The sequence below is a fragment of the Barbus barbus genome (assembly GCF_936440315.1).
Source record: "Barbus barbus genome assembly, chromosome: 46".
In the NCBI taxonomy this organism is placed as follows: Eukaryota; Metazoa; Chordata; class Actinopteri; order Cypriniformes; family Cyprinidae; genus Barbus; species Barbus barbus.
Window position 1 is genome coordinate 6,566,454 of NC_136724.1, and position 225,740 is coordinate 6,792,193.

Genomic DNA, 225,740 nt, shown 5'->3' on the forward strand with positions numbered 1-225,740 from the left:
CCACAAATATGCAGTGTTATTTTTATGTGTATTTTGATAAATACAAATATTCTTACTACTTATCCTTAGTTTCAATGGAAGAAAAATATATATATTTCATTTTCATTACAGTGGCTGGGGTGTGACCACTAACAGTAGTCCTTTTTCATCTTTATTTGCAACTGTAAAGTTTACAACCACAGACCTACAGCAGCCCTGTATATACTAAAAAATGCATTAAAACTCTATGAGCCTCAGTGGACTGAAGCTCTGAGAATATTTTCATGGATAAGATATGGAAGACAAAAATATTTCATCACAATCTATAAAATATTGAGATCACTGTTGACGAAAAAACCTTCATCAGCCTAAAGTGTTTTGCTGGTTTTATTTTAGGCCACCAAGCTGTATTCTACTGGTCAAGCTGGCCTGGTGCAATGGGAAGGGGTTTTGGGAACTTCTTGTGCTGTGAGACCAACTAAGACTGACAAACCACCCTAAGGAGACTGTTTTAACAATGGATTATATATGAATCAATGTTTACATTTTTGACTCCATGTGTATGTAGCCATGCCATTATTGTGGCCTGATAATAATAAAAATTTGACAGAAAAGTGGACTGAATTCTCTGAATGTTCTGCGTTCCTTACAGTCAGTCTTGGACATTGATCTTTTCTTCTCAAAGACATACAGTCATTAGAAGGATTAGTCCACTTGGAAAGAGAAGGTTTCCAGTTGAAATTAGTCCAAGTAAAGCCGGGCTCACACTGTGCGATTTTTAATAGTCTTTTGTGATTGTTGCTTGTCACACTGTACGAACATGATCCCCATGTCAGACTGTAGGATCTCAGTTGTCTTAATGTCAGACTGTACGATAGTCAAGACGCGATAAAAACGGACGTACTCAAGAAGACTTGTCCGGAGTTTTACGTCATCAACACGTGACCCGCGTTCTCTCGCTATAATGGTAGCTAGCAAACAATAGCAACGTGTAGCGTTAGTGTTTATTAATTACATGCCTTGATGTTAAAAAAAAACAAACGAAAAAGACGACGTGTGTGGAGCAAGTCATGGCTGGGCAAAAGAGGACTTTATGGACTTCCAGTTCTACATAGCGAACTTGAGGTAATTTTGTTATTCGAGTTTAAACATCCTGCCCCTTAATAAATAAACTTTAAGTAAACTTTACTTTGTACATATATTGTTTTTACAAATAATGAAGTTGAAGTTTGAAGTTGTCGCGCTAATTGCGTCATCAAGTTCAGTGCTCCTATTGGTTCTTGGTTTGACGGTCGTCGTAGGAGATGTCACACTGCAGGAAAGTGTCTGAAATCTTCTGACACTGCCAGAATTTAATCGGAGGAAAAAATTGATCGCAACGGCCATTAATCGGCTGTCGGTGAACATGTCAAACCAGCGATCTAGACAACCGATTTTAGCCTAGGATTATAGGAATCTTTTAGGATTTTAGGATTTTCTAAATTTGTCTCAGACGAACAAATCGTGGCTAAAATCGCACAGTGTGAGCCGGGCTTAACATGCAGAGGGATTTTCTTTTGAATGGTCCGTGAATGAAAGCTGAACTAGACTGAGGTGCTGTGACCCCAGCAGGCTCCAGGCAAGGCATACTGACCTCTCCAATCAAACCTGAAACTCCCTGTGGCGCAGCAGGGAGAGGGTTCACCGTACACTTGGGACCCAATTTAAGCTTGCAGGTCAGTGACTTCATGGTTGAGGGAATGTGAGGATTCATTACGTGAGCTGAAAGACTCACGCCCCGCTGTTCTCCAGAGTGTTATTGCTTTCTTCAAACTGAGAGATGCAAAAACCAAGAACTCCTGTTGCCTTAACAAAGTAACGGTAAAAGCAGTGGCCTGTGACTTTTTTCAGGATCACCTGTGAATAAATTAAAGAAATCAGCATATGACTTAAGAAGACTTGGAATATAGCTCACAAGTGGTATGGACTACTTTTATGGTGCTTTGTGTCCTCTTTAGAGCTTTTAAGATGTGATTACTAAAAGTTCTCCTTATGTGTTCCACACAAAAAGCATACAAGTTCAGAACACCATGGGAAACAGCATGATTAAACTATTCCTTTAACACACTTTTTTTTCCACATGTATCAATCCATTTGCAATGTACTTGTAATGAAGCAATATAAGCGTTCAAAAGTGAACACATCTGCATTTTTACTGGGGCATCAGTTCAATGCAACAATGGCTCACTTATATAGACTGACTGTGGGCATTTGCACTTCAATTACAGGATTATTGAAGAATCAGCTATTTTTTAGGCACTGTAATTGGGGGGAACGAACCAACCCCAGCCACGTCTGTCGATTTAAGTGACCACCCTAAGGGGTTACTAAAATATGTATAGACAAATTTTAAATTACATACCAGTAGAATGCTGTTGAATTATAGATAACCCCTGTGGATTTTCACAATCTACAGAAACCCACTTTTCTGTACAGTGTGCATTGCCAACTTATCAAGTCAGAACAAAGGGATGAGAATATATGATTAAATGTTCTGCTGCATTATTTCTCCATATATTTAGCCATCAAGTCAATATAAAAGCATTGCAGATGGTGTTGTTATGTTGTTGTAGATATGAAAATATACATTTCTCCATGTCCTTGTATTTTTAGATTCAGAGACTGTTTATTTTGCAATGAAAACACAGAGGACATTTTTAATGCTGCATATCTCAGAACACTTAAAGGCAAGGCAAGACAATGGCAATTAAAAGTGCTTTTTCATGAAAGAAAGTAAAGTAGTCATAAAAAATAATAATAATAAAATTGATCACAGCAATAAAAATGAGTTGGGAAAAAAAGAGAAAAAAATTGTAATAATAATAAAAACAAGAAACTTAAAAACAAATATTCTCAAGCTTTGTTCAAACTCTTCCGCACTAAGCGAGTGGAAAAAAACCTTCCAAAACACCTAACTATTTCACTACTTCACCCCCTACTTACTTTGACCATCATATCTGACCTATTCGCTAAAACTCGGTGCGTGCCCCTGTCTGTAATAGTAGGAATTTAGAGTTTTGAGTCTTGATTTAAATGTGGCTAATGTTTTAGCACATCTGATTTCTTCTGGAAGCTGGTTCCAACTGTGCGCAGCATAATAGCTAAAAGCGGACTCCCCTTGTTTTGTGTGAACCCTTGGTATTTCTAACTGACTCGATCCTAATGATCTGAGTGGTCTGTTAGGTTTACAGTAAATTCAGTGAGTATATCTGCAATGTATTTAGGTCCTAGGCCATTGAGTGATTTATAAACGAGTAAAAGTACTTTAAAATCAATCCTAAATGTAACTGGAAGCCAGTGTAAGGACCTGAGGACTGGTGTGGTACGCTCAGATTTTCTGCTTCTAGTCAGAATCCAAGCAGCAGTGTTCTGGATGAGCTGCAGTTGTCTAATGGTCTTCTTGGGAAGGCCGGTGAGGAGACCATTACAATAATCCACCCTGCTGGTGATAAAGGCATGAACAAGTTTCTCCGAATCTTGACTGGATACAAAACATCTAATTCTTGCAATGTTTTTGAGATTATAGTATGCTGATTTAGTTACTGCTTTGACATGACTACTAAAACTAAGGTCTGTCTCCAGAATCACCCCAAGATTTTTGACTCATCTTTGTTTCCAAATGCAATGACTTCAGTTTTCTCCATGTTTAACTGAAGAAAGTTCTGGCACATCCAACTGTTAATTTCATCAATGCATTTGCAGAGGGAGTCAATGGGGCTGTAGTCATTTGGAGATAAGGCTAGGTAAATCTGGGTATCATCAGCATAGCTGTGATAGGCAATTTGGTTCTTAAAGGTAAATTCCATCCAAAAATTTAATTTCTGTCATAATTTACATGCATGTCATAACAATTTCTTTATTCTGTGGAACACAAAACCAGTTAAAAAAATAAATAAATAATAGTTTGCTTTTGATATGTGTTTGTGATATTTTGAATGCAGTACTTAATTTTGCAAGAGATGTGAGGCATTTTGCATTTTGTGTGTGCAATTATTGGATTTGTGTGTAAAGTTTTGAAATAAAGGCAAAGTTTTGAAAATGTGTGTAAGCAGTTGAAAAAACTGTAATAGAGTTTTGAACTTACATAATCATTGCATAAAGTAATTTATTTGTGTTCGAGAAATATGCTGGGTGTGCTGCAGTAGAGAAGAGATGGATGGGTAATGAACTTCATGTTTCTTTTCCAGCGACAATTTCAAATTATGTTTGTTTATTGTCATAATAATGACACTGTTCAGTTGACATCTAGCTCTCATAATGGTATGGATTTGAAGGACTATCAGTGGCAAAGACAGATAAGCGTATAATATGAGCTGTAGATGTTTGGCTTTTGGTATGTCTTAAGTGCTGCTTTTGAATCAATGCTTGATTTGTGAGTGAACAACAAATAATCCAACAGTATACTGGGTAATCAAATACCTAATTTATATCTAGATTTAAAAAAATATACCTGTTGTCTTGTAATCCACACTAACACACACACACACAAACACACGCTCACACAAGGAAGAATAAAAATGATATATTATATACAGGAAGCCAATCTGACATTTCAGAGCTTGAGGATAGCTCTATGAAGTCAGACACACAAGAGAGATGCACATGAAGGTGAGGAAATGTGGTGTAGAATTCCAAATCAAGCCACAGGACAAAAAGTTACAAACACCAATTCGCAAGTACAGAGGAGATGACATTCTCGATCAAAAGTGTTGCCTATGGCTGATCTGAAACTCCCTTCAAAATATCATGTTCTAAATCCATGCAAGTTTTAAAATAGCCAAAATGAAAGATTAACCTCACTTCCTTCTAAAAATGCTATGGTAACGTACGGTAAATATGTTAAGGAGGGCAGGCCGCTCTTAAAAGCCCACAAACTAGATTATATGACGCAAAAAGCCATCTCATGCAGATCCTCCTCATATTCCTGCAGTCTACAGAAGCTTCAGGCAGAGTGTTGGGTTACGGTGGCACTGTAGCTTTGCTTTTAGCTGTAGTAGAGGTTTTAAATCCAATTGGGTGTATATTTAGGGAAGCTGAACACTAACAATGATTGTGTAAGGGGAAATTGGGTTTGCTGTAAGCTTTTTTTAGCTCACACAAGACTAGAATGACTATAGTACTGCTGGCATAATGATTAATACACTTACAGGGTAAAACTGTTTCTGTTTCGTCACATTTGAAATAGATATGTATCGAGCCTGTGAAAGTAGTTTTTGTCATTTGTATTCACAGTCAACATGAAACCATTCAAAAACCCATTCCACTTTCATAGTGATATTTTGGAGTAAACAAAAAAAAAATAACAACAAAAATGTAAGATAGGTGTGAGTCCTCTGTTGTGTGTGTCTTGTGTTTCCACGTGTGCCCTGTGTTTCTATGCCCATATTTGGTTTGTTTCCTGTCCTCGTTATGTCATTAGTAGTTGATTGGTTTCCAGGTGTGTTTGAGTTAATTAGCCTAGTATTTAAGTCCTGTCTGTGTAGTGCCATTTCTTCTGGTCTACTCGTTACTCCCTGGTGTTTGATGTCTGTGTTTGCCTTGCCTTGGCCTGCCCTGTCTTCAGTAAAGTATGTTATTTGAGTTACGTGTTCCTTGTTCCTCCCTGCTGTGTGCACCGTGACCCACCATGACCCACGCCACCGTCCGCGGCTCATCGTCCCCGCCGTTCGCTGGAGATCAGACCGCCTTCCGCGGCTCACTGTCCCCGCCATTCGCGGGGTGTCACGCCGCCGTCAGCGGCCCCTTCAGTTGCTGTTTCGCGGGGAAGGCCAACCCGCCGTCCGCGGTCCTGTCTGTGTAGTGTCATTTCGTCTGGTCTACTCGTTACTCCCCGGTGTTTGATGTCTGTGTTTGCCTTGCCTTGTCCTGCCCTGTCTAAAGTAAAGTATGTTATTTGAGTTACGACGTGTTCCTTGTTCCTCCCTGCTGTGTGCACCGTGACAATAGGATGTCATTTTATCTTTTGAATTAACTGGAGCATGAAACCCAGTATGTTGCCCCACCTAATTAACCAGACTTCACTCTGGGTTACTTGGTGGATTGTGTAGGACAAAACTTCACAGTCCTGTAGAGTGTAGTTCCAATGTAGTTTTCAAATAAGCCTGAAGGACCTGATTAGCTGGATCAGGCACGTTTAATTAGGGTTGAAGCTAAACTCTGCAGAGCTGTAGCCCTCCAGGAACTGTTTTACACCCCTGGTGTAGGATTACTTCCCTCCTGAAACACCAGCACCCACTTTTGGGGAGGTTTGTCAACTAGGATATAGAGGGTAATAAGTCAAGTTCACCATCTAGCAATGTATCCTTATGATAATGATAGTGATGTCTGGTTCATGAACTAATCGTTCTTTATAGTGAATTGAGGAACTAGTTCATCAAATCACAGTTCATGGCTCAAGTCAGCAGGGATCCACAAGTTACTCACTTTAAGACATGCCGGTTACTCCGACATTCAATCAGTCAATATCCCAGAGTTTATAATCCTATGAGTTTATTTTTGGCAAATCTTCTTAGAAGCACTCCATTAAGCCTATTCCAGTGCAGGGGAAGACAAGATGTCTCCGATTAAGCGATTAAGGTGTTTTGTTGTTGAATGTAATAATGAATACAGCAGTCGTCATTAACTTCCAACATCTGAGCCGCTGAAGATGCAGAGGATTAACGTTACTTTCATTTTGAATGGAATGCGCCGATCCCAATCTGTCTAAATGCATCTATGTTCGAGGGGAATCATTCGTGATCCAGCTTCATCTACAGAAGAAGTGAGCATAAGGGTTTATGAATCTTTGCAAATTGCCTTTCCTAATAACGTGCTAGTTAGCCATTTTCACAGCTGAAGTAACCCCACAGAAGAGAGGGGCGGGTTCAGCAGAGCTCATCAGCATTTAAAGCAACATGGACTAGAATGGCTTGCTAAAAACAGAGCTGATTTTGGCATGGTAAAAAATTTGTTTTTTACACTACCATTGAGAAACGTAACTAAAATATGTTATAGATGTTTCATTAAGACTCTAATGAATCATCAACTTGTGGAAAATGGGCATCCGATGACCCCTTTAACAACTACCTTACTAACTATTAATAAGCAGTAAATTAGGAGCTTATTGAAGCAAAATCATAGTCAATGGTTTGTTACTAGCAATAATTGGAGCTTAAAATAAAGTGTGACCACTTTAACATAGGAAAATATCCAAGATTATTAACATATGATTATTTTAACTGAAAAAAATCAGCTCTTAGATATAGCTTTATTCAAATGTGTTTGAGAGTGTATTACGATTAGTCCTACTTATTAGTGATGTCATTGCGCGATTATGTAAACAAACTGGTAAAAAAAAAAGAAGAAAAAAACGACAGGTTCACTGAAATAAACTGACCGAAAGAGCCAGTTCGGAGAAAACAAAAAACACAGACTTCTCAAAAACATGTCTATGTAACTTGTAGAATTTCAATTCTGGTGGAGCCAGAGGAGTGTCAAGGGTGACATCTGACTGGCCACCCCAACATTTAATTTCCTGCTCTCAGTTTGATGCTGATATACATCTCATTTTACCTCTTGTTAAAATTAGCATTTATTTTGATGTTTGGCAGAGTAGCGTATTTTTCAAATCCAGAATGAAGGGAGAATATTGATTTGTTGGCTACACGATGAAGGACAGAAGAATAAAGATAAAAAGAACATACAGAAGAGTGTGATGGAAATATTTTATGTAATGGCCTCAGAAGGAGTCAAAAGGGTATGTTCAACATAGAATGTTCAGAAAAGTACAGACTAAGGATATAGTCTGTCTCTATGATTAAATAATCTATACTTACCCAAAAAGTGCTTAAAACAGTAGAACTAACAGTCATGTGACAAACCAATGACCAGATCAGTATAACCAATTACAGTGAAGAAGACTTGAGTGACACTGATTTTTTACTCAACTACAAGGTATAAATGTTCATGTATCCTTCTGTTCAGAGAGCCTCTCTTGGTTGTTGTGACCAGTGGGCTCCCAGCCGTGAATAAACTTTCATTCCTGCAAAGAGCAATTTGGGAGTAGTATCTGGTATATGCTGCGCAGCTGAGTTATAGAAGTACTAAAGATTCTATGCTCAAAAGACCACCGCAAAGACATTGATAGTGTTGAAAGACTATAGAGCCATCCTCAGGCTGAGGCTTTAATACTCAGAGTTAGTATTAAAGCTCCTGTGTCGGACCAGCATACAACTGAGAAGGGCGGTGAGAGTGTATAGATGCTAAAGACCTGTTTGCTCATGTGTGATTGAGATAGTGATAGTAGCTTCTTGAAGGGACGCCGTCACCATACTTAAGGGAAGTATTGCATTTTATTGTAAATATTCAGGGAATTATCTCGAGATGCTGCAGTTATTAGATTAACAACTGTTAGTTGTTTAAATCGTCTGTGGTGAAGTCAGATTAGCATTGGCAATTTCCACAACAAGAGAAGAGAATATTTCCACAGCTCCATCAGCTCTTTTCACGATTGGGGGGGGGGGGGAGCATATTTGAAATTTTATCACACACACACAAAACACTGCATGTAGACATAGCAAGAGGGCAGGCCGCAGGGCAGTGAACGTACCTGTTGTTGCATCATCCTGGAGAAAATTGAAGAGATTACTACTCTCTTGAGCTGTTTTGAGAAGAATATCTGAAAAGTGGTTAAAATATATCAATGAGATGACATCACACAGCTGTTTCTTTATTCAGTATTCTTGACTTTCAGCTTATAAACCACAACAACATTAATGTTAAACACGCATCTCAGTCGGTAAGCCTTGCTGATCATTTTGTAAGTATTTCAACTGAACATAAGAGCAAGAAATTTGAGCAAAAATTTTCAGGTGCTGCTTGAGAAACTCTGGCTAAATAGCAGTTCAGTCATTCCAAAGTAATCATGCCAAGATTTAATTACCCAAAATTCAGTGTAGCCTTTTAATATGGATTTTGGTTGGAATCAGTAAAGAATAGGGGCCAGAAAAGGTGCAGAGGACAGAATCACCTTTAAAAAAAAAGTGGGTTCTGAAGCTGTTAAGCTCCTGCCAAACAAGCGCTAATGAAAACACATAGGACACAATATCCAAGCAGTTTGAAGGCATATCCTAGCTCAGAGCCTGCCCTGTGGCAAGGACATATTCATAAGCATGTTAATGAGCAGATATTTAACTGAAATAAATGACAATTAACTTTTGTGCAATTAACCTACATGAAAGTTATCATTAAAATTTCAAATATTTTGTGTACAGTCACCGTACAGTTTACATATACAATTATACAACAGTCTAAAGTAATAAAGCATTACTTTTGTTGCTTCATCGGGACTTTGGTTGTGAACAACACACACTAAGGAGTGTCTATTTACATTAAGTGCAAATAGCCCACCTTGTTGGCAAATGCTAATTACACTAACTCCGCCCACTAACATGTGATTGGGTTAGTCCACACCAAAAAAGAGCTAATTCAGTATTATTTCAGTGGTGTAGGTGGCAAGGCATATGCTTTTTCACACGATCGAGTTCAAGCCCGCCTTTTTCCAAACTTTTTTTCTCCCTTTTCAAATCGCATATCGCATCGGACAGGTCTTTATTTTCAATAAAAATTAAGGAAATAATAAAAAAGTTGAAAATAAAGTATCGGGTAGGGTTAGGGTAGGTGTAGGAAGGGCTTTATTGTCCCAATAAGGTGGCATCCATTTAATAATTTGAATTTAAACTATAATTTACACTCAATATGTTATTATTATGTACTGTTTTATAATGTACTACAATACTGAGGTGCAGATAATTGCTACTATTTGCAATAAGTAGTATAAATAGCACACAATCTTGATATTTTAACATAGTGTAAATAGAATACATAGCTATTTGAACTTAGTGTAAATAGCATCTATCGCTATTCACACAGTGCAAATAACCACTGCCAAAAAAAAAAAAGGCTAAACACAAATAACTGGTAAGTTAATGCACTCCTAAAACAGCCACTGCTGTCTCAGAAAATACTAACTTTGTGAACAGTGATTTGTGGTTAAATTGGTGAAATGCGCATCATTTAAAGCTAAATATTTTACCATTTTTGGCTTTGACCCCCCTTTTTTGGGAGAGAATAAATTCAATAAACAAAAACAAAAAAGGGAAGAGGAGGGGGGGCTGAGTAACATTAAGTTTTAACAAAATATGAGTTTTTTTTTTTTCATGAGGGGCCGATCGTTTTGCTAGATAAGACCCTTATTCATCGTCTGGTATCGTTTATAGCCCTTTGAAGCTGCACTGAAACTGTAATTTTGACCTTCAACCGTTTGGAGTCCATTGAACTTCACTATATGGAGAAAATTCCTGGAATGTTTTTATCAAAAACCTTAATTTCTTTTCGACTGAAGAAAGAAATACATAAACATCTTGGATGACATGGGGGTCAGTATGCTTTATATAATAAAGATTGTTTTAGCAATATTAATTATCCATTGATGTATATGCCCAACAGAATCATGCATGCACATATAAGTATTTAGCGGGAGCATACATTCATGCTCTGAAGCCATAGTTACAGTTTTGTTCACATTAGTGCAAAACTTGGAGTCACATGCCCGTCTGTGTATCTAGGGGTATATAACAAATGTTACTATTCCATGTGTGAGCAGGTTTCTTAATTGCTGGTTGGAAGTTTCAGCACTCAATAGAATCTCCCTGCAGTGCAATGAGATCTTAACAGCACACATGGGCTCTTTTGAGCAGAATAACTCTCTGGATCAATCCTTATGAGAGACTGAAACTACAGAAGTAAACAGAATCTGTTCACTAGAGACACTATAGAAAGCTGGAGAGAATTTGTGCACCAGCTGTCTTACGAAAAGAGATGTGGATTCATGGAATCCATTTTACATTCCATGTAGTTATTATAAACAAGCCTGCAGTCCTTTTCCCGATCTTGTGGTTTCTGTGTGTTCAGAATTTGCATGATTTTTTTATGAAATTGATCTAACAGCTCTCTTTTATATATTGAACATTTGATTTTTGCACCTGAACAAAACTAAATGCATAAATAACTAATACTTATGTGCCAAAGGAAGAGTTCAGACAATAAAGTGTCACTGTTTCCTCATCTTCATGTGGTTTCAGACTAATTGTTTATTGGGGGGGGGGGGGCAGTTTATACCATGTCTGTCAAACTTGAACAAAACAGAACAAAAAAGCACCATAAACATGCTGTTGTTGTTTTTATTTTATTTTACAGAAAATATACTCGCACTCAAGATGTAGATGATTTTGCTTCTCATCAATGGATCCTCTGCAGTGAATGGGTGTCGTCAGAATGAGAGTCCAAACAGCTGATAAAAACCTCACAATAACCTGACATAAACCAATCATTAAGACATTTTCAACTTCAAACCTGAGTCTTCTATTCATAATATTGTTTTATCCAGTGAAAAAGTCTTCCGGTTTCAATCAGGAGAGAAATATGCAGATCAAGCACTGTTTGCCAGCAAAAACTGTCCAAAACAATTCTTAAACAAACATGTCTGTGGATTTTGATGTGAGTGGACAACAGAGGATTTCTCATTGGAGGGAGTTTTATTATGGATGATGGCGCAGTGTTTTGGCCAGAGCAATGTTTTGGCCAGTTTCAATTTAAAATGTCCTGATGGATTTGTATCTTACAAAGACATAGCTTTCACAAGACATTAATTGATCAGCTGAGTCATGTACTGTATATTACTTGTGGATTATTATGATGTTCTTATCAGTTGTTTGAACTCTCATTCTGATGGCACCCATTCACTGCAGAGGATTTGTGAGCAAGTGACGTAATGCTAAATTTCTCTATTTTTTATGATTATTTATTTATTTATTTATTTACTTGCAAAAAGCTTTTCTGATTAAGGGAAAAAATCATCTACATTTCAGATGAGGGTGAGTACATTTGCAGCAAATCTTCATTTTTGGGTGAACTATTCCTTTAAGCTTTAGGGTGAACTATTACTGTAAGCTTTTTGAAGTTTTAGAAAACTGTTTAAAATGTCTGTACGGAGAGCATTTTGAAACGAAAAAGCTGTTTTCAAATATGTATGGATTAATGTGGATATAGCCTTAATTTTGCTGTTTTTGGCACTTTCTGTTTGTTTTACATTGGCAGAACACCTTGAACTGATTACAAAGCTGTTACAGATGTCACTCTCTGACCTTGAAAAGGGTTTTAAATGTTCTGTTTCCGTTGCTCATGAAAGAGAAATGACATACAACAAAAGGAGCCTGTAAAAGAATCAGTCATATGACATTTTTGCAGTTGCTTTCAACAACGAGGGTTTAAATTTGCTACAAATTTAGATTTAACTAAGCTGTCTACACTGGAAGTGCTTGTTGTGGTGTGTGATCAGTTTCTATTTTTGATGCTTTGCAAAGCTATTTTCCTGTCTGTCTGGAATAAAAATATATTTTCCTATGAAATGTATTCATTATATATTAAGTTCAGAATATTATTGCTTGTGATGCTTCTGACCTCCTTCATACAAGTGTAAATCCTTTTTCATTTCAAACATACAGACATCTGTAACAATACTATGTGATTATTTCACTCTTCAAAGTCTATTTTATGCCAATGGATTTCCATTTTGTAATATTATTATTATTATTAATTTACTACTACTGAAATCTAGCCTTTCGGCTGATTAGTGGTTGTTTCTATTAGTGAACATTCTGCGCTGGCTTGTACCTTTGGCACTGTCAGGGTGGACAAACTCAAGGTGTTGATGTGTTGTGACACATCAACAGTCACTTCCAGTCTACAGGGTGTGAAAAAAAAAATGAGCAAAGATATACTGGCAGTCCTGGTGTTGAGAGCACAGTTTGGATCCATGAATTATGGAAACAATCTCCGACATTCAATGGCACAGCGAGGGCAGCTCATGCAGGACTCTTCAAAGTCATTCACAAAAACTGGAGATGGCTGTAATGCTCAGGTAAACATGACCTGCTGTGAATGGCTAAAAGAGAGAGAGAAAGTATGGTATGATTGATATTTAGGCTGAGAGATGTTGAAAGTGGTATGAAGGTGATGTGTCCCAGCAAACCTCTGTCTGTGGGGACTTACTGATGAGACATAACGCTGCTGTTTACTGTGAGACTCACCAGGGGACCGAATCCCCAGGCTGAGTCACCGCTGTGCCCATGTCCTCATTTACACTTGCAAGTAAACGGCTCCCTTTGAAACTTACTCTGACAATTTAAAGGACTAGTTCAACCAGAAATGAAAAATCTGTCCTCATTTAGACATTCCTTAATCTGTCCAAATCCATGTATGAATTTACTTCCAACGAAGTACCATAATATTGGTCAATAATTTGACATAAAACAATAAACAGACAACACATTCATATTACGGTACAATGTCCTCTCTGACTGCACAAAACAAATAACATGTGACAATGTGTAGTCCAAATTTGAAATAGCTTTTTCTACACCTAATTTTATTCTCACAATTTACATTTCACAAAATTTTGTTTGATATGTTGTAATTAAATTTCAGTAGGTTTTACAGAATTATTTTAATTGCAATTCAATCTGTAGTTCCAACAATAAGTAACGTCAAAAAATGTTAATAAATCATTTGTGGGACAAAGATCAGCCATTTTACAACATTTAACAGTTGTTTCTTATAGTATTTTTTTTATTTTACACTAAAATACTGTACAGTAGAGTTTGCACGGATGCCCTGGCTTTCATGTCAACAACAAAAAATGTATAAATGCATATTTACATGTTAGCAAACCTTACAAATAATCAGTAAAAATTCTAAAAATATTCCCAGTATTCCTATGCCAAATTTCAATAGCAAGCTAAAGAGTTACAAAGATTACAGGAGAGCTATATTGTTGAGTATTGTTATATGATTATGGGATCAGCATATCATTTCTTCAAGCGCTGGTCAGAGCAGATTAGCTGAAGGTTGTAAGCTTTTCCCACCACAAATGAACAGAGAAAGTTAAAGCTCTGGAATGTAAGTTTGTATAGCCCATTGTGATGGAACACCAAAAGACAGGAGGGAACACAGACCTGAAGCATTGCTTTTCCTGCTTGTCAATACATCCTGTCAAAACTTTCAAGCAATATAGACTCATGACTCACAATTTGAGAACCACTTAACCCTAATGATGTTGTTTATAAAATTCAGTGGTTCCAATTAAACATGACTTTAAATGTCATATTTTGGATTTTCTCAATATATCAAACATTAGCAACGCATTAGCAGCAATTTCAAGCTAAATGTTGGGTAACAGCTCAACTGATAAAAGTGGCTGAATGTATTTGTCTTAACACTTCAAAGTTGTGAAGGATAAGGCCATATGTTAAGCCAATTAACACAATATTAAATGAGGCTTGACAGCAAAAACAACAAATAGGACGTGCGATAATGAAGGGTCTGTGAGATAATTACTTCCCCTCAATTAGCCACGATCATGACCTAATTTTCGATCACAAGCCCAGAAGTGCTGCGAGCACATTTCTCAACTCAATTTAACACTTGCATGCACCACAGGGGACAACCCTGCGAGATAAAATAAACTGGCAGAATTTCTGAATATATAAAGAGAAAAAGAGGTGTGAACCCATATTGGTCTAATTCATGTGTTAATCAGATAAGACACAGTTGAATATCAAATAAATATACTGTATGAGTTTGGCTGGTTTGCAATATTTAATGCCAAACCTCTTTTAACATTTATTTTGATCAAAATACCAGCACTGGAACACATCAACACATCAATCAAGTTTGGTCTATGTTTGGAATAATGTACACTGTGCAGAGTATGTCATTTTTTTGTTCCAAAAGAAGCCTGTACTAGGAATTCCAGAGACAAGTAAAGAAATATCAAGAAATATCAGCTCTGTTGAAACACAACTTGGGGATTCAATCCGAATTTGAACAGTATATAGGCTCTATTTCTGTTTAATAAACGTTTTGCACAGTTTTTTCGGGGTTGAACGCAGCCCCGTTGTTGCGTGTTTCTATAGCTGAAACTTGACAGCCACAAAAGCAGAATACATCAGCCATATTCTTCTTTATACTTTGTTTTTCACTGTGAAACAAATGCACTCCAGGAGAGCCAGCTGACAACATAAATTGTCTTCCATTTGTTTATCTTCTCTAGTCACGTTTGATCTTTTGAGATCACGTGTCACTGTGAAATCGATCATGTAATCAGCAAGTGTGTGGTCTCTCAGCTGGGTAAAATTGTCAAGTGTGTGCGTTCAGAGGATTATAAGGCTAAAAATAGCTTGAAACCGTCTTCATGTTTGTGGTCTCCCATGGTTTTAAAATCGGTTAAGATTTGAAAGTCGTCTAGTGTGTTGCCAGCTTTAATAATCTCTTGTAGTGTGCGATGCGCCCCAATTTTCAAATCTTGTAGTGTGTGCATGTTTAAGATTTGAGAGGAAAAAAATCTGCAAAGATTCTCCTTATGTGTGTGCTGCAACCAGATTTCATAATCGGTTGGGATTTTAAAATTCCTATAGTGTGAGCCCAGCTTAAAATGATGTATTATGCATGCCAGGCCAGTAGCTGGTGATGTAACTTTGTAAAAAAAAAAAAACTTGCACATGCCTAGACTTTTTTTTTCTTCACAAATGCCTAGACTGAACATGTAATATGCATGCTCATGACATCACTGTTTTCACAATTTCTCATTTTTGTAATTTACACAGAGACAATAACAGTGTAGTTTTCAAAAACCTACACTTTCAAACCCGTTTTTTAAAAGTTTGCGTTTTGCATCAGACCCCCAAAATGCTGATGTTGTTTAAATGAATAGTGTCAAATCAATTGGTTATAATACTATTCGATTTTATGATCAATCCCCAGCTAATCAAACAAGACGATCAGAAAATATAGAAATTGATTTTCACGATCTTTTAGACCAGGGGCTCCGAGTAAGGAGGACAAGAAGAGACAAAAAGAGGAACGACGCAAGAGGGTCAAAGGCAGAGCTGGAAAATCAAAAGAGATTCTGAAGTTGATGAGAAAACAAGAATCTTTAAACAAAAGAATAATGGGGAAAATGAGAGAAATGATTAATTTGAGTGGATTTTCTACTGAGTTGCAAATGTCAACAAATGATTTAGAAGTAATGGAACTTCAAACTTTGGTTACAGAAGCATAAATGTCAAGATGTTATGTTTCCAGTATGTGCTGTATATGGAGAGCACGAATATTAATTGCTTTGGAGTTATTAATACTATGTTTATGATGCTTGCTTTGCAAATAAATGGTTGTTGACAAGGAGATGCATTTTGCACTTGTTAAATACACTTGCAGAATGGAGCTTCTAGTTAAAACCAAGTCATGAGGTGTTATTCATATTTGCTATATATTAAGTGTGTGGTTTGGACACCTATATCAATATGTATGTGTGATATGGGGTGTTACAATTTTTCCATAGTTTAAAATGACAATAGGCATGCTTGCTATCTAAGAAATGAGGAATATGTATTTGAACTGTTAACCTTGCCATAAGTAGTATCTGGGTGAAGGGCCACGGTCTCTGTCGGCTCGAGGAACTGACAGTGGGGGACAGTGGGGGGAGACAGACGACATGTGCAAGAAGAACGCAGGTGGATGAAAGACTATAAAGAGATGAAGACAGTGATGGACAGGGCCGGCAAATTGCGTGGTGAAGACTTCTCGTTTGTTATTTTTGTTATTTGCTGATGAGTTACTGTATTTTTAAATAAAACTAAACCATTGTATTGGTGATTCGTTAAACTTTTAAATCAGTCTCTGAGTAATTAATTCTTAAATAACTAGTTATCAGAACCTAAATAAATCCTTATTTTGAGTTTCAAATCGGGAAGTCGTGGCCTAATGGTTAGAGAGTTGGACTTGTAATCCAAAGGTTGTGGGTTCGAGTCTCCGGCCGGCAGGAATTGTAGGTGGGGGGAGTGAATGTCCAGCGCTCTCTCCACCCTCAATACCACGACTGAGGTGCCCTTGAGCAAGGCACCGAACCCCAACTGCTCCCCGGGCGCTGCAGCATAAATGGCTGCCCACTGCTCCGGGTGTGTGTTCACGGTGTGTGTGTGTTCACTGCTGTGTGTGTACACGTTGGATGGGTTAAATGCAGAGCACGAATTCCGAGTATGGGTCACCATACTTGGCTGAATGTCACTTCTCAAAAAAAAGTGGTCTGAACTTGACTGAATTAGCGCGGACACTGGGAGCAGAGGGTTGAAGCTTCATCTGACATCCATTCAACAGAGAGGTAATTATAGAATGGTCTATTATGAACCTATTATGGAAAATAAGGATGTGATTAGTGGGTTTTAAGGTATAAAAACTTTACAATTGTCACGAATCCTGGCCATGCACTTCCACTCATTCACCACCAGAGGTCACCCGTTCACCACATGGACTTTTCACACTACACAGCACATTGGACTCAATTTCCCATAATCCATTGCACTGACGACACGCGCACAGCTGTTCACAATTATCACGCCCACACCTGATATCCATCTCGCAATCACCATCACCCAATCACTCACTATTTAAGCCTGGGACTTGCTCTTGCTCTCTGCCGAGTATTGTTAGCCTAGTCTGCATACCAAGCGTTCCTGTTCATAGTTTTCCTCGTTGTTTTCCTGTGTTTTGATTCCTGCCCGTGTTCCTGGATTATTCTCTCTGCCTTGCCCTGTTTGGATATTGTACGCCGATCGTCGACCACGCCTGTTTACTGACCACTCTTCTGTCTTGCCCTCAACATACCTGTTTGCTGGTTATTTGACCCTGCCTGTCTTGACCATGTTTCATAATAAAGCTTTGCAAATGGATCCGCACGTCTCACGTCTCGTCAACCCTGTAACAACAATAGCCAAAACACATAAAGTTGGGCATATACTGTGTGATTTTCATCTGATTTTGAGCCGATTTCTAAATTGTACTTGTTTTTTTTGGCTTTACATTGCATACAGTTATACAGTCATACAGTGAGAGTTGATATTTAACAAAAACATTGCTCATCCATTTTATTTGTTTTTTTGTTTTTTCATTTGTTGGCAGTCGAGTCAAATAGCTAGAGAAGAAAATATTTTTTCCACTAAAAATTGGATAAAAAATGCAAAATTATGTATTTATTTCTTAGACTGCTAACCAAATTAAACACGTAATGAGATAACACAATATGACAAAAAAGTGACAACAGTACAGTACACATTTTGGCTGGCTCCCTTATCCCTTTTCATTTCAGGTCTTGGAGTCTCTGCTAAAAATCTGATGGGTTGAACTGTGTGTTTGATTAGGAAGAGTTTCGAAATGTGTGCCTCAAGGAACAGGGTTGGGAGAAAAACAGTTTTAAAGAATTTAAATATGCTGACTGTCGCATGCAGTGGTTTTAATAAACACATTTGAAGTGGGATTATACATGCAGACATCTCATAGAAGTGTTTGAAACACTTTAGAGAAATCAATTTTAGTTTTAAAGCTTTATTTTTGTTTTACCTACAATTCACAATGAATCTCCTGCATTCTGCATTCTCGATGCATATAATATGAAATGCAGCAGTAACTGAAGCACTTCTATTTAATATATTTAATCTATAGAATATGTAAGAACTGCATTGTATTATTACCATGAAGTCATATTCTAATGTGCCAAATTAATTGATTATGTGTTTGTTATTGGACAGTCTCTTTGTGTTCTGAAGCACGTTACACATATTACTGCTTAATGTTAAGTGTTGCATAAGGTGTACTGTGTATACTGGCCAGTACACTGCATACCAAACACATCATGTCTTTGCAATCACTAAGGAAAAATAGCATCATCTGCAGCATGCCAATGGACCTAGTTTTGGCAATGATGTATTTTTGAAGCTCCAGCTGCAGGCTGGGCAAGAGTGTCATGCCTTACGTTCCGCTTCCCTTCCCACCCCTCTGTTGTTGTGTTGTGTTGTGTTTGTTGGTCACTCTCAAAGGTCTGATGCCGTGTTAATGAGCCCCTTTGGGTTCAGTGTCAGATGCTTCTGTACTGACCTTATCCTCAGGCAGTCAGACAATGCTACGATGTGGGTGTTTGTTCAATTAGGGAACTTCTCTGTCCTCTAGTATGATTTTGAAGAAAAATAAAAAAATGCTTTAAAATGTTTATGAAAGGGGACATCATAAACTTTAAACTTGGTCTCTCATTACATTTAATCATCAATTGTTGAAATTTACCATAATTTCTATTTTGGTCTTTCCGTATGTGATATTGTAGAATATAATCTAATTGGATTTGTTAGTTGACAAACTAGTGCCAAACTTGTCAGGCAATCAGTTTTATTTTGATGTTTTTGTGTCGCAGCCTTTTTCAACATTTCTGTCATCACCATCACACAACATATGATAAAGTGTTATTTTTCAAGATTTCAATTAATCTAGAGTGCCCCCTGTATGTGTGCCTTATGAGAACATTTGGGCAGTGGAAGCAAAACTAGGCTTTTGAGCAAAACTACTTCATTAAATATTATATATTCTTTTAAAATGGAAATTCGACCCTTCAAAGGCATAGCACATCACTACAACTATAACAAGCTTTATGGTAATGTTCTGAAGTATAGGTTGTTACAAGGTATCATGTAATTTATAGAATTTTAATGTATGATTACATCACATGCTGTCAAATATGCAAGTATTTTTGATGGAGCAGATGAAGGTCATATGGATTTAACTTTGTTCAGATAATGTAATGTTAAGCACCAACTCATGTTTAAGTGGATAATATGTATGCAGTCATTAAAATTGTCATGCTTTCATTTGTAATGAAAGACTTTGAATAAGAGGTTGAGGTCATACAACTCTTTTAAGATCAAAGATTTCAACTAAAGTCAAGGTTCAAATGAAACTCCTGTTTAAAAGAGGTTCTTATTGTCCACTGATGTTAAAAATATTTGATGTGTGTGACATTTGTGCCAAAGATGAGTGTCGCTAAATGCCAATCTGATCCCATTTAACTTGTGAAACTTTGCAGCAATCAGTTGTCAAGCTCCAAAAGAACCTAATACATTCACATTTATTTTTATGCATTTAGTAGACACTTTTATCCAAAGTGACATACAATAGATGAACATAATTACATGATTCTGAACAATATTCAGAATGCCAGGTATAGAAAGCTAGACTAGGAAACAACAAGCTAGAGCAGAGGTGAAATGCAAATAAGAGGAAGATTTTATTTGTCTTGTGTGTGTATAAAGTCTGGATAAGTTATTCCTTTAACTATTAATGTAGCATAGCCTTCAGTAAACTTCTGCCAGTGACCAAAAACAAACAAAAAAGTATCATCGAAGCAGTCCACAGGACTTATGTGATATAATTTTGTGTGAGGAATAGACAGTTTTAAATGCATTTTTCCAAAGCCATCAAATGTGAACTTTAACTGTTGTTTTATTTTACTCTCTATAAAAGTTAAAACATCAGTGAAAGTATATCATAAATAATAAAATGTACATTAGGCATGCACTAAAATATTCTATAATATAAGTCACGTATAAACACCTCTTAAAGAGCTCAGTTTCTGTCATCCAAATGTTTGTTAAACACAGTGAGCATCTCAGATAGCTCTATAATATTTTTCTGTAACTTTTTCATGCATTCCAGGTAGTTGAGGAAATACGGTGATAGGTACTTGATATCCCAGCAATACATTACAACATGAATAAATCATGCAGATTACTGTTACTGTTTATTGTTTCAGTGTGTGTGGCTTCTATTCATAGTTTTCTTGTGATGTCAAACCTGTATACAGGAACGCTCACCTATAAGACAAAACAAAGCTTTCCTGTGCTGCCCACAGTTACTTTTGCCAGGTTTGTACTATATGTATTAATTTACAAAGACAAATAACGCAACATGCAAACTTGCACATTAAGCATTTTCCCAGAGAAAACCATTGTTAGGTTAATGTGGCTTAATACGTTAGGATGCACCAAGTGACCTCCAGTGTTCCTAGAGGTCCAAACTCAGTATACATCTTAAACTGAGAAGAATATATCAATTTAAGGATGTTCCCAAAGAAAATATTTGAAGAAAATGCTTAACATACAAATCAGCATGTTGCATTGATATTCTGGGCTAATCTGCTTGCCTGTATATAATACTGTATATGCATTGTCAGGTGTATAAGCTGAATTTGACCTTTTAATATTACTGTCTTAATACATCAGGCCAAGTTAAGAATTTTAAGAGTGCTTTAGAATGTCCTGCTGTGTTTAGTAATTGAAATATTTCAGCAGGTGTTTTATATATATATATAGATTGCAAGAGACCAATGCTTGAAGTTGGTTTACATATCTTTGGGGAGGGGGGGGGGGTCTCTCTCTCTCTCTCTCTCTCTCTCTCTCTCTCTCTCTCTCTGTCTGTCTTTTGAGAGGTGATCTACATATTTGTGGCTTAGAACTGATAGAATATCGATTGGCCTGTGCTGCTGTTCTATGGGTGTTTTGCCCTCCGGGGCTCCACATCTGTCACATGACTCAAAACTCTGAATTTGTAATTTTGCTGTGGACTATTTCTTGTCATGTTTATTTATTTGTCATTTGGTAACCACTGAGAAATCTTTTGCTTAACATTGTTTTATTTTTATGTGCTAGGTATGATCTCAAATCAAAATTGGACCAATCACGTTACACTTTATTTTAAGGTCCGATTTCTCACTATTAACAAACTATTTAGTATGCCGTTTGCCTCAGTATACTCCTAACTACTGCTTATTAAGGGATGTAGAATATGGCCAAGCCAAATATGTGCTTTATAAGTACTAATATAAACAGCATATATATATACTAGTAATATGCATGCTAATAAGTAACCAGTTAATGGTGAGAATTGGTGCCTAAAATAAAGTGTTACCAATTTATGTATTATGTATTATATCATGTAAAATGAATACCCTTAATCCACGATGCATAATGCATTAAGGGTATTATTGTAATTTTAACACATTTACACACACACACACACACATACAATGTTTACAAAAGAGGGCAACTAAAAGAAAATGTCTAGATATAAAAGTGCAACTGAAAAAAAATAATTTATATAGTTGATGATATAACATCATTTTATATCCAGAAATTTTCTTTTAGTTGCCCTCTTTTGTGAACCTTGTGTGTGCGTGTGTGTGTGTGTGTGTGTGTGTGAATGCATTTAAATTCTTTATATTTTTCATAACAACCTCCTAATTTTTAACAGAAGTGAAAAGTTAGTCAATCAAATCTTTTGTCACACAATTTGTACACAAATGTACCAGCAGTGAAATTATTTTGTGCAAGTCTCTGTAACATGGCAGTATAGAAAAGATGTATAGACTTACAATATACAGTGGGGGAAAAAATTATTTGACCCCCTGCTGATTTTGTTTGCCCACTGACAAAGAAATTATCAATCTATAATTTTAATGGTAGGGTTATTTGAACATTTAAAAAAAGTTATAAATTGATTTGCATTTTAATGAGTGAAATAAGTGTTTGACTCCTTCGCAAAACATGACTTGGTGGCAAAACCCATGTTGACAATCACAGAGGTCAGACGTTTCTTGTAGTTGGCCACCAGGTTTGCACTATTAGGAGGGATTTTGTCCCACTCCTCTTTGCAGATCCTCTCCAAGTCATTAAGGTTTCGAGGCTGATGTTTGGCAACTTGAACCTTCAGCTCCCTCCACAGATTTTCTATGGGATTAAGGTCTGGAGACTGGCTAGGCATCTCCAGGACCTTAATGTGCTTCTTCTTTAGCCACTCCTTTGTTGCCTTGGCCGTGTGTTTTGGGTCAATTGTCATGCTGGAATAGTCATCCACAACCCATTTTCAATGTTCTGGCTGGCTTCAATGCCCTGGCCCTGATGGCTCAGGATTTCAGTTCTTCAAGGCCTAGTGTGTTAACAATTGTTCCCTGTCGATACTACACTCGTACTGCGTCGCTAGACGCTATGGGGAAAAACCCCTTTTTCTCCGAGGACTGAAGACTTTTTCAATCACGCAGTGTGACTGCACGACCATTGGTTCGCGCAGTAATAAAAAACGAACCAATGGCTCGTCAGGTACTGCATGGCAAAGCCCGCCAGAGCCCGCCAGAAGGGGCGGGGTCATCTGGCTATATAAGCGGGCGCTTCGCCATAGGAAAACAGATCAATTCTCCTTCAGCGACGACCTCTTCGCTGATCCAGGACTCCAGACGCTCGCCGTTGACACGCATCGCTGCGGATTGGAAGGCTGCCTTTTTTCCCCGCTCCCCGCTGATCCAGCCCGCTTTGCCGAGCCGCTTCAGCGATCAGAGCGGACGTCAGCTCGTCCCCTGCTGCCATCCGGCGAGCCTTCAAGAAGAGCAAATTTCTTCTAAAAGAGCAAGCGGCGTTGTTGCAAATGCCGCGCCGTCAGTGCGTCTCGTGCAAGCTTTCGCTGCACGATGCCGACGGCCACTCAGAGTGTGTTTCCTGCTTGGGTAAATCCCACGCAGAAGCCGCTCTGAGCGAGATGGAATGTTCATACTGCATGAACATGAGTCTCGTGACTCTGCGCGCTCGGATCGCTTTCTTTTCAGAGAGCGACTCCGCCCCTCGCGCTCTCCCGTTTTCTTCCTCCCAGGGACCTGGTGGGAAAAAACGGCGGGGGTAAAGGGCTTAAGCGCTCAGCGGCGAGCGAGCTCACGCCGGCTCAGACCCCGCGTGCCTCGCCCCCGCTATGCAGAGTGGATTCTCCCGTCCTCTTTGAGCACGCGGATCAACGTCCCTCGGTTGGCGCGAGTGACGTGATCTCGTTCGGTGCTTTTGAGGAGGAGCTATTAGATGACAGCATGTCTCTAATAGCGTCAGACGCAGAGGATATCTCGGGCTCTACCATTGACCCTGCCCCCTCCTCGTCTGCCGAGCCCAGCGAAGCAAAGCAAGGGATGGATGCCGAGCTCTTCCGCATCATCTCTAAGGCCGTTGATGAGCTGGGTTTGGAGTGGTCTACGCCGGAGGAGCCCACTCGTAGTCGTCTGGACGAATGGTTCCTGCCGGGGCGCCGCACGGCCCTTCGTCAGCGAACTTCTCCGTTTTTTCCGGAGGTCCATGACGAACTCACGAAGTCATGGCGTTCTCCGTATTCGGCCCGACTCCGCTCTAACTCTTCTTCTGCTCTCTCCTCAGTGGATGGCGCCGAAGAGAAGGGCTACGAGAGGTTGCCCCCTCTTGACGAAACTGTGGCTGCGCACCTTTGCCCGCCCTCCGCCATCGGATGGAAAGCAAAGGCTGCTCATCCCTCCAAGCCGTGCAGGACGACTTCCGCCCTCGCTGGACGAGCCGCCTCAGCGCTTCACTCCATGGCTGTGCTCCAGGTGTTTCAAGCCAAACTCCTCCGATCCATGGACGAGTTCGGGCCTGATCCTGCAGTTTTTAAAGAACTGCGCAGTGCCACCGACCTGGCTTTAAGAGCTACAAAGGCTACAGCACAGTCCATTGGGAGGTCAATGGCCAACTTAGTGGTGTTGGAACGCCACTTATGGCTAAACCTCACGGAGATTAAGGAGGCTGACAAGGTCCCCTTCCTCGACGCACCGGTCTCCCCTGCTGGGCTCTTTGGACCTGCCGTCGAGGGCTTTGCAGAGCGATTCACCACGGCTCAGAAGTCGTCCCAGGCTATGCGACACTTCCTGCCTAAACGGTCCAGCTCTGCAACGGCCACCAGTCGCCTCAAGCCTGCTCCAGCGCAACAGCCAGCTAAACCTGCGCCGTCGCCCGCTCAGCCTACAAAGAAGCCTGAGCCTCGGCAGTACTCCCGCTCGGCCAAACGCTACCCCTATCCAAAGCGTCAAGGACCCCGGCCCAGGCTGACCCTGGACCCTGCGCCTCCGGCGTCGTCCTGATCTGATAGGAAGAAAGAGGAAGGGTCAATGTCCCGCAGACGCTGGACCAACCCCAAAACGCCCTCTGTTATGCCTTCAAGCACCCCGTTCAGTTCTGGGTGCCAAGGCAAACCGGTTTGTTTCAAATCCTGTTGTGAATCACAGGCCCTTTCCAGAAGTGCCTTCACATACAGCCGCTGTTATAGCGAGAAAAATAAAAAACAAACATTTTCAAAAAGAGAGCAAATTTCCTCTTCCAAATACCAGGTGCGTCGGGTTCCCGCAAGGCGACTCACCACCCGAGCTAATCCAACCCCTTTCCACACGGGCCAAGGCCTGGCGGGCCATCCCCGGAGTGTCACAGTGGGTTCTGGGGATTATAGAAAGAGGTTATACACTTCAATTCGCTCGAAGACCCCCGCGGTACAGCGGCAGGGTCCCCACCTTAGTGCGAAGCAGCAACGCTCACGTTCTGCGAGCCGAGGTGCAGAAAATGCTGGCAAAAGGAGCTATAGAAATAGTTCCCCCAGCTCAGAGCGAGTCAGGCTTCTACAGCCGTTATTTCCTCGTCCCCAAGAAGGATGGCGGCCTCCGGCCCATCCTCGATCTCAGACGTCTGAACCGCGCCCTCATGAGACGGCCATTCAGAATGACTACAGTGAAGCAGATCCTCTCGCAAATTCGCCCAGAGGACTGGTTCTTTTCGCTGGATCTGAAAGACGCTTATTTTCACATCCAGATAGCCCCCCATCACAGACGATTCTTGAGATTCGCCTTCGAGGGTGTGGCTTATCAATACACGGTCCTGCCCTTCGGGCTGGCTCTAGCTCCCCGCACTTTTACGAAGTGCATAGACACGGCTCTCTCCCCTCTGAGACAGATGGGAATCCGTGTCCTGAATTACCTCGACGACTGGCTCATTCTGGCACAGTCAGAGGCAGAGCTGGTAGCACACAGGTCCCTCCTCCTCGGGCACTTGGAGAACTTGGGACTCAGGATCAATTTAGCCAAGAGCTCCCTGTCCCCCAGCCAACGAACATCGTTCCTGGGGACAGTTTTCGACTCCGCCTGCATGACGGCGAAAGTTGCGCCAGATCGCGTTCTGGCCATACGGCAGCTCGCGGCTTCCTTCAAGATTGGAGCCTCCTACCCACTCAAATCGTTTCAAAGAATGCTGGGCCTCATGGCCTCCGCATCGCCAGTTCTTCGGTTGGGCCTTCTCAAAATGAGACCCCTTCAGTACTGGCTGAAACCTCTAATTCCGCCTCATGCGTGGCGTCATGGACGCATTCGTGTCAGGGTGAACCGGGCCTGCGTGTCAGCCCTGGTCCCCTGGAGGAACCTACAATGGTTCGAACAAGGCGTGACAATGGGTTTGGTTTACAGAAGGAAGGTTGTTACAACAGATGCTTCCAACACAGGTTGGGGAGCTCTGTGCAACGGCAAGCCGACCTTCGGCTCCTGGACGAACGCAGAAGGACAAATGCACATCAACTGCCTCGAAATGGAAGCAGTATGTCGAGCTCTTCAGTTCTTCCTGCCAGTCCTGAAGGGTCACCACGTGCTAGTCCGCTCGGACAGCATGACGGTGGTGTCGTACATAAATCGCCAGGGTGGGCTCACCTCGAAACGCCTTTTCGAGATGGCAGAGCGCCTCTTACTATGGGCTCATCTCAACCTGCGTTCACTGAGAGCAGCTCATGTGCCCGGCATTTTGAACCAAGGAGCAGACATGCTCTCTCGGAACAATGTCCCCTCAGAAGAGTGGATGCTCCACCCACAGACGGTTCAAGAAATCTGGCGAATCTTTGGCAGGGCAGAGGTCGACCTCTTCGCCTCCAAAGACAACTCTCACTGCCAGATTTACTTTTCGAAGAGCAAGGACGCGTTGGCCCACGAATGGCCCAACCTCCTTCTTTACGCTTTTCCCCCGATCGCTCTGATTCCTCAGGTAATCAGGCGGATCAGGGAATGCAAGCACAAAGTGCTTCTAGTGGCCCCACTCTGGAAGAACCAGCTTTGGATCCCGGAGTTATCGCAGCTGCTAATAGCAGCGCCGTGGCCTATTCCCCTGAGGCGAGACCTCCTCTCCCAGGCGAACAGAACGATCTGGCACCCCCAGCCCAAGCTGTGGGACCTGCATCTATGGGCACTCGATGGGACTCAGTAGATCTCCCCGAGAATGTCCTGAACACCATTGAACAGGCTAGAGCCCCGTCCACGAGACGCCTCTACGCCTCTAAATGGTCGGTTTTCTCCGCCTGGTGTCAAGCCCGCGGTAAAGACCCGACAACATGTGACATATCAGTGATATTGTCATATCTACAGGAGCTGCTGGATAAGGGCCGCGCCCCTTCCACGCTCAAAGTCTACGTGGCAGCTATAGCAGCCTCTCACGCTCCTATAGCCGGACAGTCGGTGGGCCGGAACAACCTGGTTGTCCGTTTTCTGAAGGGATCTCGGAGGCTCAATCCGCCCCGACCCCTCACAGTCCCTGCATGGGACCTGCCCACGGTCCTGAGAGCCCTTAAGGGCCCTCCTTTTGAGCCACTACAAGCTGCAAGCTTAAAAACACTGTCGCTCAAAACTGCTCTGCTACTAGCGCTAGCATCGGTAAAGCGAGTAGGTGACTTGCAGGCTCTCTCTGTAAACCCTGCCTGTCTTGAGTTTGGGCCTAACGACTCTAAGGTCGTCCTAAAACCAAAACACGGCTATGTTCCTAAGGCGCTCTACACTCCGTTTAGAGCCCAGGTTATTACGCTCTCTGCGCTCCCCTCTTCTGAGGAGGACCAAGAGCTCAGCCTTCTCTGCCCAGTCAGGGCATTGAGAATGTACATCGAGCGTTCCACGCCATTTAGGCAGACGGAACAACTCTTTGTCTGCTTTGGCGGCCGCACCAAGGGGTCTCCGGTCACAAAGCACAGAATATCTCGATGGTTAGTTGACGCTATCGCACTAGCATACTCCTCCCTGGGCCTCCAGAGCCCCATTGGAGTGAGAGCTCATTCCACAAGAGGCGTGGCCTCTTCTTGGGCGTGGTCTAGTGGTGTGTCTATGGCAGACATTTGTGCGGCGGCCGGCTGGGCCTCGCCGTCCACATTTGCCAGGTTCTATAGCTTGGATGTCCCGGCCTTACAGGCTAGGGTTCTCTCTGCTTAGATGGCACACACCTGTCTTAAAGCGGTCCCCTCAGGCATTGCCTGATTCTCCAAGAACGCTCTTGGCCCCATTCCTGGTGCTGAGGCTGTACTTATGACCGTTGAAACGATTTCTAGGCTGGACTGACCTCTGAAGAGTTCCTCATGCCTCCTGCAGGATGCTTCCTGCTCATAATTGGTCCCTCTGAGCCTTACTGCTCAAAGACCAGTTTTAAGGTTGTCGTTTCTCTTCATGGCATGGCGGGATTGTATTTGTTCCCCATAGCGTCTAGCGACGCAGTACGAGTGTAGTATCGACAGGGAACGTACTCGGTTACTAACGTAACCTCGGTTCCCTTAGATACGGGAACGAGTACTGCGTACTATGCCATGCCATGCAGCTGCACGACTCAGGTCGTCGCTTCAGTCGAATTGGCCTGTTTTCCTATGGCGAAGCGCCCGCTTATATAGCCAGATGACCCCGCCCCTTCTGGCGGGCTCTGGCGGGCTTTGCCGCCATAGGCTCGTGCAGTACCTGACGAGCCATTGGTTCGTTTTTTATTACTGCGCGAACCAATGGTCGTGCAGTCACACTGCGTGATTGAAAAAGTCTTCAGTCCTCGGAGAAAAAGGAGTTTTTCCCCATAGCGTCTAGCGACGCAGTACTCGTTCCCGTATCTAAGGGAACCGAGGTTACGTTAGTAACCGAGTACGTTTTCTTGTTGACTATGGTCCCAGCTGCCTTGAGATTATTGACAAGATTCTCCCATGTAGTTCTGGGCTGATTCCTCACCGTTCTCATGATCACTGAAACTCCACAAGTTGAGATCTTGCATGGAGCCCCAGACTGAGGGAGATTGAGAGATATTTTGTGCTTCTTCCATTTGCGAATAATCGCACCAACTGTTGTCACCTTCTCACCAAGCTGCTTGGCGATGGTCTTATAGCACATTCCAGCCTTGGTCTACAATCTTGTCCCTGACATTCTTGGACACCTCTTTGGTCTTGGCCATGGTGGAGAGTTTGGAATCTGATTGATTGGTTGATTGCTTCTGTAAATAGGTCTCAGTTCATTACCTGTATAAAAGACACCTGGGAGCCAGAAATCTTGCTGACTGATAGGGGATCAAATACTTATTTCACTAATTAAAATGCAAATCAATTTATAAGTTTTATGTAATGCATAATTTTTTTTATTTTTTTATTTTTGTTATTCTGTCTAACACTGCTCAAATTAAAATTATAGGCCAGTCATTTCGTTGTCAGTGTGCAAATGTTCAAAATCAGCAGGGGATCAAATATTTTTTCCCCCACTGTATAACTTTGTCATTTCTGCTCTAGCTTGTGCGCTAATCTACTTGCAACTCAGCATTGTAATTTTTATGATAAATTGCCAGCAGTTTTCATCATTTGTAAGTATATTTTGATAAAAATGTCAGCTTCTACAAGAAACCCTCTACAATGAATACCATACCATAATGCATATTGCATTATATATAAAAGCAGAAAATTTGAGAACAAAAGGAACATTTTAGGAGAATAAACTGTAATAGAAGAGTCACATCAAAATAAATCTAATTTCCCTTTAAAATAAGGGTTTGATACAATAATGTTCAGAACTTAACAATGTGTGACTCAGATCAGAAAAACAAAGCATTTTGTGCCCTTTTCCTATTGTGTGCAGCACCCGTAGCTCCACAGATCCCTCTAAAGCTGATTTAAAAAAAAAAAATCAGGTCACATGTAAAGACCAGAAACTCAGAGACTTGTAGGTGGCTCAACCCAGGGGTGTGATTCACAAAAGCATTGTTAATCAATTATAGTCACAAGTTCCATTGAACTCTATTGGTATAATGACAGATCTTGTAGCCACAGTTGCTTTTAGGAAACGTACCCCAGGTCACCATATAGTAATACTAAAGACCACTCATAACACCTTATGGCCATTCCATTTGATGTTGTTAGTGGCATAGAACTAACAGATAATTTTAATAATGTTTCTGTTCTTTCAGACATTGGAAATAAAGGGATTCCTTGATAGCCACATGAAAGTGGTCTTGAAAAAGTATTTTCACTTGTTTATGAACCATTTGTTTGGTGAACTTCCTAATTAAACTCACACTTCCTTTTCGCTTTTGATTGGTCTCTGCTGAAATGTTAATTTTTCCCTCAGTTTTCCTTTTCAGAAGAAAAACAACCAGCAAATTAAACTAATTTCAGGAGAACAGTGCGAGAATATATGGGCTTATAGTGTATTTACGAATTAATGTTTGTGGTTATGTGCTATTGTAAATGGAAGAAGTGCAGGGAAGCCCTTGCCCTGTCTTTTTCTTTTTTATGTACACACTGGTTTGTTTATTTCCAGGCCCAGACAACTGTACTTTATCACAGTGGATGCTTTGTATTGAAGAGAGTGACTTAACAAAAGAGGAATACATGACGGAGATTAATGGATTTCTGCTGGAGGCAGTACACAACATCATTTCAGAGAGTGGGGCAAAAACTTAGGATGTTGGGGGGGGGGGGGGGGGGGGGGGCACTTTCATATTCTTCTTGTCTGACCACCTCACTTTAAATCTCTCTTACTCTCTCTCCAGTGACCTCTGTACACAGCAGCACACATTTTTTCCTTAGCAAACTCCATATTGAATAGTCTCCACATGCATGCTGCAGTGACATCATGTTGCCTTTTTAAAAATAGATCTAATAATTCAATAAAGCAGCAGTAGGTGCAATTCACTCAGCAGCATAATATATCTTCTCATTACAATCTTTAGTTGTAACAACTTGTATTGCAATATTTGTAAATTTGTATTATAGTAAATACAATAAAATTAAAGATGTAGGTGATTTTTAAATACATTGTTTTGTACTGTCTTTTTGAACTGCAGTTCTGAAACAGTATATTTTTAGTGCAATATGTATAGTACAATGACTTATAAATATACAAATACATATTTAGAGATTCACGTTTTGGTACATTGTATTTTAATCATCCGTAACAAATAGCAAATGTATAAGAATAAATATGACTATATTATAAATCTTATATAATATATTATATAAGAAAATAGAAAAAGGCGACTGATGGAAGTAAGGTAAAAATGTCCTGGGCAGGCACCCACCCCATACAATCATATAAAATACAGGAGCATAATTATGGGAGCTTAATTATCAACAGTTATTTGTTAATTAACAAATTAAGTTATTTGTTAATAAACAAATAAATAATAATTAAATAAATAATCTGTTATTAATTTATGTATATATCAGCCTCCATTAAAATTTCCACATGGACCTCCCTGGTGTAGCATGCCTGTTTATTTATCTCAGTGCACAAAGCACATTTTTCTCCAAGTTAAGAAAATATTGATAAAAAATGTAGATGCCCAAAGTATAAAGAGCAAACTCACAATCACCACAACTTGCTACAAAATGCATGATGCCTTTGCACTCATATATGCTTTATAGGCTATTCACTAAATATTTTAAGCAATGTAGCAATCATAATGATGTAACAATGAGCCACACTGACCGACTGGTCTCATTGGTGGAAATTTGTCTTAAAAAGTGGTTGGGAGTTACATCTGCTTTAAATATTAAAATAATTACAAAATTATTACAATTTATTTACTACCTAAAGTTTTAGCACATTTTTATGACAGCAGAGAGCAGCAGCAAGCGCGTGAATTTATGGCAACTATATACAGTAGATTGCACACTGATTCCCTTTACAGGATGCACTGAAAAGCTAGCTAGAAGCAGGAAATATTGCGGTCGATATATTGCTGGGAGTCAGTTCCACTACATTTACCACCCCTCAAGAAATAAAGCACATACATATTTACATACAGAAAAATTAGCATAAAAGTTTTACATATCTCCACTTGTGCATATTGAACTTCTTTTTACCGCTTAGTGAAGAATGAAAAAGAACTTTGCTGTGAGTATATCGGGCCTTAAGCACGTAAATTAAGAGTCTCAACACTATTCAGCAGCAAGCTGTAAATTTAACTGCTTTAAAAACAGTAACATTACCACCTTGCTACTCAGAAATGTCATATAGCTTTCAGTTGCCAACAGCTGTATCTCTCTGTGTGTTTGTTACTAATTGATGAATGACCCTCCACTTAAAATAACACAATGCTTCCTTAAGTCGTCAATTTCTATGGTGTATTTGTATTTTATGTAACATTTTATTACATAAAATACACCATAAGACATAAAATACATCTGTGATTTTATTTTTTTCTGTTGTGAAAGTGGTTGCAAGTGGTAAAAGGGATAATTCACCCAAAAATGAAAATTCTGTTGAATTCTGCCATTTCATGTTCTGCAAATTGTGGGAAAATTGTGACTGTGCCAAAATCAGTATATTGCCATTGGTTATGCAAAACGTGGTTACTGATTTATTATTCTAGTCATATAAATACCAGATGTGGAAATTATTTCAAATGATGCTGAGGTCAGGGTTGATTTTATCTGCCCCAAGTTTACAAGTTGGATGTCTTGTGGCATCAGCCCATTTTGCAGCACCATGGTGAGAGGGTATTAAAGCAAACATAGACGCTTCATAGCTGTAAGAGCTGCTGCTCTGATAAAATGCTAATTTTAGGGTACATTTTACTGTAGTAATTTTTTTAACTTACCATATGTTACATTACACATAGAGCCTCTTATTGCACCAGTTTCTGGCACGGATTCACAGACATATTGGGTGCATTAAAGCTAATATATAAGCACTTCTTATACTGTACCATTTTTTATGGACTCTTGAACTAAGCATATTACAGTTGAATGAGCCTAGTCATTTTATTCACCCCTTTTAAGGGTGTGTTAAAGTGTATACTAACTGCTCTATTGCTATTTTTCCCAGCATCATGCATAGCTTCAGGAGTCCTCCATTTTTGTTATTTATTTGACAAGTTATATGTTAGCTTGATTATCTATTAACTCTTCTATAAAAAATCCTGGTCTGCTTGAGTTTTTTTTAGCGTGGCGTGTATTTCTATCATATGCTGTGCAGTATTCAGTTATAAAACAGCACTCCAAATGAGCTCAAGTCATCGCCAAAGGCAACAAAGATGCTCAGAATGAAAATCTCATCATTGTGGTGTGGAAAACTGTGCAATTTAAAGTGTTATTTTTAGTCTACACATTGGAGCAACAGTACGAGAATAAAGGTCTTGCCCTTCAAGTGTAAGTCAAAGCTAAATGTAGGAAATTTACATGCAAATGACCATCAGGTGTTTTTGAAAATTGTCCTTGGCTGAACGTGTACACAAGATTTTTTGTATATAAACTCAACCCATGTCTGGTCAGTGCCTTGTCGTGTCTGCTCAGTACTCAATTCACAATTCATAAATTATAGTCTTGCCATCTTCAAAGAAACAGAATTCCATTTTGATACATAGCCAATTTCAGCTGATATATAGTTCAATAAAGTTCAATAAAGCTCCAAAAATGTTGTATGTACATAGGTCCAGTGTTTAGAGGCTGCTCTGAAAAATCCAATTCATTGTAGTATAAGAGATAATAACATATGTGTTTTTAACTAATCTCACAATATGTGTTTCTGAAAAATGTGCTCAGTCTGGACTGTTGAATCTTCTACTCGTAACGAAGGAAACAGGATTATTTTAAGTTTCACTTATGTATTAAATATGCTAATGAAAGTTAAGATATATTAAGATGTAAATAATAGCTTTTGGAACATGGCTGCATTTTATAACATATAGGGTATTAGCAACAATTATTGCTTGACTCGTGATGTTTTCATAAAAAAAAATCATGATCTGAAGGCAAAGAAAATATTTTAATGTGAATAACAGTCAAGAAAACTGGCTTAGCAAAGTAGACAGTGTAAGGCAAACAAAACAAATTTGTTCAGTTCAGCAGTCCTTTGGCTGATTTGAAAAGGTCAGGTATGCTTCTAGCCTTTCATTAGTACTGATGCACAGGCCCCCCATCAAAAGTGTCCTCATATTTTGAATATTGAACATATGGATATAAATCATCTTTATCTGCAGTAGAATTGTTCACAAGCTGCACACAATAAAGAGCTGCTTCATCACTGACAAACAGTTCCTAAATATGCACCTTATTCAGTACTCTATTTTTTTTTTGTCTTATAAAATATCCTGTAACTATTTCAGTGTGAGAAACTGCTTTAGTGCATGAGTTAACTGTCCGAATTATTCCAACTAAATCGTGAACAATCTCAGATCCTTTTGCAAACCCATTTGACTGATTAAAAATAGTGATTCATTCGCAAATCTTGCATTGCTACTTTTCGGCCTTAACATCTGATGCTTCCTAACGACGTGAATGCTTCTAAATATAAGAAAAACTTATTCTCAGGTCAGTATACTGTAATCTCTCTATTGACAGACAGTGATTTGTCAATAATATTTTACTGGGGCACAGCAGTACTTCACTGGGGCTCGTGCCGCAATAAAAAAAGGGTCTAATAGCGTCCCTGGAGGGGGCTGGACCAATGGTAACATGACATTGATCATTAACTTTCTCTGTCAATTCAGGCTTTGATCTTGAATTCATGATTAACTATAGAGTGCGTGCTGCGTGCACATGAAAATTTGACAGCGGACAGCCGATCAATGCTGTGAAACATGGTGTATATGCTATTCACTTTCCGTTAAGAGAGACATAACTCAATGTGAGCCAGTGTATACAGTGTAAATTTGTCACTTCTACTGTGTCGTAGTAAGGAGAATGAAGACGCAGGAGATTCAGCTTCACAGTCTTTAATGAACCCAAAACAGATGAAGAGCCGATGGACCATGGAGGAACAGGTGGCTCAGGCGACCGTTGCAGAGGCAGGGATCCGGAAGGCCGCGGGTGAAGCCGGAGCGACAGAGGACCAAGGTGGAGCCGAAGGGATGGAGGAGCCTGACGTAGCCAGAGGGACAAGGCACAGCCAGAGGAGTGGAGTCCTGAGGCGACGGATGGTCGACGACAGACCAAGACGCCCCGGAGGGACGAGGGAGGCTGGCGGAGCCAGTGGACTGATGAGCCACGGCGGAGAGGAGGAAGCTAGGAGTCATGGTAAAGCCACTGGGCCGACGGGCCGAGGCGGAGTCGGGGACTCAGAGGCTGGAGCCAGGGATTCTCAAGCCACGCCGACAATGGAGACTGGCAGACCTGTGGAGCTTGCACCTTACAGATGGTGGGCTGAGGGAAAACAAAACACTGTCAAAAACACGAGAAAACAAAACAGGGGGAAAAGGCAACGCTCACAATTTTTTTTCTTCTTTGTTTGGTCCGGTGAATGAATGAATGAATGAATGAATGATGCATTTATATAGCGCTTTATTGTGTATAGATGTACACCCAAAGCGCTTTACAATCATGTGGGGGGGGGTCTCTGCTCTACCACCACCAGTGTGCAGCATCCACTTGGATGATGCGACGGCAGCCACAGTACAACGGCGCCAGTGCGCTCACCACACACCAGCTACAGGTGGAGAGGAGAGAGAGTCATAGAGCCAATCAAGTGGATGGGGATTATTAGGAGGCCATGATAGACAAGGGCCAGTAGAGGGAATTTGACCAGGATTGACTGGTGTTATGTCACACTTCTGTGTCGGAATAAGGAGAATGAAGATGCAGGAGATTAAGCTTCACAATCTTTAATGAACCCAAAATAGCAGGGAGCACACACATAGAACATAGGAGAGACATTTAACACCGGACAAGAAAACATGAGGCAGACAACACTTTAAATACAGAACTAAACGAGGGGTAATTAAATGAGAAAGACCTGAATCACATGAACAGTCACACATGGGGAAACTGGGTCACGGGATGCATGTGGGGAGAAAAACACACAGACAGTCCATAATCCTGACAATATTGTGTTATGTTTATTGTAAGTGTATATTTCCTATGTATATTGTGTATTACTGTGTGTTCCTTGTGTATATCCTATGTATGTAGTGTATATTATGTAATTGTGTATATTGTTATTTATGTACAGTGGGAAAAAATATTAGGTTTCACTTTATTTTGATGGTTCCTTTAACACATTCTATTGACTATAAGTAAAGTTGCACCTATATTTCTACTAACTCTCATTACAGTGTTAGTAGTGTATGAGTAGACTGGTAGGGTTAGGGTTAGAATAAGTTGACATGCAATTCCAAAGTTACTTACAGTCAGTAGAGTGTCTATTGGGAGACCATCACAATAAAGAGTTAGCAGATATGAAGCATAGAGTCTACTAATATAACATTAATTATATCAACAGAATGTTCAAAAGGGACCATTAATATAAAGTGTTACCAAAAATGATTTGATCCCCTGCTGATTTTGTACGTTTGCTCACTGACAAAGATGATCAGTCTATAATTTTAATGGTAGGTTTATTTGAACAGTTAGAGACAGAATAACAACAAACAATACAGAAAAAAACGCATTTAAAAAAAAAAGATAAATTGATTTGCATTTTAATGAGTGAAATAAGTATTTGATCCGCTATCAATCAGCAATATTTCTGGCTCACAGGTGTCTTTTATACAGGTAACGAGCTGAGATTAGGAGCACTCTCTTAAAAGGAGTGCTCTAATCTTGTTTTGTTACCTGTATAAAAGACACTTGTCCACAGAAGCAACCAATCAATCAGATTCCAAACTCTCTACCATGGTCAACGCCAAAGAACTGTCCAAGGATGTCAGGGACAAGATTGTAGACCCACACAAGGCTGGAATGGGCTACAAGACCATCACCAAGCAGCTTGGTGAGAAGATGACAACAGTTGGTGCGATTATTCGCAAATGGAAGAAACACAAAATAACTGTCAAACTCCCTCGGTCTGGGGATCCGTGCAAGATCTCTCCTCGTGGAGTTTCAATGATCATAAGAACGGTGAGGAATCAGCCCAGAACTACACGGGAGGATCTTGTCAATGATCTCAAGGCAGCTTGGACCATAGTCACCAAGAAAGCAATTGGTAACACACTACACTGTGAAGGACTGAAATCCTGCAAGGTCCCCCTGCATGCTCAATGCCAGGACATTGAAGTCAGCAAGGGCATTGAAAATGGGTCGTGGATGGGTATTCCAGCATGACAATACAAAATACCTCCTGAGATGTGTGCAAACCTGGTGGCCAACTACAAGAAACGTCTGATCTCTGTGATTGCCAACAAGGGTTTTACCACCAAGTACTAAGTCATGTTTTGCGAAGGAGTCAAATACTTATTTCACTCATTAAAGTGCAAATCAATTTGACTTTTTTGAAATGCGTTTTTCTGGATTTTTTTTTTTGTTGTTGTTATTCTATCTCTCACTGTTCAAATAAGTCTATCATTAAAATTATAGGCTGATCATTTCTTTATCAGTGGGAAAACGTACAAAATCAGCATGGGATCAAATAATATTTTTCCCCACTGTAGTAAGTTCTTTATTAAGTCTATCGTTGTTTTTGAATGTGAATTAGTTAAGTGCTTGCAAAAGATGTGTGTTCTGTTCACAAGTTTTGATGGTCTCAGCAGGTCGGGTGGAGATTGGCTACTTGTTCTGCCACAGAGAAACAAAGAGAGTGAAGGTTTAGAACATATAACATTGTGTCTCATTATGAAGGATCCACCAGGTGCCACTCATTCATTTACTGTAAATGGTGGGAAGGAACAATCGCTTGTATAAGTGTATCGAGGTAAGAGAGTTTATGTCCAGTGGCAGTCCAGAAGGTCAATATCAATGCCTTGAATACAGGAAGCCAGTGGACTGAGACCAAGCGAGGTGCAACGTGGGCCTTGTTTGGTTGATAAAGATCTTTTGATTATGTATACAGATTATTTGGAGACATGGTTTTTGCCATTTACAAGAAAGTAGGAAGTAGACTGTCCGATACATGCATAAACATACTAATACATTTGCAAATATTCATCACATTTATGCTCCATTAAGTTTTATGATTTACCAAACCCTTCCCTCTACACATACACATGTATCTCTAACCACACCAGTCCAAAGCTGTTAGATATACAAAGGAAGACGGCTGAGATATGTGAGATGTGTCAGTGCCAAGGCTGACTTTGATGATAAATGTCTGAGGAACAAGTGTTGGAGGTTCTCTTTGGATTAAGTAGGTATCTAAATAACAGAAGAGAAAGAATAACGGCTAGATTTATGTTTATGGCTGCTGAATCAAGGCCCATAAATCCATGTGGTGTGACACGGCCCTGGACAGGTGATGGCCAGTGTGTGGCCCATGCATTTCATTGACTTACACTTTAATAGGGCAACTCAGGGATCTTAGAGGCTGGAGAAGACAACAGCAATGGCATTAAACCTCAGGGAGTGTGAATAAACAGGAGACACATTATTGAGAGCTGATATTAACCAAAGTCACATTTGAATAAATGATTTCAGTTTATTTATTTCCATATAAAAGCACAGACTGGTCTTTAGCTGAGAAAGCAGAGTGACTGTAATGCAGAAGAGGAGAGAGAATGCTGTTCAGTGCTTGTAATTTGCTCAAATTCACAAATATGTAGTGTCGTAAAGCAATAAGCATGCTACAGACACCCACGGTCATGGAGTTAGAGGTCGCGTTTGCCGTTTTGCTTTTTTTAATCATTGGAATTAAATAATACAAGCTTTCTCAAGCGTTCTCATCCCAACATTATGAAAGTGAATTTCCCTTTTAGCTAATGATTAGATCTATTCTTGGACTTATTTTTCAGACACAAATTGTATTTGTTGTTTTTTCGCCCATACAAAACTTCACATTTTGTGGTTGTCAATTGAATTATGTTCTGGAAAACTGCAATTTGAGAGCTAGGCATCATCCTGTGCTACTTAATCGTACCTTGTTTAGTATATACAGTCTTCGAATCATTTATCTGTAAGACAGGTTGAAAGCTATCTTGGGTCTCCTTTCCAGGAAATGATCATCTATATACAGTGGTTGAGGTAACCATTCAGTAACCAGTTGTATCAGGAATAGTTTGAAGGAAACTTTTTAGGCAATTAAGGGATGAATTATTTTCTCTGCATTGCATGGCAATGTTGGGAAAGTGAATTGCTTTTTTAGTTATTAAATTACATTTCTTTAATGCACTCTTGACTATGTTTCCGAAACAAATGGAGTTTATTGCTATTTATGCTTATACAAAACATCCAATTTTGTGGTTATGCATTGAATTGTTGGAAAACTGCAATATGAGAGCTAGTTACAAGTTCCGAAATATTTAATCCTTAAACAGCCTTCAAAACATTTCGCCATAATTGAAAGCTATCTTCACCTGCTTTTCCACCAAATGTTCATCTACGTAGCCTAACACATTGTTTCAGCATGCATTAGCATTTCAATTCAGTAACATGTGCCTTAAACAGGTGCATGGAGGGGACTGCTGTGCAAAATTCTACCTGATCAATGCAACATCAAATAATTCTGAATCAAATTTATGTGCAATTCCAATAAGGCTTCATAAGCCTGCCGTAAACATAACTTCATGGCCTTTACTTAATCAGGCTGTGGAAGAACATTTAATTTAGAAAGCCTTAAAGTAAAGGTCATTATTAATGTCAGAGAACTGATATCTTGTTTGGGCATGTGTCTATCTCTCAGGAGAGGATTACTGGAAAACATCACTAGGTCTAAAGGGCTAAGCAGCAAATACTTAAATTAAATTTCAGCATTGAAAAATGTAACGCAGCAATTTTCATTACATTGCCATAACACTGAGAAACTCAGGCCTAACTTCTGTAATTTAATTGAAAGGATGTTTATGCCTAAACATGCATGAAAATGTCTTGCCTTCAAGGAGAGCGAGAAATACAGATAAAAGAGCAATCAATTGTAGTGCATAATGAATAGTAAATACAGAACTCATGAATACAAATGCTAAATAATTTTGCCTTGTGCCATAAACATAGTGATTTGCATATCCTCTGTCTGATGCCAGTTAGCCCTATGAGAGTGTCTGAGTTTGGTATCCGTCACAGTCTGTCGATACAAATGTGTCAGTTGGCAGCGCCCAAGTGGCACGGTCGATACTCCCGCTGCCCTCTGACAATCCTGGCATCCTTCGTCTCAGCTCCCTAGGGCCCAGCTGTGTGCCAGTCAGCTCCTTTTCTGTTGTGTTACCCAAAATGCCATGCCAATATTTCTCTGGCTGTGCGTCTCTGAGATAATCAGCATGTTTCCACTGAATATTTCATTAATGGCTTTAGTACAGCTCTTTTTTGGCTCCTGAATACATTTGATTGTGTAACTTGGTACAAAAATATAATTATTCTTCCCCATAAACAAACACTAATAATGTACTATTGGACAACAGCAATTTTGTTTGAATTAAAAGCTTTTACATATCCTCTCACAAGCTGCATTCCTGTTTCAGGTTTAAATGATGACTAAATGAATAACCTTCTGGCTTCAAAGTCACCACTATAAATCAAAAACCAAAGCTCTATTGGAACAAAAGCAGTAAATGGACTGCATGTCATGTTGGCTAAATTAATTTGTCCTTTACCCACCACATCGTAAGCCTTTTCTTATTTGTAAGGCACTCTGGATAAAAGCTGAATTAATTAATGTAAATGAGTTGTTTGATCCTCAGACCGTTTTTTTGTTGTTGTTGTTTGTTTGTTTTTGACGTTTACATGAAAACCCATCCACTGAATCCCAAAATTTTGGGAATTTTACTTTTCTTTTAATTTTTAATTAAAATCCGTTGCCATAACTAATTTTATATTGAAAGCTTAGGATATATGTTGACAAAGACAAAGAAATAATAAAAACAAAATACTGGAGGAAAGAACATTGAAAGTCTTTGTCCCTACATTTTCACTTCACATTTTATTTTTAATTTCTTAATCAACATAAAAAAAAAAAAAAAAAGTTCACTTTGTTAAATCAGTTTTAATTATAGTGAATTACAATATAAATAATAAAATATTAATATACGTCATTGTATCGTTTGCCCTAATAATACTTCAAATTATGTATGCATCCAAAAAATGCTTATTTTTATTTTATTATTTATTGATTTTTTACCTGAAAAAAGGACCGATAGACTTACACTCAAAGAGGAATTTGAGACATGCTGTTTCAAATCTGATAAAAGCTTGCATCTCAAATTCAGATTATATGTTCAGTCAGATCAAATCAACCCTCTACATCAGATCAGATCATTACTCTAAGTGTGAGTAGTAAAACACCACTGAAGCACAAAAGAGCTGTGTGAAATAGAACTATATCTGTTCAACAGCTGTTTTACAAAACAGACTAAAGTATACCATTTAATGATGTTCATGTGAGGTATTTGCACATAAAAAAGAATATTTATACTGAAAAACGTGCAAAGCATTTGATGATTTTAATCTGTCTTTGTAAACTTCCCTATTACATATATCTTTAATACTTTAAAATAAGTTTCATAGCAATAGTTCACCCCACAAATTAAAACATGCCGACTATTTACTTACCCTCAGGCCATCCAAGATGTAGGTGAGTTTGTTTGTGATGTTTTTATCAGCTGTTTGAACTCTCATTCAGACGGCACCCATTCACTGCAAATGATCCATTGGAAAGTAATGCTACATTTCTCCAAATCTGTTGTGATGAACAAAAAAAAAATTCAGGGTAAAGTATACTTAGCTCATGCGAGAGTTCTGTTACTTCAGGCCTGTAAAATTATTATTATTTTTTTTTTTAAGAAGATAAGCAGCCAGTATGAATTGTTCTGGCATAAATGTTACAATGTCCAAATAACTTCTCATGCTCTCTGTGGAGATGTCTGGTTAAAGCTATAGCTAATGAGGTACTAACACATTAACACACAAATAAAAACACACTATAAAAAGAGAGGACAGACACATTCTCAGTAAGGTTATTGATCTACCCATAGGGCAGTCTAGGCTGCACTCTACTTGATTAGAAACTATGTATTTTCAAAACGATGAAAAATATTCTAGAAATAAACATGAAAGTTAAACATTTGAGGACAATTCCCCCTTAAAAACTGTGAAGATCGCAATCAATAGTGTCCATTGATGAGCCTGTGGTAAGAGCTGTAGACAAGCTGTCACCCGGAGCCTTGTGTCTGATCAAAGGCAGGTGGATCGAGCAAGCATGGTATAAGAAGTCAGATGAGCAAAAATAGAACATATGCCTTGAGGTGGTAATGGAAGCTCATTGGAAGGGTTGGCTTTTAGAAAACCTTTAAAAAATGCTAAATGAAGCACAGACAGGCAACTACTGAACTATGGGAAATCTTGCTTAAAATGCATATACTTGTCCATGGAAATTAGTATCATAAAAAGAACACTACTATTCAGTAATATTAATAATTATTAAAGCAACAAAGGATTTTTGAAGGTGCTTTACACATAGTAATTCATTCCGAATTACTGTTTTATTCTAAATACTTCTTTATGTTGAGTTTAGGGATATTTATTCAAAGCTTTTTATTATTAGATTTTTTTTAATCTGTCAAAAAATCTTTCAAAGCCACCTCATTGTTGATTTTCTAGAGTTCAGTTTGCATTTGGGAGAAAATTTTTTTTTTTCAACTGCTTACACACATTTTCAAAATGTTGCCTCTTTTTTCAAAACTTTATACACAAATCCAAGAACTGCACACACAAAATTCAAAATGCCTCACATCTCTTGCAAAATTAAACAAATCTCACAAACACATCTAAAAAACAAACTTCTGCAAACACCTTTGCCGTAATTAATTCCTGTTCCATTTTTGTGTGTTACATAGAGAATTGTGTGTTGTGCTTTGCAAAAAGTGTTTTATGAGATTGAAAATTGAGTCAGAGTTCGAGAATTAGCGTATGGTTTTGCAGATTTAGTGTGGTTCTGGTGTTTGAGTGTCAGGTTTCAGAAATTGTGTAACAAGTAAAGATTTAGTGTGCAAGCAGTTGAAAATAAAACTGTAATAGATCATCTGGCCAAATTACCAGAGCAACCAAATGAGATGCAAAGATAGGATAAGAAAAGACTGAAGGAGACTGAAATAGGGAGAAAAGATTGACAGAGACAGAGACAATTTACAGAGAGAGGAGCTTTAATTCACAGTAGCCTTAAACAGCAGATTTCTTCTTGGCAAACACGGTTGCTAAGATATCACACTAGTGCTTTTTACTGCTATGTGTTGAAATAACATACATACAGCAAATAGTGTGCATATGAAGCATAAAATAAAGTACATTTTCTTTCAGACAAAAATAATTTAATATATATTTCCTCTTATATCAGCTATATACCTAACCTTCAGTAAGAATACTTCAAATTCATAGTTAAATGACTGCCCCCAAATCCATTTTTACTTTAATACAAATATAAACTCATTCTGAAATAATCCATCATATAATATAGAAAAGTCTGTCTACATTCTACTTCTCATTCAGTGAAGGCTGATACAAGACAAGCTCAGGCACCTACATGCATACAGAGCACAGAAAGAACCTTTACAGCAAGAGTGTCCAATCCTGCTCCTGAAGGGCCAACTAGCCCAAACTGCCTGGAAGTTTCCAGGCTTTTCACCTTTACATAGTGCATAATTTGAGGGGACAGCCATTAGTAGCGGTGTCCAAAACCATAGTCGTTCAAATGATTATCTTTCATGCAACACAAAAGGAGAAGTTTTTCAATATAGCTAATGACCATGGCTATTAAGCTCAAAAAGGACAAAAAGCACCATAATAGTAAAACAATTATCCGTATGACCATATTCCAAGTCTTTTGAGCCCATTTGTTCAAAAAGTTTCAGGTAATCTGTCTTACTTTTGTGACAGTTTTTCAAAGCAACATTGGATTGTAGGCTACTAGCTACGTGAAGAACAACAGGTAGCCTACTGAATAGTCAGGTTGGTTTACTTTTGTGAATCATAAAATGATTTTAAAATGCCCTTTCAATTGATTTCCACTTTTCCGATGTGATATGTGATGAGAAAAGGAAGAAGAGGGAGATCGGCCAAAAGAGGATTCGAACCCTAGTCAATCGTATCATCCACGAGCGTTACTCTTCAGACGTTAACTACCATTGTCCAACAAAATAAAATGAACAAGATACAAGTGTGTTCCTTCTCAGCATTTTGACTTTTTTTCTTGAAATATAAAGCATTTTTTTCTCGAAAACAACTTTATTCTCACAATTTAATGAGTTTATTCTCAACATTTTTTTCCCGAAATTTAACGAGTTTAATCTTGCATTATAGTGACTTTAATCTCTAGATGGTTTTATTTTTTTTATTATTGTTTGACCCTAATCCTCTTCCGTACTTATCATACACCGAGAGGCTTTTATGAAATTTTGTGCTTTGAATCTACCCAACTAATCCTGATTTTCTTACTAAAAATTCTAAACAACACATACTGAATGTTTGAACCAGATCAAATTAAATGATCTAATCTGATTATAATCAGTTATGCAATGATTATAAAACAGAATCCTTTTAATCAGCTGTGCCATGAAGTCATATGATTGCTTTGATTGAAGAAAAGAACAAAAATGTTATGTTACTTTTTTATTTTTTGAGATTAACAGCCACCAGTCACTGCATCCTTTCACTGTATGGAAGCAGTTTGGACATTCTGCTAAATTTCTCCTTTTGTCATTTGGGTCTGAAATAACACGAAGACAGAAGTTTCATTTTAGGCTGACCTATTCCTTTAAATTACGAACAGAACTCAAAAACTGCAATGTGTTGCAAAGTAAACAGTCCCCACTTTATGGCATCATCTGAGCAGCCTGCAGTCGATGTGTACTTCTTGAATTCCTCTTTTATGCTGCATTTGAAATATTGAACATTCAGCGCTTGCTATCAAAGCACAAGCCTCAAGTCTCCAGATCCAATCCACATAATACCCTTGTGTCTGGCTTTGACATTTTCACTGATACACAAAAAGCTTTCTATTCTAAGCTTGTCGAAGCCTGAATTATTCCTTTTCAAAGAGGAGTGGCAATCAAAGCGTAGTACGGGGAGGTGATAAATCGATTGAATTGATATCAAGGCTTACAGTGGGGTGCAAGACCAGCACTAGGACATGATGCCGAAGACCGGGTTGTGGCGACAGATTCTGGGCCCAAATTCCTCGTAGTCCTTCTTAGAGTGGCAGACATGGAAGAACTCAGGCTATAAGAAAGGAAAAAAATTACAAATATATGCGAAGTGCACTGTAAAGAGACTGTGACATAACGAAATATATGAGCATTACCGTAGAAGCCAACATCGATCCACCAAACCACACGGCATATCGCTGCATGTGATGAGATATCACCTGCACCTCCATGGGCTTGGGCTGAAAGGAGAATCAGATGTACAGAAAAAGAGAATAAAGATAGTGAGGTGTGTAGCTGCCTATTGCTATGGTCTTCTAAGGCAGCATTCTGACTGTTAAGAAACCTACTGTTAGTGACCAATTGTGACCATCCGATGAAACATGACTTGAAATGGTCAGAAGACTCCTAATTCAAATATAATTTAGCTAATCGAATAGTGCAAAAACATAAAACAACAATAGACATAAATCACAACAATGCACACAAAGCACACATAAATATTGGGTAAAATAATCAATTTTTAATTACTGTGATGGAGAGACCATGGAGTAGTCTTCCATCGCCATCACTGTATTTTACTGGGTCTCTACTGTCATTATTGTTGGTTTTATAATATTTATTTGCAGCTTTTTAGCAGGTGGCATTTAAAAATCTATTTTATCTATTTGCTGAAATATTTATGTGTAAATGTATGCTTTGTTTTTATCTGCCTTATTTTTTGTATTTATTGACATGTTGTTTTAACTTTGGTTCTGACGTCATTTTATTTATTGAATAACATGCATAAGGCAAAAGTTGGTGCATTCCAATTATTGATGCGTAAAAATGTGTGTGCATGTAAGGTTCGCTTCACTAGTGTGGTGGACAGATTGTGTTTTGAGATCAAATAAAAATGGTTATTGATAGTGCTCCTTGATTGTGGAAATGCTGCAGCCTTTTATGGAGGGAAATTGGAATTGTGCAGTTTTATAGACTGTGTTTTTATTATTAATATCTGTTACTGCGGGTTTAAAAATGTCTTTAAAAGCCTCAATTCACCCTTCCACGAATCAAGGCCTTAAATCAGAGAGTCTTACATTCATAAAGTCATGGCATGAAATGTTGCATAAATTGCTAAAAATATCTATGATTTTTTTCCCCCTTTGAATTAAGTAGTCCATTGGCAGATTCTTGTTTTAATGTCTCCCTAGACATTTACATTTAGACAACATATTGACATTCTGTGTTCCCTTCCATATATTTTTTTACATTTTCTTTACTTGGTCTAAGAAGGTCTATAAAAATTCTTAAATTATGCTCTTGACACTGATATTATTTGCACATTTTCCACATTATCTCGTCCTTGTTCCATCCGGGTGGGATTCTCCTTTTCACCATTTGTGTTCTTATTACAATTACAGTGGAGTATTTTTAGTTTCAGAACTGAAAGAAAACTAAAAAATATATTTTTCTCACTTTATCTGCTATCTTATCTTTCCAATGAGTTTGCAACATGACATTATGATGTAAGCTGTTAAGATACATAAAGTGCAGCCTTAGTTTTTGGGTAGAATAACTATGAACCTCTTGAAACAGCCTTTGTGTCAACAGAACCTGTGATGCCTTAAAATGCTGCCGTTTACTAGGTTTCAGAACAGAGCTAGAATCCAAAACGCATTGTAACAAATGCTGAATGTGAGCGTGAGGTGAGAAATTCCGAGACAGTAATGAGATCAGACCTTTATTCTGCCGCCGCTGAGCTCCTCGCTTATTTTGAGTCTGGCGTCCACCACACGCTTCAGGTCCCGCTGCAGCCTGCGGCCAAAGTCCCGGAACATAGTGGAGCCACCGGACAGGACTATGTTCTAATGCACACACAAACACACACAATTCTGAAATACATGCCGTTCTATTTTGTTCACCCAAAAAAAAAAAAACATAGTATACAAATATATAATTCATGGAAAACCTAATGCAAAGGCATCTATAAACATAAATCAATTTGTTTCTGTTTGGACTAATTTTCATGACAAGGACAAAGCATTACCACTCCACTGTCCATGTGCTGTATATAAGGAGTAAAACTTAATTATTCAAACAAATAAATAAATCAAAATAAAATCCACAATATTACAGATATGAAATGAAACATCTTTGGGTAAAATGCAATAATGTGGAAACAAGTAATATATTTAGATTTTGTCCACTTATTAAATAAATCCTCCAGTCCACAGAATGTTTCAATAAAAAATAAAAGCAAATATTGGATTTTTTCCTTTAAACTTCTGTAATAAGCTACTGTTACTTTTTTTTTTTCTCGGCAGACACTGACAAGGCCAGTAGAGTTGCATGCTGGGAATAAATGACCATGGGCTGACTGAGGTCAGCTTATATCAGGGTATCTGCAGGAGATGTGTGTTGCATTACAGGTTTCAGGGTTCAATTCTTATTTAACGAACTAGAGGAGATATCCTGCTACTTGGATTAGGAAATGCCGGTTTCATCTAGGAAATAAAAGGCTGGCTTCTTCCATCTTTTCTGATGATGAGTTTAAAGGGTGAATGGACCGTGGCAGTGGACCCTTTCACCTTTCACTGAGGTGAACAGCTTTTAATCTGCACTGCATGGTAAGAGATGTGCATACTAACATGCAATTTTTTCATTTGCCCTCTGTTCTTTGGTGATATCAAGATGCACATAATTAATTTAATCTATAATTATTTTTTTTTTAACCTGAAGACTTAACCCTCTAGCTGAGGATAATCAAATCATGTCAAATTTACACTGCAAGGGCGGCACAGAATCGGCATTTAGGTTTCTTTACTATTTAATGCTGTTCAAAGGTGGAATAAATACACTGACACTGCAATTACAATTGCATAATTGTATTCTAGCAGCTGAGGTGGGTCAGAGAAGGCATAATTTGGTGTAGTTTGTATGCAGCATTATGTCTTTACACTGAATTTTGAGTGCTTTTTCTCAGCTGTGACTTAATACATTTTGTTTAAATTTTGTAAGGTCCTCTGTGTGACCACCTCTGCTTAAAGTCGTGTAAAACAATCTTACTAGGGGCACTGCAAGATGTGAATTTCTGATGAATAAATGGTCTGAGATAGCTGTCCAAAACAATAAACACAACTGAAAACATCCCCCCCTTGTCCATGCTGGGAGAAATATGGGTATATTAAGGTTTGAAAGCAGTTGTTAATGGGTATTGTAGTTCTCTGTTGTAGAAGTTGTCCTTCAGCCCACTCTGAGACTTTTGTTTTTAAAAAGCTTCTAAATGTTTGCTGACAAATTAAAATAAATCCAATAATCCTGTAGTAGAAAAAAAGAACAGAACTGGCTCACAGGTTGGACTGCCATCAATTTTTCAGTTGTCAAGACAATTGGTGAGCAAGTTTTCGTGGTGTAGCCTAAATGTTACTGCATGTAAAATATGTCAGGTAGATATACACATTCGCAGCAAAAAAAAAAAAGTTAAATATGTTGGTATGGCAAGCACAACACTTTCATTCTAGTCAGCTGGCAGTAATGCAAAAATAACTTGATAATTAAGTAACAACGCAAAACAGTAAAGAAGTTACTTTTTAAATGATGTACCACAATATTGTAATGCATTTAGCTTTAGATGTAGCATTCCTAAGATAGCTATCTAATGCCAGTTCTAGATACAACCCTAGATGAACCAATCCCTGTTCAGAGGCCTTTGTTGATTAGTATGCATATGCCGACAAGATATTTACACCTCAAAAAATCGTGGCTGAAAAAGGAAATAACACTAAAAGAGCATCAAAGCACTTTCCATTTAATATCCAATTCCTTCAGTATAGTCCAGAGTGAAGTTTGTTTTGAAGGCAAATGAATAGGAATCATTTCAGTGCACTGTGATATAGATGCGCACTAATTATCAGTGTGCATAATTGAATTTGTCAAGATGCTATTTATTCAGTCAGGCTGCGAGTTGTGAGATAGAAATGGATACTGAGGTTATTTCAGAGTTGTTCATCCCATTTGCAGGGATCAGTTAAAGCTCTCTCTATTCTACAGAGTGTAGAGTAATTGTGCACTCAATGGATAAACACTGACCCCTGCTGGAAAAATAAAAGAACTGATCCCATGGAAAAGCAATATTCAGTTAGTGAGATATCCACAATTCTGTTTCCTCTTATTTTATGCCTCAGGATATATGGATGTGTACTGGGCTCCCATCAGCTCCCACAGTAGGGGAGGAAAACATGTAAATGAAAAGACATCTCACTTTTTAATCAATACCAAATCACTTTTCAGTCACTCTAGGTTTACTCTAAAACACACACGTGTGCATTAACTGGACCAACCTGAATTTTAGCAAAAAGAAACCTTGTAGTCCTTGTAGTTTTGTTTTGGAAACAAAATTTTATTTGCATGACTAAAAAAAAATAAAAGGAGCTGCGTGAGTGAGTGTCAACAAGATAAAGTCAAATTGCTCCAGTAAGGACTTTGGAAAGAGAGGAAAACACCATGAGTTTCAATTTGATCAAGTTTGATTATCATAAATATGTCTGTACCATGCCTATATTAGTGCCCCTTATTGTGCAAATGTAGTTTATCATTCACTGGTCAGCTTGACAGTGAAGTCTGAACACTGTAATGTACAGGGTCTGTGCTAACAAGCTTACTGAAAAGCCAGAAGTTGTGCTGATCTATAGCTACATTTGATAGAGCAATGTCATTTCTCTTAATGTAATGCAAATTTACTAGGATACGAGTATAAGTACTCGCTGGAGTTTAACACTCCATTCCACTTAAGATGAATAATCCTGAATAATTAATAAATGTGAAAGGGTAAATTTACAATCCCCTCCTCTTGTATTATATAATGTAATAGGAAATTCTAGTTGTCTAAATCCATTGTCTCTATTTTGGTATTAAAGGGATAGTTCATAATTTACTCACCCTCATGTCATTCCAAAACTGTATGACATTCTTTCGTTCTGTGGAGCATAAAAGAAGATATTTGGAAAAAGTTTTTTTTTTTCTTCCATACAATGGCAATCAGCGGCCACCAAAACTATTTGGTTACAAACATTCTGCAAAATATCTTCTTTTGTGTTCTGCAGAATAAAGAAATGCACAGATAACCTCATTTGAGCAAAGAATGGATGATGCTTCACAAACTTATGTTTTGCACCTTGCTATAATTATTTGTACTGTTAACTTATTAGACCAGATAACAATTATCAGCTGATTTTCCATATGCCTATAAGTATATACTACATTTCTTGTATCCTAAGTTCATTTAAAGCTGGACCCTCTTACTCACTTCTACAGCCTTTGGAAGTGTGGAGTATTTTGTCTTCATTTACCTTTCTTGAACTTAAACTTTAACTTCTGGTTAATACTCAAGAAATTATATAGGATTCAAAATTCACTTGTGAAGATTATCATGATCAACAAAATGTGTAAGAATCACAAACTTCTGTTGGTCACTTATTGGGTTTTAGTTGAGGGAACCAGGGTTCCCTTGGCCTTCAAAAATATGTCAACACTGCAGCGCTCTGCTGCATGATAATATTGGTATTGTACCTTGTAAAGTGGTCTTCTGACATCGATAGGGCAGTTCTGAATGACTTCATCCACTACATCTGAGATTGGCTGCATGAAGTCTGGGTTGGCAAACTACAGAGTGAAAAGACCTTTTACAACAGAGTTTCCAAAGGTCATTCTGGGTATACATGTTGAATAATTCAGAGAATGTGGTCTTTTTTACCTCGGGGTGAAAAAATATCTCTGGTCCCAGAAAACGCTCATATCCAACATCTATTTGAAATTCATTTTTGCTGATAGCATTGATTCCTTTGTACTTTTTTATCCATTTGCCAGGGTCCATGTCATATTTGGTGAATTCCTTCACTATATCTGGACAGATGTAGCAATACCTTTCCTTAAAAAAAAGAGGTATGCAGATGAGTACAAAAGTTGTGTTAGACATAAATATGGCGATTATTTGGTTATTTGCTATTATAAAATGAATACAGATAGGATAATCAGAACCTGTACACTGATTGTACATTATCACAGTCAACACATAATAAACATTGACATCAAATACTGATTTGCGTTAAAATGATTTCAGCTTGTGTGTAGATTTTCAGGGAAAAAAGAAGACAACTGTGAAATGAATCTAAGTTTACTTTAGATCTGTACAAAAAATAAATAAATAAATAATTGATCACTCAATGTCACAGCTGACCAATGGGAATGAAGCTTCCCTGCTGATACTCACTTTAACAGCTTTTGCAGTCTCCAGTGACTGTTCTGGAGGAATGCCGATCTCTCTCTCTCTTAGCAGCTGTTGAATGAAGTAGGTGATGTCTCTGCCTGCTATAGGGATGTGCTTTATACAGCTGCCAATCACATAACCTTCTGCCTGAGAGATAAAAAAGAAACAGAAATAAATCATCTAAATTATTGAGGAAAGATCTAGCACCATATACTTGCAGATTATACTTAATATAATGCAATGAAATTTGTATGTTTGGCTTATGTGTCTACTTTTTGAGGGTACAGTAAGAAAATTGTTTACCACTGGTATAGCATGAGTAACCCCATCACCACTATCAATCACGATTCCTGTTAGTGTTCGTTGTCCAACCTGACTTGAAGTCCACGATGCAGCCAATGCCAAAACAGCCTAAAAATAGCCACAGAGATAAAATTGCTGTTTCTCACATATTCCTTGCTGAATACAGGAATGTGCCTAGTGTGAATTATCTCTACATTTACCTTGGGTAGATAAAGCAATGCAATTCAAAAAACTTATATATATATATATATATATAAAAAGCATCTTAAATGCAAGTAAATTGTCTACTTTCATATTTCAAATAACTTTTGTGACAATAAAATGTAAAAAAATATATTTGTTGTCTTGGCATTTTCAAGTAAGTATTGGCTGTGTTATATTAAAAGGACTATGTCTTATTGTTTTTTTTGTTTTTTTTACGTATTTAAATGGACAGGGGACTTTTGTCCCGAAAATGCAGTTTATCTGAGATTATTCAGTGTAACAGGAATAAGAAGTTATTCTGAAATCATATAAAAAACTGATAGTCATTAGCAAATCTGTGACATCATTAAATGGCACCTGGAAGACCGTGTGGTGCTGCAGAAATGTGAGTTTATTGCTCTTAAATACTTGATGATTTCACCTTTTCATGGTGTGGTAACATAGGTTACAAAAACACACGTCATTCAGTGAAATGCCAAAAAAAACCCTTAATGTTCGATTTTTTGAAAAACAAGTAGATGTTGTGAATAATTGTGATTAACTTTAATGGCCAAGTTCACTGTTTGAAATAGGTGGCCATTTGAGTGTCTGAAATATTAGCTGAAGTAAAAGTTTCATCATTCAGGGTAATGATTTTATTATTCAGTGTAATGCAAATTCTCTGTTACACCACAGTGCCATCCATTATTTAATTTGATTATTGATTAATTATAGACACCCATGAACTTAAGGAGTCACTAGACACTGTAAAAAGCCAAAAAGCTAAGAAACTAAGTGTGGACCCGGTAGCTTGGGTGGCAGTCTTAAAGCCTGTTCACGCCAAGAACAATAACTATAAAATAACTATAACAGTAACTATGTTAGCCTCCACACCGATGAACAATAGCACTGTTCATTCTAAGCATGTGTTGCAGATTTGTTGTCTGCCACTTTAAATGCTTAAGCTCTTTAAAGTTGAATGAATTCTAATTGGCTGTCAATGCTTTTCATCAGCTGGAAAAAAAAAATCCAACAATATAAAAGAGTTTCCGACAATATAGTTTCTCTGTGCAGTTATCGTTAATTGTGCTGTGGAATCAATGGTAAAGTGGGTTTCTCACACTTATTTTCTCTGTTGCAACTGACTAGTAATTGAAATACTAAAAACTAACATCCAAAGACATAATTTCACAGACTTTTTTGAATGTGAAACTCAAATGGATGAAGAAACAGCAAACTCTCCTCAGATGATTCAAAAGACCAGTTTTCAATTTCAGGTACACTTCAATTTCACTTCAATTTCAGGTACACTTAAAAGTCTTAAATTTCATAGGTATTCATTAATTTTTCTATTTTAATCTATGACAAGCTACAATAAAGGTTCCCTTTCAGTCGGTCACTCCAAGTCACGTCGGATGACCGACGAAATTGGGATCTCGCCAGAGAGACCAATCCACTTCGAGTGTAACTAAACAAGCATTGGCATGCGATGGCATGCGATCATTGCATCCAGCTGCCGCTGATCACAGCTTGAGTATAAGAGGCAGCAGGTGCACTGCATTAATTAATCCTTTCGCTTCGGAGCCGAGCGGTAGTGGTTGAAGCTACTGCTTTCCCTTTCCACCAGAGATCCACTCGAGTCCCCGCTTCAAGTCGTCACACGCCAGGCTGTCACAAGCCTCAAGCCGGGTTCCTGTGTTTCCTCCCACACGAGGAGGAATCAGGTGAGTGTTACACTGCACACCCAGACCCCGCCCCCTGCCATCATAAAAGGAACAGGCCAGGCCGCCACAGGCCCCGGGCCGGGTCCCTGTGTTCCACCTTGCTGCCCCACCGTGGGTACGTCGGTGCCCCCCATTGGTCCCGCTAGCACGGCCTCTCAGAGCCTGGACCATCAGACTCTGCTACGCGATTCAGTTCACCCGGCGTCCCCCCAAGTTCAGGGGCATCCGGTTCACTTCAGTCAAGGCCAGTGAAGCACAGGTGTGCCCTGTCTTGCGTGCAGAAATTGCAGTCCTGCTGGCAAAGGATGCGATAGAACCGGTCCCTCCAGCCGATATGAGGTCGGGGTTTTACAGCCCTTACTTCATTGTTCCCAAGAAAAGCAGAGGGTCACGACCGATCTTGGATCTGCGAGTTTTGAACCGCGCACTTCACAAGCTGCCGTTCAAGATGTTGACGCAGAAACGCATTTTTGGGTGCGTCCGTCCGCTAGATTGGTTTGCAGTGATCGACCTGAAGGACGCGTACTCAATCCTCCCACGACACAGGCCATTCCTGCGATTCGGGTCGAGGGTCAGGCATATCAGTACAAGCTCCTGCCCTTCGGGCTGTCCCTGTCGCCTTCGCCAAGGTCACGGAGGCGGCCCTTGTTCCCCTGAGAGAACGGGGTGTGCGCACTCTCAACTACCTCGACGACTGGCTCATACTTGCACAGTCTCGCGAGCAGTTGTGCACACACAGGGACCTGGTGCTCAGGCACCTCAGCCAGTTGGGCCTTCGGGTCAACTGGAAAAAGAGCAAACTCTTTTTTTTCTCGTTTCTCGGCATGGAGTTGGATTCGGTCAACCAGACAGCACGCCTCACCCAGGAACGTGCTCAGTTGGTGCTGAACTGCGTCAAGACTTTATCAGGCAGGACGGCGGTCCCACCGAAACTCTTTCAGAGGCTCCTGGGTCATATGGCTGCAGCTGCGGTGATAGTTCCGCTAGGTCTGCTCCATATGAGACCGCTTCAGCACTGACTACATGGCCGAATCCCGAGGTGGGTGTGGAAACGCGGTACTCACCGGGTTCAGATTACACCGGCCTGCCGCAAAACCTTCAGCCCATGGTCAGATCCCTCGTTCCTTCGGGCAGGAGTGCCCCGGGAGCAGGTATCCAGGCATGCTTTAGTATTCACGGATGCCTCGGCCACCGGCTGGGGAGCCACATACAACGGGCACACAGTGTCAGGTGTATGGACGGGTCCCCAACTGCGTTGGCATATCAGTTGCCTCAGAGGGTGCCTTCTGGGCAAGGACGTTCTGGTCCGTACGGACAACACTGCGACCGTTGTGTATATCAACCGGCAAGGCGGTTTACGCTCCCGTTGCATGTCGCAACTCGCCCGCCCTGAAGGAGGGAACGGAGACGTCACGTCCCGTCGCCACAGTCGCTGTATCACTGCTGAGCTGCCGGGTCACCGGCTCGACTCCTCAGCGAAAGCATGAATTTATGCGGTGCACCTTCTGCCTCTTATACTCACGCTGTGATCAGCGGCAGCTGGATGCAATAATCGCAAGCCAATGTCCATTGGCTCATTTAGTTGCACTCGAAGTGGATTGGTCTCTCTGGCGAAATCCCAATTTCGTCGGTCATCCGATGTGACGTCTCCGTTCCCTCCTTCAGGGAACGAGGGTTACATACGAAACCGAGACGTTTTCTGTATTTTACCTGACTTTTTGTGTATTGCATGGAAACCAGTGGAAGATCAATTTGACCCCAACACAATCGATGTAACCAAAATTTGTACAGCTTTTTAAAAAAGTATCTATTTGTCAAAATTAATGAAATTCATGACCCTAAATTAGAAAAGTCAAGAAATTTCAAAAATAATTAAATTGTTTAAACAGTATTTCAAGTAATTTAAAAGTAGAATGTGGATCAAATTCACCAACACAATAGGAGGTTTAAATTTAAAAGCTAATTAATTGACAGGCTAATATATATTATACATAACTGATCTTTCAAACACAGTTTTCTATGTTTCTTTGTTTATGTCATCTTTGTAACTGAGTTGACATATTTAAGCATAAAGGTTTACCTGAACAGCAATATATAGTCCTGGGACGTTGAACGTTTCAAACATGATCTCAGCTAAGTATTCCCGGTTCTCTGGGGTATTCAGAGGAGGTTCTGTCTGAAGAGAAAATATAGTACTGCAACATCAGGATAAACAGACACAAAAGGTATGTTGAATAAATGAAACGTAGCCTTTTGTAATGTAAAATATCAGGCGCATATAAATGGTGTTTTGTCATCATCAAATGGAGCAGCGAGACAAAGGCACACATGCAGAAGACACACTGGAAACATCCTGTTTGTGACATAAAAACAGTGTTGCACTCTGGTACAGACAAAGCAGCATAATCTATCATTATGCAAACAATTAATATTTAAATGGTAGCTTCAATTATGTATGGGCTTCCTCCGTTTCTCAGTGGGAAAAATGTTTCACAAATCACTTTAAATTACTGTGCCAAACACTCCAGAATGTCATCTTTAAGGTCTTAGAATGTACAGTCGACATACCATCAAGAAGTCGTGGTCCTCTGGTTCAGCTCTGAGATATTTAAATATGACCTGCTCCATGAACTTCTCCATGAGGTCCCAATCCTCAACAATACCATGTCTGATGGGCCACTAATATGTACAGAGAAAAATACCATAACATGTATTCCTCTTTACTCTAGTCATAGTTAACAATGTCTGTTGTCCCTCAACCAACACAAAATTTCCATTAGGAATCTCAGAAAGAAAAAAAAATCTAAATAAGAACAAGGCCAAGACAGGAAAAATACACTCATCAAACAGTTATGAAACACAATAATACAGAACAGTTATGAAATATGATGTAATGAGGTGGTAAAATGAACATATTGGTAAGTGTGAGACATGTACATTTCAAATAAACACATTTAAGTGTTATTTTTCCTGTTCTTTTGGCCTTTGTTCTCCAAAAACAAACTGTCCTTTATGGCTTCATTTTTTGAAACAGGTGCTCTTGCAGAATCTTCATGTAGTTTACATCACCTATTCTTCTTTCTGATGTAAAAATGTGTTATTGATGAAATGATGATGAAAAGCAACCCAACAGTATGATGCTACCACCCCTTGAGAAAAAGAAGTGTGCTTAATTGTACTTCATATCTCAAGTATAATGTAAGAATAGGGTACATGCAGATAAAACATTAATGAATTAAAAGGCCACTTAAGTAAACTTTTAAAAGAGTACATTTTCATGACTGTTAAGCATATTAAGTAAATTTTTAAAATGAAAATGTTTTACTTTAAATCCTTATATTTTCATAATATTTTGTAGTGCTTTAAATAAGAATACTTATTTTGACTAACATACCAAAGCACATGTAAAGAGGATTTGTCTCATACTTGAAGTTTGCTTCACTGATTCTGTTATTTTTCTGTTTATTACTGTGAAACTGCTTTTAAACAATCTGTATTGTATAAAACACTATATAAATAAAGGTGACTTGACTTTTTTCACAAGGAACTGCCAAACTCTGCTTTTTATTTTTTTTCCTTACAGTGTCAAATTCTCATCAAACATGATTTTAAAAAGCTCTATCACTTAATCTCTTATCACTCTGACTGCAAGCTGAGCAATGGTTTCTTTTGTGCCTATCCACCGTACAGCTCAATATCATGTCAAGCCCTTGATATGGTTGACTGGTGCCCCTTCACTCTGTTCTCAGTTATTGAACCCTGTAACTCTTTCAAAGTGATCCTTCACCTCTCAAGACTTCTTGGTCAAGCTGGGTTTTAAAAGACAGCCTTTTCTAGGCAGTGTCCGAGTAGCTTTAGACTTCCTGATAATTGAACCATTGCTGCCTCCTGACATTTCCAAACACTTTTGTACATTTCATGAAATTGTTGGATGAGTGCAGTTTTTTTTTTTTCTTATACTTACGGAACAATATTTCTAGTTTAAACAGGAAGTTTGGCATAACATTAAAGTAATCATCCCCATTTTAAATCATCTGTTTTGCTACAGTACTTGCTATTAATTTGGCAGTTTTATACAAAAAAAAGTTTGTTTTAGGAGTACACTAGCGTTTAGATGGCCTCTTGGGTCTTCAAGTACTGTATGTACAATAGGTCAGCATTAGTACTTCCTTTTGTGATTGCATACAACAAATATGCTTATAAACATCCGGAGGTAGACTGTACAGTGCCTACAGGCCTAAAACAACAGACTGATACAATAACCATTGTATTTGCTTAAAGAAATGATTACCTTGGTTGCATAGTTGGGCTTATCAATGGCTTCATCTCCAATGAAGAAATCGAGGTCATCCACCCCTTTCATGAGACGTCTCTGTGCCTGATCTCCAACACCGGCTGTCTCTCTGATCGCAATACCTACAATAACAGTGCTACAATCAGTTGATTATTGTAGAAATCGTAAAACACATTTGTATAAATATGATGAACACACATTTGAATATTTAACAGTATCCATTGACAAAAACAACACAATCAAAAAGTGTTATGAAAGGATGCGTGTTGTTAACAGCTTCAGAGCCTACAGTACATTGAGGTTACAGCAGTGGTGAATAACAGCTTTAAATAGTGGTTCCCTAAGGCAGAGTTTAATTAAATTCGTGATCCAAATACTATATCCTGGATCTGAGTGCTGGACATGCAGTATTAGTCTTCACTGATCTACCCTGCAGCGCTTTTCACAACTAAAACTGGCAGGCAGCTCACAGGATGGCATGATGAACTGGGGCTCCGTGTTTCCTGCATAACCAATCTTGGTGTACCTGAAGACGAAGAACAGTATATCATCATCATAAATGAGATGAATGAATCAGAATGACTGTGGTTCAGTCTATTTGTTTATAATTTTTCAATCAGTATTTCCAGACACGGTCTTTCCATTTATCAAGCAACAGCTGTGGTAGTTTATTATATAGCTATAACACATGTTGATTAATGTCTCAAAATGGCAGCAAAGTAAATCAAGACCAACATAGTTTAGATGAAAACATAAATCATACCAAAACCATAACAGGAATATTGCTTCCTATACACTCTCTTAATTTTTTATATGCAGATACTAGATGTTTACATAATCAAGACACTGTTACTTCTGCATTCATTTTTACTAGTGTTACAGGACTGAATTAATCAGACTGCTCAGAATAGATACAAAAATATATAAATATTAGTGCTGTCAGTTTTTGTTTACATAATATATATATATATATGTGTGCTGTGTATATTTATTATGCATACATAAATACACACACATGCATGTGTATATTTCAAAAAAATAGGCTGTTTAAATATAAAATATATTTATTTTTTAATATAAATTATCTGAATATAAATATAGACATGTAAATACATGTAAACATCTTCAAAATATATATATTGTATGTGTGTGTATTTATATATACATAATAAATATACACAGAACACACACACACATTATGCAAACAAAAACTTTTATTTTGAATGCGAATAATCTCGATTAATCGGTTGACAGCACTTGTGTGTGTCTATATATATATAGCCAATATACAACCCACATCCCAATTCATATATCCCTCATCCATATTTGTGAATTCATGCACCTGACCCTAATCATAACAGATTAGAAACATTTTTAATAAAGTTTAGGAATAGTAGCCTATAGTAATTCAGTATATTTTCTACCTCAGATATATGCTTTCATTGCAATCATATAATGGCATATCTGCTATGTCATAAAGATAATAATTAAACGCAAAATAATGATACAGAGGCAAGCATTTAGTTAGTCAAGTTGCAACAGCAAATGCAATATTATTATAATCTTGATCACAAAGCTTTAATATCAGTCCAGCAGAAATCAAACTGGAAGATTCTAAAGGTGTAAACAAACTCACCCTGTCCCGCAGTCTATCACGCACGGAGGGGGCCGCACTGCCATCACCAGCTCTGGACACAAACACACAAACACGCCGTGTCACAACATTAACGACGTCATCTACACAGAAACCATGTGCCGTTTTCAGGCTTAAGTTACCTTTATTGCGGTATGAATTCTGGCTTGCACCGTTATCTCGCGCGACTACTTCCCGAGTCAAAGGGAAGCAAAAAATCGCAACATGCTGGATCCGCTCGCGCTGCTCATCATGGACCACAGAGCTGACTGCCAAATTATGAATCCTACCATGATGAAGGCGACTTTATTAATATTCATAAGCTAACTTTGGGGATTTGGGCTGTATTAATGTCGATGATGATTTAGATTATTGCCTTTATTTATTTATTCAGTCACTTTTTTATTGTGTGTATTGTTGATTTGGCAATATTGTATGTTAAATAAACACACATACATAGACATACATGCATACATAAGCAAGTCCCTTTATGCCCTTTATAGGGTAAACTCTAGATGGCAGTCGGTCCTAATTTTACATTAGCCTATATAATTTATTTACAATAAGTTGTAAACATTTGTTGAAGTGATGCTGTATGAATGATTTTTTTTTATTATTCTCACAGAAAATATATTTTTTTATATTAATTCATGATAGTATGTACAATTATGTTTTTAGTAAATAATTTTGCCTCACTTTCCAAACGTTTTAAATTATTGCCAGTGTGCATTTACTTAAATTCCATTTCAGTTAATTAAATAATTTTCATGTTTATAATATTAATATGATATTATAAATATTGTACAAACAGTATATTATATGTCTGCTGTTACAGACGATTCGCCACTAAGAACAGAATACAATACTATGAAGTACTATGTATGATATTAAATGTTATAGTCTTATTATTAGTCAAGTAAGTGCGTTTTTTACTACTATTAATCTCTTTTATGTGAATAAGTGGCTAATATTGGCATTTAACATTAAGAAGAAATGTGAAAAGTGAAAGACCAGTTGCAAATCCTACACACCTCCGTCTTTAAATATATATAACATTCTATAAAATACGCTAAATATCAAATAAAATGTTTCAATGTAAATACACGTGTTGTTGTGATTTCAATATAATAGCTTGTTAGACGCTGTAGGACTTTTGTTTTGAAGTGTCGTCGAACGCTTATTTACCAGGAAATGGAATTCCGAAATTATTGCGCGAAAAATGACAGCACGAGTTAGAATGGCTGAGAATGGTGCACAGGTACAAATCAGCTCACATTAAAGCTTTAATAATCATGCAATTACTTGATACATTTAAACGTATGCTTGCATTATGACCCGCTACGTTAAATGGAATTGACTGTTCCTGTAGATTCTCATTCAAATTGGTTTATTCAGATGATCATTACAGTTTTTAACTAATCGATGGAAGCTCAAGCTGAAGTTCAGGCATTTATGCATTATGTTTATATGGAATCGTACAATTGATAGTTCTGGCATGCCACTTGCTGACAGTAAACATCAGTGTTTGTGCTTCTGTAGTTGGTCAGCAGGCTTGAAGGGCGACAGTCACTGAGGGACATCGAACCCAGGATATTTCCTCTCGACGCTGGTCCAGGTCAAGGTGAAGTAAAATAACTGACCCTGCATGCATTAAACAAAGATTGCATTTCAGTAGTGCTTTAAGTTTTCACGTTAATTTTGGAGACTCAATGTGAAAATATATTTAAGATTATTTTATATATATAAAAAAATTAATTCATTAGAACATTCTGCGAGGTGACCTGGTCTATAAAATGATTGCAAATTTGAGTTGAATCCTGATATGATGTAATTTTTTTATGACATGCCCATGTGTATATGATAACATCTCATTTGTAGGTCGCTTTTGGGGAGAAAATAAAGTTCCGACTAAATGAATAAATGTAAATGTTATGGTTAATACATACCGGTACTGAAAAATATATATTTTCTTATTTCCCATCGTATTGAGACTCCAAGGAAATTATAAATAAGCCGTTTATAAGACACTAAAAAAAAACTTTTTAAAAACAAACAAAAGCGGTGCCATTACTGACATAAAATTACACTTCAGCTTTAAATTCAAATATAAATCACAATTCCTCATCCCATTTGGTATGTTAATTCAAATTAGGCTTTTGGAGTATTGCAGAAAATTAGCTCTTGGATGAACAAAAAAGTTATGATCCTTACATATTTTGTTCATCATGACAATCTTCACAAGTGAACACAACGTGTATGAATTCTGAATGAATGATGGTATGTAATGGATCAGACAACCTCTGTAGTTCCATAATGGTGTATTGCTGATGTATTTTATGTTATAGAATAAAACGTGAAAATATCTTAAGCTTGTGTAATTAGAGACCTTATTACAGGCATTTAACCAAAAAACCCATAGACTTCAGGGGATAGAACTGGAAGTGTTAAAATACGAACTCATTTCCAGGTTTTTCCCAACAAAAATATGTCATTCATGCAGCACTCTATTGAAGTCTAAAGGTCATCGCACGCTGAGTCCGAAATTTTCTTATGCGTTTTTTTTTTTTGCTACAAATGCGAAAACGTAGAAAATCGAACCTGATGCGATTTGTTTTTGATGACGGATGAAAGTTTCGGAGGCAGTGTGTAAAAGTGATTGACACAACATGAGGTCGTATTTATTTTTTAACGTGCAAAAATTTCGGATTCAGTGTGCAAAGACCTTAAGTCAGGAGTCACCAAGTTCGGTCCCTGCAGAGTTTAGCTCCAACCCTAATTAAACACACCCGAAGCAGTTAATCAAGGTTTTACTAGGTATACTTTAGACTTCCAGGCAGGTGTGTTGAGGCAAGTTGGAGCTAAATTCTGCAGGACACCGGCCCTCCAGAACCGAACTTGGTGACCCCTGACTTTTAATTCAGTTTTGCATCCATACAGGTGACGTCGTAGAGTTTCATGGCTTGGAGGGCACAGGAAAGACAGAAACCTTGTACCACCTCATCACCCGCTGCATCATGCCAGTCCAGAGTGGAGGTCTGGAGGTGGCAGTGGTCTTCGTTGACACGGACTACCACTTTGACATGCTGCGCTTGGTGAGTGTTCTGGAGGGACGTTTGGCTGAAGACTGTAAGGAGGGTGACGGCTCTGAAAACGAACCTGAGGAGAGGGTGCGTTCATGTCTGCGTAGGCTGTCTGTAGTGCACTGCAACAGTTCAGTACAGCTCCTCCTAACCCTACACTACCTCGAAAACACATTTTCCAGCCAGCCCTCCCTCGGCCTTCTGGTCATCGACAGCATTTCTTCCTTCTACTGGGTGGACAGATTCAATGGCGGCGAGAGCACTGTTTGTCAGGAGGCTAACTTGAGAAAGTGTGCCGAATTGCTGGACAGACTCCGCAGAAACTATGGCATCGTGATTTTCGCCACCACTCATGCCATAATGAGGAACTATGGATCTGATCCAGGGGTGTCAGAAGTACCTGGCTCATCAACATCATCATCATCATCTCGCAGGTGGAGGTCAGCTGATAGTGCTACGGACTTTGACAAGCCCTACCTGTGTAAAGCATGGCAGAGAATAGTAACTCACAGGATGCTGTTCACGAAAAGTCATGTGTCAAAGGACCACAAGCAGGTTTTCTCCACAGCATGTACCGGCATAATGACCAGAGATGTCAAAAGATGCTCGTTTCATGTCATGGAGGATGGTATTACATTTGTATGTGACAAGTGAGCATGTACTGAAATTCTCAGCACAGGACATATTTGCTTTTGGGTTGTCACACAATTAGGAGGGCTACTTAGTGGACAAAAACAATCTTAAAATTTCCAACTATTGTCTGTCAGTGTGTTAAATGATCAATGCAATACTTTTTCAGTTTTCTTTACTAAAGAAATAATTGCAATGGAGCGTTAATACAGAAAACTATGTTGGTTTATGGTGTAGTTGTTAGATTAATGGCTAATGAAGACCTTATTGTATTCACTTTCCTTGTAAAAATAAAAATGCATTTTTGCCAAGTCACTTTTATTTATATAGCGCTTTATGCAATAGAGATTTTCAAAGTAACTTCACAATAATATGGAAAATAAACGAATCAGTGATGCAAACATATGAGATCAATTCAAATTCAGCTCTAAACAGCTGACAATAGTGTCATTGATTCACTTCAGTTTAATAACAGTAAAGTCCATCGATTATGAAAACTTCAATTCTGCTAAAAGCAGCTCAAGACAATACTTCTGTTATTCAGCTCAAATCAATTAAATGACAGTATCAATGATGCAAAATTGATGAGTTATGAAACAAATTTGACTCCGCTATAAAGCAGCTCTACAAAAAACAATAGTGACATTATTCAGTTCAATTGAGTTTAAGATTTGTGTTCATCATCTGATAGTGTTAGTGCCATCAAATCAATAATAACACGTGTCTATATAAGGGCATATAATATGTGGGGGACAAGTAGAGAAATAAAATACAGAAGCTTTTGTGATTGTTCCGTTCTTTTATCCAGTCAGCATACAGGCATCTTTCAAGTACAACCATTAACATTAAAAGTAAAAAACAAAAACACTGCTCATTTAAATGGATCAAGTGCACCTGCAGAGAGCCTAATGGCTGGTGTACAAGTTTGTTTATATGAGGATAAAATAGTGAGACATAAAAGAACATAGTGCACACAAGTAAAGGAAAGTGCAAAATCAAACAGTGGACACACATGCACGCAAACTCACATACACAGAATCCATCAAATAGCTTATTAAAGTTAAATATTAAAACTTGTATAAATTAGTCTTGTTGACCATGGGCAGATCATATGTGACCCTGGACCACAAAACCAGTCTTAAGTGTCAGTTTTTCGAAATTGAGATTTATACATCATCTGAAAGCTGAATAAATAAGCTTCAGGATAGGACGATATTTGGCTGAGATACAGCTATTTGAAAATCAGGAATCTGAGGGTGCAAAAAAATCTAAAAATGAGAAAATCACCTTTAAAGTTGTCCAAATGAAGTGCTTAGCAATGCATATTACTAATCAAAAATGAAGTTTTGATATATTTACGGTAGGAAATTTACTAAATATCTTCATGGAACATGACCTTTACTTAATATCCTAAGGATTTTTGGCTTAAAAGAAAAATCTGTCATTTTGACCCATACAATATATTTTTGGCTATTGCTACAAATATACCCCAGCGACTTAAGACTGGTTTTGTGCTCCAGGGTCACATATGTGGGTCAAAAGCATCCAGTTCTACTTCTTTGATTTGACATACAAGGAGCTGTACTTTTTTATCCACCAGCGGGCAGTGACGGTGTGCATTTTGGCTGAAACATGGACATATCACGTTCCCACTGTTCTCTTTCAGATAGTGTGAGGTGAACACGGCTGCACACTCCTGGTTGTGATTATAAAAGCGACAAATCTTCTGGTGTATACCCTTGAAAGGGCTCCCATCCTCCCACATATCTGTAAGTGTGCACTCTTACAAAAAAATTATTAAATTTAAAAATAGGAAAGATTCAGTGGCTTAGTAAAGATTACAATCAAGTTTACTACCTTAAAAATATCTGATTATCACGTGGGCTACTTTATAGTTTGAGCTGGATACACCTAAATAAATGCCTAAAAATCCAACTGTTAAAACACACAGGTGGGGTAAATGCCCCCATCTGACAAAGCAATTTGCTTTATACCTTTACAGCAGAATCAGAGTACAGGCAGTTTTAGCTTATAAATAAAAATAATAATCAAAAATTATCAATTGCATTGAAAAATATTGTTAGCTGATGCTAACTAGCTAGCTACAGTGGTGTGAAAAAGTTTTTGCCCCCTTTGTTTTTTTTTTGTTTTGTTTTTTTGCATATGTCACACTTGAATGATTCAGATTATCAAACAAATTTTAATATTACACAAAGATAACCCGAGTAAATATAAAATGCAGATTTGAAAGAATGATTTCATTTATTAAGGGAAGCTGTCCAAACCCACAAAAATTGCCCCCTAAATCTAATAACTAGTTGTGCCACCCTTTGCAGCAACAACTGCAATCAAGCGTTTGCGATAACTGACAATGAGTCTTTCACATCGCTGTGGAGGAATTTTGGCCCACTCTTCTTTGCAGAATTGTTGTAATTCAGCCACATTGGAGGGTTTTCAAGCTTGAAAGCACTGTTTAAGGTCATGCCATAGCATCTCAATCGGATTTAAGTCCGGACTTTGACTTGGCCACTCCAAAACCTTAATTTTGTTTTTCTTGAGCCATTCAGAGGTGGATTTGCTGGTCTGTTTGGGATCGTTGTCCTGCTGCATAACCCAAGTGCGCTTGAGCTTGAGGTCACGAACTGATGGCCGGTCATTCTCCTTCAGGGTTTTCTGATAGAGCGCAGAATTCATGGTTCTGTCAATTATGGCAAGTCGTCCAGGTCCTGAAGCTGCAAAGCAGCCCCAGACCATCACACTACCACCACCATGTTTGACTGTTGGTATGATGTTCTTTTTATGAAATCTTGTGTTGGTTTTATGCCATATGTAACGGGACACACACCTTCCAAAAAGTTCAACTTTTGTCTCATCAGTCCACAGAATATTTCCCCCAAAAGTCTTGGGGATAATCAAGATATTTGACAAATGTGAGACGAGCCTTTGTGTTCTTTTTGGTCAGCAATGGCTTTTGCCTAACACTGACCTTAATTGAGGCAAGTGAGGCCTGCAGTTCTTTAGATGTTGTTCTGGGTTCTTTTATGACCTCCTGGATGAGTTGTCATTGCGCTCTTGGAGTAATTTTGGTTGGCCGGCCACTCCTGGGAAGGTTCACCGCGGTTACAAGTTTTCTCCATTTGTGGATAATGGCTCTGACCGTGGTTCGCTGGAGTCCCAAAGCCTTAGAAATGACTGATACATGTCAACTATTTTGTTTCTCATCTGTTCTTGAATTTCTTTAGATCGTGGCATGATGTGTTGCTCTTTAAGCATGCTTCACTTTGTCAGACAGTAATCAGGCCTGGGTTTGGCTAGTGAAATTGAATTCAGCTTTCCAAAATAATGTGGTTAATCACAGTTCTTTCACGAGTTAACAGGAGGGGGCAATTCATTTTTCTCGTAGGGCCAGGTAGGTTTGAACAGCTTTTTTCCCTTAATAAATGAAATCATGCATAAATATTAAAAAGCAGGAAGGGGGCAAACACCTTTACACGGCACTGTAACTAGCTAGCGAACCTGATGCTAACTTGAGGTAGCCTAATTTTTAAATATAAAGTCCAAATATTTTTATTCGACCAACTAGTTAATATACACTTAATGGTAAAACAAAGGATATGATGTTTAAAAAAGAGTAACTACAGTAATTAAGCCATGCCCCCTGGGGGCGTTTTACCCCACAGATTAGGACTGAAAAAAAAAAGTAATTCTAAAAATATAATTATATTTTTCTTAAATAACATGTACTCCCTATCTACTGGCCTTACTATTCTCATTCCATATATAACTGATGTTCTACAAAGTCCATAGTTACAACTAAAATTTATCTTGACTTTATCTAGTGGTCATTTTGGGCAAAACAGCAGGGGGCGTTTTACCCCAAGGGGGTGATTTCCCCCTCTTTTCCCTATATGAGTCTTTTTCGAATAATAATGAAAAAACGCAACTTTTAATGGGCCGTATGCATAAAGCATGACACCTATGTAATTCTTATATGATCTTAAGTTGTAGATTGATTATTTTTTTTCCTTCTCAAGACCACCCACATAATACGTTCCCACCAATTATGAGACAAGTGTCTCATCAGACTGAAGCCCTGTACATCCTCTCATTAACCAGTGGGGTGCCTTAAAAAGAATTCTCTGAACAGAGTGAATACTACACAATTTGCATTTGCATTTAGCATCATCAGCTAACAAAAAAAGAATAATTAGGCCACAAATGGGTTGTTTTTACACAGGAAAAACTAGGGGGGAACTTTATTCAACGTGGGTGTGCGTGCGTGTGTGTGTGTGTGTGGGGGGGGGGGGGGGGGGGGGGCAATCTATAAAGAATATGTATTGGAAAGTTAGCCCTTAAAAATCCCTGAAGTGTTTGTTATTGAAAATAATCAATTTTGTTGTTAAACACTGAGGACACCCTTTTTTTAACCAGTCCCATGCACAAGCTCTCACACACAGCGTGGATCATTCAGTGAGCGAGAAAGAGGAAACGTGTCGAAGCAGAGCGATGAAAGCATCAGTGAGACACTGTCTTTCAAACACTGGTGCTTCTTTCAGGCCAAGAAGCTCATTTCCTCTTGCACCTGGACTGCTTTGGACATCTTCCCTAGAATCCTTAACCTTTAATGAGCCCTTTTAAAAAAAAGAATTACCAATGAAACACTGCTTTTGTGTGTTTTATTATTTTATCTTATACTTTCTATAGTTACAATGAAAGTTATAACTGAGATGGAATAGTGTGCGTTTATTTGCTGGTTTGTTGAATTTGTCTACATTGCTGGTAAAGGAAAAAAAACTTCATCTGCTTAAAGAAACAAATTGGAATAGGAAATTGCTGCTTGGTTTATGTCATCAAAAATCATGTAAATGTTTTGTATCTCTTTTTTTCATTTTGCCATTATAATATTCTTCAGCGTATGTAGATATTTTAGTGTGACCAATTTATTATTATTGTTGTATGCTTTTATTTACTTTATGTATTGATAATAGTGTAATAGTGGTGGGGTGGTAGTATGGAAATTAGAAAGAAAGAAATGCACACACATGCAAACTAAGAGAAATAAAAAGTTTACTTGTACTAAAACAAACAAACATAATTTGGTAATTTGCTGGGGTGTTTTAAAATGCTAAATTCTCGGTCATTTAAGAAATATAATGTAATAACTGGAAATATTTGCTGAAAGAGTCTGAGACTTTGTACATGAACTCAATCCAGCTCAATTTCCAGAATCTACTTCCGCGTTTTACCGTCCACCGCTGAAGACTGAGAAGACTTTTCACCTTGAATATGTCCCTATGTATCGCTCCGCAGGGTCAGTGAGACTTTTTAAAACATATCTCCATGTAGTTTTAAAGCGAAATAACCTCTATCTTTAGCACATCACACGTCGTATACTCGGTTTGTAGATGTTCTCTACGAGTTGGGCGCAATTTAAAACGGTAACACTGTCTTGAACATTAGAGTGGGTCTATTTGTCGGTTGCAGTGACAGGCAGTGTTTCGGTCTCTTAAACATGGCCACCATGATGGAGTAAACGCTACAACTTTAAAATTCATATAATCGAGGAAAACTATGCTTCTTTCTCCCAAATGAGGAATGTTTCGACCTGAAATATCGTACCAAACGCCTAATCCACATGAAAGCTTTGGGAAAAGTTTCTTCTTGGATTATATTCTGAATTAAGTTGGAAGCTGGAAAGGAAAAGAGAGAATTGCATCAATTCCGTAAGCATTAGCTGCTCTTCATCATTCCTCGCGCTTTCTGCCGTGTGTTTATTTGTTTATGTGTTTGTAGTTTTGGTGAAAGGTGCGATATTTTGATGTTTGAAGTGAAACGCAAGTGTTGTTTTGGTTTTCATCGGAAAGTGGCGATAGTTGGAGCCTGTGTGAAGCGTAACATTGAGACACTTTAATGACAGATTGTTATAAAGTGGCATATATCGTTCCGCGCATACACGTTTTGGTCTTTAACTAATGACAGATTACTCCATAACCTTCAGAATAAACTAAAGTATTGTGTTTCGTATGGGGCTGTAAAGGACAACGAGGAAGTAACGAGAAAAACAAATCTATCTGGGTTTTAAAATAAGTTTGTACGCCGTTGGTTTCAGTCCAGAAGAGTACGTGTGGCCCGGTGTTGTTTAGTAAAAACCTCACACGAAGTTGTTTTGTTTTCACAGGAGTCCAGCCATCTTACTCCAGTCAAGTTAAGAGTTTCCCTCAAACCCAGACTTTATCCTCGGGCTAACCTGCTGCTTTAAATGGGGGAATCTTACTTCCTTAGCTGTGAGAGTTTTAATCAAGTTATTACGAAGTAAAAGCATATAGATATGTTTTTCCAGCTTGTAAGGGGTTAGCTGACATGACTACGGCGAAGATAACTACTATTCCTCTTTCATGGATAATTGTTGAACATAGTTTTTTAATTAGCTTGAGGGACTATATGTTTTGTTTTCTTTAAAAGCTATTTTTATATACACATTAATACAGTTCATGTATTGTGTTTCTAGGCATGCATTCATTCATATTTTCTGTATGAATGAATACCTAGATGGCTTTACTGTTGTATATTGCACATTTTGGCAGAGCACAATATGTGCAAATGCACCTTGCGTTTCCTGTGTGATGATTTAATATTTTCTTCACTCATTACTTGACCAGACTACCTAGTATCTACAATTAAGACATATAAAAAAACTAAAAAATGGACCCCACTTGCTGCCATTTGGATGGTGACTGTTAAGATAAATAGTACAAAAAATAGTGCAGTGTTTAGAAAGCTATTTCCATTTTGAAGATGGCTGAACGATTCTCATAATAGTAGGAGACCAATTTTCACTTTAAGTGTTTTAATGAGACGCATGAGAATAGGTTGAGTTCAGTTGCTTCAATGGCAGCCTCTCCAGAGGAGTCTAGATCTGACCTATTCATCACAATCCACCACAGTGAAGCAGCTTGGCTTTACAGAATCTGCTCACATGCAAACACTTGTTTTGAAAATGGACTGGAAAGCAAAAGTTGTAAATAACCTTCCAAGTTTTTGTGCTTAAAGTTACTGCCAAATTAAAAAAAGTGTGCTTGTTTGAATTTAGATTCACATGGTGGAAAATGACCATCACATTTCCTGCAGTGACACTTGCAGCTAATGGTTATGTTGTTTTCAGAACAAGTCCGGTGGTACCTGGTTGTTTTCTGGTGTTACATGCATTCATTGAGTGATCATTGACACCAGAAGCCCTCTGGTTTGGGCTGCTTAAGTCCTTAACTTGGTGCTGTGCTGTTGAGTTTCAAGTTGCTATTTCGTCACATTTGTCTTAGTGAGAAGTTACTGAGACTAGTATCTGGTGAAGGATTGACTTGCCCTAGCATGCTCAGTTTACTGTAATCTACCAGTGTTACCTGGAACGAAGTCTGAATCCACCAGATCTGTGTTTGCTGTGGAAAGAGTGCTGTCACTGTTTCTTATGGCACTTCATTGTGTAATCCATGTTATGCGGGCTATTTATTTTATTTTAAATATAAAGGCTTTCATGTTGCTGGCTTGTAGTATACACTATAATACAATATATTGTTCAATGCAGATAAAAGTTTAGAATAATTATAAAAAAAATTAGTTTTCAATAGAAACACTGTTTTTATTATTATGAAATGTTATTTCAGTTTAAAAGAACCGTTTTGTATATGAGTCTGTTTAAAATGTAATTTATTCCAGTGATGGCAAAGCCGAATTTTCCTATTCCAATCATTATTCCGATATTAAGCATCACATGATTTCTTGGAAATCATTGTAATATGCTAATTTGGTGCTCAGTTAGTATTGGTATTCAGTTGTTCATAATGGCTCTCGTTATTATCAATGGTGAAATCATGATACATTTTTACAGGTTTTATTAATGAATAGAAAAATTATTAGAATTTTTTAAACATTATATGCATTTACTGTAATTTGATGAATTTAATGGATCCTTGCTAAATAAAAGTATTAGGCTAATTTGTTAAAAAAAAGTTACTTATCTCAAACCTTTGAATGGTACTGTATCACTGTTTCCATAAAACAAACAAACAAACAAACAAAAAACATAATTGATGATAATAATAATAAAAGGTGTTTCTTGAGCACCAAACCAACATATTACAATGTTTTCTGAAGGATCATGTGACATTTGAAGACTGGAGTAATAGCTGCTGAAAATGTAGATTTGTATCACAGGAATAAATTACATTTTAACTTGTATATTAAATTAGACAAGTTATTTTAGATTGTAATAATATTTCATAATATTAGTGTTTTTACTGCATTATCAATAAGACAGCATAAGAGACTTTATTTCAACAACGTGAAACAAAATTTTGTGTTCCAGACTTTTAACCGGTAGTGTACATTTTTTTGACACAACAGGGGTTTCCAGTTTCTATGTGGGAATTTGTGCCGACCACTCTCTGCCGTAGTCCTCTGTAAATTATTATATGATAAAGTTCATAATCTGATTGTGATTTTATTAACATGCGTGCGTGTAATAGAAGTCTTGTCCTCCTCTTGTCACCCTGCAACTGTCTGGTTCATGGATCCGATTTATGGACTGAAACAGATGGTTATATCATTAACACTCTAATCATGACACATTTTCCAGCAAATATATGACCGAGTCCCGTGTGGATCCGGTGTGTATTTAATCATTTGAATAATTTGACACCACAATGCAAGGCCTTATCAAAGCAATCACCAGTTTTCCCACAAAAATTAATTTGGACTTGTCTCTCCTTTTCATAAAAAAAAAAAATATTCATAATTAATAAAAAATAAATAACACTGAAAAATTGGGTTACAGTGAGGCACCTACAATGGGAGGCAATGCCAATTAGTAAACGTTCAACTGCTCACTATTTAAGTAGTGTAGCCAATATATATAAACAACATTTATGTCAAAATGATTTTAGTGTCGAAAGATCACTTACTATCCTTTTATGTGTAAAGTTATATCAAATTTTACACACATTTCGCCATGACAACGTAACACTGTAAACTCTGTAACAATGTTAAGCATTGTTTTAAACAAATTTACAGCTCAAATAATGTGTAAGTGTTAAGAAAGGAGTTTAAATGCTTGAATACATTTTTTTTCTGCCTTTGTACCCTCTAAAATGCACCCCACTCTCACTTCCATTGTTACTGCCTTACTGTAACCTAATTTTTTACTAATTAAAAAAAAAAAAAAGCCAAAATGTTTGTGCTATTCAACATCATGCATGAACCCCAAATGCTGTGTTTTGAGCTTGACTTGTATTGAACCAGTAATATTCTTTTAAATAAATAATTGTACACCTATAATAATAATAATAATAATAATAAAAAAGAAACATTCTGTCATCATTCACACTTCCACTTAAGAGTTGTATGGACCACTTTCATTGTCCTTTTTAGTGCTTTGTGTAAGACACCATCTACCTTTCTTTTATTAAATGTACATTTAAGTAAATATTTTTTTTGTTTTGACCCTTCAACTTTAATATCAAGAATGTATCATGTGACATCTGTTTATCACATGGGAGTGGATGTATGCCACTGTTTGAAAGGTCAGGTCAATTTAAAACTTTTTTTTTCTAAATATTTATTAGCTGGGGCTAAAACCAGACAAAAGTTATTTAGATCATTTAGCTCCTAAATTAAACATTGACATTGTTTTTTATTAGTTTACAAACTTATTTATATCAGATTTTGTCCTATATCACTATTTTTTCCCAATCCATTTGTCTCATCCATGATTGCTTGCTCAAATGTAAATTGCAAGGCTCACAAACTTTAGAATAACGTGATCCCATTTAGGAAGAGTAAGGATTATGTATGCAACCTAACAACTGGATGTAGCTATTTTGCACTTGGTTGAGTTGTGTCCTGTACAGTAAGCAATAAGCATCTCACACCACCCCCTGATTTGGTTCAAGTCAGTATTATTTGTATAGCGCTTTTAACAATGCAAATTGTGTCAAAGCAGCTTTACATCGGCTTGATATAAAGTTGGATGGCTTTATATCAGCTTTACAGTATTTAGACGGGGAAATAGTTTTTCAAAAGTGTCATTCTCCTCTGGTCAGACAAAATCATTTAAGTGATCAGTTGCTATCTGTTGCAGTTGCATTATTTTGTAGAGCAGGGGTGCCCAATCCAGAAGGGCCAGTGTTCTGCAGAGTGTTCAGTTGAACCTGGTGAACTCAATTTCTGACTCAACAGTCTGCCCTAACACACTTGTCTGAACGTTTCTAGTAATCCTGAAGACTTGGATTAGTTGTGTTTCATTAGGATTGGGGCTAAACTGCAAGATAAAGGTTCTCTAGAAAAAATCCTATATGCATTGTTTATCCTTTTTATCTTTCATTCAAAAAATTCACAAAATTCCAACCTATCATTGAAGTAAAACAATTGAAAGTGGAGGGAAAATCTCATTGTGAAATAAATACTTTCTCTAGTTCATGTTGGCCGCAATTATTGGCACCCAGGGTAACAGCTCTAAATTTTTTCCTATAATGCCTGAAGAGTTTGGAGAACACCTGATAAGAGATCAGAGACCATTTTCTTCATCCAGAATCTCTCCAGATCCTTCAGATTCACAGCTCCATGTTAGTACTACTTCTCTTCAGTTCACCTCACTCATTGTCTGTAGGGTTCAGGTCAGAGCACAGGGACAGCCATGGTAAAAGATTCCTTTTGTGCTCAGTGACCCATTTTTGTGTTTATTTTGATGTTTGTTTTGGATTGTTGTCCTGGTTGAAGATCCAAAAACGGCCCAATATAAGAATTCTCATATTTATAATCCTGTTGTAAAGGAAGTCATGGCTGGACAATTTCATGCTCCTAGTCACCCTGGTGTGCTAAAACATGTAAATGTGAATGGGAATATACTTCAGAGATATTTTACTCATTGGAATTTCTAGGGGTGCCAATAATTGTGGCCAGCATTCATTGGAGAAAAACAGTTATTTCATCATGAGATTTTGTCCCCGCTTTTAATTGTTTTACTTCAATAATAGGATAGAATTTTGTGAATTGTTTTGAGTGAAAGAACAAAAGGATAAACAATGCAGATTTATTTTCACAGCCGCCTTTGCTCGTATTTATCAAGGGTGCCAATATTAGTGGAGAGCACTATATATATGTATATGTGTGTATATATATATGTATATGTGTATATATATATATATATATATATATGTATATGTGTGTGTGTATATGTGTGTGTATATGTATATATGTGTGTGTGTGTATATATATATATATATATATATATATATATATATATATATATGTATGGGATCTATGGGATTTTTTTCTTAAGGTGAAAATAAAGGTAGGTCTAATGCCTTAGGTAATTCACTTCTCCTGTGGTATCATAAATCAAGTTTCCATCCAGATAAGCCTATATTAAATTGTATAGGCCTACATAATAATTTTTATTATGTGTCACGAGTTTTTTTTTTTGTGTGTATTTTGTTATTGACTAGATAGAACACTGTTGATAATAAAGCAGTCATCATAAACGGTTGCAGTTGTATTATCACTTTTCTGATTAACGTTTATAGGAAATATGAATGTTCATTCCGGTTATTTTATTTCTCCTAACCGATGGTCGTTCAGCCATATTAACCGTTAACCGACAAGATTGTTAAATTACAATTAAATTGATAGGTGGCTTGACCAATTACAAATACCTAAATTTGTTTTCCAGGGATTCATTTTGTACACGCAAAAAGCAGCATAAACAACATGAACGTGACATGCAGCGCTTCTGTGAATGGAGAAAAACATAAGCTATTATACATAAAAGAAACAGGCCCATATGCAAAATACATTTTTCTAAATAATTAATGAATTAACAAAACGAAAGAAAAAAACCCGGCAACAATTAGCAGCCTATCAGAATTTCGGTTCATTTTTGTGATGCACTCTTGACAAAGCGGCAGTTTTGTTTTTTATTGTGAATGTACACAAATAAAATAAATATTTTGAATAGTTTTGAATAATGTCCTACTCTTATATGACCACAAATGAAGGGGTAGGTTAGTGAAAGTTGTTTCCACTTTTACAAGGGAAAAATAACCAAATAAAAACACAAGCGATCTTGCCGGCTCACGCGCAGTTAAGCATAGCCTACTGACTCCACAACGCAGCCTGTTCATGCCATAATAAAATAGAGTCAGCCAAAAATATTGAAGAAACATGAAAAAATATTTTATTCCCCTCACTCCACAACAAATCATTTAAATTTAATGGTAGAAAGAACTCAGAACAAAACAAGAATAAAAATATAAGAAGCTAACAAGCCAAAACGAATTCATTTAAACTTTTGTACTTCACGTTCAAGTAAAACAAAATGTGCTTGGCATAATATCACGGAGTTATGGTGGTCAAGCTGAAAGGCACGGACTACAGGCTATTTAAACTGAACAGTGCACTGTAAAAAAAGTAATAATAATCATGTAAACGTAGGCTAGCCTACTAACACCAAAATAAGATAAGTATGTTTGAGGCAACTCGTCTTTTTCTTACCATGTATAAAATAATTTTAGATACAATTGAATAATATGAATATGATTTAATGCGCTTTTGAACTACAGGGAAACGGTGCTTTAACTTGAGCAACACCATGAACACGAACGCTGCCTATAGGCTAATTCTGTCATGATGTGACACCACATCTATTTGCGTTAAAGCCCCTTTTCTCGACAAAAATTGTTACCGAACTAATTTTTGCGACATTTGAAGTATCGATATGGAATTTATGCGCTGAAGTTAAACGGAAAAAGATTTTGTCAACACATGACAAATTTAATCGATAATTGGCATTTCCATCAGCTATATCGTAAATATTTTAAAGCGCTAAATATTTTTCAGCAAAAAAATCATTGGATGGAAACCTGGTTATAGATGACTGACGTGCTGAAGTTTAGTATTTAAGGTTAGGGGTTCAGATCAAAACAAATACATTGTTTTCCCCTCCCTGGTTCCAGTGCTTTTGCCAAGGAAATTTACTTTTTTTTTTTTTTGGAGCTCTTTATGACCACCCTTATTACTCTGTTCCACCAGTAAGCATTGCTTTAATGTCTGTTTGCATATTGATCACATTGATCGAGCTTGATGTAGTTGACAGAGATCTTTAATTGATTAGTTACTGACAAAGTGGAACGAGAGAGTGTGTAGTATTTAATAATGACTGTTTTAATGAGACAAAACATTTGCAGTGTATTGTGCTGATGGTGTGTAAGACATTTTTTAAATCACATTTGACTGTTGATAGGTGAAGTAATAAAGAGCTTTTACAAGCTAATTAGGTCATATCCATAATAGCTTTCACAGTTTTATTGTAAGTGGAATGTGTGCTGTTTCAGCACTGTTGCTTTACAGGAAAAAGTCTAGATAAGTAGTGCTTGGCCAATATAAGCTTTTGGCCTTTGCACTGGAGAGGACAGATTTTGTTTCATGTTGGTGCACATGTTATGATAACCTGCACATGTTCTTAAAAATTAGTAGATGTAGACGCTTTGGTATTTCACCGTACTCAAAGTCTAAAGCTGTTAAGTTGCTAATGATAAACGTTGGCATAAGCTGACATTATACTAGATGCTGGCTTTTGTGTACATGCTATATTTAACAACTTCATCCCTGGTGTTTGCACCTGTGTTATCCTTATTGCGTTGCATAATTCACGTAATAAACTCACGAATGTGGCATTTACATTTACACGTATCCCATGGGTATGTGGTGATAAACAAGAACAGCTGGAAAGAGATGTGTTTTATTTGATGGTCACATTTTGTCTATTTTAAAATCTATTTTTTTCAAATTTCAAAAATCCTCAAACTGAATAATAATTCTAATTTTATTTGGGAGGTTTGGTAAGGAGACAAGGATTTAAGGAGTTAATATGTAAGTTAACTCAAGTCAGTCTAAAAATAAGTGTAAAGCAGTACAATGAATGTTGTTGCATACAGTTGTTAAATCTGGGAAAAGTAATAGGAAGAATCTTCGATATGAAGGAATACTTCCTTATAATCTGCAGTATGCCTGACAGTGACAACACATTGACACACTGAATTCATAACTACATCATCACTTACTATGTCAGAGACCACTTGTGATGATATCACCTGAGATGATGTTAATGCCTGTTTAGCAGCACCTGTGGTATAGCGTAAATCTCATCAACACCAGTTTGTTCATTCTTAAAGTGAACTTTTGCCTGTTTTATTATTTACTATTAATTGCACAGCCCTACTTTATAAGGAATGTTCTTCATTATTGGACAGCAGTTGGACTGGCAAAGTTTGTTGCTTCTGTAGCATCTTTACTCTTGTTCGTTAGTTAGCTGTCAGTTAGCATCTGCCATGTATTTTTAGTCAGCTGCTTGAAAAATCAACATTTGAGCATGTCATTTTTTGTTTCCAATCAGGAGCTGGACAGGGATGTGAGGGTATTCCATATAATAGTGAGCATTATAATAAATAACAGTTTGGAGGAATATAAGTAAAATGATGATCTCGCATGAGATTTTATGAAATGCCCTGAACAGTTAAATTAAATCTGTTACGGCTGTCGCCATTAAAGATACGATATGTAAGTTTTTGCCGCTAGAGGGCATGTATTTAAAACAAACAAAGGCGTAGTTTGATGACGCCGCGATCGTAACAAAATCGTAAATCGAGGGCGTATGACGTCATTGGCAGGCGACGCATTGACCAGGGACGAGTTACTATTTATAATTGCTATTTCTCTGGATTTAAACATTCTTCGAAACATTTGGGATAATGTCAAGGCAGCAAAATGTATAACACTGTTCTAGTGGTTTTTGGAGATGTTAATAAAAAAATCTTACATATTGTGCCTTTAAAGTGAAAATGAAATAGTGTCAATTGCAGTGTTAAATTTAGATCTGTTCATTTTACGTATTTCCTTTTACGCATTTACTGTGTTGTGCATTATAACCATTCACATACAATTCTGTTGAGCTTATGAATGCAATGGCCAATCAGAGAGATTCCTTCATCATACAGTGTAGACAGCTTCATTGATTATAATGGGAGTGTTTTAAGTGATTAATCTTGCACTAGACTTAAATCAGTGATAATGTCCTTTTAATAGTGTAAATATTTTTTTCCTCATTTCTCTATATAATTTATCCTCTGTTTGGAAAAACTGCAGAAATGAAAGATTTAAAATTAGTAAGTTAGAATGTTTGTCTTTTTTATTAAACTGCGATCACGTTAAATACAAATTCTGTTGCATTAAAAGCATTTAATATCATACTTGACTAAAAATACATAAGTTCATCATAAAAAAGTTTATGATATGCATATACAGTAGTTGAAAAATTACACAATCATTATGCTCCTTTTAGCCTTACTTTCTATACAAAAATTATATGGGGGGGGGTCGTCTTATCAACAATACTGTAATAAGAATGTTTACTTGATATACTGCAATGTTCAGTCAGTGCTGAAGGCACTTTATAAAGCATAAACATAAAAGTACATCTAAACAAAACAAGCAAGACCTAACGCCATGGGAAACACATTATATGCTACAAACACAGCATCATAGAGCCAGAGTCAACAGCTGAGTCAGCATTTGATGAAAGGAACTAAACATAAGCAACAAATAACTTCAGTGTGAAGTGGCAGCATTTAGATGTAGCTGAAGTCTAAGTGATAAATAAATAAATTATCAAAATAATCGTTAAATGCAGCCCTACAGTATTTGCTGTAGAGGTTACTCCATTTACAATATGGCAGTGAGGAGGCAGTCTAGGCCTCCCAAAAGGCCCCCTTCAGAAAGACTTGAAGTAGGGGTGTGCGATATGACGATTTTTGATCGTGGACGATAAAAATGTCTCCACGATCTGCTTTTGAAGAAATATCGTAGTATCGCGCTACCGCGCACATTGTCAAATACAGTTCTGGCGCCTCCGTCTCTATATACTGTACAACACGACATACAGCAGTAGAGTTACTCAGACAGGACACTGCACTTATTCGCGATCGCAAAAGTACATTATTTGCATACAAGCCTTGCTGGTTAAATGTTTAATTCGCGCGCTGGTCTGACGTGCGCTTGTTCTGAGCGCATACACCTGAAGCTCGCGCACTAAAACGCCTGTCTAACAGCGCCTGATTACTCAACTAAGTTATATTTTGCGCTAATACTGTCAAAACACACAAGGTTTACATACAGACTGAGTTGGTTATCTCTAAAATGAAAGTAAATAGTTAAGAGAGAAACGGATGCCTGCCTGTACTGTATATTAGATGCGTGCAGCTCTTAAAGGGACAGGACACTAAACGTGCTGTCGACTGTCATTAAAGGGATAGTTCACCCTAAAATTGAATTTCTGTCATTATTTACTCAGTGGAAAACCAAACAGTTGCTGGTCTACATTGATTTTGATAGTAGGAAAGAAAAATCCTATGGAAGTCACTGAGGACCAGCAACTGTTTGGTTTTCCACCTTCTTCAAAATAGCATTTATAAATGTTCAGCACAAGAAAGAAACTCATTCCGGTTTAAAACAACTTTTGAGTAAATGATGGTATAAAAATACAACATTATGACAGAATTGACAGACAGATGACAGAATATTAATTTGTGGGGGAACTATTCATTTAACGTTAACAAAACAACAAAACACAAAGAGAAAAATCACTCCCTATTCTTGACTGAAAAATTTTAATACAGTTGCTTTAGGAATCAGTCTATCTAGTGTTTTATTTTTATATTTGTTCATTCAATTTCATTGAATGCTCTGCTAAATACACCTATTGTACCTGGAAATAAAGCACTGTTTGTTTTATTTGTATATTATGTGTATTTGTAATGTGTATCTTTGTTCTTATTTTTTAATAAGAAAAATAAAATAATGACAAAGATTTTTTATCTTCACCCACTTTGGCCTAAATATCTGCCATGCATCTTTGTCTTTCTAGTTTGGCTGTAATGCTCAGACAACTTGTAAAACCAAAATAGTAAAACTAACAAAGAATCGGGATAAAAATCGTGAATCGTGATATTTCTATAAAAAATCGTGATATGATATTTTTCCCATATCGCCCACCCCTAACTTGAAGTGTTTGTTGTTGTCATTCGGTCTTTCTTGTGTAGATTAACAGCAGTGTTTCCTCTAAGCCTGCAGAATACTGAAGTCACCCACTGCAGGATTGATGTCACTCGCCTAGTCTTGTTTTTTACAGCCAAGCCAATATTGGCTCAGATAAGAGCGCAAGGCGAACTGAATCATAGCAAGGCATCTCTCATCTGATTGGCTGGAATTCTCCGAACAGCCACAGTGAGAGGAGTCCTGTGCCTGACCAGAGCCTCTCAGATTCCCAAGTGATTATGAGAGAGGGGGAACGGAGCATAAACAACCCTGTATGCATTTCCATCACATACTTGATGATCTTGGTGTGCTGATACCAAACATATTTGCTGATTTGTAAGGGAAGTGTTATGAGTAATATTGCTCATAGGTAGTGATGCTTTTGACGGAATTTTTACTGAAACCAAAATTAAACTCTTCATTTAGCTTTAATTGTTTAATAATCAATTAATTTAACTTGTATGCACTCAGATAAAAGCTGAGTTACAAACACTTAAATTGCACCTACAGCTTTTTATATCAGTCATATAATTTTGTTTATAATGTTTCTACTTTTGTCTAATTAGTTGTTGAATTATATTAAAATTTAAATTGGCTACAAGAACTTATTTTCGTAACGTATTTATTTATACATAAATTCCAATAATGAAGACAACACTGACCGAATTAAACACATAATGAGTGTGTAATATATTGTATATATTTAGCATTTATTTCCTAGATAGCTAATGAGCTGTAGACGTTGAATGGCTTTCCTGATATAAGCTATACATTTTATTTTTTTATATATATATAAAAGCATATAAATTTATTTATAGTTCACTGTAGTTATAGTAGAGTCTCAGCCCAGTTTTCTCTCACATTTAATTAGAACCCAGTAAGTCAAGTAGAAGTCTATTGTAATATAATACTTAATTATTATTCCTTTTGATGATAATGTTATTTAGTATTGGTATTATTCAGAAGATGCAGCTTTCTTTTCCTTTTTTAACTCTCAAGCCTTCATTTGGTGGAAAAGTGAGTAAATACCTTTTGAGGTTTACGGTCTCTTTTCTGAGACTGGTGTAGTGTTAGATTTGTATAATAACTTGTTATAAATGTTTAGAATGTTAAAACAAAGGGAAGCTGGATTGTTTTTCACAGCAGATTTAAATCGAACAGCTCTGAGCCATTGGAAACGCTATATCATGAGCAAATTTGAAGCGTGTTTAGTAGAATTGAGAAAGCACAATTAATCACATGCAGACTTTATATTTAAGTACATCACAAAAGGCCATATCTTTTATCTTTCATCAATTTAATTAATTGTGTAGCCCTGCAATATCGCTTAAAATTGAAATATTCGTCTTTCAGATACCGTCATATATAAACCGTTGAATGACTTCCGTTTCCTTCAGCGCAGGGAGTGTGAGTGGTTTTGCTGTCAGGCTGTTGCGGTCAGGCAGAGAAGGGGCCCTGTGACGCTGGCACTGAAAGCAGCATTCAAATTAGGAGCGGTGCAGGCCTCTCTGCTGGGCGCAGGGGTTTTCCTCCCTCATTTTCCTCCTCTGTCCTCAGCATGACTGTGCTGAATAAAATCTCTAAATTAATTTGAGCAGTGCTCCATGGAGAGCAGCGGCGTCACACTGAGTTGCGTTTCTCCCCAGTGTTCATCCACACACAGCTGTGCTCAAGATCATCAACTATGAGTCAACAGCAGTACTCTCCTCTCCTCAGATTCACCTCTCAGTGCTGGAGAGAAAGCTGTACTAAGGCACATGGTTTTGTGTGATATAACATGCAGTGGTAGAAATCTTTCAGCCAGTAGGCTTGCTGCGATAGTCGGTGTTTACGGTGTTAAGCCCCAACATCGGTTTTGATTTTTTTTACAGTAATAAAAATCATATAGTTCAGTTAGAGAACAGACACTACTATTAAAAACTGAACGTGGCTGCTCAATGCATTGTGCCGTCAAATTTAATTTATCACATGAGGAGACTGAATGATAAGAAGAGTGAGATGAAAAAGAAAAGACGATCACGGAAAATTTAGTTTCGACTTTAGTGTTGACTTTCGCTGGTCATCTAAGGTGATTTTGGACGTTTTTTTAAACATGCGTTTTTTATTTATTTGGTTCCACAGTGTTTGCTGATATTTAGGCTACTTTATTTAAACTTTGCGTAGTTTATTTTATTTTACATCAAGGGGCCTATGCCTATTCATTTTACTAATAAACGTTCTCTGTTTCTTAATTATTTGGTTCCACATTGTTTGCTGATTTTCAGCTTTGTATACCTATTTAAACTTTGTGTAGCCGAATTTGTTATTTTATATATTGGGGATATAGCATGGTGTTATTTTATTAGTTTTGTTAAAAGTTCTATGAGTTTGACGTTGCATTGTTACTTGAATTGAATCGACACAGAATTGCTGCTAATTTGAAAGTGAAAGTAAAATGCTCACTGCGCTTTTACAAGTCATTTAAAAATGAAGGAAAGAAAAGAAAAGGAAAAGTCAAACAAACTAACCAGACCTGTGTCATCTGTTTTTTAGATGTTAAAATACTGTCATTTGTCCCGGTTTTGTATTCAGAGACAACTATAAGCAGATTTTATAGTTGATTTTCCCCCCAAAAAAACAGTTATATTTTTACCATGGTATTGAGGTATTATATGTGTGTTTTTAACTGTGTTTGCCATGATTTAAATGTATGCTATTGCTACTAAGGGGAGACCAATGCTTAATAATAATAAAAAAAAAAAAACATTGTGTATCATGTAAATTGTTTAATGTAAAGCATCTGCAACAGTCTAGAAAAGTCTATAGGGCATGTGTCAGATCAAAAAAGTTAAGCTTGTATTTTTGATAGAGAATTTTTTGATGACAAAAGTTGAAAGATTTTAGCTTTGTGCAAATCTTTTAAAGTTTGTAGGTGTTTCTGTCAGACCAGCGTCATACAAACACATGTAATTTATGAATATGTTTGTCTCTTTATACAGAATGTCATCAGAGGATAAGAGTCTGGAGCCCTCTGAGCAAGGACCATCTCCTCCCCTGAGCAGTGATGGGGCCACACCCTCAGGGAGCCCGGCCCCCTCAGATAGACGCCCACGGGGCCGGCCACGCAAGGATGCTTCCTCTCTCACATCCAAGTCCAAAAGAAAGTAAGTGCATCTCCTGTTCTCGTGTGAAGGTGTTTGCATGTGATGACGTACCTTGAGAGCTGATGTTGTGTCTGCTTTGCATTTTACTTTGTGTTGTTTAAAGACGGATAAATGTTCTAACTTTGACAAATTACTGGTTTATTATATTAAAGGGCTTAATGAATGAAACCACTGACACTTCAGTGTGTCCCATACGTTGACTTATTTGTGGTGGACTGCCACAATATCAAAACTGACCTCCACAAATAGATTTTCCAAAAGGCTTTGATTTCGTTGAATAAACATGAGTACTGCACGTTTAAAAATCAAAATCCGGCACGGGTGTTTTATTTCAGAAGGAATCCAGCTGTCTTCAGAATTTTCGATGTCATTTTCATTTTATCTTGCATGTAATGCCTGATAAAGCAGCGTTTGTGAGCGGAGCGCTGCTTTGTGTACAGCATTACTGGGGAAACCTCTATTTCTCACACCCTAAAAGCACCTCCTACCGGCAGAGAATGAATTAGCATAATATATATATAATATATATATGGAGGCGGGGGATTGCCGCCACAAATAGAGTGTAAGGCTCTGGGAAACACTGCACTTGCATGGACAATTTCAGGTTTATGAGTCATGTTATTTAGTACTTCGTGAGATGCCACAGATTGGCAGAACTGAAGGTTATCATTTGCCCAGAAATCAGATTAAATCAATAAGGCTTAAGTCCAGGAACGGACATGATATTTATGGTGATTTATGAGGCTAGTTAATACTGTCATGTGATTACGATGACCTGATTATCCTTCCTGCCCCCTGCCACCCCTCCCCCTCTTTTTTTAGTATTAAAGTATTAGCCAGTTTTCCAGGTTATCTTCTGAACTCCCCTATGCCCATTTAAACTATTCATTAAGCACGGTGAATTATTTAATCACTTTCTATTAAGAAACTTTCTGGATAAATCATGTGATTAGGGTCAGATGTACATTTAAGGTTTATGGAGTGTGTTGGTTAACCCAATATGCAAGGCTGCTCTGATTTGTAATTTGAAATGTGATTTACATATTTAAAAAAAAAAATCCAGGTTTGTGTTTGTTTGTAAGGCTGCATGATCCAAAATGTTGTGATTGTCAGTAATAATCATCATCATCATAATTATTATTAATTATCTTTTATTTAATTTTATTTTATTCTAGATTACATATTAATGTTTTGTATTTTTTATATTACTTTGTAAAATTACAGTACAAATTTTTCTTCATTTTCAAACGTTAAGCCATCAAACTTTTATTTTGGCGTGAAACCACAGGGAGCTGCTCATTACGACTATGATAAAATGGTTGGCATATAAGTGACCCAAACTCGGAGCCAATGCTACTCCATACAAGCTGCATGTCTGCATTTACTGCAAACAGAGCCATTCATTTTGAGATGCTGCAAACACCGGCAGATCATAAGCTGCTCACATGCAAAAACACAATGGCATGCTTCACTGTGAAATTGTAGACTTTGTGATTTGATAAATTTTGATCAATCATGCCGCCCTACCTGTGTGTGTGTGTGTGTTGTGAGGACTGTATTCTGGTGAAGTATTCTGCTGCACCTGGAAGAGGCTTTCAAGTGTGTCGATGTGCATTAGTGTGGAAGAGCTCTGTAGGCACACAAGGAGATGCTGCTCTAGAAGGACGACATTTTCTTTTTGCCAAGTTGATTTGGCTCCAAAAAAAATCTGCTCTCATAAAGCATGGGGCGTACAAAAGGAATCATTTTAGACTGGCTGTATTTCAAATGATACAGTGTCTACACTGGATGTGAGTGGCACGACTCAAATCTAGATCACTTTCATTATAATCGACCGAACCATCTACTGGATATGGATGATGCGGCGCATCGTCATGGATGCCCTCGTCCTTTTTTGATGTTCTGCACAGCTATAATCTGCCACTTCTTGGGTTTAAAAATCTTTCCTATGCTTTGTTGAGTGTTTTCTATAGAGTTCTATAGAGGTTGTACAGTACATGGTTAGGCTGACACCGTGGAGATGGCTATCATCAAAGTGATTCATTCTTAAATAGCCACTCATTAAGTGCAGGTTCACACAGATTGTTGCTGAACAAGGCAAATTGTCTGTTTATTACATTCCACTAATTATGACATAAGTTCTATATACTCTCGATTGACTCTAATGAAAAGCGATCTAACAGTACATATCCTAGACCTTTCACTTCTTTAAGAGTAGTTTAGTCAGGGTGTTTGAGTATCAAGCCTGTGATGGTAATACGGGGCCTCCACTATGAGATCAAGTGTTGGCTGTCAAATAAACGGTGCAGATTAGTGAGGTACCAGATACTGCAGGTACAGCCCTCTGTGGACCTGCACTCCATGTTCACACCATGAATGTTGTGTCTCAAAGCATGAAACGCATTCAGTTGAGATCTCAGTTTTAAAGTTGCCTGAACTGACTGAAAAGTAAGTGTTTAGTTTAAAGGGGAAGTGTCTGTTTTCTGCAGCATAGCAAGAGGTCTGCTTTTATACATGTTTCCCCAAAACACTTTCCCTCTCTGACAAATGGGTATGTATAAAGGTAATGTGTGTGATGTCCCAGCTTAAAGGTATAGTTCAGCCAAAAATGAAAATTGTCTTAATTTACTCAACCTCATGTCATTCCAAAACCAAAATGTCTTGGAAGGATGGAAGAATGTTGGTAACCAAAGAGTTTTCAAGGCTAAATGCTAAGGATTTTTTTTCTACTGGCCCAGTTGGTAATTTTCTTTTGCTTTAATGATTTAAAATATTTAAAACTTTTAAACAAGCAAGGCTTAAAAACACATGCAAATGACAAACTTTCATGGCCACCAGACAGCCCTTATTTTCAAGCCATGCTTTAGGTTTCCATTTACTTCCTTTTCCTTTCCTTTTTGTATGGGTAAAAAAAGAAAAATAAACGGATGCAAACGGATTCCTGAGAAAGTAAACAGAGCTAGATATGTGTACCATATCTATTTATGTGGTATATGGTTGAGCTGAACTGTTGCGTTAGGATTCTAATGCATCTCCATGTTTAATTGTGCAAATCACTCTATGAATCATTGGGTTACCACTAAGAGCTTTGTCTGACTTCCCACAGTCTGTTCACTGACATGTCTAAGTAAACAGTTCTTTGCAAGAGTCAGCTGCTTGGTAGGTCAAACGTGAGGCTATTCTGAAAGCTTGTATTTGACGTGTTTTGGTATGTATCAGATAAAAAGAAGAATTCCTTAATTCCATGCACACACTGTCTGAAAGACTTTCTCTGAACACATACATGAAGCATTCACAGATAAAGCTGCTGGTCTCACATCGTGCAAGTGCTAATTTATTTATTTTTTGCTGGCTTATTGCACTTGAATGATCTTGTCCCAAAATGCTGTGTCTTTGTGAGTATTCTTGTAAAAGTTGGTTATGTCTTAATACAAATATTTTGGGTGCAAATCGGGTCTATGTCAATATAGTAAATCTGTGAATTAGGTCTTAATTCTGTAGCCTCTGGCTTGCTCAGTTGGGGACACTTAATTTCTAGTGATTTATCGTCAATTTGATTTCACAGATACTATTTAAACTAAACTGAGCTAGACAATGACATCACTGAATTCAATAATGAAATGTCTTTAACTGAAAATTGAGTGTTCAATCTTATTTTTATACATTACTGACACTCTATTCTCTAATTTGATACTGTTAAGTGCTTTGACACAATCTGTACCTGTTGCTACCTGTTCCCTTAATGTAAATAAAAAAAAACTAAAGAAAGAAAAGAAAAAAGCAAACAAAATCACTCGCTACTCTTTTACTGAATCGCATTTGTAACTTTAATAACAATAAATGCATATTTAATCGTTACAGTGAAGACTGTTTTGGTATTGGGCTTCAACATGCTGAGCTGGCGTCCTATTAAATGTGTTTTCCTTGTCAGGCATTTTTCTTGATTGAAAACGAAGAATATTGTTGCTTTGCTGTTAGAAATAATGTCATTTATTTAGAAATAATCATGTTTTTCACAGAAATTAATGCAAGGAAGAATTACAGTGCTCTCCGTAAGTATTGGAACAGTAAAGACAAAATTGCTCTGTTGGCTGTGGAGTCAAGACATTTGCAAATATGATTAAAAGATGAATATGAGACAAAACTACAGAATGTCACATTTTATTATTAGCTGTTTCAACACATGCATGTTTTACCAAATAAAAAGAAGAGCACTTTTAGAGTTCATCCCACTCATTGATGTGAGCATAAGTATTGGGACAGTTGAACATAAGGCAGATATAAAAGATTATAAGCTATTATTTAGATCCCTTGCGCACAATCACAGCAGTGAGTCTGTGACCCATAGACATCACCAGACTCTTGGTCTCATCCTTTGGGCTTTTCCCAGCCTTTAATGTAGCCAATTCCAATTGTTGCTTGTTTTGGGGAGTTTCTGCCTTTACTCTCCTCTTCAGCTGGTGAAATTCATGTTCAATCGGATTTAAATCTGGATATTGACTTGGGCAATCTAAGACTTTCCATTTCTTTGCCCTTATAAATTCCTTGACTGAACTGGCAGGGTGTTTTGGGTCATTGTCCTGATGCAATATGAAGCACTTCCCAATGAATCTGGTGGCATTTTCTTGAATATTGGTAGGCAAGATGGTTTTGTACCCTTCCAAATTCATTCTGCTACTGCCATGACACCACCTCCACCATGCTTTACAAATGAGGCTGTATGCTTGGGATCATTTGCTGTTCCCTTTTTTTCTCCAGATTTTTGCTTTCCCATCACTTTGATAAAGGTTCATCGTTGTCTCATCGGTCCATAAACACAGTTCCAAAACTCTTTCTGGCTCAACTTTGTGCTTTTTTGCCAACTCTAATCTTGCCTTTCTATGTTTGGTGCTGGTCAGAGGTTTGCATCTTGCTGTGTAGCATCTGTAATTCTGTGTCAAAGTCTCCTGAGGACAGTAGATTGTCAGAGCATCACCCCAGCTTTCTGGAAGTTGTTGGTGATTTTACAGACATGTCTTTTAGGGTTCATTTTCACAGCTTTTATGATTTGTCTGTATCAACTACTGTTGTTTTCTCAGCCGATCAGGCAGTTGTTGGTTGCTGGTGTCGCTGGTGGTTTCCAAACTCTTGATTTCTCCATGCCCTTTGTTTTTGCTATAGCTCTAATTGACTTCATCTTTTTCTTTTAGCATCCAAATTGCTTGCTTTTCTCTTAAAGTCAGCTCCCTCATCTTCATCCTGGTTTGTGTGTGTCATCATCGAATGCAAGATTCAGAATACAGAAGTAATGGATATAACTGATACGACACATTCCCTGCTTTTAATATCTGAAGAATTAATGCAACAGGACACAGCTGATCACTTAGAAAGACCTGTGAGGCAACTGCTCCAATACTTATGCTCACATCAGATAGAGGGATGAAACTCTAAAAGTGCTGAACTGCTTAGCTGGTAAAACATCTTTGTGTTGAATCACCCAATAATAAAATGTGACATTCTGTATCTTTGTCTCATATTCATCTTTTAATCATATTTGACTCCACAGCCAACAGAGCAATTTTGTCTTTACTGTTCCAATACTTTTGGAGGGCACTGTATATTTGATCTTGTATGAGTTATCTTACTTGGTCAATATTTTTTTTTTTAAATCTAAAATTCTGCTACCTTAATCTCGCAGTTTATCTTAATGTTGGATGTAACCGATTACCTTACCTTGCTAACTACAGTGTACTGTTATTATGACAATGTCTTCAGCCATATTCTCACATAAATCCAGTCCACAGCTATATGTACAGTAGTCCTGTCAACTTTTTGGATGTTGCTGACAGCTAAAAGATGATTGGCTTTTTTATAAACTGAATGTATGTGATGCAACAGCTTTGTTCTTGTCTGTCATTTAAAAACAACACTTAATCTCTAAACCGGTTTAGACAAAATCTGTACAGCTTCTGTTTTTTCTGCACTTAATTAGGCAGAAATGTTTAATGCACTAAACTACAAGGGTTGGGGATGTGTAGAACTTGTACATGGTGGGTGTTTGAATTCTAGGGGATTCAATTTCTCTGGTCACAGATTGTGTGGACCTGCTTGTGAGTTAGTTTAATTAAGCCTGTTGCTGACATCATTTCCTGTATGTTTACAAGGATGTTGACTGTTATACTGTGAGTATAAGGAATAGTTTTTTTTCCCAAAAGCTTGCGATTCTTATTTTTTTTTTTTACCTACAATAGCAATTTGTGGGCTTCTGCTCCCCTCTGGGGAGACTCCAAACTCCACACGGACTGCTTTTTTTATTGCTGTAATCTCTACTTCAATAAGTCAAGAATGTCTAGGCGTAAGCACAAGGTGAGGAAACAGTTAAGGTGTCTGTGGGGAGACAGCAGTGCTGTTATGAAGGGGGTGTGCCGTGTTTCAGCCAGTCAGTCCGGCCCGGGTTTTAGGCTCCTCCTTTCTGTGCTGGAACTACTTGCACTGTAAGCTTTTTTCCCCTCTCTGCTTCCCTTTTGCTCTCTCTTTCTGGCACTCTCTCACTCTTTCTCGTACACTCTCTCATGCTTTCTCTTGCTGTTCACCAGTGTGCCGAGACTGTGGCCATGAGTTCTTGGGGAAAGGAAATTTCAAATTGATAGTCGTACAGTTTTAACTTGTTTCAAATACAGGAATAATTGAACATGTTGAAATAAATTTGTTTATTATTGATATCCGAATCATATAGAGGGTGGTCCAAAAGTCTGAGCCAAATAAAATGCTTTTATTTAGCATTTTTCTAAAAGAATAGTTCTGAAGTTTATTACAATAATAATAAAGTACTGAACCAAGAAAACACTGTATACACACTGAGATGTACGGTATATAAACACACGCATATAAATAAACAAATAAATGTAAATATGTAATATGTAAAATAAGTAAATAAATAAATAACATCACATCTATATGTTTCTAGAGCACCAAATCTGCTATTACACTTTTTAAAAGAAGGTACAAAAGCTGTCACTGAGATGGTATCCTTTCAAAAGTTACAAAATTGTACCATTTTGGTACTGATTTTGTACACTTTATGTACTAATATGCAAACTTTAGGTGTAAATAAGATACAAAGGTTAAACAAATCTTACTGATCCAAAATATTTAAACTGCAGTTTATTTCATTATCTTTTACATCAGTGATTTATTTGTGTGTAGGGAATAAAGAAGGTTTTATTTGAATTTGTTTTGAGCAGTTTGCTCATTTTGTTTACCTCGTAATACTTTGAATTTTGTACTTTTGGGTCGTGTGTTTTATGTATTAGCAGACTAGTGCAGAGCTCTGTAAATGCCATGAGCACAATCCTTTTGGGAGCGTCCTGACCCTCGGTGCATCTCAGCACTGCTTAACGGCTGTTTATTTACCTTCAGGTTACTCATTACCCCAAATCCCATCACTTGTTTACCTTGTTACCCCTGATGATAAAGTACACGTAAAATCCATTTAGTATGACCCTGCTAGCAAAACAAGAATCTCCAGAGGCCTTGATTTGATATATTATGCAGATCTTTCTCAATGTGAATGACATTAGCTTCTTATTTTTTATTATTTGATTAAAACACATGTATATGTAAAGGAAAAAGATGTCAGACCCCCTGATAGTTTTGAACGTACTCTGCAGCAAAGAGTATGTGATCATTTGCATTCACTTGCCCTGGTTACACAATACACTCCATATGCCCTAGACATGTGTACATGTAAAATAATATCAGATAGCCTAGAGCACATTATTCTTTGCTGATAAAATAAAACATATATTTTAGATAAGCACTTGGAGTTGCTATTATTACAGCTTTTGTCTAAATTTCTCACTGTGGAGCTATAGCTGCTACTAAGTTTTCTTCTACATGACGAAAGATGTGTACACGGGTGTATAGAAGTTTGCCATCATTTTATTTTAAAAGTTATAACACTGGATGTTATTGGTTCCAAAACCAGGTGACAGCCTTTGGCTGGCCTGCTCTCTAGATATTATGGTAGACCGTTTGCATTTCCTTTCACACATCAGCAAGTAGTGACTGGTATTTGCTTTTAGCAGTAATTGGTAATGCAACATTAACATTTCACTTAACACTTCCATGGGGATCAGCACTAACCCTTAATCAGTCATGTGTAGTAAGACTTTTGATCCGCATATAAAGCCACTTTGCATCTTGATTGGCTGGCTAGAAACTGGCAACTTAGAATAAATTATATTGTTTGAACATGTAAATTTTTTTTTTTTTTTTTTTTTTTTGGGGGGGGAAATATACAACAAAAAAAACAACCCTTACACAACAAATTTCAACAAATATATAAAGAAAACCAACTAAAACATAGTTTTTTTTTGTTTGTTTGTTTCTCTTGTCCAACAGTAATAAGTACTGATTATTTTTATTTTGCAAACATAACTAGAAAAGTTGAATGTACAGTTCCGCTCATGGTTATGTAGTTAATGGGTCATGAAAACCCCTTTTAGCACTGGTTATTTCCATGTCAGTTTTGGAAAAACAGTCAAATGCTTGAGCAAATAATGTCCTGTTTGTGGGTTTGTTCTACATCGTCTTAAAGGTTACACATGAATTTCCGTATGGTTTTATAACGGCATATTTAAAGCATATGATGTAAAATCAAACTTACAGAATCTTCTCAATAAAAATGAGGTAACCATTTGTGCTTAATTTGTTTGGGTAGCTTTCATCCCATATGTTGTGCAGAGGCTACCTAAATTTAACAGCTGTGACATAAATGAATTAAGGTAAAGCAGGGCTCCAAACTGCGACTAAAATGGTCGCATTTGCGACCAAAAATATTAATTTGCGAGTGAAGTTTTTGCTGAGGTCGCCACTGGCGACTATATATAATTTGCATGAAAGGACTTTTTTCCCGATTGTTTTGCGCTCACATCTTTTGTTATGTTCACGTATTAAACTTACATAAGACGGTGCGCATCAAAGTTTGGAAAAGAGTTTCAAACAGTCCTCGTCTCTGCCGCACACAGTCTGCTGAACGCAGTGAGAGAGACCTGAAAGGGCCTGTTTACACCTGGTCACTTCATGCATTTTCTCTGATCGGATATCTATATGATTTGTTAAAACGTTTCCCCATTTACACTTGGCCACATAAATGTGTCTTCACAAAACGGATATAAATCCGTTCTTCAATTCCCGCTTCATATGCAAATATAACGGAGTTCACGTCAATGAAAGCAATGGATAATTTTATTAATTATCAGCTAATTTCAATATCAAGAGAGCGCGCGGCATCAGCACTGGAAAGATAGGCTAGTCTCGCTACTTTTAATGAAGAAGATTGTGTGCTGAGCGTCTGCGACTTACTTTCAGGTTCATTCAGTTTGCGCGTCGCTTGCTGAAGAAATACTCCGCTACTCATCCGCGGTGATGCTTGTTGCATTGCGCTGTCATATCTGACTATAACATGCCATATAGCCTATAAAACGCTCTCACACGTCTATTATTTTAATATTATGGGAGGAGTAAAATTACCATATGTGGTTTCAACAACCAGATGCATTTACACTTGTCCGGTTTCGCCCAGACCACCTCCTGAAGTACTTCGAGCGATTGGATTTATATCCGTCTCGAATGCGTTTCGGACAGCTTTGTGCTGTCTTACTTTTTAATAAACAAAGTATCAGCTTTAAAATGCTATGAAATTCAAATGATGCGGTTTGGGTGCTCTTTAATGCGGAGCACAAGCGCACACTTTGGGTAATATAAACACCAGTACCCCGCGTCCACACGGTCCGTGTATGCGTCCGGATCGCGCGAGCATCGCACTTAATGCTCAGGCGCGATCTCTTTAGCTCCTCAGTTAAAGCAGCAAGTGAACCCATTATATATTTCGATTTACTACTATAGTATGAAATGAACATGATCAAAAGGTAGGCAATAAGAAAGCCTATAGTACAACTTACTGAAATGTTTTATGTAAAAGCTGTGTTTCAGTGTTTCAAACTGAGGAAATGTATAAAGCTTGTAAACATTGCATTGTAATACATTTACCTCAGAATAACCACTCAGTGTCCATAAACTCATCAGTCAGCTAGAAAAATAACTATAAAGAGGAGCGTTTTGCTATATTTATGCGCTGTTGCATATTAATATTTTTACTTATTCTGTTGTACATGATTCAACTCCTTCTATAAAATATAATTTTACTAATGAAGAAAAACAGACTGAATGTGTGAAAGACGTGACAACATTTATAGGATGCACTGCACTCAGTTGCCAAGTGATGCTTATGGTCCATGATATTGGTACAGATTCTGTGTAACGAACAATTCTTTGTGACTGTATATTTCAAGTTGTAAAAGACATTTAATTCACACTTTAAGTGAACCTTAGTCCCCCGGTCGACCTGATCATCTACAAGATGGATTACAATGCTGATAAAGCCTAGAAAAGATAAGACATAAACACATGACAAAATGATTGAAATGTTAAAATAGGGGGGAAAAATAAAATGATAATAATAAAATAAACCACTTTTATTCTGTGGCACCTAAAAAAATAATTTGGCGCCTAAGTTTTTCTTTTATAGGAGCCAATGGCTCCTTACTCGATTTTTTTTGTCTGGAGCCCTGTAAAGTCTATCTAACTTTTGTCAATACATTGCACAACCAATTACATATAAAAAGTGAGTAACGTGAACTCTTGATTGTTATTGTGTGATTAAAACAGCTGGCATAGCAAATGTTTGCAAGTAAAATGTTTACTGCACTGACTTTAGCTTATTGCTTCTTCTGCTTGAGTGGAGCAACACTTTTAAATGAATGCATGTAGCCACCTACAACCTAACATATGCTGCACTCTTCAGCAGTGGTAAATGAAAAACTTCAACATAACAGAAACTCTTTTAAATGTCAAACATAACTAATCATTAAACACTAACACAAATGCATAAAATATCAGTTAATTTCAACATTCGTTCTCCTGGTCCATCCCTAAGCTGAGAACTAAACATCCATTGCCCAGTTTCAGTTAGTGAAAGAAAAATTATTCAGGTCATTTCAACAAATTAAGCAGAAACTAAATGTTCAGCAATTGTGTTGCCTTTAAGTAAGACGCAGCAAAAATATTTTCTCTTTTTTTTCTCTTTTTTTTTTTTTTTTGCAGTGTAATTTTTCATTCAACACTTAAAAGCTGACATTCACCGGTTATCCAGCATTTCACTCTGGTGTTAAAGGCTAAATGGCATTAAGGAAGTTGGCTGGCCTTCAGTTGTTGTATCGCTGGGCAAGATATCATATGTAATGTGAATCTTTTGAGAGACACATTATAGAGGAGGGGGTTGTTGACCTGGATTAAACCTGTCTCAAGCACAGCACAATAGCCTGCATTTTCAATGATGTAGGTCATTGATCAGAGTGCTGGGCGCCAGGCTAGCAGGCAGCAGCAGTATCCGTCTCCATCCAGAAACCTTAGCCTGGAAATGTGATGCCTATTATTCTACCCATTCTGCATTGTGCTTGGGGAGAACAGTAGTTTTCAAGTTCCACAATTATTTGGGTTTCATCCAGTGTTTTCCAATTGGACTGTATTTTGATATTTTCATAGTAAACTTGTTTTGCATGTCATGTGTTTAGATACAGCCACATTCAATGTGAGGTTTGTTGACTTGACTTGCATATGTTGAAAGTTGTATGCGTGAGAAGCTTAAGGTCTGTAGTTCTTAGTGCTCTTAGAACCACGGGATCCTTTGAAAAAGCTCCATGGTGCACGGTTGCCCTTGTGTGGACTTTAAATGATCAAAACACTCTAAAAATGGTTTTATTTTTAATATATACTGTTGTTCAAGTTGAACGACAATGATAGCACACATTTGGTATGCCAAAAGTGCCATTGCTTTGATATTAAAATAAACATGAAGATGTATTAATGATGTTTTTCATACAGTTATGTCAAAATATTGGAGTAATATTAGAGACTTTCCATAAATAGGGAACACAATAGGGCCTGAAACTCTTAAAAATGTAAATGGTATTATTTTTTATGCGTTTTTCCTCAAATGGTCAGTTGAAAAGAGGTGCTTAACCTTCATACTCCAACAAATAGTTCACCTAAAACTAAAGACAATGACTTTATTTCATGACCAGATTTAATTTAGGCTTTTATTCACATAGGCATAGATCAATGCACATACTTGGAGCTTATGGTAAAGCATTTTAAAAATGTAAAAATTGTATTTTTTTATTTATTTTTTGTGCTGTCAAACGATTAATCGTGATTAATCGCATCCAAAAAACTAAAGTTTTCGTTTACATAATATATGTATGTGTATTTATCTATATATAAATACACACACATACAGTATATATTTTGAAAATATGTGACCCTGGACCACAAAACCAATATTAAGATTTATACGTTATTCGAAAGCTGAATAAATAAGCTTTCCATTGATGTGTCGTTTGTTAGAATCGGGCAATATTTGGCCGAGATACAACTATTTGAATATCTGGAATCTGAAGTTCTTAGCAATGCATATTACTAATCAAAAATGAAGTTTTGATATATTTATGGTAAGAAATTTGCAAAATATCTTCATGGAACATGATATTTACTTAATGTCCTAATGATTTTTGGCATAAAAGAAAAATCAATAATTTTGACCCATACAATGTATTTTTGGCTACTGCTACAAATATACCCCAGCGACTTAAGACTGGTTTTGTGCTCCAGGGTCACATATTTACATGTATATACATTTATATATTTATATTCTTATGATTTATGTTATATATAAAAATATTTAATATATAAACATATATTTTTCTTAAATATATACATGCATGTGTTTGTATTTAAACATAATAAATAAATATATACAGTACACACACAAATATTACATAAACTTTTATTCTGGATGCGATTAATCATTTGACAGCACTTTATATATGTATGTGTGTGTGTGTATATATATATATATATATATATATATATATGTATATATGTTTGTTTGTTTGCTTGCATGAACAAGATGTTTATTTTCTCTATTACAAGTCAAACTATCTGAAGCCATTTAGAGGTAACCACTGCATTTTTAAACACAATCCACACAAAGATGCTGCATATATGAGCAGTTTCTGATTTAAATTGGATTGTATAATTTAAATATCTGATGCAAAAAAAGAATGGTCTGATTTTAGCTTTGTGAAATTATGCTATATAAAACACCTGAACCAAACTAGATGCGAAAGATAACATAGTCCAGTAATCAGGCGCCGTTTGACAGGATTTATCAGAACAGCATACAAAATGTTTAACTTTAAAGCACATGCAAATAATGTAATTTTATGACTGCGACTAAGTGCGGTGTCCGTGAGTGTAACTCTACCGCTGAGTTGACATACATTCGCATCAAATGTCGTGTTGTACAGTAACATTGTATTGAGACAGAGGCGCCAGAACTGTAACTGACAGAATGTGCTCTGTGCTATATATTTCTTCAAAAGCAGATCGTGGAGACATTTTAATCGTCCACAATCAGAAATCGTCATATCGCACACCCCTAATTGCAATGCAGTTAATGCAAATCCAGAACAGAGATTGGTTGAAAAAGAAAAAAAAAAGTTTGGAGCAAAAACCGGGCGGTTTCGAGTTTCAACGGAGCACCGTGTCAGAGACAGGGAGTGATTGATGGCTAATATCTAAAATCTGCATTAAAGTTAAGAATGTAATGCCGGGCGATTTGGCAAACAGTTTAAAACTGGATTTTTTTTCAGAACGTTTGACCAATTCTCGATTTTTTTTTAATTTTTCTCGATTTTCCATTGTTTTTGTATGTAAACATGGATGTTTGAATGTTGCGCTCTCGTCTCTTGCAGTGTCTTAATGCATGAAACGGCAGTCTAAAACACGGCGCTCAAGTTAAAAGAAGTTCACTCCCATCTTCTTGCATTTTTTCCTATTCTGGTAGGAGTTTCCTATTTAAGCGCATTCTGTGTGAAAGGTGGCTAGCAATATGAGCGCATCACACGTGAGCGGTTAACATGCGCAGACATGCTGTTGGATCGTTCTTTTCTCTTTACTTTTATCATTGACAATTGTCAGAGTGTCTAATTCTAACGTTTGGTAATGTTTCTATTCAAAATTGCAAAACATTCAATTCAGATGAATCGATAAAATCAGAAAAACCGCCCAACTCTGAAATTGCATTGATTGACATAGTGATAAAAATGTCTCCACGATCTGCTTTTGAAGAAATATCGTAGTATCGTGCTACAGAACACATTGTCAAATACAGTTCTGGCGCCTCCGTCTCTATATACTGTACAACACAACATACAGCAGTAGAGTTACTCTGACAGGACACTGCACTTATTCGCGATCGCAAAAGTACATTATTTGCACTCAAGCCTTGCTGGTTAAATGTTTCATTCGCGAGCTGGTCTGACGTGCTCTTTTTCTGAGCGCATACACCTGAAGCACGCGCACTAAAAAGCCTGCCTAACGGCGCCTGATTACTCAACTAAGTTATCTTTTGCGCTAATACTGTCAAAACACACAAGGTTTACATACAGACTCAGTTGGTTCTCTCTAAAATAAAAATAAATGTTAAGAGAGAAACAGATGATTGCCTGTATATTAGATGCATGCAACTCTTAAAGGGACAGGACACTAAACATGCTGTCGATTGTCATTAAAGGGATAGTTCACCCTAAAATTTTATTTCTGTCATTATTTACTCACTCACATGTTGTCCCAAACCTCTATTAATTTCTTGTGCTGAACCCAAAAGAAGATATTTTGAAGAATGAGGGTAACCAAAGAGTTGCTGGTCCACATTGACTTTGATAGCAGGAAAGAAAAATCCTATGGAAGTCACTGAGGACCAGCAACTGTTTGGTTTTCCACCTTCTTCAAAATAGCATTTACGTTCAGCAGAAGACAGAAACTCATTCAGGTTTAAACCAACTTTTGAGTAAATGATGGTATAAAAATAAAACATGACAGAATTGACAGACAGATGACAGAATATTTATTTTTGGGGGAACTATTCATTTAATGTTAACAAAACAACAAAACGCAAAGAGAAAAATCACTCACTACTCTTGACTGAAAAACTTTAATACAGTTGCTTTAGGAATCAGTCTATGTAGTGTTTTATTTTATTTGTTCATTCAATTTCATTGAATGCTCTGCTAAATACACCTATTGTACCTGAAAATAAAGCACTGTTTGTTTTATTTGTATATTATGTGTATTTGTAATGTGTATCTTTGTTCTTATTTTTTAATAAGAAAGATAAAATAATGACGATTTTTTTTTTTTTATCTTCGCCCACTTTAGCCTAAATATCTGCCATGTCTTTTTTTTTTTTGGTTACCTTGAAAGGCTTTGTCTTTCTAGTTTGGCTGTAATGCTCAGACAACTTGTAAAACCAAAATAGTAAAGCCAACATGACAAAGAATCGTGATAAGATTGTGAATCGTGATATTTCTAAAAAATATCGTGATATGATATTTTTTCCATATCGCCCACTATCTTTCACCACAGGAGCTCGGTTAGTTGGGTCTTGACTCCCAACTATCTTTCTTTTCTCTTTTTTTTTTTTTTTTTTTTGTAAGTGTGCTTTTAGCAGTGTGTACATGATGTAATCAATTCAAGGAGCTAATTTTGCAATGTGTTGTGTTGATTCTCACACACTGCTTACAAAACCTCAGTAATAACAAGAGCGTCATGATGCAACAGCAACACGGCTCTGGTGTGTAAAACATGAAAAGGCTGTTGTTGTTTTTTCGGAAACACAATTCTAGTTGAAATTGAATGTTTATTATAGTATGCAAGACATGGTATGGTAATGCTGTTAAATATAAAGTGAATTTGACATCATCTGTAAAAAGAAGACAGCACACATTGAACAGACTTTTTATACACTTTAAGGTTCACGTTAAAGATGGATAAATAATGGATCTGCTCAAAACTGGTCTACAACAGCTCTCCATAGAGCTTGTGTGTTCAGTGTGCTATGTGTAGAGGGTTGTTGTTTTTTTGGTTCTCTTGATCGTATCTGTTGTAGGGAACTAGATTTTGTAACCATAGTGATGAGCAGCTGAGCACTTGCTGCAGGCTACACTGAGCCTCCATTGGCTGCTAGATGCGTGTTGACATGTTGGTTAGTGCTGGTGGGGGAAGGGTGGAGACTCACACACTGACCCGCACTGTCATGAAGATCACTAACCCATATATCAGCACACATCCTGTGAGTAAAAAGTCAGTACAGCACGGGTTAACCCAGTGTCAGGCAGTTTCTGACTTTTTGAAGTAGAAGTGCTTGTTTAAAAGAGAAGATGCTATTTAAACCCGCTGGCAAATGCTGCACACTCACAAAACTTTTTTTTTTTAAACCTTGATCCTATCAAAAGAACAGTTTACTAGTTAGATGAGGTGGTTAAGACTCACAGGTTTGCTGTGCTCTTAGTTTCTACTCTGCACACTGATCTAAAAACAGTTCAGGCTTTAGAAATGACTGTTTGGAGTGTGGTGTGTGTTTGAAAAACGGTATTGTTCAGCTGTTGTGGAATATTGGCAATATTGTCTTGTTTGTGTTGTAGGTCTCGTAGTCGAGGTCGTGCACAGGCCGATGATGAGGACAGCATGGATGCCATTGATGTCACACCAATTCCAGACATTGACATCGCATTGGAGATGGGTGAGATTTTTTTGTTTTGCTGTGTTTTGAGATTTTGCTGTGGCAGTTCTGTATCTACAATACTATAGTGAAAGGAATTTGTATATCTTTTGTGAATTTGAAATCTGAAATTGTTTTGTGTATTCCATTGTTCAAATTACATACATCACACAAAAACAAATGTTTAAGTTTGCAAGTGACTAAAAGTGCATTTTTTATTTTTATTTTTCAAATCCTGTTAACCCTCAAGACCAAAACAGCCGGCCGCAGCTAAAAATAACGATTGTTCTTAAATGTTTAATAACTTTTGAACCACTAATCCTGAATGCTTTAAAAAGTGTCGTAAAGCAGAGATTCTCCACTTTTCGGAGATGTCGCATTTATTGAGGCCAGCAGGGTGTGCTCACCCTGTGGTCTGTGTGGGTCCTAACGCCCCAGTATAGTGACGGGGACACTGTACTGTCAAAAAACAATGTCTTTCGGCTGAGACGTTAAACCGAGGTCCTGACTCTCTGTGGTCATTAAAAATCCCATGGCACTTCTCGTAAAGAGTAGGGGTGTAACCCCGGTGTCCTGGCCAAATTCCCTCTACTGGCTCTTGTCTATCATGGCCTCCTAATAATCCCCATCCACTTGATTGTCTCTATGACTCTCTCTCCTCTCCACCTGTATCTGGTGTGTGGTGAGCGCACTGGCGCCGTTGTACTCTGGCTGCCGACGCATCATCCAAGTGGATGCTGCACACTGGTGGTGGTTGAGGAGAGACCCCCCCACATGATTGTAAAGCGCTTTGGGTGTAATACACAAAGCGCTATATAAATGCATCATTCATTCATTCATGAAATCAAAATGGGCTTTATTTACTTTACTAGCGCATATTGCCAGTCTTGATGTTAACAATTAATCCGTGCAAGTTAATCCGCTGAACAAAAATTATTTGTCTTTGTAATCTTTAATCAAAATCTGAACATTTACTTCCGCTCTGGGATGGCGTTCCTTTTTTGATGACGTCAGTTTGACGGCTTGGGCAGAATATCCTTAAACACACCCCTCCGACCGTTAGTTTGCTGAGAGTGAGAGACAGAGAGGAGGAGCACTAAAATAAAATCCTGCCCTCTATTCAATATTCCGTTTCTGCTGGAAATACGTCACTCCACTGAAATAAAGTCTGCAGCAATTTCCGGTTCACACGGACTTTAAGATACATTTTTGTCAATCCGATCACAAGTGGACAACTCTAAATACAGATGTAAACAGGGTCTGAAATGTTTTGTTTTTGTCCACTTCCGACCGCTTCTAGAGGTAGTTAAATATGCATTCAACTGGATTGCTTTCATAGTGTAGATGCTCATGTGGTCAAATACATTCGAACAGCCACAAAATACCACTTCCTCTTTGCCTACTGACCTAATTGTTTAAACATTATAGGACATGTTCTAAGTGCGCTAGCCAGATGGATTTATACTTGGTTTGAAGGTGTAAAGTGAAAATGTAAAAAGCACAATGGTCTCTTACCACCAATGGCACAATTGAGCTACATTTGTGTTTTAGGTTGTGCATGGTGGGAAAATGACTTATTATTCAGCTGTAGTCATTCTTCATGTCACATTGATATGTTTTCATCTTCTTTAGTAATGTACATCAAACTTTGGCACACACCTAATCCACCCAGCCCCCCTCCGCCTTCCGTGGTCCCGGTATCTTATGTCTACTGACACGAATGCTCTTTTGAGCAATGGAAAAACAATGTTCTGTCTTTGGAAACAGCGTTTTAACTTGTCCTGTGTGGGCAAGTCTGCCATGAGATGAGCCATTTTCATCCCTTTAAAGGTTGATCTAAAGGCCACGGCTCCCATTGTAGTGGCTTTTTGTAACACAGCGTATTTGTGTTTTTTTGCATTGTTCTCCAAGAGAACAAAGAATCAGTATCCACAGGGGAGAGAAAAGAGAATTTTGAGATGCAGTATTGTAGGTGATGTTGCAGGTGTACTTTGCCATTCAGAAATTTGGGGTCAGTACGGTTTATTTGTTTGTCCTTCAGTACGAGTTTATTTCAGACATCTTAGCCTAGGGAGTGGATTTTAAACGGATTATATATATATATATATATATATATATATATATATATATATATATATATATATATATATATATATATATATATATATATATATATATATATATATATATATATATATATATATATATATATATATATATATATATATATATATATATATATTATACACATACACACACACACACTTGTAAGTTTTGTTATATAGTATAGGGCTACACACACACACACGTATATATGTGTGGGTGTAGCCCTATACTATATAACACAACTTACAAGATAAAAGCTTCACAGACCATTAATATTAGCATATGGGTGGGAAATATGACGAAAATCATATTCAATTAAATTTTTTTCTTCCTTCGTGTTGCTCTTTGAGTGAGAAAGGTCTGCAAAGTTACAAAGCACAAAGTCACACAGTGTTCACACTACAAGACTTTAAATGTCAGAGGATCGCTGTGCTGTTCAGACTACATGACTTCATTGTCTGTCTTTAAGGGGCTTACACACTACACAAGCTGACAACCACTCTGTCATCCAACGGCTCTATCTGGTCCCCAAACCACGTTTTGTCACAAAAACACAAGTGAGAGGTGGAACGGGAATGACGCGAAACAACACATGAAACAGGAGTTGTTTATTTGAAAATGGACGTCAGGAAGAAATTAGCGATACAAGCTGGTTGTACGATGATCTGTTCTAAAACATTTTGCTCCATTTATTGCGTCCAAACTCTTCTGGTGACCTCAACCCATGCTTTGCTCTCTCATTGGCTGTAGCTTGTCATGACACCTGACACCATGTGATGTCAAGTCGGCTGACTGTTCCAGATATTTGGCATGCTAGATATATGTTTGGTGTCGGAGACACGTCAGCGAGCCTCTTTGATGCGTCGTTGAGTAGTTCACACATAAAGATTGCCGAGTGCTAATCACCCGATGATTTTTCCCCCGAGCACAGCCAGACTTGCAAATCAGGCATAAATCGGGCTTCAAATCATGTAGTGTGAACTAGGCATAAGTGTTTTCTTCCAGGAATGTACATATCACAATATCCCACATTTAAATAAATCCAAAAAGATTGTGCATCTTTCAGCAAATAGTATCATCGGTTGTACACTCGATATCGGAGTGCATTGTGGGTGTAAAATATTGAATGAATGTAGAGAATGAAGTCATTGGCTCAGAATTCAGACAGCACTACAAAGTGGCTGACACCTGGTGTGAAGTGACATTCAGCCAAGTATGGTGACCCATACTCGGAATTCGTGCTCTGCATTTAACCCATCCATCGTGCACACACACAGCAGTGAACACACACACATCGTGAACACACACCCGGAGCAGTGGGCAGCCATGCTGCGGCGCCCGGGGAGCAGTTGGGGGTTCGGTGCCTTGCTCAAGGGCACCTCAGTCGTGGTATTGAGGGTGGAGAGAGCGCTGGACATTCACTCCCCCCACCTACAATCCCTGCCGGCCGGGGACTCGAACCCGCAACCTTTCGATTACAAGTCCGACTCTCTAACCATTAGGCCACGACTATCCCCTATATACTGATGTAGTGCAGTATATAGAGGATAGGGAGCAGCTTCAGACACAGCTAGAGATGGTAATCATAAACAAACAGATGTTTTGTTTGTTGTTGTCATAGTAGCCCAGGCATGAGCTGTCAAGGCATAGCCTTCTCAGGAAATGGTGGTGGGGTGCAGCAGCTTGTTTGCATTTAAAGAGACACAAAGAATACAGTATATTTTTGCCTCCAGCCAAAAAGGGGCATTTACAGCATGGCAAAAACTTCATAGAGACATTCTGTGGACACCTAAGACTTATGTTGCACTTTGTAAAAAAGGGAATAGTAGGATGTCTTTAAGTTGTCCTTAAATTAAAATGCAAATTACAACCCCCCAAAAATGCATACGATGTAAGAAAGATACAAATATTTTCAAGTACAGTACAGGTGGGTCTGTGTAACTGCAACATTCAAGTAAATGGAATAAACAAATGTAAAAAATAAAACACTGCACAGTCTTCACTGTGTTAATTAAATATGCATTGATCTGATTAAATCCACAAAGGTTCTTCAGCCTAGAGCAGTGAGTGATTTTCTGTTTTACTGATTTTTGATTCAAATTAATAACATAGACATCAGTTTATTAGGCTGCTGTCACAAAATGCTGACAAGCATCTGATTGTCTTCCAACAGTTTATATTCACTTTAAGACATAACTGACTGTGTTTATGTAAACCTTGTGTGTATTTGGCAGTTTAGGCACAATAAGAAATAAAATCTTTATTGCACATCCCTAGTGTAAATGATATTAAAATTGTGAATGTCTTGTTTGAATTCATAGATGTGGTGGAGCCAGAAACAGATGATGATTTTCCTGAGCCACTGGATCTCAGCCCCAGAGATGAGAGGCCTCTGTCCCCGCTCTTCCAGCGCTCCGTGTCTGAAGACTCTGCTGGCTCCTCTGCCTCCACCACCAGAAAAGCCAAAACTAGGTTGGTGTCAAACACACACACACTTTCTCTCTCGGCTGACTTAAAGCTGCCCGTATGCGTACATTTAAATGTTGAGCGGCAAGTTTTTAATGTCGCCCTGAAGAGGGTGAGAGAGTTCACACAAATACAGAGTGCTGATGAACAATGTTTGGACTGCAGAAAGTGTACAAAGGAGGGTCAGTAGGGATTTAGAAGACAAAGAGGAAGTGCACGTCAGGTCAAAGAAAGACTTCAGTTGCCTGTATGTTTGTGTCAGTGGTGTTCTGAAAAAGTCCTCACTGTTTTCATTTTCCACTCTTACTTAATGTTGATACATTCTGTTTAAATAAACATTACTCATGCAATCAGAAAAAAACCCCAATAACAATATATTTTTTTTAATTCATAATTAAATTAATGTTCTATTAATTAAAGCAAAGTATATTTCTTAAGTTTCATACAGATTACAGTTCACATTTACTCCAAAATACACATGCGCACACACGTGTGTGTGTGTGTATGTATGTATGTATGTATGTATGTATGTATGTATGTATGTATGTGTTTTTTTATTTATCGATTTATTTGAAAAATTCAAAGCTCGGTAAACACTGCAGGTGTCACGAGGGGTAGTGGAAAAAATGATTTGTGTATGCAAATGTTTTTTTCCTGCACCGTTGGGAATCACACACATACTGTCAGTCAAAAGTTGTTTCTTTGAACCAAAATTTGAGCACAAAATTGAAAGATCATGTGACACTGAAGACTGCTGTAAAGGCTGCTGGAAATTGCTTGGCAGCTTTGCCATCACAGGAATAAGTTACATTTTAAAAAATGTAAAACCGTTATTTTAAAACATAATATTTCACAACATTACTGTTTTACAGTGTCTTTGGTCTTGGTGATAAGACCTGGCATAAGAGACTTTATGCTCTTTAGAGACATTAACATTTAAAAAAAAAAAAAGTAATTATTATAATATGTAAATTTTGCAACAATTCCGTTTAAAATGTACACAATATTGTTGAAAATCCCAATTACAGGATTTTGCAGAGTAGCAGAATCCTTTTGCAAATACTGGCACACAGGCATGGCTGCAGCTAGTGTGCTTTTTTTGCACACACTGAGTGAAAGCGAGGGAGTCGGGGGGAGGGGACTGCTGAAGCCCTGCTGCTGTCATTAGTAAAAGGAGGGGGCGAGAGAGCGCTCTTTTGGATTCCCAATTAGCACAGATTGTGCACTCGCTAATGTGCAGTACCATTTGCAAAATGTGCGAGAGGAGAGAGACCCCCCTTCAGCCAGTACTACATGTGCATCACATCTCCCACTGACAGCAGCTCTCATGGGCCGCACAACGAACAGCTAAAGTGTGTTTGAGAAAATAAATGAACTCTAATGAGAATGCGCTGACAGTTATGACATTTCACGAAGATTTCCCCTAATCACAATGTTTATGAGCAAAATATTGTCAGCAAATAGAATTAAATACAAATGCTCAAGCTGAAAAGCCCAATAACAAAAAACAACCAAAAAATCATGAATGTTTAGACTGGTGACCATGTGTTTAACTACAGCAAAGTAGTTACATTTCAGTGCAGTTTAGTTGCTAATTGTTTCTCAGGGAGACATCTGTACAAGAACATTGTGGGAACTTTTGCATCAAGATGGCAATTAATTTACTAGAAAATGAGGCAGTTGGGTAATTTATTTATTTATTTAGTTTTTTGCATAGTTTTGACAATAATACAAAAAAAGTAAAAAGTCTTGACTAGAAAATTCTGTGTCTACTGGGCCAAAATCTGGCTTCATTCCAGGTAAATGAATATATTTATGCTCTGTGAAATATATTTAATTTCACATATTTACAAAACTAATTGCTGCGTTCACAATCACAATGACTATCAAATTAAGCCATATGTATATTTTATTACGCTGTATCATCCAGCCCTAGATTTCAGCCAGTTCAAAGATGGCAGTTGTAGGTTGATTAGGAGCTCTTGTTGTTTTACTGAATTGGGGTGTGATTTCACTATCAGAGCCATCCAAGGATGTTATATGCTCTACCGTTATCCTATTTGAGTTTGGTCTGGGGCACTGGGGCATGGACTGTAAATCCCTGACTAGTCAGATTATTGGACAAATAAAACAGTGAGGACTGGATGCGGAACTGCTTAATGACTTGGGGCAAAACACTCTACACAAGTACTTGAATGCAACCGCTTCTGGCTATGAAAGGTCAAATTCAGTTTTCTTTGCCATATAAAATGTGTCAATGGAGTTCATAACATCGCAAGTTGCACATTGCGTTCTTAGCATTGCACTATATATTAAGCATGCAAAATGGAAGCATGCACTTGCAATGCTGGCCAGACATTCACGTCTACATTTGTGCACTTATTAATATTTACCTCGGTTATGTTTCTAATCGAATAGTTGAACGTCTGAAAAGTAATTGCTTTTATCTCTTCTCTTGTCCATCTCAGAGAAAAGCTCTGTGCCTTCTGCTACTGTGGAGAAAAGAGTCTCTTGGGTCAGGGTGAGTTGAAATTATTTGGACCCACGCCTGGTTACGTCCCCCTGCACATCCGGAACCGCCGTGGCAGCTCTGAGAAGGACGATGATTACCATGACGACGACAATGATTTTGATGACAATGACAACAACCGCAGCCCAGGGCATCGTGGGTGCGGCCTGAAAAAGTGAGTTGTTACTGCTGTTGTCTGGTGAAGGTGCTTTGGATAGATGTTTGGATCTCCAGAGATGTTTAAAAAGAAAAGAAATGAAAAAAAAAGGATTTCAATAAAGATGCAAAATATGCACCATCGAGTTCATCACACTACTGTTTTTTATTTATTTTTTTAGCATCTCACGCAGTGAGTAATCAATTTGTGTGTCATATTAGGACCAATTTGCAATTTGTAACATTCTTTTGCAAAGACCGTTATAGAGAAAAAACAATTTAAAATTCCAGTTTGTTTTGGCTTGTTGCGTTGTTTGTACATAAGTGGCATGCGGAATGGCTTGGTACAGTTCTGAAGTGTTTGATTGACGTGGCTTTAAGCTGTGATGTGTAATGAGGTTGTGTAGAGGTGAGAGTTGAGAAGGGTTTGCCGGTTTTGTTTGCTGTGGGGACTAAAAGCGCCTTGTTTAAAAAGCAATGACCCCAGTGACCCCCGCAGAGCTGAAATAATACTGAGTGCTGTGCTAGGCACTTTCTCATTAGAATGTCCAGTGTAATTACTCCTCATAATTGGACAAAATGAGTTCCTAAACTAGGTTCATCTTTGTAATGGTGAGGTTTGAATTTTTCACATAATCTTAAAATTTATTTTACTCTTAATACCTTAAAGGGATAGTTCACCCAAAAATTAAAATTACCCCATGATTTACTTAGAACTTAGAACTGGTTCTCTTTAAAATACAAAACTTGTGTAATCCCACGTAGGCTATCTGTAATCAGATGAATATTTAAATGACGTTGCTAAAAAGAACATTATTTTGTGTATTTGGTGTAATGCAATGTGTTAATGTGGTTTAAGGTTCAAAAAACACATTATTTTCCACATACTATACATTATTGTTGCTCCTCTATGCTCTGCCTTTCTTAAACGCGTCAATTTTTACAAAGCTCATCTTTCTGAGAAGCGAGGTGTGCTCTGATTGGTCAGCCATCCAGTGTGTTTTGATTGGCTAAATACCTGAAGCGTGTAATGGAAATTGTATGACCCTATCTGTATTGTGATGGCGTGTCCCGGCGCGACGAGACAAAAAACAATAAAACCCATTATAAACGAGTCATTTGTTGCATCCAGTGGAAACATAATTACTGGTTATAATGACTTATACTGTCTTTTTACTAGTGATCGGCCGATATTGATTTTTTTATATAACCGATACTGATATCATTATTTGCATGTTTATGTGCCCGATCACCAATATGTAGAACCGATATTTATTTACTGTTATAAAGTAAATAAATGACTGAATGAAGTAAGAACATACTTCACTTTGGTTTTTCCTATTTTTCAGTCATCTTCATATTACAACAATAAAAAAACATTTTATTTATAAAAAGCATCAGCAGCAACAACACTAATATTAACAATAAGCAAAATAAATGTAGAATGTCTAATGTTTTCAAATGGAGAAAATAAATAAGGGACAGGAGTCATATCAACTTCATTTTAAACTACAGTTTTAGTAGGTTTATAAGCTGTTTAATAGGCCTATAGAGTCGAGAATAATTCACTGGATAATGTTAATTCACTGAATAATATTCTCTGGAATATTGGAATATAACAAACAAAACATTGTATTTTATTGCATTTCTCAACTGGAATGTTATATCAGAATAATTAATAATGTTTTTGTCGTTCTAGATTATGAAATGCCTGCTTAGTGCGGTTTATCTATGCATTTACACAGAACTATGCTCAAACTGCGATCGCTCATGGAGATAATAAATAATTAATTTCCATAGAGTTGTATTTATTTAGATGTTTATTAGCAAAATAATGGTTATATGGTAAATGTTACTACAATTTAGGGTGTTTTAAACAAGTGAATCTTGTTAAAAGTTACATGCGGAAGCCGTGCTGGAGCATTTCCTGAGCATCAACCCACTGAGTGAACAGCTTCACGAATCTAATGATGAGCAAATATGCAACAGAGAGAGAATTAAATTCAGCACTTTTATTTCAAACAAGCGCTCATTCATGGTTGTATTGTTTAACTCATGCAAAGTTACGTCCTTATTGGGAGAGGACTTGACGGATTATCTACGACTACATGACTCCGACTTCCCGAGACTAGCGATGAGCATAGACTACAGACAGAGAATTAAATTCAGTGCTTTCATTTCCAACATGTGCTCATTCATGGCTGCGTATTATTTAATTCAGGCAAAGTTACGTCTTTATTGGGACATGACTTGACAGATTATTTTACATGACTCCGTGAGTTGCTCTCCATTTCTTAGAGCCAAGCTGCTACATTACAGGCATTTATGTAATGTTTCTAATTTGTGCATTAATGGCTGTTATGTTAAATAAAGTTTGCAAATCAAGTACCTGCACGCCGTTGTTGTCTCGTCTCCCCTCAGACACGCTGCAATGGCGATCCTGCGTGCAATTCTCAAAACACCCATAAGATGGCAGCATTTATCGGTGAATCCTGTATTACAAAACCGATATCCGATTATGGTAAAATGCTTAAATATTGGGAAAATATCGATATATCGGTCGATCCCTACTTTTTACCCGTCGCTTTGTATCGTGCCGCGTAAACATTACCATGTCTGCATTCGTGATCATAGAAACTCTACACTGCTCAACTTGCGTTTGAATAATCAGTGGCAATTCCTTAAATATGAAAACATACTAACAGGCTGAGTCAGAAACTGTCCTTGCAAAGTTGGAATTGCCCCACTTTATAGAAACAGCCTTTGTGCACAGCTGGCATTGTAGGCTATTCTCCTACAGAATAGCCAGGTTCATGAAACAGTCATCCGTAAAATGAGCTGCACACACTCTAATATTTGGGTTGAACTGTTCTGGAACAGTGTTGTAAATACAACTTAACTACTGATTTCTAGTTGTGTCCTCTTTTGGAAGCCCAAACAAAGTACTTTCACATCGAAACACATCGTCTCCAGGACATGTCGCCGGCGGCAGCAACAATACTACAGTGACAATAAAAATCACACCCTCTTTCTTTGTGTAAACATTTGGGCGGTGTTATGCAAATTTTCCCACACAGAGATGTTGGGGCGTGTTTAAATGAGCCGTTTTAGGAGGGCGTGGACTAGTCTTAACTTTTATAAATAATATCTCTTTGGGTTTGAGACTTTAGTCTTTGCATGCATGAACAGCTTGTAACACTCCAAAGAGAAAGGCAAACTTGAAATCGCATCATATGACCCCTTTAAAATTGGAATACAATTTAATTGTAGTCACTTATATGTGTTTCTTAAACACATAATCCGTTCTGGATTACAATCCACCATCAAAATGATAAATTTAATTATTCCGGCTGCTGTGAGAAAAGGCTGTAAACGGGAAAAGGCAGCATCCTCACATGCGATGTAGCCTACTATCTGGGGCAGCTTCATGTTTACAGACGTGACATAATGACGCGGCGGCATGCTCGAATTTCCCACAAAAACCTACCAGCACCACTCAAATTAGAAAACATTATTACAAGCTTACCGTTGTGAATCAGGCTAAAGTAAGGAGATAGTTTTAAACACTGGCTGGTTATGTACTTTCTCAAAAATTTATTTTGGATTATTTGTAACCAAACGTTATGGACTGCAGCTTTAATAAACAAACTTGTTGAAAGAAAGCATGAAACTGTAATAATTTACTCATCCTGTTTCAGACCTCTATGACTTAATTTCTTCCATCAAGCTAAAATAAACATTTTATAATTAGCATAATAATAATAATTATGATTATTATTTTAGTAGATTATCAAGGCTCTTCACCAGTGAATGGCTCGAAATATTCATTCAAATCCTTAATATAGAACACAAGTCATAAACTAATTTTATTATTCTTTTAATTTTCTTTTATTTTTATACCTTGGAGAGAAAGAGCAGTCTAAGGAAAGCAAGTCATGGGTTTAGAAAGACATGAGGTTAAAGTACTGAATTTTCATTATAAAGTGAAATATTCCTTTAAATTAGGACAAAAAAAATCAGGCTTAGAAATGGAAAGCAAAAAAAAATATTAAAGACTTTACTGGATGGAATCTGATTACTTAAGTTTTGGGTCACACAGAACTTGTTCTCTTCCATTGTGCTTTCTGATGGAGAGGAATGGAGTGCTTTGACCCAAATACGCTGGGAGTTGCTAATGAATCCAACACCACAATTCAATTTGGGTCAATTAATTTGGTGCCAGAATTGCCTGATGATTAGTTACTAGATGGAGGGTTAAAGGAGAAATCTATAAGGGAAAACTCCACTGACAGCCTTTCACTGAGCTCCACGTGACCTGTTGTTGTCAAAAGTTCCTGTCCACGGTCACCCTCAGGCTCATTGGATGAGTGCCTAATTTGCTCAGCTCTTCTTAACCAATCAGACGGGTCCCCGAGGAATAGTGACGTAATGCTCTCTGTGTAGTCTTTGGCAGCCTGCCAACAGGCGGTGGATTGTTGTGTTGGAGGCATCTGATTGGCCGGTCTGAGCTGGAACTGTGCCAGTTATTGACAGGGGAGTGAAAACAATAACAGCTCAAAAGAGCAATGAGGAACATTGCATATAATTTAAGGTGGAGACTGTTAAGGTGGAGCAGACATTGTGTGAGTTATTGTAACTTGAGGCATTGCAGACATTAAAAGTGACTGACACAGATTCTCTTTTTCAAAACTTGGTAACTTTATTTTGATAGTCTGCTTCAGATATTCTACTAACTTTGCAACCTATGCCAAGTTCACACAGCATGATTTTCAAAGTCGTAGGATCACGGTTGTTTTTACACTGCACGACTATCTGGGGTAGCATTCAGTTGCTGCTGTGTTCACACTGCACGATGGATCGGAGACAGTAGGTTACACACTGCATGACTTTACAATAGGGAGAATCGCCGACAACGCTGTCTGGTCTGCAAACTACGTTTCATATAACTCCTCCCCGAACTTCCTGCTGCCCTGTTGTATGTTGCTCTCTCTTTGGATGTAGGTCATTGCAGATATATTTTTCAGACAGAACTCATTTCACACAGCAGGATTTTGAATCGCCGACAGGTCCAGATTCTTTCAGATAGCATTTTTGATCATTCACACTGCGTGATTGTCACTTACATGAACAAGCACTGATTTGCCTCCGATTTCAGGCATTTCTCAGCGATTTCACAAAACCTCTCAGCAAGTGAAAATTGGGGGTAAAATTTAAGTCGGTGTGAATTTAAGCTCTGTTCCAAAACGTAGTAAGCGGTGTACAAAGGCAACTAAATGTCAGCTTTTTAACCATCAAGAAACCTCATGAGTTATTTGCAGCACTTCATGTAGACGCTCACTGGAGACCAATCCCGAATGATTTGTTTTTTACAGTTGAGCTTGTCGTAATGCATTCTAAGGTTGTCTGTTCCATAGTGTTGTTTTTGGCGGCCTGTTTTAATTTTAGTTTTAGTTTTGGTTTGAGCGTACATGGTTATCATACCGTAACCATTTGCATATCTACGGTTTAAAAAAAAAAATAATGAAAAAAAAATACATATATAATAATCTCACCCGCGCATATGCTATTTATTTCGGCTGCTTCACTCTGCTGAAATGACAGAGACAGAGATTGTATCTAATCTCCATCCCCCGCTGAAAAAGTTTAAATTTACAGTATGGGAATACTCTGGATATTTAAAAAAAAAAAAAAAAAACACGAACGTGGGGTTGTCCTTGAGGACGAATCCAATTTGCAAAAAATGTGGATGTAAACTGGCTGCAAAAGCAGGCAATACATCCAACATGTTCGCTCATATTCACGGACATCATCCCTCCGTGCAGATGAAGGTAAGTCGCATTTATAACAAGTTATAAGGCCGTATAATTTCCGTGATGTAAAGGGAATCCCGGTGCAGTCGTGAGCATGGGATTTACAATATAACGTTAACGAGGTTGTCACTTAAAAAGCGCAATCTGATGGATGGATAAATCAAAAGTAGATATGAGTGGCGCCGTTTTATCTACTACAATTTTATCTACGACTAAATGAGACGAAATAACGTTATAACATTTTGTTTTGTCTCGTTTTGGTCAATGAAAATGAAGAGACATTTTAGCATAGTTTTTATTTTGTAAACCACATTTAGTCTCGTTTTTATTCGTCAACAATATTGCATTATATATTTATAGTCATTTGTCACATGACCAGCATTTATGTTGCGTCTCATCTCGTTTTTGTCACGATAAAGGTTCATTGACGACGATATTTAGTCATAATTTTCATTGACGAAAGCAACACTACTGCTCCGCAGAGGATACATGTGATGCTGCCTCTTTCTTTGTCTATTCCACAGTGATAAAGACATATTCTTCATTTATTTTTAAAGTGTAACTGTTCTTTAACCTAGTGAGCTGCCATGCTGTGTAGTGTCTCCATAGACAGCTGAATTGTAAAGGATATTTCACACTGCCCCAACAGATGCTGACCAATGCCAGTAGTCCCCAGATTATAGTACACCAATTCTCAGACATTCTAAGACCAGACAAACTTTAGAGAAACTAAAACAAGCACCAACCAGTGCCAAGAGGACTACATTTCATTTATGCATTTTGCAGACACTTTTATCCAAAGTGAATTGCAATAGAGGAACAAACGCTATTTGTCACAAAGCAAATAATAAACTTGTAATATACAAGAGCAGGTTTATTAGATAGCTTGGTTGGGAAGTCAGCTAGACCAAAGGACAAATACAGAGAAGAAAAAAGTGATTTTTCCTCCTTTGTTTGTGTGTTTGTTAGTTCATTGGTTTAAAGGTGTGGGGTGGTTAAGTGGTTGCGGAAGAGATGTGTCTTCAGCTGGTTCTTGAAAGCTGTGATGGTCTAAGGCATTTGGAACGAGGTTGGCAGCTCGTTCCACTACAGAGGAGCAGAGAGGGTGTTTGAAGAGTGACTTTGTCTCTCGTTGTGAAGGAACAACAAAGTGTTACTCATTCAGTGACCTAAGCTGACAGGAGGGAGCATACATTTGTAGGAGTCAAATTAGGTAGGGAGGTGTTGTTCTAGTGGCAGCCTTGAAAGCGGGTGTCAAAACCTTGAATTTGATTTTGGCCACGACTGGGAGCCAAAGTAGTGAGATCAGAAATGGTCTGACGTGAGCTAGGGCTGTGTATCATCTGTATAGCAGTGGTGGAAGCCATGTGCCTTTATGATCGCTTCCAATGAGGTTGTGTAAATGGAGAAAGGAGAGGAGCGAGCACTGAACCTCAAGTAACCCCAGTTATTATCTAATGTGACTCAGACACTCCTCCTCTTCATGAAACATTGAAAGATCTGCCTGTGAGATAGGACTGAAGCCACCAAAGTTCTGTACCTGTATACCCAAGGCAGAGAGGGTGGACAGTAGAATCTGGTGGTTTACAGTGTTAAAGCAGCAGACAGGACCAGTACAATAAAACAGACAAAGAGTTTCAGCAATGGTCAGTGGGGCAGTCTCTGTGCAGTGGTTGTTGTCAAGTAGGTTGTTCTGTTGGAGAAAAGCAGAGAGCTGATCAAACACAACACTAGTAGCAATGTTGGTGAGATGTTGGAGATATTGGACAGCTGGCACAGAGAAATTTGGAAACCTGATTCACCATGAGGGGAGAGAAGGAAGAGAAGAGTGGAATGTGTGTAGGCTGGCTATGGATAAGTGGTGCAGAGAACTGGCTGCTGAAGGTTGCCACCTTATCAGTGAAAAAGCTGACAAAGTCATCAGCCGTCAGAGAAGAGGTGGGAGGTGGTGGAGGGGGGACAGAGTAGAGGAGTAACACACAGACAAAACCAGGGGAATGTGTCTGCTGACGTTTGTCGGTGTTTGATGGTGCAGTGTGAATTGGCCTCAAGGTTGTATCCTAAAATTAACTTAAGAATGGTCTACATTAGGGCTAGGCGATATATCGCATGCGATTTTGTCATGCGCATCTAGTCAGTAAAGCCGGTTCCGTGATTAGCAGTAAATCTCCATTACCTGCTTTCAAATGGAGCGGCATTTAATACACAGTCGTAGTTCACTGACAAGCTTCACAATATTGCGTTCATTATCAAAGGCGATTCATCTGCGATAATTAATGCAATATTACGCCATTTCCATCTTCTATCCAAGAGCGCTCTGAGCAACCATGATCTGCGTTCTCTATGAATATGGGGAAGCACGAGGAACCGAAGAATAAACAGATTTCCAGCCACTGTATTAGCTTTACTGCTATATATATGTTTATGGAGATGAAAACTAGCTGGCCCAGAACAGCTATCAGCATGGACCATAGGCACCGATCACGTTATTATTGCAGAGCGCATATTCAGTCCGTGAGTAGCCTCTCTGCTCGGATCGCAGGTGTGAGAGAGAGCGCCGCCGGTGTGTCCAGTTTAATGTGAACAACACTGGATGCTCTCCCTGTCTCTCAGATATTACAAGTGCGCATTATGCAGTGTGAACAGTGGGCACCGACCGGCAGAAACATAAATCTGCACCTATGGCATACGTAATGCGACGCAGAAGTGTGCAGTGTGTATGCTTGCCGCACGTCTAGATTTGAAATGACGAACATGAGCGCACAAAAGACGCGATTTGAACGGCTATTTCTTCGTGTGGGACTCGTGAGGAGTAGAAAGGTTGAGAAAGCACTCCAGGTAAATTTTGAAATGTACCAGGTTTAGATTATATCTATCTATCTTTTTTTTCTCTCTCTGTTTGATAAGCAGTTAAATGTGTTTGTTTACACACAGAAAAAAATAAAAGTGTAAGCTTTTAATAAGTTTAATTAATTTAGCCTACTCAACATGATAAAATTGATTTGCATAACTTTTGTTGCTGTTTTTTAACAGTTTGGACTTTAAAGAAAGAAAACTTGCACTTAACCTTTTCACAGGCATTTTGTTTAGAGATATCGTGATATCTCAATATCACGGATGTATCGCTCACTCAAAACAGTTGCGTTCGATCCTTCTCTGGCTGTGCTGATTTAAATCTAGTGGGTCTGTTTGTCTTGTGCCGCAAGTTCAATGACGCAGGCAGTGACAATTCTCTCCGGCCAATCAGTGATCAGAAGAGTTTACACGTCACATTTTGGTAACCTTTACGGCTCGCTTGGAACCTCGGCCGAGGTGGTACTCAAAAAAAGTACCAGGTACTGTACCCAGTGGAACCCTCCCCAAAGTGAACCGTACTGAACCGTACCGTGCCGTACCATGCAGTGGAATAGCACCATTACATTTGCTCCCTGATATTTGGAAAGGTCCATACCTAACATTTTAGGAACCTCAGTATGACATAGACCAATTTTTGAATGACTCCAGTTAGCGTATTCCTTTCTTATGAAACGCTGAAAAATCCAAAACTCACAAATCCCAAGTCAACAATATGAACCAAAGATGTTAATAGAAGTGTTTGAAAAAGCAAAATCATGGAGTTCCTTACGGTACAATAATGTCCCTAATGTCACTCCTCCTCTGATGTAAGTCTTTTTAAAGAGGATGTAGCACACCAAACAGTATATTTATATTTATGCAGATATCCTGGACAGAATAGGGATCGCATACAGTAGTCTTTCATCCTGTCCCCGCTGCAACCCACTTCTGGCTGGCCCTCTTCAAACCGGCTCCCTTTTTAAATGTTAATTCCCTTTTTTCCGCTTCTCTGAGTCTCTGTAGCTCACTCTCTCAGCGCCACATCCAAGCAGCCAGTCATTCCAGCCCCCCACCCCCTTTCCGGCTCTCTTTCGTCCTCTCTCTTTCTCTGTCTCTTTCATACTTTGCTTCTAAACAGCCAGTCCTTGTGTAGCAGCCAAGTATGATAACCCCATACCTCGCCGTTGCAGACAGGGCTTCATGGATGTTGTAGTTGCACCGTAGGCCTTCTTAAAACATGACTGGGATGCTGACATCTAGAAATAAACTGCCAAGTGTTAATCTCACAGAGGAGTGGGCTACATAGCTGTCACCTTCAAATATTCTTGCAGATTAAACCTAATGTGTCCGTTCACTTCTTTCCTCAGGATCAGCTCTCCAGACAGTGGCCTGCACTCAACCTCTGCTCCTGGTAGTACAGACCCCACTGCTGAGGAGCCCGGCCGGAAGTTCTGGGATGAACTGGGCCAAATTGGCCTTCCTGATGACATTAACGTTGCATCTTTATTCGACCCCACTGGTAGGTAAACCTACTCTAGTGTCACTGTTTGTGTCTTTCAGTGGCTGATGGTGTTTATTATTGTATTGCACCTGCAGGCCAGTGTTGCGCTCACCTGCGCTGTGCCGCCTGGTCGGAGGGTGTATGCCGTGGGGAGGGACAGTCGCTGCTGTATGTGGACAAAGCAATTGACTCAGGGAGCACAGAGGTGAGTGACACCTACACCAGTGTGTTTAAATATCTTGTTGATGGATTTGTTTGCGCTTTTAACTTTGAAATGCTTCTTCTGTCAACTTGTACCATTTTCAACCAACATGCCAGCACCCAGTCTGGCCCTATTCCATGTGTGTCTACCAATGAATTCTGTTTTGTAAACCTGCTGGTCTCCATCCAGTTATGTTGGAGGCAGAGGGATGGGAAAATTTCGTCACCAAAACCTTTTTTAAAAATAAAAAGGAAAAGCAACTCTAAAACACAAAACTAGAGCTCTTCCATTACAATAAACCAATTGTATAATGAAAATAGAAATGTATTTTGAGATTTAAAGATTACATTTATCAGTTATCATTTATCATTGTTAATGTATTAATGATTAAAGATTCACTTTAGTTAGCAGTAGAGCGTGCACATCTAAATCTAGTATCAACCGATTAAAAAAATTATAATATCAAATGATAACTGATGTGGTGTTAATATATTGTGCATCCCTAAATGGTATTGTTTTGTTTTTTTTACTTGATATATTTAATCCAGTTATGGCCTGCCCAATTTGAGGAAAATCAATTCTGAATGTGTGATTGAATATAAATTCTGAAATGTGTGATTTGTGATTTAAAAAAAAAAATGTCCCTGTGTTTGTTTTTAGGGCTGCAACAATTTGGCCCCAATAAAGTAATTTCACATCTAAATTACTGTAAAATAACAATAACAATAAACTATAAGTAAATACGTAAAAAATAAAAGATTGTTGGCACGTTGCTTTCCCAAATACTCATAAGCGGCCGTCCACATGCAGAAATGATTTTGTGTAGAGCAGCAATTTACTGCAATTTGCCACTCACTGTTATTTACTTTATTTACCTTTCTAATAAATAAAGCTTGTGGGTTATATAGTAGCTCTGTGGTCTTGTGGGCTGAATTGGCAGAGCTTCACTGAGCCCTCGATCTAGTATCATTTTAGTGGCAAATGGCTATTAGTGGAGTTGAGTGTCCCCATGTTTGCGCCAATTTGTATTTTTGAATGTAGCTGCAAACTTGAGCTGTAACTTTCCCTGAGAGTAATTTCTGTGGAGGAATGACAAATGCGCTCACTGTTGATTAAGTATTCAGAGTTAATCATGAATGGGGTTATTATTGGCAGTGGAAGAGACTGGAGAGGTTGTGTCGGTCCCCTGGTCTTTAAAATATTTTCTAATTAGGAGCGGAGCAGTTCAAAACTGCCACAGCCGTCTCTCTTGTGCAACTCCACTAATTAACACAATGCAATGTGGCAGACGCAAGGGCACACGGAACCCGGGCAGGGAGAGCACATTAGGAGTAATTAATTTTTATATTCTCTTCACCTGGGATCTGATTCTTGAGGAAAAACACATAGCATCTATCCAAATGTGTGGCTATGCTATGTAAAATACAGTTAGGATCTGTCAAAACTCCAACCATCCAAATAGAAACTTAAGCTTTTAGTGTAATTGTTGTCCATGTTTTCTATGAAATCAGTAATATTTCAACGGCCTATCTTTTTATTTTGTTTTTTTTTTTGCCTCTGGCACTTGCTAATCTGATAGCCTATGCCTTGCACACTTTTCTCTGCTTTTGTGAAAAACAGAAACCGCTAATGAGTCATTGGGGACAGTTGTGCAAAAAATAAATGATCCAAATGTTGAATTAGCTTTACATCACACTAGGTTTTCCCCACTCTAATGGCGAGACCGTTAGGGTGGTTGCTCTGCAGCTTTGCCCGTTTAGCAGCTTTATCGCCTGCACGTAGCTGTTGTTCAGTAATCCACTGGACTTTGGCTGAATGTTTTGTTACTGTTTGCCAGACAGAACAATTTATTACTGGGGTGATCGAAGTCTTTCAAGGTAGACCTGGGCTTCTTAACACCAAGCTTAGTTGATTTGCTGTATGTTTTGTAGCTCACATCCAGGCAGTGTACTGTAAGCACTAAGGCTGTAAATTAATTGGAATATATTCGTACAATAGCTTGGATGACAGGTTGAATGGTTGAGCTTGACAAATGTAATCAACACTACAGTTTATCTTGAAATTGAGAAAATAGAATGAGATGATTTACTTGTATTTTTCACCATGCTGTTGAAAGGCTCCAAATGATGTCACTTTCTTAGTGTCACAATGCTTAAGTAATTGCTACTTTTTTTTCATCATTTAAACATTGCATATATCTAAAAGCTCTCCTAACAAAAGTGCATGGAATTTAATGTTATAATCCTTTATAAAAAGTAATGGGACACCAATTTGTACCCCATTTGAGGAAAGTGCCAGCTGCCAGAGGGCTTTGGCAAGATGGCAGCTGGGTGAACTGACTTGCTTCAGTAAGGATTTTGTTATGATGTAGGTTTGTCCTGGCAGTGAGACTCGCTGAGTTGTGAAATAGTAAATGTCAGAGGGCTGAGGATGGCTTGAACTTCACACAGTCCCTTCCACAAGATCATCTTCCTATGACTTTATTTGCACATGTAATCTACTATTGGTGCATCATTCATTTAGCTTGCAACTAATGCTGGGCTAAGATTAATCACGATTAATTGCATCCAACATAAAAGTTAATACATGTATATATGTGTATGCGTATATGTGTGTGTATATATATATATATATATATATATATATATATATATATATATATATATATATATATATATATATATATATATATATATATATATATATATATATATATATATATATATATATATATATATACACACACATACATACATACATATAATATACACAGTACACAAAAACGTTTATTTTGGATTCAATTAATTGTGATTAATCGTTGCCCAGCACTACTTGCAACACATAATGTGACTTTTTAAAATTTATAATCAAATGTAAAAATTTTGAAATAAATGTTGTGCACGCTAAAACTGAAGACCTGTTTTGACAAAATAAATCAGGTCAATTTTGTAATGTGTTGTTTACTTTTATACAACAGAAATGTTGAGAAATATGAATCAAATGTGCATGCACACCGTGCAGGATGAAGTTCTATTTAGGATCATGTCTAGAAACCGTTTCAAATGCTATAAACGGAATCGCTGCATAACTGCAGTCCACACACTGACTGACCGAGACACAAACCAGCCGACATTGTGCACAGTACAGCATACTCATCCAACACTTTACTGCATCTTTCATCACTGGCCTACTCCGTTTGGAATGCTGCCATTATGCCTCTTTGCATATAGGATTTCAAGGAGGGAATGCTGTTCTACTTTATAATAGTGTCCTTGGAGTCTTGGCAGCAATAACGTATCAGCTGTAGCTTTTTCACCCCATGAAGGAGATGTCTGAGGCGATGGTTTCTGTTTGATTCATTATTTGAGGCATGAGATACTCAACACCCACCTAGACTTGAGAGTGGACTGTATGGCCATAGAGCTCTATATGGCTGTCCTTCAGTGATTCAGAAAAGAGCATTGTGGGTAGAGGCTGCTGTCAGCCCCAGTGGACTCACCGCCTGGGCGATAATTGCTTAAAGCTCAGTGTTAAAAGGTATTTGCAGATTGTTGCATTTGGGCTTTAGGCCAAGGGTTTTTAAAGCATGAGAGAGCTAGAGAGACTGCTGACTAGAGACATTTTTAGTTTAGGGCCGTTTTCTCAGGCCCTGGCGTCCTCTATTATTCAAAGTGTGAGTGCGTTTTCCATGGTGGTGATTTTAAATGTCTGGCCAGTTTTCATTCAAGCCCTTATTTTGAATGACATTCGCCTTGATCCTGAATGCTTTACTGGATGTATCCGAAAGGTTGAAAAAATAGAAAGAGGAGGAAGTATGTAATGAGCAATTGGACCTGTGAGAGGAACATCGTGTTGTGACGACCTTGTCTTTCAGGGTTTATAGTTTCTCACCACTCTTGCTACAAAAGGCTATTATAAGAGCATTGCAATTAACAGATGGAAATTTTCGCCATTTATGTACCATAGCATTTTTGATACTGCATCAAAAACAAATGTACGTTTTATTTTTAAAAGATTGAAAAATCCTGATGTTAATGTACTAAATAACAGATTCAATTAAAAGACAGCATGTTTTTTCAAAGAATTAAATAGCTTTTTTAAGTGATTAATCAAGCGAGTGTAAAACCAATAAGTGCATTTAACTTAACATGTACCACATATGGTGAAAAAAAAACAAAAACAAGAACAAACTAACTAGAATGTAGAAAGTAAAGACAGCACTTGCATACATTATATTACCCTAATGAATTGAATTGATTTCTGTTTTATAATTAATTGCTTTCCACAACATTTATTTTCTTGTTTGTTTGTTGTCATGTTGTCTTTTTAAGCTGTTTGCTTTCCCTAGGCTAACAGCTTACAGTATGTCTTATTGGTCATTGACCTATGCTGGGATTTAAAAAAAAAAGTGTTTCAGTGCAGTTTGAATTTTCACATACTGTTAAGGTGTTTAGAGGGATGTGTTGTTTTGTTTTGTTTTCAAATCTTAAAGGTTACACCAAATATGTGTGAATACACCTTAATGGAGTCTTGGTTTCTATGTAGAGGTCTGTTTTTTAAGTCCTGCTCTTGCAAGGTTATATCCCGCACCCACCCACTCCCGCGATATATTCACTCTGTTCACCCGCTGTCCTCTTTGAATAATTTTCTTCCCGACCTGACCGTTCCCGCTAAATTTAGAGCTTGTTTCTTGAATCACACATTTAAATTTCCTGTACTGAAAGAAAGAGAGAGCGGCTAACAAATAAAAGTGTAGACTGCACAGAATTTATGCATTTGTTATTCGTCTTGTCAAGAGTCTTTATTTTTGCTGCCAACACAGTAGGAAAACAAAAGTGTCACAGAGAAAATAAATATGTACAAAAATTGTATTCTTTATTTTTATTCGTCTTGTCAGGCTACAATTCGTTTAACTTTTACAACACAATAGGAACAAATGTCGCAGAGGGGGAAAAAATGTAGGTTGTACAAAAATTCCCTATTAGACTATAATTTAATCGTCTTGTCAAAATACTAAATTCGTTTAACGCATTGCTGTAAACACAGTAGCCTAGGAAAAGTGTCGCAGAAGAAAAATAAATAGGCTAAATAAATAAATTCGACACCTGTCATTTAAAATTATAGGCTAAGAAAAATATAAACAAAGCAGAGTTGAACTTTCTTCAAGGAAAGCGCATCCACACTTTGCTCCATCTTTATTCTGCTCTGTCACTTATCGACAACCTGCCTGTTCTGTCTGCGAGCCGTATATTCACCACCGGTACAGCCGGTTATGCACATGCTCCGCACAGACCTCGCAAATAAAACAAAGCACTGGTTCATGAGTGCAGTGCGTGCATAACAGTCGAGTGCAGGCTGTACCGATGCTTAAATAAAGCGCAGATATGCAGTTCTGAAAGGACGTCGGGACGGGATATTGTTAGACCGCCCGCTCCCATTCAAATTGCATCAGAGTTACCGACCGCTGCCGTGTTTTATTCGGGAATTTAATCCCAAGTCGCAAGAAATCTGGTCGGGATAGCCATAGGAATGCAGCCCTCTAGTTCTATGTTTACCATGCAAGGTTCAACAGTTCATCTGGTGTTGCTGGATATATAAATATTATATTTGTACAAATTGTGAGGTGCCCATTTTAATAAGTATCACTGAATCTCTGTACAGCAAATTAATGCATGAAATTAATTAAATAGTAAATAAACCTAAACTTCAAGGTCACACGTTAACAGCATTAAGAGCAAGAGCTTTGCTGTCTTTGTTTAACAGTTCTGTCTAATAAAACTGTTAAACAAAGCAATTAAATGGTATATGAAAAAGGTACTGTAGTGTTTGTCTTGTCTATTTTTAGTAGTAGAAAGGTAAACGCTATAGTACTTATACTTAACATATATAATTCCACTAATCTTGCAATGCTGTTGAATCGAGCTATTAGGTCTTATAGGGATGTGCATTTGCATCTGTGTGATGGTTCTTGTATGTGGACTGACATATGACATATTTGTGTCATTCACTGTGTACTATATGTAGAATTAGCATTACCTTGTCTGTATGTCAAAATATGATTCCCAGTGCATACAGACTCATCAGAGCAATGTTGGTTAGTTATTTGTAATTATGTTTTAACCACGTATTTGTGAAAATGACTGTAATAGAAACGCAATAGAAACGCAGAATCAATAAATTGCTATCTAAAGTATTTTACAGATTTAGGTTAATGGAGTCAAAACTCAATTTTGATTGATTCGTTTTCAAATTATTTATTTCTAATTTATTATTCACTTGAGCAGGTTTGGAGTTATATAAGAACACCAATTAATCTAAACTCTCCATTGCTAATAGTGATGTATGGAGTATTTACCGAACTGAAACTGCACATCTGATATATGTCTCTCTATTCACTTTTTATAGTGCTGTGCATACTGTAAGCGCCTTGGAGCATCCATAAAGTGCTGTGAGGAGAGCTGTGGGCGCTCCTTTCATTACCCCTGTGCAGCTGCTGCAGGAACCTTCCAGGACATAAAGGCATACACCCTCCTCTGCCCGGATCACATCCAACAATCCCTTGTCCGATGTGAGTTTCTCTGTTACACACGTGTCCTTCTGCTGATTCTTTCATAAAATGTTGAGGCTTTTAAAAAATATATATATTAACTATTATTATCATTTAAACAGCCGTATAATGATTAATCAATTTTAATCTATCTTTTGAAACAAACAGTAAGCAAACAGGTATGCTCATGACAGACTGATGGAGCACATCTGTTTACATCATAAATTACTAAATATAAGATATACCTTGTGTAGTTGGAGACAAATTATATATTAACTCTCCCTTACAGCGAAAGATGAGGTGAACTGTCTGGTGTGTGACAGTTCTGGAGACTTGCTCGATCAGCTCTTCTGCTGTACATGTGGCCAGCATTACCATGGGGCCTGTCTGGACATCACTGTCACCCCACTGAAGAGGACCGGCTGGCAGTGTCTTGAGTGCAAAGTCTGCCTCACATGCAAGTGAGTATCCAGCTCACTTGGACATTAATTACTCGACACAGTTGAGTAATTAAGTTCAGACGTCTGGAGAATTTTGAATTCTCTGTTTAACTATATTTAAATCCACAAATAATAATAAGAATAATTTTATTAATTTGTTGGTCATTGGTATACTGCATAATCTCACTATAGTCAAACTGATTTTAATAAAGCCAAAGTTGGTTTGCATTTGCCAGCCTCGTTTTGCTGTTTTAATAGACTGACAATTGAGTTTCTATGTCAGCATGGTTGAAAACAAGGCTATCCTTAGGGAATTTTGTTTTGAGCTGTTTTTCATGCCAACAGCCACACTCTAAATATGACTGCTGGGAGAGCCATCCGACTGATGTCAGACACATTTAATGTGTGTTTAAGCTTCTCTATATGTATATTGTTCTGAGGAGACGGAATACAGTAGATCATAGAGCCTGGAGCTCATGAGAAGAAGGATTTTACAGTAAAAATGCAGTGTAGTCAAAATGGATTGTATTTTATTCAGCCTAAACTCTGAATTCTCCAATATGCTGCTTGGTTGATAGAGTGATTCTGGGTATCAAATACAGTAGGGCTGGGAGAGGCAGAACATGCATCTATCTCGATCGGTGGGTGAAAATGGCCATAATAAGTTTAACCATGGCTCAGCTAAGCTGTAAATATCAGATGGCGTTCTGATTTAATGTTGATTTGCATTGGCTGAAAATATAGGCCTGGAAATGGGTAAATCTCCTGAACGTCACTTCACCTCCTCTCGGCTCTATAAATCTCCCCTCTGATTTACCACTTAGACAGGTTTAGGCTCTGAAAAGCCAAAGTGAAGGTGTTATTGCTCATGGGGAGAAAGTAATGGGGTGTTTGTTTGCCTCGGTAAAATGTAGAATGAGGTTGTATTTGGCTGAGGAGTGGTGGCTGCAGTTAAAAGTGTCTTTTTCAGTGGCTGACACTGATATCTTGACAGCAGATTAGTCTATTTGCTCGCCAATATTGATTTTTAAACAGAAAAGAGTATGCAGTATATGTGTGAAACCTTTTTTTTTTACATTTTGAAAAAAAAACTGACACAATGGAGAAATAACACTTCTGTTAATAAGCTGTTTAATCGATTAATCGTATACCTGCAGATGGTAGTCTCTAAATGCATCATGACAGTTCATTTGATTAAGCCTTGAATACCTTAATAATGATAGAAGATGGACATGGAAAGAAACTGACTAATTAACTGACTGCTTTTGATGTCTATCATTCATTTATTGTAGTGCGTTTTGAAAGCCAATCAGTATGAAGCTCTCAATGTAAGAACAGTACCATGCGAATTTAAGATGGTTCGTAATTGGCATAAATGTATTTACACTGGAATCACTGCAAGAGTAATGATTGAGTGTGGGTTTTTGGGCATAGACAACAACGATATAACATTTACAAAGTTTGCAGTGCACTATATTTTAATTTATTTTTTTTAAGGTGCACTTAATTGTTTAAGAAGTTTTGTTTGTAATCATGTCAGTAAAAGTATACATTATGAAAAAGAAGAAACACAAAATAAAGGTTGAAATATAAAAGAGAGGGCTAGATTGCAGCAAAAAACAGGTCATTGACAATCGGTTGTACTGGCTACTGTTAAATCCCATCAGTCCATTCTCTTTCCACATAAATGTACATTAAATATCTTCTGATTGGCTAAAAATATTTTCACCTTTGCCCTGCTTGTCACTGAAACTCACCTAACTGTCCTCTAGCTGCAAGCAAACTGTCAACATTATATAGGTCAGAATGTCTTGTTAGCTTGAAATTTGCAAAAGCCCCTAACCCTGTATCTGGAATCTATCTTTAATCTACTTTCTTTTTTTTTTTCTTCTTTTTTTTCCCCATCTGGTTGGTAGGAACCCAGGGGATGACAGCAAAATGCTGGTGTGTGACATGTGTGATAAAGGGTATCATACCTTCTGCCTGCAGCCTGTCATGGACACAATACCCACCAATGGCTGGAGGTGCATGGTAAGCTTGTATTTGTGTATGGACTACAACCAGCATTGTGACAGTGATTCTGGCCTGCTGTGAGTAGAGGCACACAGTGCTTTCATTTCTGCTTTGAGATTGAAGAGTGCATTGGTTTTCATCTTACCAGCATACTGTACATTCCCCCTGATTGATGCTGTAGCCTGATTTAATCACCATGATGAATTCATTACCTCCAAAACACTTTAGCTTAATTATTCCTCATGTGCATACTGTGCTGGAAGGTTTTGATGCACTTCTCTTATACCCTCACTTTGAAGGCTGAGCTGCGTAAGTGAGTTGTGGAATAGATGTTGATCTTGACTATTTTAACCTGTGTACCAAACAAGTTAGCTCCCTGATGAATCAGAATGTAACAAACTTAGATTTGAACTGATAGTCAGTCTTAATTGAACCAGAAGGTGCAGTACAAAACTCTTGACTATATATTTCCTGATAAGAGTAAAAAGCTCAATTCATGTTAAGAAATGCTGAAAATACTCAAGTTGTTAGAGACCTGTAAGGAAACTGACTCATACAACATACACTTCCTACAATTCGAAAACCCGCTTAAGATGGTCAAATGCCTTATGAAGTGCACTGTGCAGAACACTATCAGGTAATTGGAACATACCGTTTGTTTCTGTGTTGACTGATTTTATAAATCTGTGCACCTTGCTTTCAGAAATACCATGAAGTCAGCCAATCAAATTCAAGCTTACAATTTATGAAAGCTCTTTTTTCATCTGTGTGTGTGGTATGCAACAGATGGTCCATGAATAGTCTTTGGTCATGCCATCTGAGGGTGAGACTACACGATACTTTCTTAAATTCAGTTTGTAGTCAGATTGTTAGTAGACCCCTAAATATCATGCTTATGTGAAAGAATAGAAAAGCTGAACGAAATTACACACACATCCCTCTCATCACTTTGTGGAGGCGGCCAAGAAGCCCCACCTGTCATCCAGGACTCAGCACAGGAGTCTGTCCATCATCAGAGGCTTGACGAGGCTTGGATTTCCTGCTAAGGGTCTGTGGGTGGTTATTAGAGCTGATACTTGCCCCTCTTCTGCAGGCTCAAATGCTGCACTTGATGAGCTTGAAGTGCCTTTTATTTATGTATGTTTTTTAATTGACATGGAATTTCCTGGTGCTTTGCTCCTATTGAGAGCTGTTGCAGACTGATGAACATGATTTTGAGGATTTATAGAGCCATAATTATGCTGGAGCTCAATCCAAATTGATTTAAGAGAGCCCCTGAAGTTTGTAGTTCACAATTGTTGTTAGGTTCAAGTGTCATTGTTCAGATGTGAATTTTTTTTTTTTTTTTAACAATTCATAGCATTCATAATACATGAAGCAGTTGGTCTCCACAGTACAGCAACAATACTGGCTTATATGAACATATAATGCAGTAGTAGAGCTAGCGATATTGTTTACACCACTGTAAAGTTGGCATGAATGCTTTATTTACGGTTTATTTAAATATGGATTAGTGTGATATCAATATAAATGTAATGTGCACTAATGAATTATACTTAATAAGAATGAAAGTAAATGGTCTTTTATTTCATGTTGACTTTAAATGGGTTTGCTGTCATCATTTTAGATGATGTTGCAGTGAATTGTGTGTTGTGTTTTGCAGAACTGCCGAACGTGTGCTCAGTGTGGCGTGAGGCCTAACGGCCAGTGGTCATCTAATGGTGTAATGTGTGAAGGATGTCAACAGCAGCATGATTCAGCGCTGGTCTGCCTCATCTGTGGGCAGAATCAGGAATCTGTCGGCCCTCTGGACAAACACTCATGTTGCACTTGTAAGAGGTAGGAAATGACCCCTTCAGCTATAACAATATCACACAGTCACAAGTGACTTCCATTAAAATGATTTCAATGTTTTATTAAGGAAATCATTGTCATCCTTCAGCATTTGAGTGTTTGGTTTCTAAATGTTGGTTGAATTTTAATAGTTTCTTTGTGTTTGACACAAACCTAGTTGCAAGTGAACAAGTGTAAAGTAGTTGAAATTGTATTTTCCTTGCATCATTTTTTATTTGATCTTAGTTTGTCCATGGGTTTTAACGGAGAGTCTGTCCATGTTGACAAGTTTCTACCACATGACATTAACACTGCTACTGTAGTATTATTACTGTATTTTTCTTACTGTAGTATTTCACATCATAGTTGTTACTATATTGGGTATTTTAGCATGTCTCAGGCTCAAGTGTTTTTATCAATTATTACTGTGAAGACTTGGTCAGTGTTGATAAATAATAGTTGATTACTTCTCTGTAGTCTTCAAAGACTGTGATTAACCAATAGAGAAATTATCTATCAAATTCAGCATAGGACACGGTAATTGAACCGCCAGGTTTAAAGAGTTGCTCAATGATGTCTTTCTGAATGAAAAGCTGCTCATATCATTTGTATGGCAAATTGATTTGATTCTCTCGCTTTGAGAACTGACCATGGGTCAAACATGTAATTGTGTGCCGCATCATGTGTGTTGAGAATAATGAATTTGAATGGAATCTTTACACAACAGCCGATCTGATCTGATCTGTCATGTATTGAGAGTTACAATTCGTGACTGACATAATTAGTTCAAAGTCCATTGTATTTAATTATCTCAGATACTATAATATTTATGGCAAGGTAATATTTTTTTTAATATATTTTAAGCTGTTGAAGACTTCCTGACCACTAACCATTATGCCATTATTTGACTAGTCACATCCTGTGTATCCACCCTGTTTGCTGCATCATATGTGTTTCCATTAGCATCCCCAGTGGTGTTGCACAGATAACAGTCGAATTCCAGACAAATTTCCCAAATACTCCCCCAATCTGCCATTGGTTGGCCAAACGGATAATCCAGCCTTATTGGTCGAACCAGAAACTCAAACTGTGGCAGGACAGATTAGAGTATGGCCAAAGTCTAGGTTATTAATGGAAAACACTGCAATGCTCATGGTGCAAAGGCACTTAAAAAACAGTAACTGATTTCTATAGTGAACAATGTTTGTGTACAACATGTAAATTGATAGATGCAAGAAATGTAGCTCAAATAAAACATTACCGTGCACTACACATTTTTGCTTTAGGTGCTCTACATAGAGCTTTCATTTGTATTAAGAATGTTGGGTTTAGGCAAAAGTGGGTACCTTGATTGGGGCATTGAAGGTTGTCACAGATGGTTGTTTATTGTGTGTTTCAGGTGGGTTCATGTGGACTGTGAGAGGCAGGAGGGCACTGACCCTGACACCCAGGTGCAAGATGGGTACACCTGCAGAGTGTGTAAGCAGGTAGAGGAGGAGAGCAGGCACAATCAGCCCGTCAGCAGCCAGGAGGCTTTGTTCACTGACCCAGAGCCAGCAGAGGGTGAGTACACGTCTCTCAGCACTTGATGCACTTCTGATGGGGTTGTTATCCATACAGTTGGTAGTATTGTACGGTTCTGGAGGCTGGACATACTGCTCCACACAAAGACCCTGTTTACACCTACATCTGCATCTGTGTCAATCCAATCAGAGGTGGTCAGCTAAAACAGACTGCAGTTTACACCTGGCATTAACCTGCATATCAAGTATTGATATTAGGGATGCACGATATTATCGGACTGATATCGAAATCGGCCGATAATGACTTTAAATGTAAATATCGGCATCGGCCTCATATGCAAAATTATGCCGATATGTCTTGCCGATAAGGGGAAGGGGTTAACTCGCATGTGCTCAGGGTGTGCTAGCGATTAGATCACGTCAGCAATGTGGCTCATTCTTGAAGCAAAGTTTTGTCTGAATGATGAATAGATTGACTGTTTTGGATCGCTGCATTTAATGTGTGAACGCATGTACAGAATTACGTGTTCGGTGTGGGATAGAGTAAACAGTTATAGCACAAGCAGGGGCAGCAGTGACAGCCTCCCCCAGGTCCTAATGCCCGTTCGGTAAGGAGTTTTAATAGTAGGGGCGCTGATGGCCTACTTCTAATTAAATTAAAAGTAAAAGAGCCTACACAAATAACATTTAGACTGTTAGCAGACTGTAGACTGATAACATTAGCAGTAATTGATGTAATAACATAAGTATGTTTTGATTTAATGGTCAGAAGCTATAGCTTACATGAAAAAAAAAAATCACAAACATGATACTTGTAAATTAAATAATTTTATATATACTGATTTATTCATTAATGTGTAGCGTTTTATTTTTTAAACAAATCATGAGCTTTAAAAGATTTTCAGAATTTTTACAACTCTTGTTTTAGACCATCTACAAATGTTAAATCTTAAAATAAAATATTAGGGTTAACACTGCATCTTTCTGGGGGAAAAAATGCAGCGATTGATATAGTTGATTTATATTTATTTTCAAAGCTTCAATGTACTGTTAAAAAACCTTTATTTTTTATTTAATTCTAATAAATAAGTTAACCAAAATGAATAATATTTTGCTTATAATTTCTGCACAGGAGAGACTTGGTGTTGTTTCCAAACAAAAGGAAATATATCGGTATCGGCATCGATATCGGCCAAAATGAGTTGAAAAATATCGGCATATCGAATATCGGCAGAATTCCAATATCGTGCATCCCTAATTGATATAGTACAAAAGTTTTTTTATTTTAGGTTGTGTGTTTAGTATAGGTTTCTTTCTTTCTTAAGTCATATGATGAGAAAGTAATCTAGCAAAAGTCTATAAATCTTTTTTTATTATCATGATATGTTTTAATTTCTTTTACAAATTACAAGTCAGTTCTTCCATAGAATAAGTATATTTAAAAAGTTAAATGTTTAAAAAATCTACTCTCCATGTAAGGAGTTTTTAGCTTATGTTGAGGTTTGTTTTTGCTGTTTACTTTGTCGACTGCTGTTCTGTGTGTGTTATTGGTCAGTTGTAAGGAGCTGTAGGCTGGTTCTTGTGATGTTAAGCACTCTTCATGACTGTTACAGAGGCTGTTGCATTGAGTGTGACGAAGGCACGAGCCTCTATGTTTTACTGATTGTAATTACGCTGTGTTTGTCAGTTCAGCCAGAGACCTAAGTGTGTGAGCAGGTTGAGAAACCCCTCCTCCACGTCTTAATGCATCTTTCATAAAATGCCCTAAATGAGTGTTTGCATTTTTTTGTGTCATGTAGGGACCACATTTCCCCACTCTAGTACAATGTGAAGTCATCATGAAATTAAAATAGCCCTGTTTACAGTTTACATTTTTATTCACAAGGGAAAAAGTGTTTGTCTTGTAATCTTGTCTGTCCACCAATCCAGCTCATTTTGTCACTTCACTTTTTCGCATTCTGTTTCATCTGGCAATAAATCAGATTATAAAAGTAAAATTGTTTGCAGATGCCATTTCATGCGGACTTTTTTTGGCCAGTTTTTGAGTCCACCAAGGAGAATTGAGTAAGACATTTTTATTTTCATTTTGTTGCACACTACAAAGCTCTCTAAAAAAACTGCGACCGTAGAAAGAAACAAATCACCTACGAGCTTCCTGTGCTCAGAGTCCCAGCTGGTGACCTATCATCAAGATGCTGGAAGCTAAAAGCAAATCTTATTTTATTAGGAATTGTAATAAGAATGGACTCTTCCTGTAGCCTGATGGCTAAGAGATGAATTCCCCGTGTGCCTTTGCAGTGGTTACAACTGCACCTTATTACCAATGATTTTTTTCTTCCTGTGGGCCTGTGGTGGGGAGTTGATATATGTTGGCATGTGGTTGGCAGAAAAGGATACAATCAGACCCGGCTGTAAGGGCTCTTTGTAAAGCCAGTGATGCCAGCAGCAATGAACGGGACCACTGCCAGCAGCTAGAGGAAGCAATCATCCCATTGTTGGGCCCCCAAGAGAGACAGCTCTAATCAAGACAGAGACGCCCACCTGTTAACCAACACTACCACACCCCCACTTCCTGATAAACACACACTGAGTGCACACATGCACACGTACGTACTAGGGTTGTCACGACACCAACATTTTCATAGCTTAGCATTTCTAGTGAAATTTCACAGTTCTCGGTATCAATTTATACCACAGCACGGACTTGAACAACACAAGACTTGGGGGAAAAAAATCATAGTTTTAAAGTACAAAGTGATTCTCAGTGAAAAAAAACATTTGTGTAATAATAAAAAGAGGTAATGTAAACTCTAAAATATAGATCAAAAACAAAGAGTTTGAGAGAGAATAAGAAAACAAAAATGCAGTCACTCACTTTAACCCCCCTATAAAAAAAAGCATCATCTTTCTACTGTTCCTGGATATAATAATTATTTTAGTTCGCATAATAGGTGCATACAATTTTTAATTTTTTGTCTCTGCTTGCTTGAACCACCGGACTTAACAAATACTGGATTGAGTTAATGTAGAATATGGAGCATTTCAGATACACATTTGGAACTATGCAAAATGTAAAAAGTGAATCAGTCTGTATGTGTATATATCAAACACCACCAAATATACCAAAAGTAGAGCACAGAGACAAAAGAGACTGTTCTGGATTCATCTTGTGCTATGTATTCGCTTAGCAAAAGTCTGTGAACTCCACCAAGTCAAACTTTTATACAAAAGCAGAGTATCTAGGGATGTGACCATAAGTGCAGATTGTATGGGTTTGCCAGGTTTCTTTGCAGTGCAATGGAAAAGAGGATTAAACATCTCCGTACAAAAAATCTGTTGCACTGGTGACATGCGACTGTTTGTGTCAGTCTGAACAGATGCATTAACAGCCGTTTATTCAAATTCAAATTTTATCACACCATTTTTTTTTCACTTTTCTTTGTGTGAACAGGATATATATCAGATTTTGTTGCTGATTTGAATTATATTACTTAAATGTGAGTTTGACAGAGTTTTAGATTTTTTTTTTTCTGCTATAAAGCAGATAGCATTTAGTCTGGCATTGCTCACTGCTTAACATTAACATAGCATGTTATTAGTAAACTGCTCTGCATGAGCTGCGGATGTCTGAAAAGGAGTTAATTTGGAGTGTTCATATAAAAACCAGAAGTGGAGAACCACACCAGGACCATAAGCAATTAACAGTTAAAATCCATGGACCAGGTATGATGAACAAAGACCAGGAGTCTGAAAAATTTACTGAAGAAATAGTTTGCAGTTTCATCAGCAGAAGTCAGCCTCAACACTCGCACGGAGTTCGTAGGCCGCTCTGCTTTACAATTCAAAAACTCCAGCAATTATACCCTGACAGAGCTTGCTAATCGCGTCAATGCACAAGTCATCAAAATTCTGATTGGTCCTAAAACCTAGATAAACTTAGACAATTTCCACATATGGATACAAGCTTGAAGCATATCTTCTGATGACTATTTTAGTGACAAGTGATCAGAGGTCCGACGCAACATGTCTCTCCAAAGACGTGTATCTGCTACGCTGGACATTGGCTGTTTGAACGTTTGTGCTGGACTGTCTGAGCTTCTCCCTGTACAGACAAATACTAACACACATACGCAGAGAAACACTTATCTTCAAGGTTGCCTCAGCCCTAAACCTTATCGGGCATGGTTACACACACAATGAGAGCAGCTTCTTAGAGAGTAGAAAGGCAGACTAAAGCCATAATCAACTTATTCTCTAACATACATAAATGTAACTTTGATTAATAATTATTCAAGAAATATTATAATTAATATTATTATGAAGGCCGTTGTAGATCTGCCACCCACTCCTTCAGGTCCTTCATGACAATTCAAAATGTATGAATGTGGCAGGCTCAGCGCTGAACTTTCCAGAAACTTTTACACGATCGATGATGCCTCATTTACTTGTGGTAAACATTGAGGTAAACTAGTAAAAAGGAGTAATCTTGTTGGCTCTAGTGTTGTTTTGGCATTGAAGTAACAGTCCTTTTGACATCTTTAGTACATATATAGGTAGATAATTATAGAACCTTTTTAGTCTTATGGCCACATGTTAGAGGGAGTATTTTCCCAGCGGTGCAGTAATTTGACTCCACCACCAATCTAAAGTCTTTTTGTTGCCATGGATGCGTGATGCCATCAGTGATTCATCCTGACACGGTTGAAAAGAACCACAGTCACGCTTACTCACATGACCCAGTGCACAAACAACACAATCACCTGAGCACAGATGGCTGATTGTAGCTGCTGCGTAGCTGCTTTGAGATCTGCTTCTTTCATGATGTTATGAAGTGTTAATCTGTTAGGCTGGAGGCTAGAGCCCGTCTGATGTCATACCCACACTGGGAATGGTAAATCCTTTAAGTTCATCTGCTTTGCTCTCAGGCAGTGTGCAACGCTGCCAGGTGACACTGTCAGGTGAGTATTGATGACTGAAGTCAGTACAAGGGCTTATGGGAGTTTGCAGACCCTGAGGCGTACCCAATCAGCAATAATAGGTGTTTGAAACCCAGCATCAGTGTGCAGAATCAGCCAGACAGCAGACTTGCTATGCTCTCTGGAGTAGGAATATGTCAGTATCCTGTTTTAATCTCCTCCTCTTCCTTGTCTGTCCAGTCAGACTGTAGTCATTGCGCATCAATGCCTCATGACCTCAGCGGCCTTTCCTCTTGTTTGAACTCTGCATGTCCACTGAGGGACCCCGAGGCTTGTTTACATGCTGCCTCTACTGGGCAGCTCAACTAGACTTGAACCTCTGTCTTTCCCCAGTGGCGGAATGCACTTTTTTTGAGGACCACAATATAGAGTAGCCTTAAAAACATTGCTGATTTTGTGTTGTTTTAGGGGTCTCAATTAGAAAAGGTGCAACACTCACTCTTGAAGAAATCCAATTTTGTTGGTTAAAAAAATGTGACGTTTTGGCCATTATCCAGGCCTTCATCAGATGTCTGGTCAAAACGTTGCATATATTTTAACCGATTAATTTAGATTTCTTCAAGAGTAAGGGTTGCACCTTTTCTAATTGACATGGCTTTTTGGTTGCACCTCCTCTTTTGTTGGTAGAGCACCTCTTTTCAGTCTTTTTACTTTTTAAGGGTGTCACAATATTTAAAAAAAATTAAATATCAATATCATGTTATTACAACACATGATAATATTGTAAATATAATCCAGCGCCTGTAACTATCTTTGTTGACAATCCAAGTAATGTACCTTAACGCTGGTTGCCCCCCGTCAGAAAAGGAAAAAAGAAAAGAAAAAAAACAACATTGACAGTGTGCAGATAATACTGCTCTACAAAATCATGTCAGTTAAGATGACAAATGAAAGTGAAACCCTCTACCTGCACCTGAGACAGGTTAGCTCGCCACTGTGGGAGTTTTTTGGGTTCTTTAAATGAACAAAATAGACGTGTTAAGACACCCCAGTCTCCAAGAAGGGCTGAAATTCTCTCCCCTCGACCCTCCATATTTTAAGTGTGAGAGAAAACATAAAAATATGCTAAATTAAAGATGAATTTAACTCATAGCATTAACTCATAGCATTCATCATTAATTGTTGCTGCAATAATAGTGAAAATCTCTAAATGAAATGAATGCAGTTGATACATTTATGTAATTAAACAGTACAAATGTTTAAGACACGCACACTAATTCTATTGCTCCTGCTGATTTGTAGATCATCAAACCAATAATTTTAACAATTCAGTTTTAGTGCACAAATGATCCTGCACATTTCTGCATTAAGTATAGAATGACACATCAATTCATGAGGCTTGTTGAGGAAAAGTCAGGTTAGGTGTGCACTTTTCACACCTTTCACACTTTTAAGTGATTAGACAATACAGTATGTCACAGAAACACACTATCACCAAAATGTATTTAACTTCAGAAGACACAAGGTGATGCATGTATGCATCTATGTAGATGTGAGTATTTGTTGTAGAATTCTTTGTAGCACAGCAGTCTGGGGGAGGGGAAGATATTCTCTAGACCGTGACTTGTCCGCCTGGGTTAAAAATAGATAGGAGCTCTAACCCAGTGAGGCTTTCATCTTCCCTGTGCTGCTAGTGGATTGTAAGTGTAGAGACGTTATCAGGACACCGCAACCAACCTAACTTCTCTTTAGCTCTCTGAATGATGGCTGCTCTATCATGAGTCTTTGATGGCTCTACACTGTTTTTTTACACCCCAGGTTAGATTCAGGTTAGATTAATGATGTTGTATTGACATGATATAGGGTTTACATTGCCAGCGTATTACAGGTGGTCATACAAAATAGGATTTTCTTGCTCTTTAAAATACGTTGATATGCTATGTAATAACATTTTATATCATCCACTTTAAGCTCCTCTCCAGGCAATTAACTGAAACTAAACTACGAAAAGGATTTATTATGAAATTGACATCACAGCCATTAGCATTTACACATCAACACCTATTTATAAAAGTTTTCTGATTGGCTAAAGTACAGAATCCCATGATCAGATTTAAAAATATATATATGTTGGTAACCAGTAAATACATCAAAAACAAAACATAGTAATTTAGTGGGTTCTCATTCATTCAACCTACAGCCAATCAATTGAGTTTGTTGCGGAAATGTATTCTTCGAAGTTTGAAATCCTGCGGATGTAAGGCATTTGAACACTGTTTGTTTTTGTTCTAACAGATATTCTGAAGTCTTGCGTATGAGTGAATAAAAAAAGAGCGCAGAGCATGGCTCATGTTTGTTTATTAATTTCTGTGTGCCCTGTATGAGACCATCTCAGCAGTGTCTAACAAGAGCAGGGCTGGTAAATATGTTGTCATGGTGATGCCTGGCACAATGGGCTGCAGTGGCAGCTGAAGTGTTCCTGTTCCCTGTTCAGAGTGAGGGAAGCGTAAATGTATGGTGGAGGAGGGGGCAAATAGAGCACTGTTGAATTTGATATGGATATAGAAAAATACAGATTAATAATAGTAGTATTTTTTTAGTTGCCCTATTCAGTCTCTGATCAATCATGCTATGTTGATTGAGACAAAATGATGAATTATGCATTTAGTTGTGATTTTAGGATTGCAAAATAGTTGTTCAGCAAAGCGGTTCAAAACATTTGCATGTCATCTGATTGATGGTGTGAGTGGTCACTTTGAATATAGCTGTAATATTCAAGTTCTTAAAGCTGAACATCTCTCAAGATCTCTCTGATTTTTTTGAAGATTGAAGAAACCTTAGTGTATGAATGGCTGCTGGTGCCCTTTGAGTAATACACGAACCCCAAGTTGTTTCAGGGAGGTTGAGCATGTAATAAGTTAGCGGTGCCGTTTTGTGTCATAAGTCACGTAAAAGACTCAGAAAAATATTCTGACCGTGTATGTGTGGAGATGAAGATTCCAGGAGACCTGCTGTTTCATTATTTCGAGCAGTTTACTAACTGTTGGTCCAGTGTTCTGTGTGTCAGATTCTTTGGTGCATGTTGCGATGCAGTTTGAGCAAAGATAATTGGAGTTCTGACAACCAAACACAAGCAATTTATTTTAATTCAGGAAAACAGTGAGTCAATGACAATAGTGTCCAAGATAAAGACAAGTTTTCAACAAAAGTTTAACTTTAATGACTAAAATGTCATCAGTGTAAAAAGTAATAATGTTTTCCTTATGCCTTGAATACATGTGAATTTACATATTATTATTAGAAGATTATGCCAACCAAACTTCATTAATAAGAGATTATTTTAATGAATTTCATTGTTTTAATGAGGGTTTTCTTCAGAGGCATGTTCATGTCACTCTAAGTGTGAAATGCCTTTTTTTATAAATAAAAAAAAAAAGAACATTTCATTGATCCTTATGGATGTTCAGCATAGTAAATAGTTTTTTTTTCTTTGTGCAACTCAATACTTCCCTTTCCTATCCAGATGTCTTCATGGCTGTTGAGGAAGTAAAGGAGGCTGAGGAGGAAGTGGCGTTGGAGCCAGAGGCCAGTTCTAGTCCACTTTCTACAGTGCCAGAAGAGTTCCTGTCATGTAAGTTTTTATTTTACTCAGATAAGCATGTCCATGAAGTGTGCATAATGTTTTGCAGTAAATTGTTTTTTTAGCCAGACACCTTTTTTTTTTTTTTTTTTTTGCACAGCTGCTGAACCTGCCCAGGAGATCCAGGTTACTGTGACTCTGACAGAGGGTTCCGGTTCCGAGCCTCCTCCGTGCAACTCCACTTCAGTGGGTGTACCCTCCCTCTCCTTTCAGTCCTCTTCCACTACTGAAGACCATAACCAGGAGCACAGTCTCATTGGTGCTTTGGAAATGGGGAAGGAAACGGAGGATAAGCTGCCTGATACTACAGAGGATGAACCTGAAGCAGACGTTTCAAAAGCTCTTCCTGCTTTTCCAACCAAAGAAACTTCCCCCAAACACACTCAAGCACAAGAGGAAGAACCCATGGATGTCTGTTCCTCAGACCCCTCCAGTATGAAGGATAAAAGTATGACAGATGTCCCAGAATCCGAGAGTGTTGTTGAGGAAATTGAGCAGGAACAGAAGCAAGACAAACAAGAGCACGAAGAGGAGAAGATCGCAGATCCTGAGGTCACTTGTATTTTACCTGAGCCTGGTAGTGTCCCACTGGTTGAAGAGTGCAGTCCCACCGTGCAAATGGACACTACACCTGTCAGCGACCACAGTTTCTCCAGTTTTAGCTCTCCCATTGAGGATAAGAGCCTCATCTTGAAGCATTCCCCAGGACAGTCCTTCGACGGATCAACCAAGTTGACCCAGTCCCCATTTTCCACTGAAGCCTCGCCGAGGGAGACGTCTCAAAGCCAGACGCCTACCCATGGCCTGAATCTGGCTGGATACAGCCCCAGTGTTTCCAACACCATCTTCTTTCCCCTTACTCCCAAGATAGGTATGGGAAAGCCAGCCATCTCGAAGAGGAAGTTCTCTCCAGGAAGGCCAAGGGTAAAGCAGGTAAAACTCCTGGTTTTGGGCCTTTCTTTTTTGCTGCTTAGCTCCTGGTTTTCCCTCAGTCTCTGTAGGACACTGATTCTGTCTGTGATCCACAGTTTTCAGCCACACAGTAATTACTCCTTTGCTCTCCATGTTCCTTCGTCACATTGATTAGTGCCAGAGCGTAGCGTGTATTAATTAACATGGAAAGGCTCTTACTGTGCTCTCTCTGGCTCAGTCTCTGCTTCGCTCACTCATTCTTTTCCCCGCTCTCTCTCCTGCCTCCAAATCCCCCCACTGCCCTTCTCAAATACATCACTCACAGTATCCTGGGAGAGAGGGGGGCTGGGAGTTGGCTCCAGAGCCAGGGGTTTATGCTAGTGGAACATAAAGGAGTCTTTCTGGAGGTGTGTAATTCGGATAACTGCTCACTGAGCTGGAAAGCACAGCACAAAACCCATTTCCCCTTTGAGCTCTGGAGCAGGGAGGATGCTGAGAACTCCTTTTTAGGGCCTTCTAACTTGTCATAAATCTAAATTAATCCTGGCATTGCAGTGTCTCTGTGCCCAGTAGAGTAAACTTCAAAGTACAATTAATCTAAGCATTCTTCGAAACAAAGATTAGAGTGTGTTCATTCCCGTCTCGCTGGTACGAACCTTGGCATTTCACATTGGGAATGCTTTCAGTATCATTGATCTGATTGGCAGATCATACCGCAGCTCCGAGTGGGGCTTAGGCCTGATAGTCTGTGCGAGTACGCAATTGCAAGTATGAATGCTGGCAATGCCAAGCATAAGAGTAAGTTCACCCAGAAATGAGAATTCTATCATCCAAATACCTCATCCAAAAAAAGTTTTTCTATCTCTTTATGTGATGAGCAGATTCAGTTTAGGCAGTTTGACGCACATACATAGACCATGCCAAATATGGTAAACGGAAGATCAGTCGTGCTTGCTTGATGGTTGAGAACCAATGAGGGTTTTTTTTTTCTCGCAACTTCATTTGTTGTGGCTGAAACTAGCATTTTGAGTCTATGCAAAAACCAGTGAGGTTTGTTTCTCGCGTGCCTTGCAAGTTTGAGCTTTCGAGTTTACCATGTTTGAACTCTATGTATTTGTTGTTCAGTGTATATATGTTAATGAAAGCCTAAATGAAATCTGTTTTTTTTATAGAAATAGATTGCATCTCTTCCAAAAAAAAATGTGGATTGAACCACTTGATTCATATGGATATTAAAAAATCTTGTTATATTGTGTGTTTCCAAAAGATGAGCAAAAGTCAACAACGTGATGGTTAGTAAATAATGACCAAATTTGTATTTGTAGGTGAAATATCCCTTTAAAGGTGCTGTAACCTAACCTACACTACACATCATGTCTTAACTCATGATGTGTACACAGCTCTTCAAAATCATGCCAGTAAACTCAATGTCAGCAAAACTTAACAAAATGTTTCACAGAGAGAGCATTACCGATTGGCTCAAACCTGAATCTCTTTTTGATCTTTATACAGTATAGGTTCATAACAGTCTAATATACTGTAGTATACCAGGATATCTGATTCAATGATATCTGTCAGGTATTAGGGATATTTTATGTGTGGCATACCAAACAATTAGCTTGCGACAAAGTGCTTTCTGTAAGATTTAAATGGGATCTTTTTGATCTAATGATCTAATTTGTAGTTTTTCAGATAGCTGGCTATAAACACTTTGACAGTTTAACAAAACGTGCTTAGCAGTTGTGTTTGGATATATTTTATTTTCGTAAAATCGAATGACTAGAAGAGTGTATATGTGTCTATATATGCTAGTTTCTATGGCTCTGGTCGCTTTTCTCTCTGGAGTATGCGCCATCTGGGCACAGTGTTATTTGAAGGGTGGGCAGCTGTCATTGGCTCCAACTGAGATTTCCGGTTTGGTGTGTAAAAACTGCGTTCATGAGTATGTGCACGCCCCTGTGTTATTCTGTGTGTGCTTATGAGAGAGAAAGAGATTTCGTTTTGTTGTGCAAATGAGCTTCTAGCGTTTCATCGTTTTCTTGAAGTAACTCCCACTGATTCTCTTCAGAGACGATCAGGCATGGCTTACGCTCTGAATTTTGTAGAAGTTTCAGAGTCCTATAAGGATAAGCTTGAGTTTTCATTTGGAAATATGTATCTCTTGGCTGGAAAAGATTTCATATTACCACATATGTCTTGGTAAAGTGTCTCTTGGGTGCCTTCCATTTAAGCTAAAAGTGTTAACCTCTTCATTTATTTTACATTTGTACTATATTTGTTTATTTTGAAAAGACTCAGGGCTGGAAATTCAGTATGAAGACATGCTTCTTCCTCAGCATACTCTTACCGAACTAACATTGCATGGCTGTCAATAAGCAATTTAAGACATCACCAATACCAACACCATGATTTTTTCTTATTGTCAATCTTAGTCAGATTTGATTTGTTTGTTTTGATGTCTTTATTCACAGGCATGTTGGCATGATAATATTTGTTTGTTTCTCAGCTGCCACCCTCCACTCATACTTTAATGTTTCAGGAGAGCTATATTTTTCTTTCTTACTTTCCTTTCTTTTTTTAATCTGTTATAACAATTCTTGGGTCTTGTGCCTAAGGAATGGTCCTTTGTTTCATTAAGTACTTTTGTTTTATGAGGAAGCAATGTTCTGAGTTCAATGCAAGTTATGCTCTACATCAGGAATTAGTTGATTACCACAGAAAATAATGTTTAAGCAAAAATGATAGAAATGGTAAACGTGTCTTCGTTGCCCAGTTTTTTAAGGCTATTTTTTATTTTTAGAATATAATGGGACAGTATTATTGTGATCGGTAATCAACAGCATGACACTCTTGTCCAGAGACATTAAGTTGTATTGGATCTCAGACATGCATTTAAAGTAGTGGTTTGGGACAAAACGATACGTGACAGGAAAAAAAGCAACCAACCCGCGGCTAGTATTTATTATTTATAATTTAGAAATAATTTTCATTTTGTAAAACAAAAAAGGCCTTGCGGTGATTGTGTTATGCATTGTAATTACACCGACTAACCCTCATTAGCTCGTTAAACAGGCTAAATGCTCCCCATGACGCTTTGTGTTTTATGAAATTCTCTGTTTATCTCAAAGAGCTGCTTGTTCTCATGCTGACACGATCACGCTTGTTTAGTGCAAACATATAAACTAGGTTGTTTCCATGGAGGCATAATGACGCTTTATAATGCGGATCCTCATGTTATTTTAATCTGTTTGTAAGGGAATTTAGCAGACTTCCCTACAAATTGAAACTCGCTCAAAGCAAATACTCACAATTGCTTTTCTTAAGACAGAAAATATAATTCCGTAATGCCACTGTCACGTTTCAGGAATTTGTCCCAAACTTAATATCTCACTGTATCGCTTGATATGATGCATTTGTGTAGAAGTATTGGATTCATTTGACATGCTGTGTTCTTGTTGCTGGCTTCACATTTATGTTGCTGCATTTTGTCACCCCTCATCTTCCCCTCATCACCAATATACCCCCCATCCGTCTCTTCTCCGCCGCTTTACCTCAGGGTGCATGGAGTAACCGTAGCGCAATGAGCTCGCCCTCCTGGTCTCCAGAGCGCTTGGACGCCTGGGACAGCCCTAAGACCAGGCCGATGCACGGGCTGCCCATCTGGACCATGAGATTGGTAAATGAGGGGAGGGTGTTAAAAGGGTTTTGGCTCTGCAGGGGACTGATCTTTTAAGGTGGGTGTGGGTCATAAAGCATCAGCTGGTTTAGTCTGGAAAGTAAACTCAAAAATGGTACAAGAATTATGGGTGAAAAACACAAGTGAGTATGACTCTGGTTGGTCTTGCTTAAAAAACGTTTGTTTGTTACTAGTGTAGAATTCAGGCCTTGATATTATGATATCCAACTTGTTCATGATCTAATTTGTCATGCTTCTGACATTTTTATATTTTTATTTTTACTATTTTTAACCTGACGTGCTGTCTTAAAAACAGAATGCTCATAGCATGAGATTCTAAAAAAACCCCAAAAAAAAACAATGAGACGTAACACACTACCCTAAAGGCTTTTATCTGATCCATATTACCGTATTATGTTAAAAAAAGGTTACTGCTATTTGGAATCAGAGATGCATTGAAAGAGGGTTGTAATAATGTATGCAAATGACTATAAATGTCCCCGGTCATGATTCATCAGTGCCTGTTACTCTAAAAAAATAAATAATAATAATAATAAAAAAGAAAAAGTTTTCATAATGTCATAATCATATGCTGACATAAACAAGGCCATGCGACCAGGTTTATCCAGTAACCTCATAATTCACTAAATAGACAAATGTATTTGTCCTGATAGACAAATACAAACCTCTTCCCTCATTATTGATTACTGAATATTCAATTTAACTCTGAAATGCATCACATTACAAAGGTTAATGCTTTGATTTACTGTTTTATGCTGTTATCCATTGCACATTTCCGTGTTCACAATGTATATTAATATAATGAATATTTCATATGATAGCATGTTCATATAACAAACCCTGCACATATCTACAAATGCATGAGACACCAGAGTTGCATCCTTCCCATTGCAGCAGTATCTCATCAGAATTGCTGTTCTTCTCTGTGGCTGTACTCGAGCAGATTTAGAGGAGTGCCTTCCTTAACCCTCGTCTATTTTTTCCCTCTCCATAATTCATTTCTGCACAAATTAGAGTCAGACTGTAAAGGCGACGGAGTGCGCCAGGCTTCCTTAGGCAATCTCTCTAAATGAAGTTGACGTCTCCTGTCTGAGTAGTGCTGCTTGACTACAGTGAGGTAATTACCTGGGAGGAAGTGGGAATTGGGCCAGAGCTTCAGCCTCGATGCAAACGCAATGTGACACCTTCAGAAGCAGGGCGAGTTGGCAGAAGCCTGGCCTGAAATGTGATCTGTAAGTCAGTGTAGTGTTCAGGGAGTTGGGCTGAACCTCCGAGGGTCAGGTCTTGGGATGGATGGATGAGTTTGTATCACAAACACAGATGCAACGGGTTTGGTGCCTTCCAGAAAGTTTTCCACCGTGTCAAGCTAGGTTATAGGTGGATTCAGGTAATTATTTCTCCTAAACAGCAGAACCGTTTTCAATTAAATCAGTCAAGCAATAGTACCATTTGCTATTAGAGAATAATATGTGTGGATTTCTATGTGAGCTGGGTGAAATGGCGGATTTAAGTGCAATGCATGAAAACAACTTTTTCTTTTTTTGTTATTTGTAAAAGCAAAAAAAAAAAGACCCAAAATTCTTTAATGTGTATAGGGATAGTTCACCCAAAAATTAAAATTCTGTCATTAATTACTCTTGTTCCAAACCTGTAAGACCTTCGTTCATCTTCGGAACACAAATTAAGATATTTTTGATGCATTCCGACAACTCTCTGACCCTCCTTTTAACAATCTCCTTGCTACGTTTCTGGGCCTTGATCGTATAAGGATCCTTGCTGTCTGTGGAAGGGTCAGAGAGCTCTTGGAATGCATCAAAAATATCTTAATTTGAATGTGTTCCGAAGATGAATGAAGGTCTTGTGGGATTGGAACAAAATTGGTGAGTAATTAATGAAAGAATTTTCATTTTTGGGTGAACTATCCCTTTAAGAGTAACTGTTATTTTTTTAAATGCTGGTATGCTGTTAATAATTTTATCACGATTTAGAGAGAAAAACTCTAGTTTAAAAGAAATAATCCACAGATGACTTTAATAATTGAACAATAAAATTAAATACTTAAGCAAAAATGTTTTAAACTTGAGTGTGAGGAAGTGTGATACGTCTTTTCCTTCAGTGAACATTTCTGAGTGATGATTCAAAAACAACAACAAAAAAGCAAATTTGTACAAGTAAATCAAACTTACCAACTCTTTTACCATTTTTACTGAGGTTTAAATCAGTGATTACATTATAATACAATGAGCAGACACAAAACTGACCTACTGTCACGGTCTGTAGGAAATGTAATGGCCGGATATGAAGCTCATTAAAGTCATTGTGATATTCCAATGTTGGTTTATTTTATATCACCAACAAAACAATATTTGATATATCATCTGTATCGCCCTGTTTGCTATGAGTATTTGCCCATTAGTACTATACATTCACTCACGATTTTTCCAAAGTGTACCATAAGAGAAATGAAATAATATCCTTTTTCTCTGTCTCTGTCTGCTAGGGTCGTGGATCTGGCTTTCCTGGAAGGCGGCGACCCAGGGGAGCTAACCTGTCTGGGAGAGGTGGCAGGGGACGCTCCAGGCTAAAGATGGAGAGCAGCACTGTGGTGACCCCTGGGGTATGAAGCCCCCACCTCTACAAGCATAAATAAAACAGCGCTCAGATGTGCTTAATGTTCACATTAAAGCCTGAGAAATGCACTCACGCTCAGCAGAGCTTCAGCAGCAGTTCCCGGCCCAAATGGCCTTTTCAAAATAGCAAATGCTGACATTTTCCCCTACACAAACGACTTGTGATGGGGGAGATTGAGCCAGCATGTACTTGGCTGCCAATATGATAAAATAGGCAATTTTGTACTCAGCAGCCATCCTGTAGTTTACACACAAAATGAAGATGTTGTCTTAACTTTGTCAGGGAGTCTCATTACAGTCCAATGCCACAGTAAATTGTCATGTAAAGGCCTGTTCGTGCAGTGTGTGAATTTTCACTATGACAAGCTTTAAATTTAAACTATCCGTACCTATAAAGCCCATTACACCAGCTAAACAAAGCAGCTTTACTTTTCCCTTCACCTATAAGTTGAATGCATTTTGCATATTTTTTCATCTAGATGATATTAACACATAATGAATAATAATATAATATACATACAACATTCACATTGCGCAAGTATGAAACATGACCATGCAATGCAGAACCAACACTGCAAGCAAAGCCTATTTTTACGGTGCATTGCAAGCTTAAAGGGATAGTTCACCCAGAAATAAAAATCGTCATCAATTACTCACCCTCATGTTGTTCCAAACCCATAACACTATTATTCATCTTCAAAATACAAAGATATTTATTTTTAAACCTGAGAGATATCTCTCCATTTTCACCAGACCTTTAAAGCTTCAAATTGTTTATAAAGACATCAAAACATTCATCAGCACATCAAATATGGTCAATTGCAGCTCAACTGTACTTGCTTGATGCACAAGAACTAGTGATGTTTGTTCTTGCTTATGCAAGCATGTATGAGCTCCTTCAAGAAGCAATGAGATTTGTACTCTCACTTCAAGCACATATATTTTAACTTCCATTTACCATATTTAAAGTTTTCTATGTATAATATTGATAATAGTTTATGTGGAAAAGAAGACTTGGGACAAGCTGGGCCCAATGTATGCATTGGTTGAAAACTACTACTGTAATAGCCTAACAGCAATTTGTAAAGTGTTGTCCATTGCTGTTTTTAATGCTTTTTTTTTTTTTAACCACCTCTGACATTTTCAGTTACATGATTACATTGAAAAATGTCCAGAAACAGCTACGATGTCATTAGACACACAGTATAGTAATATGTTAGAAACAGCTGGATGTGATCTGAGCAAATGTAAACAGATGTCATGTGCTCTGTTACAGGTGAGCTTAATGGATTCTCCATATGTGGTAAAAGAAGAGGAGGAGAACTCCATGCACAACACTGTAGTCCTGTTCTCCACCTCTGACTCTTTCACACTTAAACAAGTAAGTATATGAGTTCAAAGTCAAAAGTGAAAACACTTCATTGGACACATGATCTTGCTCTTAAAAATGTGAGGCTTAGATTAACTGTAAGCATGGGTGTGAGAATTAACTTCACGGTGGCTGTCTGCTTTCTCTTGTGTCTTCAGGACATGTGTGTGGTGTGTGGAAGCTTCGGTCAGGGTGCTGAGGGCAGACTGTTAGCCTGCTCCCAGTGCGGCCAGTGCTACCACCCCTTCTGCGTCAATATTAAGGTAAGACCCCCCCCAATCAATCACAGCTGACCTTGTTCACAGCACCGTTCATGAGATGTAATGGTGTGAATTATGAGCTGCTTTTATCTGTAGTGAACGTTAATGGTGTGTGAGATAAGTGTGACAGGTCAGTGTGTGAGAGGACCCGGATGAAAGCAGCCCGAGGGTAATGAGTAAAATGTTAAGAGGATAATGAAGCACACTATAAAGGCCATGTCTTATGTTGATAGACTAAAGCAGAGATCTTTATCATGTGAAGATAGCAGTGACAGAAGAATACATCAGGGTGCTTTCGGTATCTCTCAGCGCTTTGAGATATGCCAAGTAGAGAAACTTCCTCTATTATAAGAGGCCCAAATTGACTCTTCTGATTTTCTGGAAATCTTCTGAGATTAATGTGGAGTTCTACACACACAGATTGAGTTTGGGCCTGATTAAGAACAATTAAAGTAATAAACCTCAAGTGGCAGTGCATTAACGTGATTGTTGGTCGTGGAGAGTGGCTTATTAAGTGTCTAAAATGGCAACTCCAACATTGATAAAAACACTAGTGTTCTATATATGTATTATTAATAATAACCACAGTAATATAGTTTTGTTTATCCTGACTTTTTTGTCGTGTTTTCCCTGCAAACTCCATCAGTAAGGTTCAAATATCCCTTCATCAAAACCAAACCAAAATTTGTTCCTTAACTTATATTATACTTAATTTCCTTAAAAAAACAAAAAGAATTAAACGTGTTAAGGTTTTCCTTACCAAAAAATCAATCAGTTAAATGATTATATTTTTAAATTGCAATTTCCTTCTATTTTTTTTTTTTTAACCCCCTGGAATCTGCTTAAGTGCCACCTGAGGGAACATGTACCCCTTGTTGGGAATCCATTAGCTTATCTGCAGGCTGTTTAAGCGTGCCAAGCAACATACAGTTCTTCCTTGTTTTGTTGTAGCTTATTACATTAATATAGAATTCAGTTGATGGATATTCACAGGTGCACACTTATCAGCTATTTTACAACAGATTCAAACATGGTTTGTCCAATCAGAATGTAGAGCTTGGAAATATCCATTTCATAAATGTGCACAACTTAAAACATATTCATGCATATATATATATTTTTTAATCCAGTATCCAACAGCCAAATGTCATCACCAAGTGTCATGCATTCTGATGTCTAAGCCCAGCACCTGTGAAAGAGCTGTCTGCCTCTCATTCAGTCATCCATTGGTCTGTGCAAGCAGCTGACTATTAACAATCACAGCTGCTGAAGATAATTGCTCTTATCCCAGATAACAGAACAAGGACATTTATTTAAAGATAATTGATGAAAATTCTGCTATTAATTCACCCTCATGTTGTTCTAAATCCATTTTTCCATTTAATACAATAAAATGCTACTTTTTCCATACAATAAAAGTTAGTGAAGATTTATACAGTCAAGCTATAAAAGTAGTCCATACAAATAGAGTGCTATAGTCTTCTAAAGCCATAAAATTGCTTTGTTTGGTGAACAGACTGGAATTATAAGTCATTAAATGTTATTGGTGCCTAGTGTTTCATGACTGATCATTTTTCGTTGTCAAACCTGGTGCAACACAATAATGTACCATGTTGGAATGTATGCAAGTTTGAATGAGATTTAGGCCTGTAATAATTAAGCATACAAACCGTACAAAGCTCATCATTCTCATGCTAAGCAAGTACAGTTGAGCTTCTGTTTTGATGTGCTCTATGTAAGTGCATTGATCAATGTTCATAAAAAGCCTAAATAAATGTTCATCGTATAAAGTAATTGTGTCTCTTCAGAAGACTTGAATTAAACTGCTCGACTGATATGGATTATTTTGAAGCTTCCAAGTGTGGACTTTAATGGAGGCACATAAATCTCTCAGATCTTTAATTTTTTGGATAAAACTAAACCTATAATGAGGACTGTGAATTTACCTGATGAGCTATGGACTACTTTCATGGTGCTTTTTGAAGTTTGACAGCCCCAGGTCACTATGTATAAAAAAAAGTGTAGCGTGAACAACTCTGTTTTGCCTCATGAAGCACTAGAAATTCATATCATTTGGAATTATGTGGCAGAGTAAATGATGGCAATTTAAATTTGTATTTGAACTTTTTTTTGTTCAATCTGACACTCTGCAAGTTCAAATAGGGTTATCAGATTGTCATGTCAAGCATTTCTGGAAATTTTCCTTCATTAATATGCATCAAATGGCCCCTTTCCCCAGTGGAGTATAAACCCAGAGGTGCCAGTGAACAGCAGGCGGACTGGACACATTTGTTAGTACAGGATGATGTGGTTGGATTGATTTATCACCACCCACATAAATTGATCTATAAATGCCAGCAAATCCTTCCGACAAATACCTCTGACTCCAGAGACATCTGACAGCTGTGTTCTTTGTGTTTCTCATATCCATCCAGATTATAGCCTGCTAAATATAGAACCCTCCATTGCCCTTTAAACTAGTGCTTGACCTGTGTCCTTTGACCTCAAGTGTGTGCGTGTGTGTCCGTTTTAGATCACAAAAGTGGTGTTGAATAAAGGCTGGCGCTGTCTGGAGTGCACAGTGTGCGAGGCATGTGGGCAGGCCAGTGACCCCGGGCGCTTGCTGCTCTGTGATGACTGTGACATTAGCTACCACACATACTGTCTGGACCCACCACTGCAGAATGTACCCAAAGGCAGCTGGAAGTGCAAGTGGTATGTACACACACACACACACACACACAAACAGAAGTCTTCACTAAAATTATAAGCAGCTTTGGACCGTAGCCCAGTTTGTACTTTCATAGTGCCGTCTTCATCTTTATTTTTTTTAACCATCAAGTTTATTTGCAAGCCCATTTTAATCTCATAAATTAACACATCGTTTTTCTTGCATGCATTAAATGAATGTGACCTGTCAGTTTGAATATGCAGGTTGGAGAGTGAGATTTGTGTATGGAGCTACAATAGCTTGAAAATTTATATTTACAAAATATGATTCACAAGTCTTTTTTTCAAGAATGAATAACACTGATATGTAAATGATGGCTGGCAGACGGTCTTAAAATTGGCGCATGAAAATCCATAGCGATCCACAAACACATGATGATTTTCAAATGCAGATCTAACAGTTGTTGCATCTCATTTTGCAATAGAAATTGAGTCTGTAAATGGCTGTTTGCAAATATATTCAGTTTTTATTATTGCAAAGTAGCTTTCGCATTTGCGAATCATATTTAGTAAATATATTAATTTTAAGAGTGTTTTAGGTCCATATTTGAGAGCTACAGTGAAGGGGAACATTTTCCATAAATAATGAGCTGAACTGTTTCTCATAGAAAGCTTGTAAGAACACTTGTAATATAGTGCATTAGCCATATTGACTTATTTGAGAGGAAAATGTACTTAATTTTCCTAAAAAAGTATTTCATAACATCATTATGCAAAATCTTGATCCTAATCATCCCCTCAGTTTCGTTATACAAAATACAGTTTTTAGTTTTTCTCTTGATTTTGAGGTGAAATATAACCTTTATTATATAATATTATAACATTTTCTTTACAGATGCCATGACAATTTCTTTCATTTAAATCTCCCTGCCTCTCTCAGTGCTTTAGCGCTATCTCTTTGTATCTCTTTTTTTCTCTCTCTCTCTCTCTCTACGCATCTAACACTCTCTTGATCTTGAGCAGCTGTTTTCAAACAAGATTGAAGGGGATTTCCTACATATTTGTTGTAATGTCACGTGTAATCCTCATTCAAACAGAGCTGGGTTTGCATTGCATTGTGACGCATTCATTCGGAGCTTTACGTGGATTTGAGCCATTTAAATATTTATTTTTAAGGCAGTGCAGTCAGTGCTAAGCCTGTGCAAACAAGAGGCGTATCCATTCACAGAAAGGCCACAAAATGAGTGTTAAAGAATGGATTTAGACATTTATGATTAAAAGTGTGTGTGTCTGGGATAATGTGTATTTGCACACTCATGTATGTTATATCGGTGTGTAACTGTGTTGTTCTCCATCAGGTGTGTATTGTGTACTCAGTGTGGAGCCACGTCGCCTGGCCTGCGCTGTGAGTGGCAGAATAACTACACTCAATGCGGTCCGTGTGCGAGTCTCACGGTTTGTCCCGTGTGCGCACGCAGCTACAGAGAGGAAGAGCTCATCCTACAGTGCTGGCAGTGCGACAGGTGGGTGGCACTCCATCATGCCAAATGCCATAACGGCAGAATTAAAAAGTATCCTGGGAAATGGCTCAGCAGTAGATTAGTACATGAATAAACGCAGGTGTTGATGGGGGAAAATATTCATCACGTTGAGCATGTGATATTTGCTTGCTTTGTGACTTATTCTTAATGGCTGACTGCTTGTGAATGTAGTCTAATCATGACGTTTGGTTTGCAGGTGGGTTCATGCCTCATGTCAGGGGCTGAACTCTGATGAAGAGGTGGAGAGCGCAGCAGATGAGGGCTTTGACTGCTCCCTATGTAGAACGCATACCATGTCCACACCTAGTAAGGGCCACATACTTCACAATTTCAACCACATTTAATCAGTATGTTTTTGTAGTTTGGATTGAGTTTGTAAATTGATTTCATGCCTCAATCTGTTTGTTCAAACTACAAAGAATTAAACAGATTTGATTTGGATATTCCAAAAAAAATCTGATTTTTGCTGCATGGCTGAACAGAAATGCCCTAATCGTAATTTAAGGTGAATGCGCTTCAGACATTGTCTCTTGTTGATTCCTGTATGATGTGCATGTTGATGCCCAATTTTTCTGTAACAGATGGACACTATAGAGTGTTTTGGTCAATGAAACTTTGTTCCAGCAAAATGTGGTTCATTAAAAAAAGCAGATGGGCTGAATTTTAAATCAAGCTGCAACCTGTTCATGTGAATTAAGCAGCAGTTAATGTAATCTGCCTTTAATGGCTCCAGACTGTCCTCTTATCAATAAATAACTAAACAAACGACTGTGAAATATGCAGTGTTAACCTGAAATAAGTCAAGATTCAGTCTTGCTTTTGTGTTGTTACAGGTGACACAGTGGCAAAGCTCATGGAAATCAGCGAGCCTCCTGTAGTGGCACAGATTCTTACGAAAGTCAAGGAAAATGGTATTAATGTTTGTTTTCATTTAACTTTGCTGTATAACAGTTATGTTACTTAAATTTCTGAAGTGTCAGAGTGACAGTCATCATCGCTGTGTTCTGTTCTGTGCCAGAATTCCAGCGGACCTACACTCAGGATGGTGTGTGTCTGACTGAATCAGGCTTGTGTCAGCTCCAGAGTTTATGTGTCCAGACCGCTCGCCGCAGACGACAAAAACCCAAGCTTAAGCTGAAGATCATCAATCAAAACAGTGTGGCTGTGTTGCAGACACCCCCTGATCCCCAGTCTGAGCTCTTCAGAGATGGAGAGATGGATGAAAGTAGAGGTAAAGAATGTGTTTGTGCTTAAAATTGACTTTTCCATTTTCTTTTTTTTTTTTCCTTCAATGTTACCCCTGCCTAAATCTCACCATTGGTCGAATCAGTGCTAATGACACACATTTTATATATTTCATTTTAATTTATTTTTTTATTTTTTATAGTGTATATTTGTTAATTTCGTTTATTGTTTTATTTTTAGCTTATGTTAATAACCCTGAGTTTTTAAGTCTCTGGCTATGACGTTATTGTGTGCCACTTAACTTTGGTGGTGGTTGTGAATTAGTGATGAGCATAACCGAGAAAGACAGATTAATCTAGAAAGTCGATTTAAAAAATACGAGATTTGTCGAAAATGTAGAATACAGAGTGGAGGGATTGGAGAGAGAGAAATCGACAGGAAGGTGAGCCATGTAATGAATTTGACTTGGAGAGAGAAGAGCGTCTTTGAAAACAGCAGTCAGCAAATTATACCTGGCTTGGCATTTCAGTGATCAGAGGCTAGGCGGCTCTAACTGAATTAATGGCTGACCCCTCCATCGTAGCGCCAGTCTGAGAGAGAAAGCAGGGGTAATGGGGAGGAATGGGGCCACAAGTTTAACCCCCTCACTGCCAGACATCATATATAAAATGGCAGTTTATAACATTAAACTAAATGCCTTGAGTAACTCCAGATTCTGGGTTAGCATTAAGAGTTGAATTCTAAAAATGAAATGCATGATTATTCTGTTGATTCAATTGAAATACACCTCATTAAGAAGAATGCATTGTGCCGCAGAAATACTAATTAAAAAAAAATATATATATATATATTTTATTTGTGAACAATAAAATCATAAACGATGTTTTAAAACATTAAAACATTATTTACAGGGTTTAAAAATGTTGAACTTCATATAAAAGAAATAGAAAAACAACTGGACGTTTTGTTCTCGTTTCATCTTTTGTTCAAACTGAATTAAAATGTGGCTTTTTAAATTTTGTTTTGTATCTTATTTGTGGAATGTTCCAAGCATCTCAAAACAATACTCTGCTGTTATTTTAGTGCCCCAGTCTTTCCATCTTCATACAAGTCAGATGGCATTGAATGCAAATGTGTTTGTTGTTTTTATTAAATGCGTGTGTTCTGTGGTTATTAATGTAATCTACTGAACCAGACTGCCTAGTGAGACTGCTGTGTTTTTGTGCATGCGGTTCAGAGAATATTCTGTCAGCATCTAGAGTACTCTGTTGTTTGGCCGCATTGCAGAGGGCGACCCGATGGACTGTGATGGGAAATCTGACTCCAGCCCCGAGCGTGAGCACTGTGATGACCACCTGAAAGGGGCCGACGGCAGCGACAGCAACAAGAAGAGGAAGAGGAAGCCATACAGACCGGGTGAGAGAGCGAGAGAGAGAAAGGTGCAGTTATCGGAAAGGACAGCTCCACTGGACTGTGAAATAGTGCGGCTGCAAATTCTGGACCTTAAATAGCATCCCACAGTGCTGTGCACTTTAAAGCTCCTTGCCGGGGAGAACTCTGGAAAGAACGTTCTCTCTGAGCTTTTTTCTGAGAAGAAGTAATCTCTTTAAAGTAATGTCCTTTTTAAGCACTACCTTCCATTTCTTTAAAACAAAAAATGGATATAGTATAGACGTGTATTTGCACAGCTCAGTTCAGTGTTAGCCTCTATTTTTCCTCTGTCTTTCTTACTGCAAACTTACTGTTTAGGCAAGCGTTACCATTACTGTTGCTCAGGGTTTGTGTTCTAAAACAAATCTAGTTTATTTTTTGGATAGAGATGAATACATACAAATGAAAAAAATGTTTTGAGAGTAGAGAAGCAGTGTTTAAGAGCTCTTTTTTTTTGGTTAGTCTTGTTTTATTTAATTTTGTTCTTAACCCTGTTCTTCCCATTGAAATGTTTACACTACTTACAGTACATAAACCAACCCAAGTGTCTTTCCTCATTCTGTGTCCATGCGGTGGACCGTGGTGGAGTGGGGGTTGTTGGGTCAGATTCAGCCAATGTGGTGTAACCAGAAATAGACTTACCTGAAATGGTTGCTCCAGGAATGTAGCCAAGATGAATCACCCTCTCCTGGCCCAAAGCTAATACGTCATCCTGAATTATAGAGATGAATGTCAAGACATCACTGTCAGGGTCCCACGTTATTAATTCCTGATTGCATTCATCATCTAGTTTAGGGGTCCAGCATCTGTATTTTTTTTTGACACTGTTTTAAGTTAAATTAGATTTTGGTTTCCCATCTTCCTTCTTTAGGTATTGGTGGGTTTATGGTGCGTCAGAGGAACAAAGCAGGGCAGGGGAAAGGCAAGCGGTCTCTTAGTCGGAAAAACTCCACAAGCTCGCTTCCAGAGAACTTCACAGGAAAGGAAGAAGGTATGGTCTGGACATCTCAGGTTTTCATGTATATTTACTTTGGTTTATACTCCTAGTTGTTGCATCAAGTTTATCTTTTCACCAGGTTGGAATGAACCAGACACTCCTGTGGATGGGACTCCCATCATCAGCGAGCCTCTGGAGAAAGTCAAGAAGAGATACAGGAAGAAAAAAACCAAACTTGAGGAGGCCTTCCCCTCGTACTTGCAGGTCAGTCCCACAGATATTCAGTCAAAGTGTTTCTCTACTGAATTCTGGATCATTTTTGTGGTTATTTTTTTATTTTTGAGGAGACTGCCTCTCTTGCCTCCTCAGAAGAAATGTCTCTAAAGCTAATAATAAGTTGTACACTACTTCAGACTGGGTTTAAGGGTAATTATTGTTTTATTGTTGAAGGGGACCACTATTAGATTTTTAGTTTTTATACTATATATAAACATTAATTAATTTAAATTCCAACTTGAACTCTCTGGAATGGCTTTCCCCTTACACTTCCTTTTTGCTTGTTTTTACAAACCGAGTCTAAATTATTTTCTTTCGAAATAGAGAACACTCCACAGATGTTTTCAATAGACTAGGACTGTCGCGACTAATCGATTTCAAATCATCGATTTCATTTTGCTCGTGTCGACTAACTGGCCAAATACCAGAAGTGGCGCATTTCACGAATGAGCATCCTTAAATTAGTCGATAAATTAATCAAAATAAAAATAGTTGTTAGTATCAGCCCTATAATAGAGCGTATTGAATCTGGAACCACAAGCCACCCCAGAGGAATAAAGCTGTAATAAGTGTACTACATAAGTCACTTTAGATAAAAAGTTAGGGATGCACGATATTATCGGAATCAGCCAATAATGGCTTTAAATGTAAATATCGGCATTGGGCCGATATGAAAAATTATGCCGATATGTCTTGCCGATAAGAGTAATACATTAACTCACATATGCTCAGGGTGTGCTAGCGATTAGATCACGTCAGTAGTGTGGCTCATTCTTGAAGCAAAGTTTTGCCTAATTGATGATTAGATTCACTGTTTTGGATCGCTGCATTTAAGATGAGAATGCACGTACAGAATGACGCATTTGATGTATGATAGAGCAGTAATAGCATTTGCGGTGGCAGCAGTGCAGCCTCCCCTGGGTCCTAATGCCTGTTCAGCAAGAAGTTTTAATTCCGTAGGGAGCGTTGTTGGCCTACTTCTAATAAAATGAAAGCAAAATAGAAAAAATAATATTTAGATTGTTTCTGATTAAATAAAGCAGTAATTGATGCCATAAAATCATGAGTTTGTTTTGATTTAAAGTTCAGAAGCTATAGCTTACATGACCAAACACAAACATGTCACTTAAATTAAATAATTTTATATATACTGATTTATTCTTTGTGTAATGTTATATTTTTAAACAAATTATGATCTCTTTTTACAACTCTTGCTTTAGACCATTTACAAATGTTAAGTCTTAAAATAAAATGTTAAGGTTACCACAGCATTTTTCTGAAAAAAAAAAAATATAGCTATTGAATATAGTTTATTTATAGTTATTTCAAATCTTCAATGTACTGTCGTTATAAAAGAAGGTCTATGTTGTTTATTTAATTCTAACAAATAGGTTCTTGTTGAAAACTAACCAGAATTAAAAATAATTTGCTTATAATTTCTGCACAGGAGAGACTTGGTGTTGTTTCCAATCAAAAGGAAATATATCGGCTATCGGCCAAAATGAGTTAAAAAATATCGGCATATCGGATATCGTCAAAAATCCAATATCGTGCATCCCTAATAAAAGTGTCTTCTAATTACTTAATTACTATTTCTCTCAGTAAACATAGGCATCCCTTTTAGGACCTGGCTTCACATCAGACCTGAATGTGTTTGAACTGAGGAATGAAATGTAGTGATCAGGGATTTTGTGAGCATGTGCAGGGTTGACACATGCTCTTAAAAAGACCGTCATGCTCAGCGTGGGGATGCAGTGATGCATTAACTGTAACAGCTGTCACTTTAGGCGTTCCTGTTTGTCAAACTTGAAATTAGACATAAAGGCCATCACCATAGGAATGTCTTGAATCAATGATTTAAATTGCAGCACATGAGGCCTTTAATGTTTTAACACAGCGGAGAGTCATCACATTGGTAGTTTAAGAGTATTTAACCAACCCCCCCCCCCCCCCCCCCCCCCCCCCCAAAAAAAACCCGCTATGATTTTCACTTGATGGGTGACAAAATGGACAGAAAAAAATTGCTATTAATTTACATTGAAGGATGAACCTGAGCCATATCTAGACAGCAAAATATCATAGCATCACCTAGCAAGTACCCAGAACATTGTAGCTGCACACAGCTGCAAAATAGTGCACTAGAAACTACCCAGGGCATATTTTGCACAGTCAAAAACAACTCATATTTTCTTGTGAATGTGGAAATCTAGTATTTACTTGGAGTGCTTGTGCATTATTAACTTGTGTACATGTTTATGTTACAGGAGGCGTTTTTTGGGAAAGAACTTCTGTATAAAAGCAAGCAGACCAAGTCAGCTCTGGAAACAGGGCTTGTCGAGGAAGAAGCCAGTCATGCAGACAGTAAATCACAGAGCACCAGCTTCCTGGACCCTTTATCTGACCCGCTTCTGAGTACCACTTCCACTCCTGTCTCGTCTAAAGCAGGGCCACTGCGTATGTTCAGCTGTACCTTCATATTTCGAAATGTAGAATTTATATATATATTTATTATATATACGTATATATTATGTCTACACGCATATTTTCCAAATACACACACACAGTACTGCCCAGAAAAATTAGACGTTCCTACCCCCAATGTGATTTGCCTTTGGTCAGAGCAGAAGAAACAATTTAATCTCTAAACAGTCAGGTCACAATTTTCTGCTCTAGACTGCAGTGAATTCTGCAGGGAGATATAATGCACATTATCACCGTTCCTCCTGCTTTCCCATCTGCAAACACTGAATGCATCACACAACCCAACAGCACTGCAGATTCCTACAGTGTAACTCCAGTGGTTTGCATTAGAGACCGTCTCGGTTCATCTTTTGCCACAGGGACTAAAGAAGATGAACCATGCAAATGAACTTTTTTTGCCCCCATGTGCTCATTTTGTGTCTTCTTCAGCCCTGATTTGCATACTCTTATAGGCTGAAGAGCTTGTTCAGACGCCTCATTCTTCACCATTTCTCCTTATCCTCGGTTCTGTCAACCCTCATTTACACCCAGCCCAGCAGACCTCTGCTCGTAGCCAACCTAACATGTTTTTAAAACCCAATTTGCCAGCACTTTTCTGAATTCCCTGTCAGAGCTCTCTCGGAGGATAGGAAGCTGGCAGTCACAGTGCAGTGTTTAGAAGGCTTGTGCGTATTCGTTTGGAGAGCAATCACAAAGCTATTTGAAGGCTTTCAGGGCCGCTTGTTTGTCCTTAGAGATTTTCATCTCCCATAGAGTGAAGCTTCTGCTCTGCAGATTCTTGCGTTTAACCCTTTCATGCAGGTTTAGTCTTGAAACAAGTGTTTGATTTGGGAATCGTATTATGCATACATCTTTATGCAATTAATGCTAATTACAAAGAATATTTCAGTAAAATTAGGGGTGGGTGGTATGACTAAAATCTTAGACCACTTTAAGGATATAACAAAATTTTGAAGACGAGGAGCAGGGGGTTCAAATGTCATTGAAAATTTTTTGGAAGGGCATGTCACCCTTAATGTTTAAGGTGGATACAGCAACGTGAGCAATTTTATATTACACTAACAGTATGGCTCTGTTTCAAAACTGAGAATATTTTGTGCTTCTCGTGACACAGTGTATAGTTTTGTTAATGACATTGTTTTTTTTAAATCCAAACTGTGTCCAAGTGACAGAAGTTGCACCCCTATTATCAAGACGATTGTCCAGTTGACACATTTCTATTATCGCACAGTAAATGTCTTACCGCCCAGCCCTGGGTAACATTTAATGATGAGCACTTGGTGATTAGTATGGATACACGTGCTCAGAAACGCTTGTCTTCTTGATCTCTAGCCAATGTGGAGGATCCGTTAGCCGAGCTGGTTCTACATTCAGATGATGAGCTCCTGGGAATGCTGTCCGATGACCTGGTCAAGCCAGGCACTGAATCAGGTAGACTCAGTCCCAAGATCTGTCCATAGGATAGTCTCCCCTCTCTCTTCACTTTGCAGATGCTCTAACAATCTCAAAAAGGACACATGCAAATGTGTCTTCACAATTGCATCTCCTCTTTCTTTCACATTTTTGACACTTGCATTTCGCATTTTTACCTGATTTGCTGTGTTTCTACTTATTTGTTGTCATGGCATCCTCCTCCTTTTTTCTTAATTCATTTTTTCTGCATTTCTGTTTTATAATTATTTGGTTTTATCTGGTTTGGGTTCTTGTAGGTCTTGATTTATGCCCTTTCCAGGTGGACAGTTCCCCCTCTCCATTCGGTAAGAGCTCTGTTGGCACAGCCTCTCTGGCTGTAGAAGTAGAGATGCCCCCCTCTCCTGGCCTCTTGCCCCCCACAAACAGGACCTCAGATTTTTTGTAGTGCCAGTTCTGCATGATCTCTTTTCTGACAAACACGCACTCATCTTTGGCTTTCTGCATCTTTTTACTAACCACAAACAAACTGCATGTTTTCCTGCACATGAACCTGTTGTGACACTGCGGTGTGAACTAAACTGTCCTTAAATGGATGTTGCAATTGGCTGCTACTGTACCTTAGTTGGCAATCTGTGACATTGTACTGAAGTGTGATTGATATGTGCTGTGCCCTTTTTCTTTTCTAAGGGGTCTAATTTAGTTGATAATTTTATTTATTCCTAATTGCCAGCTTTTTAGTTGGCAAGGACACATTCCCCTTCTCTTTGTGGAATGGCCTTGCAGTGGAAAAACTAGTGTTTTGAGAGTTGAAGCGACTGCTTCAGTGTGAAAGCATGTTCCACAAGGTTACAAAAAAGTAGTTTTACTCTTGGGTTCCCTTTAACGCACTGGTCTCAAACTCAATTCCTGGAGGGCCACAGCTCTGCACAGTTTAGCTCCAACCCTAATTAAAAAGACCTGATCCAGCTAGTCAAGCTCTTCAGGATCACTAGAAACTTCCAAGCAGGCGTGATTTGGACCTGGTTGGAGCTAAACTGTGCAGAGCTGCGGCCCTCCAGGAATTGAGTTTGAGACCAATGCTTTAACGTATGGTGTATAAACATGCAATCAGAGGATGTGCTTTTTAAAAAGTCAGTCAGAATTTTAACATTGACGGCTATTTGTTTCCCCTTTCTTTAAAAAAATAAGGTAAATGATACATAATAATGATAATTGCAGTAATTCTCTTCAGTAATTTAGAAACATTCCCACAGTGAAAGGAGGCTAAAAGGGACTAGAAGTGAACAAAGCTAAAAATTAACGTTTTAAAGTGTACCTAAGAATGTGAAAACAGACTAGGAAAGAGACATAAGAGTGAACATAAAAAAAAATATGAGAGCAGAATAAGATGAAAGAAATGCAACATGGGCTTGATAAGGACTTTGCTACCCTTGTCAAAGATTTAGTGGTCTCTTATTTAAAATACTGAATGTTACAATATTTTACAGATGGATAAACATAGAACATGACAGAGAATTTACAACCCAATTTGTCAAAGTGACAGATAATTATCATTTGTAGCGTAAACTCTGTGTGCAATATATATGTAAATATATAAGGGTTTGTTTTTAAGTGCATACCAAGGTGCTTGGTTTAGAGAAATGTTTCAAGTGGAATACAACTTAAGCTGTATTGACAGCATGCTATCAGAATATAACTTTGATTTATCCTTCACTGTTAGTCAGTCAAAACAACAAAAATGTCAAAACCTCCAATGTTTGTTTCAAAATTATAGCTGCACTATACACTTTAAACATTATACATGTTAATATTTGTGATTAAAATTGCTCACTAACCTTATAAGTATAAAGTTAAAGTTACATTTTTTGTAAGAAAAAACTCATACAAGTGTTTCAACAAAAATGCAAGCTGCACATCTCAGCTTTTAAACCCTCTAACAGACTTGCATCGCCCCTAGACTTTGTAAGTGCATGACTGTAGTGTAAACACAACTGATGCCACATTCTGTTGATGGAGCTTAACCTGTTTTGAACATTGAACATGAACTTTACGTGAAACCGAGGTAATTGTCATTGGAAGCTCACCTCTGCATTCAGACCAAAGCATAACGGCTGACTCTTTGATTTTGATGACAACATTTACTATTATTAATCATTGCAATTGCTTGCTTTTTCATTGATTAAGCTCTCATCTATTGTAATGGGAAACGATATGCAATGATGAAAGAACATCCATTTTTTAAGAGACTTTTTCACACTCAGTTGAGCAGGCAACACTAATTGGGTTCCTGTTTTGCTTGGAAAATTGAGTTGGTGGAGGGGATGAAAGAGAGAGCAAGAGAGAGAAAAAAAAATTCCTAATTTTTCCATGACATGAAATAACAGTCCCCTTTCCCTGTTTTTTACTTCCTTATCTTAGCAAACACTCAGGCACAGTAGAAAATAAATTGCTTATCAACACTGATTTAGGCGTTTACAGAATGACAGCTCTGTTTTTCTGCAGATTTTTGCAAGTTGAGTTTTGTATTCAGTAGAAATTAAAAAAAAAACTAAGTTTGAGAGTAGTTGTTTAGCTTTCCCTTTCTTTCAGCTGGTTTGGACATTGGTACCCTGCCAGACGATCAGTTAGCTCCTCCTCAACCTGGCCCTGCTCGAGGGTCTCGACCACTACAGGAAGAACCTCTGGATGTAATATTGAGTCCTGAGCTGGATAAGATGGTTTCTGATGGTAAGAGTCATGGATTACATTCACTTTGCACATGGAACTTTTATTATTTAAAAAAAATTATTATAATAAATAAAATAGTAAAAATTTAATAACAATAAAACCTATTTTTGTACTACTTTACTTACAACACATCACAGAAGAAATGCATTCACTTTCACTGTATGGACAAAAGTATTGGCGCACACCTCTTGATTATTTAGCTGTTTCAATCAGACCTATTGCCACGTATATAAAATCAAGCCCCTAGCCATGCACTCTGCTTTTACAAATATTTGTGTGAAAAAAAAAGTTTGTTCTGAAGAGCTCAGTGAATTCAAGCATGGTACTGTGATACGATGCCACCTTTGCAGCAAGTCAGTTGAAATTTCATCCCAATTAAATTATTAAAGGGTTAGTTCACCCAAAAATGAAAATTTTGCCTGTGTTTTACTCACCCTCAAGGTATCCTAGGTGTATATGACTTTCGTCTTTCAGACGAATCCAATCTGAGTTATATTAAAAATTGTCCTGGCTATTCCAAGCATTGTCATTGCAGTGGGTGGGTGTTTCTGTTCAACTGTCCACAAGACGTCTAATAAAGTGCATGTATCCATAATAAAACGTGCCTCACACGGCTCCGGGGGATGAATAAAGGCCTCCTGTAGCAATTCCATGCATTTTTGTAAGAAAAATATCCATATTTCAAACGTAATAAACACTTTTCTCTCACTTCCGGTATCTGTCGTTCACGGATGACGTAGCATGTATGCGCACGCACCTCTGAGATATACTAGTCTCGCGAATTTGTTTACAGGAGCAAAGGAAAACCTCTCGACTTATATAAAAATCCTCCTACATTTTTTCTTTGCAAATCCTCGGTTTGTACTTCTAATTCATGACCGGCGTTTAGTTTTGTTCTCTCTGCATTCGTCACTAATCACGCCACGCCGACGTCCTACATCAACCGCTGAAATGACTTCAGTTTTTGACAGATGAAGTGAGAGAGAAGTGTTTATTACGTTTGAAATATGGATATTTTTCAGGAGGCCTTTATTCACACACATTTTCATTTTTGGGTGAACTAACCCTTTAATATTTCTTGTTCCATAGCAAACAAGGGATTTTGCCTTAGCAGCTTTTCTAAGTTGTCAATAATGATTATTGTATATTTACAATATTACTATTACTTGGTTACTATGCTGTGATATATTTGAATGTCTGAATGTTGAATTTTGTTTAATGGCCTAGTTATATTTTGTTTTTTACAGGGGCCATTCTGAACAAGTTCTACAAAATTCCAGGTTTGTTGCTTTCTAAAATATTTTCACAACATTCCTCAACAGAGCAGATGTTTCTGTTGTAAAAAGTCTTTAGATATGAAAATCCTTCATTCTGTTGATTTCATTTAGAGCTGGAGAGTAAAGATGTGGAAGACTTATTCACCGCAGTGCTCAGTCCAAACGCCAACCAGCCTCCTCAGCTTCCTCATCCACCAAACGCTGCCCCCAATGCCTCACCTACATCGATGTCTCTTCAGAACCCAGGTATCAAGTTGTCTGCATTATCTCTTCATATTAACAGTCAAGCCAACCACCCAGGTGCGATGTTATTGTGTGCTTGTAACTTGAGTATCACATGTAAAATGTACTGCTCATTTTAAAAGTGCATGTTTCTCCATGGTCTCATTTGCAGGAGATGTTGGTGGAATGTTCCCACGCATGCCTATGATGAATGGCATGATGGGGCAAAACACCCACTTTCCTCCAAACCCTATGATTCCTGGAGCTGGTGTGTCTGGCACATTCTCTTCCATTCACCGTATGCCTTTTCCAGATAATGTGAGGTGAGTGAATTCATATTCTGAGTAAAAGAAATTGGTACTGGCCTTTCTGTTTATAAAATCTAAATAGTTTCGGTGATGCTTAATGGCTTGATATGTTTACTACAGGGAAAAGAAATTCAGCCAGGTAGGGGGTGATGTGATTGGTCCCTGGGCTTCTCCTGTTCCCGTGCCTGGATCTGTCCCACCTCCAGAGGTGGAGACTGACACCATGTCCAATGCTCAGAGGAGCACGTTAAAGTGGGAGAAAGAAGAAACTCTTGGTGAAATGGCCACTGTGGCTCCTGTTCTTTACACCAATATGAACTTCCCTAACCTTCAAGATGAATTTCCAGGTGAATGTATTGTCCTAAAACACTACAAATAGAATTGTCAACTTGAAATGGAGTCAAGTTAGAGACCAACCATCTGACTTTTTTCACAGATTGGCCGACTAGAGTGAAGCAAATTGCAAAGTTATGGAGGAAAGCTAGTTCTCAGGAAAGGGCACCTTATGTGGTAAGAGACATTCTCAAAAATGCCAACTTTGGATGCGTTTATATACATGTATGAAAGTTTTGACTTTTTGTGTGGCTCTGCCCCACTAGCAAAAGGCAAGAGACAACAGAGCAGCCCTTCGTATAAACAAAGTTCAGTTGTCTAATGACACAATGAAAAGACAGCAACAGCAGCAGCCAGCTGATCCTTTTGATCCCAGTGTTCCCATGGACACAGATCTGCTCTTCCAGGACCCACTCAAGCACAAGGAGACTGAGCATGAACAAGAGTGGAAGTTCAGACAGGTGATTGACAGCCCAAGGGATATTTCATTGCAAATGCTGGGCTGTGAGACTGTTATGCTAAATGTAATGTCTCAATCTCTGATATTTAAAAAACTAGTTCATCAGCACAATATAATCTTTAATCAGAATAATATTTTTTTAATAGCCGTTTGAATTCAGTTAAATCTAAGCCTTTGTTAGAGGATCTGAATCTAACTGCAATCGAAAGTTTGCCTAATAAACAGCAGGAAAATGTCCTGAAAAGCAAAACCTTAAAATTAACAAATACACATAACCTTGTTAGATATAACATTCAAGCAGCCATAGTTGCAGGATGTTTTAAGAGAATAATTTCTTAGGATCCCAGGTTGAGATGCGGTTCTGGCATATGTTTGCCAAGACCCAGTACCAACAAATATGGTGTGTAAGTGTGCGGTAAATAAACTATAAAATAATTTGGCCAAAAAAAAAAAAATCAATACTGCATTTTTCGTTAAAGTGCTATGGCTTAACTGGAATCTTGTATTTGTTTTGTTTTTTGTTCATGGCAGCAAATGAGACAAAAGAGCAAACAACAGGCAAAAATTGAAGCCACGCAAAAGTTAGAACAGGTTAAAAGTGAGCAGCAGCAACTTCAGAAACAGCAGCAACAACAGCAATTCAGTGGAGACACCTCTAAAAGTGGTAATCAGAGTCCAGTGGCAACACAGCCCAGCAGTGGAGGTAATGCTTCTCCTTTGCAAACATTAACACCCAAGGATAGCTTTACAAGGACTCAGATGCCTGGAGCGGCAACATCAGTTGCATCAAAAGATGATGTATTTCTGCGTCCTCAACCACCACCCCCTTCATCCACAGCAAAGACCCCTACCCAGGACACTCAGTACCCACAGGGTCCCTCATCTCAGCCTCAGTCTCCTCAAATGTTTTCACCTGAATCATCTGGATCCCGTCCTTCTTCTCCATGGGATCCATATTGCAAAATGGTGGGAACCCCCAGGCCACCACCATGTGGTTCAAGCACGCCTCACAGAGGTTCTGTGTCTGACATGCAAGAAAGAAGTCGGCCCTTACCAGCCCATGAATCCTTTGGGTCTCCAACATCCGCCAGCACCGACCCATATGCAAAACCTCCAGACACACCTCGACCATCAGACCTTTTTGTGAAACCTATGTGTCCACCTAGACCAGGATCATTATCTGAGCAACAAGGACGACATTTTATCAGTAATGTCACACCTGGAGACAGTTTTTCCAGACCAGGCCAAAGATCCGAAGCTTACCAGCGCATGGCCCACAGCCGTATGGTTCTTTCTGACCCCTACTCTAGGCCGCTGTTAACACCTATTCCAGGGAGTAATGAGTCAGGATCTATCCCAATGTTCAAAACACCCATGCCTCCTTCCCAGTTACAACAAGACTCATTCAGTGCAGTGCAGCAAGGCTTGAGAAGGGGGTCATCTGACACTTTATCCCAAATTCAACACTCTGACCCTTATTCACATCAGCCTCTTCCACCTCATCCATCAATGGGAGATGGTTTCAGTAATGAGGGCAGAATGATGCGTCCAGGACAAGGCCGTCCTTTTGCCCAACCCTTGCCCATGAGCAGACACCCTCAACGAGATCCATATTCACAGGCACCATCTACACCTAGACCAGACTACGTTCAGCAAATGCCTGATCCATATGCTCAGCCTCCTGGTACTCCAAGACCACATGATCCATATGCCCACATGCCTGGTACCCCAAGACCACACTCTGATCCATATACATTGCCACCATCCACACCTAGACCTGCAACAATTGATCAGTTTTCTCAGTCACAACCTAACAGTCGCAGGCAATCTCCATCTCATGCTATCGATCCATATGCTCAAATGCCAGGAACTCCAAGACCTTCTTCCGGAGAGAGATACCCTAAATCACCAAGTAGTCAGAGAACCTCAGATCCCTTCTCACAGCCTTCTGGAACTCCTAGGCCAATCAAAAATGAAGCTTATGATCAACCACTAGGAACACCAAGGCCAGTTCTTACTGACCCATATTCTCAACCCCCTGGAACCCCACGTCCAGGAGCTGACCCAGAAGCCTTCCCTAGATCAAATCCAAGAGTAAACTTCATGTCCCATCCAACAGATCCACTTAGTCATCAAGCACAAAGTAGAATGCAGGACCCATTTGGTCGTCCCTGTGCTCCTGATTCTCAAACCCCAAAACATCCTGGGATTTCAGATGAAAGTCTCTCTCTACAACAGGCAAACCCTAACCAGACACCTATTCATGATCCATTTGAACAAGCTCCTCTAAGCCTATGTTCACAAACAGGGGATAGACTGTCACATGATGTTCCAGTAAACATGGGCAACCCATCAAATACACAGAACACAATGCAACTGCCACTTGGAGAGACTGAAGAGAAAATTAAACAGGTTTAAAAACATTGTGTTTTTCCACTAGAGAACATTACGTTTTTCCTTTAATCTCTGTTCTATTTTAATGACATGTTATTGATTGTATACTCTTATTGCTCTTTTTTTTAGCGCCAAAGACTACGGCAGTTAATTCTCAAACAGCAGCAGCAGAAAAGTGCAATCAGACAGGAAAAGGGACTCCAGGAGGCAACTCCTGCTGCTACACCTGGGACTCCAAGGCATTGGTCACAGGATGATTCTGGACCTCAGAATGATATTTTTGGTAGACCCCCACCTCCATATCCAGGTACTATGATATCTTCACCAATTCATGCAGGACAAAGATTTCCTGGAACTTTCCTTGCCGATCAACTTGGGCCAATGCCTGATGAACCCCAGTGCTCCCGACTGCCATTCCCCAGGGATCTAAACAACACTGGCATGAGTCAGCAAGGACAAAGGTAAGTGTTTTTCCTTCATCAGTTGTACTGTCAACCTAGTAATTAACAATTTTGTGTTTACGTTCTCTTAAAACCTAATTCCTTCCAGATTTGGATATCCTCCTGGAACTCCAAGCCAAGAACATTTCCTCAGGCCCCCTCACCAGATGCAAGGTGGACCAATGGTTGACAGTATTCCACCACATATGAGACGACCTGCTGATGTTGTTAGGTCAATAGGCAGTAATCCTCAAATGGGCCTACCCCAGCATTTTCCCCCACGTGGCCTTCCAATGCAACAGCATAATATAATGGGTCAACCATTTATTGAACTTTGTCACAGGGCTCCAGAGAACAGGGTCAGACTATCTTTTGGTCCACCTAATGCTTTGGACCATCCTAACCATTCCCAGAGACCATCTCATGGCTTCATGGGAGGTCAAAATGTGGCCTTTACAGGAAACCAAGGTCCCATAATTATGGATCTGATGTTGGCCCAGTCACAACAAGGACCAGTCAGTCACTTACAGACCTCAGCTGCTATGGATCATTTGCATCACCATACAAATACAATACCACAACAGACCCCTCTGGCAGTTAGTAGGGATTCAGCCGAATCTGCACTACTTCCTGTCACAACCTCTGGTCCAACAGAGGAAATCCCATTGCCATGTAGCGATGGTGTAGAGAAGCTAGAAACAGATGACTCTGCTGTGAAGGACCTTGATGATGTGGAGGTCAAAGACTTGGTTGATGAAGACCTGGACAACCTGAACCTTGATGCAGATGATGGCAAAGATTTAGACTTGGAAACAAATGATCTACATCTTGATGATCTTCTGGAATCTGGAAAGTTTGATCTTATTGCTTATGCAGATCCTGAGCTGAACCTTGAGGACAAAAAAGATATGTTTAACGAAGAGCTGGAGCTGAGTGATCATATAGAAGATGACCATACCTCAGACCTTCAGAAAGCCTTGTCTGAAAAAAGAAATGCCAGATGTGGAGGTATATCCTCAGCTCAACCTAAATCAGAGGGCATACAGGGTCCCGGTGATGTCAAGCTAGAAAAGAGTATGCCAAAAGAGGTCCAGGATCATTCTCAGTCTGAAACAATAAAAACTGAGGGCCAAGGACTTGGAACCTCAGGGGATGAGCATCGGCCTATGAGTAGTAAAAGTGGTCAAGATGATGATCTTTTTGAGGAAACTTGCACAGATGTGCATACTGGTTCTGCTCCAGTGCTGTCAAGTTTGTTGATCAAGGAAAAACTAGAGGACGCTAGGAGCGAATCCATAATTTCCCCTATCCCGGGTGACCCAAATGGCCAGACTAATCTTGGCTCAAACATGAGTATGGTGATGCTGCAAGGACAACCCCAAGAGCACAGGATAAACCCTGGAGTAACAATGGGGCACAGGATAGATCCGTCTCTAACCCAAGGGGCACTTTTAGGTAATGCAAATTTGATGCAGTCTGGTAACCAGCAGGTACCACTTCAAGGCTTTGGACCTCCACAAGGACAACAAGTGGATCTAAACCTATCTGTGGTTGGTGGCCAGCAGCCTGTTCCCCATCCTGTAAACCACCAAACTCAACAGGGTATGTTCAATCCTGGGGCTACAGGGCAACAAGGGTCTCAAGCACAACAGAGTCAACAGAACAGGCCTCTTCTGTTAGATGAGCAGCCCCTTCTTCTTCAAGATCTGCTGGATCAAGAGAGGCAGGAGCAACAACAGCAAAGGCAGATGCAGGCCAGGCTGTCAAGTGACCCTTTTTTCCCTAATATTGGTAAGCCTAAGCTCCACATTGACTAATTGATAAATTATTTTGTTGTATCCTCTACATTGTCAATAAAGTAATTAAACCTTGACTTAGGGCTGGGCAATATATGGAACGCGATGATCATGCGCATCTCGTCAGTAAATCCGGTTCCGTGATTACCGCTAAATCTCCATCACCTGCTTTCAAATGGAGCAGCATTTAATACACAGAGCCGTAGATCACAGAAAACAGATGGACAAGCTATGCAATATCGCGTTCATTATCGCATTATCGTTCAATTACTGCTAATTACGGAACCGGCTTTACTGACGAGATGCGCATGACAATCGCATGCGATATATCGCCCTTCCCTACCCTGACTTGATTATATACTGTGAGCAACTCCAAATTTACAATTTTGTTTGTACTGTTATTGAATATAGTTTTTGTTCAATATTTTAATATGAACTTTTTTGCTTACATTTTAAATATTTAGAAAGTTGGGTTACATTTATCAGGGATGTGATTTTTCCGGGGTTGGTTTCTACATGATGATTGAAATCGCGCAAATGGCCTTAAGCTATTACCTAAATAAACAGCGAAAAGATTGTTTTCTGAAACATCATGGAGGGAATGGTCCTGAGACCACTGTACGAGCTCGCGGTGCCATCTGCAGGACAGTTAAAAGCATTCAAATTATTCAAAGCGCCAAACGCCCGGTGACTTTTTATGAATGGCTCTGAGATTTTGAGATTGCTAGTGCTGTCATAAAATTCTCAACAGTTGTGATGTAATTATATAATAGGCTGTAGTCTGACGCGCTGCATGTCTGCTGTTACAGTACTGTTTTTAGTTTCGCTTCACTTTTAGTGCTGGCTGCGCTGTGCTTGGTTTAAGCCGCTTTCATTTGCATTTGAGAACGCAACATTTTTTTTTAACTTTATTTGGATCAAATAAATTCAGCCTTGATGAGCAGAAGATATTTATTTCAAAATCATTAATAACCATAATGTTTCCAAACTTTTGGCAGGTACTTTAATAATAATAATAATAACAATTCTACATACTTTACTATAATATATTATAGTACTTTATTATATTATATTGTTATCATGATTATTAAATGCTGCTTTTTATTTTTTTACAGGACAATAGTATGTATTAATATTTATTTATTTATTTTTTATGTCCAGAAACATACAGATAGTCTCAAACATACATTAGGGGAAAAAGGGGAAGAATGAAATACATTTAAAAAAAAAATAAAAAAAATACATCTAATAGTATGTATTATTACAATATAAGATATATCTTTTAATGTGTTAAAACATATTTTTAATAATAAGTGCTGGGGGCGTGGCTTGTGGGTGTGACTTGGGACATGGTCAGATGTTCCTTCTTTTTTTGTCTCTAGCTGATCACATGCCAGAAACTCAAATACTTAAAAAAAAATGCTTGAAATGTGAATATAACTGTGATGTACAAATCATAATCAGGCAATTTCTGTAGTGATTTTTATTATTTTGTAGACTTCGATGCAATTACTGATCCAATCATGAAGGCAAAGATGGTGGCTCTGAAGGGGATTAACAAAGTGATGGTACAGAACAGTATGGGCATGTCACCAGTGGTTATTAACAGGTAAACACTTTACTATGTAAACTGGCTACTCTGAGCAGTTACTACAGTAATACAAAAAGTGATTTATTACCCTGACTGGCCTAATTCTTTATTTACATGGCCACATGCGATTTTCAGTGGTTCATTTCTTTTGTGTTGAGTACTCTCCGTGTTTTCTTTTGTAGCAGAATGCAACCGATTCCAGGATCGCATGGCCCTGATACAGCTGTTTTTTCGCAACATTTTTTTGGACCGGTATGTCCACAGGTTTATTTAGTCTTATTACCTTATCTCACCAGCATTAAACCTGTTGTAATGGCATATACACCAATTTCCTTTTAGGATGGAAAGTTGCCACCACAGATTGCGAGACCCAATCCCCCCAACTTTGGACCAGGGTTTGTCAGTAAGTGTTTTTTTTTTGTGTTTTTTTTTTATTATTATTCAGTATTTACCAATTAGTTGTTTATCAGTAAGTGTTATTTTGTCATTGTAATAATTGTAAATACAAGTAAATTAATTGAGGCTGGACATCCCATAAATCTCACATATCTTTTTATTTTTCCAGATGATTCTCAGAAAAAACAATATGAGGAGTGGCTTCAGGAAACTCAACAGCTTCTTCAAATGCAACAGAAGTTTTTAGAGGACCAGATTGGGGCCCACAGAAAATCTAAAAAGGCCCTCTCTGCAAAACAGCGCACTGCGAAAAAAGCTGGACGGGAGTTCCCAGAGGAAGACGCAGAACAGCTGAAACATGTGACTGAACAGCAAAGTGTGGTTCAAAAGCAATTAGAACAGGTAATATAGTTATTTAAAGAAGGATAACGCTTAAATCATCCACCCACATTTTAAACCATGTTTAAAAATGTAGTAAAACTTTAATTTTAAAGTGGCTTTAATTTCTCTACTGGCTTTTTTTTTTTTTTTTTTTTTTTTTTTTTTTACACTTGTCAGTCAAGTTAGGAGTCGTTCACTTTCAGGGCAACCAGTCAAATTTTGCCCCTCTCACACATGCCACTCAACATAGACAAACTGTCAGTAAGACAAAGTGTCACTGCACAGTAAAAAGAATATGCCTTTATTAAAGCAGGAGCTTTTTATTAGAGCGCTGCATTGGGGTTGGATCTCGCAGTAATTACATTACTTGTCCACCACGGCACTGTTGTTTTGATTATTTTTTTTATTTAATTTTTTTGTAGAAATAGAAATAATTTACTTCAGCTGGAAAACATGCATTACACTAAACTAAAAGCATCTGCTCTGCTCCACACAGCCAGGGTTGCCAGGTGTGCGTGACAAAACTAGCTCATGCCAGTCAAAAACAGGGCAATGACTAGGATTGGGTATCGTTTGGGTTTTTTTCGATACCGGTGCCAAATCGATACTTTTAAAATGGTACCGTGCCTAAACGGTGTCTGAACCGATACTTATTTAAAAAAATGTTTTAATAATAAACATTACCAATTAATAATTGGATTGGCCACTAGCACTAAACACATTATGTATTTTTCATTCATACCGAACGCCAGAGGGCGCCCTCGCACAGAAAATCCACATATCCAGTCACAGAAGTAGTGGAACTCATGAAGCTCCAGGAAATCCCCAATATGGACAAAGGCATTGCTATGGCTGTAACTGAGTAAACAGACAATATAAACATTTTGAATGATAAAACAATTACAATAAACACTCGATTAAGACAATGTATAGTTTATCTGTGTTATTCAAGCCATCTCTGATATTTTCATAGTAATTAAGTATATTTATAATCCATTGCTAATCGACGTATTAGTAGCCTATGTAACATTTTCTGCCTCATTCTGTGACAAGAAGCTACATCAGATCACAAAAGGAAGCATTTTACTGGTGTTGTGGACTAAAAAGGTGATAATGTTCTCTTTTGTTGAACAACAGGTTTAAAAACGTAAATACAAGAGAATTTTAGCTTTAGGCATTTTAATTTAAGCAGGTTTAGCTTAGCTAGTAAATGGAAGGCTACCTGCTGCCGTCAGAGCAAGTGTAATTTCTGCATTCATGCGCTCCTCGGAGCGTACGTTTACGTACGTACGTTTCGGAGAAACAAAGGACAAATATTTCAATCGATCGCTCCGGCATGGCACCGAAATGAGGCATCGAAATCTGCATTCTGATTCGGTTCTAGTACATACTGGTTACTTATGGCGCTTTTCCACTGCATGGTACGGCACGGTACGGTTCAGTACAGCTCACTTTTGGGGGGTTTTCCACTGGGTACAGTACCTGGTACCTGGTACTTTTTTAAGTACCACCTCGGCCGGGGTTCCAAGCGAGCCGTACCGTTACCAAAACATGAAATGTAAACTCTGCTGCTCACTGATTGGCCGGAGAAAATCGGCACAGCCAGCGAAGGATCGAACGCAACTGTTTTGAATGAGCGCATTTTTTTTAAACAACTAAAAAATGTCTGTTTCGTTGTCTGTTGAGGAAGTACAGACGATCCTCTCGTTGATAGCCGAGGAGCGGATCCAGTGAGAGCTTAATGGAGCGACGCAAAATTAAAACGTTTTTCAGGAGTCACAGCAGTAGAGGCGGCGCAACTATAACTACACGTGAATAATCCCGCCCACTCTAAAGCGGTACTAAACTGCAGTGGAAACACAAACCGAGTCGAACTGATCCGTGTCGTGCCGAGCCGAGTCGTACCATGCAGTGGAAAAGCACCAATAGGTAACAGTGCCATATTGGTACCGGGTTTCGGTACCCAACCCTAGCAATGACCATATCCCAAATATTAAATCCCAAGGCTTCCTACTAGTGGCCTTTCTTCACAAAACTTGACATCTAGCACAGTTTTATTTTACATAAAATGCAAAATGTTTCAATAAAAGAATTTGTCAAATGTAATTTATGCAATTTTTCAAACCTTTAACCCATGGGGGGGGGGGGGGGGGTCAACCCATGGCAACAGTTTAAAAGTAGCCCAATTTTGTGGGGAAAAAAACAAGGCCTTGACAACCCTGCATCCAAAACGAGCTGTCAGATTTGACTGATCATGGGTCGAGAGTAAGGGAGATGACTGACAAGACCATGCTGGAAGATTTGCTGCTCAACAGATCCTGAGTTCACTGACAAATATCTTATGTAAGGTGTGCTCCCTTTACAAAGAGTATGTGTGATTTGCGAAATCGAAAGCAATTTAAATACCACACATATGGATAGCAGCTCCCTGGTGGTTTTTGTCAATGGAGAGCTAAGTACGTGCATCTAGGGCCTCAGTTCCTGATTTATGCTCTGGCATTAACACTAACAACCTGGTATTTGGTCAACATTTTTCAGAATAATTTAAACAGCATCTGTTGTTCACACTTATTTCTCTCTCTGTTTCTGATTTAGATACGGAAGCAACAGAAAGAACATGCTGAGCTCATTGAGGAATATCGTGTCAAGCAGCAACAACAGCAACAGCACATCCAACCTGGTGTGATGGGTCCAATGAAGGCCATGCCAGGAATGCAAGGACAGACCCCTGGAATGATGCCTGTTGGAGCCCTAATAGGGCAGCCTATGAGGGGTTCTATGTTACCAATGCAACAACCCCACTTTGGTAAGCCCACTCAAATGCCCAGTGTGCCAGGTTGGCATCCAAGTGCTGCTGGACCAATAGGTGGACCCAGGATGCCACCTCACATGCCGCTGCCTAACCCCACTCAGCCTCTTCAGGCTCAGCCACCTCCCCCTATGGTTCCAGGAGGTAAACCTGGGCAGCCTGGCCCTGTAGCTGGAAGTAATGGTGGAGGATCCGGCAGTAGTGCCCCTCATGTAAAGTTTGATGATAATAATCCATTTAGTGAAGGCTTCCTGGAGCGGGAGCGCAGAGAGCGCCTTCGAGAGCAGCAGGAAAAACAGCGGGTACAGCTCATGCATGAAGTGGAGAGACAAAGGGCTTTACAGAGGCTAGAGCTGGAGCAGCAGGGCTTGGGGCTTGGCCCCAACAACAGTGGGGGTGGTCTTGCCCAGATGCCCTTCTATAATTCTGACTTATCACAGGAATTCATGCAGACACCCAGGCCTCAACAGCAACAACAGCAAATGGGCCCAGTATTCCCTCAACAAGGAAATATGCCATTAGACTTTGTGGGTTCAGGTCCAGCTTTTTTGCAAGGTGGTGAGCACAGACCTATGCCTGGGAATGGCTCCTTTGGCCCAGATATGGGTCCTAATTTTCAACCTAAGAACCCCATGATGCATGGTTTCTCCTCAGGTCAGCCATGTGCACCTGGATTTGGAGGGCATGGAATGCCACCCCACAGTGGATGTGACGCTTCCTCATTTGGTATGGATTCCACAACCCCTTTACCTCCTAATTTCCCTGGGTCAGGGCAGTCCCTCATCCAACTCTACTCCAACATCATCCCAGAGGAGAAGGGCAAAAAGAAAAGAATTCGAAAGAAGAAGATGGATGATGATGCAGATTCGGTCAAAACCCCTTCTACACCACATTCTGACATAACTGCCCCACTTACGCCGTGTGTATCAGACACCTCTTCAACCCCCACACGTAGTGTTGCCATCATGGGAGACCAGGACACTTCAGAGTTTTCCAACCCCGTAAGTTCTATGACTGGCCAGCCACCGTCTTCGGAGCTTGAGAACCCACTCTCTGGAGGTACTCCACTTGGGCGACAGTCCAGCGTGGGCTCTGAGGCAGAGCGAGGCCTCCTCCGTGATATCAAGCTGGAAAAGTTAGAGACCAGTGTGTGCCAGAAGGCTGAGGGAGAGGCAGTGACTGGCAAAAGTGCAGGAGGAACTGGTATAGTAAAAACGGAAGAGGGCAATGAGATGATCTCCCCCAGCCCACCATCCCAGAGTCCAGCTCAATGCACCAAAGTGAACACTGGGAATGAGTTACTCAAACACCTTCTAAAGAACAAGAGCACGCCTCCTCCTTCCTCAACTCCTCTCAAACACCAGATGTCCAATGACAGTATACGATCAGAGGATGAGGGGCTAACAGACAGAAAAGGCTCTTTAAGACTGGACAGCACAGATTCTTCGGTAAGAGCTTTATGGTTACCTCACTACATAGCTGGTTAAAAATGTGAAGCTAAAATCATAATCCTGAACATGTAAACACTTTTGTAAATGTAGGTAGATAAGATTACATGAATTATTGCATTTTTGTTTTGTGATGTTTAAATATGTTAAAGTCCATGTAAAGTGAATTCTGAGAATTGTTTCTAAACACATTACAAATGTTAGAAATGTATTGCTGAAACACATTACAAAGACTCTGAACTACGTAGTACTGAATTGTGGAGTTAAACCGTTAAACAGTTTTTCACCAAATCTGTGTTCAGGATTTTTTGGGCGGGGCTAAAACGGTGGCTCGATGACGCAATGGAGCCACCGAGCGTGGCCCCGCCCCTAACACTATAATAACTACGTTGAGAGGTCAAGTTCTTTTTGAATGTCTGTGATGTTAGATATACAGATTCTAGGCAGGGACGGTTCTAGGGTGAATGGATACCCGGGTCTTAGCCCAGAGACATCAATATGTGGCAGAATCCATACAATTTAAAAACATGGAGCGTTCACAATTCGCATCTAGAAACGCGAGCTGTACCGCTTTCTCTTCTTTCAAAGCGCACCAGAGCTTGCGCTCTCGTGGTGTTTGCCGTTGCTAAGCAACCATGAGCCGTGCTCGCCTTGAGACGAGAAGGTTTCAACTCACTGTAGCGCTGACGCGCGTCTACAGTTAATTAACGAACTTGCACGTTCAAACTTGTATGGCTGTATAAATCCAATTAAGCTACTAGAGGTAGTATCAGTAGCATCCATTCAGGTTGTAGCGGTATTTGACAGTTGAGAGAGATGACCGCTGCCCGCTTTCCCGCGAGTGGGCGTGGTTTCAGCGCCGACAGCGGACACGCGAGCAGAGAGTCCTGTTTATTTTTCAAAGATTTTGATAACTAATTTTAGTTACTTGGCGGTTTTTTTAATCATTCAAATTTGGCTGGGTGGTTAATAACACCTTTTTCTGTTGAGTGACAAACTCAGAACACATATTTTAATATAACTTTACACGGACTTTAAAGATCTTTACGCATCCATTTATAATGCAGTAATTAATTTGCCCTTTTTCCAAAATGTTTAGTGAAATGAAAATACAGATTGAATAATCTAGCCATCTTTTCACATTTAATACTTTATTGGTTGGTTGATAATGTAGGATGTCAATAAAATAGCATTTTGCAAAGTACAAAATTGTGAAGTGAGATTTGATTGATGTTCATTAGCTAGTCTTGGTCTGTCTTGTATTCTTGGAGCTAAAAGAGTTGTTTATTGTCTATAGAGTGGCTTAAATAGCCATTTGACAGGCAATCCATATTTGGAGCCTTCTGTGCCAGAGCAATGCAAAAGAAAACAACGCAACAAGCAGGCACCAAAGAATGGGACTGAGAAACCGCAGTCACGCTGGAAAAAGAGGAAGAAGGATGATGAAGAGAGACAGGCAGTGTACACCAACACAGACACACTGATGACTCAGCTCAATCAGGTAAATAGCTTTACTACTATAGTATAGTATAGTAGTATTTACAGTGGCTTACCGTAAACTACATGTACACATCTTACACATCTCTGTTACAGCTAACGCAGCTATATGCATATAATGCACATATTATCGCACATAGGCTCTCAACAACAATGACGGCTGATCAACAATTTCAATAGTAGGCTAAATTAGGGTGGGTTAAATGCAAAGTAAATTTCCCTACATGGTCAGTAAAAGTAATCCGCCAATACACGGTTCACTATGCACATTCATGTCACTCTAAAATGACGACGCGCCCAAAGCAGCAAAACTGTACAAATGCTGGACATCCACACACCTCACCACAGTATTATCAATGCACCACGTAAACCTCCATAACAATGTGCACGAGACAATACTCATCAAATAAAGCACTCACCTGTCACTTGTAAATAAAGTCCATGGGTCTGTCATTCCATGCCCCTTTACTCGGATTTAAAAGTAAACGCGGCCTAAAGAGGCGGTCTAACACTGGGGGTGGCACTGGGCACGTAGCTAGACCCAGAGGTCAGGCTTTCCCTGACGGCCCACCACTGAGTATTTATAAATACCGTATTGACACGAATATAAGACTGTCATTAGCCTGATGGGAGCAAACTTCCTCTGTAAGTGATTTTAAAACATAAGATAGTACCCAGATTTGAAAACTACAATGAGATTTCACTTCTAGGCCTACTGTTAATAAAATTTTGGTAGGTGACTATGAGATGGATATCCTAAATGTTATATAATTCAGATGGGCTACCTGTTATTTTTATGGTATGTCATAAAGTGTATATTTTTATGTCCATTTTGGTATATTTTACCAGTATTTACCATACTTTCAAAACGAAAATTAAAATAGGAAAATATGCAATATGAAAATAATTTAAGAAAAATGTTTTACAGAGAAAAAAAAAGATTTTCAAAAAGCCTTTATCCAAAAGGTACATTTAGAAAAAGGGGGGTCATCTTATATTTGGGTCAATACGGTACCTATAAATATTACTATACCCAGAATCTATCTCAAGATCAACTTATGTTAATGCTAGACTTGAATTTATATGTAATCTATTGTTAACAGTAGAGTATGCAATTATAACCAAGTTGAAGATATATACATTTGATGTGTAGACTAATTGATCATTATGGTCATCTGTGGAAAGGACTTTAATTAGAGCTTATGCAGTTTATAACCCTTATGTCCATTCACAAACTTGGTTTTTGACTGAAACTGCCAAGAAAAAAATATTGAGATGCTGGCATTGGATGTGGGCATCATCGTTTGCATGTTGTTGTTGTTGTTTCGCTCAAATCATGTGTCCTCCATTCTCATCCTTACAGCAGCTGTCTATGCCGCCCCTGATGGAGCCTTTGATTGGGGTAAACTTTGCACATTTTCCCCCATATGGCAGTGGGCAGCTGAATGGAGAGAACAGGCTCTCTGGAACTTTCGGAAGTGCATCACTGGATGGCGTATCTGATTACTACTCGCAACTCATCTATAAGGTTTGGCTTTTACAGCCTTCACTTCCTGTTCTATACTGTGTAGACATGGTGAATTTGGAGGTTTGTTTTCATTTAAGTTTTCTTTTTTGTTGTTGTTGCCTGTTTGGTCTTGCAGCAGAACAATCTTAGCAACCCTCCAACGCCTCCCGCCTCACTGCCCCCCACACCGCCACCTGCTGCCAAGCAGAAGTTGCTGAATGGTTTTGCCACTGCAGAAGAACTGGCCAGGAAGGCAGAAGTTTTGGGTAAGCATGAAGGTGTTGGTGTATTCTTAATGGCAATGTCAGTTTCAATCCCATTGTTTTATAACAGATTTAGACAGAATAGACAATAAAATGGCTTTCATGAAGGTTACCATGGGGAGGCCAAAGTTTGACCAGCAATTTCTGAAGGTTAAGCACATCCTTTCACTGAAAAGAAATAACGTAGACCCATGCTCGCACACATTAGGAAACAGCACTGAAAAACTCAAATAGTTCAATGTGCATACAAAATCTTGAGTTAGACTTTACCTGTAAAATGCTTATTATAGTTCATCATAGACAAGAAAATATGAAATGTTTCAAATCACAGATGTAATATAGCATATTATAGTGTAGGTACTTTTCTTATACATTATACATTAGCTATTTTACTTAAAAATAAATTTTTGGTGATCAGCATTTATTTGTGATTTATGTCTCAGTTTCTAAAAGCTTGGGTCAGAAGCAGCTCACTACTCCATTCAAAGCTGAAGATGACCTGCTGGGACACACCATCACTCACGGCCCAAAGACTGTTGATGTTCCTGCTTCACTTCCCACTCCACCCCACAACAACCAGGAGGAACTTCGGTAGGTTTTCAGGTCTTTTTACACATTGTTTTGTCTCGTGTAGCCAAACGTTTGGCTATTAACATAAAGCCATATAGTTTATTCTGGCCAAGAGCCCCGCTTACTTTTAAAAAAAGCATTTGTGCTCAAGCACATCTAGTTGCGATATGCATGAGATCACTTTCTGACCCTGAGACTACCTATTGTAAACCATAAAGTCTTGGTTTAGGTTAGAATGTATATAATGGTTCTGTCCCTTTGTGTCTGTAATAGGGGTCAGGAGCATTGTGTCGACAGGGACACTCCAGAAAGTTATGTCCCATCATCCTCTCCTGAGAGTGTGATTGGCATGGAAATCAGCCGTTATCCAGATCTCTCTAGAGTTAAAGAGGAACTGCCATCCCCTGCGGTCTCTCCAGCCATCCCCATTCTTTGCAGCACCAGTGGTAAAGGTAATCTGAAGAGACTGAGATAGCATATTAAAGGGGTCATATGATGTTGCTAAAAAGAACATTATTTTGTGTATTTTAAGGTTAAAAACCACATTATGTTCCACATACTGAACATTATTGTTGCTCCTCTATGCTCCACCTCTCTGAAACGCGTCGATTTTTACTTTTAAAGCTCATCGTTCTGAGAAACGAGGTGTGCTCTGATTGGCTAGCTGTCCGGTGCATTGTGATTGGCCGAATACCTCAAGCGTGTGACGGAAATGTTACTCCCCTTACCATATCGTGATGCCGTGTCCCGGCACGATAAGACAAAAACAATAAAAACCCATTATAAACGAGGCATTTGTTGCATCTAGTGGAAACATAATTGCTGGTTATAATGACTTATACTGTCTTTTTACACTTCAAACATTACCATGTCTGCATTTGTGATCGGAGAAATGACAAACAACAAGCGCTACTCTACACAGCTCAAAACTCGCATTTGAATAGCCAGTGGCAAATTCTTTAAATATGAAAACATACTAACAGGCTGAGTCAGAAGCGCCAGACTGTCCTTGCAAAGTTGGAATTTCCCCACTTTATAGAAATAGCCTTTGTGCACAGCTGGCATTGTAGGCTATTCTCCCAGGTTCATGAAATAGTCCTCCATAAAATGCACTACGCACACTCTAATATTTGGTTTGAACTGTTCTAGAACAGTGTTGTAAATACAACTTAGCCACTGATTTCTAATTGTGTCCTCTTTCGAAGCTTAAAGTAGTCTCATTTTCACAACGAAACACAGCTTCTCCAGGACATGGTGCTGGTGGCACGCCCTCTTTCTTTGCGTATACATTTGGCCGGTCTTATGCAAATCTTCCCACACAGTGATGTAGACGTGGGGGCGTGTTTAAATGAGCCGTTTTAGGAGAGCGTGGTCTGGTCTTAACTTTTATAAAGAATATCTCTTTGGGTTTGAGACTTTAATCTTTGCAACTTCAGGGATCTTATCTATGCACAAACAGCTTGTAATACTCCAAAGAGAGAGGAAAACTTGAAATAGCATCATATGACATTTAAGACATTGTGTGTGTGCACTTTATGCGAAAGCTGTTTTAGAATATTGACAGGTTAGACAGAAATCAAAGATAATGACGTAAGGCTAATATAATGTGCTAGCAATTGTCTTCTGTATTAACACTATACATAACAGAGTGTAACAGTGCCCGCCCCCTTTTCAGTGACACTTTAAAGGTTTATCAGTTGTTGTTAAAAATGTATTTCCCTATGGAGAAAATTAATAGTTTTTACTTCCAGAACCTGATTTTTGCACTCTATTAGGCTTCATCCTAAGAATATGGAAGCCCGTTTCTGACAATGAATAAAAAATAAAACAAGGTAACTGTGACTTTTTATCTCACAATTCTGACTTTTTTTCTCGCAATTCTTCAAACTCAGAACTATAAAAAAATGAAGAATGCTGTGTCTGAAAGCTGTGCGCCAGCGCAAAATTGGAGAATAATGAATCATTTTTATGTTTGTTCAAAAATCAAATTCGGATGCATGATTCATCTAGTTCAATATATAGTTCATCTATAGAAAATTGAACAAAGCACTGCAAAGCCTTACACGGAGAGTGTTTTAATGGTGCGAGAAAGTCAGAGTTGTGAGATATAAACTCGCAATTGAGAGAAAAAGTCAGAATTGCGAGTTTATATCTCAGAATTCTGAGAAAACGTCAGAATTGCGAGATAAAAAGTCGCAATTACCTTGTTTTATTTTTTATTCAGTGGTAGAAACGGGCTTCCATATAAGACACCTGGATCTCAACCATGCAAGTTTTGTACAACAGCATAATTGCTTGTGTAATATTGTGTAAATATTCAATAAAGTAAAATATTTTTTTAAGTTAAGTGCAATTTATTATTAGTATGTGCAACTTGTTTTGCCTTTAGGTTCTGAAGCCAGGCAGTGGGAAGTCAAGACAGAGCCACCAAACAGTTTCTTTGCATCGCAATTTGAACAGCTCTCTACATGCTCACAAACTGACCTGGTATCTGTATCTATTACCCTGAACCCAGTGGCAGCACAAGTAAGTGTCTGCAATTATATCATCCATTCTATAGCAGTAATGTTCAAAGCAAGAATGATTACATCTCACCTCTGACCATATGTCTGCTTATGTCCCAGAACATTCAAGGAGTTGTGTCAGCACTGGCGAACATGTTTTGTGTGTCCATACCCGGGAACTTGGAGGTGATTTGCTCTCCAGGCCCAGAGCACCGCAGCTCAATAGACATGTTGAGTGGACTTAAGGTACCCCCTCAAACTGGCCTGTTCCAACAACAACCTGGTATGAGGCTCCACAGACCACCAGGTGCCCCACTATCACACCAGACATTCAGGGATGGTGAGTATATGTAACAAGTCAGGCACTCATTTCACCCACTTCAACAGACAGACTTCTAGATGCAAATATTGATTTTGATTGTCAATATCTTTAAATATAGAACATTTTATATCTCAGAAAATTTGAATATTCCATTTTGAGCTTAATTAGTTTGAATTTGGAGTATAGATACTGGGTACCTCTTGGGCTAGTTTAGAACTAGGGCTGGGCGATATGTATGCGGATATCGTCAGTAAAGCCAGTTCCTTGATTAGCACTAAATCTCCATCACCTGTTTTCAAATCAAATCACTTTTATTGTCACATCACCACAGGTGGAGCGGCATTTAATGGAGCGGCATTTAATACACGGAGCCGTAGTTCACTGACAAGCTACGCAATATCGCTTTCATTATCGCTGATATATCGCCTTCGTCAGATTCACTTATCTTGAATAAGTTTTGTAAATCTTTTTTTGATTGATCTTTGAGAAAATAGTCTAATTTTTTGAGATACTGAATTTTTTATTTTCCTAAGCTATAAGTTGTAACCATCAGAAACATCTAGAATATAAGGAAGTTTGCTTTTTTTTAATTAAATTACCAAAAATAAAGAACGATTCCATGATATTCTATTTTTTTGAGATGCACCTGTACATGTTCATGTTTTAAAGACAGAAGTGAAATATAAATGTAATTCATTGTGATTCATTTGCTAAGTGAGTGGAATATATTGTTTTACGGATTGGTTGAAATAAGTTGAAGGATGTAATTTGTCAGAAATCTCTTCAACTTAAGTTTTCTTCCAAATGCATGATTTGTAGGTTTGATTGCCATGTTTCTTTTATTCCAGGTTCAATTGTGGTCAGACCAGACTATCATTTGGGTGGAAGCAGTCCAGGGCCTAAACCACAGTGGTGCTCCAATTGCAGGGTGGTGGTTCTTGGAAATGGCGTTCGGAAGTCCACCAAAGACCTGCCAATAAATAAACAGGTATAAAACACAAAGTTAAGACTGCCAAATTACCCTTCCCAGAAGACTGTCATTTATCGCATATGTATTCTAGTTTCTCATGGATGCCTTGTTGAGTCATTAGATCTCATATCACTACCTAAGGGCCTCGTGTTTGCTCAATCAGTTGGTGTGGGTCTAAACTACATCCTCTACATATAGCACTGAAGAAGGCTGAAGCTGAGGGCCACAGAGCACTTGAAAATGTTCAACCCTCTCAAGGAGGCACAGAATAGCGCTCCAATTATGCTAATCCAGTCCCTGATGGGAAGTGAAAATCCACCCTGCTACAGTCACTGGGTTAACTGACATTACCCAAGGGATTGTGTGTACCAAAGCACGGTTTGTTAAAGGCTGTGAGATACCCAAGTTCAAAAACAGTTAAGCCCATTTCAGGTTATTTAAATCATGGGACACCTTTGATGTCTCCCACCCTTTCCTTTTAATAGTATGCAAATCTAATTCCTTATGGCAACAACAAAGGTTTGCAACATATGCAAGCTTTGATCTCTTGCCAGTGAGGCATTTCGATCTAATGATAATTTGCGACAGTAGATGGGAAATGGCATGCCCTGTTTCCCCCCCATTTTACAGCTTCTGCCTAGGGTGAGCCTGATCTCACAGATGTTCTTTCTGCAGGGCCATGGAGGAGCTGAGTGGACCCTTGTCTTCTGCAGCCATAATTGCTTTGTTCTGTATTCAGCGGCCATGCAGACTAAATTGGTAGATGCCAAGGTAAGTAGAAACCACATGAAATCAGGTTATAAAGTCATCAACTGCCTGAAACTATAACAGCCAGCTTGTGTTATGCTTTCATACTGAAAGTGTGGGATCTGCTGCTGTATTTAGAAAGCCAAGTGATGCTACTCACTCATGAAGTCTCCTTTAGTAACGACTAGTGCTGTCAATCGATTAAAAAATGTAATCGCGTTAATCACATCCTTTCAGATGGAGCGGCATTTAATACACGGAGCCGTAGTTCGCTGACAAGCCACGCAAAATCGCGTTCATAATCGAATGCGATTTATCAGCGATTATGAACGCGATTTTGCGTGGCTTGTCAGCGAACTACGGCTCCGTGTATTAAATGCCGCTCCATCTGATAGCAGGTGATGGAGATTTACCGTTAATCAAAGAACCGGCTTTACTGACGAGATGCACATGACAATAGCATGCGATTAATCGTGCAGCCCTAATTAGAGCTAACATTAGCATCATGCTACACAAGACAATTAATAGTACACTTTTACTCAGAACTCACTTTAAACCACCATCGAGTGTTTGTAATAACTTCGTTTTGCGATCACATGTACTTTGGGCGGCCGCGGTACATTATAAAAGTAGCCCAAAAAACTGCAACCCATGGCTCTGTAATTTTTCCCATGACTGTATTTTCAAAATAGCCCAATTGTGCAGGGAAACCGTGACCCTGGCAACACTGGTTCGCTGTACCCTTGTCACATATGAGTATATATATCTATCTCTCTCTCTCTCTCTCTCTCTCTCAGACACACTCGCTCTCTCTCTCCGCATTCGCTTCACTTTCGTCTAGCCCGATCATAATCACACAATCCCTGCGTCCCAATGCGGATACTATCCACCCTATCTGCCCTAAATAGTATTGAAAATTACTAATATCACATAGAAATTAGGATGGATAGTGTGCACATTGGGACGCAGGCAATGATTACCTTCCGCGCTGCGATGACGGCAAAAAGTTGGGGTCAAACCTTATCAAACGATTAATTTGAGTTAAAAAAATATTAACACATTTACCCCCGGTTTCACAGACAAGGCTTAAGCCTAGTCATAGACTAAAATGTAAGTCTTAGCTGTTTCAGCAGAAATAAACTTGCACTGACTGATCTTAAAATATATCAGTGCCTTTGTTTTGTCTCAAGATGCACCCAGGTAATGTTTTTTTTCTAAGCATGTTTATAAAAATTACTTAAATGTCCTAATTGAACTATGGCCTAATCCTGGCTTAGTCTAAACCCTGTCTGTGAAACCGGGCCTAAAATTTTTAATTAATCGCATGTGTTAACGCGTTAACGTTGACAGCCCTAGTAACGACCATAAATTCTTAATTGGTTATCAAGAGACCAGTGCGAATTATTAATAATTTCATCGTTAAATTGAACATGAAAGTATTTTATCACTGTTAAATTTAAAACACTGTCTAAAGTTTAAAAACGTGTAAACTTCCTGAGACTTTAAAGGGTTACTCCACCCCAAAATTATAATTTTGTCATTAATCACTTACCCCCCATGTTGTTCCAAATCTGTAAAAGCTTTATTCGTCTTCGGAACACAATTTAAGATATTTTGGATGAAAACCAGGAGGCTTGTGACTGTCTCATTGACTGTCAAACAATTAACACTGTCAAGGCACAGAAAAGTATAAAAAATATCGTCAGAATAGTCCATCTGCCATCATTGGTTCAACCGTAACGTTATGAAGCTACAGGAATACTTTTTGTACGCAAAGAAAAAAAAACGACTTTAGTCAACGATTCGTCTCCTCTGAGTCAGCGTAGTGCCATTTTGGCGAATATCCACAGTCACAAGCCTCCTGGTTTTCATCTAAAATATCTTAAATTGTGTTCCGAAGACGAGCAAAGCTTTTATGGGTTTGGAATGACATGGGGGATTAATGATTAGTGATTAATGACAAAATTTTCATTTTGGGGTGGAGTAACCCTTTAAGAGCACTAAATGGTCGCATCAGTATTTTTTATATATCTGAAGTGCTACTGGTGCCATTTTCTTTAAGAGAACAGTCTTATTGCCCAAAGAATGCAGACTAAAAATTCCTTTTTGTCTTTGTCTCTTGTTCTCACAGTCAAACTTGCCTCCAACATCTGACTCTGAAGACAAGCAGAATCCTACTAAGGTGCTTCATCAATACAGTAACAATATATCAGATCTTGATGTGCACTGTTTGGCCCAGCTGCAACATAAGCATTCTCCACCTTCAACTACGATAATATCCTTCCCCTCCATTACTTCTGAGACACTCAGAGGAGATAGCAAGACTGATGCACTAAAGGTCACAGTCAAGCTAAAGCCTCGGCCACGAGCGGTACACAACGGTGGGGATGACCCTCTGTATTTAATAGGAAAGCGCTTTAAGGCTCTACGCTGGAGAAAGTGGAGCGTTCAAATTATGGTGCCTAAGGGTAACTACCACCTACCGGAGGAGGAAGAGGTTGATGAACTACTGAAAAAACTGGGGACGTCTCTTAGGCCTGAGCCCATGCCCAGAGACTTGCGCCGCTGCTGCTTTTGCCACGAAGAAGGTGACGGGCGCACTGATGGGCCGGCCCGTCTGCTAAATCTTGATCTGGACTTATGGGTTCACCTTAACTGTGCCCTCTGGTCTACTGAAGTCTACGAGACCCAGGCTGGAGCACTCATTAATGTAGAGCTGGCCCTGAGGAGAGGCCTATCGGTGCGCTGTGCGTACTGTCAGCAAACCGGTGCCACAAGTGGCTGCCACCGCTTGCGTTGCATTAATGCGTACCATTTCACTTGCGCCCTTAAAGCACAGTGCATGTTCTTCAAAGACAAGACTATGCTGTGCCACCTCCACAGACCCCGAGGAACTGGCTCAATAGGAGGTGGGCTGGCAGGGACCGAGCGTGAACTCCGCTGCTTTGCAGTGTTCCGCAGGGTCTACGTACAGAGGGACGAGGCACGGCAGATCGCCAGCATCATCCAGAGGGGTGAGCGGGAGCACACCTTCCGTGTAGGCAGCTTGGTATTCCATGCAGTCGGTCAGCTGCTCCCTCAGCAGATGCAGGCCTTCCACTCGATGTCTGCCATTTTTCCTGTGGGCTACGAGGCCAGCCGGATCTACTGGAGCATGCGTCATGGCAACCGTCGTTGCCACTACGTGTGTTCCATTGATGAGAAAGATGGCGAACCTGAGTTTATCATCCGTGTGGTGGAGCAAGGTTACGATGACTTGGTTCTTACTGGATCCTCGCCAAAAAGTAAGCAGTTGCACCTAATGGCATTTACACTGTTAACCAGTTCTGGGGTTTTTTCCACCAGAGATATCTAAGCAAGAATAGAAATAAGATTTTGCATTGTAGATTAGATGACATTAAGCCTTCTAGTGTAAAAGAAGTCATCGTCTAAGAAAAATCTATTTTGTTGAATTCTCACGTTGTTTTGTGGGAGGGGGGAAACTATATAAGAATTTCCTCATGTTGTGGTACAGGTGTGTGGGATAAAGTTCTGGAGCCTGTGGCTGAGAGAAGAAACGAGACAGGATCTCTGAAGCTCTTCCCAGTTTACCTGAAGGGAGAGGATCTGTTTGGACTGACTGTATCTGCTGTTACCAGGATTGTAGAATCTGTAAGTGATGGTCAAATTATGCTTTAAGCAATTATTGACTAACGAATGCTCTGATTTAGTACTTGACAGATAGAAGATGTTTTTTGTGGGTGTGGAAAGAGACGTGGTAAATGTAAATTTGAGTGGAAACAGCAAATTAGATTTCTAAAAGCACAAATTCTCATTGTTGAATGGATGTCTACATCTCAACTTTTGGATCTGTCTGAGTACCCAGTAGTCTTTGCACATGACCACTTGTCTACTTACATGACATTATCTCCTGGATTAAGTTTTTAAATGTGAATGAAGACTGCAAGTGTACATAGAACTTTGAATTTAACAAACTTCTAAATATGAGTTCAGTAGTTCCTAAGTAACAGACAAAACAATGAATTGTTGTGCTTCTAATTAAGTGATAAAAATCAGTTGCAAAGTTGTTTTATAAAATAGCATGCATTAAGGTCACTTGAGCTGTGGCATTTCTTAGACCTGGCACAGTATTCCATACTGCCTGTCTGGTACATGTGTTTTCAGTGTTTTCAAGTGACCAAAGACCACAGGTGTGGGTAATGAAACAGGCCCTATTTTTGTTGTTGTTGTTTTTGCTTGTTTCTTTTATGCCATAAATTTCCATTTGCTGAAAAAAAAAGTTTATTTTTTAATTATCCACATTTTTTTTAGTATCAATAAACCTTATTTTTTGTAAACATTCCTTTCTTAGTAATGGTGTTATAACGTTAGTCTTTGCTTTTAGCTCCCTGGAGTTGAAGCGTGTGAGCTGTACACGTTCCGTTATGGCCGTAACCCACTGATGCAGCTGCCCTTGGCCATCAACCCTTCTGGATGTGCCCGCTCTGAACCAAAAGCTTGCACACATGTCAAGAGGTTCGTGTTAAGGTATTCTGTATAATTTAAACTTTCTTTTCCGTTCCATGTTTGTATTGGATTTCCTGCTTTCCCTGTGGTGTGTCAGTGAACATCCATTCATGTCCCGGTGTAGCCTGTGAGCTCGGTTTGCTGTGAGTTAACATGGCCCTCAATCAATCAAACATTCAGCATCCATTTTAATATGAAAAGAGGAGACTAAGTGACGAGAATTGGTTTATTTTGAGTTGTACATGGACAAAAAGTCATGCAGTTCAGTGAAGTTAAAACCAACGGATTATCAAAAAACAATTTGTTTGAGAAATCAGACTACATTGTTCATGTTGCGTGTTTGTGTATGCATATTGTTTGTTTAATGTCTTTGCATTATTTTCATTACGATCTTTCTCTGCACATTCAAAAACTGCTTGGATAAATTAATTTGTTTTACTGTGGCACTGTAGATTCAGCATAACAGACCGTTATTAGAGTATAATACTCTAGTATACTGTTGGAGTGTTTCTATTAGTATGTTTGGTCCACTTCAGCAGAAGAATGCCGTTGATGGAAGTAAACAGCATAAATGTCTTCAGTTTCTTGAAAAAATGACCTCAAAAATGGTTCTGAATAGGACCCAATATAAGCCAGTGCTGTTTGTTTGTTTTTAAATGAGGCACATATGCTTATGTTTCTGATGCAGGCCTCATACCCTCACCAGCTGTAGCTCCTCTAAGACCCTGCAGAGCACTGGGAACCCGGCTGAGATGGGTGTTGCCCTATACAGCAAGCAGTTTGTCCATTCCAAGTCCTCTCAGTATCGTCGGATGAAGGCTGAGTGGAAGTTCAACGTCTACCTGGCTCGTTCACGCATACAGGTAGAAAGATCATTGTGGCTTAGAGTATTAGGGAAAATAATGATCTCATGGGATTTAGTATCTTAAAAAACAATGTTTGGAATAGCATGCATAACATAACCACTCATATCACACACACACACATAGCAGTGATATTCTGAACAATCTTTTTCTGTCTTGACTCAAACCTGTAGTAATTTGAGATTTGCATTATTTTAATTCAGGGTTTAGGGCTGTACGCTGCTAGGGATATTGAGAAGTACACCATGGTTATTGAATACATTGGTACCATCATTCGCAATGAGGTGGCAAACAGAAAAGAGAAGATGTACGAGGCACAGGTATGCATTTTAATAAAACTGAATCTAAAATAATCTTGAGTCATGCTGAACAAGTGCGTGTTCTGTCAATATGTTGTTAATTGATTTTTTTGTTTTTTTTCAGAATCGTGGAGTCTACATGTTTCGCATTGACAGTGAGCATGTAATTGATGCGACTATTTCAGGAGGACCTGCAAGGTGGAAAATTAACTTGAATTTTATTGAATTTTTTAATGCCAGCAGTGCTTGCTTTAGACACTAGGGCCAAATGCATACTATACACAAGTACACAAACACAAATGCTTGGCCAAGGCTTTGCATGTGTAAGTGTTCATATAGCTACTGGAGCTTTTAATATCAACTGCATACTCGGATTATGCGATGAATTGCTTTCTATCACAACAGAATGCAATATCACACAAAATCATAGCTAACAACATATGCTTTCATATGCATTCACATAGTATATTTTGGCCTCAGTCTGAGTCTACTAGTCAATTTATTTCTAACATTCTTTTTACCACCAGGTATATCAACCACTCCTGTGCACCCAACTGCATTGCTGAGGTTGTAAGCTTTGAGAGAGGTCACAAAATCATCATCAGCTCCAACCGCAGAATCCAGAGAGGCGAAGAGGTAAAGCTAGTTCATCCTACCAGTCAAATCTATAAAATATGGCCCGATGACTTAACATTGTGGTCACTTTTTTTTTTTTCTTCTTTCTTTTCCAGTTGTGTTATGACTACAAGTTTGATCTGGAGGACGATCAGCATAAAATCCCTTGTCACTGTGGTGCAGTTAACTGCCGGAAATGGATGAATTGAAAGATGACAGTGAGACAATTGAACACACACATTCCTTTTTATTATTTTTTTTAGGCCCAGGAAATTACTTCAATTCTGATTTATATATAATATATGACAGACAAACAAAAACACAAAAAAAAACATTGTTAGGGCATGATGTAGACCGCAGAACTGTAGGCGCTTTTAAAGGCATAATGGCCTGGTGTTTAAAATTAAAACGACTCCACTGGTCTGTTTTGGGTCAGTGGCAGAAGAATTGATGTAGTAGTATGATTGAGCACCTTCACCTAAAATAAAATAGGCTGCACACTGGTAACTCTGAATTGCAAAGACAATGTAAATGAAAGTGTATTTTTTCCTGCGTGAGAGATGAGACGCTGCGCTCCGGCAGATGGCGATCGAGTGGTAAACAGGATTTTCAGGTTGGCTTAGGCTTGAAAGTGCTGGCCACAGCCTTATTTAGATATAAAGAGGCAGGTCCTCTGGGAAAAAAAAAAAATTATATATATATATATATATATACACATATACACACACACACACACACACACACACACACACAAATATATACACATATAGTTACAGAAATGTAGACACCACTGAACAAGGAATGTACTGAGGAGACTTCCTTAGGGATAAAGCTAAGGGAATTATTAACTTGCACTAAAACAGAAAGAAACCGTTTAAATACTTGATTCCATGAGTCAGTTTATTTTTTCCTTTGTTTTGATTTCTGTAAAATAAGAGACCGCTTTTGTATTTATTATTGATTGAAGCTATTTTTTAAAGATGTGCAAAAGCAGAGAGTTGAGCTGCTGGGAAAGCCTGCCGATTGGTCAGAACATGTTACTTTATATGATGTGTAAATATCCATCTATAAATGAAAATTTTTAAATACTCGACCAAATGTTACCTTAACTTTATCATAGCTGTCTGGGTGACCTTTTGTTTGTTTTCAACAAAATGAAATGGAAAAAAAAAAGTATTTAAGAAGGATGTGACGATATAATTTTGAGAGTATATGTATTGTATAAAATTGTACAGATTCTGTAAAAAATGAATTCAGAGTATTTTTGTTGTATTTAGAATGTAGAATCAATATTGTCTAAAATGATCTGACCACTTGAAGAACTTTTTCCTTTTGCTTTTTTTTATTATATTTTCACAATCTAAACGAGCACGAATCATGCTGTGATTGTGAAATATTAACTCTGTTCATCAGATTAGTGTGCGCTGTGAATTCCCATTTGAAGTCACCCATAAAGCATTTGATAGTTCCCAATAGCGAGCACTAGCTGTTCTTAACCCTCCACAGCATAGACTCACGTTTAGAACTTCAGAGATGAAGTTCAATGCCTTTCACATTCAGAAAACTTAATGCGTAGACATTTAATGAAATGTAAAGTATGATTCTTTCTTGTTTACATTTAAAGAATAAAATATGACTTATTTTTGGTGTTGGTAAAAGTAAAAATCATGGTATGATGTCTCACTCAATGAAATAATTCAAACCTGGTAGTAGCACTTTGCAGACCGGTTTGAAATGAAGTTTTTTCATGTGCACAACTAATGTGGACTACAATTGTTGGCATTCTTAAACAGTCCAGAGCTTGTAATATACATGGCATGATGTATTTTTTCAATTTTCAGATAAATCAATTGTACATAATTTCTCAGTGACTGGCTGTAATAAAATTTGTTTCTTGGATATTTTTCTTCCTCCTTGTACAATATTCAGACATTTAACAGTATTTGTCTTTTTTCTTTGTCCTGTATAGTAGTATCCAATGTTAAAACAAAGCTTTTTTTTCTTTTTCTTTTGAAGTATACAACGTGTGGGTTTTGGAGTTTGTGGAATCAGGTTTAGAAACATTTACAAAACAAAATAAAATATTTTACGTCATATTCCTTTTCCTGTCTTTATTGTGAGGTTTAATCAAAAAGATATTTACGTTCAAGGTTATATTTTAATCTGCACTTTTGAATGGACATAAAATTCCTGGGGCCTATACCATGAAGCTGGTTTAGGTGGGCAGGCTTTGTTTTTTATATTGTTAAATCTTTGGCAGAATAGAGCATTGAATTGTTGACTATTGTTTCAAGACGTGATTGTCTGTTTGCTACTGATGTCGCACTTTTACGTGCATGCACTCCATGAACTCAGGATCAAATCTTGAGTTGACAAAGCTGATGATCAGTGCTGTAATGTGTAATATATATATATATATATATATATATATATATATATATATATATATATATATATATATATATATATACATATACAGTCGTGGTCAGAATTATTGGCACTCTTGGTAAATATGATCAAAGAAGGCTCTGAAAATAAACTTGCATTATTAATCCTTTTGATCTTTTATTTAAAAAAAATCACAAAAATCTAACCTTTCATTGAACTAAAACAATTGAAAATCAGGGGAAATCTCATTATGAAATAAATGTTTTTCTCAAATGTACGTTGGACACAATTATTGGTACCCCTAGAAATTCTTATGAGTAAAATATCTCTGAAGTATATTCCCATTCATATTTACAATTTTGAGCACTCCAGGGTGATTATGAACATGAAATAATCCAGTCATAGCTTCCTGTTTCATATAAATATAAATAGGAGGGAAAACAAAGCCCAAATTCCCTTAATCATCCATCACAATGAGAAAAACCAAAGAATATATTTCTGATGTGCAGCAAAAGATAACATTTCCACCATCAGGGCAATAATTAAGAATTTCCAATCAACATAAAATGTTACAAAACGAGAGTTACGAATGTAACTGCGGTTCTATGAGTTCTGGATGACTGCCAGAGGCAGTGCTTCACACTGAATGTTATATCATCGCAGATGCACAGGTCGAGTCTTAATACAAACAAAGTCCATCGTGGCCAAGATGACTCGGGGGTCCTCCCCTATTTAACCCCGTGACTTCCTGCAGACTGTCCCTACGGAATCTTCTCGCCTTGACTCCGAGTGACAAAGCTCTGGCGGTCATCCAGAACTCATAGAGCCGCAGTTACATTCGTAACTCTTGTTCTATTTCGTTCTTACTGACTGCCAGAGGCAGTGCTTTCACAATGGATGACTTATAACCACAAGGTCACGAGGAGGTCATGTTTACCTCTAAAAAGTTGAGGGTCCCAACGGGACAGCTGTTTCAAAAGTATGCAGCCACATTAATCCTGTAGTATTGGGAAAATGTGTTTGTAGATGACCATGTAGCTGCCGCACAGATGTCGCTTAAAGGGACACCTTTTAATGCCGCCCAAGACGTTGAGATGCTTCTTGTTGAATGACATCTCACTCCCGATGGCAATGGACATCCACTAGACTGGTAAGCATGGGTGATAGCCTCAACTACCCAATGCGACAATCTTTGCTTTGAGAGGGGCTGACCTCTTTTCGGCCCCCCAAAACAGAGAAAAAGTTGGTCTGATTGCTGAAAATCTTTTGTGGCCCTGATGTAGCCACGGAGAGCCTTTACTGGGCACAAAAGTCTGCATTCACTTCCTCCTTGTGTATCCAACCCTGGAGGATTAAATACTGCCAGCTCAATAGCCTGATTTCTAAACAGGGCAGAGAGCCTCTTGGGGAGAAATGCTGGGTTTGGCCACAACGTCACTACTGAATCATCAGCATTCCACCGCATGCAAGTTGTGTTAACTGATAACGCGTGTAACTCACTCGTTTAGCCAAAGTAATGGCCAAGAGAAAAGCTGTCTTCAATGAGAGCCACTTCAAGTCACCGTGCTCCAGAGGTTCGAACGGAGGTAATGTAAGAGAATTCAGGACAAGACTCAGGTCCCATTAGGGTACCCGAATGGGCTGAGGGGGGCGCAGTTGATGCGCACCTCTAAGGAATTGAGTAACCAAGGCATGAGATCCCAATGGCTGACCATCTATTCGTACATGATGTGCTGAAATCGCCGCCGCATAGACCCTTAAGGTAGAAGCTGCCCGATTTGCGTCCTATATGCATAAGCTCTCCTGGTGGAAGGCGCTCTAGAGTTCATTATAGTGTTCTGTACATCTTCATCACAGATTCTCAAAAGTGGTTCTGACCCTTCAGAGGCCAAACACAGAGCTCTAGGCGATCTGGATTTGGGTGCCAAATCTGACCACCCAACTGGTGGAGGAGATCCCTCCTCCTGAGAAGGCTCCAGGGCTCCTCTTCTAAGAGCCTGTACATCACTGGAAATCAGGGTCTCCCTGGCCAGTTTGGCGCTACTAGCAGAAGCCTGTGGTGTCCCTGAAGGACTCTGAACAGTTGCCAAGATCAATGGTATAGGGGGAAAGGCATACAGTAACTGACCTGGCCAGTTGTGGGCTAGAGCATCCTGCCCCAGAGGACTGGATTCCTCTGCTAGTGAAAACCAGAGGGGGCACTGAGTTGATGCGGCCTATATTTCTGCTGGAGGTCCTGGACATCTTGATTAGACACATGGCATCATGGATTCTATCAAATACCAACAGATAAAAAAATCAACAGGTGCCTGACTCTGTTAGAAATCTTACAATGGTCCATGTTTGGATCTTCCAACCGTACAATAATCCAAACACAAACCTCAAAAACAACACAAAAATGGGTCACTGAGCACAAAACCAAGCTTCTGCTGGCCATTCCAGTCCTCTGACCTGAACCCTATAGAAAATGAGTGAGGTGAACTGAAGAGAAGAAGCACCATCATGGAGCTGTGAATCTGAAGGATCTGGAGAAATTCTGGATGAAGGAATGGTCTCTGATCTCTTGTCAGGTGTTCTCTAACCTCATCAGGCATTATAGGAGAAAATTTAGAGCTGTTAAACTGGCAAATGGAGGTTTCAAAAAAGTATTGAATAAAAGGGTGCCGTTAATTGTGGGCAATGTGTATTAGAGAAAAACATGATATGACCCCCCCATTTTAAATTATTATAATGCAATGAAAGGTTAGATTTTTGTGAATTTTTTAAAGAAAAGATCAAATGGATTAACAACGCAGATACATTTTCACAGCCTTCTTTGATCATATGTACCAAGGGTGCCAATAATTCTGACCACGACTGTATAAACTCAGGTCTGGAAGTATTCGGACACTGACTTGAGTTTTTGTGCTTTTGCCTTTATACACCACTACAATGGATTTGAAATAAAACAATCAAGATATGACTGAAATGCAGACTTTTAGTTTTATTTTAAGAGGTTCTACAAAAATATGGCATTTACCATTTAGGAGTTACAGCCATTTTAAGCAAAGTACCTCCATTTTCAGGGGCTCAATAGAATTTGGACAAAGTTACATAATTGTAAATAAGCCCAATTTTAATACTTGGATGAAAATCCTTTTCTGAGTTTCCTCCCTGGAGATGCTTTGCCAGGTCTTCACTGCAGCCGCCTCGAGTTACTGCTTGTTTGTGGGTCTTTCTCCCTTCAGTCTTGTCTTCAGTAACTGAAAAGCATGCTCTATTGGATTGAGATCAGGCGACTGACTTGGCCATTGAAGAATATTCCATTTATTTGCCTTTAAAAATACTGCGAAAGCAACTCAAGACTTTTTGGAGTCATTATCCATCTACACTGTGAAGCTGAGTTTTGTAGCATTTGGACGAATGTGAGCAGAGGGTATAGCCTTAAAGACCTTAAAGAATTTATCCTGCTATTCTGTCAGCAGTTATATCGTCAATAAACACCAGTGAGCCTTTCCATTGGCAGCCATACATGCACATGCCATAACACTGCCGCCACCATGTTTGACACTCGATGTGGTGTGCTTTGGATTGTGAGATATTTTAATGGATAGAGACCAAAAGATATCAACCAATATCCAGAAAAAAAACAATATACAATGGTTATAAATTGATTTGCATTTCAGTGAGTGAAATAAGTATTTGATCCCCCAGCAAAACCTGACTTCGTACTTGGTGGAGAAACCACCAAGCACAGGGATAAGATGTTTCTTGTGGTTGGTCACCAGGTTTGCACACATCTCAGGAGGGATTTTGGTCCACACCTCTTTACAGATCCTTTCTAAATACTTAAGGTTTCTTGGCTGTCGCTTGGAAACTCAAAGTTTCAGCTCCCTCCACAGAATTTCTATAAGATTAATGTCTGGAAACTCCGTGACCTTATAATGTGCTGCTTCTTGAGCCACTTTTTTGTTGCCTTGGCAATACGTTTTGCATCGTCACGCTGGAAGATACATCTTCAGTGTTCTGGCAGAGGGAAGGAGGTTCTCGTCCAAGATTTTACAGTACATGGTCCCGTCCATGGGCCTCTCTGCGGTGAAGCCGTCCGGTACCCTTAGCAGAGAAACAGCCCCAGAGCATGTTTCCAAATCCGTGCTTGAATGTTGGGATGGTGTTCATGGGATCATTTCTCTCCCTCACGGCCAAAGAGCTCAATTTTGGTCTCATCTGACCACAGCACTTTCTCCTAAGCCTTGAGCCACTGAGTCATTGAAATGTTTATTGGCAAACTTCAGACGGGCCTGTACATGTGCCTTCTTGAGCAGGGGGAACCTTTCTGCAGGAATTCAATCCATTGTGGCATAGTGTGTTACTAACAGTTTGCTTGGTGACTGTAGTCTCAACTGCCTTTAGATCATTAATAACAAACTCCTCCCGTGTAGTTCAGGGCTGATCCCTCACCTTTCTCATGATCATCCTAACCCCTTGAGATGAGATCTTGCATGGAACTCCAGACCAAGGGCGACTGATGGTTATTTTGTATTTCTTCCATTTCCGAATAATCGCAACAACTGTATCCTTCTCACCAAGCTTCTTGCTAATGATCTTGTAGCTCATTCCAGCCGTGTGCAGGTCTATAATCTTGTCCCTGATGTCCTTTGACAAGCTTGCCCATGGTGGTGGAGAGGTTGGAATGGAAAATACAGATTCTGTGGACAGTTATCTTTCATACACATAGCTAGCTGACATTAGGAGGACTTTCTTAGTGACAGGATTAATCTGTGTTCCACATGGGCACATAACCAATCTGTGGGAGCCAGAATTCTTGCTGGTTTGTAGGGGATCAAATACTTATTTCACTCGATCAAATGTTCATCAGTTTACCTTTTATGTAATGTGCCTTTCTGTTTTTGTTTTGTTTGTATTTTTCCTCTATATAATTGAACCTAGTACGTATATTTCTTTGCAAGTATGCAAACTTACAAAATCAGCAGGGGATGAAATAATTTTTTCCCCCACTGTAAATGACCCTGAAGAATGAAAGCTGCTTGGAAATATATATAAGCAATATCTCACGTAATGGATTTTAGTGAAATAAGACGTTATTTCTGTCTACTATTCACACATTCAATCAACGAGTTGTAGATGTTTTAGCGACATCTCGTGTATTTTAGGCCCACTGGCCCCTTCTAGTTTGGCTGCATTATTCAAATATGTCAAAATACTACCAATGCACATCTACATTTGATTTTTTTCTGCCCATGCAACAGAGCACTCGAACACAGGGTCTCTCTGAATGTACTGACTCAAAGAGCTAGATTATTGCTAGTTATTCAGTCGGAATATATGTGGAATTATAAAAATATTTAAAATTATGGCTTGTGTCTGCTATCACTGTTGTGTACTTATCGGTACGGGCAGGGCACTGCCATCTATCGACATGGTTCGGCACGATTGTTTAAAAATATTATTAATGGTTAATAATAACTGGTTAGACTTTATTTTTCGATAGTCCACTTTAGACATTCTACTAACTACAAGTAACTTTGCAACTACATGCATACTAACTCTCAGTAGGGTAGGTATAAGGTTAGTAGAATAAGTTGACATATACTTGTATATAAGTTTCTCAAACACAGTATGTTGTGGACCCATCACAGACAGTCTACTAATACTCTAAATTATGGCTTGTACGGCCCCTCATACATTATTCTCTCACACACATACATTCTCCTTTCACATACATACATTCCTTCTCTCTCTCTCTCTCTCTCTCTCACACACACACACACACACACACACACACATTCTCCTTTCACACACATACATTTCTATTTTTTTTTTTGGTATCCATTGCTTCCTGTTTAAGCAGGAAGTCACTCTCAGACCAGGGATTACATGTGCAGACTTGCTCAGCTCATCCTAACACAACTATGCTATTCAAAGTCACTTTTTTTAATCTTAATTTGAAAATATTTTGTAACCCACTTGTTCTACAGATCTATGCACAAAGGATGCACTTTTTCGTGACCAACTCCAATTGGCAATTTTTTACATTAAAATGGGCCGATTCCCATTATCGTTGCCTATTTATTTATTTTCATTTATTAATTTATTTTGCTCTGTTACTGGTCAAACTAAGCTTAAGCAAGCAAAAAAAAAATATCTGCAACATGAAGCAACTGCCCAAAACTAAAACATCAGACGAGCTGAATAAATATTTTATTATTACTCTTTATTATTAGTGTTTTATTTCCTTAATTATATGTATGTTTGCACTATGTCTGTACTGAAATTCCTTGAATAGAATGATGCATGAGTTTTACTGTCGGGGATTTATCATGTTGTGCCGCATCCCGTGTAGACAGCGTCATTATAATAGGTTCTATATTGTATCACACCAGGCCGCTCGAGTACACACGTGTCAGTTTAAATGCCGGAGATGCAGTGTTGCCAGATATTGCGACAAAAAACAAACAAAACTATCTAAAAAGAAATAAACCGCAACGAGTCCAAATCTTGAGTAATGGAAATAATATAAAAATATAGCTAACCCTAACTTGATTCTGGCAGCTCCCAGTTTATACACTTCCTAAATGGTCAAATAGTGGAAAAAATCCGTAGACGCTTATAGTAATTGTCTGGCAACACGCCTGAGGCTGCGCTTAACCTGCCTTTACATACATTTTATGTAAATTACACTAATACCACTAAGTCTTAGAGAGCGGTCTACAAAATCAATTCCCTTACCTGTCCAAAAAGATGCATCTTTGGCATTACTAACATGACTTTAAAAAAAAAAAAAAAAAAAAAACACTTTACAATATGGACCCATATTAGTTTGTTCAAGTACAAATTTAAGTTAATGATATGCTCAAATTTTTACTTTAATAAAAATGACAATTTTCAGTTTACGTTCGCTAAAGTCCATTAAATAATATTAACAGATACAACTTTTGATGTTGAAATAAGATGAAATGATTCAGAAACATTTTTCATTATTAGTTCACGTTAACTAATAGTAATGAACAGTTAACAAGCCTTATTGTAAAATGTTACCAAAACATTGCTAACATCATCTCATGTATACACCATTCAGATGACTCTTTAAAAAAAAAACTATTAAGTTTTTTAAAAAATCAACCGGTGAATGTTTTATTTTTATATCATTGTATTTGCAATTCCATGTACAAAATGACAATAAGTGCAGTTTACATTCACGTAGGACTTTCAATTTCTCGTACCTTTATCCATGAAAAGACACTTTTGAAGCTTTCATAGTCAGTCCAAAATGATTAAGAGTTGAAAAACACTGTCCGTCCATCTCTTTTCCAAGCTGCTTTTTTAATACTAACTGTAATAAAGTAGCTTAGCAATGCTGATTGGTTTTATTAATTCTGTTCTACTGAACTCTTATCTATATTGGAATACCAGCAATAATAAGAAATACTAATCCATTACAGGACGACCCAATATATTTGCAATTTATTAAGGTCAAGGTAAATCCAGTGATCATGAAATCAAATAAAATCAGATGAAGAAATTCTAAATTACAGGCTTGTTTTGGAAAAAAAAGACAAATACAATTAAAGTAATGCTAAGAAATGGTGCATTCAGAATTAAAAATGTTAAACTTAAAATCTAGCAGACTGTGATTATATTTATCAACATCTAACATCTGTAATACATTGAAAATGGTTTTTCTGTGCAAATCGTTTACATTTCAAGATGAAATTTAAATTATTAAAACTTACAAATACTTGAATAAACACGATTTTTAAAATACTCTCTAAAAATAGTTGTTTCTGGGTAAAGAATATGGGTCAAGAAAGCTTCAGACCAAAGCTGAAACTGAAAGTTGAGCTCCTTCTCACTGTAGGCCCTCACAACATCCTGTCACAGCGGTCCGTTTCTGAGCTGATGGCACAGCGGCGGTGCAGTTCAATCCCCAGCCAGAGGGGGGCTATAGCTGTTCCTCACACTTCCAGCATCCTCAACCCTCTAACTGCCACTGCTGGGACCGGGAATCATCACAGATCACCATGGTAACATATCCTTTGATGCTGAGAGGGTCGGCGACAGCCAAACACTGTCCCACTAACACCTGGTATAGCCAGTTATTTTTCTGAGAGGACAAAAACAAAAACATTACACTTATTTTGTTCATAATTACACGTGGCATATGAAGCAGAGCACACTTTAAAAAATCTGAATATATATCGTTACTTTTTTTTTAGCATACCATGTATGCATTTGTATTTCTATAGTCTTCAATTTGCATATTAATAAAAACAAATTTGGCTTTGTAAAAAAAAAAAACTATTAAAAGATTACTTGGTAATCAAAATAGCTGGTAGCTGCAGCCTTAGTGTACAGGGGATACATGAGGTAAAAGACGGTAATGGGAAGATTTCTCACCCCCAGTGTCCACTGCTGAGATCCACCTGAGCCGTGACACTTCATGAGGCGCGGCGGGTCAGAAGAACGAATCTCAGACATGTCCAAACACAGCAGCCCGGCTAGAATTAACTCATGCTCCTCATCATAGGCCCATTCCTGCAAAACACACAAACATATAGATCAAAATTACAAAACATCTACATAGCACCGATCATAAAACTGAAAATAGTCTTCTGATATCTTTAGATATAATGATTCATTTCAACCTGTTTTTTTCAGACTTATCAAACTTGTTTAACTGCAATTTAGGCGGTTAAAATGATTAATCGCATTCAAAATAAGTTTGTTTACATACTTTGTGTGTACGGTGTATATATAAATACACACTTGTACGCTGTCAAACGATTTATCACGATTAAATCGCATACAAAAAAGTTTTTGTTTGCATGATATGTGTTTGTTCTGTGTATATTTATTATGTACATATAAATACACACACAGTATATATTTTGAAATATTTACATGTCTATATTTATACTCATATAATTTATATTATAAATACTTATACACAAATGCATGTATTTCAAAAAATGCTATGTTTATATATTAAATATATTTATATAATAAATATACATGGTACACACACATATATTATGTAAACAAAAACGTTTATTTTGGATGCGATTAATCGCAATGAATCATTTGACAGCACTAATAAATACAAATATTTTATATATAAATATTTTTCCTTAATATATACACATGTATGTGTGTATTCATATATACATAATAAATATACACAGCACACACACATAAAGTATGTAAATAAACTTATTTTGAAAGCGATTAATTGTGATTAAACATTTCGCAGCCCTAGTCCTGTCTATGTTTTGTTTATATCAGTCTAACTATGGCACATAACTCATAATCATCTGATTATCCTGCATTCATGTTCTAAATCATTTCTTATTACCAATGTTGAAAACAGTTGTGCAGCTTAATATTTTTGTGGAACATTTTTTTCCTCTGATGAATAGAAAGTTAAAAAAATGTATATATATTGAAATGTAAATCTTTTGAAACATAAATGCTTTTATGTTACTTTGATCAATTTAATGTGTCCTTGCTGAATAAAAGTATTAATGGCCCCCCAAACATTTGAACAGCAGTATGTGTGTCAAGCATTACTAAGGATTACTAAAATAAGAAATAACCAGAGCTGCAAAAATTATCAGTAAAATTCACTTCTTAGCTGCCTATAATTATCAGAGAATGACAGCAGTTTAATGAACTGACCTGCTCAGGGTCCTGTGGGTCACAGTCTCTCACCACCACAGCACCTCCCTTCTGACTGGGACGCCCCTGTGCCACCAGACACTTGTCAGCCAGCAGATTACGCAGCTGAAAGAGAAGACACAGACAAATTCTTTTTGGAAAAGCCCATTTAAAGAACCCCTACTAATATTTTATCATATAGTCTGGGGGAAAGCATTACTGCAGTTCATTTATATTTAATGACAGGTGTGCAAAAAAAGTACTTCTCTTTTGAATTTAAAATAATTTGATAAATAAATGACTCATTTCTGTATAAATAAGTTTTAAAAGTCATCTCAGATTTCGAAAATACAAAGGATTTGTGACATGATCTGAAAAGAGAGAATATAACGTACCAAATCAGTTACAATGTAATCAGGAACATGTATAAGGCAAGTAAATTGGGTCTATGTTAATTTCAAGTTGACTTTAAATTGATAAAATCCTGTTATTTGGTTGCTTTCATAGAGCAAAACGTACCAGTCCATTAATTACAGTAGATAATGATAATAACTAACAAACTTTAGGCTTCGGAAAATACAAAATCAGATGATATTCTAAATAATCTCTGGCATAACACTAATGTAGTGCGAAAATTATGCAAACCATCAGTGGACTTTATGAATAGTCTGACCAGTTACTGTTCAAGAGCTGCTCTACTGCCCTCTGCTGTTTAAACAGACAGCTGTCAGTTCATTTCATACAGCTCTGTATTCACTTCTTTCACTTAGGATACAGTAAGTAATGGCAAGATTAAAGTGTTTGTACAAACCCGATTCCAAAAAAGTTGGGACACTGTACAAATTACGAATAAAAAAAGGAATGCAATAATTTACAAATCTCATAAACTTATATTTTATTCACAATAGAATATAGATAACATATCAAATGTTGAAAGTGAGACATTTTGAAATGTCATGCCAAATATTGGCTCATTTTGGATTTCATGAGAGCTACACATTCCAAAAAAGTTGGGACAGGTAGCAATAAGAGGCCGGAAAAGTTAAATGTACATATAAGGAACAGCTGGAGGACCAATTTGCAACTTATTAGGTCAATTGGCAACATGATTGGGTATAAAAAGAGCCTCTCAGAGTGGCAGTGTCTCTCAGAAGTCAAGATGGCAAGAGGATCACCAATTCCCCCAATGCTGCGGCGAAAAATAGTGGAGCAATATCAGAAAGGAGTTTCTCAGAGAAAAATTGCAAAGAGTTTGAAGTTATCATCATCTACAGTGCATAATATCATCCAAAGATTCAGAGAATCTGGAACAATCTCTGTGTGTAAGGGTCAAGACCGGGAAACCATACTGGATGCCCTTGATCTTCGGGCCCTTAGACGGCACTGCATCACATACAGAGGATCACCAATTCCCCCAATGCTGCGGCGAAAAATAGTGGAGCAATATCAGAAAGGAGTTTCTCAGAGAAAAAATGCAAAGAGTTTGACGTTATCATCATCTACAGTGCATAATATCATCCAAAGATTCAGAGAATCTGGAACAATCTCTGTGTGTAAGGGTCAAGACCGGGAAACCATACTGGATGCCCTTGATCTTCGGGCCCTTAGACGGCACTGCATCACATACAGGAATGCTACTGTAATGGAAATCACAACATGGGCTCAGGAATACTTCCAGAAAACATTGTCGGTGAACACAATCCACCGTGCCATTTGCCGTTGCCGGCTAAAACTCTATAGGTCAAAAAAGAAGCCATATCTAAACATGATCCAGAAGCGCAGGCGTTTTCTCTGGGCCAAGGCTTATTTAAAATGGACTGTGGCAAAGAGGAAAACTGTTCTGTGGTCAGACGAATCAAAATTTGAAGTTCTTTTTGGAAAATTGGGACGCAATGTCATCCGGACTAAAGAGGACAAGGACAACCCAAGTTGTTATCAGCGCTCCGTTCAGAAGCCTGCATCTCTGATGGTATGGGGTTGCATGAGTGTGTGTGGCATGGGCAGCTTACACATCTGGAAAGGCACCATCAATGCTGAAAGGTATATCCAAGTTCTAGAACAACATATGCTCCCATCCAGACGTTGTCTCTTTCAGGGAAGGCCTTGCATTTTCCAACATGACAATGCCAGACCACATACTGCATCAATTACAACATCATGGCTGCGTAGAAGGAGGATCCGGGTACTGAAATGGCCAGCCTGCAGTCCAGATCTTTCACCCATAGAAAACATTTGGCGCATCATAAAGAGGAAGATGCGACAAAGAAGACCTAAGACAGTTGAGCAACTAGAAGCCTGTATTAGACAAGAATGGGACAACATTCCTATTCCTAAACTTGAGCAACTTGTCTCCTCAGTCCCCAGACGTTTGCAGACTGTTATTAAAAGAAGAGGGGATGCCACACAGTGGTAAACATGGCCTTGTCCCAACTTTTTTGAGATGTGTTGATGCCATGAAATTTAAAATAAACTTATTTTTCCCTTAAAATGATACATTTTCTCAGTTTAAACATTTGATATGTCATCTATGTTGTATTCTGAATAAAATATTGAAATTTGAAACTTCCACATCATTGCATTCTGTTTTTATTCACAATTTGTACAGTGTCCCAACTTTTTTGGAATCGGGTTTGTATGTTGTGAGAGTCAAACTTAGAAAACAACAGCCAAATGTTCATGCAGTCCTTTATTGACAACAGAGCTACAGGGTACGGGAAACATAAAAGTCAATGTGAGGTCTTACCCGACCCCGCTGCAAGACTTTGGGTCTCTTCAAACCCTTGTTGATAAAGACAGGCTGCTGGGGCTTGTGTGGGGAGGAGACCTGCATTTCAGGATAGATATTGTCCAGGTACCATTTGAAGGAATGACACTGCAGCCGCTTCCGAATAGCAACCCGCTCGCTGATGTCACCATAGTCACGGTTCCTCAGCTCCGGGCGCAAGGCAAAGTACTGCTCCTGATGAACACACAGACACACACATACATGCAGAAATTTTCAATCATCACATTTACTGAAAAAGCATATGCAAGACATACAGTCTCAAAAGTGAACAGGTGTGTTTACATTGACTGTCACAGTCAATTTTATACTCAAGCAAGTATTAAATGAATCGTTAACCCAAAAATGAAAATTTGCTTAAATTTTAGTCTTACTTAGGCCATCCAAGAGGCAGAGGAGTTTGCTTCCTCATGGGAAAAGATTTGGAGAAATTTAGCATTACATCACTTGCTCTGAAGTTCAAACATTACAACGATCCACAAGTAATCCACACTCATCGAGACTAATAATTAATGTCTTGTCAAGTAAAAAGCGGCATGTTTGTAAGAAACAAATCCATCATTATGGTGTTTAACTTCAAAATGCCGCTTCTGGCCGTTATCCATAATAATGCTTCCTCCAGTGAAAAAGTCCATTCCCTGTTGTCCTCTTACAGTCATATTTGTTTAGACCTGTTTTGGATTATTTTCACTCTAAATAGTGCTTGATGTGTGCATATTTCTCTCCTGCAATTGTTTAAAGTTAAAGCTTATTAATGATGGATTTGTTTATTACAAGCACATTTTTCACTTCATAAGAAGTTAATTGATAGACTGGAGTTGTGTGGATTACCTGTGGATTACTGTGATGTTTTTGTCATTCTGACGGCACCCATTCATTGCAGAGTAATCATCACTGCTGAGTAAGTGATGCAATACTAAATTTCTCCAAATCTGTTCTGGCACAGAAACAAACTCATCTACATCTTGAATGGCCTAAGGGTGAGTAAATTTTCAGGAAATTTGAATTTGTGGGTAATTTGTAGTAAATTTGAATTTGTGGCTGAACATTACAGATGTACTGAGAAAGTAACTGCATTGTAAATCCACAAACAAACTGAGGCATTTCATTGCCACACAACGTCATATCAGTGACAACTGCTTTTAAATCCAAGAGAGAACAGTAAACGCCCTTTCAAGTTAAGGTGTAACTACGGTTAGAATGCAAAAACATCAACATTTGTGAATGAATCCAGACATTTATAACACTGCGCTTCAAATGAGTTATCAATGTCCAAAAGTCCAAAACAAAGTTCCTAAATAAGCTTGGCTGAAAATGAGATGAATCCCACCCATTCACCTCTGATTGGAGAGGTCATATGATGTTGCTAAAAATAACATTATTTTGTGTATTTGGTGTAATTCAATGCGTTTATGTGGTTTAAGGTAAAAAATATAATTTTCCACATACTGTAAATTATTGTTGCTCCTCTTTGCTCCGCCTTTCTGAAATGCATAGATTTTTACAAAGCTCATCGTTCTGAGAGGAGAGGTGTGCTCTGATTATCCAGTGCATTGTGATTGGCCGAATGCCTCAAGCGTGTGACCGAAAAGTTACGCCCCTCACAGAATTGTGATGGCGTGTCCCGGCGCGACGAGACAAAAACAATAAAACCCATTACAAACGAGGCATTTGTTGCATCCAGTGGGGACATAATCACTGGTTATAATGACTTATACTGTCTTTTTACACGTCGCGTTGCATCGGAAATAGTCCTCTGTAAAATGCGCTGCACAAACTCTAATATTTGGGTTGAACTGTTCTGGAACAGTGTTGTAAATACAACTTAACTACTGATTTCTAGTTGTGTCCTCTTTTGGAAGCACAAAAAAAACTACTTTTACTTTCACAACGAAACACAGCGTCTCCAGGACAAGGTGCCGGCGGCAGCAACAATACTACAGCAATACTTATGCAAATCTTCCCACACCGTGACGTAGACATGTAGGGACGTGTTTGAATGAGTCGTTTTAGGAGGCCGTGGACGAGTCTTAACTTTTATAAAGAATATCTCTTTGGGTTTGAGACTTTAGTCTTTGCAACTTTAGGGATCTTATCTATGCACAAACAGCCTGTAACACTCCAAAGAGAAAGAAAACTTGAAATCGCATCATACGACCCCTTTAATATACAAACACACATATTTCATTGTGGTTCTCTCATGAACCACCAGGGGTTCGCAAATACCAGTTTCTCTCTCCATCACATGAACAGCACCTGCCAAAGCACACAAGAACTAAGAGGCAGTGCATCACCTCTGCAGACTGCAGATGAGCTGATCACCAATTGTAAACCAACAGGGGAAATAGCGGTCATATATATGCTCGGAACAGACACTTTCATTCACGTGCATGATGGGGTTTTCAGGGAACTGCATTATGCACTACTGACTAAAACTCCTATCCAAAAACTAGTCAGGCACCACCTAAACAGCATTTTTAGGCATCATAGCATAGGTGTGATCCCAATGTCAAGCGTGTTCCAACAGCTAGGTGGCACAATTTTGCTTAAGATATTAATTTAGGCATCATGTACAGGAAGTATAGCAATTCTATAATAAACTGCAATGAAATTAGTGAAGAACTGACATGGTGTAGCTGTTAAGATCTCAAGAGTACTCAATGTGTTCTTGAACTGATGTCAGAGTTATTCATAATGACGTACCCATCAAGTGAAAAGAACATGCAAGCAGCGTTATGAAAATAAAAACTCCCACATTGGCTGGGAAATAATTCAACACTATTTACACATCACTAAAGCAAAAAAAGACTAACAGAATAAGACTAAACAAATATTGCTGAGAAAGTGGCTGACACTTAAGCAGGATCTTGAGAATAACCGAGCATTAACGTGTCCGATACAGGTAATTACATTCTCCTCTAACTGGGTCAATTATCTTTTAGACGAGGAACCAATTATGATGAGCCTTTGAAGTTCTGCAGGATGGACGCAGCTGTAAAATTCAAACACGCATGAAGAATTTCACATCTCCATCATGTAATAAACCATGCTGCACGTGTTGCCAACAGCATTGAACAACTAACAGCACTACAGCTGTCAATGTCCAACCCAGCAAAAAACAATCAATTTATTGAGTGACCTTAAAGAATCGGGGTCAGGGTGGACATGTTGATTTTTTTCTGTAAAGCAAAAAAAAAAAAAAACGTAATACCTGCTCTCATTGGTCTTCACAATGAAAGGTCAAACTTTGTACTCTAAAAGAGAATATGAGTGAAAAATACATTTAAGGCTGGAATACACAACTCAACCTATATAAAACATTAGGTATCGCACACTTTCCGAATTTGTAAAAGGTTACAGAGAAACACTGGGCATCATACACATGCTGACTGAGGATCTTACCAGTCTTTCAAAACGCAACAAACTCCAGCAGAAACATGCACCTTATTGCTAGGAGACACATGAAAAATGAAAACAATGTGTTCTTAAATACGGATGCACGATATTATCGGACCGATATCAGAATCGGCCGATAATGACTTTAAATGTAAATATCGGCATCAGCCCTATATGAAAAATTATGCCGATATGTCTTGCCGATAAGAGGAATACCTTAACTCACATGTGCTCAGGGTGTGCTAGTGATTAGATCACGTCAACTGTGTGACTCATTTTTGAAGCAAAGTTTTGTCTGAATGACTATTAGATTCACTGTTTTGGATCGCTGCATTTAATCTGTGAAAGCACCTACAGAATAGCATGTGCAGTGGCAGCAGAGGCAGCCTCCCCCAGGTCCTAACGCCCGTTCAGTAAGGAGTTTTAATCTGTAGGCGCTGTTGGCCTACTTCTAATTCAATTAAAAGTAAAATATCATACACAAGTAACATTTAGACTGTGTTTCTGATTAAGTAAAGCTGTAATTGATGTCATAAAATTATGAGTATATTTTGATTTAAAGGTCAGAAGCTACAGCTTACATGAAAAAAAAATAAACATCACAAACATGACACTTGTAAATTAAATAATTTTATATATATATATACACTGATTTATTCATTAATGCATAATATGTTTTATTTACAAATCATAAGCTTAAAGATTTTCAGAATTTTTACAACTTTTGATTTAGACAATCTACAAATGTTAAATCTTAAAATAAAATGTTATGGTTAACACTGCATCTTTCTGGGGGAAACAAACGCAGCGACTGATATATTTTATTTATAGTTATTTTCAAAGCTTCAATGTACTGTCAAAAAAAAAAACATCATTGTTTAATTCTAACAAATAAGTTCTTGTTAAAAACTAACCAAAATGAAAAAATATTTTGGTAACACTTTATTTTGATAGTCCACTTTAGACATTCTACTAACAGTAAGTAACTTTGCAACTACATGTCAACTGGCAGTCATTAGAGTATTAGTAGACTGTCTGTTTAATATCTTCTAACACTTTATCGTGATGGGTCCACAACATACAACATACTGAGTATTAGAAACTTTGCAAGTATATGTCAACTTATTCTACTAACCCTAAACCTACCTTACTAAGAGTTAGTAGACATGTAGTTGCAAATTAATGAGAATTAGTTGACATATAGTTAGTAGAATGTCTAAAGTGGACTATCGAAATAAAGTGTAACCAATATTTTGCATATAATTTCTGCACAGGAGAGACTTGGTGTTGTTTCCAAACAAAAGGAAATGTATCGGTATCGGTCAAAATGAGTTGAAAAATATCGGCATATGAAATGAGTTACAAAATTAGTTACAAATATCAGCAAAAATACAATATCGTGCATCCCTATTCTTAAATCATCTCAAAATATCAAACATGTTTGATATCCCCTGAAGTATGCAGACTCTGCACTCATCATAAACTGTGATTTTCTGTGAAATTAGTCAATTCTGACTGCACAAAATTGACTTTCAGCAATTCATGTTCAAGTACTCCAGACCGCAAATTGGGGCATAACAAATAAAAATTTTTTAAATAAACTGTCAAACCTCAATCAGAGACCTGGCTCAAAAAATTCAAGTAAACTACAATATTGACAAGAAAAGACTGAGCAATTATCACTCTTGAATCCCTCCGCAAATGCACATGAACACACTACTTAAGAAAAAACACTGTACAACTAAGTTTAATTATTACACAGCTCTATGGTACACTTAATTCTGATTGGTCAATTCAAGCATTCAGTGGTCAAATATTTCAGAAAATGTCCATTTATTCAGGCAATGCTGTACAACAGGCCGCTCTTCCAGGAAACTAACCCATTAAATAGTGGTGCTACAATCAAGTTTCTAATATTACAATGCAATCTCTCTTACATAGAAATGCTAAAACATAAAACAGTTAAAGTATTATTTGCAACATGCATAGCATTTTATTATTAATTTTAGAAGAGCATTATGCTATTGATCTCCACCTTATAGTCATCCATCCAGACATGGGCCAAACGCAGAGAATTATGGGCCATTGTATCCTGACCTCCGGGTGACCCATAGGGCCGACGCTTGCGGAAGATGTGCCCCACCCTGGCGCAGGGAACAATCAATAACTGGCCTCCACACATCCAAATCTGATGGAGAAAAATATTTGAAAGCAAATGAGTATATTTTTGGTCACCAAGATTAAATAATGTCTAAACCAAGGGTTCCCAAAGGTTTTTGTCAGCCAAACTCCTTAAACGCAAAATTTTTACTTGAAGTACCCCCTGAGAATAATTTCATTGTTCTCTTATATTGGTTAGTGGCCAAAATCTTGCAACTTGAAATGCGATGAGACATTTTATATCATATAAAATTTTTAACTGCTACTGTAATTTACCTTAATTTACTACTACAATTTTTACTTTTAAGGGTGTTCACACTTGGGTTTACTCTTTACAAGAACCAACGAGAACTACAAGTTACTATACAAATATTTACACACACGGCATTTCCAAATGCATGTTAAATTCAAAGTGTTTGCTGGGATGGAGTTAGTGAGTAGCAGCATTTACTGTGAACAGAGCCGAAATAATGCATCTTAAAAGTATACAAAATTTACCCGAAAAGAGATCTCCAAGTTCTCTCCACCCCAGATGTCCATGCCGCGGTCATACTGACCAAGCTCATAAAAATAATTCCTGTCCATGGCGAACAGCCCACCTGCCATCGTGGGAGACCTGCAGAGAAACATGACTGGAGTCATACCAGCACAAGTATGAACAAACCGAACTGAATTTCTTTCACATGACTCTAATGAGACAAGTATAAAGTGTGCCTATACATAAATATATATATATTTTTTGTAAAATTAAAATTTTGATTGGTTTAATATCTGTCACTAAATATGTCCCATACTTTAATTCGACTTCTCAATTATTCTAAAATCTGAAAAATAGTAATAAAAAACAACAGGCAGATGTGTCCAAACATTTGAATGTAAATGAAAGGGGCGAAAGGGCAGACAACTCTGTGGTTGAAATCCTGTGCCAAGAATCCATCTGGGAGAATTGATTCCAAACAGGACAGTCTATGACTCCAGGGTTAATATGTTGGCCCTCATCCCCATCCATGAAAGCAGCTTCAGGGACAGGATGTGCAGCGGTGGGCAGGGCATAGTATTACATAGGGGTATGCATTGTAACCTTACATCCCATTTTGAGTTATTTTGTCACAAAAAGATATTGTAATGTTACAAATAAAATATATATTTTTTATTTGATACTTAATGGACTTGAAGCTAAATATTTTAAAATGTGCTTCCAAATAGCAAATTTCACAAAGGCAAGAAGTTTACATCCTAGCATTATGTAAGACACACTGGTAATACCTGATGGCTCCATCGGGGCTGTTGAGTTCAGACATGGGCACTGGATCCCATTTAAAGTGCAAGCCCCAGTTGAATCCCCCTCGCACAATAGGAGAGGGGGTGTATACTAGTGTGTCTGCACTGATGATGTCGATGACTGGGCAAACCACGGTTTTTCTGTTCTCTTTGATGGGTGTGAGCAGAGGCTGGAGCCATGCCTCATTCACCTCACAGTGACTGTCCAGAAACACCAACACCTCACCTGAAAGAATAAATGGAGATGAAGACAGCCTTACTGAAGGACACAGTAATAACAACAACAATAATAACTGCTCGATTCATATTAATTACTTTTGATGTTTTATGAACTTTTTTGAAGTGTCAGAATTTATGTTGCATGGACTGTTAATCGAGAGACAGAAATCTCTCAGGTTTCATTAAAATATCTTTGTTTGTTTTAAACAGTTTGGAAATCAGTTTAATCAGGTTTTTCCTATATCCTCCCCATTTTTGGGTGAACTGTCCCTTTAAGGTCAGACCTGTAGCGTGAGATGCCCCAATCATCCTTCCACGGATCAGCCCCTCCCTCTTCTCATTACGAACTAGCTTCACTTTCTTCTGCAGGTGCTGCTGTATGTAAGAATCCAAGTCTTCCTTCAGATCATCTGTCAGACAAACAAAGTAACATCTGATGAGTCAAACATCCAGCAATCCTTTCATTTCTAACCTTCGTTTCTTCTTTCACACAGTAGCTAACATTTTACAGGCAATGCCTAAATCTAGGGAATCTGAAAGTTAAAAGTCTTTTGGATAACAACTCTTAAGACAAACAAGAATGTGTCGGGTGCTTTAAACAGTTTAACATGTTTAAAATATTTTCTGACCAAATGATTAAGTGCACATACACACAGACCTAATATCTGGGTCATGATATGACATTTTGTTATTAGTTATTATTAGTGGATTCAAACGGTGATATATTAAACTCGTACTCAGACTTTTCTCTTCAGTGCTTTGTTCTTCAGTCAAATTCTTTACTTGGACAGTTAATTGAGTGTTGACCTAATTCTACAGTATATTTCATCATCTCACAGACTTGAATTTAAATCCATTTTCCCCCTAAATATATTAAAAATGTTTGCTAAAACATGCTAAATGAGTGTTATTTGAGTCTCTTGTGTGAGGAGATCATGAATGCCAGTTGAGTCTCTTGACAGTGAGGTAGCTCACTAAGGTTTAGGACAGATTCAACTTGTCAATCATCATCACGTCTTGCTTAAGTGAACTAAAACGAGAGAAGAGACGACTGGAGATGTTAAGAGAAGTAATGTAGCTTGCCCAGTTCACTGTGGTCGTCCACCAGTATGATCTCATGGAACAGGTAGTTTGGTGTGCGATCCAGCACGCTGTGAACCGTCCTAAGGAGGGCAGAGAATGCCTCATTGTAGAAGCAGATCACTATGCTGGCTGTGGGCAAGGCCACGGGATAGATCCGGTCTCTGCACCTGTTGGGAACAGTGTTCATGTGATGATTTACAGCAGTATCACACGTCCCGTCACCTCCATGTTTTACACAAAATAATGTGCACCTTGACCTCATAACATGCTCATTTCTCTAAGTCATAAACAATGGTTTACCTGAACATGAACATTATTTATTATAACTACCATACATATTATTTACTCACCATAGTTACAAACCTATATGCTTTTTTTCTGTGAAAGACAAAGGGATAATTTCTGAAGTGTCTTTACATGGCTCTTTTGCATACAATCACAGATCATAGTAAATGCATCTGACAAGCTCCATATAAAACAATTAACTGAAAAGAGTTCACTCAGCTGACATTTCAGAGCTTTAGAGGAAAGCAATAATTTTAGTGCTATCATGGCTTGTAATATATATATATATATATATATATATATATATATATATATATATATATATATATATATATATATATATATATATATATATATATATACACACACACACAGTGGTGTGAAAAAGTGTTGGCCCCCTTCCTGATTTTAATTTTTTTTGCATGTTTGCCACACTTTAATGTTGCAGATCATCAAACGAATTTAAATATTAATCAAAGATAACAAGTAAACACAACATGCAGTTTTTAAATGAAGGGTTTTTTTTATGAAGGGAAAACAAGATCCACCCCCCCCCCCCATTAAAACATAGCTGTGGTTTATCACACCTGAGTTCAGTTTCTCTAGCCACACCCAGGCCTGATTACTGCCACACCTGTTCGCAATCAAGAAATCACTTAAATAGGACTTGCCTGACAAAGTGAAGTAGACCAAAGGATCCTCAAAAGCTACACATCATGTTGAGATCCAAAGAAATTCAGGAACAAATGAGAAAAAGTAATTGAGATCTATCAGTCTGGAAAAGGTTATAAAGCCATTTCTAAAGCTTTGGGACTCCAGCGAACCACAGTGAGAGCCGTTATCCACAAATGGAGAAAACATGGAACAGTGGTGAACCTTCCCAGGGGTGGCCGGCTGACCAAAATTACCCCAAGAGCGCAGCGATGACTCATCCAAGAGGTCACAAAAGACCCCACAACAACATCTAAAGAACTGCAGGCCTCACTTGCCTCAGTTAAGGTCAGTGTTCATGACTCCACCATAAGAAAGAGACTGGGCAAAAATGGCCTGCATGGCAGAGTTCCAAGATGAAAACAGCTGCTGAGCAAAAAGAACATAAAGGCTCATCTCAGTTTTGCCAGAAAACATCTTGATGATCCCCAAGACTTTTGGGAAAATACTCTGTGGACTGACGAGACAAAAGCTGAACTTTTTGGAAGGTGTGTGTCCCATTACATCTGGCGTAAAAGTAACACAGCATTTCAGAAAAAGAACATCATACCAACAGTAAAATATGGTGGTGGTGGTGTGATGGTCTGGGGCTGTTTTGCTGCTTCAGGACCTGGAAGACTTGCTGTGATAAATGGAACCATGAATTCAGCTGTCTACCAAAAAATCCTGAAGGACAATGTCCGGCCATCTGTGACCTCAAGCTGAAGCGAACTTGGGTTCTGCAGCAGGACAATGATCCAAAACACACCAGCAAATCCACCTCTGAATGGCTGAAGAAAAACTAAATGAAGACTTTGGAGTGGTCTAGTCAAAGTCCTGACCTGAATCCTATTGAGATGCTGTAGCATGACCTTAAAAAGGCGGTTCATGCTCGAAAACCCTCCAATGTGGCTGAATTACAACAATTCTGCCAAGATGAGTGGGCCAAAATTCCTCCACAGCGCTGTAACAGACTCATTGCAAGTTATCACAAACGCTTGATTGCAGTTGTTACTGCTAAGGGTGGCCTGACCAGTTATTAGGTTTAGGGGGCAAGCACTTTTTCACACAGGGCCATGTGGGTTTGGATTTTGTTTTCCCTTCATAATAAAAAAACTTCATTAAAAACTGCATGTTGTGTTTACTTGTGTTATCTTTGATTAATATTTAAATTTGTTTGATGATCTGAAACATTAAAGTGTGACAAACATGCAAAAAAATAAAAAAATCAGGAAGGGGGCCAACACTTTTTCACACCACTGTGTGTGTGTATATACACACACACACACACGTATATATACATACATACATACATATACACATGTATACAGTGGGGCAAATAAGTATTTGATACACTGCCGATTTTTCAAGTTTTCCCACTTACAAAGAATGGAGAGATCTGTAATTTTCGTCGTAGGTACACCTCAACTGTGAGAGACAGAATATAAAAAAAAATCCAGAAAATCACATTGTATGATTTTTGAATAATTAATTTCCATTTTATTGCATGAAATAAGTATTTGATCACCTACCAACCAGCAATAATTCTGTCTCTCACAGACCTGTTAGTTTGTCTTTAAGAAGCCCTCCTATCCTCCACTCATTACCTGTATTAATTGCACCTGTTTGAACTTATTACCTGTATAAAAGACACCTGTTCACACACTCAATCAATCAGACTCCAACCTCTCCACTATGGGCAAGACCAAAGAGCTGTCTAAGGACACTAGGGACACAATTGTAGACCTGCACAAGGCTGGGATGGGCTACAGGACAATAGGCAAACAGCTTGGTGAGAAGGCAACTGTTGGCACAATTATTAGAAAATGAAAGAAATTCAAGATGACTGTCAATCTCCCTCGGACTGGGGCTCCATGCAAGATCTCGCCTCGTGGAGTAACAATGATCCTGAGAAAGGTGATTATGTACAAGTCATTGGTGTTTGGTGATGAGTTTTTGGCTCAAGGTCTGCATATAAAGTCACACCAGAGGTGTTCAGCTGGGATCAGGACTTGGCTTTCTGCAGACCAGTCAAGTTCTTCCACACTGACTGAATCAATCATGTCTTTTTGAACCGTGCCTTAGGGTGCTTTCAGACCTGTAGATCGTTTGCTTTGTTCCGAAACAGGGATTAATTTGTTACATTGTTGCATTTTCTTCTTGGTTCGGTTCGCTTTCACACGGCAACATTGCAAAGCGTACCAAACTGTGTTTATGCAAGACACATGTGAGTAAAGCTGTCCTCTTATTGGTCAGAGTTCACTTGTTTACGTTATTCTGTGTCATCCATCAAGATGGATTGACACATATATATATATATATATATATATATATATATATATATATATATATATATATATATATATATATATATGCAGTTACAGCCAGAGGGAATCGAGGCTTCGTCAGGACAGCATTCTTGTAATGCGCGGAGAAGAGTAATTAATTACACAACATTTTAATATGAAGAGATGCTCTTTGGTTTTCAACTGCAATAACAAATATTCTCACTAACAAAATCAAAGTTTCTCACAAATTCACAAATGTAATTTGTTACATTTATATAGCGCTTTTTTGTTTTATATTTTCCTTTTACATTATTGACACACTATTTTCCTTTTTTGATATTGTGCAGTTGCTTTGACACAATTTACATTGTTAAAAATGCTATATAAATAAAGGTGACTTGGCTTTTCTGGGTACCCAAAGCGCTTGACTGCTAGACACAAAAGACACTGACTGACTGCTGCTTTTTATATAACATATTTCCCGTTATGAATTATGATACCGCTTGGTTCGTTGGTCTGTTGGGTCGGATTGCTTTCTCACCACAAACGAACCGCTCCAGGGTTTGTTTGAAAGCGTGCTCGGTACGCTTGTTTGGTCCGCTTTTGGTGCGCACCCGAGTGCGATTGCTGCTTTCTCACCTGCCCAAACGAACCGCACCAAGAGGGAAAACAAACTCTAGTGCGATTCAACCGAACTAAATGAGGCAGGTGAGAAAGCACCCTTAGACACAGAGGCACTGTCATGTTAGAATAGAAAAGGGTCCTGTCCAAACTGTTGCTATAAAATTAGAAGCACACAATTCCCTAGAATATCATTATTCATTCATTTGTACTCATAGAAATGACTAAAGTAGTCAAACGTTCATTAGAAGGGGGTGACCCAATACTTTTGGCAATATAGTGCATGTATATATATTCACATAAAAATTAGAACAACTGGAGGGTAAGCAAGTAAATAAGAATAAATAAGGGAAAACAAAGAGTAAAAAATTGAAAGCTTGCTGGAAGGGAGGAATTATTGTCCTGCCCTCATGCCAGGGCACACATCATCAATTTTGTTGTTGAATTTAACAACAAAAAAAAGAGCATTCAAGGATAAATCATTTATAATAAACATTACATTTTTTATGGAATATTGAAAATACTGATTTCCTGGTTACTTTTGAGAGTTAACAGAACAGAGCTAATGATTTGAGCAAACGGTCAGTACACAGAGAGGTGCTCGTACTTGTCATTCCTGGTGTCTGGGACGTCTCTGTGGTAGCCAAGCCGGTTACTGATGAGTACATTGAATGCGTGCTTATGATATCCCATATCTCGTACCTCTTGATCCTGCTTGTTAAAAATCATTCCTGAAATCAGAAATCAGAACACTCGTAAAACACTGGCTTATTACTCTGTGGCTGCTTGTTAAAAGTAAGCTGCTTTTTCAGAGGATTTAGTGGAGCCCACAGTGTAGGACAGATGGTCTAGTCAAAAGTCTTTTAAACTGGTGGATTGATTCAGCTTCAGGGTAATAAAGGTAGTAAGTGTGTTGTCATGGCAACAAAAATGGTTCCAAAACCTGCCTCGCTGCCTCACTTCTGTTATAAAACTCATATTAGAGTGAATAGCCAGTTGTAGTCAAGTCTATTTCTCATCCCTGTTATGAAAACTTTTCAAGCCATTCCATCTTTTATAAGCAGCCAAACAGGCTTTTCTAATTACCTATGACAAACTGTCAAAACACAATTTATTCTAAAAAGCATATGGTGAGACGTCAGCTTGACACCGGTAGAGCTCATTACTGTAAATGAGCAGCATTTATCCCTTTTTCTCACTCACTGACAGTAATGCTGGAATATTTAGACCAGTGCTTCATAACTGGTGGGTCGCAACCAAAAAAATAAATAAATATATTGTACGAAAACTTCCCACATCATCTGCTGTTGGTGCAAATTCATATTGTGGTAGAAGCTAACCAAAATTATACAGATGCCAACATGGACAGGATGCAGGGCATACCCTCATTCTTAAAAACCAGCAAAAGCAATAAAATAGTATTGATATTTCATTAAATACATGTTAGCTTGCAGCAGATATTGTGGCTTGTTTGACACCCTGGGGCAAACACCGCTTCAGGAAGCAATCCCCAATTTTTAATTTTTTCCCCCCCCTGATTTTATGTTTCTTTTATTTTTTATAATGCCATAAGCATTTTTTTTTTAAGTTTGCTCTGCTGAGGAAAAAGGTGAAACTGCATTCTGTAAAGGTTCAGAATAAAAATAAAATGTACTCTTATTTAAAAAAATAATACTGTTCAAGTGTAATGCAGATAAACATTGTACCAATCACATTTCTGTGGTTATTTTTTGGCTGTTAAAAGCATAAAACCATTATCAACAACAATACTACTGCATTGAGTCGCTCCTTGATATCCCATATAAAATATGGATCAGATCAGCAGACCTCTAATATGTCTATAAAAAAAGCACAAATTTCAAGTGAAAGCATATACATTGATTGATAGCTGGAATGTCCACTAACCCAGCTCTGGAGAAAGGTCCGGCTTGAGAGGCTCCATTGCATGTCCTTTGCGGACTTGACTGCCATCTCTGCGAAGGATTGCTGGGCCACGGGTGAAACGAGGCTGAAAGCGGTGCTGCCCCTGGACGGGCACATTTTTGAAGGACAACTGGCTTTCCTGGCTGAGGTTGAAATACAGGAAGAGTAGAATCGACCAGGTCACAGAGGTGAAGAGGCAACCATAGAAAAAGTAGCGCAGAGTGACGCTGCCCATGGTAACGCTAGCATCCTTGGCTGGCCATTACCAGGCCCCTGAAAGACAACAATGAAGAGTTAAACATGATGTGAAATCCTTTGTGGATATCAGATGGTTTGGATGGATAGTGTGGTAAAATGCACTGTACATCGTGGTAGTTATATTTGTGCAGCTATTAACTGGCAGGCCTACTTGTGTTATTTACACTACTATTCTAATGTTTGGGTTCAATAAGATTTTTCAACGTTTCAAGTCTCTTTCTCACCAACGCTGCATTTCTTTGATCAAAAATACAGTAAACAGGGTAATAATGTGAAAAATGTTTTAACATGATCCTTCAGATGTCATTATAATATGCTGATTTGGTGATACCTATTTTTCACTATTCATTGATGAGCAGACCGCTCAAAGGAACAGAAAATCAAAAAAAAATCTTTAACATTACTGTCATTTTTGATCAATTTAAAACATACTGGTTGAATAAAAGTATTAATTCCTTTAAAAATGAAAATAAAATGACAGACCCCAAATTTCTGAACAGTAGTGTACGTGTAGAAACATGAAATGATACAAAAATACAAGCCATGGTGTGTATAGCTATTTTGCTTAGACTTCCAACATAACACGGTCTAATCCAGAGCTACTTGGTTTAAAAGTCAGTTTAATTAGTGTTTTATGATGTGAAGCTGTTTCTGCATTCATTTAGGAATAATTAGACTCTTTGGTTTTCAAGTAAAAAGAGAGAATCAAATGACATGACGTGCCTTTCTTCTGTAAAACATCCAGTATTAAGCATTACCACATGCTTATTCACTTTATAAATCATCCAGAGACATGTTTGATATCCCAATGGCAAGAGGCACAAATCAGACTCCCATTTAAATCCATACATACACCATAAACACCGATGCCCTTAGTAACTAAACAAGGGGAAAAAAGGTTGAGACAAAGCTGCATTATTATTATTTATTTTTTTTGGTAAAGAAAATTGTTATATAGGATATGAAGGCCTATGAGAATCAGAAGACTGACCTCAGCATTTCAAAAGCAAGAGTCAATCATTAACATGTACTTTGCACAATATTTTAAACCGTGACACATCAGACAACAAATCGGAGTAAAAATAAATCAATTTATAGTTTAGTCTCAATGTACTGCATCACATGAATGGCAAAGACATCCAGTGGCCTCCGTAACACGAGAACCCATCTGAAAACTGAAACCAGTGAATTATATGGCATTACAGCACAGCTCTTGTGAATGTTTAATTTATGCTTGGGTCCTGAAAGCCAACACACCTGATTAAATAATAAATAATCTTGCCGTGTCATACACCTGACATCAGATAAATGCAAGGATTACAGTATTTGAAATAATTCTCTTCAGCTAGTCTAATTTAACTAATGACAGACCAATATGTTGGCTAGGCTTTATAGATTAGCATCCTCTAATAAAAAAACACACTTAAGTGAATACCAGATGATTTAGGATAGAACCAGAAGTTACCATAAGAGTTGTAGTCCACAATCTGGCTAAATTTATAGTTCACATTTTAAGTAAACATTGTGTATAATTTGTTTTCCAAACATATGCACGGTTTAATAATCTTTCCAGGTCTACAAACTAATCAGCTCGGAAGTGATTAATCGCTCAAGTCAAGTGTCGTTTGCTTGGATATGAACTATTCAGAGCTGTTCTGTTCTTAAATTAACAAGTTATGACAGAAAGAAAACCTTATGGTGGATTGTTTGATTTTCTTTACACTACAAACAAGCAAACGCGAATAGTGAGCTTTGTCCCAAACTAGTGCGCTGCCAAACATACAGACAACATCAACAAACGTTAACTTACCTACCTAGACAGCATTTCTGGATACGCTATCATCAGATGACCTTTATTACTCAACATACGTCAAAGAATCATGGATTGTGTCTCAAAACCTAACGGGTTTTCTAAATAGCGCCGATGGTGTCCCAAAATCCAAGCTCCTCAGACATGATGTCTATGTAGGCGGCTCACTAGGACGTAGGATTATGAGCTACGAGCTCATTAGCTGCACAGAATAAAGAATCATTGCCCGGCACTGATCTAAACCCTGTAATCTCTGGTGATAATGTCAGTGTGGTACAGTTGCAGACTCACTGAAGAGCGTCTCGCTACTTGGACTCACTCGCTGATGAAGAGGTCTATCACAGCTCCATTGTTACTCGGTGGTGATGAGGCTGCGCCGGACTGACTCTGTTGCCTCCTGCTGGCCGAGCTTCAAAATAGCACCATCTGCACAATTTACTCAACAATCAGATGACTCCGCCGTCATCTAGATCAAACCTGTCCTGGAGGACCCCCAGGCCTCCCTTATCAGACACACACCATGAGCTGATGAGTTCAATCATAGCTATAAAACAACTACAACGACTATAGTAATTTAAACAAATTACTTTACCCAATCCTGTACTAACTATAGGGTACATTAGACTACAATACACTACAGATTACTATAGTAAAAACTAAAGTATACTGCAGTATTTATTACAGTTTATCAGTTCACTATAGTTAATACTACAGTATGCTGTAGCATTCATTGACAAAGTGTTGTAAATACTATAATACTATAACTGTATTATAGTATTTACTATAACTGCTCCGGGTGTGTGTTCACGGTGTGTGTGTGTTCACTGCTGTGTGTGTGCACGTTGGATGGGTTAAATGCAGAGCACAAATTCCAAGTATGGGTCACCATACTTGGCCGTATGTCACTTCACTTTTCACATTATAATATATGTGACCCTGGACCACAAAACCAGTCTTAGGTATCAATTTTCCAAAATTGAGATTTATACATAATCTGAAAGCTGAATAAGTAAGCTTTCCATTGTTGTATGGTTAGTTAGGATCAGACAATATTTGGCCGAGATGCAACAATTTTAATATCTGGAATCTGAGGGTGCAAAAAAATCTAAATATTGAGAAAATCTCTTTTAAATTTGTCCAAATTAAGTTCTAGTGATGCATATTACTTATCAAAAATGAAGTTTTCATATATTTATGGTAAGAAATGTACTAAATATCTTCATGGAACATGATCTTTACTTAATGTCCTAATGATTTAATACGATAATTTTGACCCATGCAGTGTATTTTTGGCTGTTGATACAAATATACCCCAGTGACTTAAGACTGGTTTTGTGCTCCAGTGACTCACTCGCTGATATAGTATAATACACTTTACTATAGTATTTTTTAATGTCGATGAGGGAGACATACAAAATGTGCTGGGCTGGGGTCCAATAAGGGCCCAAGAGTTCAATATGACCTACATCATGGTCATGGCGTGGCCTTGTGTAGCATGAATATGTTTAAGAAAGCTCCATGGAGGATGCCTCGGTGGGAAGACGGTATGACATGTTATTCGGCAGGTCATTCACACCGCTAACATTTGTTGTGAAAACGGTGTCTTCCATCAAGAAGAGAACCCACCCACCTGGAATATCACTTGGCCCACCCTTCATCTCATATCTGGAGCCAGGCCTGCTTTGTGAGAATGACTCGCCTACTCGCCACCCATTACATACCCCAGGGCTCTTACACAACAATTAGGAGACATCACTTACAGCTCAAAACCATCCTGCTGACAGTGAAGAAAAAAAAACCCTACTATAGGGGTAAAATAGAACTTTAATAAAATATAAAAGTAAATAAATAAATTGTATTATTTACAAAGTACAACTGTTGCTCAGTTACCTATGGCTATGACTTTATTAATACAGTTGTCTGATTGATTTTATAATCTTGAGCATTCAGAAATCACGCAAAAGAAAATTAAGCAGTTTTATACGATAAAACCATGGTTAATTTTTGTAAGGGTTTTGATGTCCACGTTTTGTTGTTGTTGAAGAAATTATAGAGGCTGTAGCATCTATAGCAAAAAGGTGGCCAAAATTAAAAATTAAGTGGATATATGAATTAAATGTTGGGTCAAAATTGTCAGGCTTATGTTTGTTGTGTCTTCTGTTTTGCTCCCCACATGCCCATATTTGGTCCTTCCTGTTTCCTGTCCTCGTTTAGTTTGATTATCTGTTAAATTGGTTCCAGGTGTGTCCAGTCTTCCCCTAGTTATGATCAGTATTTATAGTGTGTTCTGCCCTGTGTTTCCTGTCCGGTATTGAATTGTCTACACCCTGCTCTACATGTATGTTCCCGGCTATCTTGTCCATTAAAGTCTGTGATTGTGAATCTCCTTCATCTCCTCGTTCATGCGCTGTAGCAGCCGAAGCGTGACAAAAATAGCCTATTAAACAAGGATTTGATCGTCCTGTAGTGTAAGAGGAGCAATTACCAGGCCTTTGGGTCCCTTTGCAGGCATTTGAAATAACATGTTTATTTTAATATAGAATTTGTTTATTTTGTATTCGCCTATATGACGGGCATAGTTGTCTATCAGTTATGATCATTTGCATTCAACAGCAAATATGAGGTTCGAGCGGTTGCGGAATGTTCAATTGTTTTTTTTTTTTGAGCAACTGGGATGGTGCCCTACGCAAACTGCATACTCTGCGTATAGGGAGCGGCGGTACTGTGAATAAGTTACAACTCAACCACCTGCTGAACCTTTTAGACCATGGGGTTCCCAACTCTGGCCCTCGAGGTCCACTTTCCTGCAAACACACCTGAACAAGCTAATCAAGGTCTTCAGGATTACTAGAAAGTTACTGGCAGGCGGATTTGATCAAGGTTGGAGCTAAACTCTGTAGGAAAGTGGACCTCAAAGGCCAAAGTTGAGGACCCCTGCTTTGATTGAGGAATCACTTGATGAATAGTGTACTTGTATGGACAATATGCAGCAGCAGATGTAGATGATGTGGTTTTATATAACAGAACCTTGAACAAACACGTGTCATCTCTGTGACTTCAGAGAGTCTGGGACTGAAGGACCAGTACTGTTTTTCAATGGAAAACTCTTTGAGAGAGAAAGTAGACAATTGAAAAGGATGACCTTGTTAATGAATGGGCCATAGACCTTCTCAGGTATTTGTCACGTGTGTCTTGTTCCCTGTAAGGATTACAGAACCTCAGACACTTTGAACTCCTGAGATGGACAACACACACACACAGTGCATTAACATACAGACATCTGTCTCCACACCCCACTGAGAGAGAATACAAGAAAATGCCTCTCTCACATATGCATCAGTTCCTTTCCATCACCCATCCTTCCCTTCACTCAGAATGATCAATAGAAGAATGTAATATTCTACATTAATGCAAGTGTTATTTACAGTCATGTTTGGTACCATTTGAATTGTCTCAGGACGACTGGCACAATGGTCTCATTCTTATAAGAAGTAAACTAAAAGGTAATACAAATCCTAAGAGTTCAGAGACATTTTGCATACTGTAGAGGGCGGACCAACATAGTGGTTTTCATGCAAATTACCTTCTGTCCCAAAAGGTGCCAACTTGGCTTGATCAAGCAAATCCAAATTTTTAGTTCCTGTCTCGAGTTTGGGGGATGTTTATTCTGGTCTGAAGTACTTCAGATGTGGCAAAAGGTCGGGGCGATTCTGTAACCAGACGCCCGTAGTGTGGTATGTCTCAATGCTCACACTATGTATTACTATAAAGTCAGGTATGCATTCTTTACTCATAGATTTATCTTTGAGAATTCGATGTTTTGTATTGATATGATTTGATCTCTTTGAATTGCTGTGGAATTGACATAATACATACAGTATTTACCTGACTGATAATAAATTGTTACATTTGACCTTATTCTGTTTTACTCTGTAATTATTGACTCTAGTAGATTACGTTGTATCCTTGTTAAAGACATGAGCAACCGAATGAACGAGTAAATATAAAGTTAAGAGTTAACTAGAATAATCAAATATCAGAATAATAAATTAGAAATGGACAAGCAATCAATTTGTATTTCAAGCTAAATACGAGGTCATAAAGAAATGGAGTCAGATTAAATGATAAAATGGAGTCAGATTAAAGTTTAATTAAAATTGAAGAACTTTGCACATTTGGAAAGACCGAGCACGCAGGAAACCTTCATCCACCACCGGAAAACCTTCTTTGGGCCGGATGCGTGGAGCCTTACATCCCCATGTGTTTCCATGTCCTTATTTG

At 38.3% G+C, this 225,740-nt stretch overlaps 4 protein-coding genes across 15 annotated transcripts; 2 read left to right on the forward strand and 2 right to left on the reverse strand.

Moving 5' to 3' along the window:
• Nucleotides 1-33,802: 33,802 nt before the first annotated feature.
• On the reverse strand, nucleotides 33,803-59,678 carry LOC306865150 (actin-related protein 3B-like). 2 transcript variants are annotated; one of them, XR_013783847.1, is made up of 15 exons: nucleotides 59,569-59,671; nucleotides 59,429-59,480; nucleotides 58,263-58,318; nucleotides 57,790-57,914; nucleotides 56,067-56,177; nucleotides 55,579-55,674; nucleotides 51,592-51,699; nucleotides 51,292-51,435; nucleotides 50,776-50,949; nucleotides 50,592-50,684; nucleotides 46,763-46,888; nucleotides 45,200-45,283; nucleotides 45,002-45,117; nucleotides 41,458-41,584; nucleotides 33,803-35,196 (listed from the first exon to the last, which is right to left on the reverse strand). XR_013783847.1 is itself a non-coding variant. In XM_079409560.1 (14 exons), exons 2-13 carry the CDS (start codon nucleotides 59,470-59,472, stop codon nucleotides 45,022-45,024), a joined length of 1,257 nt encoding a protein of 418 aa, XP_079265686.1. In that variant the 5' UTR covers nucleotides 59,473-59,480; nucleotides 59,569-59,678; the 3' UTR covers nucleotides 40,624-41,584; nucleotides 45,002-45,021. The 2 variants fall into 2 exon arrangements, 1 of the variants encoding a protein (XP_079265686.1); XM_079409560.1 differs by lacking the exon at nucleotides 33,803-35,196 and having other exon boundaries at nucleotides 40,624-41,584; nucleotides 59,569-59,678.
• Nucleotides 59,679-60,638: 960 nt separating this feature from the next.
• LOC306864618 (DNA repair protein XRCC2-like) lies at nucleotides 60,639-63,917 on the forward strand. The gene is made up of 3 exons (XM_079408734.1): nucleotides 60,639-60,683; nucleotides 60,965-61,046; nucleotides 62,363-63,917. The coding sequence occupies exons 1-3, from the start codon at nucleotides 60,645-60,647 to the stop codon at nucleotides 63,157-63,159; spliced, it is 918 nt and encodes a 305-aa protein (XP_079264860.1). The 5' UTR covers nucleotides 60,639-60,644; the 3' UTR covers nucleotides 63,160-63,917.
• A 4,710-nt stretch (nucleotides 63,918-68,627) lies between these two features.
• LOC306865118 (histone-lysine N-methyltransferase 2C-like) lies at nucleotides 68,628-200,988 on the forward strand. 8 transcript variants are annotated; one of them, XM_079409496.1, is made up of 62 exons: nucleotides 68,628-68,858; nucleotides 83,250-83,414; nucleotides 100,001-100,098; nucleotides 104,505-104,655; nucleotides 107,118-107,333; nucleotides 117,327-117,478; nucleotides 117,556-117,665; nucleotides 124,068-124,230; nucleotides 124,499-124,670; nucleotides 126,566-126,680; nucleotides 128,326-128,501; nucleotides 129,895-130,058; nucleotides 138,458-138,565; nucleotides 138,675-139,507; nucleotides 143,043-143,162; nucleotides 145,684-145,800; nucleotides 147,090-147,194; nucleotides 147,341-147,445; nucleotides 149,976-150,157; nucleotides 151,471-151,635; nucleotides 151,850-151,959; nucleotides 152,487-152,564; nucleotides 152,672-152,884; nucleotides 154,126-154,254; nucleotides 155,141-155,260; nucleotides 155,346-155,470; nucleotides 157,747-157,936; nucleotides 159,296-159,394; nucleotides 159,673-159,720; nucleotides 161,966-162,103; nucleotides 163,351-163,383; nucleotides 163,492-163,626; nucleotides 163,775-163,925; nucleotides 164,031-164,257; nucleotides 164,347-164,420; nucleotides 164,510-164,704; nucleotides 165,235-167,115; nucleotides 167,227-167,558; nucleotides 167,647-169,328; nucleotides 170,831-170,942; nucleotides 171,107-171,176; nucleotides 171,264-171,327; nucleotides 171,490-171,722; nucleotides 174,297-175,958; nucleotides 177,256-177,459; nucleotides 178,819-178,983; nucleotides 179,099-179,228; nucleotides 179,669-179,816; nucleotides 180,069-180,247; nucleotides 182,185-182,321; nucleotides 182,420-182,639; nucleotides 183,470-183,609; nucleotides 184,267-184,362; nucleotides 186,470-187,622; nucleotides 187,853-187,989; nucleotides 188,723-188,865; nucleotides 189,533-189,707; nucleotides 189,911-190,027; nucleotides 190,131-190,204; nucleotides 190,534-190,642; nucleotides 190,738-190,839; nucleotides 200,868-200,988. In XM_079409496.1, exons 2-61 carry the CDS (start codon nucleotides 83,251-83,253, stop codon nucleotides 190,828-190,830), a joined length of 14,937 nt encoding a protein of 4,978 aa, XP_079265622.1. In that variant the 5' UTR covers nucleotides 68,628-68,858; nucleotide 83,250; the 3' UTR covers nucleotides 190,831-190,839; nucleotides 200,868-200,988. The 8 variants fall into 8 exon arrangements, with proteins under 8 accessions (XP_079265622.1, XP_079265621.1, XP_079265625.1 ...); XM_079409495.1 differs by lacking the exon at nucleotides 200,868-200,988 and having other exon boundaries at nucleotides 190,738-191,356; XM_079409499.1 differs by lacking the exon at nucleotides 200,868-200,988 and having other exon boundaries at nucleotides 188,723-188,853; nucleotides 190,738-191,356.
• LOC306865120 (polypeptide N-acetylgalactosaminyltransferase 11-like) lies at nucleotides 200,122-221,847 on the reverse strand. 4 transcript variants are annotated; one of them, XM_079409507.1, is made up of 12 exons: nucleotides 221,779-221,847; nucleotides 219,374-219,664; nucleotides 218,076-218,199; nucleotides 213,585-213,751; nucleotides 212,786-212,911; nucleotides 212,268-212,508; nucleotides 211,500-211,617; nucleotides 210,877-211,029; nucleotides 205,407-205,622; nucleotides 202,685-202,789; nucleotides 201,407-201,544; nucleotides 200,122-201,113 (listed from the first exon to the last, which is right to left on the reverse strand). In XM_079409507.1, the coding sequence occupies exons 2-12, from the start codon at nucleotides 219,624-219,626 to the stop codon at nucleotides 200,982-200,984; spliced, it is 1,773 nt and encodes a 590-aa protein (XP_079265633.1). In that variant the 5' UTR covers nucleotides 219,627-219,664; nucleotides 221,779-221,847; the 3' UTR covers nucleotides 200,122-200,981. The 4 variants fall into 4 exon arrangements, with proteins under 4 accessions (XP_079265633.1, XP_079265632.1, XP_079265631.1 ...); XM_079409506.1 differs by having other exon boundaries at nucleotides 221,751-221,842; XM_079409505.1 differs by having other exon boundaries at nucleotides 221,464-221,834.
• Nucleotides 221,848-225,740: the final 3,893 nt, after the last annotated feature.

What these genes read in the sequence shown, in the direction of transcription:
- LOC306865150 (XM_079409560.1), bottom strand. Translation starts at nt 59,472, where the DNA reads ATGGCAGTGCGGCCCCCTCCGTGCGTGATAGACTGCGGGACAGG. An exon ending in CCAGTTCATCATGCCATCCT is followed by an intron (nt 57,915 to 58,262) that starts GTGAGCTGCCTG and finishes CTGTTATTGTAG; the next exon opens with GTATTGCGATCAGAGAGACA. An exon ending in GATCGATGTTGGCTTCTACG is followed by an intron (nt 45,118 to 45,199) that starts GTAATGCTCATA and finishes CCTTTCTTATAG; the next exon opens with CCTGAGTTCTTCCATGTCTG.
- LOC306864618 (XM_079408734.1), top strand. Translation starts at nt 60,645, where the DNA reads ATGACAGCACGAGTTAGAATGGCTGAGAATGGTGCACAG. An exon ending in TGGCTGAGAATGGTGCACAG is followed by an intron (nt 60,684 to 60,964) that starts GTACAAATCAGC and finishes GTGCTTCTGTAG; the next exon opens with TTGGTCAGCAGGCTTGAAGG. An exon ending in CGACGCTGGTCCAGGTCAAG is followed by an intron (nt 61,047 to 62,362) that starts GTGAAGTAAAAT and finishes GCATCCATACAG; the next exon opens with GTGACGTCGTAGAGTTTCAT.
- LOC306865118 (XM_079409496.1), top strand. Translation starts at nt 83,251, where the DNA reads ATGTCATCAGAGGATAAGAGTCTGGAGCCCTCTGAGCAAGGACCATCT. An exon ending in CCAACAATCCCTTGTCCGAT is followed by an intron (nt 124,231 to 124,498) that starts GTGAGTTTCTCT and finishes TCTCCCTTACAG; the next exon opens with CGAAAGATGAGGTGAACTGT. An exon ending in TACTGGATCCTCGCCAAAAA is followed by an intron (nt 187,623 to 187,852) that starts GTAAGCAGTTGC and finishes GTTGTGGTACAG; the next exon opens with GTGTGTGGGATAAAGTTCTG.
- LOC306865120 (XM_079409507.1), bottom strand. Translation starts at nt 219,626, where the DNA reads ATGGGCAGCGTCACTCTGCGCTACTTTTTCTATGGTTGCCTCTTCACC. An exon ending in ACTTGGAGATCTCTTTTCGG is followed by an intron (nt 211,030 to 211,499) that starts GTAAATTTTGTA and finishes TTTCTCCATCAG; the next exon opens with ATTTGGATGTGTGGAGGCCA. An exon ending in TCTGGATGGATGACTATAAG is followed by an intron (nt 205,623 to 210,876) that starts GTGGAGATCAAT and finishes TGTGTTCATCAG; the next exon opens with GAGCAGTACTTTGCCTTGCG.